The sequence below is a fragment of the Grampus griseus genome (genome assembly GCF_964374135.1).
Source record: "Grampus griseus genome assembly, chromosome: 14".
Taxonomy (NCBI): domain Eukaryota; kingdom Metazoa; phylum Chordata; class Mammalia; order Artiodactyla; family Delphinidae; genus Grampus; species Grampus griseus.
In genome coordinates this window covers 37,147,262-37,369,303 of record NC_139008.1, presented here as the reverse complement: position 1 = coordinate 37,369,303, position 222,042 = coordinate 37,147,262, and the positions used below count along the sequence as shown (strand labels likewise).

At 50.4% G+C, this 222,042-nt stretch overlaps 9 protein-coding genes across 14 annotated transcripts; 7 read left to right on the top strand and 2 right to left on the bottom strand.

Annotated features, from left to right (window-relative positions):
• Positions 1–7,406: 7,406 nt before the first annotated feature.
• LOC309832916 (phospholipid-transporting ATPase ABCA3) lies at positions 7,407–51,920 on the bottom strand. The gene is made up of 31 exons (XM_082670965.1): positions 51,813–51,920; positions 42,999–43,069; positions 42,581–42,845; positions 41,558–41,685; positions 40,695–40,860; positions 37,828–38,087; positions 35,774–35,890; positions 35,376–35,496; positions 31,103–31,276; positions 28,560–28,741; positions 26,693–26,833; positions 26,065–26,194; positions 25,410–25,564; positions 24,987–25,142; positions 24,690–24,900; positions 23,535–23,685; positions 21,184–21,282; positions 19,853–20,036; positions 18,777–19,080; positions 16,213–16,486; positions 14,319–14,523; positions 13,743–13,962; positions 13,313–13,471; positions 12,863–13,035; positions 12,128–12,256; positions 11,836–12,030; positions 9,903–10,090; positions 9,259–9,429; positions 8,819–9,009; positions 8,602–8,675; positions 7,407–8,227 (listed from the first exon to the last, which is right to left on the bottom strand). Exons 2-31 carry the CDS (start codon positions 43,050–43,052, stop codon positions 8,096–8,098), a joined length of 5,109 nt encoding a protein of 1,702 aa, XP_082527091.1. The 5' UTR covers positions 43,053–43,069; positions 51,813–51,920; the 3' UTR covers positions 7,407–8,095.
• Positions 44,017–135,526, top strand: LOC309832710 (ATP-binding cassette sub-family A member 17-like; the record flags this gene model as incomplete). Its single annotated transcript, XM_082670694.1, is given in 26 exon segments — positions 44,017–44,104; positions 78,460–78,633; positions 85,286–85,369; positions 85,372–85,418; positions 85,420–85,455; positions 86,418–86,561; positions 88,819–88,956; positions 93,336–93,506; positions 93,814–94,024; positions 96,257–96,407; positions 103,286–103,384; positions 110,326–110,488; positions 112,056–112,235; positions 112,237–112,360; positions 114,329–114,596; positions 114,764–114,968; positions 115,570–115,606; positions 115,609–115,785; positions 121,424–121,578; positions 129,262–129,449; positions 130,669–130,839; positions 131,091–131,285; positions 131,418–131,487; positions 131,953–132,290; positions 134,382–134,442; positions 135,128–135,526. Coding segments are annotated over 26 exon segments (4,074 nt in total).
• Positions 135,523–154,171, top strand: CCNF (cyclin F; the record flags this gene model as incomplete). The annotated part of the gene is made up of 17 exons (XM_082670693.1): positions 135,523–135,652; positions 136,758–136,912; positions 137,961–138,067; positions 139,010–139,077; positions 140,425–140,618; positions 141,044–141,097; positions 141,754–141,858; positions 142,153–142,230; positions 144,617–144,768; positions 146,732–146,896; positions 148,797–148,920; positions 149,202–149,382; positions 149,737–149,824; positions 151,932–152,037; positions 152,115–152,242; positions 152,871–153,040; positions 153,696–154,171. The coding sequence occupies 17 exons, from the start codon at positions 135,523–135,525 to the stop codon at positions 154,169–154,171; spliced, it is 2,481 nt and encodes an 826-aa protein (XP_082526819.1).
• A 2,751-nt stretch (positions 154,172–156,922) lies between these two features.
• On the bottom strand, positions 156,923–157,635 carry LOC309833190 (coatomer subunit zeta-1-like). Its single transcript, XM_082671373.1, has one exon. It carries the CDS (start codon positions 157,615–157,617, stop codon positions 157,084–157,086), a length of 534 nt encoding a protein of 177 aa, XP_082527499.1. The 5' UTR covers positions 157,618–157,635; the 3' UTR covers positions 156,923–157,083.
• A 1,633-nt stretch (positions 157,636–159,268) lies between these two features.
• Positions 159,269–163,488, top strand: TEDC2 (tubulin epsilon and delta complex 2). Its single transcript, XM_082669834.1, has 10 exons — positions 159,269–159,311; positions 159,397–159,495; positions 159,723–159,793; positions 159,891–160,299; positions 160,766–160,819; positions 161,459–161,552; positions 161,725–161,836; positions 161,928–162,029; positions 162,466–162,653; positions 162,960–163,488. The coding sequence occupies exons 1-10, from the start codon at positions 159,271–159,273 to the stop codon at positions 163,107–163,109; spliced, it is 1,320 nt and encodes a 439-aa protein (XP_082525960.1). The 5' UTR covers positions 159,269–159,270; the 3' UTR covers positions 163,110–163,488.
• Positions 163,489–168,846: 5,358 nt separating this feature from the next.
• NTN3 (netrin 3) lies at positions 168,847–171,342 on the top strand (the record flags this gene model as incomplete). 2 transcript variants are annotated; one of them, XM_082671542.1, is made up of 6 exons in its annotated part: positions 168,847–169,774; positions 169,846–170,034; positions 170,125–170,274; positions 170,443–170,493; positions 170,622–170,696; positions 170,993–171,342. In XM_082671542.1, the coding sequence occupies 6 exons, from the start codon at positions 168,847–168,849 to the stop codon at positions 171,340–171,342; spliced, it is 1,743 nt and encodes a 580-aa protein (XP_082527668.1). The 2 variants fall into 2 exon arrangements, with proteins under 2 accessions (XP_082527668.1, XP_082527667.1); XM_082671541.1 differs by having other exon boundaries at positions 169,846–170,274.
• A 1,270-nt stretch (positions 171,343–172,612) lies between these two features.
• On the top strand, positions 172,613–197,413 carry TBC1D24 (TBC1 domain family member 24; the record flags this gene model as incomplete). Of its 4 annotated transcripts, XM_082671200.1 has the most annotated exons (9): positions 172,613–172,668; positions 188,837–189,916; positions 190,503–190,520; positions 190,974–191,132; positions 192,315–192,378; positions 193,435–193,530; positions 193,827–194,049; positions 194,497–194,667; positions 195,381–197,413. In XM_082671200.1, the coding sequence occupies exons 2-8, from the start codon at positions 188,952–188,954 to the stop codon at positions 194,649–194,651; spliced, it is 1,680 nt and encodes a 559-aa protein (XP_082527326.1). In that variant the 5' UTR covers positions 172,613–172,668; positions 188,837–188,951. The 4 variants fall into 4 exon arrangements, with proteins under 4 accessions (XP_082527326.1, XP_082527328.1, XP_082527329.1 ...); XM_082671202.1 differs by lacking the exon at positions 190,503–190,520; XM_082671203.1 differs by lacking the exon at positions 194,497–194,667.
• An 8,293-nt stretch (positions 197,414–205,706) lies between these two features.
• ATP6V0C (ATPase H+ transporting V0 subunit c) lies at positions 205,707–211,394 on the top strand. Its single transcript, XM_082670626.1, has 3 exons — positions 205,707–205,937; positions 210,304–210,487; positions 210,637–211,394. Exons 1-3 carry the CDS (start codon positions 205,859–205,861, stop codon positions 210,839–210,841), a joined length of 468 nt encoding a protein of 155 aa, XP_082526752.1. The 5' UTR covers positions 205,707–205,858; the 3' UTR covers positions 210,842–211,394.
• A 176-nt stretch (positions 211,395–211,570) lies between these two features.
• AMDHD2 (amidohydrolase domain containing 2) lies at positions 211,571–218,690 on the top strand. Of its 2 annotated transcripts, XM_082670422.1 has the most exons (11): positions 211,571–211,717; positions 211,804–211,940; positions 212,021–212,160; positions 215,719–215,773; positions 215,949–216,161; positions 216,245–216,333; positions 216,413–216,557; positions 216,632–216,739; positions 216,905–216,973; positions 217,976–218,077; positions 218,464–218,690. In XM_082670422.1, the coding sequence occupies exons 1-11, from the start codon at positions 211,635–211,637 to the stop codon at positions 218,550–218,552; spliced, it is 1,230 nt and encodes a 409-aa protein (XP_082526548.1). In that variant the 5' UTR covers positions 211,571–211,634; the 3' UTR covers positions 218,553–218,690. The 2 variants fall into 2 exon arrangements, with proteins under 2 accessions (XP_082526548.1, XP_082526547.1); XM_082670421.1 differs by lacking the exons at positions 217,976–218,077; positions 218,464–218,690 and adding an exon at positions 217,160–217,958.
• Positions 218,691–222,042: the final 3,352 nt, after the last annotated feature.

The window sequence follows — 222,042 nt, the reverse complement described above, 5'->3', positions numbered from 1 at the left end:
CTCGCGGCGTGCCTCCCGGCTTGCCTAGGCGTTTGTCTCCAGACCCCGCAGCTTCGCGCTGGGAGAGGCCGGGCGGCGGGGTTAGGGGAGGGGTGTGCAGGTGCTGCGGCCTTTGGCGGCAGGCCGTGGGGACCCGCATGGCAGAGGCGGCTCAGCGGGCCGGGCCCATTGCGGGGATGGGTTCTTGCGATTACCACTAGTGGTGTGAGGGGTTACCGTGTAGACTCAGCTTCTGCGCCGGCGGAATTCGGCCTGGTGGGCTAGACGGGGTTGTGCAGCCAGAACGCACGGGCAGCAAACTGCAGGGTAGAAGATAATGTGCAGAAAGGGAGGCGCTTCCGAGGAGGTGTCACTGCAGCTGAGACCCGAGTGGAAGGGCGCGCCCGGCAGAGGGAACAGCTGGTGCGAATGCGCGGAGGCTCGCTGGAAGAAGCCGCGGCTAGGAAGGTGGAGTTTAGCGTTGGACAGAACGGGGAAGATGTGCAATATACGGCGCCATGGCGTCATCCCCTGGCCGGTGGACGGTGCAGGCGGGGAGGCACTGTCAGAGCCTTCTGGCGAAGGCAGGAGGGTGAGGGTTAGAGGCCCAGGACCAGTCAGGAGGCTGTCGGAGTAAAACCGGCGCTGAGTGCATCAGGGCTTGCAGGTTTGTTTACCGCTATGTCCCTCTTCCTCCCGCGCTGTGCCTGGTAAGCAGTCAAAACTGCGTGACTGTTAGTTGGGGGCAAGGAAGGTGCATCCCCGTCCCAGACGCCGTGTGAACAGGTGGGTGTCCCAAGGAAGAGAGGGGAACAGATCCAAGGTGCTGATTTGGGGGGGGGGAGGAACCAGTGACGCTTGGAGATGGATGAAATGTCAGGGGAAAGGACAGGAGAGTCCAGGATGAGCCTTAGTGGCCCCGATGGATGGGTATACCTATGTTTGTAGTCTGCAGGTCATTGCTTTCTGCTCCATGTGGTTTTCCCAGCCAGTGGATAGTGACTCCTTTCCTTCATCCAGTTCCTCTGGCCCTGTCCAGGGTGTCAAGTGTGCCCCTAACACCTCACCCTGGGCCGAGGAGTGTCTGAGAAGTTGGGGACAAAAGAGAGTCCTGGAGGAGCAGCCTGCCTTTTGAATCCTCTCTGCCTAGGCACCAACACACTCCTGGGGGTGGGGGTTGGCAGGCAGAGTCAGTGTGGGTCTGGTTCTCCCTTTGCATTTAGATTTGGGGAGGAGGGGGCCTTTATCTCTGCATCACTGTCACATCTGCCATGGCCACTAATGGAGGCATAAGTGGAACAGAAGGGTATCCCTGGCCGTGCATCGGTGAAGAGACCCAGAGGGTCGGTGTTGGGGATGGTGTGGCCTTGATGAGCCAGGCCTGCAGCACACAGAAGTCTGTGAGGAGGCCACGGCAGCACATTGGAGCCCCACATATTCAGGGCCACGTCAATGTGTGCCCGAAAGGCCCCAAATCCAGAGCCTTTGCCCAGGGACACAGTGACACCCTAGGTGGGGGTGGGGCAAGCCCATGATCCCCACTGTGGCAAAAGGAGGATGGGGACACAGCCAGCTGGGCGGATAGCCCCTTCTGGTTTTGGTTTTTTGGCTGCTGCCACACAGCATGCAGGATCCTTAGTTCCCTGACCAGGAATCGAACCCGTGCCCCCTGCAGTGGAAGCATGGAGTCTTAAACACTGGACCACCAGGGAAGTCCCCCCTTCAGTTTTTTTGTTGTTGTTAACGCTCTAAAGTAGTAGAATTTGGCACGCATATAAATTTTAACACATTTCGTATTAAATTTAAAAGCATGATTTATTCATTTATGAATTTAATCAAATTTGTTTCTAAATATTATTGATTTTATTATCGTGTGTTATCAGCTGTTGAGCTTTAATATTTGAGCATCTTGGCTTTTGCCATTTTGAGAATCAGCAGAATGTGTTTGGAAGGAACATGAGAAAATAAAACTCTGGAGGGCCCCCGACCCCAGCCTTCCAGGAGTCCTGGGTTTCTCCCCTCCCAACCCCCAGTGCTAACCTGCTGAGACCATGGGAATTGAGGGCCAGGGAGCTGTGGTCTTCGGGGACCTCAGGAGGTCTTTGGCCCAGGTTTGATGGAGGGGGTGGGGCAGGGCTCCTTGGGACAGGGCACTGGGCAAACAAGCCCCAGGCCTGGAGCTTTACACCACAAGCATCCTGTGGGCTCTGGACAGTGTCTTGAGCCCCCCTCCCTTTCCCCCAGGGCCGAGGGCCACCTGCTGACGATGTGGGGCTGCACTCAGTTTGAGAATATACCCACATCAAGGCAGAATATCCCCCTGCCTTTATTCTCTATGGGCCTGGAGGCCTCCGCAGTGCCTGCCCTTGGAGGCTAGTAACCTGGCACACTGAAAGGGCCAGGGATGGCCTGGGTTGTGTTGGAGGTCACAGTGGGCCACACAGGAGCTTTGAGCAGGCATTGCATCTACTTGCAAACCATGTCAAGGAAGCACTTCTACCCATTGCTGACAGGCTCTGTGCCAAGGGCAGGCATGGTCTGGCCAAGTGGAAGAAAGGGGTTTGGGTGGGGTCAAGGCAGTTGTGATGTCTAGGTGACCCTGGAGGAGGCATCAGAAGAGGGGTGGGTCAAGAGGCCTGGCTTCTGTCTGTGGGGGTGAATGCCTGCAGCCCCTGAAGGAGCCCAGAAGGAGGCACCCAGGAGGAGGCACTGGCCTGTCCTTCTGGGTGGTCAGGCTGGATATGAAAGGGCCAGCCAGCCAATGAGGGTCTGGAGTTGTGGTGAGGCCTCCCTGGCTCTGCGTCTCTAAGGTGTGGGGGCGTCAGATCCTGGGGCCCCATTGGCAGAACAGGCTGCCCGCTGGGGGGGCTACAGGGCCTAGGGCTGCTGAGCGGTGGGCTTGGGAGCTTGTGCTGGTTTTCATGCCCTAAACCCCATGTCCATTTCTGCCTTAAGGAGGTCAAGGATAGTGATATCTGAGCTGCCCACCTTGGGGCTGTCACAGGGGACACGGAGGGGCCCGGCCAGAGAAGGGGAGCAGGTGTGCTGGGTTCTGGGTGAGCTGCTCAGGCCTGCCCCATGCCTACTCTGGCCTCCGCAGCCAGTGGATTTGGGGCTTCTCCGACCTTGGAGGCATCTAATGCTGGCATCTTTGGGGTGTGGGCCGGGCCCCAGGAGTGGGGCCTGGGCGGCCCTGTGTGTTGAAGAAGGAAGGCAGGGCCCCCGCTCCCTGGGCCCGACCCCCAGCTTCAGCCCCTCTTCCAGCCTGCTTGAAGCCCAGGCCACGTGTGCCCATCATGTGTGCATGAGACTCCAGGGCCCAGTGCTGTGCTGCCTCCTGGCTGTCTCTCCTGGGGGGCCTGTGGGGACTTGGACTGCCGTCTTGGTGCCCTTTCTCAAGCAGTCTCCAGGCCCACCTTTACCCTGAAACCCCCTTAGGGTGCCCTGCCCTCCAGTGGGGATGGGAGAGGGGCTGCAGGAGCTTGCACATTCCAGGGTTTGGGGTCAGACCTGAGCTAAGGTTCAGGGAATGGGGCCTTGTGTCTGGAGGGGTGATGTTGCACACTCGGCCTGCTGGCCTCAGCTGTGGGCTTGGGTGAGCAGCCTAACCCTGACTTTGGTGTTGGAGGTACCTCATGGAACCCCTGTGGGTCTTTTCCTTGATGGAGTGGGTGTTTAGCCCCTCTGGACCCAGGTGGGCCCAGGCTGTCTACCCAGGAGTGTCCCTGTCTGCAGGTATGGCTCTGGCCCTTAGCACAGCCAGCAGGGTCTGGATGAGCATGGGTGGTGCTCACCTTCACACTGACAGATCTGTGTGGGAGTGAGGGTCCTACAGGGCCTTGCTAGCTTATGCCATGAGCATTGCACTGGTACCCGGAGGTGAGCTGAACAGCAGCTGGCGCAGGTGTCACTCAGATGGAGCAGCAGGAATCGGCTGCCCTGGCTGGCAGTCTAGCCCCAGGCTAGCCTTTTGGAAACCTTTCCCCCTCATTCCCAGGCTCTGGCCCCACAGGTGTCAATTTGACTCCCCTGGGGCATGGGCCGTCATCGCCTCTGTGTTCAAGGAATGGCCTGAGTTCAAGCCGGGCTGGGGGTGTGTGAGTCCAGGCCAGGCAGACAGGGCCAGCTCCTCCTCCACCTGGTGGGTGTGGTCATCCCCAGACGGTTTGTGGCCACCCCCGGACCTTCCTTCCAGCCTGCCCTCCAGGTGCTGGCCTTGGCTCACTCCTCCATTTTGCTGGGCTCTCTGCCTCACTCTTGCCTGCTGCTTTGTGAGACTGGGTCAGGGGTCCCAGGGACTTGGGTGACCTTGGCTTCCCCTCAAGTTCTAGGCTAAAGATCTGGGATTGGAATTTTCCCAGAAAGAAACTGTCCAGTTTGTTTTGCTTTTCTGAGCCCCTGCAGCCAAAGGGCTAGGGCACTCTGTTGGCAGGGTGGTGGATGGGGAAATGGACCCTGGGGTAGGGCCACAGAGCGGCCATACCCAGGTCTTCCTGGCTGAAGTGGGGTCTCACTAGCTAAGGTGGACAAGGAAGGCATGCATGGGGGGACCAATTTCTTGAGGAAGCCAGCCTGCCTTCTACAATCACGGTTGAGACTGCAGTTGTGTCCTGGTATTGGGGTTTTTCTTGCGGGGGGGGGGGGGTGCCCGGGTAAATATAAGACTGCATGTCCTAGCGCCCTCGTCTGGTGCAGCCATGTGTCTGCATTCTGGATGATGACAAAGACGCAAAACCACGTTGACGGCCAGCTGTGCCCTCCCGCTCCTCACCCTGTTTCCTGCTCACTCCATCTGGAAGTCTCGCTGGCACCTTGGCCCTGAAAGGTGACCTTGAGGAGGGAGGCCTGCACCTGGATGGAGCAGGCAGATGGAGTCTGGCTCTCTGAGACCTTGACCCTGGTAATGGAATGCCTAGATTGCCTTCTCTGGAATTCGTACTTGGCAGAGAAATAAACTCTTGTCTTTTGTAAACCACCGCGGTGTAGTTTTCTGATGTGTGCAGTAAGGCCACTGCAGAGTCTTTGTTCCACAGGAGCTGTTCCTGTAACCTGCTGCCTGGCAGCCCTTTCCCATGGTGAAGGCAGAGGAGGTGCTCCCCTCCTCCCCACAAGGCTGCCCTCCTCCTTCCTCAGGGCCCTCGGTTCTGGGTGCAGCTGTCAGGCTGTAGGACAGCCCATGTGTCCACTGACTGTCTCAGTTGAGCCACCGTGGGGCCCGGCAGGACTTTTCCACAGGCCTCGCTCTCAGCCCTGATGTGGTCTCTAGACCTCCGGAGCCCCGGACCAGACTGCGCAGGGCAGGGAAGGCAGGACCTTGGCCCTGGCAGATGTGGCAGCTGTTTGGGGCCAGCATCTCTAGGGACCATCTGGGCCTGGAGATCTGAGTAAAGTGGAATAGGCATGGAGCAGGAGGTGGCGGGGTGTGGGTAGGCCAACTCTCCTGTTAGGGAGCTGGTGGGTCCTGCCCTGCCCCTGGGCTTGGAGGTGCCACAGCTCAAACCAAACCACCAGGGCTGCGGGCATCTAAGGCCCCAATCCTGGCTCTTTGAGGACACTTGGGCCCAATGGTGGGTTTCCAGCAGACCTGCAGATGACCTGGGGGTGCTGCGTGGACCCTAACAGCGGCACCTGTCTGCTGCTCCTGGGGTCCTTCCTAACTGTCTCTCCTGCAACTGCCCAAGCTCCACGCGTGGATACAGTCATGGGCTCCTCTCCCCTGACTGCCGTATGCCTCTCATTTTGTCCCCACTGCTGCAGCCTTGGCTGTGACTCCATCATCCTCTCCACGGCTGCTGACTTGTCTTCCAAAAGGGGTTTCCGATCACGACAGCCCCTGCTTCCATCCTGCCAGTCTCTCCACCTCATCTCCCGTCAACAAACCCACCTCTCCCTGGACCCTTGCAATCTGATCTCATGCATGTGCCTCAGATATGCTGTTCCTTCAGTCCTGAGCACCTTTCCTCACACCCTGTTTTGTGACATTGAAGGGAAAAATGTCAAATTTCTAAATCTTTAACACATAGGCTGAAAAACAAGGCCGGGATGCCCTGCAGGAGGACACGTGGCCAGGCCATGCTGGCCTCTGCCCTCCTTCATTGACCAGCAAACCTACAGCTGCCACACACGTGCAGACAAGTCACAGCCCACCTCTCAGAAGATGCTTGCTGCTGGGCAACGATTAGGACCACAACCACCCCTAAGTTGTTGTTGTTGTTATTTTTTAATAATATGGAACTAAATGATGATGGTTGGAAGAATCTTAAAGGGAATAAAAGAGCTACAAGAAACTATTTGCAACGTTCATAAACTTTGAGAGAATGATAAAAATGCAAATTTGAAACTGTACCAAATTAACCAGAGTGATGAAAACAAGTCTTTTCTAAACCTATGAATTCTAAGGTAATGTAAAAGGCACAGAGATTCAAATCACGGAAATTTAGAAAGCCATAAGAGGACTTCCCTGGTGGCACAGTGGTTAAGAATCCTCCTGCCAATGCAGGGGGCATGGGTTCGATCCCTAGTCCAGGAAGATCCAACATGCCACAGAGCAACTAAGCCCCTGAGCCATAACTACTGAGCCTGCTCTCTAGAGCTCACAAACCACAACTACTGAAGCCCGTGCGCCTAGAGCCCGTGCTCCGCAACAAGAGAAGCCACCGCAATGAGCAGCTCGCGTACTGCAATGAAAAGTAGCTCGTGCTTGCCACAACTACAGAAAGCCTGTGCACAGCAATGAAGACCCAATACAGCTAAATAAATAAATAAATAAATAAACAAACAAATAAAAATTGCCGTCTCTCAAACCACTAAAAAAAAGGTTAAAAAGAAAGCCATTGGGCTTCCCTGGTGGTGCAGTGAGTCCGCCTGCCGATGCAGGGGACACGAGTTCGTGCCCCGGGCCGGGAAGATCCCACATGCCACGGAGCGGCTGGGCCCGTAAGCCATGGCCGCTGAGCCTGTGCGTCCGGAGCCTATGCTCCGCAACGGGAGAGGCCACAACAGTGAGGGACCTGTGTACCGCAAAAAAAAAAAAAAAAAAAAAAGCCATAAGAAATGAGTGCGTCTTATTAATAAAAGGGAGCTGATGCTGAAGAAAACTCTCCTGGAAAATGGTGTAAAGCCAAGTGGCCCTGGAGCCAAAGGCCTCCTGCCCACCCAGCTCCACACCCTCCTCTGCCAACCCTACATGCCTCTTTCCTCACCCTGGATGAAGGGTCTTCCAGGTGGCCATTTAGCTACCCTGATTGTGCACTTGCATTTTTGGCTTATTCCACAGCAGCAAGTTCTGTAAATTGACTACGTACTGGGAAAAACGAGCACTTGTTTTTGTCTGGAACTTGATACAGGAGGCTCGTGCTGGGACTGCGCTGGGTGACGGGGCCCGCAGGCCCACCTCGTGACTCACAGACCACGGTTATGTTCCCTCCCAGCCTTTATTTTGCGGACAGTCACCACGCACTAGGTGTGCCCTCCATGGGTGGCCGCTCAGCCCCATGGTGGTCCCCAACTGGCCTCCCGGCCCGTGGCTCACCCCTCCCCTCACTGGTCACTCTGGAAGATGCTGGTGGGATGACACCGGGCTCAAGGCCGGCTCTGTCTGGTGCAGTGTCCACCCTCTCAGGAGAGGGACTCCAGGACACCCAGCTGCACTGGAAACCAAGACCTCAGTGCCTAATTCAGCTGCATCTCCCCTGAGGACAGCGACAGGCATCTTTCTGTCCATCCTGGGCAGCCTGGTGAGCCCGATGCCCACTGTCCTGCAAGCCTCCCCTGGGAAGCTCCGTGCCAGGTGCAAATGCAGGGATATGGCTGGGTACTCTTGACCCCTGGGTCAGTGAGGCCCCTTCCGGGACAGCTCTCCGCCCAGACCCCGCAGCCTGCCCGCACAGACTGCCCAACACGCTCTTGGTGGGGATCTTGAGTTTTGGACAGCGGGCTTCAGAATGCCTGAGACGTGGACATTCCCATGCTGCTTCCCGGCATGAGGGCGCGACACACCCGGTCCATACTGTGCCTTGATTCTTGAATCCATTGTAGAAAACAGTGATCAGAAATAAAGGTGCAGGATGAGGTGAACTCGGAGCGAGAGAGGATGCCCATCTGTGAGCCCGGCTCCTCACGGCCCCTCGTCCTCAACAGGTGGCTGCAGGTGGGCGAAGCTTAGGAAGACCTGCTCCAGCGAGATCTGGCTCACAGAGTAGTCATCCATGCCATACTTCTCCTTGGCCTTCTCCAGAACACCAAACACCTTTGGAAGCAGAAAAGCCACTGTTAACAAGGCAGGGCCTGGCTCCTCAGCTGGTCTGGGACTCCTCTGGCCATAGGGGATGGTAAGGTCACCAGAGATCCTACCCCTGCACGGGGTGAGCAGGCCCCAGCACCAGGCTTCCTCCTGACTCTTCCCAGCTCAGAGTATGACCTTTGGGCAAGATGTGTTACCTCTCTGGGCCAGTCTCCTTTTTTGCACCATTTTTTTTCCAACTCAGATATCTGAGGTATAAACCCCCAAACCTAGCAAATACTAGGGTGAGTGTTAGAGGAGAAACTGGAAGTGATTCCTCCTTGGAAACAGCTGGCTGGAGAAGGAGCAACTGCTGGAGGTCCAGTGGGGCCCAAGCTCACCTTCGCCCAGCTGAGGTCATTGCCAGGCAGGTGGTAATGGACCATCCCTTGGTGCTCATCTTCCAGGACGCTGCCTGCACAAAGGAGAGACCGTGTCCCCCTGAGGGCTGGGCTGGATGGTCAGGGGAGGGCGGCCCAGGCCCTTGGAATTGTAGCCCTTGTCCCAGGGGTCAGGGATGGACAGACGCACAGATGACCTCTGCACAGCAGCACATACCTGGGAAGGTCAGGTCCACGAATGCCTTGAACTCTTCCAGGGCCTCCTGCTGCCTGTCACTCCGGATCTTGGCCCGTAGGGAGTAGCCACTGCCAAACTTGCTCTTGAGGTGCTGTGGGCTGCCCAGGCACTTGAACTGACCCTGCACCATGATGGCCAGCCGGGTGCACAAGGCCTCACACTCCTCCATGCTGGGGAGAGGGAGTGGAGGCCTGATATAGCACTGGGGAATGCTGATGCCCACCCTCCACATCAAAAGCTGTGCACATGGGAAAGTACTGATGCCCAGATCAGGCTGTTCCTGATTCCCATACTCAGGATGTGGCCCACATGGTAGAGCCTAGGGATTCTCCTCAGACTCTTCACCAGATGCTGACAGGTCTTCTGTCCACCCAGCCCCTCCCGGCCCACCCCTCCTACAGCCCCGGTCCTGGCTTTACCTGTGGGAGGTGATGACGATGGCCTTTCCAGACTCGCGGGCCCTTGCCACGGTGTCCCAGAGCAGGCGCCGGGCCACGGGGTCCATGCCAGTGGACGGCTCGTCCAGGAAGATGACTGCTGGCTCTCCAAGAAGGGCAATGCCGGTGCTGAGCTTCCGCTTGTTGCCGCCGCTAGGGCAGAGAGGGTGCAGAGGAAGGCAAGGCGGATGATTAGCGTGGGCTCCCCGGGTCCCAGCACAGGACTGGGCCCAGTGATGGCAGAGTGTCTCAGGTGAAGAAGAATGAGGTGAGCATGCCTGGAAAGCCCACTTCATAGAGTAGGAAGCCCTAGAGAGAGCTGTGCCCAGGGGGTCGGTCCACAGCCCCACACAGAGCAGTAACACCACCTGTCTGCATCTAAGGGGGCCTGACAGGGGGTCCTGGCTGTGCCTCCAGGTAGCAGGAACCTGAGGGGCAGCCCCTCTCATCTGGACCTGCCTGGGCCATGCTGCCAAATCCTCACTGATCCTGGAATGATGGGTGGGAGCTCCAGCCCCTGACCCGAGTGCCCCTGGCTCTATGGTAATGGAGAGCCTGACTCCACCCTGGGAAGGCCTGAGGTCACTGAGGCGGGGGGCAGGGCAGGGGCTGGGACGCAGGCGCACCTATACGTCCTGACCAGCTTGTTGGCATGCGGCTCCAGGAGCAAGCCCCGCAGCGTGTTCTCCACGCAGGCACCGATGTAGCACTCGGGGACACCCCGGAGCCGGGCGTACATGACCAGTGTCTCCCGGCCCGTCATGTGGTCCAGCAGGGCATCAAACTGGGGGCAGTAGCCAATCCGCTGCCGCATCTGGGGTTGGAGCACAGCCAGGAGACAGCAGGTCAGAGGGTTTCTCTCAGGCGATCTGTCTAGGGTGGTCCCTCAGTTGGTGCACAGGCCCTGGCGGCCTCCCACTGCCAAAGTTTGCCGAGCAGCACTTTGTTGGGGTTGCTGGAGGGGCTCGGCTGGCTCAGTGGCTGGGTAGGCACCGGGACCCAGACTGCCCCCCACCCAGGGGTCAGAGACAGGCCAGAGACCAGTCTACCCCGGGCAGCACAGGGGCAGACGGGTGCAAGAATGCATTGATTATACAAAGTGACCGTATCCATGCAATGCTTTACAGCTGACAGATACCCGTTCATTAGACGCTTGACAAACATCTAATGTGTGCTGGGACCTTTCTTTTTCCTCCTCTGTTAAGAGATGTTTGCTGGCAACACCTTTGGGGTGGGGTGTCACCTGGGCAGATGGCATGGTAGCTGGTCTTGGAGCAAGTGGCTACGTTCAGCACAGCCAGGATGCTGCGTGGCAGGCCTCCACCTCCAGCCACATTCGGCAGCTGGTGGGGACAGGCAAGCCTGGTTTCTGTGGATTCCAGAGATGTGGTTTCTTTTCTTTTAACCTCTTTGGGGTTCTTAGACTTCCGGAATCTGTTCTTAATTGGTCTGGGAAAGTTCTTGGCCATGACCATGGCAGTTACTACCTTTCCCCCCGTTCTCTCCTTTCTTGCGGGAACCAGATTAAACGTATTTCAGGCTTCTCACCTTGCCTCCATTTCCTAGATCACATTTACCGTTTCCTCTTCCTTGCATATAATTTCAATCTTGTCTATTTCTTTGAACATAGTAACACAGTTGTTTTATAATCTGGGTCTGGTAATGGCAAATCCAAAGTGGTGGGCTTGTTCTGCTGTGGAGCCCTTGTGTCTGTGGCTCCAGCCACAGCACCCTGTCTGCTTTGTTTGCTTTGCTTGTGCACTGCTCACAGGCCTTGAAGCACTATGTGAGGGGCTCTTGGAGGCCTAGGATGAAAGCCTTCCTGCAGAGAGGGTGTGAGCTGCAGTGTGGGGGCAGAGCCACCTGGAAGCCCCTGCTGCCAGTTCAGGAGATGCAGTCATTCCCAGGCACAGGCATCTTCTCTGTTCCTTCCCCTGCCCTGCTCAGCACACGGGAAACCGTCCATGCAATCCCCGGGGGGTAGGGAGAGCAGGAGGGTAGCCTGCTTCATCCTAACCTACAGGGGTGGCCCTTTGTTTCTGCCCCATACACTCGATAAGGTCCCTAAACCAAGTCACTGGGACCACAGCGCCCTCTGTGCAGGGGCGCTCCGGTGGAGCCTCTCGGGGCTTGCAGATTGCGGAGGTTTTCACCATGCCTCGGGCTCTTAGATGCTCTTAACCATGTGGTTTGTCATTAACATTTTATCCTGCTTTTGGTTCTCGGTGGAACGCCTAGTTTGAATAGCCCAGAACACCATTATTATAAATCTACGCGCACAGACTAGAGTTCTTTCCAGCGGGCAGAGTTCTGTGGGTGCCACTCTGTGCCCAGGTCCAGAGAAGCCGCTTCTCTGGGAGGGACCCGGTCTCGGCCCGCCTGCCAGGCCTGGTCCCTTCTGGCCGAGGGGGCTGTAATCTCCTCAGTCTTCTCCTCATCACTTGCTTACCTTTGGCCATGGTCACTGCCTTGTCCTGCTGTCCATGAACCATGAGCCAGAGACAAGCCCCATCCCTACCTCCCGGGTGCCCTTCCTCTTGCCTCCCTGGCTGTACCCACCTTCCCGATGTCAGAGCTAATGCTGTAGCCCCCAACAAAGGCGTCCCCAGAAGTAATGGTCTCCTCCCCGGTCAGCATTTTGAAAGTCGTGGTTTTGCCGGCTCCATTGAAACCCAGCAGGCCGAAGCACTCCCCTTTCTGGACTGCGAGGGAGACCTTGTCCACGGCGAGGAGGGGTGCTCGCTGCTCATACACCTGCACAGTGCCCGGGAGAAAACACAGCTGTGGGGAGGCCTGAGGACAGCCGGGAGCCGGCTGGGGGGTAGACCCGCGGAGGGAGGGCCTGCCTCACCTTGGAGAGCTCCTTGATAATCAGAGGCGTGTCCAGCAGGGAGTCCAGGCTGGGGGCCAGGATGCGGTTCCTCTCATCCACCACATCCTGGTCTTCAGGAAGCGCCGACGTCCGGGTGTACACTTCTGTCTGTTCCAGAGAAAGACCACCAGGGTGAGCTCCCACCAGAGCGGTCCTTCCCCATGGGAGGAAGGGCTAAACTACTCACCCCAGCTCAGCCCCACGTGTGCCGACTCAGACCTCCCACAAGGAGAGCTGGGCAGCTGTAAGGGCTAACATTTGCCTTGAGGAGACACAAACTACCTGAGGGACAAGGACGGTGCAGGACTCATGGAGAAAACCACGAAACCCCTTTTCTTAGAAAAGTCATAATACCTTAGCCCCAATTAGCCCTGTCCATCCAATGTTGTTTCAACAGGTTTTGTTTGTTTAGGGAGAGAATGTATGTGACAAACATGAGAGCGCCCCAGTCCACACGCCTCCACTGAGACCGTGGTCCCTGAGGCCCCAGGCTCCCTCGACTCCATGGCTTCAGGGTCTTGGGACAGAGAGCCCCTGGGGACGGTGAGGCCGCAGCCCCTCCCAGGCTGTGAGCGCTGCCGGTGGACGCGCAGCCAGGCTGTGGCCAGTGCTGAGGCCCTCCCTGTGTGGTGGCCTCAAGGAAGCCCAACCTCGGTTGGAGGGCGCCCAATGCAGAGCAGCCAGAGGCCAGACGGGGGCCCCAGAACCACTCACCAGCGCCCGCCTCCTCTGGAAGGCACACAGGCAGGCCTTCAGCCTCCACAGCAGATCGGTCTCAATGAGGAAGAGCAGGGTGAGGTAGGCAAACCCTGAGGTAGCCATGGAGGTCACGAACCTGCCAACCCCCGGAGTGCTCCATGCATAGAAGTTCTCCTGGTACTGGATGTCTATGCAAGCAAGGGACAGGGTGCTGTGCCCATGCCCTGAGCGCCCCTCCCCTCCGGGGTCCCAGCCCACGACCCTCTCTCTGGGACCGTGAGGTGCCTGCGCTCAGCCCCCAGGGTGGAGGATGCGCTGGCGCGGGGCCCACTGGGCTTCCGAGGGTGTGTCACTGCCACACGGGGGCCCCAAGCATCTCCTGCGTTTTGGTGGCTTCACCATGCGAGGTGGCCCTTGTGCCTGTGATGGGGGACAGGCTGTCCCAAGAGAGGCCTGGACACTCACTGTGTTTCCGGCAGTAGTGGACTGCCACTTCGGAGGAGGTGCAGTACCTCCTTGTCTCGTAGTTCTCGTAGAAGCTGCTGACCGCCATCCCCAAACAGTGGTTGGGCAGCACCAGGAACACGCGGTCCAGGGTTCTGGAAAGTTCTTCTAACTTGACCGCTGTGGGGAGGAGGCACAGACAAGTCAGCGCTGGAGGACACACCACACCTGCCTCCAAGAACAGAGCAATCGGGAAGGGCAGGTTTCCGGAGTTCCCTGCATAGCCAGCTGTGCCTCCCCCAGGGATCAGGCACCAGACCTCCGGGGCAGCACCTCTGGCAGGCGGCCCCACCAGCCTGCCCGGTGCCCCCATCTGGGCCTCCCCCATCGGGCTGAGCGGCTCTGTGGGTGCAGGGATGGGAGTGCAGGGAGGTGGTCTCCTGGCTCCCACCTGGGATGCGCATGATGGTGACCACGAGGAAAGTGGCGATGCCCGACAAGATGTTGAATATGGTCAGCCTCGTGTAGGCAGTGGCCGCCCCCGAGAAAAAGAAGCTCATCAGGTACATGAGGGGGATGATGGCCCAGCCATAGAGCATGAGCAGCAGCAGGGCGTCGGCCACGTGGCCGTCCTGCGTGAAGGCGTGCACGTCGAAGGCTTTGAACACCACCTGCAGCAGCACAGACAGGTGGCCGGCGTGCCCTCAGGGGGCGCATGAGCCCAGGCCCATCAGCCCCTCTGGCCTTGTCTGCCCCCCACCCACCTCCAAGGCTCTCCTGGCATCCTCCCTGAGGAAATAGGGAGCTGTCCACCAGGGCACCTGCTCCAGGGACCTACCTACCGAAGTGGGGCAGAGGCTGGGGGTGTGCAGACAGGCGAGGGGGGCTGCCAGGGCATTCCCAATCTCCTCCCACAACGGGGGCTGAGCTGCCAGCATGGACCCCAGGCTGGTTTCAGTCCACGCAGGGTCCCCAAGGCAAGCCCCCTGGACACGTGGGTGAAGGGCCCCAGCACCATGCAGCTCACCAGCAGCAGCAGACTGGGGACGAGGAAGGACATGAGGTCCCACAGCAGAGCCGAGAGCCAGAAAGTAGCCACGTGGACTCCGCTCACAAACTGCATGTGCTTGGCCTGGATGGCCCTCTCGCTGACCGCCAGGATGGAGAACGTGCTGGACAAGAACGCCATGGCGAAGAGCAAGTTGAGGGCGATGTCGAATCCCTTCCGGCCCCTGTGGGGGTGAGGAGGGGGCGCACCGACAGGTCAGGGACAGAGCACAGCATGTCCGGGAAGGTGGGGGTATCAAGTGCTGGGTCACTACTGTCCAAAGCAGGTGATGCAGTGGCCCAGCCACTAAAGGGTTTAAGGGAGAACATGAGAGCCTCAGGGTCTCTGCACCAGGAAAATTCCATCCCCCTGAGAACAGCTTCTCCTCTGGACATCCTATCCCCAATGATGGCAGTGCCACTCTCCCAGTTGCCTTCAATCTGTCCCCGTGCCACCCACTCCCACAGACCCTCAGGTATGGATCTGAGACCTCCACCTCGCTCTCTCTGGCTGCCCCAGTCAGACCCGCTGTCGGGCACAGCATCAGGGTGGTGGCCGTCTCCCCGCTCTTGAGTGGGCAGGACCCTCAGGTGCCAGCAACATGTTCCAGAAACCAGCGCTGACAGCATTATTCTTCTGTAGCTTAAAACATCCCACACCATGAAAGGTTCAACAAATGGTGCTGGGACAAATGGATGCTAGGTACTGAGTGAAGTGCTAACACAACGTGGATGAGGCTCGAGAGTGAAAGAAGCCAGTCATGAAAGGCCACACACGTGGTATCTGATTCCATCTACATGAAATGTCCAGGACAGGCAAATCCACGGAGACAGAAAGCAGACTCCTGGCTGCTTAGAGTTGGAGGAAAGAGGAATGGGGAGTGACTACCAGTGGTCCCGGGGTTTCTTTCAGGGATAATGAAAACGTTCAATAAAATTATATTGTGGTGATGTCTCCACGACTCTGAATACACTAGAAACTATTCAGTTGTACACCGTGAACAGGTGAATTGTATGGCAGGTGGATTATATCTCCTAGAGCTGTTACAACAAAACAAAAACTCCTGTTCCTTGTCCACTGTCACCCTACTAAGCCCAACTCAGCCTGATCCCCAGCATGGCGAGAACAGAGGACCGCCGCTGTGTCTCTGCTTCCGTGGTGGGGACGGGAGGGAGCAGAGGGGAAGGGAGACACTAGAGGGCCAGGGCACAGTCTAAAATGGGAAGTGGGGATGAAGCCGCCCCCCACTGATTAACTGCCCTGAGGTAGGATGATTGTTCTGAAATTCATTGATTTTTCCGGCTTCCTCTGGACAGTCCCCAGAGGTCTGGGGACTCTGCAACGAGGAAGAGGGAGAGTCCCACACACATGATGGTGTGACAGGCCTAAGGACAGAGATGCCCAATGGGCTCCCTGACTCGAGGCCACCGAGGGGCAGCAACACACACAACAGCTGCGTGCTGCAGCTTGGACAGGAGCAGACACTCGGATCCCCCAGGGGCAGTGGCCAGCAAGAGCTGGGTGCAGATTTGGGAAGAGGGCACGGCCCTCCAAATCCTCAGGAGTCTCCCGTGGGGCCTGGGTGTATGGGGGCTGTGGTCTCACCAGCTTATCTGCTGTCCAAGGGAAGGCTGAGTGTGGAAGGCCGAGAAGGATGTGGGGCAGGAGTCCCCAGCCAAGAACTGGGAGATTCCTGAGGGCAGAAACAATGTTGTTTTTACTGCCATGGCCCTTGGGGGTCCCTGGCAGTGCCCGAGGTGGTCAGGCCTGGTGCGGGGTCCCGACCTGATGGGAGCAGGGTCCTGACTGGGCTAGGCCAGGTCCTGACCATGCGGGGATGGGGTCCTGAGGGGCGGGGGGACAGTGCACATACTCGTTGAACTGATCCTTGGCGGCCTGCAGGGCACTCCGGGGCTGAGGGTAGTTGGAGACCATGATGGAGGCCTGAGGGCCGCACAGCAGCTTGAACAGAAGGTTGTCCACGATGGCCAGTGCGGTGGCCGGTGAGTGGTACGCCTGGTTGTTGAACAGGGCAGTGACCACCGTGCGCTCGCCCACGTCTCTGAAGGATGCCGCCACCAGGCACCGCTCGTTAAAGCCGCCCCCCTCCACCGAGGCCCTGAAAATCAGGAACTCCTCCAGGTCACCTGGGGGTGGGCAATGGCAGAGTCAGCAGCGTCCTGCGTCCCCCTCTGAGGCCCTGCTCTGTGGGGCTCTGAAGGGCCGGAGGAACAGCAGAAAGGATGCATCACCTTCCACCCGCACACTGTTCACGGACCATGGGGCCACGTGGTGGGAGCAGCAGGACCTAGGGCTGCAGGTCTCGGGGGGGACACCCCCATAGCCACAGGAGCTGAGTGGCAGGGCAGGCTCTTCCTTCTCCCCCACAAACCCCCTGTTCACACACATACACACACTAAAGGGCCTCTCAGAGATACAGGCCCGGACCTGGGCCAGGGTCAACGTGGCAGGAAGAGGCTGGATCAGGAGGAGGTGAGGATCCAGAAGTCAGAGCTGTGGAAACCTCTGAGCGGCCTGAAGGGCGAAGCTCCCAGTCAGGTGCAGGGAGGGGTGGCCCTAGGTGGGCTTGGACCAGCCCTCAGGACCACGGGGGTGGGTGAGGGGCTACCTCCAAGGGTGCAATTACACTGGACTGTCCCTCTATGTCTCTGTTTTTCCAGTTTTCATAGAAGGAATAAGTACCCTTTTTTTTTTTTTTTTTTTTTTCCTTTTTTTGCTGTACGCAGGCCTCTCACTGTCGTGGCCTCTCCAGTTGCGGAGCACAGGCTCCGGACGCGCAGGCTCAGCGGCCATGGCTCACGGGCCCAGCCACTCCACGGCATGTGGGATCTTCCCGGACCAGGGCACGAACCTGTGTCCCCTGCATCGGCAGGCGGACTCTCAACCACTGCGCCACCAGGGAAGCCCGTAAGTACCCTTTTATAATCATAAAAAAAAAAAAAAAAGAGTTTTTAAAAAGAGTGGCCTGAGGGAGAAGGCCCTGGGAGAAGGAGCTGTTCTCTTGGCACACGAATGAGCTCCAGCGAATCTCCACTTCACATCAGATTCTCTAGGCAGTTGGGTTCTGGGCAGCCCATATGCCTGGCATTCTCCTGCAACCCAAGGGCAGCAACAGAATCCTAATCATGCCAGGCCCGTCACTTTGCTCCTTAGCTGTGGCACAGAGCAAGTGGGGGTTCTGATGGGGGTGGGGTCAGCTGCCCGAGTGACCTTGGGGGCATTCAGTTCCACTAGCTCACGAGCACACACTGCCCAGCCCAGAGCTGGCCGCGCGGCTGCAGGGAACCAGCATCTCACACATACTCATTGCTCCCGCCTTGCCTCTCACTCAGCTGTCGCCTGGGGACAGCAATGACACCCACACTGTGGGACCCCAGTGTCAGCAAGGGGACAGGGACCCGTTGGTGAATCCTAATGGAGACAGTTATAGAGGCTCCTGGCAAGGTTTGCTGTGGCTCTTGGCACACAAGGAAAAGGGTCAGATGCGTTAGGTGCAGCGTAATTCACCCACAGTAAGGTGCTCAGGACTGAAAGTCCCCACGCTCCATGAGGGAGCAGGCAGTCTGGCCTTCCACACCCTCTCAGGCCCGGGCATCTACGGTACTGTTCTAAATCCCTGGAGCCACCACGCACCATGACAGCCCTGAGATCTTCACACCAGGCTGAGTGACAGCCAGAAAACAAGATGGGATGGAATGGGGGTGACAAACAAGGTGCCCACCACTGTCAGTAGGGCTACTCAGGGCCCTGATCGCTGGCAGGCCAAGCAGGGACTCCGGCTGCAACAGCTCCTTCTGGCAGCGGTGCCCCTGGCAGTGCCGGCCTGCTCTAGGCCGTTGATACGGTCGACATTTTCCTAAAGAGGAACCTGACTCCTGCCAAGATTTTGGAACCATCAGCGTGCTGAACCTCAAAGCTGCTGGCCAGGAAGTGGGAGGGGAGCAGAAAAACGTGAAAAACTTCAAGCATATTCCATTTAACTAGAGTGCGATGCCTGCTCTAAAGCCAGGGCAGTGTCCAACTGCCACCGCCAGGGACACGAGATAGTTTCAGTTTTAGGATGTGGTAAGAAAACACCATGTCACATAAGGCATATCGTGACCGTCCTCTCAAACAAAAAAAGGTAACGTAAACATTGCTGAGGTTTTACATTTCATTTGTAAATGGTCCTGAAGAATCTGACTTCTGTAAATGACTGCCTGGACATAGTTTAGCCCTAGAGACGTGGACTTTTGTCTTCCTTTGACTCAGGGCAAAGATTTTCTCCCCCAGGGGACACCTGGCAATGTCTGGAGTGGGGTGATGCCAGGAATGCTGCTAAGCAAAGAACCACCCCAAATGTCCACAATGCCTTGGTTGAGAGGCAGGCTCTGACAGCACAACTTGGGCCCCAAGCCGCCTGGGGACACCCCTTACCCAGCACCTCTCGAGGTTCCTGGTCCTCAGCCTGCAGCATGTCTTTCAAATGCTCTGACAGCTGCTGATCCAGCCGAGAGGTCCCGGGAACCGAGAAGGGCACGATGGTTCTGCCATACTCGGCCAAGGTCAGCTTCAGGAGGGGGTCATCGAAGATCTCGGAGGAGTAGTTGATGGCCAGGAGGGCCAGGGTGATGCATGTCAGAGGGACCAGGACCTGGGCCGTTACCATCTTCCACTCCCGCCAGCTGTATGCGGCCTTCTTCAGGAACATGGCCCAGAACTGCTGGCAGTGGAGGGCCAACTGCGACAGAGGGGATGAGGGTGATACAACCGCCACCACAGAGCCAGTGCCTGACCCCGCCCTCCAGCAGCAGGCACGGTCTGCACATGAGCCAGGGCTTCTCCTGGGGCCCAGTCGATGACATGGAAGACCCACAAGAACACATCCCCATAGGTCCCAAATGGGCCCTGGGGGTCTCACACCAGCTGTGGCGGCAGGGCAGGCACTATTCCACCATGGAAGAAGGTTAAGGGACCCTCTGCTATCCCAGAGGGGAGCTGAGGCCTCTGCTTTCCCCATGCTCCTGGTCAGAGGACTCTGGCCAACCTCACAGCAGAGGAAATGGACAAACCTGCCCCCACTGCCTATATTCCCCACGCTCAGCCCTTCACTGTCCTCTAAGTGCAGGTCAGGCCGGCAGGGACCAGAGCCCAGCTCCGCCATGTGCTGCCCATTCGACCTTGGCCCAGGCCTCAGCTTCCTGTCTGTAAAACGGGACCGGTGCTGCCCTCTGTCTCACTGGGTGCTGGGCACATAGCAAGCTCTAAGCTCTCGGTACACGGGGTACTGTTAGCCTTATAAGCAGTGTTCACCCTTATTTGTGAGTGGCCAGGTTAGAACAACGAGAAACGACAGGTACTCGACTAAAATGTTCCAGGTTTTCCTTCTGCCTGCCAGCCCATGGGAGCACGAGCTGTAATCTGCCCTCTTCCCAGAGTGCTGACCCTCCCTATGCTCACATCTGCCCCCGCGGCCTCTAACTCATGCAGTGCTCGAGGTCGCGCAGTCTCACCCCGGTGTTGAGCCTGACGGCAGTGTTCTCCTCAATCAGGGTGCCGACGCCGTCAGTCGGGTCCATCATCCCGCACAGGTGGCTGTCCACAGCCCAGTCACTCGCCCGCCTCTCGTGCTGGTACTGCAGGGCAGGGAGCTGGATGGCTTGGATGTCCATGCTGGTGTCCACCAGCTTACCGACCCTGGTCGAGACATGGAGGCCCAGTCACAACTCAGCTCCTCGGGGAGGGAGAGGGGCAGCAAAGGCGGGCGACTGTCAGGGGCACTAAAGCAGAGCGCCATCTGCTCCATCAGCTGGGACTTCATTTGTTCATTCACTCATTCATCGATAAGTATCTCCAGGACACCAGCTATGGCAGCCAAGCAAAGTCCAGGAGAGAGACAACTAGACAGGGCCCTGCCCATGAGGGCCTCCTGGTCTGCCAGGGAGACTGATCGAAGTCAGCATTTATAACCCGGGCTTTCCAGAGGGACAGGATGGGGCTTGAGGCACGATGGCAGCACCAGGAGGGCTTGTCACAATACAGGACACCGTGGCTCGGGGTGCTCACTGTCACTCTGAGACCAGGGAGCAGAAGAGTGTGTTCCAGAAGGGGCAACACTGGGACAGGTGCGACAGAGACGGGTGCATGGAGGGCGGGTGGGTGGTAAGGCTGCCAGGCCTTGTGGCGGAGCCTGGTGTTGGCGCCGCACCGAAGCCAGGGAGCCACCCGACTCAAACGGCACTGTACTTATAGTCACTTATCCTGTTGCCTCCTGTAGGGTATGCGATCCTAAAGGAAAAACATCTATCTCACAGTTTTTGTATTTCTTGTTCTTAGCACTATATCTGCTAAATAAAGCATTCAAGCAATGTTTGACCAATGTATTAACCGTCTGGAGCTCACCCCGTAGTTCTGAGGGGTGAAGGCTAAATTCCACATCTTCATCAAAGATGGAAACACACTCCGGGATCATTACCTAGACCTGAGAGGAGCTTGGCCAGCCTGATGCTGCTGAGGTGCTCCCGGGAGGGGCCCCAGGGAAGATGCCAACACACTCACAACGTGGGAGTGGAGTTTCCAGTGATCAGAGCTCGGCTGCTCTGCTGTCTGAGTCACTGCGCGTGTCAGGAACCTGGCTGAGTCTGTGCAAGTGTTAATATATAGGGCTGTGATGTGAACTCGGGTCCTGACAGCCGGCCCACTGCCCTGCTGCCCACCCCCCCAGGCTGTAGGTCCACCTCAGATGGGTGTTCCAGATGACTATCAAGGGGATTGCTTTATTATCACACTTCAGAAAAATCATCAAGGCTGAGCCCTAGACAGATGCAGACGCACGTTTACTTACCGCAGGAAGACTTCCTCCATGGTGGTGACAGAGGCCCCGAAGCTGGCGATGCCCAGCTCCTTCTGCTTCTTCTCCAGTTTAGCAAAAAGACTTTCAAACCTGAAGAAAAAGACCGAGTGATGAGTCACTTCTCAGTGACTTTCTAGATAATTTGTTTCTAAATAATCACCTCTGTGCTGTACGGGGGAGGAGCAAAGGAAGGTTAGCTCCTTGAGATGCCTTCTCAAAAAAAAAAAAAAAGTTAGGCTTTGTTCTTCCCCTGCACACCCTTTCTCCCCCCATGTAACATTTCTTTTTTAATAATCTTTTTTTTTTTTGGCCATGCCGCACAGCTAGCAGGATCTCAGTTCCCCGACCAGGGATTGAACCCAGGTCACAGCAGGGAAAGTGCTGAATCCTAACCACGAGACCACCAAGGAATTCCCACACATAACATTTTTTGAGTATGTTGGCCTATAAGGCACTCTTCGATACCTATACACCTACATGAAATCACAAAGCAAACCAAAAGAAATTGATGAATATTCTTTTACTTATTGGGTAGGGAAGTACTTTCTAAGAAGAAATAACAAAGGAAAAGATATAACCCATTAATCCCATCTGCAGGGGGAAAAAAATCCCACAAAATTAAAAGGCAGCAACAAATCAGAAAATGTTGCGACACAAATGGTTGATGTTAATACATAAGCCGTGAACATGCAACACGCAGAAGAAGCGACGCTTATAGCCCAATAAGCATGGGAAGCGGTCAACCTCCCGCCAGCAGGAATGGAAGAAATACAAAATGCCAATTACGTGTGTGTGTGCCACTTTCACCCATTAGATACACAAATATTAATAAGAAATTTTACTCAAAGTTGGCAACTGTGGAGTAAATGGACACTCCCCTATGCTGCTGCTGGGGAAGTCAAACACATCACCTTTCCAGAAGTGAATCTGGTAAAATTTACCCCACTATTGGGAATCTATTCTAAGGGGTCATTGGAGATGTTGACAAAGATTTTTCTAAAAGGATGTGCATTAGCACATTTGTGTGTGTGTGATAACAGAGTAGGTGTAAAACAAATTATACTATATCTAAGTCAGAGAGGACTCCCCTGGTGGAGCAGTGGTTAAGAATCCGTCTGCTGGGCTTCCCTGGTGGCTCAGTGGTTAAGAATCTGCCTGCCAATGCAGGAGACACAGGTTCGAGTCTTGGTCTGGGAAGATCCCACATGCCGCGGAGCAACTAAGCCCGTGCACCGTAACTACTGAGCCTGTGCTCTAGAGCCCGCAAGCTACAACTACTGAAGCCCATGCGCCTAGAGCCCATGCTCCACAAGAAGAGAAGTCACCGCAATGAGAAGCCCATGCACCGCAACGAAGAGTAGCCCCAGCTCACCGCAACTAGAGAAAGCCCGCACATAGGAACGAAGACCCAACGCAGCCAAAAAAAAAAAAAAAAAATCTGCCTGCCAATGCAGGGGACTGGGTTCGAGCCCTGGTCCAGGAGGATCCCACATGCCACAGAGCAACTAAGCTTGTGCACCACAACTACTGAGCCTGCTCTCTAGAGCCTGCGAACCACAACTACTGAGCCTGCGAGCCACAACTACTGAAGCCCGCATGCCTAGAGCCCATGCCCCGCAAGAAGAGAAGCCGCTGCAATGAGAAGCCCGTGCACCGCAACTAAGAATATCCCTTGCTAGCTGCAACTAGAGAAAGCCCGCGCACAACAAAGACCCAACACAGCCAAAAATAAATAAATTAATTAATTAAAAAAAAAATGAGTCAGAGAACACTGTCGTGATTAAAACAACATTTCTCAATCCAGATTGCAGCAAGATTAATGTACTTTTAAGTCTTCTATTCCGAAGTTTCTGAATGTGACTTAAAGAGTTTGTTTTTTACCTCCCCACACCAGGAGTCTGCTCTGTTTATGAGGCCTGTGTTCATGACTCAGATTCTGAGACCAAGTAGACACACGAGTTCACAGCTGCACACTAACCCTGAGTGGCTGCAGTGTGAGGAGTGAGCCTCGTGCCGAGTGTGGATGGCACCAGGGCACTGAGTACCCTGTGATGAGCCACTCTTCTCCCTCTCGGGTACAGCCCTGATGCACAGGGAGGCCTGGCACCCTGGGCCCAGCAAGCAGATTCACTGGATACCGACCATCACAGGCCCAGGAACTAAGAGGTGCCCCTGGCCAAGCCACACAGGTGCAGGGCGGGTGACTCTACACACGGAGTCCTTAAGGCCCCCTGAACCTCCTTCTCAGATCTGTACCTGTGAGTGCTCTGGGACACACACGTGCCTGTGCTTGGTCTCTCTAGGATGTGTACCTGTCCGTGCTCTCTGGGACATGTATGTACCTGTGTGTGCTCTCCTTGGGAAGAATGAACGACAGCTCTGCTCCGGCACTGCTCTCCAGGGTGGCGTTGGGGACATGGTGGTGGACCAGCCGGGAGATGCCCTCGGGGTTGCAGTGAGGCTCCTTCACCAGCGTCATGTGGTAGCCTGCGCCTGGTACACCCAGGAGCCCAGTGAGGCTGCATCCCACTCTCCTCCTGGCCCACCCAGGGCCCCGGGCTCCTGCAGGTCAGGCTCCTGGGAAAGGGGCTGCAGAGCTGGGGCAAGTGAACTGGAATTGATGCATCTCAGGGCACCTCAATACTGCCCTGAGGGTCTCACCACCCCACCTCCACCCGCTGGGGAGAGATGCTGGAGGACCTGGGTTGCTGAGCATGATAAGGAGGTGAAACCAGAGCTGGACTTCAGATGTCAAGTCTCAGATACTGGGGTACAAATTGTCCCCAAAACCCCTTCTCCCTGCTTTCTCAGTAGCAGAACCTAAGGGCAAAGGCCACTCTCTTACAGCCTCCCCCCAGCCTGATGGTGACCATACTAGGTCACCTTCTGCTTTCAGGGCTGTGTGCTGGTCAGAGGAAGCTGCAGATATGAGGGGTGCAAATCCTGGGGTGTCCTGGGGGTGGGGTGCTGGTCTTCTGTATTGGCTCCTTCTGCTGGCGGGACATGGATGTGACCTGGCATGCCAGGACCATGTTAGACCATGAGTTGTCCTCGAGATGGGAAGCCATGCTCATACAGCAAAGATGGGGCTGACTCCACGTGCTGCCCACCAGCCCTAGACAGTGCCGTGGGCCCCTCACTTGTTTGGGAGCTGCAAGGCTGGAGAGCGGGCTTGGTCTCTGCAACGGCACCCCTGCTCTTGGTGGCCCTGGCACTTGACTGCTAGTCCACTGCTCAAAGCTGAATGATGCTCCAAATCAAGACTACCTGCTTCATTCCTTCTTCATTCTCCCAGGCCCCTCTGCCTGGGGCCTCAGGTCTCTACCCACAGGTAGCAGAACAGGATGTCTAGAGAAGGCCTCTCTCTGCTTGATCTCAGGGGTCCTTCGGGAACGTTACCAGTGGATACTTTCTCCAGCACACTGGGCCAGCAACGCTGACCCCACACAGAATGGAGTTTCGGCTGCCTGCCCCGTTGCTTGCCTGTGGCCGCTCACCATATTTCTGCTTCAGGAACAGAGATGACCCGCAGCACTGCAGCTCCCCCTTGGCCATGATGGCGATGCGGTCCCCCAGCAGGTCGGCCTCATCCATGAAGTGGGTGGTCAGCAGGATGGTGTGGTCACTTTTGTGCTGCTGAAGAAGGTCCCAGATGGCCCTCCTGGAGATGGCGTCCATGCCTGAGGTGGGCTCGTCCAGCATCAGCACCTGGAGGGCAGAGGAAAGGGCTTGTGATGACGGCAGAGCCACGTCCTAGGCCCAGGCTGCTGTGCTGCAGGCCCCGCCGCCCCTACCTTGGAGCCTGCGATGAGGGCAATGCCGATGGAGAGCTTGCGCCTCATCCCCCCGCTCAGGAACCTGCTCCGGGAGTCCCCCTTGTCCTCCAGACTGAGGATGTGCAGCATGCGTTTGACTTCTTCAGGGCACTTCTGGCGTGACAAGCCTTTCAGCTGACACAGGAGGGGACAGAGATCTGGCAGCGGCTTCTGATGGGAGGCCAGCCCGTCCAGCTGGCACTGGAATGGTGCTGTCTCCGTCCCTCCCCAGGCTGGATCTCGTGTCCTGACACCCACCCACCCCACAATTCACGAACGCCTCCTCGGAGCAGGTTCAGTTTGCTGGGAGGCTAAGGGCTCACATGGCTGCCCTGGGGACCCGAGCATGTAGGTGATGGAATAACCACGACGACCCATGAATCCTGTCACCTGCCAGCTCACCTGAGCATAGAAATACAGGTGTTCTGCGACAGTCAGGTTGTCAAACAAGACGTCATGCTGCGGGCACAGGCCCAAGCTCTTCCGGATCTGAGCCATATCTTGGGAGATTTCATACCCACTGATATATGCCCGTCCACTGGTCGGGGGAAAGAGACCTAGGGCCGAGCAGAAGACCCCGGGGCTCAAGTTCAGCGCGAACATCCTCCAGTAGCACGAGGAGTGCTGAGCTTCCCTGGTTCACACGGTGTGCACCCTGCCGTGTGGGTCTCCGGAGACAGAGGAGGGTGGGGGATGTCCACTGCCAGGATGTGTGGCTTGTAAGGAATGAGAGAGGCGCATCCCCCACGCTCTCCGAGCCCAGGTCCTACTCGAGCCTGTTCTCAGGGAGGACAGGACGACCGTTAGGGCTGGGCTGGCTCATTCAGGACGACTTTCTAGGAGAGTGGGCTCGGGACTAAATCAGCGTGGGTGGGGCCGCGTCTGTGTGGCCTGAGAGGCTCCCACCCTGTTCCCAGAGCCCCTGGGGCTCCACTAGCTATCAGCACAGCAGGGGGAGGACAAGAGCCACCTGAGGGCACAAGGCCGGGGCAGCCTGAGGTGGCCTTGAAGGAAGGGCCTGGAGGTCAGGGTAGGGCATGAAGGCTGGGCCCCTCACCAGTGAGCATGGAGAGGGTGGTAGTCTTCCCCGCGCCGTTGTGGCCCAGCAGAACAGTGATCTGGCCTTCATACAGGTTCAGGTTCAGGTCTCTGACAGCTGCCTTGCCCTTGTTCCCCACTCTGAACACCTGCAGGAAAGGCAGAGGGTGGCCCCAGACTTCAGGAGCCCCTCACTGCAAAGGGCCCTTTCTACTCCCCTCTGGAATACCCATCCAAGCGTCTGGGGAGGAGACCACGCCCAGTACCACCAACCATCGCACAGAGAGGCAGGAAGAGGACTGAGAGGAGGCCCCGCTGCTTCCTGCTGCTCTCCGCCCCACCCCAGGTCCACAGCACCCAGGTGTTTTGGTGTCTCGGCAGGACTAGAAGGCCCATGACGCCCAGGCATCATATACGGCGAGCTCAGAGAGCATCCACTGCAAAGCTGGTCAGAGGTTAAGTGGGGCAGCACAGGTTGCTGACTTGACCCTGAGCCTCCACACTGGGCCCTGGGGACACAGCCTGAGGGATGGCTGGTGCCCAGGAGAGCCGGTCAGAGGGCAGCCACAGGAATCCAGGAGAAACAAGGCCCAGAGGATGGTCTCCGCCCCATGACCCTGCGGTCCCCATCCCCATAGGTATGGCACCTTGGACACGTGCTTGATCTTGATCCCGGCTACCAGGTCCTCTGGCTCAGCTTCAAAGTACTCGGTCCTAAGCACTTTCTCAGGATCGTCTTCCTCCTCTTTCCCTAGAACTGTCCTCGGGTGTCCGCACCAATATGAGGGCTAGGATGGAAATCAGAAGCTCTCAAACAGCCAATTCACGTCAGTTCATTTTGTTTGCGACAACCAACTGACAAGCTAGAGCAGACAGTAGCCGCCCTTAGACTCCCCTGCAGGGAAGACGCTGCTTAGAGTTCAGAGTTGGGGTGAGACCCAGCGCAGTTCTGCACCCAGCTGCCCTGGGAAGCTCTGAGACTGTTTCCTATTCCGCTGAAGGGGCTTACTATGCACGTCAACTCAGAGGTGATACAGGGAAAGTTAACAATGGAATTTAATACAAAAACAGGTCATTAAGTCCAGCCCAGAGCCATGTGGGGCGAGCCCCCAGCTGCATCCTCACTCAGCCACGCAGGCGCTCGTGAAATAAGCAGGAGAAGCCCAAGGGCCAGCCTCCCTCTGCTGGGAGGAGGCCTCCCCTTCTACAGTCTGGCCCCAGCAGTGCAGGTGTCACTTGAGGGTGGCACACTGATGGCACAGTGGCTGGGCAGGGTCACAAGAGCGGTGAGCACAGGGCCCTGGAAAAATGCCCACACCCCGGAGGGAAGCCCTGCGGGGGGAGAACATCTCACCCACAGCTCTAGCCCCCACGTACCCCACAGCCTGGGGTGGTTCCTCATATCACAGTCTGTTGGTTTTAGGGGACACATGTCTCAAGTTTTAAGTGACTGAAATCACAATGTGTCTTACAAATTACAGAAATGCCATAGTTTTAACTGTCAGTATCTTTCTTTCTTAGTGATGAAGTAACGGTGCCTCTAAGAATCAGGGTCATCTTAGATTTTTTTTAAATGTATTTATAGCTTTATTTTATTTTTATTTATTTGGCTGCACCACACGGCTTGTGGGATCTTAGTTACCTGATCAGGGATCTGAACCCTACCCTGGCAGTGAAAGCCCAAGTCCTAACATAACCACTGGACCGCCACAGAATTCCCCAAGGGCCATCTTAGATTTGATGAAATACAGTAAATGGATGCTTGATAAATATTTGTTGAATCAAAGAACGAACGATGAAGTGGCACCTGGCTAACCTAGCTCACCAACAGGGAATTAAGTTAACGATACAGTGGTACATCCATGGAATACTGTGTAGTCATTAAAAAGTGAAGTTGGTTGATAAAATCACATATGTTTAAATAGAAATATATTTATACATAAAATTTAAAAATTTATAAAAATATGTATATAAAAATCTAAAAACATATTTGTAAATAGACCACATGTATATGTACTTAAGATATCTAAGCTGTACTGTTACGTTAAAAAAAAAAAGCAAGTTTCAAGCATTTTTACAATATAATCCCCCCATCTAAAAACAAGCGTATATATGTTATAGCTGCACATGCATAGAAAATCATCTGAAGAGCTACACCTCAAAGTGTCAGCGATGTTCATCTCTGGGTGGTGGGAGTGTGCTGTGCACTCCAGCACGTGATCGTTCTTACACAAAGCTCTATTACTTTGTAGGCAGAAAACCCAACAAGATGTTTTTTGAGAAAGACGGCTGGGAGGGGGCTGTGTACTGGCCCTGTGGCAGGCCAGCCAGCGCCAGCTCCTCCTCTCAGACCTTGGAGCGCAAGGATAACCTCGGGCGTGGGGGTCTCGGGGTCCCTAGGACACATGGCTCATGACAGCGCACAGGGCATGCATTGCATGTCAGGGACTAGAGGTGCCTGGGGTGGGTGCTGGGCCCACCTCTACCCCCACAGAGGTGGCTGTCAGAACTTACCAGGATGAAGAAATACCAGGGCTGGGGCACACCGAACTGGCCTGGGAAGATGGCCTCCACATACCAGGTCACCAGGCTGTAGAGGACGGAGTCCAGCAATAGCATGCCAAGCACTTGCCCAAAGGAGAAGTCGTCGTCCACGTTGACAGGACTCAGGAGGTCTCGCCACTGGACACCTGTGCCTGGAAGACATGCCAGGAAACAGACCTGAAGCGGACCCGTGGTCACCAATGTACACATGTGCGCAGCAGTGCAAAGTCAGTGTGACGCTTCCCTGCCTACAGCAAACCTGACAACTTTCTTCAGGCCTCTAGACAAGAGCAAGTCACCAAATCGGTGTCATAGAACTAACAAAAGCTTGTGAACTGACGAGAGGGGCTCATGTTTGATTTATGACATATACACACATAAACACATATCCATCTACATAACATACTTGTACATATACACGGATGCACATACACGTGTACATACACATACACACGTACACATATGTGATCTGGGTAAGGCCAACACTGGAAGAGGCTGCATTTAATATAAGTCTTTTCAAAAAAAAGGAAACACTCCCGGCATAAATAAAGCTCTGTTTAGTGGTGCTCGTGGTGTTCTGTCCTCTCTCTGGTTTGCAACATCACAGTCCAAATGATGCTTGGGGATTCTGTGCGGCTGGACCACCTGGGTTGGCTCGAGAGCCCGTGATGGAAATGGCTGCTCTCCAGCCTTGGTCACTGTTCACTTTCAAACAACTAGAAGTTTGTCTATTTTAAGAAAATTCAGGGACTTCCCTGGTGGTGCAATGGTTAAGAATCTGCTTGCCAATGCAGGGGACACGGGTTTGATCCCTGGTCCGGGAAGATCTCACACACCGTGGAGCAACGAAGCCCATGTGCCACAACTACTAAGCCTGCACTCTAGAGCCTGCATGCCACTACTGAAGCCCACAGGCCTAGAGCCTGTGCTCCGCAACAAAGAGTAGGCCCTGCTCGCCACAACTAAAGAAAGCCCGCGTGCAGCAACAAAGACCCAACACAGCCAAAAAATAAAAAATAAAAAACAGGAGAAAATTTTTAAAAAAAAGAAGAAAATTCAGTATAGAATTTTGAAAACCAAGAGGTGCCATGTAGTTGACTCCTCTTTATAAATGGCTTTTTAAAAAGCATTTGAACCCTGGAAGGGACTATGCCTTTAAAAAATCTACATTTTATCACACACTACTGAACATGGAGAACCACGTATATTTAAAAGCACCAATGTCATAGGACTTTTGCCAACTGAAGAAAAAAATTCTAATTAAGGATAAAGCCACACTAAAGGTTCCCGTGGCCACCCACCTCCCTCCCTCCTTAGACCCACAACTAGGAAGCTACAACTAGGCATTGCATGACTGGAAGAAACCAGAGCATTCAGCCTGATAGAGAACATCTGGGTGGGGCGGGGTGAAACCATCTCAAAATGCACTCAGGTCAGTCACTCAGAAGCGAGGTTGTATTTCACCTCCTGCTAGCAGAGCCAGAGCAACACCAGGAGCTCCCGGGAGACGGACACCAACACAACACCAGCCACGCATAAACTCATCCTGTCCCTTCTGTCTCCGCTTGGAACCAAGGCAAGTGAGACAGAGGCAGGGCCAGGTCTGGGTCCACTTGCCTCTTCAAGGCCCTTCTGTGAGGTGGTCTGAGTGATCCAGAAATGAACGGGGCCTTCTCCTAAGAGGTGAGCACTCCATCTCTGGAGATTTCCCACTAGATGTGGGGTTAAGGGTTAAACTAGGCGTCCTCTCAACCCTTTAGAGGAGCAGCCTTGACTCTACCATGTGAAATCTGAGCATCTCCTGCAGGGTTTGCAAAATGGGAGCCCACAGGCCAACGTCAGCCCTAGAGGTGTTTATTTGACACCCATGACATTTTAAAAATCAGGAAATTTCACAAAACTCAAGAAAGCAATGTCCTGGTCTGTGACTTGTTCCTCTCTCAGGCCTTCCTGCCGTCATCACCAATTACTGCAGGAGGTATCAGGGAAACAGGAGGAGGGGAGATGCTAGTTCTACAAGTTCACCAAGAGCTGGGAACCCTTCGAACCCTGCAGACTGAGACCTCTGGCCTAGGAATCCTAAAGCCTCGAGAGGCAGGCAGAGACTCAGAGGCGACCAACTTGAATCCCACCATTGGCAGATGCAGACGCTCACGGCCAGCGTTTTCCTGAAGTAACGGCCAGTTCCAGGCAGGGCTTCGAGGGGTGCTCAGAGCCGGGACCGCAATGGCCAGGTGGTGGCCAACATTGCATTGGACACCTCAACTCTCTGTCCTGTGAACCACGTGTCTCTGACCTACCTCTCCTGTGGCTCTGGTCACTCCTCCCCGTCTGCCCTGGGCGTGAGCCTCCCCCTCGCCGAGGACCTGCCTTCCAAATGCACTGTTCGTTTAGCTGTGCTGATGTGTCTGATTATCGTTGGAGCGAGAGTCTTGAGTCTGGAGGCCCCTCTGCTTAGACCCTCTGGGGTAACTGAATCAGCAAGGACAGCCCGTGTAAAGGAAAATACTCACCTTTTGCTTCAAATTTTCCTATGAGCTGGGCTCCCATTGCCATGGCAACATTGGACAGGAGGCAGGAGAACAGCTTCTGGCTAAGCGTCATCCAGTTGTATCGAGGGGCAACGAAGAAGTAAGGGATGTACGTGAAGAAGTAGAGGAAGCCCCCGATGGCTGCTGCCACATTGGCTATGGGCGGAGAGAGGAAGACAAGTGTGCCAGAACCAGGCGAGGGCATCTGCACTGATGGGCTCCATCCATGGCACAAAGGACGCCTCTCTTGGGCGAGCTGCCCAACCCCAGCCTGGCAGGAGCCGGGGACACGGGGACACAAGCCTCAGTGCTGGGGGGGGCGCTCCATGCTCGGCTCTCAGCCTCTGCCCTTGTTGGCGTGCCTGTGCCCACCCCAGGAACCCCAAGGGGATTTCTCCACCCTCTCCTGCAGACCTACCTCCAGCTATCTGGGCATCGCACACCTGACACGACTAACACGGAGCATGTGATCCCCCGCCTGGTCCTGCCCCATCTTGTTCACTCGTGCATCCCACAGATACTCGCTGGGCACCTGCTCTGTGCCAGGCCCTGTTCCAGGCACCAGGAAACAGAACAGACAAAGCCCTCCACTCGGGGAGCTTAGGATCCAGTGTGGACACAGCCAGTAGACAAGAAGGTAAGTAAAGCAGATGGTGCTGGGTGGGTACAGCCCTGTGAAGAGCAACAAGCCACAGACCTGGGACAAGACACTCCCTAGGCTGAGGGTTGCAACTATAACCAGGCGGCCAAGGAAGGCTTTGATGAGGAGGTGAATGTGGAAAAGACCTGAAAGAGGTAAGGATGGGGTGGTGGAGGTGTGGGGAGACAGCATGGCTTCAGTCGACTCAGTGCCCTTACACCCTTTGGTCTTAAGACTCCTTTAGCTGTAAACAGTTGTTGAGGATGTCAAAGAAGTTTGTTCATGTGGGATACAAACATTATATATATGTCAACATTCCACTGTGTCAGAGATGAATACTAAGAAAATGTTAAGATATTTAAGAATAACAATAATAAACCCATTACAAGTTAACGTAAGTATTTTTATGAACAACACCTGTATTTCCCACAATTTAGTGGGAAGAGTAGCCTTGTGAAACATTCTTGCAAACCTCTGTAAAGATTTAACCAATTACAGCTGGATTCTCATATCTGCTTCTGCATTCACTCTGATGTATTGCCTTGTTTTAGGTGAAGTGAATGAAGAAAATGAGCTTCACAGAGATCAGCAGTTGGAAAAGGGACAGGAATTTTAATAGCCTTTTTAGGTATTTTGGATATTCTTTGCTACCACACCACCACTTAACAAGGGGTGGTTTCTTAAAGGTGAGGTGCCACGTGGAATCAACCTGAACAATGAACTTTTTATACTCTGTTATGTGAAAATCTATTGGTCCATCTTGTACCTGGAATGGGTTATTTACTATTCTTGCATGATTTTGTAACATGATGCATGGCCATTTGGAAAATATTGCTCGTTGGGCAAAGAACATCTTCCAAATGTTGACACATTTTATTACACCACATAAAAAAAATCACACTGGGTAATATTATCACTAATTTCATAAAAAAGTAAGTAAGTACTGGGAGGCTGTAAAGCTCATGGTGGTAGATTAAAGTTTGCAAAATTCTATTTTTGTTGCCTGAAAGCCTGAATTTTGTAATTGACATCAGATATTGTCAGTTGTTTTCCTCAAAAAGGCAGCTCACACTTGAGAAAATGCTTACCAAATACCAGCAAGTGAATGACAGTGTGATGGTCATTGCTTCAAGCAAAAATGGTGTTCCGTGAAAAAAGTGGCTAGTTCAGCTGACAACTCGAACACCTGCACACATGCTGTTCCTCAAGAGAATCATTATACTACAATACTCAGGAAGCACTTTCTGTGGACATCTCATTCAGTCATGCAGAATATTAGAAAAGTATACTTGAGAGTCAAAGGTTAACAAAATTAACCTTTTTTACTGTTCCGTCAAGGACATTTTTGAGTGAAACTGGCATTTTTGTTTGTTTGTTTACGAGAGTGTGTGGTGTGAAGAACACGCCACTGTCAAGTGCAGTTTGGAGCCTGTCTTGATCGTGCTCAGGGCTGGCAGTTTTACCACTTTTGCTTTTGCACCATCAGTGCACATGTCAACATGGTAGAAAAGGCAAATGACATTCTGATATTATCACAAAAAGTTCTGATTTTGTGAACCTCTAAAGGTCCCAGGAGCCCGTGGACCACACTGGAGAACCTCTGACCTGGGCAGAAACTGAAGAGGGGCAGGGGCAGAACCAGGAAGGCCAGTTATGGGGCTACCGCTGTCAACCAGGCTGGAGATGACAGTGGCTTGGGCCAGGGCAGGGCTGTGGGGGAGGTGGGAGATGGCTGGAGTTCAGGGGTACCTTGTGGTACAGTGGACAGGATTTGACTGGACTGGGGCAGGATGCTAGAGGAAGAGGAGTCGAGGGCATTCCCAGGTTTTTAGTGTGAGCACATGGTAGAGATGGGGAAATGGGGTTTTGAGGACACCATCAGTAGTTCAGGACACGTCTGACTGAGACACATGTTAAACATCTAATGGGAGTTGCTGGGCATGAGTCTGAATCTGGGAATTATCCCCATGTTTAAAGCTCTCCAAAGGAGTAAGTTTGAGTAGGAAAGAGATAGACTTCAAAACAAGAATATCAAGGACTTAAGGAGGAAATGAAGAAATGCTTCCATTGATAAAAGGAGGATTTTTCCCCACAAAAATGGATGAAGAAACAAGAATAAGTGGATATGTACAACAATCAACTGGATAGTTGGTAAAGGATAAATATAGTCATAGAAATAAAATCTCAAAGATGAGACACAGTCTAGAACATACACAGTCAAAGAGAGAATTAGGGAATTAGAAGACAACTCTAAGGAATTCATATAGAGCTCAGCACAAAGAGATTTTTTTAAGGTATGAAAAAGTAGTTAAGAGACATAAAGAACAGACTGAGAGATATACTTACACCCAAGAGGGGTCTACTATAAAAAAAAGCAAATATAACAAGTATTGGTGAGGATGTGGAGAGATTGAAACACTTTTGCACTGTTGGTGGGAATATAAAACGGTTCAGCTGCTGTAGAAACAGTATGGCAGTTCCTCAAAAAATTAAAAATAGAATTACTATACAATCCAGTGGTTCTGCCTCTGGGTATACACTCAAATGAACTGAAAGCAGGGTCTCAAAGAGATCTTTGTACACCCATGTGCATAGCACCATTATTCACAATAGCCACAAACGTGGAAGCAACCCACATATCCATTGATGAATGAATGGATATGCAAAATGTGGTCTATACATATGATGAAATATTACTCAGCCTTACAAAGGAAGGAAACTCTGACACAAGCTGCAACAGGGGTAAACCTTGAAGACATTATGCTAAATGAAGTAAGCCAGTCACAGAAAGACAAACGCTCCATGATTTCCACTTACGCGAGGTCCCGAGTAGTCAAATTCATAGAGACAGAAAGTGTAATGGTGGTTTCCAGGGTTGTGGGAACGGGGTAGGGAGTTAGTGTTTAATGGGGGCAGAGATTCAGTTTTGCAAGATGAAAAGATTTCTGGGGATGGATGTTGGTGACAGTTGCATGACAATGTGAATGTACTTAATGTCACTGAACTTTACACTTAAATGGTTAAGGTGGTAAATTTATGTCATATGTATTTTACCACATTAATAAAAAAAAAGTTACGAGACATGAAGGACAGACTGAGAGGCTTCAACTTAGGTCTAATAGAAGAGAAGGGGGATTAACAGGGAGCAAAGTCTGATTGATGACGAACGGAAATGCAGAACTGAAAAGACTTGAGTCCTCAGATCCAAACATCCATACAGAAAAATCAGACCTAGACTGTCAGCTGACTTCTTCCCAGCAATAATGGAAATCCGGTGGCAATAAGGTAATGTTATCAAAGCGCCAAGGAGAATTTTATACGCAGCTAAGACAGTATTCAGGAGTGAGGGCAAAACAGAGACATCTTCAGATACACAAAGTCAATGAGAATTAACCACTCGCTGAGCTTCACTGAAAGGACTGTTCAGGGATGTACTCTGACACCCAAAAAACTGAATCCAAAGGAAGGCACAGAGTAAAGAAAACCTCAGTCTCCGGGTTATTTCTGCTCAGATGCCCTTGGACCCCTTGACCTTACTCATCCCAAGAGAAACTGCCGGTCTTCTGAGGTGTGCATCACCCACAGACCTCCACTCTCAGAGGCAGGACAACTCACCTTTGCTGAAGAAAGTGCTGACCATGAAGCTGAAGGAGATGGAGGAGATAGCAAAGCAGGCCAGAAAGACTAGCACCAGCGAGGGGTCACTGTGCGCGAGCACTGCCACATTCTTCTTCACCTGTGCAGCCATCCCGTTGGCAGGTGGGGGCAGGTCGGGGCAGGGTAGGGGAGACAAAACCAGGAAGAGTCTCAAACTTTCCCAGCCCCAAATGGAGCTGGTAAGGGTGGGAGAAGGGCTACACCAGTCCTCTCTACCAAAAGGGCAGACTCCCCAACCAAAGCCGTAAATGCGGAGTCTTGGGGTCTCCCTGGTGGTGCCACAGCTGTCTCTGGCCCTCCCACCAACTCCAACGCCTTGCTTTTCATGTGAGACCCCCTTCTGAAGCCACACTCACCTTGATGCAGAAGAGCAGGGTCATGAAGGAGACGGTGATGAGGAGGAAGAGGAAGAACAGGAGGAACCATGCGGTCCAGTGCAGCCAGCTGCTGAGCCCCATCATGCGCATGTATTCCTGGGGGAGGGGCACATGTGCTGCTCCACACGCCCCACCGCCTGCCACCCCTGCCACACCAGACCCCAGGAGCCTCCCTCACGCTAAACCTGCACCATCCAATACAGCGGCCTGCGGCCACACGTAGCTATTTTGGCTGAAATTACTTAAGATTAAAAAGCCAGCTCCTCAGCCGCGCCAGGCACAAGTGCCCAGTGGGGCCGTAGAGGACAGCAGACCCAGGCCTGTCTGTTACCATGGACAACACTGGTCTGGGGGAGGGGACCAGGGCTGATTAAGTGTCTCTTGTGTACCAGGCACTAAGGTAGGCTGATTTTCCAACTTCTTCTCATGGACAATTTCAAACCACCAGAAAAATAGGAAGATTGGAACGGTGGCCACTCACATACCACTTGGGCTCAGTGATCATTCAACATCCCACCACACTGTTTTCATCTATGTACCTGGAGGCGCGTGCACGCACAAACATTTTTTCCTGAACCATTTCCTTGTCCGCTGCTAACCACCTCAGTGTCGCACCATTTTATTAAAGTTATTTAGGCACCGAAGTGGACAGGACCCACCTCATTAGTTCTCCCAGCCCCTCATTTACAACAATTTAAAAGCACCAACAGGGACTTCCCTGGTGGTCCAGTGGTTAAGACTTCGAGCTTCCAATGTAAGGGGCACGGGTTCAATCCCTCGTCGGGGAACTAGTAAGATGCCACATGCCACACGGTGTGGCAAAAAAAAAAAAAAAAAAAAGCTCCAATAATCACAGAGTTGGCACCACTGAGAATACTCTAAACGTCCTTCCACTGGCACTGCAGACATTGCCAAAGGAAGAACTTCACATAAATTCTGGGTAATTCTGGCAGCGTCAGAGGTGAGAGCTTACAGAGGACACTATTCATCCAGATGTACATGGTTATGTCAGTGAGATGCCTGTGGAGCACACCTCACACACTTCCACACACTTCTCCATCCCCCACGACACTGCCTGACAGCTGGGCACCACAGCTGTCCTTGATCACATGCAAAGTTCGCTTCCTGCTCTCCATGTATGTGAACATTTGTCTTGTGTTGACCTACTGTTTCAACAGAAACAGAATTCAACCCGCATACGTAATTCAGAATTTCAGTAGCCACATCAAAAAAATTTAAAGGGGGACTTCCCTGGCGGTCCAGTGGTTAGGATTCCGCGCTTTCACTGCCGAGGGCGCGAGTTCCATCCCTGGTCGGGGAGCTAAGATCCTGCAAGTCGTGTGGCGTGGCCAAAAAAAAAAAAGTTTAGGGACTACCCTGGTGGCACAGTGGTTAAGAATCCGCCTGCCAATGCAGGGGACACGGGTTCGAGCCCTGGTCTGGGAAGATCCCACATGCCGCGGAACAACTAAGCCTGTGCGCCACAGCTACTGAGCCTGTGCTCTACAGCCCGCGAGCCACAACTACTGAGCCTGCGAGCCACAACTACTGAAGCCCACATGCCTAGAGCCCATGCTCCGCAATAAGAGAAGCTACTGCAAAGAGAAGCCCACGCACCACAACGAAGAGTAGCCCCTGCTCACCACAACTAGAGAAAGCCCGCGCACAGCAACAAAGATCCACCCAATGCAGCCAAAAGAGTTTAAAGGAACAAATGAAATTAGTTTCAACAATGTATTTTACTTTACCTAATGTATCCAAAACACTGTCTTTTCAATGTTCAGTCCTTAACATACAGCACATGAACGACAGCGCTTTATCAGGGTTTTAAAAATCTGGACAGAACAGGCTTGATTTCAAAGAAGCCTGAGATGGGCTGAGCCATGTGGGCACTAGCCCCACGCCCAGCTGCCCTGGTGCCCCCAGTGCCCAGGAGCTGCCCCCACCTGATGACAGGACTCAGGACACGACAGCCCATGGCCACACTGTGCCCGGACTCAGGATCTCTCAAAGCCAAACGCAAACAGGGTTACCTTCAGTTTCCTCTCTTTCTCTTGCACGACAGCCCGGATGATGCTGAGTGAGGTGTAAGTGAAGCTCAGCATGAGCAGCAGGGGAAGCTGGTACTGGATGGCGACGAGGAAGGGGTCCGAGATAAAAGGCGGGTAAGGGAACCTCTTGGCGATCACGGTGAGCTTCTCAAACAGCTGGTGCGTGGAGGCGTTGGCGTGGTACTGCATGACAGCCCTGTCCACGGCATGCTGCACGGCCAGGAAGCCCTCACGGATATACCCTGAGTGCAGGAGCAGAGGACGTTCCGGCATGTGGGGTCGATACATGTGGGAGAAGCCAGGTCCTGGGTGCTGGTGCTCAGAGCGCTGAGGGCACTGAGCTGGTGAAGTGGCCTGGGGTTTCCTGCAGGCCTCCAGTTTGTAGGGGCCACCCTCGCTCTTTGGCTCGAGGCCCCTCCTTCCACCTTCCAAACCATCCAGGCAACATCTCTCTGACTGGCTTCCGTGTCATCACATCTTTCTCTGACTCTCTCTTCTGCCTCCCTTGCCCACTTTTAAGGACCTACTGGGATAATCGACAAGTCTTGTTCCCTTGAGACCAGCTGATCAGCAACTTTCATTCCATCCACCCTTGAGTTACCATCTCAAAGGGAGGCAGGAACCACAGACCAAAGGCCACCACTACACGACCTTTGTGTGCTTTGTGGTCCCTCCCTGCTGGCCCTTTCTGACTCCCCACATTTTTAAAGTGATAAGGGCCAGGGGGATACGATATTCCAGTCCACAGTGAGGCTTGTGAGAGGCTGAGCCTATGGAAGGAGTACGGCATAGCCTCAGGAGAGAGAAAGGCAGCCTGGATTCCTGATGTCCGAGCCCAGGGGACAGAGAGGGGACATGGGGTGCGGGTCTGGGTGGCGTGGGCACCCTCATTCCTAAAACAGTGACATTTAGAACACCTAACATCCTCCAACACAAAACTGTCAGCTGCCTGAGTTCAAGCTTCTAGAATAAAGAAAAGCAATTTTATGCCCACCCCACCCCCAGCACGAGGTCACCACATCTGTGCACTTCTACCACCTCCCTTGAGTAAGTAGTTTTATATGGCTGCAGAAATAGCAGGTGCTCAGTGAATCTTACCGCTCGTTGTGCTGGGTGGGGGTTTAGTTCTCATCTTCACTGTGACCCTGCAGAGTAGTGAACGACATCTTCATTGGACAAACGGGGCCACTGAGGCCCAGGGCGTTGAGCCACACAAAGGGGGAGGGGACAAAGCTGAGACGGGACCCTGGTCTCTTAGCTTCAAAGCCAGTGTCTTTCTCACGTCACAACGCCTCCCCCAGGAAACGTCCTGCCTGCCTCCTGCTCCCTAGTTGTTCTTCCATGAGGTTCTGCATGCTGCCATGGGGTCTTCACCACCACAACCTCTGCAGCTGCTCAGCACTGAGGCAAAGCCACCCTCTGTGATCAATCATGTCCCACTACTGAAGTTTTTATGATCATAAACAATGCTGTGGGGAACTTCTTTTGTGCCTCTGCATTTTCTCCTTCTTTCAGACTATTCCAGGGGCTCAATTTTTATCAGGGGTCTAAGGTATGGACATTCGGGGGTGGGCTTGGGGGGAACACTGGCCTAATTCTTGGAGGGCCTGCTGTGTGCCAGGTTCACATCCTTTCCACATCTCTTGGGGTCTTTGTGTTTTTTTTAAACTGATTTGGACTAAGGAATCATTTATAAAACAGAAGGTATTTACCCTTTGTCATCTGCTGGAATGTTTTCCCCAATCTCTTATTTGCTTTCAAAATTGGTGTTATGTCTTTTTCTCTTTTAGCAAATTTCAAGTTTGTACGTAGTGAAATCTGTCAGTCTTTTCCTTGGAGAACTTTTGCCTCTATCGCTTCCAAGCTTAGGAAATTGTCCCCACAAACAGGACGGACAGCCCCGCCCCAGGTCACACAGCCAGTGTCTCCTGCTGCTGGCCACAGGCAGTGGGCGTGGCAGCTGATGTGGCTTCTCCTCCTCTCCAGTTGGTGACCTGTCCAGGGCTTCATTCTGGGGCCTTGCACACCTCACCTTGCCTTGCTCGTCGTCTTAGCTCCTCTTTTGGATTTAAAATCTTTTCCTGGAACATTAGCCTGGTGATAGGGTCCTGGCACCAGAAATAAATCTAAATGCTGGCTGCCTCCTGCCTTCCTGGTGCTCTATTTAGGGCATTCCTGGGTCTTTTCATCAAAATCTCTAACAAGTTCTGCCTCTTGCAGACCTGGGAATTAATTCTGTGTTCTTTGCAACACCCAGGATGCCTCCTGGAGCCTGTAGCTGGGCCTCAGCTTGAGGGCATAGTCTAGTCCTGGGTCCCAGTTACTTGGTTCTAAGATGGAACCTTGGTCAGAGAAGACAAACAAGCCAACTACCTTCCAGAGTAACAGCGAACAGACCGACACACCCTCTGGCAATACAGTGAGCTGAGATCCGACTTCTGCAAACATTCCACTGACTCAATGAAACCACGGACAATTACACAAGGACAACAGAGCGTACAATGCCTATACAACTGTACAGAGAGAGGGGCAAGGAGAGAAGGGAAATGGAAAACCAAGCCCAAAAGACCCAATGCAAACTGAAGCTCCTTAAAAACTGAAATATAAATGTTTCATTCAACAGCACGTTTGCTGGGAAATAGGGAGACAGCCTTTGCTGTTTTCAAAGATTATTTTGCTTTTCAGAAGCCAGTTTTACTGGATGTTTTCTTCCTTCTCCTACAAAGAAGAAGGTCAAATAATCATAAAAAATCTTCCTCCAGAGAAATGCAAGATGGGTTTCCCCGACGTGATGATCATGAGCCAGCACCCCGGGGGAGGGAAGGAGACCCCCTAAAAGTGTTCCTCACCAGGTTCTCCGCCATCAGGGGATGTGGGTTCCCTTGGTCCTGGGCTGGGGAAGAGTGGAAAAAGGGAAGTGGTGTGCCAGCCTTCTGTCTCTCTCAGGAAAAAGGAGCCTGTCTGGGTCCACATGTAATTTCTTCGCGTGTAACTGAACCGTAAGTGATATTTCACCTACGGAAACAAAGAGAAAACCAAATGCTCTAAGGGATCCAGCCAGAGGAGCAAACGTCTGCATCCAGTGGGAGGGTTGGGGGACCCTCATTACCGTGACCTCACCACTGCCCCAGCCCCCGCCAGTGTCTGGATCTCAGGAGGTCAGAGTGAGCGGTCCTGCCAGGGCACAGAGAGCCCAGGGGCACCTCTGCAGTGCTCTTCACCACCCTCTTCTGCCATTACCAATGGGAATTCCATGCATGACTCGTCACTGCTAACCAGTGCAGGGCCACCAGCGTGATGCTGAGGGACCTGACGGTTTCCCAGTCTTATTGCCACTGGGGCAACCAAAAAACCTTTCTTTTTGTTTGTTTGTTTAAATATGTAACAGAAATTCTAATGCCATATGGTGCTAAGTCCCGAGTATCTGCTACTTTCCTACTTGTCCTATTTGACTCTGTCAAAGGAGACCTGTAACGCCTTTCACAAAACGAGAGGACAAAGAGGGGCCACAGCAATGGTCTACGGCCACTTTCTTCAGACACGCGAGGTTTCTAAACCGCTCTGGCCTGATGGGTCAAACTCCATCAGGGCCCCTCAGTGGGCTGAGAGGTGATTCTGGACCCAAGGGGAAAGTCGCATTTGCTCCCAGGCAGGCAGAGCGTCTCTGGCTCCTGGGGGAGGAAGCTTGGCTCCGTGGGGCTGGGGTCCTCACCGCCAGCGGCAGGGGATCCCTGCTGTGGTTGAAGGCATGCTCGAACACCACGGCGGCCAGCACGTTGGCAGAGCGGTTGTCGTACCTGACGTAGTCCTCAAAGTCCTTTTCGGAGGGGAAGCCGCGAGCTGTGGGGAGGAGGGGGGCCCAGAGTTGCCCAATCGTCCACTCTGCTTGAGAAAGCTGGACCTTCAGATAAAGGACTAAAGCTTACAAGTTTCTCTAGGGCTTTGTAAACCTTTCCTAAGACTCGAGGAGGCTTTTGTTTTTGGCAGAGACGGGCTGCGGTGAAGACTGGCAGAACCTCACCATTGAAGCCGGCCCTGGGCATCTAGAAGCTGAGAGCTGGAGCAGGGCCCCTCCATGTGGGCAGCTGCCCTGCCCTGAGCTCTGCAGCCAGCATCAGTTTCTCTCATAACCATAATGGTGGGCTTTAAAAATTCAAGTGGACACTAATGTATAGTCTGTTCGACGACCTCTCTCACCCAGACCCCATTTCACATAAAGGGTTTGACTATAATCACATAGTGAGGGACCAGGGATCTTCCCCTAAGTGTTTGCTACACTGAATTAAACAGGCCACAGTGCCAAAATCAAGAGGGAAAGGAAAAGGGATAATACTTTCTATTCTGAATGCAAAGACCTAGCGAGGGTGACTGGCACATTTCCTGGGAATGGCCCTCAGCAGGCTTCTTGATGACCTTTATCAGAGCTGTCCTCCCAAAACCATATCCCAGAAGAGATTCCTGGCACCGGGGCCTTGCCCTCATAATTAAACAGCTTTGTGGGGTATGTGGACGCCATCCCCACTCTGAATAGCCAGGGGCTGTAAACTGTCACACACACTGCTTCCCACAGCCGTCATAACCCTGGTCCCTGTTGCAATGAGACATGACACAGGGATTTGCGGGCCGTGCGGCCACTACAGGGCAGACTGCATTGCCTGCTGCCCGGCTCCCCGCCTGGCCAGTCCCTGCCCCAAAGCCCAAGTCCCGCAGCACTACTGAGTCCCCGACAACTCACCTCTCATGTTGATCACCAGCATCCTCCTCACTGTCTCCACAACGGTCCTCACGGCGTCACTCTGGGATGGGATGTAGGCGAGCTCCCAGGCGGCTCCCGGTGGCGGGAAGCTGAAGAACAGTGGCAGCTCTCGGATGGACTGGCCGGGGTAGAGGGTGGCATTGGGCACGTTCTCTGACTGGATCTTCAGGCGAAGCCAAATCAGGATCCCAGAAAACAGCAAGGGCAGGAAGAGCTCCAAGATGGTCACCAGGACCTTCCGCTTCTAAAGAGCAATGGAAACCGAGGGCTGAGGAGTGCGAGGTGGAGGCGAGGGGCTCCTGGAGCCCCTCTCACTGATGCCCCCTCTTGCTGACACCCCCTCTGCCAGGCCCCTCTCGCCCTTCCCCCTGCAGCATGCCCCCAGGGCCGGACCCACCTGCAAAGTGTAGTTCTTCCAGAGCAGGAGCGCCAGCTGCCTGAGCACCGCCATCCTTGCTAGAAGGGCCGCTAGTTGTGGACCAAAGACAAAAAGGGTGTTGGTTCAGGTTTGCGAATTGTGTTTGGGGAAGGCAGGGAGAGTGGGGGAGAGTCAGTCCTGAGACACAGACCCTCCACTTCTCCTCACCTTCTTTTGTCCCAGCCTAACTCAGAACAGCTCCCCAGAGGGAGAGGCCAGTTCTACTCTGTTCAAGGAACACACGCCCTTTTAGGAAGCTGACTTTGTTTCTTCTGGAAACAGGAGATGAACGGCAGGGCTGGTAGATGCAACGTGGCCAATGGAATGGCAATCATTCGATGAATGCTATTCAGATGTTCTCTGTGGTTCGTATGAATGTGCTATTTCTTAGCAAAAACTCAGGCTGATGGAATTCCCCTCCCTGACTGCTTTATTCTCCACCATCACAGAACAGTAAAAGGAAACTCAGCCCAGTATCCTGGCTGCGGGCTGATTTCTAAGACCTGGAGAGGGCTGTGGGGGAGCAGGGGAGGAGCCTGGGGTGAGGGCCCTCAGTGGCCTTAACCCAGGGGCAGACACAGCAGGCGAGGTGGACGCGTGGGCGGCAGGATGGCATGTACTCTCCCACCTTGAACCCTGAGAACCAGTTTTTCCTGCTTTAACTGTGAGCAGTGGTCTGTGAGCCTCCACACGACACTGGTCATTTTCCTCCAGAGAAAATCTACTCTATGTCAGGTATGAATGTTATATTTAAATCTGGCACGTATGGCTGGGAAAATCTGCTGAGACTAATTATCAAACACAGTGACAGCAGAAACAAGAACAGAGCTTTATAAAGGTCTTCCTCAATTTAGGGAAATCTATGTCATGAGACTGCAGTGTGAGAAGCAGAGACACGGAGCCACACTAACCTCTAGAGAAGGAGGGAGTTGGAGTTAGCTCAGGAAGACCCCAGGACGCTCATGACTAGAAGCACCTAGTTCTGTAAGCTGCGGGCATGAATGCCGAGGCTGGACCTGAGGTGGGCAGCGAGGGCGGCAGAGGAGGGGAGGCCCTGGAGAGCTCCTGGTCACCGTCTGCGCCAAGTATGCAGATGGAGCGGAGAGGGGCCCTCCACAGCTCACGGTCTTTCAGGTGGGGAGAAGCATCTGTGACTCACAGGAAAGAGTCCTGAGTACAGTGAGCCAGCTCCACACTCAGGTCGATACTAACCCAACACCATCCATTAGGCGCGTCAGGACGGCACGGACAAATGGCTGGTAAATCCTTCATTAGTTAACCTGCTCTAACACTATGGCCCAAAGAACCCATCTCGAGACCCAGTGCGCATGGAGCGAGAGCTTGTTTTTTTTTTTTGAAACAGCCAGTTTTGCTTTTGACTTCAGTTAGCTGAAAAATCATTTCCATTAAAGCTCATTTTTAAATTAAACTCTCGCTTTTAAAAAAAAGATGTAGCTGTCCATATCTGCCTAAAAATAGTTCCTCAAAATTTAAGCTTTAAAGGGCACTCAATAAATATTAGTAGAAAACACAACTGCAAGAAGTTATTTACAAATTAACTTAAAATATGGCTTTTATTTTATTTAACCATATGGTTAAAATATGGGGAGATTAAAGCTAAAATAGCAATGAAGGGCTATTAAGTGGCAACTTAATAAATTATCCAAATTCTTTTAAAATTAATAAGGTGGAAAAACCTGTCTTAAAATCAGTCGTAGACAGTTAATAAAAGAGCAGTAGTGTAATGTTACCCACGAAGGCCTACGGCCTATGAACAGTTTCAAGAAGTGGTTTAGGCTAAGAGGGGAAAGCAGTGCCTCCAACGGAGCTGATCATCCCCACAGCAGGCTGATGGGTGCCTGTCTTGGCAGAGATGAAGGTTCTTTCTCTACCAAGAGGGGAATGTGAAAAGGTCACAGTTCAAAGAAGTCTTCTGGTCAGAGAAGTCGATGACTTCCTTTTCCGGAAAAGTCTGGTCAAGAAAGGACAGGTCCCCACGCTTAATCCCACCTCTCTAGGCCCAGAGGGGTGGGCAGGGCAGGGAGACAGACCGTCCGCCTTCCCACTAGGACAACACCAGACAGCAACACCGGGGAACTGACCTGAGTCCTGACAGAGGCTCCTGGCTGAGGCTTTCCTCTGGGGCTATGGGAGGTCTGGCTGGGAGAAAGCGGCCCTGCACAGAGGGCTCTGGGGTGGGGCCGGTAGGCCTCTGGAGTACGGTGGGCTGACCTTGGAGCTCGGGAGCACTGACGCCTCACAGGATATCAGGAAGGGCCTGGGGCTCGTTGGCATGACGCTCCGGCCACCTTTGGGCAAATGGAGGGTGCCAGAGCATAATTTAAAAAATAATCATAAAACGCCTCTCACCGAGGTAGGAAATCGAAGTGCAAAATACACTGTAAGCATGTTACTTAAGCAAAGCCAAGTCCAATATCAAAGAAACATGGATTTCAGGAATCAGAGAACTCTGGGGTGGCTTTTGTTCTCTCCTGGTACAATAAACTGTAAGAAGCTTTTATTTTATATACTTTTATATTTATAGAGCCTCCTAATCCAGCCCTAACTTCTGGTACCATCACCCTTTCAAAACTAAGAAACTAGGAGGAAGTGCCTGACCCAGGATCACACAGGAAGCAAGGCACACACCCAGGATCTGAGCTTCCTAGTTTGTGTTTTTACCACTACACCCCTACAGTCTGTGTATCCTAAAAGCAGCAAACATCTTTATAAAGTCTTTATGTATTTCTCCCAGAACCTAACATTAGAAATCAAAAAGAAAAAATATCCCTTGAGCCCCACCGCCTTAACAGACATCATACGTGTTTCTGTCTCCCCAAGGCACCCAGCTCTTTGCTCTGTGCCTGCCATGCTCTATCTGAAGTCTCACTAAATGCCATACTCGTGTCTGTTCAGTTTGAGCAGAAAAGGAATTTAAAGGAGGAGATTCCCAGAATTACAAAATCTGGGAAGCTTTCTGGTTGCGACAGCAAATGTACACGAGGAAAGGAAGTTAAAGTTCCTCAAAACACTTAAGACCGCGGCACTCAGAGTCCCTCAGAAGTGGCGGGGGTTGCGATCCAGAACCAGCCCAGGCGGGTCCACTCCAAAGCAACCGCTCGCAAAGCCCCACAAGAACGTCTGAGGACTTCTCCCAAGGCTCACTTCACTCCTCCCAGGACAGAGCCGGGAAGGGAAGGGAAAGCTCTTTTTACCACGGAAAGGCGTGTTTGCTTACCGTTAAAATATTAAACATTACACAAATCATTGAGTATTTCAATGTTTGGTTTTCAGGTGAGCAGTGGAGCTGGTCCAGAGTGAGTGCCTATTGTGGGCTGCTAACTTCTGAGAACTCTTTTTTTTTTAAATATTTATTTTTTTGGCCACACCAGGTCTTAGTCGTGGCATGTGGGATCTAGCTCCCTGACCAGGGATCGAACCTGGGCCCCCTGCATTGGGAGCATGGAGTCTTAACCACTGGACTAGCAAGGAAGTCCCTAAGAACTCTCTTGATGTCACACGGGATTCCTCTGAAAATGGCTGTCCCGGTTTGGGAAATGGTTGTCCTAGTTTGGGAGCACTGTGCTGGGTGCTTGCCACTGCGTGTTGAGTCCCGACAGCTCTGCTTCCTGATTTGGGTATTTTTTTCATTATGGGCTTGAATATGTCCTCCAGTTTCTATGTGCCCAAGCAAAAGAAGCTTTTATTTCTGCATATACAGAACAGAATGGTGGTAACGCTTCTGGAAAGATCACTGCTGAGTGGGCCTCAAGGCCAGCAAGCAGAAGTGGACGGAGCCCCGAGGCCAGGCACATGCTGTTATGTCACGTGTCCTGTCGTATCCCGAGCTCGGTGCCTTTCCTACCACGGAAGCTGTCAGCACAGGCCTGGGGGAAGTCATGGCTGGGAGGGAGGGGGTCTCAGTAAGGTCAAGGCAGACATCTTGCTGTCACACAGACAGCAGACAACCAGGGCTCTGCCCTCTTGACCACACATGTGGAACAGAGAGATGCCCTTGTTGGTGGTGCTCGCTGGGACTTGGCACTTTTCCTGAAGACTGAGGTGGGTGAGGACCCATTTCAGCTAGGAAAGCATTTCCTTCTCACACGGGGAGCCCACAACAGTCAGCGGTGTTAAGTCTACGTGTGTACACGCTGCAGAAGGCATGATAGGTACTTCACGTTTGCTGGTAGAATCTGTGGTTTTTTAGGATACACAAAACAAAAAAGCATCTACTCATCCAACTAACATTTGCCAAGTACTTACTGTGTGATAGGCACTTATACCAGGCACTAAAGATCTGGAAATGAAAATCACAGTGTTCTTAATCCAAGGAGTTCACAGTCTGCACATGCTTGCATGTACTGTAATCACTATAACTGAAGCCAAATGAAGCATCATGAGATTCTGGAGATCAGGATTCTGTGTGTATGTGTAAGACAGGGTGAGCTCTGGGAAGGCTCCCAGAAACAGGTGACACAGGAGACCAGTCTCGGGTTTCTTGTTAGTTGAGGTAGGGAGGGCATTATAGGATCATGAAGAAATGAAAGAGTGTGTGGGGGGAACAGCAAGTAATTCTGAGTGGCTGGGGAGGAGCACCAGGGACGGAGCCAGAAGGGGAAGCCGACCAAGGCCTTGGATGCCGTGCCAAGAAGGGAGCAGGGGTAGGGGTGGGATGGGGGGTGGGGAGGGGATCCAAAAGTGCAGTAATTCTGCTCGAGGGTGTTCTGTTTTGCTTATAATCTTTTACCCAGTACATGATCTTTTAAATTGTGAAAATATCTAATTCAGTGGATTCTGCAGGTGAATGTCCAAATACCAATAAGCACTGTAAAAAATAGGCTGAAAATAGCAGGCACATTTATAGAGGGTGGTTCCCACCAGTGAACCCCACTATTGGTCTTCAAGTGGGATGAGCAAGACAATCTGCTAGAGTAAAGGAATGGCAAGAAATTCTACTTTAAAAATGAGGAAAAATTGGTTTTACTAATATTTAACACATGAATGCACCCTGGCACTCTTGCTGGCCTGTGTGTCAGCAGCCACAGCATCCTGACAGAGGAGGGGCTCTGTGACACGTGGGTGATGACTGGCCCTCGCCCGCTAGTTTACTTTAAGTCTCTCAGGTGTGTTGGAGTTTACATGCTTTGGGATATCATGGTTGTGGTCAATTAAAAAAAAAAAAAAGACTCAAATAGCTAAAGCTTTACAATACTTTGCAGTGATCTGGGGAGTTGTGAATACCTGGTTATCTTGTGACTTAGAACTTAAGGAGGAAATACATATTTTCTTTCATGAGAAGTGTCAAACCTGGAAACCTTTTTCTTTTTTTATTCAATGACAAATGAGCGCAGCAGCGTGTGAGCTAGCTTACTGGTTTTAAGCCAATGCACTCAAATCTGTCCCTTCCAGGAAAAGGTGACAATGCATGAGTTACAGCTTTTCAAAATAATCTGTGCCAAGAACAGAGCATTTATGAAAACAGACGTTTGGCGATGTTTCCACAGGTGTGTGACTGTATTGCCAAGGATGTGGCAAGTGCGCCATCCACATGAACACTGACACCTGCACAGCAAAAGCTTTGGGAACCAGGACTTTCACCTCCCCTGATAGCCCCTGAACACTTAGCAGCCCAGATTCATCAAGAGCCCTCAAATGACTGGCAGGTGGGATTGAAAAACAAGTACCAGACGCACAGCAAGTCTGCATGCCTCCCTGAGGTTCACTGTGCTTACCTGTGAACCCCTCAAGAACCAGGAACTGAAATAAACAGAACTCAGAACCACACCTTCAAATGCTGGACTCAGGTTTCACCGAGTTTATAAATAGGATGTAGACTTGATCACACGGCTTTCTTTTAAAAACAGCACACATTTGTATAATAGATTATGTACTATTGATACACTGAAAAATTTAATCGTGTTCACTTCGCCTCTCATCCACTTAATAGGTCTTTATTTGTATGTGTTTCTATGTCCATGATATTCAAGACAGTAGTATATGGCTTTCTTTTATAATAAATAAATAAAACGTATGGTGGTGCATGCTCAATTCTTTTACATATAGCAGTGAACAGGAAAAAAGCTTGTGGACAACTTATTTACAGAAATGACCCTTGTGTGGTTAAGGTGGGAACAAATGCCACAAGCCGCAGTCATTGTCCAAGAGCCCCATGAGGCCAGGTTCAAGGCCATGGTCATTTGCATTGGGAGGCCCAGATGGAGACCTAGTTTACAGGTCTCACACTCAATGCCACCACCTGTGCTGTCCTGGGTCAGGGCGGCGGGCTCCTCAGAATCATGTGGCTCTGAGTTTACACTGGAGCTCCTGGCAGGGAGTGGTGGGGTATATTTTTGAGCCAAAGGTGTGGCCCAGAGGAGGCTATCAGGAGAGAGTTCTACAAAATCTGTGCCACTGCCTGCTCTCCTAACCCCTGCTGCAGCCTCGGGCCCATTCCCCGTCCTGCTAGCCTTCTGCCTCTCTAGGTGTAGGAAACGAGGTAAGGAGGCAATTGAGAATCCCCAGAGAGAGGTAACCATGGATCTTCTTCAACAAGCAAGGCAGCAAGCTCATTACTCAGCTCCTGCAACCACACTTATCTGCCCGTTGACTCCAAATCTCTCCAAATGTGGCGAACGACTCAGCCAGTCGGAGCGACAGGCACTGTCCAAGTCTCCCAGGACAGGGACTGCCACACCTTACACTTTCCCGGGAGTGTGTGGGCCTTCTGTGGTTTTGTCGGCTTGGAGTATCACCCACCATTCCCATCTCTACTTTCTGAAATCCTTCCTATCATTTCCCAGTCCAGGTCTGGCTCCTCTGTGAAGCCGCCACCGACAACCCTGACTGGTTCAGGGGTTCTTTGTCTTGGCTTCACAATGGAATCTTCTGGGATAATTTAAGACAGAAACTGATGCTGGAGGCCCACCCCTGGAGATTCTGGGCTGTGGCCTGGGCATGGGACTCTTTCCCGGGTGATTCTAACATGGAGTCAGGGTTGAAACCTTCTGCTCTTGTCGAAAGCCATCCCTCCACCTTTGCATACTTGAGGCAGCTTTTCTGGATGTCTCATGTAGCACTTATCTCTTTCTGTCTTAGGTCAGTTACTTGTGAATAAATCATCTCTTTAGCTCCATCCTAAGGTCCCCGATCGTGCACAGAGCCTTGCCCATCATTCTCCCCAGAGTTCTAGAATGCTCCCCGCCCCGTAACAGACTCAATAGCAGAGGAGTCTACTGCTGTTTCAGGAAGCAGGGCTGGAAAAGAAACTGTCAACTAGGGAGTCTTACCTGGGCTTTCCCAGTTGAGACTAAGTTAAAACAGGTTCCCACGGACTGCCTGGCATATGCACTGTGGAAAGCTAGTAACTCAGAAAAAAAAAAAAAAAAAACCAACAGCTTTAGCTCCCTCTCTTGTTCCAAAAGGCTGTTTCAACAGAATGATGATAGATCACCTTAAAGAAGGAAAGATGTCATCCTGTTTGTCAAATATAGTAAGCAAGTGTTCAATTAAAAAAACCAAACAAACCTCTGAGAAGTTAAAAAGGTGTGGGGATTCCCATGGCATCCATTTTTACCTGTTTTCCCTTTCTTTTACTTTTCCAATGATGTTAACTTTCTAAAGGAAAACATCCTTAACCTTTTCACATTTACAAAAGGCAGCATCAAAATGTTCTGAATCAAATGATATAGCTGCTCAGGAGAAAAGAGCATAACTCTTCCACTTGCACCTTGCCTGGATTTCCACACTGCTACAGGGTGTCATCCACTTCTTCAGCAAGCGTTCCTTCAGCGCCTCTCATGTGCCAGGTGCTGGCTATGTGCTAGAAGTGCAAGCCCCACAAGAGACAATCTGTGCCTTCAGGGAGCTCACAGATCAGGAGGCAAAGGGGCAAACAGAAACAACCCTATCAGGTAACAGGCTTTAATTAGGCAACGTCCAAGGAAGTGAGGAGGGGCATTCATGCATGCGACAAATATGCACTAAGCATGTGTCCTAAGCACTCATTTAGGAGATAGTCCCTGCCCTCATGAAGCTTATAGTCTAGTTCAGGAAGGAGCCAACACCTATGTAAACACAAATTCATACCAAGTACAGACTGACCATGGGCACCGGGGCTGTTGCAGGCCCTTCTGCCTAGACCAGGAGGTCCCTTTCCTTCTGTCCCCCACACAACTCCCACCACTAACAGTGGACCACTGGACCCCCATTCTGAGGCTCATGAGAAGGCGGGTTTGGGAGCAGGGCGGACTCCGTTACGGGGATGCATTCCCACCCACACTGGGACTCTCTGCACCGAGAGATGAGCCAGCAGCATCCTTGGCGGGCCTGCCTCAGCTCCCCAGCCTGTGATGCCGCCTGGCTTTAGCAGGCAAGTGCTCAAACTGTCTGCCGGGTGAAGGCCAGCGGGTCTTAGCGTGGTAAATGTCTGTCCACCCTCCTCGCCTCGGCACAAAGGATTCCACAACGATTCTAGCTCCGGGAAGGTAACGTTTCCCCAAGGGGGGGCCGGCTTTGGGGAAATGCCTGAGGGGATGAGGACACGCCCAGAGGCTCGCGCCGAGGGGAAGCCTGAGTCAGGGCGGCCTTGCACTGCTGGGAGATGCACCTGCTGCGCCGCCGGAGGAGACCGCGGGCAGGGCGGGGGCCGGGCAGGGCCGCGGGAGGGGCCGGGTGCCCGGCCGGGGAGGGCGGCAGCCCGCGGTGGGGAGGGGGCCCCGGGCGGGGAAGCGGCCCCCGAATCTCGAGCCTTGGGAGCCAGCGCGCGCGAGCGGCGGGTTCTGGGACACTCACCGACCCTTAGCGCCCGGGCGGCAGCGGCCGGGGCGCTGCCCTCTCGCGGGGTCCCCTCCCTCGGCTCCCGGCTCTGCTCTGGCCTCGCGGCGGCGGCGACCGCTGCTGACAACTGCTAGGCCGCCACGGCGGGGAGGGGGCGCCTGAGACCCGCGAGTGACAGAGGACCGGGCCGCTCGGGGTCCTGAAGGAGGCGCCCCTCGGCCGGCCCGCGCATGCGCAGTGTGCCGCCCTGCGGGTGCCAGCCCCGCCCCGGGACGCCCCGCCCCTGATCGCGCGTGCATAGGGCTCAGCGCGCCCGCTACAAGGCCGGCAGGAGGGGCGACACGCGGGAGTCTGGGCGAGGGCTGGATCCGGTAGGAGAATCGCGTGGTCCGTAGGGACTTACAGGCGGCTGAAGTAGTCTTCGCCCGAACCTCTGCCTTCCCTGGCCATCCTCCATTTGCCCTCCAGCACTGTCTTTCTGTTGGGCGCCGTACACCTCACGGAGGGAGGGCGCTTTGCTGCCTCAGGCCTGGCACGAACGCTGCTGGGCGGAAGAGGCCCTGGGGGTGGACCTTCCTAGGAAATTTCTAGAAAACGACCCTGGGGTGGGCAGGACGGCCCAGCGTCCCTGAGTGTGGCCGCGGTCCCGGGGCGCAGTTCAGAGGGGCAGGGAGGCCTCGCGGTCACCTCAGGCAGGAGGGTCGAGAGTCAGGGTCAGGGTTACCTCAGGAGGGTCACGGGTCGGGTCGGGTCGGGGTCCCCTGAAGCAGGGAGAGTTGTGAGGCTGGGTTGGGGGTCACCTTGGACGGGAGGGTCCCGAGGCCCGACAGGGATCACCGGGGGCGGAGGGTCTCGAGGCGTGGGCGGCGCGTGGCTAACAGTCCACGCGGGCTGGCCCCTCGGCTCCCGACTGCCCAGGTCGTGAGCGCCGCCAGCGGCCCATCATTTCCGAGGATCCTCCCGCGGCCCGACGTGCACCTGCCGGCTGGCTGCCCAACTGCCCTGCTTCCCTCTGCCCAGCCTCTGGCGGCTCCTGGTTGAGGTGGCGGCTCCTGGTTGAGGTCGCCGTCCCAGGACGCCGCCTGCTGACCAGCCAGGCCCCGCCACCGCTCCAAGCGCGCCTCTGGAATGAGGACAAGACTGACTGAATCGTAAAGTAATGACCCAATTCGGGAGGCAGACCTCTGCCCCCCAAGACTGTTTATGGATTAGTGATAAGAGTGTCTCAGTGCCCCATTTGTTTACTTAACATCTTTTATTATCTGAAGTAGTGTTATTTACTTGTTTGTTTATTTTTTTCTGTCTCTCACCAGAAGATGGGCTCCATGAGTAAAGGGACTTTGTCTAGTTCATGGCTACATCCCAGGGTCCTAGCATGTCTGGCACAGAGGAGGCATTTGATAGATATTTGTTGAATGAAAGGGTCACAAAGACCTGGCTTCAAATCTTGACCCTATCCCCTAACTAGTGCAGGCATGGCATTTAAACTTCCTGAACCTCAATTTCCTATCCCTGAAATTAAAATAATACCAAACTCAAAGGTAATTAGTATTTCAAAGTGAAATGAGAAAAAAACATAAGTGCTTATCGCAATACCTGGCACATAAATGCCAAATAAATGGTAGTATAATGGAAATATAACTAGAGACTTATATAGTCTGGTCTCTGTAATGAGGATTCAGAAAAAAAAATTGAAGGCAATTACTGGATAGGTAGAAGAGTGGATTATTAGTATGTGACAAACATCTTAAAAACCGTCTCTCCCCATTATTCCTCACAGACTGCACCCCTTCCCTCCCAACAAAAGTGCTGGGAAAAACTCTGTGAACCTGGCTGACTCGTCCTTCTCTTCACCCTGCTTCTCTGAATCTTTTTTAATTTCAGGAACCCATCCTTTCCATTTCTAACTTACATTGGTTACACCTTGCAATTTTTTTTCAAACCCCTTCTAAACCTGATCCCAGTTTTGCATAACCAAATCCAGAAACAGAACTGGCTGACTCAGAATTTTCCTTATATGGAAAGTGAGGGTAGGGGCACAGGAAAAAGAATGACCATGCAGATCAAGACAGACATCTGGGGACTTCCCTCGTGGCACAATGGTTAAGAATCTGCCTGCCAATGAAGGGGACACGGGTTCGAGACCTGGTCCAGGAAGACCCCACATGCTGCGGAGCAACTAAGCCCGTGTGCCACAACTACTGAGCCTGTGCTCTAGAGCCTGGGAGGCACAACTACTGAGCCCACGTGCCACAACTGTTGAAGCTTGAGCGCCTAGAGCCCATGCTCTGCAACAAGAGAAGCCACCACAATGAGAAGCCTGCGCACTGTAACAGAGTGGGCCCCGCTCGCCGCAACTAGAGAAAGCCCGTGTGCAGCAACAAAGACCCAACACAGCCAAAAATAAATAAATAAATAAATTTATTAAGGAAAAAAAAAACAACTGCAAAGAATTCTATATCTTTGTTCTTAATCATGTTAGGGTGCCTGCTATTGTAATTATTATCAATTATCATAATCATGAACGGGAGGGTGTGAAGGTCACTGGCAAAGGCAGATGGTCACATGCAAAGATTCCAGGCTCTAGACTCCTGTTCAAAAACAACTGCCCACAGTGGGCTGGACTCTTCTGATGCTTTTCAACAATCACTGAAAAATCCACCAATGTTCTGCTCAAGGCCCACTACTGAAAAAACAGAACAAACCTAGATGCTCCATCTAGTCTTCTCCTTCCATCGGGAGGCCCACATAATGGTCATAATTTTGTTCAAAGTACACAGTAGAGATGAGACCGGAACCCAGGTGTTCAGGTTTGTGAGCTCTTTAATGTTCTCTGGTACGTGAATTACTCACATTTATATACCATGAATATATGCATAGAAATTACATGGTATACTTCTTGGGATTCACATGGCTCAGACATTTCTCAAAGATTGATGGCAAATGTTAAAGTCGATGGTGTCACTCATAAACAAATGTTATGGCTTTACAAAAGGCAGTAAACTTAGTCATTGTAATAGTTGGCTGACATACATAATAATATACCTATATATACTATATGCATTTTTAAAATGAAACCAATATTTTAGCACCTGTTTCTTTTGAGAGGCACAAATACTATCTAGCTATACCTACATATGCTTATATATGTATTTTTGTTGTATGGTAGTTACTGATATTCAATGCAGAATTAATTTAATTTAATTTAATTAATTTACTTGGTTGCTCTGGGTCTTAGTTGTGGCAGGCGGCCTCCTTAGTTGCAGCATGCAAACTCTGAGTTGTTTCATGCGTGTGGGATCTAGATCCCCTACCAGGGATCGAACCCGGGCCTCCTGCATTGGGAGCACAGAGTCTTACCCACTGCACCACCAGGGAAGTCCCCAATGCAGAATTTTAGAATGGGGCTTTTCCAGTTGCTTCCATAGGACTATGTTATAATTGGGGGATGCCTTCTAAACTAAGGGCTGTACACATACTCCTTCATTCAGTGATTAAGAGGCATTATATTGCAGTGGTTAAAACTGGTTATGGACTCTGGCCACACAGCCTCAAATTGAATCCCAGACCTTAATGTCTTAACTTTCTGTGCCTTGGTTTCCTTGTGAAAATGGGGATTGTATAGTACCCACTTCATAGGATTGTTGTGAGTATTCGATGTATCAAAACATATAAATCCATGGTATATTTCTCCATCTGTTTGTATCATCTTTAATTTATTTCATCAGTGTCTTATAGTTTTCTGCATACAGGTCTTTTGTCTCCTTGGGTAGGTTTATGCCTAGGTATTTTATTCTTTTTGTTGCAGTGGTAAATGGGAGTGTTTCCTTAATTTCTCTTTCAGATTTTTCATCATTAGTGTATAGGAATGCAAGAGATTTCTATGCATTAATTTTGTATCCTGCTACTCTACCAAATTCATTGATTAGCTCTAGTAGTTTTCTGGTAGCATCTTTAGGATTCTCTATGTATAATGTCATGTCATCTGCAAACAGTGACAGTTTTACTTCTTTCCTGATTTGGATTCCTTTTACTTCTTTTTCTTCTCTGATTTCTGTGGCTAAAACTTCCAAAACTATGTTGAATAAGAGTGGTGAGAGTGGGCAACCTTGTCTTGTTCCTGATCATCGTGGAAATTGTTTCAGTTTTTCACCATTAAGAACGATGTTGGCTGTGGGTTTGTCATATATGGCCTTTATTATGTTGAGGTAGGTTCCCTCTATGCCCACTTTCTGGAGAGTTTTTTATCATAAATGGGAGTTGAATTTTGTCAAAAGCTTTTTCTGCATCTATTGAGATGATCATATGGTTTTTATCCTTCAATTTGTTAATATGGTGTATCACATTGGTTAATTTGTGTATATTGAAGAATCCTTGCATTCCTGGGATAAACCCCACTTGATCATGGTGTATGATCCTTTTAATGTGCTGTTGGATTCTGTTTGCTAGTATTTTGTTGAGGATTTTTGCATCTATGTTTATCAGAGATATTGGGCTGTAGTTTTCTTTTTTTGTGACATCTTCATCTGGTTTTAGTATCAGGGTGATGGTGGCCTTTTAGAATGAGTTTGGGAGTGTTCCTCCCTCTGCTATATTTTGGAAGAGTTTGAGAAGGATAGGTGTTAGCTCTTCTCTAAATGTTTGATAGAATTCGCCTGTGAAGCCATCTGGTCCTGGGCTTTTGTTTGTTGGAAGATTTTTTTTTTTTTTTTTTTTTTTTTGGTGGTACGCGGGCCTCTCACTGTTGTGGCCTCTCCCGTTGCGGAGCACAGGCTCCGGATGCACAGGCCCAGTGGCCATGGCTCACAGGCCTAGTTGCTCCGCGGCATGTGGGATCTTCCCGGACCAGGGCACGAACCCGTGTCCCCTGCGTCAGCAGGGGGACTCAACCACTGCGCCACCAGGGAAGCCCTGTTGGAAGAGTTTTAATCACAGTTTCAGTGCTTGTGATTGGTCTGTTTATATTTTCTATTGCTTCCTGGTTCAGTCTCGGAAGGTTGTGCTTTTCTAAGAATTTGTCCATTTCTTCCAGATTGTCCGTTTTATTGGCATATAGTTGCTTGTAGTAATCTGTCATGATCCTTTGTATTTCTGCAGTGTCAGTTGTGACGTTTCCTTTTTCATTTCTAATTCTGTTGATTTGAGTCTTCTCCCTTTTTTTCTTGATGAGTCTGGCTAATGGTTTATCAATTTTGTTTATCTTCTCAAAGAACCAGCTTTTAGTTTTATTGATCTTTGCTATTGTTTCCTTCATTTCTTTTTCATTGATTTCTGATCTGATCTTTATGATTTCTTTCCTTCTGCTAACTTTGGGGATTTTTTTGTTCTTCTTTCTCTAATTGCTTTAGGTGTAAGGTTAGGTTGTTTATTTGAGATGTTTCTTGTTTCTTGAGGTAGGATTGTATTGCTATAAACTTCCCTCTTAGAACTGCTTTTGCTGCATCCCATAGGTTTTGGGTCATCGTGTTTTCATTGTGATTTGTTTCTAGGTTTTTTTTGATTTCCTCAGTGATCTCTTGGTTATCTACTAGTGTATTGTTTAGCCTCCATGTGTTTGTATTTTTTACAGTTTTTTTCCTGTAATTCATATCTAGTCTCATAGCATTGTGGTCAGAAAAGATACTTGATACGATTTCAATTTTCTTAAATTTACCAAGGCTTGATTTATGACCCAAGATACACTCTATCCTGGAGAATGTTCCATGAGTACTTGAGAAGAATGTGTATTCTGTTGTTTTTGGATGGAATGCCCTATAAATATCAATTAAGTCCATCTCGTTTAATGTGTCATTTAAAGGTTGTGTTTCCTTATTTATTTTCATTTTGGATGATCTGTCCATTGGTGAAAGTGGGATGTTAAAGTCCCCTACTATTATTGTGTTACTATCGATTTCCCCTTTTATGGCTGTTAGCATTTGCCTTATGTATTGAGATGCTCCTATGTTGGGCGCATAAATATTTACAATTGTTATATCTTCTTTGAATTGATCCCTTGATCATTATGTAGTGTCCTTCTTTGTCTCTTGTAATAGTCTTTATTTTAAAGTCCATTTTGTCTGGTATGAGAATTGCTACTCCAGCTTTCTTTTGATTTCCATTTGCATGGAATATCTTTTTCCACCCCCTCACTTTCCGTCTGTATGTGTCCCTAGGTCTGAAGTGGGTCTCTTGTAGACAGCATATGTATGGGTCTTGTTTTTGTATCCATTCAGCCAGTCTGTGTCTTTTGGTGGGAGCATTTAATCCATTTACATTTAAGGTAGTTATCGATATGTATGTTCCTATTACCATTTTCTTAATTGTTTTGGGCTTGTTATTGTAGGTCTTTTCCTTCTCTTGTGTTTCCTGCCTAGAGAAGTTCCTTTAGCATTTGTTGTAAAGCTGGTTTGGTGGTGCTGAATTCTCTTAACTTTTGCTTATCTGTAAAGGTTTTAATTTCTCCATTGAATCTGAATGAGATCCTTGCTCCGTAGAGTAATCTTGGTTGTAGGTTTTTCCCTTTCATCACTTTAAATATGTCCTGCCACTCCCTTCTGGCTTGCAGAGTTTCTGCTGAAGATCAGCTGTTAACCTTATGGAGATTCCCTTGTATGTTATTTGTTGCTTTTCCCTTGCTGCTTTTAATGTTTTTTCTTTGGATTTAATTTTTGATAGTTTGATTAATATGTGTCTCGGCGTGTTTCTCTTTGGGTTTATCCTGTATGGTACTCTCTGTGCTTCCTGGACTTGATTAACTATTTCCTTTCCCATGTTAGGGAAGTTTTCAACTATAATCTCTTCAAATATTTTCTCAGACCCTTTCTTTTTCCCTTCTTCTTCTGGGACTCCTATAATTCAAATGATGTTGGGCTTCCCTGGTGGCGCAGTGGTTGAGAGTCTGCCTGCCGATGCGGGGGGGGGACGTGGGTTTGTGCCTGGTCCGGGAGGATCCAACATGCTGTGGAGTGGCTGGGCCCGTGAGCCATGGCCACTGAGCTTGCACGTCTGGAGCCTGTGCTCCGCAATGGGAGAGGCCACAACGGTGAGAGGCCTGCATACCGCAAAAAAAAAAAAAAAAAAAGGTGTTGTGTTTAATGTTGTCCCAGAGGTCTCTGAGACTGTCCTCAATTCTTTTCATTCTTTTTTCTTTATTCTGCTCCCTGGCAGTTATTCCCACCGTTTTATCTTCCAGCTCACTTATCCGTTCTTCTGCCTCAGTTATTCTGCTATTGATTCCTTCTAGAGTATTTTTAATTTCAGTAATTGTGTTGTTCATCACTGTTTGTTTGCTCTTTAGTTCTTCTAGATCCTTGTTAAATGATTCTTGTATTTTCTCCATTCTGTTTCCGAGATTTTGGATCATCTTTACTATCATTACTCTGAAGTCTTTTTCAGGTAGTTTGCCTATTTCGTCTTCCTTTCCAATTTGGATTCCTTTCATTTCTTTTTCTTGTCTGATTGCTATGGCTAGGACTTTCAATACTACGTTGAATGAAAGTGGCAAGAGTGGACATCCTTGTCTTATTCCTGATCTTAGAGGAAATGCTTTCAGCTTTTCACTGTTGAGTATTATGTTAGCTGTGGGCTTATCATATATGGCCCTATTAGGTTGTGGAATGGTCCCTCTATACCCACTTTGTGGAGAGTTTTTATCATAAATTGATGTTAAATTTTGTTAAAAGCTTTTTTTTGCATCTATTGAGAAATCATATGGTTTTTATTCTTCAGTATGTTAATGTGGTATATCATATGGATTGATATGTGGATATTGAGCCACCTTTGCATCCTTGGGATATATCCCACCTGATCATGGTGTATGATCCTTTTAATGTGTTGTTGAATTTGGTTTGCTAATATTTTGTTGAGAATTTTTGCATCTATGTTCACCAGTGATATTGGCCTGTAATTTACTTTTTTTGTGTGATATTTTTGTCTGGTTTTGTTATCAGGGTGATGCTGGCCTCATAGAATGAGTTTGGAAGCATTCCTTCCTTTGCAACTTTTTGGAATAGTTTAGAAGGATAAATCTTAACTCCCTTTTTTATTCTTAATTAATATGTCAGTGTGTTGGCTCCCTTTTTGTGTTGACTTGGTGTGCTAGTGGATTATTTATTTTAGGGGTTTTATTTCCCAACTGTCAATCCTTCTTTTCTCTTTTTAAATTTAAACTCTCTGCTATGAAACAATATCTTGTGTTTCTAAGAAATTTAGAATTAAGAAAACACATTACATAAACAATTCTTTCAATTGGAAAGGGTTGTTATACACTAGAGATAGTCATACGTACTATAACAGTGATCCTCTTCTTGCCAGAATCTCAACTATCATATTTTAAAAATACCTTTCAAGTTATAACTACATAAATGGAACATTTGATTACATCTATATTTTGTTTAAGAAGGACTGCCTTTCTTTCCTCTCATCAACAACACTTTCATTAAGCTAAAGCATCATACACATCCTTAGTATCCCTAACAGTGGGTGATAAAGATGTTAATGACCTATAAGAAGCTCTTGCAGCTGTGTAACTGCACAGACCTAGTTCCTTGAATCAGTTTAAGGAACTGTATGGTCCGTGTAATAAAAAATTACACACATTCCCAATTAATTGATTTTTAATTTAATTTGTATGACTTTTAAAATTTTCTAATTTAATAGTGAAGGGGTTTAGGATTATGAATTTTCCTGTTGATACAATTTTGCATCGGTATAGTTTTTTAAATAGAGTTTATTTTTTAGAGCAGTTTTAGGTTCACAGCAAGATTTAGAGGAAGATACAGAGATTTTCCATATACTCCTTGTCCCCTTACAGACACAGCCTCTTCCATTATAAACATCATTTTTCCCCAAAGTCCATAGTTTACAGTAGGGTTCACTCTTGGTGTTGTACATTCTATGGGTCTTGACAAATGTATAATGACATGTATCCACCATTATAGTACCATACACAATAATTTCACTGCCCTAAAAATCCTCTGTGCGTCACCAATTCATCCCTCCCTCCCCAACAACCCCAGGCAACCACTGATCCTTTCACTGTCTCCATAGTTTTGCCTTTTCCAGAATGTCATATCATTGAAATCTTACAGTGTGTAGGCTTTTCAGATTGGCTTCTCTCACTTAGTAATATGCATTTAAGTTTTCTCCATGTCTTTCATGGTTGATAGTTCATTTCTTTTTAGCACTGAATAATATTTCATTGTCTATGTGTACCACAGGTTGTTTTCCATTCACCTACTGAAGAACATCTTGGTTGTTTCCAAGTTTGGGCAATTGTGAGTAAAATTGCTATAAACATCTGTGTGCCGATTTTTGTATGGACATAGTTTTTCATCTCATTTGGGTAAATGCCAAGGAGCACATTTGCTGAATTGTATGGTAAGAATATGTGGAAACTGCAAAACTGTCTTCCAAAGTGGCTGTTCCATCTTGTATTCCTACCATTAATGAATGAGACTTCCTGTTGTTCCATGTCCTAGCCAGCATTTGATATTGTCAGTATTTTGGATTTTGGCCCTTCTAATAGGTGTGTAGTGGTATCTCATTGTTGTTTTAATTTGCAATTCACTATGATGAATGATGTTGAGCCTCTTTTTATGTACTTATTTGTCATTTCCTTAGTTCAGGTCTTTTGCTCATTAAATTTTTTTTCATTTTTTAAATCTGATTGTTCATTTTCTTACTATTGAGTTATATGAGTTCTTTTTATATTTTGGATAACAATCCTTTATGACATATGTCTTCTGTAAATGTTTTCTGCCAGTCTATGGCCTATAGAGTCTCATTTTCCTGGTCTATGTAGTGTTTTGTGGTTTAGGAGAGAGTTTTTAATTTTCAAAGGTTTGCAGTGTTTTTTTTTGTTTTTTTGTTTGTTTTTCCTGTGCTTAGTACTTTTATTTTATTAATATTTACTTTCAGTGCATTTTGGTCTAGGAATATGGTCAGCATTATTCAACTTTTTAGAATCTGACATTTTCTTTATGGTTGACACAACTCTGTCTTCATGAATAGTCCATGGATGTGTATGAACTTTTCTGACCCACTTATATTGACCCCTTTTTCATATGGTGGACGTTTTGACCCCAAAGATGATTTGAATGCCCACTTTAAGTCAGAATTACACCAGCAATGATGAATTTTCATTTAGAAAGTATTTTCAACAAGAACTCCACTAAACTAATTTCAGTGAACCACATCAATATCTCAGTCCTTTTGGAGTCAGGGGTCAAGTCTTCTAGAAGTAGTAAACTGAGAACCTGAGAGACCTTATCTGTAGAAAGAGACAGAACTCCATGGCTGCCATCCAAACTCAAGTCCTGTGGTTGGACAGAGTATCTGGTTTTAGTTCCTAGCTTAAGGAGCCAACATAATGTAAATTGACTGGCAACTGACTGATATTTTACTGGAGTTTTATTTCTGGGGCATGGGGGGAATGTTTAATAAGCAAAATTCTGTGATTGTTCAACCCCTAAGTTAGTCTCTAGGTGTTTCTCAAAATCACACCAGTAAGAAGTGGGCTACTAAGGTTCTGCAGCTGCTCAGAAGGGAAATTGCCTCCTATTCCCTACTTACGAAAGGCCATGAAGTATGGCAAATACAACCAGTTTTCCCTCTTTCAGTGTATGTTGGATGACTTGGGTGGTCATATTCTCATCTTTTAGCCCAAACTACCATAGCCCAGGGAGTCACATGTAGACCAGGACCAGAGAAATGCACATTGCCCAGACAGCCTAGCCTTGATCTTGGATACAGAAACTGCACAAAACCTAGCAGATCTTTTGAAGAGGGAGCAAGTGTGTTTTATGTTGCACATAGTTGGTTTATTATATTAGGCTGAGAAGTTTGGAAATTTTGTATGTAGGAAGGATTTCTGTTTTGTGGAGAGCAAAGGAGGTATGCTTTGTGCACACACACCCCATTTCTGCTGGTAATAGAAACCTTCTTTGGTGTGTGTATGTGTGTGTGGGGTAACTATTCCATATAGTTCAGGAGGTGCTGACCTCTTCTCCCCCATTTTCCATACCCTCCTTCCACCTGCCACTCTGCTGGGACCCAAGCTAACCCAATAAGCGTCCTCCTAGGAACTACCAGGAAGGAGACACTCTTCTCTCTGGGATTTTGATATAAGCCTAGAGCTCCTGGGGGCCATCTCCGCCCCCCACCCCACCATGTATTTAGAGACTGCCTGACAAGAAGATACACAAAGAAAAGTAGAATGAAGAGAGAGAGAGAGACAAACTTTGATTACATTATTTGAATACTTGGATTCAGCTGTGTTCTGTAGTTTATTCCACTTTGGACTGGAAAGTAATGTGAGTAATGAATCCTTTTCAGGGGGAGGGCGGGTGCTTAAGCTAGGTTGAATTGGACTTCTGATACTTGTAACTGAAACAAGAAAAGAAGTGGATGACATTGAGATATCTTTCAGAGACAGAACCATCAGGACTTACTGATGGATTTGATATGAGAGGTGAGGGAAAGAGATTAAGGTTAAAACCTAAATTTTTGGCTTAAGCAGCTGGTATAGACTTACCATTTACTGAGGTGGACAGTAGAAAAGGCAGAGAGGATAAAATCAAGAGTACCTTTGTGGACACTTCAAGTTTGAGATGCGCATTAAATTCAGTGCCCACTACAAGTACTTTCTTGTGAAAGCTGCCCCATTTCTGAGTTATTTGGAATCATTTGAGCACTGATTGCATTTCATCCTCAATTTTTTTCAAGGGTGTTTATGGGTCCATCGATGTTTGCGAGCTTGAAAATGTCTGCCTGTTAACTTAGTTGATTATAACATCTTAGAATTGTACTCTTTTAATTTTTATTTATTTATATTTTTTGCGGTACGCGGGCCTCTCACTGCTGTGTCCTTTCCCATTGCGGAGCACAGGCTCCGGACGCACAGGCGCAGCGGCCATGGCTCACGGGCCCAGCCGCTCCGCGGCATGTGGGATCCTCCTGGACCGGGGCACGAACCCGCGTCCCCTGCATCGGCAGGCGGACTCTCAACCACTGCGCCACCAGGGAAGCCCCAGAATTGTACTCTTTTGCCTCCATCCTCTGAGGATATTCCTGTACTGTCTGCTGACAGTCTCTGGGGAGAGGACTGAGAGAGGGTGGACTGATTTTCTCCCTTCTGGTCAGTGATTTGAGTTGGTATTTTGGGGGTTTTTTTTTGCCTGGATGCTTGTAGGAGTCTTTCTTTATCCTTGAAGTTCAGTGATTCACCAGGATGGTCTCTATTTTTACAGTTCTATTTAGGTTTTTATTGGAACATGAGGATCTTTAAAACACTTTTTTTTTCTGATTTAGCTATTCCTTCATTTGACACATTTTCTCCTAATACACACGTATTTAAATATATATATATATTTCTGTTCTAATTATGCCATTTGCTATGGATTGAATTGTATTCCCCTAAAATTCATATGTTGAAGCCCGAACTCCCAATGGGACTCATCTGGAGATAGAGTTTTTAGGTAATTGAGGTTAAATGAGGCCATAAGAGTAGGGCCCTAATCTGATAGGACTGGTCCTATAAGAAGAGGAAAAGAGAGGGAAGTCTTTCTCCATCATGGGTGGACACGGTGAGAAGGTGGCCATCTGTAAGCCAAGAAGTAAGCTCTCACTGGGACCTGACTATGCTGGCACCCTGATCTCAGTCTTCTAGCCCCCAGAACTGTAAGAAAATAAATTTCTGTTGTTTAAGCCATCGAGTCTATGGTATTTGTTATGGCAGCCCAAGAAGACCAACACAGCATTCTCTATTTCAGGAATATTAATTATCTGCATCTTGCATATCTTTTAATCTTTTCTATCTATAATCTTATTTCTATTTTTTTGTCTCTATTCTTTTTCTCATATATTTTCTCACATTTATTATAAATAAGAAAATATATTTTCTCACATATATCTTGCAGATCCCAGATTTCTGCTAGTACATAGAGCTCTTCCTTTTTTTTCAAGATTGCACATTACTTCATTGTTAGATAAATAATAGTTTTTATAACTAATCCCCTATTGATGAATACTGGGCTGTTTACAATTCTTTGCTGTTATGAACACTGCTGCAATGAATAACCTTGTACATATGTCATTTCATACTTGTGCAAGTATGTCTGTAGAGTAGATTCCTAGAAGTGGGATTGGTGGGTCAAAGGGTAGTAATATGTTCTTGTAGAAATTCTGAATAGTTGCTGTATTGCTTATTTTAAGCCCATTTTTTCTTTTTCTATCTCAGTCATCTGTTTTCCCAAATATAGCATAAATGGACTTTCCTTAATCCCCTTCCTACTTATCTGGGGCCTGTTTGAATCCTGTCCTCATAATTGAGCTTGAGGCTGATAATTCATCATAGTTTGTGTTTGGTTGTGATGTTGTGATCCTGCAGAAATGACTGAGGCCTTTATTCTGACTGCATTGCAGCCTGGCTTCTCTCTGCCCAGGCCTGCTTCCTTTACTCTCCAAAGCACTGATTTTGAGAGTGCTCTCCAGTAAACTTCCTGTGCAGAAATCTCCATCTCAGTGTCAGCTCTTGGTTTTAAAATGCATTTCCCTGATGACCAGATAGGTTGAACACTTTTTCATGTTTATTAGCCATTTGGTATTCTATTTTGGAAGTCATCTGTTCAAATCTCTTGCCTATTTTTCTACTGGGATGTCTGTCTTTTTCTTAGTGACTTATAGGAGCTCTTTAAATATTCTGTATACCAGTTGTTTGTCAGATGTGTGTTGTAGATGTCTTTCATGGAACAAAGATACTTAATTTTGATATAATTCCATTTAGCGTTTTTTCTTTATATTTAGTGGTTTGCAGCTAACCCAATGAAGTAGGTTTACCTACTTCAAGGTCATGAATATGTTCTATTTTTTTTTCCTTAAAAACGTCATTGTTTTACCTTTCACATTGCGATCTCTATTTCCCCTGAAGTGCTGTTCTGTGTGCAGTGGAGGCAGGAGTCAATATACATTGTTTTCCATGTGGACAGCCAATTGACTCTGAGCCATTTGTTGAAGACTGTTTCCCTGTGTTCTGCAGTGTCAGCTTTGTTATAAATCAAGTGACCTTATACCTGTGAGGTCTTGCTAGACTTTTATTCTGTTTCATTTGTCCTTAAGTTTGCTTATCCTTAAGTGCATCTCTTTTGATTCTCACTTTACTTGTGCTATAATGTTTTCCTTTGTATATATTATTTTCCTTTACTAGGCTTATTTTCCACTGCTGGGTTCCATGAAAATGAGCTCCATTACTGGTCTTTTTATGATATCATTTTGCTCAGACACAGTGCCTTCAAAACATAATTGCTTTAATGCATAATTGCCAGTTATTGTACATTACAAGCATCTAAATAAACTTTAAAAAAAAATTATTTATGGCTGTGTTGGGTCTTCGTTGCTGCGTGCAGGCTTTCTCTAGTTGCATCTAGTTGCAGCGAGCGAGGGCTACTCTTCGTGGCAGTGTGCGGGCTTCTCATTGCGGTGACTTCTGTTTGTTGCGGAGCATGGGCTCTAGGTGTGCGGGCTTCAGTAGTTGTGGCACATGGGCTCTAGAGCACAGGCTCAGTAGTTGTGGCGCACAGGCTTAGTTGCTCCGTGGCATGTGGGATCTTCCTGGACCAGGGCTCGAACCTGTGTCCCCTGAATTGACAGGTGGATTCTTAACCACTGCGCCACCAGGGAAGCCCAATAAACGTTCTTTTAAAAGAAACAGTCTACCTGTATTATCACAAACTTTAAAAAGATATGAAAACCTCTACCTGCTCTTATTTTTTTCCTGTCCATTGAACTGTAAATGTGGTTGGAGAAAACCGTGTATTCTCATTGTCCCTGGCTGTTACTTTTTATTTGTGTTGCACCAGTAATGAGCCAAAATACTTCCTCATCTACATGGTGAGGGTTAGGGTTGTCAAATTCTAACGCCAACTTTTAAAGAATTAAATGCTGAATGTTTTGGGATTCTTTTTTTTTTTGCGGTACGCGGGCCTCTCACTGTTGTGGCCTCTCCCATTGCGGAGCACAGGCTCCAAACGCACAGGCTCAGCAGCCATGGCTCACGGGCCTAGCCTCTCCGCGGCATGTGGGATCTTCCCGGACCGGGGCACGAACCTGTGTCCCCTGCATCGGCAGGCAGACTCTCAACCACTGCGCCACCAGGGAAGCCCTGAATGTTTTGGTAGGTGGATATTGTTCCTGGTTCTTCACTCTTTCCTTGTATGAAATTTTACATCTGTGCCCTTTACCATGTGATGCTGCAGTGCCCCCCACTAGAGGAGTCAGAGTTTCTTTCGCTGTTGTGCTAATACCGGGCTTGGCTGTGGGGTTTGCTCTGGCCAGTGGAATGCTTAGCAAGTGTTGTATGAGCAGAAGCTTTCAGCATATCTGTGTGGTTTGGCTTGGCCTCTTGCTATTAGAACAACATGCTCCAGCTGGAAGCTGGTCTGAGGAGACACATAGAGCAAATCTGTATTAGTTTGCTAGGGCTGCTATAACACAATACCACAGATAAGGTGACTTAAAGAACAGAAATTTATTTTCTCACAGTTTTGGAGCCTAGAAGTCCAAGATCTAGGTGTCAGCAGGTTTGCGCTCTTCTGAGACTTTTCTCTTCGACTTGCAGGTGGCTGTCTTCTTGCTGTGTCCTCACATGGTCTTTCCTCTGTGCCCATGCATCCCTGGCTCCTCTTTGTGCATCCAGATTTCCTCCTCTTCTAAGAACACCAGTCAGATTGGATTAGGGCCCACCCTAACAACCTCATTTAAACTGAATCACCTCTTTAAAGGCCCTAACTCCAAATGCAGTCACATTCTGAGGTACTGAGGGTTAGGACTTCAACATGTGAATTTGGTGGGGGAGAAACAATTGAGCCCATGACAGGCCTGAAGATAAGTCCAGGCAATCCCAGGAGGCCAGTACAGCCACAACTTTCCAGCAGACCCATAAGCAGGAAATAAATGCCTGTTGTTGTAGGCCACTGAGTTCTGGTGTGGTGTTTGCCATATACGTTTATGGCAGCAGTAGCTGACTAAATAAGTGTATCACTACATTCACTACTTTTGTTCATCGAGGGGAAATTCACATAACACATAATTAGCCATTTTAAATTGTACAATTCAGTGATATTTCATGTACTATTCATAATGCTGTTTCTTTAATTTCTTTCTTTTTTTTTTTTTGGCCGCGTGGTGCGGCATGCGAGATCTTAGTTCCACAACCAGAGATCGAACCTGTGCCCCCTGCATTGGGAGCATGGATTCATAACCACTGGACTTCCAGGGAAGTGCCAGTTTCTTTAATTTCTAATGCACAATGTCAGAGATACTTTAACTGGAGGAAAAGTATGCATATTTCCTCAATGGAAAAATGTTTTTCTGAAAAAGAAAAGCTCATTGTGGTAGTATCTAAAAATTAAAGCATATGTTATACTTGGGAAACAAAGACTGAAAAGGGAAGTAACTTGGTGCTATCCAAAGTGTTTTTCTTTCCTCACAATCACGTCTGTTCCAACCACATGCCTACAAAAATTGCCTACCCTTTAATTAATTAATTCATTCATTCAGTATTGCTGAATGACTACCACATACTGGCCCTACTCTTGTGTCTGTGGATTCAATGGTGAAGAAAAAAAAAAAGACAAAAAAATTCCCTGCCTTCATGGAGCACGTGAATTCTAGTAGGGAAATCATATTAAATCGATAAATATGTTAAATAAATACCACGTTAAATAGTTTAAAAGTGCTAAGAAGCAAAAATAACAGGGAAGATTGATACAAAATGTTTAGTGGTTTTGAAATTTTATATAGGATGATCAGGAAAGGCCTCATTGAGAAAGTGACTTTTAAATAAAGATCTGAAAGAAGTAGGAGAGCTAGCTATGTCAACACATGAGGGAAGTGTGTGCTGGGCAGAGGAAATAGCAAATGCAAAGGTTTGAGGCAGAACTGTGGTTTCTCTGTTCTAGGTCTGTGATACAGGAGCGGGAGAAGGAGGGAAAGTAGACCAGGAAATGAAGTGAGAAGAGATGAGCGAGGTAACGGGGTGTATCCCCTAGAACTTTGTAGCTCATCATAAAGGCTAGGCTCTTTCTTGGAGCGAAATGCAAGCCATTAGAGAGTTTTGAGCAAAGGAGTGGGTGTGACCCGACTTGAACAGGATCACTCTTGCTACTGAAGGGAGAATGGATCACAGGGTGGCAGGAGCAGACACATTGATACCACTGAGGAGGCTCTTGCAGAAATCCAGGCAAGAGATGAGGTGGTGTTGGACCAGGGTGATAAGAGAAGGGGTGGTGAAAAGAGATTGAATTCTGGGTATATTTTTTAAGTACAGTCAGTAACCCTGTGTAACTCAAAGAGTGGAACTGACATTCATTGAGATGAGGAAGACTGTAGGATGATCTGTTTTAGAAGAAATATGAGTAGCCCCGTTTTGACGGGTTAAGTGGAGATGGCAAGCAGGCAATTGGGCATTTGGGTCTAGAGTTAGAGGCAAGGTCAAGGCTGGAAATATAAATTTAAAAGTCATCATGTAGGGCTTCCCTGGTGGTGCAGTGGTTGAGAGTTCGCCTGCCGATGCAGGGGACACGGGTTCGTGCCCCGGTCCGGGAAGATCCCACATGCCGCGGAGCGGCTGGGCCCGTGAGCCATGGCCGCTGAGCCTGTGCGTCCAGAGCCTGTGCTCCGCAACGGGAGAGGCCACAACAGTGAGAGGCCCACGTACCACAAAAAAAAAAAGTATAAAAGTCATCATGTAGATGGATTTAAACCCAAAATAGTGAGTGAGAGCACCTTCAGAGTGAGTGCCGCTGGAAAAGAGATGAGTCCACAGATGGAGCCCTGGAGCACATTAATATTTAGAGGGTGGGGAAGGGAGGAGGAGTCACCAAAAAAGAGAAGGAACTGCTAGAAAGGAAGGAGGAAAAGTAGTCCAGAACGATGTTCTGAAAGCCTAAGAGAAGAAAGCTTTTCAAGGATGAAAGAGTAATTCAACATTTTTATGTTACGCATAATATTTGCCCCATTTGTTTCCCAACTAGTGATGATCCCTCCTCTTCAGCTAGAAAAATGACGATGTTCAGGAACTTAAAACTTCTTCTCTGGAAGAATTTCATTTTAAAGGTAGGTATGGTTATCTGTAGGGAAAATGTGAGTGTCCTTGGGAGGAACTGAAAGATTTAGTTAAATTCGTTTCTAATAATGGAGTAAAGAAAAAATTAAGAACTTTACTTGTAAAGGGGCCCTTTTCTGCAAATGAGCCATGTTTTCACAGTAGTTCTGTTAGCCCTAATTATTGAAGGTAGCATCATTGTTACTGATTTCTAGCCATTGTTATAGAAAAAATAAAAGGAGATGTTTCTAGCTAATTCTCATTGTTTTTTTCTTTGTCATGTGTTGTACAGGGAGGCTGGAAGAAATGAACACATTCTTTTATTTATATATATAATATATATTTTAGTGAAGTAAAGTTGATTGAAAACATTCTTAATGGAAGAACATTTGCCACGTAGCCATTTAATGCTTGTGTTCTATTTTGGATTAACATACGGCTTTTGTTTTTATTTTAGAAACCAAAGACTCTGGTAACAGTCCTTGAAATCTTGATGCCATTACTATTTTCTGCAATTGTAATGTGTCTTCATTTTGGTAGTTTGCCAGGAAATAGACCTCCTGTCAACTACTGTGCAATTGATATCACTTCACTGCCAGAATTCTTCATTCAATATCCTCTGAAAAATAGATTTCAACTAGTTTATATCCCTTCCAAAAGTGAAACTTTGAAGAGTATCACTGAAAGTGTGGAAAAAACCTTTGGTGTTGAGTTTGAAGGTTAGACATAAAGATGCGGGAAGGATAGAGAGGACATTTTTATAAAGTATAGTTTGAAGTTTTTTCCTGTGAGTTCTTACAATACTGATTCCAAATCTGGGGTCTCCGAATTCTGAACAGTCTGCAAAGGTGGTAGTTGGGGGAAACCAGTTCACAAGGTATAGTTACTATTTCACACAATGCACAAGAGACTTGTATATTTATGTCACAAGGCTTCAAGGCTAGTTAAAATGTTAAGTATTTGTTTTTAATTTACTGTAGCGACACTGGTTATCTCATATTAATCCTGGTTTGCAGTCATAATATGTCTCTGACTAATAAAAGACAGGAAACATTCAGAGTTTCTGAATTAGCCTTTTAACTGGTCTCTTTCCTCGTCTTCTTGTCCCATTCTCATCCAGTCTCTACGTGGAGCCAAAAAGATCTTTAAAAGATCTGTGGGATCTGGCCAGTCTCCCGATTCAGCCCCTTCAGTGACTTCCGTTGCACTGGCAGTCAACCAGACCCTTCCCCAGTCTTGCTGGCTTCCTCTCTTCCTTGGGCTCCCATACTGGTGGTGTTGCCACCTTTCAATTCCCGGAATCTGTGAGTCTTTCCTCCCTTCTGACAAAATGTTTTGCTCTTCCTGTGGGTTGCTCCTTTTTATCATTAAGGTTTCAGCTAAAATGGCACTTAGGAATGTAGGTTTTAGGTTTCCCATCTCTGCCTTTTTCTCTCTCACAGAATCCCATTGGATATGTTCATAGCATTTTGATAAATGTTTAATTACATTGCCACTCACTGCTTCCTGTGCACTGTCTGCCTTTCCCTGCTAGGTTCCACCTCCGTGAAGGCAGAAGACTATGTGTGTTTTGTTCATACACTGTGCCTGGCACACAGTAGGTACTCACTACATATTTATTGAATGAATGCAGTTAGGTAGATAAAATTTTTCAAAATATGGAGTAACTTTTCAAAGTTCCTATAATTGTAATATATGTTTTTATAAGGTATTCTAATAATATATAAGGTAGAACATGGAAAGAAAGAGCTCTCCTCTCTCAGCATTGAGTGCCACTCAATGAAGACAATTCTTTTAAAGGACCTCAGTGGTATAATGTGTGGGAACTACTGTTTTGAAAGTTGTGCTTTATGTTTGCCTAGTATTCTAAAATATTATTCTAATTCAGTTACCTTTCATAAGTATGAGATTACGAAATTAAAAGAAAAAAAAAACAGAATTCCTCCGTGGTGAGGTGATAAGTTAGATAAAACATGATGATAAAGAACAAGCCATAGGAAATAGGAGGGTGGTGTGTTTCAGGAGTCAGGGCCTATCCAGGCAGGGGCACAGCGAGTAGCCAGGCCCTGAGGTGTTTGAGGATCTGAAAGTCATCAAGGGAAGCTGAAGTAAGTTGAGAGAGTTAGATGAGGTTTGAAATGTCTGTAGGAGCCACATAATGCAGAGCTTTGCAGGCCTTGTTAGAGTGTTAGGGTTTTCTTCTACATGCAGAAGGAGCCATTGAAGGGGTTTTAAGAAGACAGGTTATGCTGCAATGTAATTTGTTTTAAAAAGGTTTATCTGGTTATTCTCTGGAAGAGTGATTGGAAGGGACTAGATTTGCAGACATCAGGAAGGGAAAGATGCCTTGCTAATTGCCAAATCCAGTGCTTTCTTTCCCATCTTCTTTTCTTTGTCCTCATTGTGACAGGGATGCTTTCATCCATCTCTTTGGAATTCTCTACTGCTTTGAATGCTGTGATACTGTAATCTTCATCTATTTTTACCTCCCTGCCATTTCCATTGGAGTCTTCCTTGCTCACTTTTTGTCCTCAAACAGTTTAATGCCTTCTTTTCCTCCCTCTCTCCTTATTACAGAATGATACATGACACAATGCAGTGTTTAATGTAAAAAGTTAAAGTTCCCATCCCTAATCCCACTTCCCAGAATTCTTTGTTAACTGTTAGGGATGTATTTTTCTGGAATTAAAAAATTTTTTTAAAGCATCTTAAAATTTACAATAAATACAAGAACTCCTTGCACTGAAAATTTCAAACAGTATAAAAAGATAATAAAAGTTAAACTCCCCTCTTCATGCCATTCCCCTAAGCAAATCCTCCACCCTAGAAGTAAGGACAAACAATAGTTTGACGATCCCTTCCAAACTGTGGTAGACTTCTGGGTTTTTTTCTTCACAGCATCTATCGACCCTTTTGATATATGCACAGCCTATTTCTCCCTGGAGGCCTGATCCCTCTCCCACTCTGAGCCCATGATGACTCCACCCTGGGCTCAGGATGAGTCATGTAACCTCTGTCTACACCAGTCTGCACTTGGCAGTCCCCTTGCTATAGGGATTCGTCCAGGGAAGACACATAACTCAGTAAGACTCAAGGAAACACTTAGATTTTTTCCTGGGAATTTCTGGGAAAAAGATTATTGCTGTTCTGCTTCTGGTAACACGGCAGGCTAGGTTATTTGGACCAACCCTCTTTCTGAAAAACAGATGCTGGATAAATATTTAAATATGTTCTTAAAAGTATTAAAGAACTAAATAGACAGTAAGGAACCATCAAGACAAACAGCATTGGGTAAAAATATTTTATTTCTTGATCCAAGGGGTAATTACTTAGATTTTAATTTTATAATTGTTCATTAAACTGAACATTTGTGTTTCATATGCCTTCCTGTATGTATGCTATTTTGTGCAATTTAACCAAATATGTGTGTATGTATATGTGTGTGTTTAAAAAGAAACCTAAATAAGGCTAAGGAAACAAAAGAACAACAACAACAAAAAAAACCATATATAGGATAAAAGGAAAATTTACTCATAATTCTATCACCCAGATACAAGTGCTGTTTAAAACCTCACATACACCCTTCCTGCCCTTTTTCTAACAAAAATAGGATCATTTTGTATGAACTCTTTGTAACCTACTTTTTATTTACTGTATTGTTAAAATATTTCCATATTCTTAGATATTTTTCTTAAGAAGGAAAGAACCCAGAGAGGTCAGTGGAGTCCTCAAACTGCTTCTTATGAAAACTGCATCATATGAGGGGGAACTGAGATGTAGTTTCAAGCCTTGTAAGGCACAGAGGGAAAGAAGAAAAAGTCAAGCCTCATTCAGGAGGGACGTCTCACAGGAGACCATCTCCCCATAGAGCTGGGATCCCAAATGCCTGTACTCTTAGTGTAAGGTTGAGCCAGAAGAAAACACACCTCATTCCCACTCCACTTAAAATAGCATCCAAAATAAAATACCTAGGAATACATCTGACCACTAAGATGAAATACTTGTACACTGAAAACTACAAAGCATTGCTAAAATAAATCAAAGAGGTCTTAAATCGATGAAAAGACATCCTATGTTCATCGATTGGAAGACAATATTAAGATAGCAATACTCCCCAAATTGATCTACAGATTCAATTCAATCTCTATTAAAATCCCAACTGCCTTTTTCTCAGAAATAGACAAATTTCATATGAAATTGCAAGGGGCCTCAAAATGCCAAAACAATTTTGGAAAGAGTTGGAGGACTCACACTTCATGATTTCAAACTTACTACCAAGCTATAGAGATCAAAACAGTGTGGTACCTGCATAAAGATAGACATACAGACCAATGGAATAGAATTGAGAGTCTAGAAACCCATACATCTCATTACCAAATGATTTTTGACAAGGATGCCAAGACCATTCTATGAAGAAAGAATAGTCTCTTCAACAAATGGCACCAGGACAATGGGATAGCCACTTGGACTTCTTCCTCACTTCATTCTTTATGATGGCTGAGTAATACTCCCCACATTTTGTTTATCTATTCATCTGTTGATGAACATTGGGTTGTTTCTACCTTTTGACTGTTGTGAATAATTCTGTTATGAACATTCATGTACAAGTATCTGTTTGAGTCCCTGTTTTCAGTTCCTTTGGGTATACACCAAGGAGTGTAATTGCTGAGTCATATGGTCATTCTGTTTAACTTTTTGAGGCATCATCCAACTGTTGTTTTCCACAGAAGCTGCACCATTTTACATTCCTGTCAGCAATACACAAGGGTTCCAATTTCTTTGTAGAAATATCTATTCAAGTCCTTTGCTCATGTTTTACTTGCATTGTTTGTTTTTTTGACATTGAGTTGTAGGAATTCTTTATGTATTTTGGATATCAATTCCTTAATAGGTATATGGCTTGCAAATATTTTGTTCCATTCTGTGAGTAGTCTTTTTACTCTCTTGATAGTATCTTTTTTTTTTTTTTTTTTTTTTGCGGTACGCGGACCTCTCACTGTTGTGGCCTCTCCCGTTGCGGAGCACAGGCTCCGGATGCGCAGGCTCAGTGGCCATGGCTCACAGGCCTAGCCGCTCTGCGGCATGTGGGATCTTCCCAGACTGGGGCACGAACCCGTGTCCCCTGCATCAGCAGGCGGACTCTCAACCACTGTGCCACCAGGGAAGCCCTGATAGTGTCTTTTGATGCATAAAACCTTTTAAATTGTTGAAGTTCAATTTATCTATTTTTTTCTTTTGTTGTCTGTGTTTTTGGTGTCATACGTAAGAAACTATTGCCAAATCCAAGGTTATGAAGATTTTCCACTAAGTTTTCTTCTAAGAATTTTATGGTTTTTAGCTTTATGTTTAGATCTTTGATCCATTTTGAATTAATTTTTGCATATGGTATAAGGTAAGGGTTCCACTTCATTCTTCTGAATGGCGATATCCAGTTTTCCCAGCACCATTTGTTGAAAGACTGTCCATTGAATAGTCTTGGCACCCAAGTTAATTATATTTGTGAGGGTTTATTTCTGGGCTCTCCAATGTATTCCATTGGTCTTTATATCTAGAGTTTGAGAAAGATTGGTGTTAACTCATCTTTAAATGTTTGATAGAATTCACCAGAGAAGGCATCTAGTCCTGGGCTTTTCTTTGTTAGAACAGAACCTGAGAGACCTGTGGGACACCATCAAACACCAGCATACACATCATAGGAGTCCCAGAATGACAAGAGAGAGAGAAAAGAAGCAGAAAAAATATTTGAAGAAATAATGGCTGAAAACTCCTCCTAATTTGATGAAATACATGAATCTACAAACCCAAGAAGCTCAATTAACTCCAAGCAAGATAAACTCAAAGAGATCCCCAGTAAAAGTCTAAAATTCCAATTGTCAAAACTCAAAGACAAAGAGAGCATTTTGAAAGCAGCAAGAGAGAAGAGACTCCCTACATACTCAATAAGATTAACAGCTGATTTCTCTAGAGAAACCATGGAGTCTAGAAGGTAGTGAGATGACATTCTAAATCTTGAAAGGAAAAAAAACTTTTAACCAAGAATTTTCTATCTGGCAAAACTATCCCTCAAGAATGATGGAGAAATTAAGACATTTTTGGATAAACAAAAGCTGAGAGAGTTTATTACCAATAGTCCTTCCTTTCCCTGCTAAAGGGAGTTCTTCAGGCTGAAATGAAAAGTCACTAGACAATAACTCAAAGCCATAAGAAGAAATAAAGACCCCTGGTAAAGGTAACTAAAGCCAATGGCTAATGGGCATATGAAAAGATGCTCAACATTGCTAATTATTAGAGAAATGCAAATCAAAACTGCAATGAGGTATCACCTCACATTGGTCAGAATGGCCATTATCAAAAAGTCTAGAAATAATAAATGCTAGAGAGGGTATGGGGAAAAGGGAACCCCTGTTGGTGGGAATGTAAATTAGTGCAACCACCTTGGAAAACAGTCTGGAGGCTCCTTAAAAAACTAAAAATAGAATTACCATATGATCCAGCAATCCCACTCCTGGGCATATATCTGGAAAAGGCAAAAACTATAATTCGAAAAGATACATGCACCCCCAATGTCCATAGCAGCATTATTTGCAATGGCCAAGACATGGAAGCAACATGTGTCCATCAACAGATGAATGGATAAAGACGATGCAGTGTATATATAATGGAATATCACTCAGACATAAAAAAGAATGAAATAATGCCATTTGCAGCAACATGGATAGACCTAGAGATAATCATACAAAGCGAAGTAAGTCAGACAGAGAAAGACAAATATCATATAGTATCACTTACATGTGGAATCTAAAAAAAAATGATACAAATGAACTTATTTACAAAATGGAAACAGACTCACAGACATAGAAAACAAATTTATGGTTACCAAAGGGAAAGGGGAGAGAATAAATTTGGACTATGGAATTGAGAGATACACACTACTGTATATCAAGTAGATAAACAAGAAGGATTTACTTGTTACAACAAGGTCAGAAGCTCTTGCTCCAGCCTCAGAGTGCTGTATTTATATCTCGGTGTGGATCCTGACCTTGAGCAGGTCAATAGATTCTGTATCCATTTCCCCTTATGTGAAACTGGAAAATGATAGCACTTATCTCATAACTTAGTTATGAGGATTAAATGGGATGTAAAATGCTGAGAATAATACTTGGTATATAGTAAGAACTTAGTACATGTTAGCAATTATTATCACGTTTTACAAAAGAAGAAGCAAAGTCAGAGAAGTTATAGAAGACCCAGGGTCAGCCATAGTTCATGTAGTCAGGGTCAGTGAAGGGCTGCCCGATGCCTTAACTGTGGCTCTTTCTGTTACATATGCAATCCTTACATTTTCGATCTGTATTCTCTTAACTTCCTGGAAGGCAAATGTTTGCATTTATTTTGCGTTTTTCTCCCAGACTTCAGTTTGATTGGTTTATCTCCAAATCTGGAGCCACTATACTTAGAGCCTGGGAAACCTTGAATCCTTGACCCATCATTTACTAGTTCCATGACATTGAGCAAATTTATTTAATGTGGCTAAGCCTCAGTTTCTTCATCTGAAAAACAGAGAGGTTATGAAGATTAAATAAGATACTGTATATAAAGTGCTTACCCAGTGCCAGGCAATGCTCCATAGATGCTATATAATCTACCGCTTATCTTTGAAGAAGATGGTTTTTATTGTAGGAGATGTTATTAATGCAGTATTAGGGGAAGTTTTAGGCAATTAAATGTTTGTGCTTTTTTGTAAGGATTGATTAATTTCTTAAGTGCAACAAATCCTCTTAGTCTTTTGATGGTGAAAGTGCAAGTATAAAAGGTTTCTATCAAAATTTCTTAAAAGACTGCTTCCCTTCTGAAATGCTGAGACAAATGCAAAGATGCTTTCCTTACCATGGCAGGGAAAAGAGACTTGCATTATACTTCTTTGTGCATTATTTTTTTTTTTAATTATTTTATTGAAATATAGTTGATTTACAATGTTGTATTAATTTATGCTGTACAGCAAAGTGATTCAGTTATACGTATATATACATTCATTTTTTAATATTTTCATTTTATTGGAGTATAGTTGATTTACAATGTTGTGTTAGTTTCAGGTGTACAGCAAAGTGATGCAGTTATACATATACATATATTCATTCTCTCTTAGATTGTTTTCTCATATAGGTTCTTTGTGCATTTTAAAAAATTTATTTATTTATTTATTTATTTTTGGCTGTGTTGAGTCTTTGTTGCTGCATGCAGGCTTTCTCTAGTTGCGGCGAGCGGGGGCTACTCTTCGTTGTGGTGTGCGGGCTTCTCATTGTTGTGGCTTCTCTTGTTGCAGAGCACGGGCTCTAGGCACGTGGGCTTCAGTAGTTGTGGCACGTGGGCTCAGTAGTTGTGGCTCACGGGCTGTAGAGCACAGGCTCAGTAGTTGTGGTGCATAGTCTTAGTTGCTCTGCGGCATGTGGGATCCTCCCAAACCAGGGCCTGAACCCGTGTCCCCTGCATTGGCAGGTGGACTCTTAACCACTGCGCCACCAGGGAAGTCCCTCTTGGTGCATTATTGATGAAACTCTTCATTTTTCCCCTCTGAATTTGCAGCTCATGTTGCAACTGCCTCCAGAGGCATCATCTTCTTCTTTACCTACCTCCCATACCTGTACCTCGCTTTCAGCTACAACCAAAGGAGTCACTTCCAAAAGATTGCCTTTTGTCTCCTCTCCAGTGTTGCCATGGCACTGGGAGTCCGATTAATCTCCACATATAAGACAAAAGGTGAACCTTACCTTTCTCAAGGTAAACTGCCTTGATGTTTTGCCATTTGCTGACAGGCAGAGTTGACCTTCATTGCCAAATAAACATAACTGGCTCATTTTATTCAGTGTTCTGAGCATTTACAGTATACTTACATCTATGGTAGGTACTGTAAGAAACACTTAAGAAATGTAGAATGACGTTTACACCATGCAGCTTACAATGTAGTTTGGGAGAAAAACTAAAGCATGTAAATGATTATACACCTATATAGTTGTATAGATCTAAAATGTATAGATTTATGATTAGAAGTTCAAATAACACTTTAGAACTTTACAGATAATGTAGTGCTATTAACAGATACCATATTTTATTCTCATAGGCTTCAGAGTTAGTCTTCTTTCACAAGTTGGTCTAGGGGGCCTTCCATCAGAGATGTTACAACTTCCACACTTTGGAGTTGAAAGTACAATGTGAAGTTTTCATTTGTCTCATGTTTCTGGAGTTTGAAGAATTCCCCACAACATCTACAGTCATTGCAGAAGATTGCAGCCAACATGTCAATCAACATGTAGGATGCTGGGACTTCCCTGGTGGCACAGTGGTTAAGAATCCACCACCAAGGCAGGGGACACAGGATCAAGCCCTGGTCTGGGAAGATCCCACATGCCACGGAGCAACTAAGCCCCTGCACCACAACTACTGAGCCCGTGAGCCACAACTACTGAGCCCACATGCCACAACTACTGAAGCCCACATGCCTAGAGCCCGTGCTCTGCCAGAAGAGAAGTCACTGAATGAGAAGCCCGCACACTGCAATGAAGAGTAGCCCCTGCTCGCCGCAACTAGAGAAAGCCCATGCGCAGCAACGAAGACCCAACACAGCCATAAACAAACAAACAAGTAAATAAATAAAATGTAGGACCCTGAGGTCTGTGGGGTTACAGTACTTCTGAATGGAACAGTTTCCCATTTCGGTGGTACTAAGATAATCTGCTCTGAACACTCTAACAAGTGCCTTCATTGCTCAATGTTAGCTTTTATCACCAGAGTCCAGGTCCCAAATGATAAAGCTTGGTTTAGCAGCAGATAACAGGGATAGGAGTTATAAGTTGGGTCGAGTTTGTGGGTCCCCTTACTGCAATTGGGATAATCTCCAATGTCCTGGTTAGAGGCATCACCTACCAATGAATTTCTTTATTAAGTTTGGATGGTCTAAATGGGTTAAGGGTGCTTAAAATTTAATAAAGGATGTTAAGTTGACCAGAATTTATTGAAAGTGAGTGGTTTTCTTTAACAAAGCAATGTTGAGACCATGATTTACAAATACTTATGGAGGAAAAGTATATTTGAAATGGTATATCTGATTCCTTACATGTTAGTGAATGAATGTAGATGCTTTATGGAGCCTATCTGTTGAAATTGAGGGAATTTAGGTAGGTGGTTGGACTGGATGAACGGTGTGTTATGTTCAGTGTTCATTCCTGAAAGACACAGGATAGCCCATAAATGGTGTCTAGTGTTACAGCTGAAGGAAATACAAATGCATATGATCATAAGCAGGTAGGAATCTCTAAGAATATAATTGATGAAATGTTAGAAATCCGAGGATAATATTTCTTATTTAGAATCCTCATACTTTCACTGGATTAGGCTTTCCTATTCATTTGACCTATCTGCTCAAATCAGATAGCATGCCTTCTAGTGAGTGAATAAATAAAATTATTATGGGGCTTCCCTGGTGGCACAGTGGTTGAGAGTCTGACTGCCGATGCAGGGGACGCCGGTTCGTGCCCCAGTCTGGGAAGATCCCACATGCCGCAGAACGGCTAGGCCCGTGAGCCATGGCCGCTGAGCCTGCGCGTCTGGAGCCTGTACTCCGCGATGGGAGAGGCCACAACAGTGAGAGGCCTGCGTACCGCAGGAAAAAAAAAAAAAAATTACTCTGTACATTTTCTCAGTAAGTCTAGTGCAGTGCTTTCGGTTTTAATCTTGAGCAGGAATCACTATATACAACATGAATCAGGCCTCTGGTTGTATGGCAGAAACATTTTGCCCTCTTAGAATCAGAACCTGCATGCTTGTGGAGCAACTGGGTTTGTCACTTGAAATTTCCATTTATTGATTTGTTAATTTATTATTTACTAGATTGATTTTAGTTTTTAAGAGGCCCAGTAAATAGCACCCTTCTCCCCTCCTTAGTTTCTGAACCAGTTGAGAAACAATACAGAGATGTCATCTTATTAATACCCAAATATCTTTTTATAACTAATAAAAAACTTAGTGGATGGGTTATTATAGATGCTCAGATGGGCCTTTTTATCTCAGCTCCTCAAGCTTGTCAGTGCTGTCTTGTAGCCCTGACTAATCTTGTTTCAATCTCTTCCCTTCCACAGGTATTGATCTCAAGGGTATTCCTTAATAAACATCTTGCATACTAAACTCCATTTCAGGGTCTGTGTCACAAGGAACCCAACCTGTGACTATTGAATTTATCTCTGGGACCCCTATTAATGTGAGAGAGGTCTCCTATTTTGCTCTCCACCTGGGTGGGACGCTGGGCCTTGTCGTTTAGCTCCCTTGCCTTGAAAGGCCATCCAAATGGAAGCCCAAAGTTTTCTTGTTAGTAAATGACCTCTGAGCAAAAGAGTTCCAGTAGGAAAAGAGAGAATAGGGCAGAGAAATACATTTGAAAAGATGGTGGCCAAACCTGTTCCAAAACTGGATTTCAGGAAGACCAGCAAATCCCAAACAAGATTACAATAAGAAATCTACATTAGACATACCAACATAAAATTGAGCACACCAGAGGTCAAGAGAAAAATCTTAAAAGTAGCTGGAGGGGAAAAAAAAAGACATTGCTTTTCAAAGGAGCCAAGAGTGGGAGCCTGAAGATAGTGGCTTTATACGTTGTATACAATAATAATGATGATGATAATGATGATGTCTTTAGGATTTTTTTAAAAAGATAGAATTAAAATACATAAAAGGGTTTTTGAGGAGATAAAGTCAGAAATTAGTGGGGGTAAATACTTTTTGGAAGGGGAGTAAAGATATTGATTAACTTTAGACTTTGCAGCAATGTACCAGGTAATTCACTACTGAGCCAACCAGGAAAAGGCTAGGAACAATGTATAACTTTCAAACTTAATAGAGAGAAAATGGAATAATCAAAAGATTGGTTGAGTCAAAAAGAAGTGGTGTGGGAGAGGAATTATGTCACATGACCTCTTCTACTGCAAAGGGGGATGAGAAGTCAGGGAAGAACAATCATGATCAAAGAGATGTGAGGGCAGGTGAACTTTGCCAGATTCCTTTCAGCAGCAACCTGCTCTCAAACACAAATAAATAAATTGTGGAAAGAAGTAACAGCTAACTCCTACCCAATCCAAACTCCAGCAGTACTTTTGTTTTGTTTTGTTTTTTAAATAGAACTCGATGAGCTGATTCTCAAATGTACATGGGAGTATAAAGGACCAAGAATAGCCAAGAACTCTTGTGGAAGAACAAAACAGCAAAACTTGTTTTACCGGATTTCATGATTTATCATAAAGCAATGGTAATTAAGATTATGGTTGACAAATAGACTAATAGAACAGAAAAGAAGGGAGAGATAAATGCATTGTTAAATATCAGAGATGATACTTCAGAGCAGTGGGATTTAATAAATGGTGCTGGAGCAACTAAAGAACCTTATGGAAAAAATTGAAATTGGACTTTGAATTCACACCATATGCAGATATCAATTCCAATGTAAAAAAACTATAAAGTGGGGCTTCCCTGGTGGCGCAGTGGTTGAGAATCTGCCTGCTAATGCAGGGGACACGGGTTCGAGCCCTGGAAGGTCCCACATGCCACGGAGCAACTAGGCCCGTGAGCCACAACTACTGAGCCTGCGCGTCTGGAGCCTGTGCTCCGCAACAAGAGAGGCCGCGATAATGAGAGGCCCTCGCACCGCGATGAAGAGTGGCCCCCGCTTGCCACAACTAGAGAAAGCCCTTGCACAGAAACGAAGACCCAACACAGCCAAAAATAAATAAATTTTTTAAAAAAGTAACAAATATTAAGTACAATTGGTGTCTTTAAAAAAAAAAACTATAAACTTTTTTGGAGATGATATAGGAGAGTACATTCATGTACTTGAAGTAGGAAAGATTTCTTAAACAAGACACAAAAATAACTAACCATCAGGAAAAGACTGATAAATAATGACATTAAAATTAAGACACCATGAAGAGAATGAAAGGAGAAGCTACAGAGTGGGAGAGGATGCTCGATACATTTAACCTGCAAAAGGCTTGTATCCAGAATATTTAAAGAATTCATAAAATCAATTATATATCATACTTTATAGTAAAGAAAAAAACAGGCAAAAATAGGTACTTCATGAAAAGACATTTCCAAATAGCCAATAAACATATGCAAGCTAGAAGAAAATGAAGTGACATATTTAAAGAAAGTACTGAAAGAAAAACCTTGTCAACTCAGTGTTCTATATCCAGGGGAAAATTAGGGAGAAATGAAGACTCTCTCAAACCAAAGGGACAGAATCAATTGCTGGGAGACATGACGAGAAATGTTGAGTTCTTCAAGCAAAAACAATATCATATCAGACAGAAGCTTGGATCTGCACAAAGAAATTAAGAGCACTGAAAATGGAAGATACAATTTATTTTGTCTTTTGTGGAGGTTTCTGGCTCTAAAAGAGAACTGACTGTCTAAAGCAAAAGTGGTAACAATGTATTGTGTTTATAGCTTATGTGAAAATGAAATGTATGACAACAGTAGCAAAGGGTGGGAGGGAAGAACTGGAAACTGGAAATTGTTGTAAGATCCTTATGCTACACATGAAGTAGTATAATATTATTTGAAGATAGACTAAAGATGATTTTAAACCCTAGAACAACACTAAAAAAATTTTTAGAGGTATAAGTAATAAATCGATAGTAGAAATAAAATGGAATGATTAAAAAAAAGTCCCCATTAATGCAACAAAAAGAGGAAAAAAGAAACAAAGAAAAGTTTGGACCAAATAGAAAAGAGCTGGCAAAGTGGTAGATTTTAATCCAACCAATAATCACATTAAATGTGAATAATCTAAACATACCAATTAAAAAGAGTCAGTTTAGATAAAAAGGCAAAACCCAACTAGATGCTGCCTACAGACAAAGATGATGGTGAAGTTGTAAAGGGGGTGTGCACATTTGGGGTTTTGGGGGTTATTGATTTGGGTGGTAGTTGTACAAAGTACTTCCTGTGTAATTGCTTGTTAAACTCCATTTTATGTACTTGATATGTATATTCCCAATAAATAAATAAAGTTAACTGGCAATCAAATGTCTGCTGAGGTAGGGAAGGAGCCTTGTCTCTTTCTTCTTTTCGGACACTGCAGACTTACACTGAACAAGGATGCACCTGGCTTTCACAAACTAAGTGTGCTGACTGTTTATGGCAGCTGAGGTTTGCGAGACCTGTCTGTAAGCCATGGTGAAAGGCAAGGCTCTCGATTGGCACAAAGACAGACACAAGTCATAGAATCTCATCTCAGGAAGGGCATCAGAGGTTTCCTGGCCCCTCACCCCTCACAGCGTGGCCTGTGCACCAGCAGCATCAGAACCCTCAGAGAGCTTGTTAGGAATGCAGGCTCCCAGGCCCATCCAGACGCACTTAATCAGAACAAAATCCCCAGGTGATTAGTAAGCACGGGAAAGTTTGAGGAGCACCGTTCTAGCCCATCTGTCTGCTCATCAGTATTTGAATGTCTCCTCTGGTGTTGCTAGTTACCACCTCCTCAATCCTGCCGTGTGGCAACAGATGCAGGGTATCTTGGATGCTTTACATGAGAAGCTTAGTCAGCTTGCATTCAGATTAGACACTTGGCATCACAAAGGATACTTATCTTTATACTCACCCAGGAATTGGTCCCAAGCCCATCCTCAGCACTCCTTTCTTCATGGCATATGTATGTATTGAGCAGCTGCTGCATATGAGGTCCTGGGTCAGATGTTGGAGATACTGAGATAAGCTGACAGTCCCTGGCCCCAAGCTGGGGTTGGCAATAAGTGAGCAGTTTCACAGTGCGGAGTGAGACCTTCAATCCTCACAATTAGCGCAGGGTGCCCCAGATGCACGTGGGTTAGACATATAACCCAAGAGAGTGAGTATACATGCTTGCTGGGGAAGGAGATACCTGTGCTGACCTACCAAGTAAGAATTAACCAAGCAAAGAAGGTGGGGAGGAGTAGGAAGGGCTTACCTGACAGCATGTGCAAGAGTGTGAAGATGTGTCTCAGATGACCAAATTTCCACTTCTTGGTGCCAAAGAATCATTTTGGCAATAATAAGAATGTTTTATTGGGAATTCCCTGTCAGCCCAGTGGTTAGGACTCAGTGCTTTCACGGCTGGGCCCAAGTTCAGTCCCTGGTTGGGGAACTAATATCCCACAAGCTGTGTGGCATGGTCAAAAAAACCAAAAAACAAAAAAAAGTTTTACCTTCTTTGAGAAACCAACAGCTAGCTTTTCTTTTCCTGTGCCTAACTTTTGTCCCTTAATACCCCAGACATGAATACTCCAGTCTTCTCATTGGCTTGTTCTCCAACTGTTTGATTGGAAAGTTCTGGTAACTTTTCTCTGTCTTCGATGTGGTGACTGTTTTCCTTCCTTTGGAATAGGCACAGGCATCCAATGGAGGAACATGGGCAGTATAGGAGGAGAGTTTAACTTCACTCAGGTGCTGCTGATGCTACTGCTGGACTCTTAAATGGCTTGGTGGCCTGGTATGTGGAGTCTGTCTTCCCAGGGGCTGTATGGTACACCCAAACCTTGGTACTTCTTTCTCATGGTGAGTACCGATGCTGCTGTTTTATAGATTGACATTAGAATTTTTATAGCTCGTCATCAATATTCCTATCCCTCTTTGTGGTGTTGGTTACAACCTCAAACTCCTGGAAATCTAAGTGCAGTTCTCTAACCTGGACTCACCCCAAACCTATCAACTTGTGGTTGCCAAGGGAGCATAATTAATGAGTCTGACTCTTGCCCCACTGCTGATACCCTGTGCAGAGTCCCCTTAAGAGTGCCTGTGGCTGTCTCACATGTGCCCACTTGAGTGGCAGGCCCTGCATTCTCTCACAGAATGCCACCCCAACAAGCTAGAGCCCTCAGGACTCCTTGGCCTCTTTCCTCTTTGGGCTGGTGGCAAGGCCCTGAAGATCTTTGAGACCTCTGTGACCTGGGGGCACGGGCATGGGGCACAGCTTTCGTTGACAACCCCATGAAGCTCTCCAAATCTTTTCTGTCCTATGGTGAGTAAATTTTCCTACAAAGTTGAACCCATCATGCCTGATTCAGTCCTCTTGCAGATTCAGTCTGATCTCATCTGAATTGCACAGGTACTCACTTCAGGCCTCGGCAAAGGCTGCCATGTTTGCCCTTCTTGGTCTGTGGGAAGTGGGTAGATTGTTAACGCCAGTATTTCTCCAGGCCTCAGCCCACAGGGGTGCTGATTGCCAACACAACAGCTTCCCCAGTACACCAGGAGTGTGGATATGAGGCATCATTTTTAGCTCCATCCTCCAGACGGTTGTAGGTTGAAATGCAGTTTATTAGTAGTAAGTCTGTGAGCAAATTCTTGACTTCTTCAGGCACCATTAAGTGTTCGATACCAGGAAGCTCCGGTGGGTGAGGCTGGGGTGGGGGTTGGGGGAGGGAAGTGTGAGAATTTAATTTACCAAAATATTTATCTTCCAGAAGAAGAGAGCCAATTCACCTACATGTATTAATGTAAGTTGACTTCCTCTCTAGCCCTCCTACTGGTGTGGAGAACCTATATCCTTTACGAATTCAGTGCTGGAGTTGGGGGATCCTCAGAAAGCTCTGAAAAGCAAGTTCATTCAGGAAGAGCCTACTGATTTGATAAAAGGAATTGAAATCCAACATCTATACAAGGTATCAGCTCACAAATCTTCTTCCAAGGACTTGAGAAATAGTGCATAGAGGCTTCTGTTTTATTCTGCCAGTGGTTACAAGGTACATTTTGTGATAGATTTTTAATTCCCTTCTGTAATGTTATCCTCAAAATTAGGAGTATAATGTAAAATATCCTGTTTTCTGTCATAAAGTTAAGTGACTGGATGGAGGATCTAGATGATCTTTCTTGAAACAGTCTTGCAAAAGCCAAACACCTCTTGTTGGGGACACCCTGGAACTCAGTCATTTGATGGCTGACTTTGATCCACCAGTGTTTTTACATAACCAAATCAAATAGTAAACCAGATTTCACTGCTGGCTTCCAGATGCAGAAGTGTTTGTTCTTTCACCAGTGTCTGCTGAGTCCTGCATTGACTAAGGACTCCCCTGACAGGATGACTGGATATAAGCTCTGTACCCTGGTGTGTCCTCCAGAGCATTATTTTTTTGTTTGGAATCTTCCATTCTTCAAATATGATGAGCTTAAGGAGAGGCAGTGTCCTCTGTATGACTGATACAAGATCACAGTCAAGGTGCTAGCTCAATACTTTGTGTTGCCTTCCTTGGCCTATGGGATCAAGTGCATCACATGCTGGCCCAGGGGCTCCACAGCATGGGGGATCATCCCAGCTCCTTTACATACTGTGGTAGCAGCTTGGAATGCTCCAGTCTTCACCCAATTTATTGTAGCTTCAATAAGCAGGGATTTCGTTTCCTCTTTTCACATAACAAGCAGTCTGCAGGCACATGGTTCTGGCATGATTTCAGCTGCTCAGCAAAGCTGTCCCAGACCCCTGCTCTTTCTGCTCACTTGCTTTCATTTATTTTCCCTGGGCCAGTGGAAGCATATAGCTCTCATCTGCGTGCTTGTCATTTCCCGGTTGCAAGATGGCTGCTGTAGCTCATCTATAGGGAAAGATAAGAGCGAGGGGCTTTCTTTTGGGAGGACTTCTTCCTTCCTTCCTTCTTTCCTTCCTTCCTCCCTCCCTCCCTTCCTTCCTTCCTTCTTTTCTGCCCTTCAGTAGATCACCCCTTATTCTTATTGCCCAGAATTCTGCCACATGTCCACCTCAACTGCAAAAGGGAGACTGAGAAGTTAGGGAGGAGGACCATCACACTTGATTCAAATTAATCATACCAGATGGATGTGGGGGCAGGAGAAGTGTGCCAAATTCCTTTCCGCAGCACCCTGCTTCCAAACACAGTTAGATAAATGGTGGGAAGAAGTGACGTCTAAGTCTCACCCAACTATAATGTCTGCACTCCAAACCCCAAGTCCAGCCCAGATGCAATTAGACAGGACAGAAATCAGGCACAGTTTCAGGCACTAGGAATTCAGCATGAACAAGACAGACCAAGTCTAAGACTGGGAAAACAGTAAAGATAGAAGCCTCTCAAAAGGAGTGCGCCTGGTATGTGTGAGGAATGGCACAGAGCTGAAATGTGATGAAGTGTGATGTATCTCTGCAAGTGGCATTGTGGGTGATTTTATTTTCTTCCTTATACTCATATGTGAATTACTTGTATAATAAGAAAAAAAAAATGGTATTTAAAATACTGGAGGGCTTCCCTGGTGGCGCAGTGGTTGAGAGTCCACCTGCTAATGCAGGGGACACGGGTTCGTGCCCCGGTCCGGGAAGATCCCACATGCCCCGGAGCGGCTGGGCCCGTGAGCCATGGCCGCTGAGCCTGCGCGTCCGGAGCCTGCGCTCCGCAACGGGAGAGGCCACAACAGTGAGAGGCCCGCGTACCGCAAAAAAAAATAAAAAAATAAATAAAATAAAATAAAATACTGGAGACATTTGATTTAGAAAACAGGACAGACTGTCTGGTGTTCTCTCCCTAGATCAACACCGCCCACAAAAGAGGCAGGGTGCCCTTTCTCAGGGGATTAGCCAGGCAGTGCAGAGCAAGGTGTGGCTCGAGAAGCAGAGACAAGTTCTCGTTCAAGCTCAGAGCCCTTCGTCCTTGAGCTCTGGCCTCTGTGGTTCAGCTGCTCTACCACCAGGCTCCAGAGGCCAGGGAAACCCCCCTGGTGTTGCTCCCCATCATGGTCCTCAGTAGCTCCAGGCAGCTAAACTCTGAAAGAAGGAGCTCCCTTATGGATTTCCACTTGGAGTCCCACTGATGAACTTTCGGAGGAAGTTGGTGTGGGTGCTCGGCCTGTCACAGGTTCTTCAGAAATGCCACATGCGTGTGCATATTACACTGTCAGTCAGAGTTGGCTTTTCAACAGGTGTTCTACAAGGGAAAGGATGAACACATGGCAGTCAAAGATCTGACCATAAACTTGTACCGAGGGCAGATCACTGTTCTCCTGGGGCACAATGGAGCAGGCAAAACCACCACCTGCGGCATGCTCACAGATATGTGTGTGGGGTCAGCCCTCCTGAGGAAGTGCTGAAGAAATTGTTGATCCAGATCTAGATGTTTTGGCTCCATCTCCCCTCATCAGGTTTCACTGGCATCTTTGTTGTTTGTTTTTTTACTATCTACGTAGTAGTGCCTGGTTGTTCACATTACTCTGTAGCAGGAAAAGGGAATCTTTGACTCTTTTGGTCAATCTGAGGAACTTAGTTTCAAACACTACCAGGAAGTTGTGAACACTGCTTAGCATGTTTCCTTCCAGGTAGAACTTTCCGGTACAGTGAGGCACCACTAATCTCTCAACCAAACATTTCATCCACTTACTTTTGATTGCCAGGGGCACTTTTAGAATGATACCTGGTGAATTATTCTAAAATTATCTGTTTCAGAATAGTTTTTATGCCTAAATAATTCTTTCATATTCCATTAACTAAAATAATATCTGTGATATTTGAAAACTCATTCATTCAAGAAACATATATTTATTGAAGGCTTAACCTATGTAAAGCTCTGTATAAAACCAGTGAGATGCATTTCTAAATTTTGAGGCACTCTGAAAGCCCACCAGTTCTTCTGTGTTACATACAGAACACCAAACGGCTGGGAAGCTATGAGCACTTCAAAGTCAAGCTGCCACAATTCTCCTCACAGGTTGCTGATGCACCTTCCACTGAAGGCATTTGAAGAGCAGCAATATCGTGAAGTTTGGTCTGAGGTGCCTTTGGTACTGGGACTTTAAAAACCAAGTTTCAGCCCAGCAGATACATGCTGGATGGGCTCTGGATGCATCAGGATGGGGGTGCAGTAATGTCTCCAGACAGGTGGTCCTCTCTCAGATACAGGCATTGCTACTTCTGGCAGCATGATCATTTAGGGAAGGCCTCCCCTTCTATGTAGGCTTGTGAGGTCCTCAGTACTTGAAGGGTGATCCAGCTAGACAACAGGCTAAGTGATCAAGGAGGCAAGTCAGGTACAAACATTGTTTAAGAAGGCCGACTGATAGAAACACTCCATAGACACTCCCCTATTGCATTCCCTTATATTCTGTTCCTAGTATTCATCACAGTCTGTGCTCATCTGGTTTGTGTATACATATATATGTGTGTGTGTGTGTGTGTGTGTGTTATTTCTCTGTCTCCCCCATCCCTCTCCCTAGAAAGCTTGTTCTGTTCACTTCTGGATCCACAGTGCCTGGAACCGCGCTTGGCAAAGGATAGGCACTCAACAAATATCATTGAATGAATGACTGAATTAATTAATTAATGTAATTGCAAATTCTGCCAAAATGCAGACCATGAATGATAAATAAATAATCATAAATAAATAAATAATACATACATCTGTCCACTCTAGAGCCATAAATAAATAAATAAATAAATAAAATTTAAAAATAAAAAGCATTGCATAGGATTCCCACCTATGTTTCGTTCTAAGAGTTTCAAACATTAGTTCTTTTTAAAATAAATTTATTTATTTATTTATTTATTTTATTTTATTATTTATTTTTGGCTGCGTTGGGTCTTCGTTGCTGCGTGCGGGCTTTCTCTAGTTGTGGCGAGCGGGGGCTACTCTTCGTTGTGGTGCGCGGGCTTCTCATTGCAGTGGCTTCTCTTGTTGGGGAGCACGGGCTCTAGGCTCGCAGGCTTCAGTAGTTGCGGCACATGGGCCCAGTAGTTGTGGCTCTCGGGCTCTAGAGCATAGGCTTAGTAGTTCTGCCACATGGGCTCAGTTGCTCTGCAGCGTGTGGGATCTTCCCGGACCAGGGCTCAAACCCGTGCCCCCTGCATTGGCAGGCGGATTCTTAACCACTGCACCACCAGGGAAGTCCCATACATTAGTTCTTACATTTAGGTCTTTGATTCATTTTGAGCTAATTTTTATATGGTATGAGGTAGGTGTCAAATTCATTCTTTTGCATGTGGATATCCAGTTGTCCAGCACCATTTGTTGAAAAGACTGTTTTTTTCCCCATTGAATGGTCTTTGCACCTTTGTCAAAAATCAATTGACCAGGGGACTTCCCTGGTGGCAGAGTGGTTCAGAATCCACCTGCCAATGCAGGGGACATGGGTTCGATCCCTGGTCAGGGAATTAGATCCTGCATGCCACAACTAAGAGCTTACATGCCACAACTAAATAAAAAGATCCCGCATGCTGCAATGAAGATCCCTCGTGCCACAACTAAGACCTGGCGCAGCCAAATAAATAAATAAATATTTAAAAAAAGAATCAGGACCAGCCAAAAGAAGAGACATATAGGGTGATGTCTGGGAGGGTCCCAAATGAAAAGCTTCCATGTCTTCAGAATGTGTCACCCTCCTGGCACATTGCTATATAGAGGGTAGCTCACCTAAGCTTCAAGTGTCTAGTTTTTACTGGGGTTTCATTACATGGGCGTGAATGATTGAATCATGGACCTCATGACTGAGCTCAGTCTGCAGTCTTTCCCTCCCAGCAGATTGGGAGGTCAGATTGATATCATGGCTCAAAGCCCCAACCATCAAATCACATGGTTTGTCTTTTTGGTATGACCAGCCCAGATCTTGACCACCTCATTAGCATAAACTCAGGTGTGGCCTGAGGGTACTACCAGGAATAGCAAAGACACCCCTATACTCCAAGGATTTAGAGGCCCCTCCCAGTAACTGGGGACAGAGGCCATCCAGATTCTTTATTATACAACACTTACATTGATTTTTAATATGCTGAACCTTCCTTGCATTCCTGGGATAAATCCCACTTGGTCATGGTGTATAATCCTTTTAATATGCTGCGGTACTTAGTATTAATAAGTCATATATTTAAATGGTTCAAGATGCAAAAGCCGGGAATTCCCTGGCAGTCCAGTGGTTAAGGCTCCACATTTTCACTGCCAAGGGCCTGGGTTCAATCCCTGGTCAGGGAACTAAGATCCCACAAGCCTCATGGTGTGGGCAAAAAAAAAAAAAAAAAGATACAAAAGTCTTTTGTTTATCCCTTTCCCTGAAGGTAGTAAGTTTATTGTGTGTCTTTCTTATGTACAGTTTATGTATATACAATAGTCCTGGCTTATTTGCAGGGGATTTGTTCCAAGACCACCAGTGGATGCCTGAAACCTCAGATAGTACCGAAGTCTATATATACTATGTTTTTTCCTATACATACATACCTATGACAAAGTTTAATTTGTAAATTAGGCACAGTAAGACATTAAACCAATAGCTAGTGGGAAGCAGCCGCATAGCACAGGGAGATCAACTCAGTGCTTTGTGACCACCTAGAGGGGTGGGATAGGGAGGGTGGGAGGGAGGGAGACGCAAGAGGGAAGAGAGATGGGGATATATGTATATGTATAACGGATTCACTTTGTCATAAAGCAGAAACTAAAACACCATTGTAAAGCCATTATATTCCAATAAAGATGTTAAAAAATAAAAAAAATTTTAAAAACCAAAACAATAACTAATAATAAAATAGAACAATTATAGCAATATACTGTAATTAAAGTTATGTGAATGTGGTCTCGCTTTCTCTCTCTCTAAGAATATCTTATTGTACTGTACTTACCTTTCTTGTGATTTGAGATGATACAATGCCCATGTGATGAGATGAAGTCAGGTGAATGATATAAGCATTGTGACACAGCATTAGGCTATTGACCTAGTGACAATACATCAGAGGAGAATCATCTGCTCCAGGTGATCCTGGATCATCAAGTCATGACAACGTCGACGGTTGGATGTCAAGGGCAGACGATGTCGATGGTTGGGGATCCCGAGCAGGACAGAGCCGGATGGCACAGGATTTCAGAGTTCAGGATACTCAGAACGGTGCACAATTTAAAACTATGAGTTGTTTATTTCTATAATTTTTAAATACTTATTTATTTATTTATGTATTTTTTGGCTTCTTCATTGGGTCTTCATTGCTGTGCACGGGCTTTCTCTAGTTGCGGTGAGCGGGGACTACTCTTCGTTGCGGTGCACGGGCTTCTCACTGCGGTGGCTTCTCTTGTAGAGCACTGACTCTACATGCACGGGCTTCAGTAATTGTGGCATGCAGGCTCAGTAGTTGTGGCTCGAGGGCTCTAGAGCACAGGCTCAGTTGTTGTGGCGCACGGGCTCAGTTGCTCCGTGGCATGTGGGATCTTCCTGGACCAGGGCTCAAACCCGTGTCCCCTGCATTGGCAGGCGGAGTCTTAACCACTGCGCCACCAGGAAAGTCCCCTATTTCTGTAATTTTTCATTTAATATTTTCAAACCATAGTTGACTGTGGGTAGTGGGTAACTAAAACTGTGGAAACCGAAACCTCAGATAAGGGAGGACTGCTGTTCAAGCAAAATGCTTGTTGGACGAGCCAGCCTCCCGTCAGAAGCTGCTGCCAGATCTCTGTCCTCTGCTATTTCAGCTGAAAGACTTGTTGCGCCAGAAGTGCCCTGAAGAAATCAATTGTGTGCTGCACATCCTCAGTCTGGAGGACAAACGGGACTCCCGGAGCAGGTTCCTGAGTGGGGGAATGAGGCACAAGCTCTCCATTGGCATCGCCCTCATCGGCATCACCCTCATCGCAGGCTCCAAGGTAGGGGGCGGCAGGGCCTGGCTTCCTTAAAGACACAGGTCAGGGCCCCCACATGCAGTAGACAAACACGTTGGGTCAGCAGGGCCCAGAAGTATCACTTTATAGTTCCCACTTGGCCTGGGCTGGCTGCAGGCCCTTCAGCCATGGCCCAGGCACCTCAGCTCTGGACACCCTGGATGGGCAGTCTCGTGTGGGTGGTACTGCTGAATCTTCATTGACCTCCAGTCACATAGGGCCTGCAGTGCAGCCAGCCGGGGCCTGGGACGTGACTCTGCCGTCATCACAAGGTCATTCCTCTGCCCTTCAGGTGCTGATGCTGGATGAGCCAACCTCAGGCGTTGACGCCATCTCCAGGAGGGCCATCTGGGACCTTCCTCAGCAGCACAAAAGTGACCGCACCATCCTGCTGACCACCCACTTCATGGATGAGGCCAACCTGCTGGGGGACCGCATCGCCATCATGGCCAAGGGGGAGCTGCAGTGCTGCGGGTCATCTCTGTTCCTGAAGCAGAAATATGGTGAGCGGCCCCGGGCAGGCAGCCGAAACTCCATTCTGTGTGGGGTCAGCGTTGCTGGCCCAGTGTGCTGGAGAAAGTATCCATTGGTAACGTTCCTGAAGGGCCCCTGAGATCAGGCAGGGAGAGGTCTTCTCTAGACATCCTGTTCTGCTACCTGTGGGTAGAGACCCGAGGCCCCAGGCAGAGGGGCTTGTGAGAACGAAGAAGGAATGAAGCAGAAAAAATCTCTGAGACTTGGAGTTAGAAGGCCTGTGTTTGAGTTCCACTCTGGTAGTTTACTCCCTCTTCATCCTTTCTACCAAGTTAGTTCATCCTTTTTTGGCCTTAGTTTTCTGATCTATAAAACGGAGATTAAGATACCATGTTCCTCAAAGTGGGAGCTAGTGCATGCAAAAGTGCGAGTTGTTATTTCCACAACTGGGTGTGCTCCTCATCAGCATCCCACCACAAACATCCTCCCCTTGTTTTCCTGGACCCCCAGACCTCTGTGTTTCCCTCTTATGTCTCTGAATGCTCCTTTGCATCACTTCTACTTCTAAACATGGAAATGCCTTGGTTGCTTTACTTTTCTTCCTCTGCCCACTGACTTAGTGATCTCATCCAGTGTCCTGACTTTAAATACTTACCTGGCTGAAAAACGTATGTATCTCTGGCTGGACCTCTCAACTGAACTCCAGATTTGTGTATTTAACTGCCTACTCCACACATCCACATAGACGGTGAACAGACCTGAAAGACTTGTCCAAAACCTGTGCAGAGCTGAGCTCCAGCTCTTTACTGCCAAACCATCTCCCCCACAGTAAAGGCAGCTCCATTCTTTTTTTTCTGTTTTTTTTTTTTTGCTATATGTGGGCCTCTCACTGTTGTGGCCTCTCCCATTGCGGAGCACAGGCTCTGGACACACAGGTTCAGCGGCCATGGCTCACGGGCATAGCTGCCCCGCGGCATGTGGGATCTTCCTGGACCGGGGCACGAACCCGTGTCCCCTGCATCGGCAAGAGGACTCTCAACCACTGCGCCACCAGGGAAGCCCGGCAGCTCCATTCTTCTAGGTGCTTGGCCAGAACCTTGGGGGCTCCCTGATCCTCTGTCTCTCATAGCCCATAACTGATCCACCTGCAAACGCTAGTGAACTTGCTTTCCTCCCACCTCTACCACTTGTTAGCGTCCTGGTCCAGGCTGCCGTCCCTCTACCTGCATTATTGCAGTTGCTTCTAACCCACCCCTGGCCTCTGCCCATTTGTCAGAATGAGTGTGTCACTCTTCTGCTCAGTCCACCAATGACTTCCTGTCCCACTGAAAGGAAAAGGCAGAGTCTTGGGAGTGGCCCAAAGGCCTTGCTTTGCCTGGTCCTATTACCCTGACCACATTTCCTAAAGTTCTTCAGCTGCTTTGGTCTGCTCCTGCCTCATGGCCCCCTTTCTTATCCAGCATACTGGGCCTGCTTCTTCCTCCGGGCCACATATTGTCATGGCTTCTCCTCTTCCTTAGGTCTTCAGTCCTTTTACAGATGTCACATTTTCAGTAAGGCCTTCCTTGTGACCCTGTTTAAAGTCACAATCCCCAATACTCTGTATCCCCTCCCCTGTTCATCTTTCGCCTTAGCACTTGTCACTAATATACTCTAAATTTTACTTATTTATCTTATTATCTGTCTCACATCCCTTTAATGAAAGCCCCTTGAGAGTAGGGATCTTTGACTATTTGGTCCACTGCTATGTGCTCAGTACCTAGAAGAGTGCTTGTCACATCATAAGAGCTCAGTGAATGTTTGTTGAATGAGTGCATTGCAAGCAGTGTAGTAACAAGTGTTACTAGTAATTTCTGAAAGAATGTTTAGAATACCATAAGGTATGTATCCTCAAAAACATAATTTAATTATGATAGAGGTATACTTGTTCTTAACCTTAATGTCCAAGGCCCCTACCTACTAAGTTTTCACTTCCCCACATTAGTTATCACTTAAAGAGAGTGTTGCCCTTAATACAACCCTCCTTTATTTTGCCTAGCATTGCTAAATGTGCTATTATCACCTCCCAACTATGGAGTAGAAGGTAAGACTCAAGAGTAGCATTATAGACCTTCAAAGGCAAGTTCACTGTGGTTTAAATTCAAGTCTGCAGGGCTCACCAGCTTCCCTGTCCTGTGGAGCTATCCTGTTCTAGGATATAGAATGCTAAATGTGACTGAAAAGGGTAAAACTGTTTCATGATCTTTTAAATGTTGTTTCAGGTGCAGGATATTATATGACTTTAGTGAAAAAACCTCACTGTAACATGGAGAAGATTTCTCATCTGATTTATCAACACACACCAAATGCAATTTTCCAGTCTAGCACTGGAGAAGAAATAACATTTATACTTCCTAAAGAGAGCGTGCACAAGTATGCCATACCTGAGACGTCTGGAGTAATTGTTTGCATGTACTGAGTGTACAGTTGTCTCTCCTATCCCTGTCCTCGCCAAGGGCACTGGAAGCTGTAATGGTCTGGATCCCTAGGCCTTTGGTATTTCCTAGAAAGACACCACACCCCAGCCAGAGTGCACTTGAAAATACAGGACTCTGATCATGTTTCCTTCTCCTTAAAAACCCTTGATGGTTCCCAGTAGCCTTCAGGTTAAAATCAAATTCTTTGAGATGGCTTTAGAGGGGCCCTTGATTGTGTGAACTCTAATTACATGCACCCAAGTAACTGAGCTCAGATGAAGATTTTACTTGATTTTCCTTTAAATTACAGTTGACCCTTGAACCACACAGGTTTGAACTGTGTGGGTCCACTTATACACAGATTTTTTTCAATAAATAGGTTACTATGGTACTACACTATCCCCATTTGGTTAAATCTGTGGATGTGGAACATTTGGATATGGAAGGCTGACTATAAAGTTATAAGTGGATTTCTGATGTGGGGTGGGAGCAGAAGTCAGCCCTGTAATTATCTTAGACCTCAAATTGGTTCCCAACACTTCCCTCTCTCCCTCTCCTCAGTCCTCATGTTGCTTTCAGAGAGGAATCTTACCTTATACTTCATTGAGAAAATAAACACCATCCAACAAGAACTCTATTTTATCCCTGTCACAAACCTACAAACTTGCTTGCTTCAACACCAGCTCAAGTACCCACCCACCTCACCTTCTCAAGAGTTCACTTGTTTGATAATTTCCTCTCTCATCTACATCACCAACTTCTCTCTCTTTGGGTCATTTCCATGAACATATTAGTGTGATCTGGAAAAACACTCTCTTGAGCCTACCTGTCTTTCCAGCCACCACTCCATGCCCTGCAACCCTGCACAATCAAAACTCTCTTAAAATGGGCTAAGCATGTTGCCTGCTTTATCTCATCACCCATGCATTACTTAGTCTACTTCACAGTGGCTTTCACACCCTTCCATCCAAACTGGAAAAATGCCTATTCAGATCTTCTGCCCATTTTAAAATCAGGTTGTTTTTTCTTTGATATTGAGTTGAATGAGCTGTTTATATATTTTGGATATTAACCCCTTATCAGTCATATACTATTTGCAAATATTTTTTCCCATTCAGTAGTTTATCTTTTTGTTTGTCAATAGTTTCCTTTGCTGTGCAAAAGCTTTTAAGTTTAATTAGGTCCCATTTGTTTATTTTTGCTTTTGTTTCCTTTGCCTTAGGAGACAGATCCAAAAATATATTGTTACGATTTATGTCAAAAAGTGTCCTGCCTATGTTTTCTTCTAGGAGTTTTATGACTTCTGGTCTTACATTTAGATCATTAATCTATTTTGAGTTTACTTTTGTATATGATGTGAGAAAATGTTCTAATTTCACTCTTTTACATGTAGTTGTCCAGTTTTCCCAGCACAACTTAATTAAGAGACTGTGTTTTCCCCATTGCCTATTCTTGCCTCCTTTGTTGTAAATTAATTGACCATAGGTGCATAGGTTTATTTCTGGGTTCTGTATTCTGTTTCATTGGTTTATTTGTCTGTTTTTGTGCCAGTACCATATTGTTTTGATTACTGTAGCTTTGCATGATACCTCCAGCTCTAGACTTCTTTCTAAAGATTGCTTTGGCTATTTGGGGCCTTTTGTGTTTCCATACAAATTTTAGACTTATTTGTTCTAGTTCTGTCAAAAATGTCATTGGTATTTTGATAGAGATTGCATTGAATCTGTAGATTGCCTTGGGTAGTATGGTCATTTTAATAATAATAATTCTTCCAATCCATGAACACAGTATATCCACCACTTTGTGTTGTCTTGAATTCCTTTCATCAGTGTCTCATAGTTTTCCAAGTACAGGTCTTTTATCTCCCTAGGTAGGTTTATTCTTAGGTATTGTGTTCTTTTTTATGTGACAGTAAACGGGATTGTTTCCTTCATTTCTCTTTCTGATAATTTGTTGTAAGTGTATAGAAACACAGTAGATTTCTGTCTATTAATTTTGTATCCTGCAACTTTTACCAAATTCATTGATGAGTAGTTTTTTTTGTGGCATCTTGAGGATTTTCTATGTATAGTCATTTTCACAGTATTGATTCTGCCTATCCAAGAACATGGTATATTTTTCCATCTGTTTGTGTCACCTTCGAATTCTTTCATCAGCATCTTATAGTTTTCTTAGTACAGGTCTTTTGACTCCTTAGGTAGGTTTATCCCCAAGTATTTTATTCTTTTGATGTGATGGTAAATGGGATTGTTTCTTTAATTTCTCTTTCAGATCTTTCGTTGTTAGTGTATAGAAATGCAACAGATTTCTGTGTATTAATTTTGTATCCTGCAACTTTACCAAATTCATTGATGAACTCTAGTAGTTTTCTGGTAGCATCTTTCGAATTTTTATGTACAGTATCATGTCATCTGCAAACAGTGACAGTTTTACTTCTTCCTTTCCAGTTTGGATTCCTTTTATTTCTTTTTCTTGTCTGATTGCTGTGGCCAGCACTTCTAATATTATGTTGAATGAAAGTGGTGAGAGTGGGCATCCTTGTCTTACTCCTGATCTGAGAGGAAGTGCTTTCAGCTTTTCACTGTCAAGTATGATGTCAGCTGTGGGCTTATCATATATGGCCCTATTATGTTGATGAATGGTCCCTCTATATCCACGCTGTGGAGAGTTTTTATCATAAATGGATGTTGAATTTTGTCCAAAAGCTTTTTCTGCATCTATTGAGATGATCATATGGTTTTATTCTCTAGTTTGTTAATGTGGTGCATCACATTGATTGATTTGCCGATATTGAACCAACCTTGCATCCCTGGGATAAATCCCACTTGATCATGGTGTATGAACCTTTTAATGTGTTGTTGAATTCAGTTTGCTAATATTTTGTTGAGGATTTTTGCATCTATGTTCATTAGTGATATTGGCCTATAATTTTCTTTTTTTGTGCTGTATCTTTGTCTGGTTTTGGTATCAGGGCCTTGTAGATAGAGTTTGGAAGCATTACTTCCTCTGCAATTTTTTGGAATAGTTTGAGAAGGATTTTTCTTCTCTAAATGTTTGGTAGAATTCACCTGTGAAGACATCTGGTCCTGGACTTTTGTTTGTTGGGAGGTTTGTTTTGTTTTGTTTTGTTTTTTATTGATTCAATTTCATTACTGGTAATTGGTCTGTTCATATTTTCTATTTCTTCCTGTTTCAGTCTTGGGAGATTGTACATTTCTGTGAATTTGTCCATTTCTTCTAGGTTGTCCATGTTATTGGTGTATAACTGTTCATAGTAATGTCTTATATTCCTTTGTGTTTCTGTGGTGTCCATTGTAACTTCTCCTTTTTCATTTCTGATTTTATTGATTTGGGCCCTCTCTCTTATTTTCTTGATGAGTCTGGCTAAAGGCTTATCAATTTTTTTATCTTTTCAAAGAAACTGTTCTTAGTTTTATTGATTATTTTCTATTTTTTGTCTTTATTTCATTTATTTCTGCTCTAATATTTATGATTTATTTTCTTCTACTAACTTTGGGTTTGTTTATTTTTCTTCTTCTGGTTCCTTTAGGTGTAAGTTTAGATTGTTTATTTGAGATTTTTCTTGTTTCCTGAGGTAGGCTTGTATCACTATAAACTTCCCTCTAGAACTGCCTTTGCTGTATCATGTACATTTTGGATTATTGTGTTTTCATTTTCATTTGTCTCCAGGTATTTTTTAATTTCTTCTTTGATTTCTTCAGTGACTCATTCGTTGTTTAGTAGCATATTGTTTAGCCTCCAGGTGTTTGTGGTTTTTGCAGTTTTTTTCGTGTAGTTGATTTCTAGTCTCATAGTGTTTTGGTCAGAAAAGATGCTTGATATGATTTCAGTTTTCTTAAACTTACCGAGACTTGTTTTTTGGCCTGGCATTTGATCTATCCTGGAGAATATTCCATGTGAACTTGAAAAGAATGTGTACTCTGCTTCTTTTGGATGGAATGTTCCATATATATATATATATATATATATATATATATATATATATATATATATATGTATGTATATATATATATACACACACAGAGAAAGAGAGTCCATCTGGTGTAATGTGTCATTTAAGCCCAGAGTTTCCTTATTGATTTTCTGTCTGGATGGTCTGTTCATTGATGTAAGTGGGGAGTTAAAGTCCCCTAGTATTATTGTGTTACTATCAATGTCTCCCTTTATGTCTGTCAATATTTGCTTTATGTATTTAGGTGATCCTATATTGGGTGCATATATATTTACAATTGTTATATCTTCTTCTTGGATTGATCCCTTCATCATTATATAATGTACTTCTTTGTCTCTTGTTACTGTCTTCATTTTAAAGTCTATTTTGTCTGATATAAGTATTGCTACCCTGGCTTTCTTTTTATTTCCATTAGCATGGAATACCTTTTTCCATCCCCTCATTTTTAGTCTGTGTGTGTATTTAGATCTGAAGTCTCTAGTAGGCAATGTATAAATGGGTCTTGTTTTTGTATCCATTCAGCCACTCTGTCTTTTGATGGGAGTATTTAGACCATTTACATTGAAAGTAATTATTGATAGCTTTGTACTTATTGCCATTTGTTAATTGTTTGGGGGTTGTTTTGTAGTTCTTTTTTGTTTCTTTCTTCTTCTTTTGCTCTCTTTCCTTGTGATTTGATGACTATCTTTATTGTTCTATTTGGATTCCTTTCCCTTTTTTGTGAGTATATCTATTACAGATTTTAGGTTTGTGGTTACCATGAGGTTAATATATAGCAAACTATATCTATATATCTATATCTATAATTTCAAGTTGCTGATCTCTTAAGTTGGAACATATTTTAACAACCCTGCATTTTTACTTCCCCCCACCAATGTTTACTGTTTTTGACATCATATTTTACATCTTTTTGTTTTGTATATCCCTTAACTACTTATTGTGGATATAGATGATTATACTACTTTTGTCTTTTAACCTTCCTAATAGCATTATAAGTGGTTGACTTAGTACCTTTACTGTATATTTGCCTTTACTAATGAGATTTTTCCTTTCATAATTTTCACATTTCTACTTGTGACCTTTTCTTTTTGCTTAGAGAAGTCCCTTTAACATTTCTTGTAAAGCTAGTTTTGTGGTGCTGAACTCTTTTAGCTTTTATTGTCTGTAACACTTTTGATCTCCCCGTTAAATCTGAATGACAGCCTTTCTGGGTAGAGTATTATTGGTTGTAGGTTTTTCCCTTTCATCATTTTAAAAATATTGTGCCACTCCCTTCTAGCCTGCAAAGGTTCTGCTGAAAGTCACCTGATAGCCTTATGGGAGTCCCCTTTTACATAACTTGTTGCTTTTCCCTTGCTGCTTTTAATATTTTCTCGTTGTCTTTAATTTTTGCCATATTAACTACAATGTGTTTTGGTGTGGTCTTCTTTGGGTTGGTCCTGTTTGGGACTCTCTTACTTCCTGAACCTGAATATCTGTTTCCCTTCCCAGGTTAGGGAAGTTTTCAGCTATTATGTCTTCAAATATGTCCTCAGTCCCTTTATCTCTCTCTCTTTTCCTTCTGGGACCCCTGTAATGTGAATGTTAGTACACTTGATATTGTCTAAGAAGTCTCTTAAACTGTCCTCATTTTAAAAAATTCTTATTTCTATTTCAGCTTGAGTGATTTCCATTACTCTGTCTTCCAGTTAGCTGATCCATTTTTCTGTATTGTTTAATCTACTGTTGATTCCTTCTAGTGTATTTTTTACTTCAATTATTGTATTCTTCAGCTCTGTTTGGTTCTTCTTCATATTTTCTAACCCCTTGTTAAACTTTTCACTGTGTTCACCCATATTTCTCCTGAATTCTTTGAGCATCTTTAGGATAATTACCTTGAACTCTTTATCAGTTAAGCGACTTCACTTAGTTCTGTTTCTGGGGTTTTATCTTGTTCCTTCATTTGAAAAATATTCTTCTGTCACCTCATTTTGCCTAATTCCAGCTGTTTTTATTTTTACGTTTTTGATAGATTGGTTACATTTCCTGATCTTGGAGAAGTGGCCTTAGGTAGGGGACATCACATCCTATGCATCCCAGCGGTGCATTCCTGTCTGGTCACCAGTGCTCTATGCTCTGCAGGTGTTTCCTATGTGAGCTATGTGTGCTCTTCTGTTGTGGCAGGCTGACTACTATGGGCAATCTAGTAGGTGTGGCTGACTTCCAGTCCAGTTGTTGCCAGGCTCCCACGGAAGTTATTTACCTTCTCAGCACTGTCCTCAGCGAGCTGTTGAGAGGATTCACAGAGTTAATAAATGGAAAAGGGCTTAGAATGGCCCCTGGCATTTAGTAAGCACTCCAAAAATAGTACTGTTATTTCTTCTTGCTCAAAATAAAAGAGATTAATTAATATTTACTTTGTATCTGCAATGTGCTAGATGTATGTTTGATTTATCCTTACAGAAAGTTTTTTTTTCTTTTTTTTTTTGCTGTATGCAGGCCTCTCACTGTTGCGGCCTCTCCCATTGTGGAGTACAGGCTCCGCACGCGCAGGCTCAATGGCCATGGCTCACGGGCCCAGCCGCTCTGCGGCATGTGGAATCCTCCCAGACCGGGGCACGAACCCGTGTCCCCTGCATCGGCAGGCGGACTCTCAACCACTGTGCCACCAGGGAAGCCCCTTACAGAAAGTTTTTGAAGTAAATGCTATTATGTTCATTGTTCAAGTTCAGAGGCATGAAGCAAGAGAGGGACCGAGTTGAGATTTGAACAAAAATATTCTAGACTCCATAGCCCATGCTTTTTCCTCTGTAGAAAGCCAATGGTGATAATGAGGGATTCACCTTCCACCTTTGAGGAATAAAACTGTTTTTCCATCCCAGGTTTGAATCTCTATTTACTGACTTGGAACTGAGGCAGGAAGAGCTGGGCATTGCCGGCTTTGGGGCCTCCGTCACCACTATGGAAGAAGTCGTCATTCGGTAAGCAAGTACAAAACTATAGACTCCAGGAATCTTAGGGTTGGAAGGGATCTTAAACATTGCCCTGTGCTTGAATCCTTTCTATAACATCCTCACTGAATGGTCTTCCAGCCTCTGACTAGTACTTCCAGTAATAGGGATATTGGTTAATGCAGAAAATATTGAATGTAATATCACCCAACAAACAAAATTTTAACATAAATTTCTAGGAATGAAAATAAAAAAAAATATTATACCAGTTGGGATACTTTTGATTGTAAGTAACAGATAACCCACACTCAGCTGGTTTATTAGGAAGGTTTATTATTTCATTTAAAAAGATTTCCCAAGTTAGGGCAGCTCTGAGATTGGCTGATTCATCCACCAAGCTATTTGAACGTAATGAAGCAGGGATGCTGGCTCAGTGCTAGGAAGGCTTTGAGGGGGCATTCCAGGTAAACTACCCAAGAGGCCACACTAGGCCATAAAGTGGCAAGAAGAACAGGTGAGTATTTTACCCAGTCTGGTAATATTTGTCTTCTAAATGGAATATGTAGGCTATTTACGAGTATTACTTATGATATATTAAAATTTATATCTATCATTTTATATTTTATACTAGTCCCGCTTAGTCTATATGGCTTATTCTCTCCCTTTTCTGGATTATTTTTTCTCACTCTATATTTTCCTCCCTACCCCACACTAACTGGAAACTATATATTCTTATTTTAGTGGTAAGCCTAGATATTGAGATACACATATGTAATTTATCAAAGTCTCAGGTGAATTAGTATCTTTCCTCTGCTTCTGGAAAATACTAAGACCTTGGAACACTTGAATTTTATTCATACACATTCCACCATCACCAACTTATATACTATTATTATATATTTTAATTCTCTTTTTTAACTCCACAAAACATTATTGTTGTTTGGGGAAGACAATGGTCATTTAAATTCATGTACATAGTTAGCTCTTTCTGTTTTCTCCTCGTGCTTCTCCAGTAACTTTCCTTCTGCCTGCAGTACATTCTGTACCACGTCCTTTACTGTTTTTATGCTGGTGCCAAACACTGTCAGTTATTTTGGTCTGGAAATGATTTTATTTCTCCCTGATTTTTGAAGGATATTTTCCTTGTCCATCCTTTTGCATTTATTCTAACTGTAGCCATATATTTTAGGTGTATTTCTTATAAACAGAATATAGCTGAAGTTTAAAAAAACATTAATTTGTCTATCTTTACTTTTTAAATAGAAGCTTTGGTCCTTTACAACTAAGAAAAATTCTAGTTCATTTGGTTTTGAATCTACCATGTTATTCAGTGTTTTCTATTTATCCCACCAATTCCATATTCTCTTATTTCCTTTCTGGTCTTTTGGATTGATTTAGTGGGGTTTTTTTTTTTTTTTTACTTTATATTTTCTCCTCTGTTAGTTTAGAATTTGTAAGTTATTTTTCTGTTCTCTTGGTGGTTATCCTAAGATTACAATGTGCATTTTTAACTTATTAAAGTTTACAATAAACTAGTACATTTATCACATTCCAGACAATGCAAGGTACATAGCACACTTAAATTCCATTTATTCTACTTACAGAGATATGTGCTATTTCGTTCAACTATTGCAATTCTGTGTATTTTTAAAAACCCATAATACATTATTGTTTTTTGTGCAATCGGTATTCATTTAAATTTAGCACATATTTATAATCTCGCTTATATGTGGAATCTAGAAAAATGATACAGATGAACTTATTTGCAAAGTAGAAATAGAGACACAGAAATAGAGAACAAACCTATGGATACCGGTGGAGGAGGGGGGGTGGGATGAATTGGGAGATTGGGACATATATATATACATATATACACTATTGATACTATGTATAAAATAGATAACTAATGAGAACCTACTGTATAGCACAGGGAACTCTACTCAATGCTCTGTGGTGACCTAAATGGGAAGGAAATCCAAAAAAGAAGGGATATATGTATATGTGTAGCTGATTCACTTTGCTGTACAGCAGAAACTAACACAGCATTGTAAAGCAGCTATACTCCAATAAAAATTAATTTAAAATAAATTTAGCACATATTTACCCTTTGCATTTTTCTTTAAACCTTCATTCACCCTTAAGCTTCCACCTAGAACTGTTTTCTTCCTGCCTAAACAATATCTATTTCCTTTAGCGCAGATTTTCTGGTGATAAAGTCTCAGAGTTTTTGTTTGCCTGAAAATATATTTTTGGCCTTCGTTTTTGAAGGAATTTTTCCTTGATATAGAATTTTACTTTAGCAGGGTTTTTTAAACACTTCTACAATGTAATTCTATTGTCTTCTTTTTAAAACAGATTTACTGAGGTATAATTTACATACTGTAACATTAATCATTAATTCATACCATGAAGTTTGATGGCTTTTAGTAAATTTACAGAGTTGTGTGACCGTAACCAAAATCCAATATTAGAACATTTTCATCACTCTGAAAAGATTTTTCATGTTCATTAGCAAACGTTCCTTGTTCCCAACTCTAGCCCAAGGCAACCACTAGTTTACTTTCTGTTTTTATATATTTACCTATTCTGGGCATTTCATAAGAATGGAATCATTTGGATTCATATGTAGAAAATCATATAATATGTATTTTATGTCTGGCTTCTTTCACTTAGAAGAATTTTTGGAGGTTCATTCATGTTGTGGTGTTTATAATAAATACTTGTTCTTTTTTATTTCTGAATAGTACTCTATCATATGGATAGATCACTTTTGCTTATCCATTCCATTCTATTGTCTTCTGGCTTCCATTATGTCCACTGATATGTCAGCTGCCAGTATTATTATTATACTTTTAATGCAATCTGTCCTTTACCTCTGGCTGCTTTTTTTTTTTTTTTTTTTTGGCGGTACACGGGCCTCTCACTGCTGCGGCCTCTCCCACTGTGGAGCACAGTCTCCGGACGTGCAGGCCCAGCAGCCATGGCCCACGGGCCCAGCCGCTCCGCGGCACGTGGGATCCTCCTGGACCGGGGCACAAACCCGCGTCCCCTGCATCGGCAGGCGGACTCTCGACCACTGCACCACCAGGGAAGCCCTCTGGCTGCTTTTAATATTGTTTTTTCTTTGTTTTAGGTTTTCAACATTTTTACAGTGATGTGCCTTTGTGTGGTTTTCTTTGTGTTCCTCTGCTTAGGATTTTTACCACTTTTCACAATGTGTTTCCTGATATTGGTCAGTTTTGGAAAATTCTCAACCAATCTCTCTTCTGATCTTTCCTATCTTTCCACTCCTCCTGGGACTACTACTTATGCATGATTTTTCCCTTTCAGGTGCTCATGTCTGTTATACTCTCTTTTTGGCTTGTATTCATTATCTATTGCTGCATAACAAATTACCCTAAAACTTAGCGGCCTTGAAACAACAAACATTTATTACCTCACAGTTTCTGTGGGTCAGGAGTCCAGGAGCTGGTAGATAGGTGGTTCTGGCTGAGGGTCTCCTGGGAGGTGGTTGTAGTCAAGCTGTTAGCCAGCGCTGCAGTCTCCACTTCCAAGTTCACTCCTGTTGTTGCTGGCTGACCTCAGTTCCTTGGTATCTATTGGCCTCAGTTCTTCACCATGTGGGCCTCTTCCCAGGTTGCTGGAGTGACCTTGTGATATGGCAACTGGCTTCCCCCACAGTGAGTGATCAGAGAAAGAGAGAAAACGTGACCAAGATGGAAGCTACATTCATTTTGTAACCTAATCTTGGAAGTGACATTTTTATCACTTTCGCTATATTCTGTTCATTAGAAGTTAGTCACTAGGTCCAGCTCACAATCAGAGGGAGGACATTAGCACAAGCAACAGAAGGAAAATAAACAGGTAGAACTACATCAAAATAAAAAAGCTCTGCACAGCAAACAAAATGATCAACAAAATTAAAAGACAACCTACTGAATGGGAGAAAGTATTCGCAGACACTTATATGATAAGGGGTTTGTATCCAAAATATATAAAGAATTCATACAACTCAATAGCAAAAAAGAAAAAACAATCCAATTTTTAAATGGGCAAAGGGCCTGGATAGACTTTTTTTCCAAAGAATATATTCAGATGGCCAACAGATACATGAAAAGGTGTTAGACATCACTAATCATTAGGGAAATGCAAATCAAAACCACTATGAGATAACACCTCACACCTGTTAGAATGGCAGAGCGACTGGAGATAACAAGCTTTGGCCAGGATGTGGAGAAAAGGGAACCCTTGTGTTCTGTTGGTCGGAATGTAAAATGGTGCAGCCACTATAAACACTGATATTGAAGGTTCCTCAAAAAATTAAAAATAGAGGGACTTTCCTGGTGGCGCAGTGGTTAAGAATCCACCTGCCAATGCAGGGGACACAGGGTTGAGCCCTGGTCCAGGAAGATCCCACATGCCACGGAGCAACTAAGCCTGCACGCCACAACTACTGAGCCTGTGCTCTAGAGCCGATGAGCCACAACTACTGAGCCCACATGCCACAACTACTGAAGCCCATGTGCCTAGAGCCCGTGCTCCACAACAAGAGAAGCCACCGCAATAAGAAGCCCATACGCTGCAATGAAGAGTAGTCCCTGCTCGCCACAACTAGAGAAAGCCTGAGCGCAGCAACGAAGACCCAATGCAGCCAAAAATAAATAAATTAATTTAAAAAAATAGAACTACCATATGATCCAACAATTCCACTTATGGGTATATATCTGAAGGAAATATACTCACTACCTCAAAGAGATATCTGCACCCCCATGTTCATTGCAGCATTATTTATAATGGCCAAGTTGTAGAAACAACCTAAGTGTCCATCAGCAGGGGAATGGATAAAGAAAATGTGATTGATAAACACACACACACACACACACACACACACACACACACACACACTATTTGGCCATAAAAAAAAAAAAAAAGGAATCCTGACACTTGCAACAACATGGATAGGCCTTGAGGGCATTATGCTCAGTGAAATAAGTCAGACACAGAAAGACAAACACTGTATGATCTTACTTATATGTGGAATCTTAAAAAAAAAAACACCTCATAGAAACACAGAACAGATTTGTGGTTGCCAGAGGTTGGAGGTAGGGGTGGGGGAATTGGGTGAAGGTGGTCAAAAGTTCTAACCCTCTAATCACTTGTTTTTTTTTCCCATGGCAACCAACCCCCATCCTTTGGTGCTTTCCAAAAGTCACCCATTAAGATAACAAAAGACACTTTTATGGCTCTCATCACTTAGAAATTTATAAGGATTTTAGGCGCTCTATTCCAGAACCAGGACAAAGATCAAATACATATTTCTTATTATCAATCACAATAATCACAAAAGGTAATAATAAAAGGTAATAATAAAAACTTCATTTCCTCATGATTTGGCTACATTTTACTATTATCAGTGCTCTTGAGGTTATTTTTACATCTACTTACATCTGTATGATGGAAATGTTATGTTGATAATTTGAAATCAATCATGGTGAGAGTATTTACAACATGGAAATTGATAAACACTATAAATTGGGGTTTAATTTATTGCTTTGATTGTCTAGATTAAAAAAGTAACGACTGAGAAAATGTTAATAGTGTGAATTAAGCTTAAAAGTATGTCATATCTGAAGCAATTTCATTAAGAATAGAATTTGAGGAAATACTCTTCCAGTATTAAAAAAATGTTACTCAATCGAACAAAAATGTTGCTCACCTCATGGATGAATGAGTGAAGTTCTGACATACATCTTTGTTGTTTCACTTTTATCTTAATCATTAATGTTACTTAAACCATCAACCAATGTTCTTGTCAGAACTACAGAGAACCACACACTACTGCCTCCCGCCCACAGCCACATAAGGGCACCACCCTGAGAGCTTACCCTCCTGCCCCAGTCCAGCCTTCAGACAACTGCAGCCTGACCAATAGCTTGACTACAGCCTCAGGAGAGACCTTGAGACAGAACCACCCAGCTGAGCCACTCCTAAATTCCTGACCCACAGGAACTGCGTGAGATCATAAACGCTTACTGTTGTTTTAAGATGCTAGGACCTCCCTGGTGGTCCAGTGGTTAAGACTCCATGCCCCCAGTGCAAGGGGAGTGGGTTCAATCTCTGGTCAGGGAACTAAGATTGCACAAGCTGTGTGGCAAGGCCAAAAGATTTTAAAATAAATAAATAAATAAATATGCTAAATTTTGGGATAATCTGTGTCACAGCAATAAATAACAATTAATTCACTGTCTTTTGCAGAACTGTACTAGAGGGAAAATGAGTCACCGGTTTACTGGATTATTTTGTTGTGACAAATTCCCAGCAGTAGAATAACTGGCCCAAAGACTATGAATAAAAATATGTTTCTTGACCTAACAGTTTGCTGCCAACAATGAATACATCTTTTTGCCTTGTTGTGTGTGTGTGGTGGGGGGGGTGGGGGGCAAACTTTTTCTTAAAGGGCCAGATAGTAAGTACTTCAGGCTATGTAGGTTTAGTGGCATAATCAAGGGTATTACGTAAGTCACTTAGATAACCATCTAAACATGTAACCATTTAAAAATGTAAAATCCTTTCTGAGCTGGATTTGGCCTACTGGCCATAGTTTACAAACCCCTGTCCTAGAGCGTCAGCAATGCTGCATTTTATAATTTATAGTTTTGCTCATAAAATAGATATTAGTGATATTTTTGTTTTAGTTTGTATGTGGTATCTTTTAAGGAAAATAATGAAATCTATTTATGCTAGTGTTGCCTCAGTTAATTCAGTTCCTATTTAGTGCCTATTTAAGAATTTTCTAGCCAGTATATACTTGCTAGCAGTATGGAATCTTGGTGCAGCTCTTTTTTCTCTCATTATTGTCCTAACTTATTTTTTTTATATCTTACACAACTTTCATTCTTTAAATCCAAACAAAATGAAATGTGTTGTGATTTTGAGAATTTTTATTTCTTTTTGTTTCTGGTTTGGTTTAGGGTTAGTAAGTTGGTAGATTCCAGTATAGATATACAAATCATCAAGCTTCCCTCCTTCCATTCTCACCCTCTGGTTAGCAGAGTTCCTGTTAATAGAATTAAATGTCTTCATTCAAGGATTTTCTCAATACAGTCCAGCCTACCAATCCAACCAAACACTGGGGTGAGCAAATATTTCAAATGTATGCAAGAAAGCAGATTTTTATTTCAGTCTTGGAATCATGATATTATTCTGTCAAGAAGTATATATCAACCTTTAATAGGGGCTTAAGAAAAAATGTGCAGATTTTAGGCCTAAAAGATTGGCTCTGCTGGGTTTCAGCAGTACCATGCTCTTTGCTCCACTTCAAAGTCAGAATGCTGGTGTTTTCTGACTAGGATCAACACAATGGAAGGGAGTATCAGAAAAGATCTAGAAAAAGTCGTGGCCATTCCTTTCACCAGGAAGAAGAAAGAATAAAAGCATTAAATCTACTGGCCAAAACCCATACTTAATCTTTCTTTTTAATTTTTCACTGTGAAACAGATCATGTATTGTACCACCTGGAATTTAAATTTTTAAAAATATATTCTTATGAAGTACATGGACATTCTTTTAATGCTTAAAAAAAGAATATTGATATGCATTTTATATAGTGGTCTTGATTTAGCTATCTATAAGGTATGTTGCAAAATAATGAGACTGGTTTTCGTGGGTTAGTGAAGAGATTAATCTCACTGTTTCATAGTCTTAAATCACCTATTCAAGGGGAAGCTACCATTCATGGAGCCTCCAAGTTGGAAAGGGTCTTGGGGGTCATCTAGGCCAGTGCCTGTCTTATACAAGAGGCTCTTCTCCAACCCCCAGGAAGGATCTATCCGGCCTCTACTTGGCCAGGCTTTGCTTTAGCAAACAGTTCTGGAACCTTCCCAGGAAGTATTTCTCAGAGCACCACCTCTGATGAGTTATTAGCAGTGCCTTTTAATGAATGTTTGAGGGGAAAGGAGCTTCCATCATGTCAAATGTGGGAAACTTGGGGGGTGCTTGGTAGAGACTTTCAGGGATTTTTTGGTATTTTGAGAACAAGGAACACTGGCACCTGAGGCTTGAAGGCCCCGCTGCCTGCCCCAGCTAGTGCAGCACTACAGACAAGTTGGGTGGGAGCATATGCAGTGCCCACCTCCACAGTCTGCTGCCTCTGGGCCCAGCACTGGATCTTGGGATCTCAGTGCACACGACTACACACTTTGACATTTACTGTCAACGCCACAGGGACATCTCTGTGCGTGTCCTGCATACTTACACAAGTATACCTGTAGGATACATTACTAGAAGTAAAATTTCTAGATTAAAGACTGTGTGAATATCAAATTAATTTTATTCATTCAGCTAATTTGTTTTCTAAAAAGAGTTATACCAAATTAAAATGCCAGCAATGGAATTTTCCTCATATCCTCATCAACTTAAAATTTTTGCCAATCTGGCAGGTAAAAAACAATTGTATCATGTTTATATTTGCTATCCGTTTAGGCTACTCTTCCAGACTCTTTCCAATCTGTGCCTTCTTTTTCTGCCATTAAATGTTAATCAAATAATTAAGTCAAAGAATTTTAATCTGAAGCAATTTTTAACATCATCAAAATGTTAGACACAATATGAGAGAATACAATTGGGCGTGAGCCACGTAACTGCCTGCCAGCTTCTACCTGTGACTATGTTAATGTTGTTTCCCCCTTTTTTTAAATTGTAGTTCAGCCTTCTCTGCCAACAGTTCTATGCCATGTTCTTGAAAAGGGCTACATATTCTTGGTGCAACTCGATGATGATGCTGTCAATACAGATCCTGGTACCTCTGGTGATCCTTATGGTCAGCCTCTCATTCCTCAACTTCAGTACAAGCATGGAAAATGTCCCATTGGAGTTGACCCTAAAAAACATATGGTCAAACTATTGTTCCATTCTTTATTTCTCTGAAATCCAGGCTGGGTCCTCAGCTTTCAGAACATTTTACAGATATACTCATGGCTGAAGAACAGATTCCTCTGCAGCTGCTAAGTAAGTACCAGGCCCAGGAAAACAGGGCAGGAAACAGGCCCATTGCTCCTTGTAGTGAAGCCATGTGCTTCCAGGCCACGTGATGCTCCCTGAAGTCAGAGTGAATAGCTAGAAGTCTCAGAAAAACATCTTTCAAAAATCAAACGACAGGAAAGGGAGAGTTCCTAGAAATGAGACCAAGTTGTGTCTTTCTAGGGACTAAAGCATGTCCAAAAATGAAACTGATAAATTTTCTGTTACATTTGAATGTATTAAGAAGAGATTTACACTCCCTCCCACAAAGGGAATTTGTGGATGACTTAGTGATAGATGTAGAGAAAACTAAGCAAATGAGAAAAGGAGAACGTTATTAACTTCAGAGGGGGAAAGTTGTACAAAAAAAGAAACATGTCATAATATACTGCTTGGTTCAGCTGTGAATAATTTTTACTTTGTCATAGTAACATCAAAACTGACTATTGATTGAACCGAATTTATGATACAACTCTAGGGGGAGGAGAGGGGAGGGGAAGGCCATAGGGGGCAGGGATAGTCATAAAAGAACAAAGTCCTTGCATCCAAGATAGGATGTCAATAGAGAGATGGACTATTTAGCAATCCAGAGAAACATGAACTAAAAGATTTCAAAGTGGTTGCCTCTGGTGAGCAGGTACCAGGGATGGTGATGGGTAGGCCATGGCACTGCCATTTCTCATTATAAGTTTTATATAATTATTTGATTTTAAAAATTATATTCATGTGATATTTTAATTTAAAATAAAAATTTTAAGCATTTTTTTTACTAAAGTAAAGAGACCAAATGCAGAAGATGATGTAGCAAAGTGGTTGGGATTACAGTGACCTACCTCTCCAAACCTTGGTTTCCTCTCCTGCAAAATGGAAAGAATAATAAACTTTGCCTCACATTGTCATCGGAGGATTCCATGAGAGAGTGCCTATCGTGAGCTTTGCACACTGTTAACACTGGCACTCAGTAACCTTCAGCCACTGGTACAATTATCATTACTGTGGGTATTTTGGGGTTTTTTTTCAATTATCATTATTGTTGTTGCTGTGATTGAAGGTCCCTTCCAGCACTAAAAATTCCAGAATTCTAAGTGGGTCATATATTTCGCCTGGCACTGTGTGCTGGAAGTCCAGTGATGAACAGTATTATTACCAGCCCTTGATGAGCTTCTAGCCCAGAGATCATATGGATAAGTGACAGTAGTTACAATACAAAGGAACCGTAAGTGATGATCTCAGAGACATGTCTCAGCCTTGGAGGGCCAGAGGATGCTCCAGAGTTAGGAGCCTAAGGTGTGAATAGGTACTGATCCACAGCAGGGGAATGTAACCCAAAGAACATTCCAAACCATGAGAAGAGCATTTGTAAGCATGGGGAACGGTGAGTCCTTAGGCATGGCTAGAACTTCAAGACAGGAAGCGGAGTCTGGATAACAGTTGGGCACTGTAGGTCGTGTGCAGGAGGTTAGCTTTATCCCGAGAGCAGGGGGGAGTCACTTGAAATTGTTGGGTAGGGTGTGTGTGATCAGACATGTCCTTTCACATGAGACTGGAGGGACTGGATAGGAGGCAAGGAGCTCTGTTAGAGCCACACAGTCCAGGCAAAGGTGGTGGGGCCTGGGCTGCGTCAAGGCCGTGGGGAGGAGGGGAGTAGACAGAGCTGAGATTTAAAAGATGACTAGACAAGACTTTTTTATACTGCTCCAGTCAATGAAAGGAAAACTTTCTTGATGCCCTGGGGTCATGGGGCTTGGACAGGAGGCAGCCCTGTGGGCAAAGGGGATCCCTGGAATTCAGAGCACGGCCATGTCAGGAGGAGCCCACTTTCGGATGTGGGCGGGGGTTAGTGATGAGATGGATACCCAGGAGGAGCAGCGCTTGGGGGAGGCCAAAGGCGAATCCTCTCTGCCTCACTGGACCTGGTGGGATGCTCTCGGATGGTCTGCTCTCTTCTACGTTCAGTAGAGCCATTCCTCCTGAAAAAGTTAGAGGAGGAGCCCGAGGTCTTTGATCAGAACTACCTAGTGGCAGCTTCCTTTGAAGACATGGGGAACCACACCATAGTGACAGCGCTGTTCAACAACCAGGCATACCATTCCACTGCCCTGGCACTGGCACTGGTGGACAATGTCCCCTTCAAGTTGCTTTCTGGTGCCAGGGCTTCAATAACGGTATTCAACCACCCTCAACCTCAGTCAAACAAGGAGACCTCGGAGAATATCTTGTACGAGTATGTACGACTTTCCTTCCCTCCTCAGTGCTTCTCCCTTTACCACCTACTTCTTCCTTTTTTTAATTTTGTTTTGTTTTAATCACAAATTGTTATTTTGGAGTATGGTTGCTGTGAGCAGTTCTACTTAAATGGCTACCTTTCTCCTTACATCCTGTCTTTTACAGGGGTCCTAAAGGACATTATCTTGTTATCAACTTACTTTTTGGAATGGCTTTCCTGTCTAGCTCTTTCTCCATCTTGACAGTCAAAGAGAGATGCATCAAGACCAAGCAGGTCCAGTTCATCAGTGGCGTTTATGTGACTACTTTCTGGCTCTCCGCTCTGCTGTGGGACCTCATCTCCTTCCTCATCCCCACTCTGCTGCTGCTGGTGAGCTGCATGGTGCTGAGGCCTTTCCCCTGCACATCACAGGGGGCTTGCCTTGGGGACCCTGTGAAGAACCAGAACCCTACCTGAAGTCCAGGCTGGCAGCTAAGCCCCTGATTGGCCACACAAGGTGTGAAAGCACCTTCATTGCTGACCCTCAGTAAAACATGATTTCAGTCCCAGTATCATAAGGAGCAGAGGGGCCAGCTCTAGGGTCTCTAATTTGTGGCTTCCCCACAACTGCTGCCTCAAGCTAGTAAATGACAGTGCCTTGGGGACAGTGCCCAGAAATAGCTCACCAGGGCACTGAGGGTTGCAAGTCTTTGGTGGTGACTGAGTTGTGCAGCTTGAGGTTCCCTGGTCATTTGTGCAGAATGGATCACGTCCTCCTTTGTTCTGCCTCTGAGCCCCTGATCTCACTGCACTGATTTCCAGGGGCAGAGCCAGCTGTCTCTGCACTGCCGGATGAGTAAGGGGAGTTGCCGATGTAGTACTGCTAACACCCTATTTACTTTATTTTTAAAATTAAGATTATCATATCCTTTCTCTAATGCTTAGGACTGACTCTTAGTGACTTTTCCAAATTCTACCCCGCTTTCCAAAGGTGGTGTTTTTGTACTATGATGAAGAAGCTTTTACACACCAGAAAACATCCCTGCTGTTGTCTTGATGCTAACGCTCTATGCCTCTATCATCCCCTTCATCTACCTGACCAGCTTCTGCTTTGACAATGCGGGTAGCGCCTGTGTTAAGCTCATCATCACGCTCACCTTTTTGAGCATCGACCCCCTTGTTCTCGTCTCAGTCACAAGTGAAAAAGGTGAGGACCGTTACGGCTACACATCACACATCTTTAACTTTCCCTCCAGCAGCCACAGAAGTTGTACCCATGAAAACGTGTGTCTGCCAGGGGCCTGTGTGAGGCTCTTCTCAGCAGCTGTCAATGGAAGAGCCCCAAACTGTCAACGTCCCAAACATGCATCTCCAGGAGGACAGTGACACACAGTGGTTATATTCATCAGCAGAGTATGCTCAGCAGCAAAGAGGGAATAGATGCTCACCACGTGCAGCAGTGCAAACAAACATCAAAACAGGGTGCTACGTGGAAGAGGCACACTCTGAGCCAGAAAAGCGTTTGGCTCAGAGCTGGGGGGAGGGGGTCCACCACATGGAGACCTTAGGGAACTTTCTGGAGTGTTGGAAACACTCTGTATCTTGATCCAGGTGTTGGTTACATGGACATAAATATTTGTCAAAATTCATCAAACTGTCCACTTATGATCATGCATTTCACTGAAATAAATTATTCCTCAGTTTAAAAGAAAGTAATAGGGCTTCCCTGGTGGTGCAGTGGTTGAGAGTCCACCTGCCGATGCAGGGGACACGGGCTCGTGCCCCGGTCCGGGAAGATCCCACATGCCGCGGAGCCGCTGGGCCCGTGAGCCATGGCCGCTGTGCCTGTGCGTCCAGAGCCTGTGCTCCGCAACTGGAGAGGCCACAACAGTGAGAGGCCCGCGTACCACACACACACACACAAAAAAGGTAATAATAAGCCAGGGTTGGATGAAGGCTGCTTGGTGACGTGCAATTAGAGTCAAAGAAACTGAGGGGTGAGCCATCTTCACACCACATCCTTTAAAACCGACGTCTTCATGTCTGTGCTGCCGTCTCTCTCTGGGTCAGATATCCATGATCATATTTTACCTCTGTAAGGCTTTTTTTCATTTGTTTTTATGCTGACCACCTCCTTCAAATTGACTTTGGGGTTTTGTTCATTTCTTTCTTTTAATTTAAAAATATGTTAACAGCTTCTTCTGCTTTCATCTTGGGAGTCATTCTGTCTCTTAAAGGACGTGTGTGTATTCTCTATTTTGAATTTATTTTACTAGTTTAACTCTCAGAGTTTGTGGTGCCTTTTCCAGTTCTCATACATACCACCTGTGGAATTTCAGAGATGGAATTATTTTCATCTGAGAGGATCATAAAAGTGACAGTGTTTTGACTTTATGATTGAAATAGAACAAAAAGCACACTGCAGGCAGAAGAAAGGGGATACACAAAGGCCTGTCCTGAGGGAAGCCAAATCCAGCAGTTCTCAGCTGTAAACTCCATCTGAGATTCACTGATCAGCACTTAAAGACATCCTGCATGATTCCGACACAGGTGGTACAGGGAATCACTCTGAGAAATGTTTGCCCTAATCTCCAGGGAGAATCTAAGGATTCCTCCCTTTCTCCTCTTCTCTGTCGCTCAACTCACCCGAGAGGGACAGGCACCTGAAAGTCCAAGGACACTGAGGGCCCTGATGGGAGCAGAGCTTTTAGAGAAGATGACCAAGCTAGCACCTGACTCTCTGGACATTCTCTCTGGATCCTTTGGCCTTGCTGGGATCTGTTTCTTCTTAGATTCCTTCATACTATTTCTTCTCTTCCCTCCAATGCAGCAATACAGGGACCAAGGCACTTCTTCTGCTTAGCAGGAGGCAACTGCTAAAACTAACTGGAAATCGGGTGAGTCAAAGAGGAGGGAGGGGGCTTCCCTGGTGGCGCAGTGGTTGAGAGTCCGCCTGCCGATGCAGGGGACACTGGTTCGTGCCCTGGTCCGAGAGGATCCCACATGCCGCAGAGCGGCTCGGCCCACGAGCCGTGGCCGCTGAGCCTGTGTGTCCAGAGCCTGTTGCTCCGCAACGGGAGAGGCCACAACAGTGAGAGGCCCGCGTACCGCAAAAAATAATAATAATAAAATAAAAAAATAAAAAGAGGGAGGCTGGGACAAGGCAAGAAGCTTCACCTCTGGTCTGGGGAAAAGGATGCCAGTGCCTTCACAGGCTCCATCCCTACTCCCTGAGAAAGAAAACTATACATTAGAGGCTGGCCCTTGGCCCTTGTACACATGCCCTAGAGGCCTCATTAAGATGCTGTCACCATGGCAGTAGACAGAGAGTTATGAAAGCTAAATCTGAGCTCTTTTTCCTGAGACTCTACTAAAACGATAGCAAAGGAAATAAAAATGTATGAATTCACAATGAAGAAACATCTAAAGTGCATTCAGAGGGGAAAATGGCTGAGCAAGTATCTAATTTAGCAACACAGAATCCTCGAGAGGCTTGGGACCACAGAGAAAGGGAGTGAAACAGTCTGTTCCATCTCCACTGGCCCTACTACCACTCCCCACCCGGAAGCAGTCAGAGATCCCTCCTCTTGATGAATTGAAACTGCTTCCAAAAGAGACCTAAACATTATGGACTGGTCCCCTGCCTAATTGCCTTAAAATGTAGCCTGCCCCCTACCTCCATAAACAAAGCTAGCAAATCACCTCCTGGTGCCTCATTTGTCTCTCTGAATAGACAGACCAATCAAGGATCACTGATCACTTGAGGATGGCAGCCAAGAAAAGACTAAAACAAACCAACAAAAAGAGACACAGGGGTAGGGCCATGCAGGAAACAAAACCAAACAAAACAAAGATTTTGGAAAAGATTGCATCTATTAAACAACAGAATTCCATGAAGAAGAAAAACTTTGAGGACAAGAAAGAGCTGATTGCCAAAATAAAAATTTAGCAGAAGTGTTGGAAGATAAAGTCAATTAACCTGCCAAAGTAGAGCAAAAAGATAAGAGAAATAGGAGAAGTTGAGAAAAAAGGCAGGTAACGTGAGAGTAAGTCCAGGAGATGCTATTATATTCAATTGATAAGCATTCCAGAAAGAGAAAACAGAGGAAATGAAGTTGAGGAAACTACCAAAGAAATAAAGCAAAAATATTTCCCAGAGTTGAAAAAACAAACTTCAAGATTGAAGGGATCCATCAAATATCCAACACTGAATGAAAAAAGACCCAGATGCTTCCTAGATGACAACGAGTTCTATACTGAATTCACTTGTCAGTCAGGTGTATGGACAGAACAAAGACAATTTCAAATGGGCAAACAGAAATTGAAGTCACCACGTCACTTTCTTGGAAAGTTAAGGATATAGGCCAGCAAAGTGAAGGAGTAAAGTAAAGGAGAAAGAAGACACAAGATCCAGAAAAGGATGAATCCCACCCAGGAATGTGGCAGAGAAAAGTCCTTCAGTTGGAGGGCTAGATATGGATGGTTTGTGACCTCTCCTCAGTCTTCAACAAGCTTTGGAGTAGGATCCGCAGAGAAGGAAGGAAGGAAGGAAAACAAGCAGAAGTTGTAAATATCTGTTCCTTTGATTACATGTATTGTTGGTGAACTGATTCTGGTTAGGGTGAGCTTGGGGCATGGGGTTGTCCCCTCTCAGATTTCAACAACTCGTCTCTTAGGGGCCCGAAGATTTTCGCTGAACAGGGGAAGGTCTGGGAGGAGACCGTGGCTGACTGTTCATTCCCAGTCTGGGCTCATGAGCCTTGCTTAGTGGTTAAGTCTTTCTCTCTACCCCACACAGGAGCTGCACTGCTGATGTTCTGGTAGTTTTCCCATCTCCCCTCTACCTCAGTCTCCAGGTTAGATTTCCAAATTTAGAATTCTAAAGAGAAAAAATGAGGAGGACGTGACCCACTGTGTCTCCTTCCCAGAGCCATGTCTGCCACCTTTGCAGCTGTACTGCTGAGGCATGGTCTCCTTGGATGCAGCTGTCTGGTCACCAGAGCCATGACTCTGGGGCCTCAGCGACAGTGTGGAGCCACGACTTCTGAGTTGTGCCCCAAACTGCACCTCCAGCCGCATGGGTGGACCCTGGCTCTGATGCTCAGTTTCTGAGTCCTGGCCCAGGAAATGTTGGTCTGGAGACGTCATATCCAAGTTCACCTCACCATACATCACAGTAGCCTCCACTGACAGGAATTTCACAGATTGACACCCAAAAGCTGTACTACTCTCTAAATCCAAGCCCTGAGAGTAGAGTTCATTTTTTTATATGAAGAGTTTATTCAGCCTCTCTTCAGGGAATCTGTAAGTCACACGTCCACAGGCTCTCTCCCTTGGACTACCCACTGGTTTAGAGCTGGTGGTGTGACTAGTCATGAAGTCTGAAATTAGAGCTCTAATCCCACCCAGTTATTTTCCCTTTTTGTTCGTGAGGATACTTTGTGGTTTGTGAAGGGTGGCGGCTAGTAGCACGTGTAGTTATCAGGGATAAGCACGAAGTGGCCTGTTGGGTGGGTGAGGGCTTGATTACATTTGTGGACTGTAAACATGGCCCCACTGCTGGCTCATGACCCAAGCAGCACATTATGAGTTAATCCTCTTACAAATTAATTAGCTTATGAGTAGCATATTTATTTTGCAGAGCAGTTGTGTTTATTTGTTGTAAATAAACATTTAAAATATTTTAAATATAACACAGTTTATTTATAACCCCGTTTGGCATTTCTTCACTTTTCAATATAACACGAACCTAAAAACTTGGCTTCTCAAACCTCTAAGAGACCCCAGTTTCTGTATATTTATTTTATAACCAGCTAGTTTACTGACCTCTCTTTTATTTCTTTTTTTTAAATGAAGTATAGTTGATTTACAATATTGTGTTAATTTCTGCTGTACAGCAATGTGATTCAGTTATACACATATATACATTCTTTTCCATTATGCTTTATCATAGGATATTGAATAGAGTTCCCTGTGCTATACAGTAGGACCTTGTTGTTTATCTATCCTATGCGTAATAGCTTACATCTGCTAATCCCAGCCTCCCACTCCACTCCGTCCCTCCCCCAACCCCCTCCCCCTTGGCAACCACATGTCTGTTCTCTCTGTCTGCGAGTCTATTCTGTTCTCTCTTTTTTTTTTTGGCTGCAAGGCTTTTGGGATCTTAGTTCCCCGACCAGGGATCAAACCTGTGTCCCCTGCATTGGAAGTGTGGAGTCCTAACCACTGGACCACCAGGAAGTTCCCTCTCTTTTATTTCTAATAGCTCTTTGATTGATTCTTGTGGCTTTTCTAGGTACATGATAATGTACAGCATTTGCAAATAATGATGGTTTTGGCTTTACAAACTGTACAGGCAGGAACTGTGTTCTTACCTACCTGTAAGATGACACTCAAATAACTCCAAAGCTGGCCCACCAGACCCTCCTGTCTGGCCCTAACTCATTTGTAAACCTCCAGCCTTCAAATCCACTGCTTCCACAGGTGCATCCCATTCTGCAGCCACGTTCTTGCTGGTTTTCTCAAACACACCAAGCTCTTTCTGATTTGTCTGCATAAACAATAGGAATAGAAGTAAAATGACAGGTTCAGGAAGCACTGCAAAAGAAAAATACTTATGGCTTGGAGGTTGAATGACTACAGGGGAAGAGGGAACACTGGGAGTCAGGGAGAACCTGATTCCGGTCTTGGGCCTGGCAGTGTGACGTGCAGAGACAGATATAGCAACAGATAGAGATAACAGATCCTTTATACAGGATAAAAGGCACAGTGGGTTCAGAGAGTTGCTAGGGGATGTTCCCTTTTCTTCCTGAAAGAAGAGTTAATATTTTCTATTCCCCTCACAGATCTAGGCTACACAAAAGTCTCAGAGTCTTTGGATCACACATTTCTACCGCTTCCAGGCCACTGCCTGGGGATGGCTTTCTCCAACTTATATTACAACTTTGAACTACAGAAGTTTTGCAATGCCAAGAGCCTGAACCAGACTGAGTGCAATCAAGTTTGTGAGTATTGCAAACAGAATTTGTTAATTACATTTTTTTATTGAGATATAATTCATAGAAAATTCACCCTTTTAAAGTATACAATTCATTGGCTTTTGGTATATTCACAAGGTTGTACAACCATCATCACCATCTAATTCTAGAACATTTTCGTCACCTGAAAAAAAGAAATACCCCATCCATTAACAGTCACTTCCCATTCCCTTTTCCCCCAAGCATCTGACAACCAATAATCTACTTTCTGTCTCTATGGATTTGCCTGTTCTGGACATTTCATGTAAATGGAATCATATACTATGTGACCTTCTGTATCAGGCTTCTTTCACTTACAACAATGTTTTTGAGGTTCATCCAGGTTTTGGTGTGCGTCGCTACTTTGTTCCTTCTTATGGCTGAATGATATTCCATTGCATAGATAGACTACAATTTGTTTATCCATTCATCAGTTGATGGACATTTGGGTTGTCTCTACATTTTGGCTATTATGAATAATGCTGCTGTGAACATTCACGTACAAGTTTCTGTTTGAACATGTTTTCAGTTATCTTGAGTATATACCTAGGAGTGGGTTTGCTGGGTCTTATGGTGACTCTATTTAGCTTTTTCAGGAACCACCAAACTATTTTCACAGTGGCTGCACCATTTTACATTTCACTAGCAATGTATGAGGGTTCCAATTTATCCACATCCTTTCAACACCTTTTAAAATTAATTATTTTCTTAAATTGTGGAAAAATATATACGAAGTTTACCATTTTAACCATTTTTACATGTACAGTTCGGTGGCATTAAGTACATTCACATTGTTGTGCAACCATCATAAACATTATCTCCAGAACTTTTTTCAACTTGCAAAACTGAAACTCTGAATCCATGAAACACTAACTCCCCATCTCCCTCCCCCCAGCCCCTGGCAGCTATCATTCCACTTTCCATCTCTATGAGTTTGACTACTCTAGGTACCTCATATGAAACATTTTAATTCCTTTCTCATTTCCTTTTGGGTATATTCTATAGCTATTTTCTTTGTGGTTACCATGGGAATTACATTTAACATCCTAAAGTTATAACATTCTAATTTGAATTTATATCAGTTTAACTTCAAAAACATATAAAAACTGCTCCTATACAGCCCCTAAAAACCCCCTCCTGATATTTACACCCTTGAGTAGTCCCCTCCCAGATTGTACCAGGGTTGGTCTGTGTGACTGACAGAATACTGTAGAAGAGATGGCATGTCACTTCTGAGATTGGGTTATGAAAGACACTGCAGCTTATGTTTTGAGTACACTCTCCCCTTCACATCACTCACTCTGGGGGAAGCTAGTGGCCATGTCATGAAGACAGGGGACTTCCCTGGTGGTCCAGTGGTTAAGAATCTGCCTTGTGCCACAACTACTGAGCCCATGCCACAACTATGGAGAGAAGCCTGCACACCGCAAGGAAAGATCCCATGTGCTGCAACTAAGACCTGACACAGCCAAAAAAGAAAATAAATAAATATTTAAAGAAAAAAGAAGACACTCAGGCAGCCCTGTGGATTATAAAAAATAGTCAATAGAAGACAATAAGTGCGAGAGAAAAAGAAACAAAGAACACATGGGACAAGTAGGTAGCCCTAATAAGATGGTAGATTTAAATTCAAATATATTAATAATTGCATTATATATAAATGGACTAAAGACTCCAATTAAAAGATTAAGATTGTTAGAGAAGATAGGTTAAACACAGAGTTACCATATGACCCAGCAATTTCACTCCTAGGTATATATCCAAGAGAACTGAAAAGTTACATTCACACAAAAATTTGTACATGAATGTTTATAGCAGCATTTTTCACAGTAGCCAAAAGGTGGAATCAGCCCAAATGTCCACCAACAAACAGATGAATGGATAAAAAAAATGTGATCTATCCCTGCAATAGGATATTATTCAACCATAAAAAAGGGACTTCCCTGGTGGTGCAGTGGTTAAGAATCTGCCTGCCAATGCAGGGGACACGGGTTCGAGCCCTGGTCCAGGAAGATCCCACATGCCGTGGAGCAACTAAGCCCCTGTGCCACAACTACTGAGCCTGCACTCTAGAGCCCACGAGCCACAACTACTGAGCCTGTGTGCCACAACTACTGAAGCCCGCATGCCTAGAGCCCGTGCTCCACAACAAGAGAAGCCACCACAATGAGAAGCCTGCACACCATAACAAAGAGTAGCCCCCACTTGCCACAGCTAGAGAAAGCTTGTGCGCAGCAATGAAGACTCAACACAGCCAAAAATAAATTAATTAATTTAAAAAAACATAAAAAGGAAAGCACTGACACACACTACAATATGGATGGACCTTAAATACATGATGCTAAGTGAAAGAAGCAAGTCACGAAAGGCCACAGATTGTGTGATTCTGTTTGTATGGAATATCCAGAACAGGAAATCTGTGGAGACAGTAAGTAGACTAGTGGGGAAAGTGGGCAGTAACTGTTCATGAATTTGAAGTTGCTCTGCGGAGGAGTGATGAAATGCTGTAAAGTTGATTGTGATCATGGACCACCACTGTGACTACATTAAAAACCATTGAACTGAACACATCTGATGGGTGATTGTGGTAAATGGATGAATTGTATGGTATGCTAATTATATCTCAATAAGCTGTTGTAAAAAAGAAAGAAGGAATGAACAAATGAACAAACAAAGGAATAAAAGACAAAACAAGACAGGTCAAGGGCAGATGGTCGTGGAGAGACCCTCCCACTGGCATAATTGTCATCAATCATCCATCCAACAGACATTTACTGAAGCTCACAGACAAGAAAGTATGAACCTACTCCATAAACTCAAATGATAAGAAGTGCTACATTTCTTTGTATTATTTAAAATCAAGTGGCATCTGCCTATAAGACTTTCATCCTGCCTGGCTGGCAAGAAATTGGATTTCAGTCTCCCTGGAACCCATCTGCACATCACCTCCTGGCAATTTGTGAAAATTCATAGTTGGAAATATAGAATTTAAATACAGTTAAACCTGCTCCTCCACTTCTCCATTTTCTCCTAGAAATCTCACATGGATTAATCTCATCAGCAAACTCTAACAGAGCTATATCCTTGCTCTCTTCCTTTGTGAGCCTTCTGCTTACCACCCTTTATCTGTACAAATATTTTTAAATTTTATTTATTTATTTTTTTTGCGGTACATGGGCCTCTCACTGTTGTGGCCTCTCCCGTTGCAGAGCACAGGCTCCGGACGCGCAGGCTCAGCGGCCATGGCTCACGGGCCCAGCCGCTCCGCGGCATGTGGGATCTTCCTGGACCGGGGCACGAACCCGCGTCCCCTGCATCAGCAGGCGGACTCTCAACCGCTGCGCCACCAGGGAAGCCCCTGTACAAATATTTTTAAGCATTCTTTCACATTTCCTAAAATACATTCTTACCAGAATCTGCTAGTATTCTAAAAATCAGCAGTGACTTCTGAGAGTCCACATGCGTTTCTGTCAGAGTTACTCACTCAGAATCATTCGGCTCCACTGTGGGACTGTCATTGGTCCATGGTGCCACCATGCTCTGAGCAGGGCTCCTTGGCCATCCCAGATGAGCCACCATGGCATCAGGCTTACTGCAAACTCAGGTGTGTAAGAAACATCACATTTCTTCATTTTCTTTGCATCAAATGATAACATTTTCAAGCCTTCTATCCCAAAATTTGTTCATGAAATAGAAAGCCTATATAGACCAAAACTGGAGGTAAAATTGAAATAATGATTAAAGATCTACCCCTTCTTAAAAGAGTCTAGGCTAAAAGGGATTGATGGGCAAGTATACCAACCACCACCAAACAGTTATTTCCTTCTTGTATAACCGCTTCAGAAGCATAGGCGAGAAGACAGAGCGCTACCCAATCTTAAGCGAAAAACCAAAGACAGTATCCAACATGAGCCATAGGCCAATTTCATACAGGAACATAAATACCCTAAATAAGATATTAACAATACAAATTCAGCAGTATATTGAAAGAATAAAAATTACAATCATCAGGTTTATTCCAGAAATGTAAGTAAGGTTTAACAGTAGGAAATCCACCAATGTAAAGCACTACCTTCACAGATGAAAGGAGAAAAATATTTATCAATAGAAGCTGAAAAAGCATTTAATAAAAACTCAGTATCCACTCATGATTTTTTTTTTTTTTTTTTTGTGGTACGCGGGCCTCTCAGTTGTGGCCTCTCCCGTTGCAGAGCACAGGCTCCGGACATGCAGGCTCAGCGGCCATGGCTCACGGGCTTAGTTGCTCCACGGCATGTGGGATCTTCCCGGACCAGGGCACGAACCCGTTTCCCCTGCATCGGCAGGCAGACTCTCAACCACTGGGCCACCAGGGAAGCCCTGATTTTTTTTTAACTTTTAGCAAACTGTCTTGAGAAAAAAGAACAGAGCTGGAGATATCATGTTCCCTGTCTTCAGACTATACTACAAAGCTCCAATAATCAAAACTGTATGGTACTGGCATAAAAACAGACACATAGATCAATGGAACAGAGTAGAGAGCCCAGAAATAAACCCATGCGCTTATGGTCAACTAATCTACAACAAAGGAGGCAAGAATACATAACAGAGAAAAAACAGTCTCTTCAATAAGGTGCTGGAAAAACTGTAAAAGAATGTGTAAACGAGTGAAATTAGAACATTTTCAGATACAAACTACTATATATAAAATAGATAAATAACAATGTCCTACTGTATAGCATAGGAAACTATATTCAACATCTTATAATAAACCACAATGGAAAAGAAGATGAAAAAGAATATATATGTATAACTGAATCACTTTGCTGTATACCAGAAACTAACACAAGATTGTAAATCAACTATACTTCAGTAAAAAACTAAAAAAGAAATTAGAACACCATGGTTTTCTCACACCATTTACAAAAATAAACTCAAAATGGATTAAAGATAAAATGTAAGAGCAGAAACCATAAAACTCCTAGAAGAGAACATAGAACACTCTTTGACATAAATCATAGCAGTATCTTTTTTGAATCTGTCTCCTACGGCAAGGGAAACAAAAGGAAAAATAAACAAATGGGACCTGATTAAACTCAAAAACTTTTGCTCAGCAGAGGAAGCCATCAACAAAATGAAAAGGCAACCTACTGAATGGGAGAAAATATTTGCAAGTGTTATGACTGATAAGGAGTTAATATCCAAAATATATAAAGAGCTCATACAACTCAATATCAAAAAAAGAAACAACCTGATTAAAAAATGGGCAGAAGGGAATTCCCTGGATGTCGAGTGGTTAGGACTCCGCGTTTTCACTGCCAAGGACGCAGGTTCAATCCCTGGTTGGGGAAGTAAGATACCACAAGCCATGCAGTACAGCCAAAAAAAAAAAAAAAAAGATAGTGGGCAGAAGACCTGAATAAGCATTTTTCCAAAGAAGACACGCAGATGGCCAACAGGCACATGAGAAGATACTCAACATCACTAGGCATCAGAGATATGCATATCAAAACCACAATGAGCTATCTCCTCACACCTGTCAGAATGGCTATCATCAAAAAGTCTACAAATAACAGATGATAGTGAGGATGTGGAGAAAAGGAAACCGTCACCTACTGTTGGTGGGAATGTAAATTGGTGCAGCCACTGTGGAAAACGGTAAGGAGGTTCCTCAAAAAACTAAAAACAGAACTACCATATGATCCAGCAATTCCACGTCTGGGTATATATCCAAAGAAAACTAAAACACTAATTCTAAAAGATACATGCTCCCCAATGTTCATAGTAGCATTGTTTACAATAGCCAAGGTATGGAGGCAACCTAAGTGTCCATCAACAGATGAATGGATAAGGAAGATGTGGTATGTATGTGTGTGTGTGTATATATATATAAACAAAGCAATATTACTCAGCCATAAAAAAGAATGAAATTCTGCCATTTGCAACAACATGGATGGACCTAGAAAGTATTATGCTTAGTGAAATAAGTCAGACACAGAAAGACAAACACTGTATGTTATCACTTATATGTGGAATCTAAAAAATAAAACGAATGTATATAACAAAACAGAAACAGACTCACAGACGTAGAGAACAAATTAGTGGTTACCAGTGGGGAGGGGCAAGATGGGGGGGGATTAAGAGATACAAACGACCATGTATAAAATAAATAAGCAACAAGCATATATTGTACAGCACAGGGAAATACAGCCTTTTTTTGTAATAAATGGAGGAAAATCTATAAAACTATTGAATCACTATGTTGTATACCTGAAACTAATATTATAAATCAACTATACTTCAATAAAAAAAATTTTTTAGCAAAGTAGAAATAGAAGAAACATTAGGTTAAAATCAGTTGATAAAGGCAATCAGAAATCTTTATATTTAATACTGAAATATTTGAAGCATCTTCATTCAAGTCATCTGCGTTTTTCTTCTCAGCAGTTCCCTCCAGACTAGTGACATCTGTCTTCAGGGGAAGCCCCAGTCTGGGAATCCAAAGCCCTGTCTTGGGCTTCCCTGGTGGCGCAGTGGTTGAGAGTCCGCCTGCCAATGCAGGGGACATGGGTTCGTGCCCCGGTCCGGGAAGATCCCACATGCCGCGGAGCACCTGGGCCCATGAGCCGTGGCCGTTGAGCCTGCGCGTCCGGAGCCTGTGCTCTGCAACGGGAGAGGCCACAACAGTGAGAGGCCCGCGTACCGCAAAAAAAAAAAAAAAAAAAAAGCCCTGTCTTTAGTTGGGTGATGCAAATGTTCTTCCCTAAGCAGACATTCCAGGTGATTTTCTGGTTTGCACCCCGTCATGGTCTCCCCACACGCCACCCCCAGATGGCAGAGCCCAGAGCTGTCCAGCTGCTTTAAAGGGAGGAGGAAAGGAGAAGGAAGAACACTGATTATCTTTCAAAAATGGTATCATACTATTGTCATCTTCTATTCCAGGGGAGCTCTTGAACATGGGCACAAATCAGGGTGGTTTGCTGCAAGTTCATAACGGCAAAAACTTGGAAATATCACATATGTGCCTGAATCTTTTATAAACAGCCAACTCAAATCTAGAAATGTTTCCTGGATGACTAAGTAGCAGTTAAACTGAGCTGGAGTAGGTTTGTATTTACTGACCAAGGAAGATCTTTAAGACGTAATGGCGAGTTAAAAAAGCAAGTTGCAGAATGGTAGATAAAGGATGATACTGTTTGCAACACAGTTGGTCCCCTATGGGGAGCACCCAGCCGTGCAAAAGTTTGGAAGTGCACCCCCATGTGACTGCACTGCCCGGGGCGTGCCCTGCCAAGAGAATCCAGCAGCCTTACAAAGAAAATCTATTTGTGGGTTACATGTCTAATAGAAAATGTGTTTAAAGGGGAAATAATAAAGCGTCTTCTGCTGGCCATATACTTGGAAGGTGACAAGAGGTAGGGAGCACTGGGCACTGAGGTTTCCTGCCAGGCAGGCAGGAAATAAGCACTCCAGCCCCACATGCACCCTCCAGAATTGGGGTTCACGCCACCAGCAAGTGCTGCATCCAGACTCCTGAACGTCACTGTTGGACCTTGGCACCCCATGGCACATATCTGTTCATGTGGCACACATGGGGGTGCACAGGACAGAGGCAGGGTCCAGGCCCCTGCCCAATTGGCAGCTTTCCTTCTGACACGCCTACCCCTTGGGCTGTGTTCCAACCCCAGGTGAGGCAGTGGATCGGCTACTCTCCCCAGTTTGATGTCCTGCTGGACCACATGACGGACAAGGAGACACTGGTCATGTACGCCCAGCTCCGGGGCATCCCCAAGCTCCACATCAGTGCCTGTGTGGACCAAATTCTTGATGATTTACTCATGTACATGTACGCCGACAACCTGGTGAAGACCTACAGGTGAGACTTGGGGCTCCCTCGGCCCTTCCCCCTCCGGTAATAAGATGTGTTGTGGTTCTTCTCAGTGCTGAGGGGTAGGGCAAGGCGTGTCAGCTCCATGCTTGGGGTAGTTTTGTGGTCCATGCCACTGCGTGGATTTTTGGGAAGATGAACTCCCTCCCCTGTAAGAATGGGTCAATGGCCTGGGCTGCCCCAAGGCACAGCTTCCTCTTGGCCCCAGGCAGTTATGTGGCTGAGGACGGGCTGATGCACCATTGGTATTATTCTTCCTGTCGCTTCACAAAGGGCTTCTGATTTCTGGTAGACTTGCATTTCAAGCACACACTACCTTATCCCGCTCTGTATGAGGCATCTGAGCTGTTGTTCTGCTGAGAAGCCTGGGGGATTCCTCAGTCTTATGTTGCCAATGATCCTAACCCAACTCCAGTTAGCTTAAACAAAGCAAGGCCACACATGTCCGGAATCCCAGGCCACCCCTCGAGTTGTGCACAGCGCCCCTGCAGGCTGGCAGCAGTACCCCACTCCCGGGACGGGGAAGTCAGAGGCGGTTAGATGATGTTGCTCTGTCTCTTTCTTCTGTTGACTTCGGTTTCAAGCATGTTTTTGTGTTTCCTTGCATCTTCTGATGATTAAATGAGTTAACACCTGGGATGTTTAGAACAGTGCCTTGTACATTGTAAATGCTATGTGTTCATTAAATAAAGTTAGCTAAAACGGCCGTATGGGGCTTCCCTGGTGGCGCAGTGGTTGAGAGTCCGCCTGCTGATGCAGGGGACATGGGTTCGTGCCCCGGTCCGGGAAGATCCCACATGCCGCGGAGCGGCTCGGCCCGTGAGCCATGGCCGCTGAGCCTGCGCGTCCGGAGCCTGTGCTCCGCAATGGGAGAGGCCACAACAGTGAGAGGCCCACATACCGCAAAAAAAAAAAAAAAAAAAAAGGCCCTATGCTGTTATCCCCCTAACATCCATAGAGACCCTCAAATGAGATTCATGGACCATGTGCTCACCCTGGACCTATCCCTGTGTCCAGGGAAATGGTTTAGATGCTGAGTGGACAGCCAAGTCACAGTGCACCCCTGAGGGAGGGTGGTGGGCCATATTACTGAATGCCCCACCGTGGGGCGTGAGCACTTTCTTAATAGAGAAGAAAAAAGGGGGGAGGATTGTACTACTGGAAATTTAAGATTGCCAATCACCCAACTTCTCCCCCTCTGCCCCAGCGGTGGCAACAAGCGGAAGCTGAGCACCGGCACTGCCTTGCTTGGAGAGCCCACAGTCATCTTCCTGGACGAGCCGTCCACTGGCATGGACCCCGTGGCCCGGAGCTTGCTCTGGGGCACCGTTGCGAGGGCCTGCAAGTCTGGCAAGGCCATTGTCATCACCTCCCACAGGTAAAGCCAGGACCGGGGCTGAGGGAGGGGTGGGCCGGGAGGGGCTGGGTGGAGAGAAGACCTGTCAGCATCTGGTAAGAGTCTGTGAGGAGAGTCCCCAGGCTCTACCATGTGGGCCACACCCTGAGCATGGAAATCAGGAACAGCCTGATCTGGGCATCAACACCTTCCTATCTGCACAAGCCTTTGACGTGGAGGGTGGGCATCAGCATCTCCCAGCCGTTTGTCAGGCCTCCACTCCCTCTCCCCAGCATGGAGGACTGTGAGGCCTTGTGCACCTGGCTGGCCATCATGGTGCAGGGTCAGTTCAAGTGCCTGGGCAGCCCACAGCACCTCAAGAGCAAGTTTGGCAGTGGCTACTCCCTACGGGCCAAGATCTGGAGCGACAGGCAGCAGGAGGCCCTGGAAGAGTTCAAGGCATTCGTGGACCTGACCTTCCCAGGTATGTGCTGCTGTGCAGAGGTCATCTGTGCATCTGTCCATCCCTGACCCCTGGGACGAGGGCCACGATTCCAGGGGCCTGGGCCGCCCTCCCCTGGCCATCCAGCCCAGCCCTCAGGGGGACACTGTGCAGGCAGTGTCCTGGAAGATGAGCACCAAGGGATGGTCCATTACTACCTGCCTGGCAATGACCTCAGCTGGGTGAAGGTGAGCACATACCTGGGCATCAGAGGGAGCACACCTCTGATGTCACCCACTTTCTGGTGTTCTCTCTTTCGGGTGGAAGTCTTATTCAGTGCTGCTGCAACATTCACATGGATTTCATAGAAAATAAGAATGTTTGAGTTGGAAGGGACCTCGGATGTCAGCTCCCCCCACCCCCTCATTTCACAGAGAGGTGAGCGGACCCAGAGAGGGGACACCATACGCCCAGGGTCACACAGCAATCCAGGGACCCAGCTGGGGCCTCTGCCTTCTGGCACCACTCACAGCCAGGGTCCCTTTCCCTAAAATCACAGAGAGCTCAATTCTGTAGGACTGACTTCTTGAGAGGTGGTCTGGGAGCAGCTGAGAGAGGGATGGGCCTTTGGGGGGCTTTGTAACAACCCCAAAGACCCTTCCTCTCCCCTTCCCTGTGCCCATCATCTATAGCGGCTTCCTCGTTTCCCACAGGTGTTTGGCATTTTGGAGCAAGCCAAGAAAAAGTACATGTTGGAAGACTACTCAGTCAACCAGATCTCTCTGGAGGACATCTTCCTGAGCTTCACCTGCCCTGTGCCCCCCAACCAAGGGGAAAACAAACAAGCGAAGGCAGAACCTGCAGGCCCCTTGTTACCCTTTCCACCTCTCTCTCCACCTTCTTCCCAGCCTCCCTCCCTGCCTCCCTCCCAACCTCCCTCCCAGCCTCCCTCTCCACCTCTCACTCCACCTCCCACTCCATCTTCCTCCCAGCCTTTCTCCCAGCTTTCCTCCCAGCCTCCCTCCTGGCCTCCCACTCCACCTCCCTTCAGGTCTTCCTCCTGGTCTTCCTCCTGGCCTCCCTCCCAGCCTCCCTCACCACTTCCCTCAAAGGCTGTCTTGCTGTAATAAAGAGTTCCCAGTGCCAGGTTAGCCCAGGTGCACACAGCCTGCCATGGGCTGCAAGGGTTACAGAGGCAGCTTGAGGACCCAGTGAGCTCAGCTTGAGGGTGGAGGGGTGGGGGCAGCTCTCTACCAGATTTAGGCCACTCACCTTAGAGGCCTGATGGAGGACCCAGGTGCATTTCTGTGGAAAAGGATCCCCTCAAGTCCCACCTGGGTGGCTTTCAGCCTCACTGAGACCTGGCCATAGAAGCAGCCTCAGAGGAACAACACCTGCCATGTCCTGTCAGGAGTATGGAGGCCTGGGGGTGACCATGGTTGTAATGATGCCGTACTTCTGAAGGTAGGAGGAGAGAAGAGATTGACAAGTTTGCAAACTTAAAGCACCATTTTTCAATATTTGGATTTGTGGGGCTCCATTTGTTCTCTGCCCTGGCCCACGCGAATGTTAGGGGTGAGCCTGTATATGGCCCTCCATCAACCCATGACGTGGACATGATTATTATCCCATTGCCCAGAAGAGTAAGCTGAGACTTAAGAGATATCCGGCAACTTTCCATGGTCAACAGATGGTAGAGCCAGGATTCAACTCAGGCAGAAGTTCTCAAAGTGGAGTCTGACCAGAAGCATCCACATCATCCAGAAACTTGTTAGAAATGCAGATTCTTAGGCCCCACCCCAAACCCATTGAATCAGAAGTCTGGGGGGTGAGGACCAGCAATCTGTGTTAACAGGTGCTTCTGATGCAGCTCAGGCATGAGAAGAACTAAGCTAAGCCTGTGAGCTCAGACCATCCGGCCTGAGTGCAGATGGGTGTGGCCGTGTACCTTTGTCATGAGGGCTCTCCTCCGAGAAGTGCCCTGCCCAATAGCCTTTCTCCCTGCAGCATGGTCACACCCGCCCCTCTACAAAGCCCCATTCGGCTTCTCCTTTGCAGGTAGTTCTCTCCCTCCCTTCTCAGCTCAGCTCTGGGAAAGTGGTGTCTACCATCCCTGCCCACACTCCCTACCTCCCCTCACCACTCACCAAAAGTACAGCGTTGTCACATGCCTGGCTGCCACACCCACTCCATCCATTTTTCCTGTGACTTCTCTGAGGCATCTCAGTGTCCCCTGCCCCCTTCTCCCCACTGCACCAGGCCCCCCATGGCCCCTCATCTGCCTCCTCTGTAGGCTCCTCTTCCTTTCTCTCCGAGTGGGGGATGCCTCAGGCTCCCAGCCTGCTTCACTTTTCCTTACTCTCCCCTCTGCACCCTGCTACCCTTGAGTTTCTTTCTCTTTCACCCCAGGCCTTCAACTGCCATCTTATTCCAGTCAGGAACTTGCCTGAGCTCCCAAAAATCTACTCTTCCAGTGAGTTCTCTCACCTTCCTGAAGCCCAATGGGAAATGGGCTCTTCTCACACCTTCTGGGAGTGGCTCATCACCCCTCTGAGCCCAGGGGCTCTTACTGCCAGGGCAGTGGGTGGGGGTGACGGATGGCATGGCTGCAGTAGAGCCAAGAGAAGAACGCCTATTTCCTGATAAACAAGAAAACTTTACCTCTGAATAAATAAAAAGAGTGGTAAGGACATAGGAGCAAGATAGAGGACAACTGAGAGACTGGTCAGGGTGCCACTTGGACTCCACAGACACGCAGCGTCACAGGGGAGCGAGAGCGTGACTTACTCACTCACTGGTGAAGCCAATGCCACCAAAATCTAACACAGAGAGTGTACCTCTGCCCTGGGGAGACCAGCAACAAAGAAAGTAACAGTGCAGGGGGAGGACAACAAAGTACCAAATTGGGAAACAGTAACCAATGGAAACAAAGGTGAGGTGAAGAAGACTGAAAACCCTTAGGGGTCCTGTGGATTCTCCTGTCCTCTGGTGTGGGAACGTGGGGCATCTGGGGAGCAAGTTCTAAGCTTGCTCTGCTCTACCCACTCCTCTTCCCATGAACATCACCCCTGCCCCTCCTCCACCCCCAGCTTCCAAGGCCTCATATCCCATGCTGTGGTCATCCGTTCGTCTCCTGCTCCAGACTGGCATGGAGCCTTGGCACCATGGCTCCTCTGTGTGTTCGGCTGCTGAGCACAGACCAAGTACCCTGAAGGGGTTCAGCGAGTATAAGTGGTAGCGGGACAGAGTGCTGTCTGAGGCTGTGGGGAAATGGGGGAGGAGAGTCTTGACCCAGATTCCCCGGCTTCTCCAGGAAAAGCCACTCTGTCCTCTTCCATCAAACACTTCTCCCAGGAGACTGCATTTCTTTCCTTGTCCAAAGGTCTCATGAAAGAGGTGGGATGTGAGCTGGTTGCAGAAAGACAGACTGGGTGGGCACTGCCTAATACCTGAGTAAACAGAACGCTCAGCTGTGGCTGAAAGCAGCCAGTAAAGCAAGCAGGTGTGCACTTCTATTTTAGTTGGGCTCCCAGGTGACCACGAGGAGACATTGGGGACTGACAGGGGACGATATCTAGTCCAAGTGAGAAGGTGAGGGCTTGCCCTGGGCAGGGATGGAGGAGGGGTCCAGGGTGAGCCACGTTTCAAGGGAGGAAGGAGTCAAACGTGCTGGATGAGTCAATGAAGATTTCGAGCACCAGGTCTCTGGACTCCACTTTCTGCATTACGATCTATGCCAACAGCGACTCGGCCACCGAACCAGGGGTCTCCTCGCCTGAAGCAAGGGCTGGAAGAAGGGCGTGCGGCCTCGGGGTGCGGGTCGGAAAGGTCAGGGCCAGCCTCGGTGAGGCGCAGCCCGCGGGTGCCGGCTAGCCTGCGTCCCCGCAGGTAGAAGACCACGTCGGGGTCCCCGCTCCGAGACCCCGGGCTCGGAGGCGCGGCCGGTCCGCTCAGACCTTCACTGACAAACCATTGCACGCCGTGGCCTCCGGTCGCCAGGACCTCTTGCCGCCGAGTCAACCACAAGGCCTAAGCCCAGAACAGGCCAGGTCCACGCGGGCCGGAGCGGATTCAGAGACACTGCTGCAGCCAGGCCCGGAGCCACGCTCCTTAGGGACACCCGCCAGGGCCGGGGAGGCGGGGCGGCCGCGCAAGCTCTACCAATCAACAGCCGGCGTTCGAATTCGCATCCTGGCGCGGCCAATCGCGAGCGTCCGAGCCCGAGTGGGGGGGAGGGGGCGGGGCCCGACCGAACAGTGGCGCGCGCCCCCCCGGGCGGGCCAATGAGAGCGCCTGGTGCATTTGAAAACTCCGGCGGGCGGCGGGCGGGTCTGCGCCTGCGTGGGGAGTCGCGCTCTGGGCCGGCAGGCGGCACTGGCAGAGATACCGGCGACGGCAGCGACGGCAGCCACGGTTATGGGGAGCGGAGGCGGTGAGCGCTGGGCGCGGGGCGCGGCGGGGCGGCCTCGAGACTGAGCAGGGCTGGCTCGAGCCCTTCGGCCCGGGGTGCGTGTCTTCCCGGCGGCGCCCGCTCGGCGCGTGGTTTAAATGCCCGGGAGCGCCCTGCTCCGCGTGAAAGCGGTGAAAGCGGCGCGCGGGGTCTGTCACCTGTCGAGGGCCGTGAGCGCAGCTCAGGTTTCCGTGGTTATTATCGTGGCTGTCCTAGAGCAAGAGGATGAGGAAAATGCGGTAAAACGCAGGGATCGGTCGCCCTGCGTGTACGCTTGGCTTTCGCAGCATGTTAATTGATGATGGGAAGACCCAGGTGAAGAGCGAGGGGAGGGGGGCAGGAAGAAGCCCTGAGGAGGGAGTCGTGCGGGTGGGAGAGCAGCCACCTCCTGTCGGGACTGGAGGAAGGAACGGGTGGGAAACCAGGTGAATTGTAGGTGATGGGCTCCTCCTGCCTCAAGCTTCTCTGTCGTCTGCTTAGACTCAGCAAAGACTTGCTGAAGTTGAAGTTAGAAGGACCTCCTGTGGGGAGAGAGGACACTGAGACTGGCTGGGCAGCTCTGACATCCGCAGAGCTGGGACAGGCCTGGCCTCCAAGTCCACCTTTGGCTTCTCTGCAGGGTGGACCCTCCTAGTTTGGACTTGAAAACCAGACTGTTCAAGTCCATAGATCCTTATTAACAGTATGCATTTTAGTCCTGTGTGCAGATAGAAGCAAAGAGATCAGTAAGGGTCAAGGCGCCTCCCTGAGAGTGAAATGCAAGGCTAACCATCATCAGCGTTGGCTGCTTTTTCCCCCTTCCTGGTTGTCATCTGTGCTCTGGATCAGAAGGTTTCCCAATAGCCAGGTTACATGATTACTACTCACCATCAATGTTTATTGAATATTTGAATGAATGATGATGTCTTCTGTACCACTACTGCTCCTTTATTTAATATTTGTTTAAGACTGTAAATATGGCTGGGGCAGAGGACAGTAACTGTTAAATCATGTTCAGATGTAACTTTTCATATCAGCACAACTCGTTTCCAACACATCACTTAGACCATTCTGATTTTTTTTCTTAAGTGATCCACTGTAGGTGTGCCAAGTGTTTCTGTTATCCTACAAAGCGGAGAATAAGAAGGAGACCCCGAAACCTAACGATCTTGAGTCTCCCTGAAGATGTGCTCTTTCATATCCTGAAATGGCTTTCTGTTGGAGACATCCTCGCTGTCCGAGCTGTAAGTTGTCAGATGAAAATAGTGTCAGGCTTGGCATCATTGGTTATATTGTACCATGAAGCCTTCGTGTGTTAAATGTCAGAGCAAAAACTTTGGCTACAAATGAAGGTAGAGGAAACAATGGTGATATTGGTAATAGATGCCTAAGGTTGTTCTGATTGCAGGAAAGCTAAAACATAGGACAGCAAGGTTTGAGTCTGCTCATTGTAATGTTTATTTTGACAGAGAAAATACCCTTTTATGGCAGTGAAATTTGCCTCCCTCAAGAAATAAGATAGCATTAAGAAGAAAAATAGTATGTTCTTGAGGACAAAGCCCATGTAATATTCAGCACTGAAAGAGACTCTGTGAGTTATTTTGCAGATTTCGGAACTGAAGCCTCACTTTGAGGGATTTAACCAAGGGCATACAGCAAATTAGTGGGGGAACACCAGTAAGAACCCACTTCTCTGACTCCCAAACCTGCCTCCATTGCGTTCATAATATCCATGGGTGCTGAATTTCCAATGGCAGTGGAAGCTTTAGCACTTAAAATGCTCACCTGTGCTCAGGGCCCCCTGCCTGGGTACTTCCTGCTATCACCCAGGACAGAAGTCCTACCTGAGGCTGCTGTCATGTGTTTCAGTCTCTTCTGAGAGCCCCTATTGACCTGCAGGCCCCAGCTTTGCTCCCACTAGCAAGACCCTAAGTAAAGGAGCTCAAAACAGATTTCTGACCTACCTGTTCCCATTAGAGTTGATTTCCCTGATCCTTGCAGGTATTATAGCATTATATCCCCTTTCTTAGCCTAGGTGCTTATTCCCCCTTCCAGGACCACTGTCCCCATCTTTAGAGCCACAGAGAAAGTTGTTTCTGGGCTCTTTTCTCTATTCAAAGCAATTGTTAGTTACTTTGATACACAGAGGCTGGGCCTTTACTGCTAGGGTGGGGAGGGAAACAGGAGACCCTACATCTGTCTACACCCTGTCTTCAAGAGCTCCAGAAGCAGGGCTTCTGGGAGGTCCCTTGATTGGAGTCCCACCACTCCCCCTCTTCCATTGTTCTTCAGGTGCACTCCCACCTGAAGTACCTGGTGGATAACCATGCCAGCGTGTGGGCATGTGCCAGCTTCCAGGAGCTGTGGCCTTCTCCAAAGAACCTGAAGCTCTTTGAAAGGTATCTCTGCACCCTGAGAAGAGCGTGGCTTTCTCCTACCTTTGGGCCTCCCTGCTATGCCAGTCTGTGTCTCAAGGCCTGACCTGGGAATGATTTTCCTCTTGCTTGTTGCTCCCGCCAACACCTTATCCCCCAGGGAGTGACTGAGGGCTGTCGACCTCACCCATCGAGTCACACAACTTCCAGCACAGTCATGGGTCATCCACACCACCAGCACGGGCCTGACTCTCATTAGTCACAGCAGTGCTTCTGAAGGGTCCACTTGAGCTGTGACCCATTGTGTGTGACTCAGATGCAGGTCACCTGCATGTGGAAACTTTCCTCAGCCCTCTTCTTTTGGTCAGAACAATGCGATTTGAATCCTATTACATTATACTCATTGGCTGATCCCACCTCCCCGGCCGGGGTTGGGACCTAGAGGAAGGGCCGGAGGGGCTGCAAGCTGCAGTATGCCAGTGGTCACAGGCAGGCTGCCTGAGACATAGTCCACCAACCACACAATTTACCCTTTTAAAGTGTACAACTCAATGGTTTTTAGTATGCTCACAGAGTTGTGCAATCATCAACACTATCTAACTTTAGGACATTCTCATGACCCCCAAATGAAGCCCCATAACCATTAGCAGTCACTCCCTATTTTCCCTATAGTAACACAGACCCTATGCAGCCACTAACCTGCTTTCTGTCTCTATGGATTTGCCTTTTCTGGACATTTCATATGAGTGGAATCATACAACATGTGGCCTTTTGTGTCTGTCTTCTTTCACAAGTGTGTTTTCCAGGCTCATCCATGTTGTAGCATGTCGTGGATAATTGATATTTAGCTGCATTGCCAAAAATATTTTCTGTTCAGAAAATAAGTACTGTAGTTTTAAGTGCTGTGGTGGAACATAACCTTTATGGAATAAAATCATGTGATATTTCATGTTCTTAATGTTCTAGGGCTGCCGAAAAAGGGAATTTTGAAGCTGCTGTGAAGCTGGGCATAGCCTACCTCTACAATGAAGGCCGTAAGTCCTCGAGGGGCTGGTGCTGGGGCTGGCCTCACCCCACTTGGTACTGACATTTTAGAACAAGCACGAGGGACTTCCCTGGTGGTCCAGTGGTTAAGACTCTGTGCTTCCACTGTAGGGGGCGCAGGTTAGATCCCTGGTTGGAGAACTAAGATCCCGCATGCTGTGTGGTGTAGCCAAAAACAAAAAACCTAATAGAACAAGCATGAGCTCTTGCCCGTGTCAGCAGTTTAGTCGCTGTTCTTGCTGTGTCTGGCTGTGTACCGTCCCCACTGGGGAGCTTGTGCCAGAGGTGTCCTGTTCAGGGACCCATGGATGAAGTTTGATTTTGTAGTTTGGGGGAGTTGCCTCTTTGTTTAATGAACCATTAATTTCGGTTGACAACGAGTGACTCTGAGCAGAGACTCAGAATGGGGACTACTCAGGCAAGCCAGCCCTCCCTGGCTGCCTAGTTAACACCACAGCCCATGCGTAGACCCCAGCTTCTCTCCTTGGCCACAGCTCATCTGAGGAACCTGGGGCAGTGGTCAAAGCATGCCTGATGCCAAGTGTCAGTAACACAGGGAGCCAAGGCTCCAAGTGGGAGGCAAGTACAAACAGGTCAAAGCCAGCCTGGTACCTAGATTCCTTCACCCCTAAGGGGCAGGTGCTCCTCGAAAGAACCTGGTGCGGCCCTCTCTCCCAATTCCTGCCTGTCTGCTGAGCACACTAAGGAGCGAGCCTGCAGTTCATCCTGTCCCACCTCCCGAGATGCATAAAGACTTGGGTATAGTCGCCATTTTTCTGCTTCTAAAAGACCTGGCGTCTTACTGAGAGGTCACCCTGGTCACAGCTGGTTGACAGGACTGTTGGACCTGCAGACGATGAGCAATCCTGCGCCCACCCTCCTGTCAGATGGCTTTGCCCAGACAAGATTCACACACCACTCAGCTCACCTGTCTAATGTATACAGTCCAGTGGTTTGGGTATCTTCACAGAGTCGTGCAGCCATCACCACTCAATTTGGAGCCATCATCTCATTACCCCACAAAGAAAACCCCTACCCGTTAACAGGGGTCTGAGCAGCAGTTCCCCACAGGAGGGAGGGTGGGCATCTGATGCCTCCACGTGGGGGGGACCTTCCCAGATCTTCGGAATCCAGGCCGCTGGGAGGGGCCGCAGGGCACTTGGTTCATAAAACATGGGAAGAAAAGGGAGGAGCCCCCATCCCAGCTCTTCTGTCCTAAGACACCAGCAACTTCACGTTGTAGCGGCTTAAGGCTTTAAACTTTCCAAAAAGACTGGGGAACTTCCTACACCCCTCCTCCAGAGACATCCCGGGCTGTGTTCTGTCCGTCTCTTCAGTGTCTGTGTCTGATGAGGCCCGGGCGGAAGTGAACGGGCTGAAGGCCTCTCGCTTCTTCAGTCTCACGGAGCGCCTGAATGTGGGCGCCGCGCCCTTCATCTGGCTCTTCATCCGCCCACCTTGGTCGGTGTCCGGAAGCTGCTGCAAGGCCGTGGTTCACGAGAGCCTCAGGATGGAGTGCCAGCTGCAGAAAGTGAGTCCTGGCAAGGGGTGCAAGTAGGGCAGGCCGTGCTGGGCGGGCTGAGCCCCGTAGGGTCCCGGGAGGTGAGAAAACTTTGAGGGGAGATGCTGTGGACCATGTAAAGTCAGGGACCCGAGAGCAGTGGAGGCATAGAAAACAGTGTGGATGTGGGAGCATCTGCTAATGACTAGCAGGAGAGGAGGCCTCGGAGCCAGGGTCAGGGGAATCAGGTGAGGGGCTGGGCTGCAGACGGGTCAACTGCTGGAAAGGCAGGACTGAGACTCTGTGAAACAGTTGGCGGAGGCCTGGAATCAGGGAGCGGTCCTCTGCACAGAGGGGCTGGGCAGGGAGCAAGGAGGACCCGCACACGGAGGGACAGTCCCCGGGAAGTTCTGTCCGCTGACAGTCACCCCTCCTCCTCCACCTCCTTTCTCTAGACTCACAGAGCGTCCATACTGCACTGCTTGGGGAGAGTGCTGAGTCTTTTTGAGGTGAGTCCCCTCCACCATCCCACGGGGCCCTGCGTTGTTTGGTGTCCTGGCCCGGGTGAGCACACAGGGCACAGCGGGTCTGCATTTTTGTGCTGCTCGCCTTTCTGGCAGCTTCAAGCACCAAGAATCAGGAACTGCGTGAAAGGCAGCAGAAGGGGGCTTCCGGGGTTCAAAGCCAAGATGAGCCCTGTCTGTGAGGCTGTGTGGAGCCAGGAAGAGTGTCTGAGCGGGACAGGACCCCGGGTCTATTTGTCTCACGGCTCTGCTACTGGCGGCTCCCTGCCACTACTCACGCAGACTTCTCTACTTAGTGAGCCTTGTGATTCGGGAACCCCGTCTGCAGCAGTCTTGGGGGAGGTGGTGGCTCCTGGTGCTAGGTGCTCTGACAGCAGCAGGGAGGGACACTTAGTATGAGCGAGGAGCTGGAAGACCTTGGGAAACCCTCCCCCATCACCGTCCGGGCAGTGCCGGGAGCCGAGTCCAGCACAAACCTCGTGCAGGAGGAAGCAGGGCCTGAGGGCAGAACTCATGGGCTTGCCTTCACGAGTTGGTTGTCAAATCATGTATCTTCAGAGTTGTTTTTACTCTAATGTAGTTAACTCATTTTATTAAAGATGAGAACAGTATATGTGGTTACTTAGAGGTACTTATTCTAGGATGAAGAGAAACAGAAGCAGGCCCGGGACCTGTTTGAAGAGTCTGCTAATCAGGGGTGTTTGACCAGCTCGTACCTCCTCTGGGAAAGTGACAGAAAGATGGATGTGAGTGGGCCTAGGTCTGGGGAAAGAATGGATTATGTTGGCCAAAGGCACAATCTCCAGAGTAGCCCGTGGACAAGGTTCTGCCACCGCAGCCGGGGTCGCTGCTGGTCATGGGGCTGCTTTCAGCACTGCCCCTGAAACGACCACCACCATTTGGGGGATAAAGGGCTGGGAAGAAAGCACAGCTGGGGACCCTCTGGAGGTGTCAGGGGGAACATTTAAGAAGACTGTGGGTTGGTTGAGTTTCTCCAGAGATATGACCATGTAAGGGCATGGTGACTCTCCCATTGACAGATGTCAGATCCCGGACGATGCCTCCACAGCTTCCGGAAACTCAGGGACTTTGCTGCCAAAGGCTGCTGGGAAGCACAGGTGAGCTGGGAGCTGGCCTTTGTCCTGACGCCTCCTCTCGTGGGGACCGTGGGGGCAACACTGCCAGGTTCCCACCCAGGACGAAGTAAGAGTGGCCCAGGGTTTGGAACTGAATCTAAGGGAGTTCAGCTCTAGGGTGTGCGGGGAGGAGAGCCCAGAAGCGCTTTCCTCACCTCTGCCAGTTCCATCTAAGACAGCCAGCCACTTAATTTCTAAGTGCTGTGGACTACATCTGCATCAAAATTTATACAGCTCCCTAAAAAAAGGGAGGAAAAAAGTTGGCCTGTAGGGAAAGCATCTTGGCTACAGAACTTAGAGCTCCTTAGAGCAGATGGGTGTGTGGAATGCTGTCCTCTTCTCATTATCTGACCTGCTCACCAGGTTGTCCGGTGTTGGAACCAGGACATCAGGGGTCTGTAGTTGGCGTTCTCCAGACACTCTCCCTGTGCAGCTGTAAAGAAGTCATTATTTTAAGATAAATCAAAGAAAGTCCCCCTTTGCCAAGCTGGTAGACACTTGCTCTTGTCACCCCACCAAGTTGGGGGTTGAGAGTCATCTGCCCTTAAAAGCTAGGGAAGAAATCACAGAGGGATGGCCCGCCTGACACATCACAGGACGTTGTAATGTTTATGTCCAAAAAGGCACTTAACAAGTTTACAAGAAATACAACAATGAACAATGTGGTTCTAGTTCAAGCTCAGGCTAATCAATAAGAATAGTAAGGCCCTGCAGAAGTTCACAGAGCCTCAGGGTACTCAAAAAAGAGGAAATAAATACAAGCAGTCAAAATACGGAGCAGGTTTGACCTCTCTGCTAGTCAAAAAGGCACACGTTTAAAGAGATCGTGCCTGATCACACTAGCAAATCATATACACGTAGTCTTTGTGTTTTTGAGTGGATAGCTAGGAACTTCTGAAAATACAGTTCGGCTTTTTTTTATTGTTTTTTTTTTTTGGCTGTGTTGGGTCTTTGTTGCTGGGCACAGGCTTTCTCTAGTTGAGGCAAGCGGGGGCTACTCTGTTGCGGTGCGCGGGCTTCTCAGTGTCATGGCTTCTCTTGTTGCAGAACACACGCTCTAGAGTGCAGGCTCAGTAGTTGTGGCACACAGGCTTAGTTGCTCCACGGCATGTGGGATCTTCCCAGGCCAGGGATCGAACCCGTTTCCCCTGCATTGGCAGGCGGATTCTTAACCACTGCACCACCAGGGAAGCCCTGAAAATATACATTTTTAATGATAGCAGTTTTTGCCGGCAAACGTGATAAAATAGTGTTCCTAAAAAAAAAAAAAGTACAGGAAAGGGCTTCCCTTGTGGCGCAGTGGTTGAGAGTTCGCCTGCCGATGCAGGGGACGCGGGGTCGTGTCCTGGTCCGGGAAGATCCCACATGCTGCGGAGCAGCTGGGCCCGTGAGCCATGGCCGCTGAGCCTGCGCGTCCGGAGCCTGTGCTCCACAACGGGAGAGGCCACAACAGTGAGAGGCCCGCGTACCGCAAAAAAAAAAAAAATAGTGTTCCTATTAGTGTGTGTGAAAATGCGCGCAGGAATTTCAGAAAGCCCCTGGGCACAGGTAGCGCCTGTGGGTCGACTGAGTGAGCAGAAGGTGCACAAGACTGCACAAAGGTGACCCTCAATGTGACAAAACCAACAGAAACCCCCTCAAAGGAAGAACAAGGAAAACACGCTTACAGAAGTCTCCTATCGCAAAGAACCACGTTAATCGTTAGGCAGGCAAAGAAAAGGTAACATGTGTGTTCCGTGATCACAAATGCACATGCACACTGCTACAAGTGCATAGAAAACTCTGGAAGGAAATACGTAGAGATGGTCAACAGTAACCACTGAGGGCTTGGAGGGCCCCGGCGGGTCCTGAGCAAGGTGCTCGTGCATCTCATTCAATCCTCACGGCATCTGCCGAAGCAGCTGCTGTTGTGCCATTTGGTGAAAAGGGAAACTGAGGTGCAGTGAAGCCTCCAGTTCGCCTGTGGTCACACATAGACCCAGGTCTTAAAGCCGGGTCATTCGAGCCCCCAGCCAGCTCTCAGCCACTGTGCTACGTGGCCTCCCCCAGAGCATCAGCTTTCACTAGGGAGTGGTGAGCAGAAACAAACTTAATTTAAAAGAAAATGCTGGCAGAAGACTGGAATTGGCCGTGGAGCTGTGCCGGGCAGGAAGTCAACTGATATCCCATTATGCACCTTTTGTACCTTTTAAAATGTTCTATCGTGATATATTATTTATTTCCAAAAGATTAAAATCTTGGCCCTCCTGGTTTCAGAAGGCTTAGAAGGTTTAAGTGGGCCAGTGTATGTACAGGCAGAATCCTCCTCGCGTTCAGAAGCAGGAACCTCAAAACCCCTTGCTCATCCCTCGAGTCTTTTCGTCCTCAGCTGTCTCTAGCCAAAGCCTGTGCACACGGAAACCAGCTCGGACTGGAAGCGAAAACCTCCAACGAGATAGTCTGCCAGCTGTTCCAGGCCTCCCACGCTGTCAGTAAGCAGAGGGTCTTCTCTGTGCAGAAGGGACTCAATGACACAATGAGGTGAGGGGTCCGAGGCAGAGCGACAGCCGTCTCCGCGTGACAGGGTCTGTCTGTTGTTTCAGCTGAGCCTCCTGTCACAGGGCCCCTGCGTCATCAACCCCACTGGGATCCGTGTGTGTGTGTGTGTGTGTGTGTGTGTGTGTGTGTGTGTGTGTGTGTGTGTTTTCTAAAACCAGTTATGCCTAAGTTATCCAGGGCTTTGAAAAGAAAAATTTCCCACATAAATGTCTGCTCTCTCCAGTTTTCCTTTTTAAGTCTCAGACTATATTAAACCGTACTAAACATCTTTCAAAAATGATGCCAGAAAACACCTTTTCTTTCCAACCCATCATCACGCGCATCAGCGTGCGGGAGTGTGGGAGGCAGCTGCCATGTGCCTGTAGCCTCAGAAACCCCACAAACTGCCTCTTCCTGCAGGTCCATTTTCCCTCGAGGTTTGGAGATAACACACTTTTACACTCAATCACAGAACTTGTTTAGAGAGTAAAATGGAAAATGTGAATAATTTTTTAAGCTTACACCAGAGATTTCAAATACATTTTAGATTTATAATGGGCAGGCTCTGGCTGTACTGCGGCAGACAAAGCCCAGCACCTGGTAAGCTCTCTTCCCTGGAGAGGCTCCGTCTTTACTCATAGCAGGGGGTGCAGTGTCCTTGGCTCCCACATTAAATGTCACCAAGCTGCTGTGATTTTGAGTCCTGTGCCTGTGCTGGGGGTGGTGCCCCCTGCCCCACGCCGTGCCCTCCCAGTCTGCCTTTCTTTTGGCGGCGGGAGCCAGGGACTGTTGCTATTCCTTTTGTGTGCTGGGGGTGGGGGTTAACATAAACTTAACCTTTCTTTTCTTTTCAAGAGCTAAAGTAGTTTTATTGCAATAATATCATTTCAATCCCCAAGTTGAGCATCTTTACATTTTCCTCTATGTAAAGCAACAGCTGACTTTTTCTTCCTTTTTTCTATTGAGTTATAATTGACATGTAACATTAGTTTCAGGTTTAACCATTTTAAAGTGTACAGTTCCGTTGGTCTGTTTTTATAAGTCAGATCATTGAGCTTGTCAAAGGTGTCTGCGTAGGAAGCTTCCTCTTCTGCCCCTAACCCTCAAACACCTGGCCTTGCGTGTCTTCCTCCCCAGCCTGTTCCCCTTCATCCCTCCTCCTTCCTCCCCTCCCCAACTCGGCCCCAGCACTCCCTCCTTTCCTCTGCCTATGAAAGATGCTCCTGTCCAGGCTGACACCTGGAGCAGTCCCTCCTGTCTGCCTAGAATCACTCACCACCACGTTTCTTTTCTCTCTTGCTTCTCTTCTCCCCATCTCTTCTCCCTTGTGCAAAAAGGCTTTCACCATGCTTGGGCATCCTTGATGTTGCATGCAGTATCCCCTTGTGACATCTGTGTCCCTGGCCCGGCTTTTAGCCCCGTCGAGGAGGGATCCTATGTCTGTTGGCTCTGCCGGCCCAAGTTCTCCATCATGGTTGCTGGGTGACTGAGAACTCCAGCACACAGGCTCAGGGAATCCTGCTTTAGATGCATTCCTGGCTCTTTGCTCCACTGCGGAGGGTTGTGATAAATGACCCCATGGGTGAGAGTTCCTCAGAGAGAAGACAGGTTTGCAGAACGATAAACTTTGACTTTTCTCCTGTCCTGTGACCTGTCCCAGGTCCACAGAGCAGACCTGCTTTGCTCCCTTACAAGTAACGGTCCAGGCTTATCCAGTGCCTGGGGGTCCCGGGGTGGGGGAGGCAGAGTACACAAATGTGCAGCCCACCTGCCTCCCAGGAACAAAGTTGGGAGTCATGGGGCCTCCCCCTTGGACAGGGTGTCTCAGCCTTGGACAGGTGCCTGGATAAGCCAGTGATGCCTAAAGTGATCGCTCACCCCTCGGGACAGATGGCCGGGCAGGAATGGGAGACGGGACACTCATGAAGGCTTGGCCTGGTTTTCAGGGATGGTGCTCTTCCCACAGGTACATTCTCATCGATTGGCTGGTAGAGGTTGCAACCATGAAGGACTTCTCGAGCCTGTGCCTTCACCTGACCGTGGAGTGCGTGGACCGGTACCTGCGGAGGCGGTTGGTGCCCCGGTACAGGCTCCAGCTGCTGGGCATCGCCTGCATGGTCATGTGCACCCGGTAAGAAACCCCCCAGGCTGGGTCCGCAGACGGAACACAGCATGCTGGCGCTGCCCAGTTCACAGGCTGGCTTTTCAGTGGAACAAGCCTTCAGCACCCCACCTCCTTATGACAGGGATTTTCATTTTAGGGGGTGCCCACGCCAAGTGGTCCTACCCACACGGGGGTGGCAAGGCTGACCCTTGGTGTGTGGGCAGCCGCTCATCCCAACACGCGGCCTCAGGACCCAGAACGTGGCCTCTGTTGGGCAGGCTCAGGCTGGAACCCTCTTCCCCTGGCCCCTGGGGGCAACACAGCGATGAGGGAGGGTCACAGGCGGCTGCCCTTGCCAGTCCGGTTCTCAACTCTGCGTCCAGAGACCTGCGTTTCATCAGTGTCATGTGCCCCCCATCCCCAACTCCCCACAGACCCCCTCCAACCACATGGGCAGGATGCGTCCTCAGAGAGGCAGCCTACCCCTGCAGCAGCTCTGACTTTTCAAATCAGACCATTTTAAGTTTTACCTAAATCCACCTTTCCACCCAGTTTTGCCTTTGGACACAATGTGGATGGCAGTTCCCAGCATACATTTTGCATTTTCTTGTTTTCCTAAAGCAGACTTCTCCTACGTGGTCTGCTATCTCCCCTGGGTGGTGCTTTCCAGACCAACATCATTATCTGTAAGGCTTTCGAGGGAGGAGCAGGCTCATTGCACACAGTGGTGTCAACTATGGAGAGACTGATTTGTCTTCTGCACAGTAACCCAGAGGCTTGTGTCACTGGGATGGTTTATCTGTTTCATGACGTCATGAAGGAGGCCCAGGTCCTGACTTGCTCTCTGCTACCTGCCATGACCCCTGAGGCCACCAGGTCCACCTTTGCAGTGAGCGCAGTCATGTGGCCACGACGGGAACTGGGAAGTGGGGTCTCTAGGTGGCTGTGGAAGCAGGGTCCGTGGGCTCAGAGTCGGTGAGCAAATGCCACACGCTGTCCAGCACCTCTCGTGTGCTCTCGGAACCCGGCGTTCCAGGTCTTGTCACCAGAGAGGGCTGAACAGACGGGTCCCCAGCCTCCCTGGATCCAAATGGCGTAGTTATGTCCTTGCAATGAGAGACTGAGGTACTACCAGACCACAGGCTGCTGGCAATGAGATGATAATTGCTTTAAAAGATTTTTAGAAGCCGAGATGCCCCTACATCCACTCTCAAAGCAGCACCTGCCGCTGCTCTGAGCACAGGGCTTTCGCCCGCCCCACTCACATAACATCCCCCAGCACCTGCGGTGCCTACAACTCCTGTCCTCTCTCTTGGCCCAGGCAACAGCAAACACGGGAGCTGCAGAGTCCCCATGACAGAGCAGCCAAGGGCCCGGTCCCAGTCCACCCTTGTGTGGGGAGGTGTCCTCGGCAGGCCGCTGGACTAGCGTGTTCCCTGATAGTTGGAACTGGTGGAGAGTAGAGAACAGCGTGACCACCTGCCTAAGGACAGTCCAGTTCCCATGGCCAGACCCCATGCTGGGTCCAGACCTTCAAACAACCTCTGTCTCTGGTTCTGCTGGCTCATCTGCCTTCTGGGTTAAAGCTGTTTATACTCGCTCCATAGAAGCTGACACAAGGCAGGGTGAACCCTTATCCCTCAGGTCGTTAAGAGGATTGACCGATCATGTCATTCGTGGGTGCGTTTTGCAGAAACACCTGCATGCCTAGCAGGCCAGCAGCTCTCACTGCCACTGATCTGTGACACTAATCCCCCTTCCCTTCCAGCCCCCATGATAGGCTTATCTGACCTTTTCAGTTCCCCTCAGTGGCTAGGGGCAGCAGGGTCCACTCTTTGGACCCCCCCAACCCCATCACTGAAGCCTAAAGTGATCACCCCACTAAGGGGAGTGGGCTCAGTGCTCAGACCCCTTCTTAACACTCCAGGTTCATCAGCAAAGAGATCCTGACGATCCGGGAGGCTGTGTGGCTCACAGACAACACGTACAAATACGAGGACCTGGTGAGGATGATGGGAGAGATCATCTCTGCCTTGGAAGGGAAGATTCGAGTAAGTGACCACTTGCTTTTTCCTTTTGAATCAAAGTTGAGGTCACGTGAGGGCATGGAGGGGCAGAGGGTATCTGCATGGCTTTGAGCTTCCCTGCTCTGGGAAGCCCTCCTGGACCCAGAGGGCGCGAGGCCACAGCTGTTTGGCGTGCACAGCAGTCGGGCCAGATGCTGGGCTGACCACGCCGAGGGTGGTGTTTCTAAGGTCCAGCCTCCCCACCGAGTGGGTGGAGGGGCCCTCTGTGTGCTGAGACCCCACGTCTGCCTCCCCTTTCCCTCTAGGTCCCCACTGTGGTCGATTACAAGGACGTCCTGCTGACGCTGGTCCCCATGGCGCCAAGAACCCAGCACCTGTGCAGCTTCCTCTGTGAGCTCTCCCTGCTGCACACCAGCCTGGCCGCCTATGCCCCGGCCCACCTGGCTGCAGCCGCCCTGCTCCTGGCGAGGCTGACACATGGGCAGAGTAAGGAGCTGGTCCTCCCCACCAGCCACTCAGAACATGGGCTGAGCCAGTGGTCCGGGGGATTCCTGGAGTCAGGAGCCAGTGCTCAAATTCAGGGGGGTTGGAGGGAGAAAAAGAAGTGTGTTCATCTTCTGGAGAAGGAAACACCAGAATGGACTAAAAGCCATTGTCTGGGGGTGAGGTTAGAGACAGTTCTAGCTTAATATTTCCCACATTGTCGACAATGAGCACGCATGCTCTGTACCTGGGGCCTTTTCAACCCTGAGCCCTAGGAAACTCCATCCCAGAACCATCAGGGCTGTGGGGCATGAGTGGGCATCAGAACGGCCCCACTATTCCTGCTTTCCTCCCCAGCACAGCCCTGGACCACTCGGTTATGGGACCTCACTGGGTTCTCCTGTGAAGACCTCATCCCCTGTGTCTTAAGCCTTCATCAAAAGTGGTAAGCGTGGGCTTCCCTGGTGGCACAGTGGTTGAAAGTCCGCCTGCCGATGCAGGGGACACGGGTTCGTGCCCTGGTCCGGGAAGATCCCACATGCCGCGGAGCGGCTGTGCCCGTGAGCCATGGCCGCTGAGCCTGCGTGTCCAGAGCCGCAATGGGAGAGGCCACAACAGTGAGAGGCCCGTGTACCGAAAAAAAAAAAAAAGTGGTAAGCGTGTAAGGAAGCAATTCCCCCCACAACCCCCCAACTGTCCCCCCACACAGAGGATGTGTCCTTAATACCACAAGTCCAGGGGGAATTTGCTCTCACGTGAGGGCTGTCAAGACACTCAGACCTTACCCGCGTGAGCCGCGTATCTCAGGACTGACGTTTAGAAATTCCAGGGCCATGTTGCTTATTTCATACGTTTTTAACATTTGATGTGTGGGCAGCAGCTCCCCCCAACCCAAACCTAATTCCATGGGCAGTGGAACGTAAGAAAAAATGAGACTGTCTCCCTGACCAGTGGTAATTTCAGTCTAGGACAGGTTGGCCTCCAGCTCTGGAGTTGGCAGACCGCAGCCCCGGGCACACACCTTGGCCCTTTCCCTCGCCTCCTGTCTCAGCTTGGCTGGCAGACTCGCTCCTCCCACTCCTCAGTCTCACGTTCACTCCCCACCGCATGCATATCTGCTAAAGCCCCCAGGGACCTCCTCCTTTCTCCGCCAGGCCACACTGCCTCAGAGTCCCCTTCCCCGACACGAGGGTCCGGATAATTCTGCCTTTCTGCCTGTACCCAGATGCTCCCTGGGAGACTTAACCACTTCCAGGATTCAGAACACATCTAAAAGCCAACCTCTGACCCGAGCCACAGACCCCCCTGCCAGCTTGTCCACGCCAGGCCATTCTTCCTCATAGATTTCATTTGGTGCTTGGTGGACAAGGCCCCGGTCATCCTATCAGAGCCCTCAGGCCAGCCCATTTCTGCTTCTCTGTCCCTGCATCCCAGCGGCTCTCGGGGCCAATGCACTTTCTTCACCTGCCCATGGTCATTGCCCCAGCCGCCTCCTGGATTTCCACAGGGCAGCCTCTGAACACGACACTTCTGCTTACACCTTGGGGATGAGATCAGAACTTGGGCACGAGTCTAGAGATTCCTCTGACCAGCCCCTCTGGCCCATCTGCCACTTCTCCCCCTCCCCGCTAACACGGGGAGCCTGTCAGCACTTCCTGGGTTAGTGTGTGCAGCCCGTTTCTCCTGCAGGGCCCAGACCTCGTCGCTGGTGGACGGCAGCATGGGTGACGGTGGCAGGTCAACACGTGTCTGCCCCCGAGGCTGCTCAGACCAGTGCAGGGTCGGTGCCTGACCAGGCTGCCAAAAGCTGCTACTTGGCTGCCTTCCTACACCCATCCCCCGCCCCCCACCGAGTTGTTTTGTTTTTTTTTTCACAATCCAGATAAACTGGAAACATATTTATTTACCAACGAAACTTTTTGTTAAAGTGTACAATTCAACAGGCTCTTGGTATATTCAGAATTGTGCAGCCATCACCACAAACCACAATCTATTCGAGAACATCTTCCCCGCCCTCAAAAGAAACCCCGTCCTTGCTACCTATTACCTTCACGTTTCCCCTCCCCACCAGCCCCCAGCAAACACTCATCTATTTCCTGGCTCTTTCTGTTCTGGATGTTTCACCAACATGGAATCGTACAACTTGGGGCCTTTTATGACCAGCCTCTCACCTACATAATGTTTCCACTGTACAAATAGCCCACTGGATGGAGGGACCACATCTTGTTTATTCAGTCGTGCACTGATGGACATTTGGGGTTTTTCTACCTTCCAGCTGTTGCGAATAGTGCCGCTGTGAACATATGTGTCCAGGTTTCTGTGTGGATCTCTGTTCCCCTTTCTCCTGGGGATGCACCTGGGGGTCATAGGTGACTCGAGGAACCGCCAGACTGCACAGCAGCGCTGGGCTTCACTCCCATTGCTGGGCTGGTTTTGAAAATGTCTTGTCCTCTCTCACTTCAGTGAGTGGAGGCTAAAGATGGGAGCTTTTGGGGTGGAGGTGCCAGCACCGTCTGCCCCCCACTACCCCTCACGTGTCCTTCTGTCGGCAGCTTCCATGACGATGCCCCCAAGGACTACAGGCAGGTCTCTCTCACTGCCGTGAAGCAGCGATTCGAGGACAAGCGATACGAAGAGATCAGCCAGGAAGAGGTGCTGGTGGGTGCTAGGGAGCGGGGGGTCCCCGTGGGCCCCTTGGGGCTTCGGCCCTCCCTCTGACCCCGGCTTCCCCTCAGGTGCTGAGCTACGGCCAGTTGTGTGCAACTCTAGGGGTGAAACAAGAGAGCCCAGAACCCGCGTCTTTCCTCAGCACAGGGGACATTCACACCTTCCTCAGCTCTCCCTCTGGAAGGAGAACCAAGCGGTGAGTGAACCCTGCGGGCCAGGCCTGGGTTCCCTCGTGACCTGTGCAGCCATCGGGGCTCCTGAGGAGCAGCAGGGAGAGAGCAGATCCTCAGAAAACTGAAGCTGCGGTTGGTAGTCTCCACTGCCTACAGTACCGTCTCCTTTCCCCAGTGTGGCTCTCTGGCTCCAGCCTGGCTCCCTGTGAGGGATGGTGGTCTTGAGCACAGGTTGAGCCCGCTCAGGCTCTGGCCCTGCCCCACGCCCAGTGTGAGCCATACGGGACTGCTCTGCTCCACCACATTGTGGCACTCCCTGCACTCCAGCTGTGCCCTCATTGTGTGCATCCCTTTTATCCCTGTCTCTTCCATCTCAGTGTCCCAGCTGTACTGCCTGGAATAACCTCCCCCTCCACCTCACCCACCTAAAGAACTCCTATCCATCCTACAAAGTCCAGATGAGCAGGAACCTCGCCATGGTGCTGGCCCTGTCTCTGCAAATCTGCCCTGAGCTTCTGAGGGCAGCTCCTGGGTGGCTGTGTTGTCCCTGCTCACAGCACGTGGGGGCAGGGTCAGGCAGGTGCCAAGAACCAGACTGGGCCTCCCAACACTGCTGCCTATGACCCGGCTCCCGGCTCTCCCACCGCACAGGAAACGGGAGAACAGCCTCCAGGAGGACAGGGGCAGCTTCGTCACCACGCCGACCGCAGAGCTGTCCAGCCAGGAGGAGACACTGCTGGGCAGCTTCCTGGACTGGAGCCTGGACTACTGCTCCGGCTACGAGGGCGACCAAGAGAGCGAGGGCGAGAAGGAGGGCGATGGTGAGTGCCAGGGCTGGAGACCACCCGGTGCTGCCCCAGAGGGGACAGCGGGCAGGAGGGCCCCCAGCCTGAGCTGCAGGAGAGTGTGTCCGGACACAGGTAGACATGAGAGAGCAGAGCCCCTGGAATACCAGCCCACAGGGAGGATAGGATGTGGGCCCAACCTGCGCCCAGCTCCAGCTGGACCTGTGCTGGTGGAAGGACCTCACCAGGTCAGGGACAGAGAAATAGACCTTTCTAGAAGGTTGTGTGAGATGTGCCCCCTGCTGGGCTCTGTCCCTCAGGCACCCATCTAGGGCAGGCTGCAGGAGGCTCTGTCCCCATGTCTCATCAGCCATCTGCACAGGAAGCCCAGTTCGACAGCTTCTGTTGATTTTCCAACTGCTATTTTTGTGTCCACTCAGGGGATTAACTAAATTATTAGATGGCCAGTTTGTTGTCACTTCCTACTGTCCCCTAAGTCACATTGGGTATTACCCCAAGTTTGAAAGGAGACACTTCACCCCCAATTTCTTACGTAAAGGAAAGGGGACTGTCCAGCGAGGTTCAGGATGTGCGGCCGAGAGCTGGACCCTGGGCTCCCCTGGGTCCTGACCGAGCACGGAGTCACCCTGATGCTCAGGCTATGGCCTGACCTCTCCCCCATCTCCCATAGTGACAGCTCCCAGCGGTGTCCTCGATGTCACTGTGGTCTACCTGAACCCGGAACAGCACTGCTGCCAGGAATCAAGCGATGAGGAGGCCTGCCCGGAGGAGGAGGGGCGTCAGGACACACAGGCATCAGCACCAGGCAGCCAGACACCTTGGACCCCAGGGCTCGAGCGCTCTATGTGCAGCAGGAGGGGGGCAGGCAAGGACATAACGACCTCAGGGTACTCCTCTGTCAGCAGCACAAGTCCCACAAACTCCGCAGATGGCTTGGGGGGCCTTGCCCGATCTACCTCAGTACTGTCCCCGGGCAGCGACTTGAACACACAGCCTTGCCACCATCACGCGAGGAAGTCGTGTGTACAGTGTCGTCCCCCAAGCCCCCCGGAGAGCTGTGCTCCCCAGCAACAGGTGAAGAGGAAAAACCTGTCCGCCCACAATGAGGAGGAGGAGGACATGAACTTGGGCTTTCTGAAGCTGTGAGTGTGTCAGTGCGTTTGCTGCAGTGAATGTTGGCTGAAGTGAATGTTTGCTGAGGCAGGGCTGCTGTTGCACTAGCAAGGGGGAGGGGGGCGCTGGAGATGGATCCCTGTAGACCCCTGGTGGCAGTCACACGGAATAGAAAGGAGAACTTGGGGCAGTAAGTTTCTTTCTCTAGGGGAGCCCACTGTGAGCCATCAGAATGTCTAAATCACAACAAAAACTCAGTTCCTTCTCTCTGGAAAGTTTAGCCTCAAAGCAATCATGCCATACTGTGTGAAGCCTATTTCTCTGTCCCCTCCCATGTTTGTCCTGCTTTCTCTGGGAAACTTAAGCCCACGTCCTGAACTTCCCAGCCCCACGGAGCCCCAGGCACCGCGGGAGCTGAGAGCTTTCACAGCTGAGAACATGTGTGACCCAGGTATCCTGGCACAGCTCACCCCCTCCCACATTTATCTGGTTCGGGGTTCCACAGGGAGCCAATAGCTCTGAGCACACCATCCCTGCGCCCACATTGGCCTGGCCTGCCCTGCCCCAGGCAGCCGTTCCTTTCCTCACTGGGTGGTGGGTCCTATCGTGAGGGAACTCTGCCCTGCGGATCGTTTCGGACTGCGTGTGAATACCGGGTGAGTGGGCCCTGACATTTTTGCAGGCCAGGGCCTTGATGTCTTGGTCACAGGCTCTCTTCCTCCCATATTCTCAGCTCATTTTAGAAATCTGCCCCTTCTCCTGTGATGGTTTGTCTGTGTCCCCAACAGATGATGTCCGTATGAACATCGGAATGTCTGGGCCATTTCTTTCCCTGTCTTTATTTCCATCCTCCATCCCTCTAAGATAAAAAACAAAAGAAAAATTAAAAATAGAAGATATGAGGGCTTCCCTGGTGGCGCAGTGGCTAAGAATCCACCTGCCAATGCAGGGGACACGGGTTCGAGCCCTGGTCCGGGAAGATCTCACGTGCCTCAGAGCAACTAAGCCCGTGCGCCGTAACTACTAAGCCTGCGCTCTAGAGCCCGCGAGTCACAACTACTGAAGCCTGCGCGCCTAGAGCCTGTGCTCCACAGCAAGAGAAGCCACCACATCAAGAAGCCCGCGCACCTCAAGGAAGGGTAGCCCCCGCTCGCCGCAACTAGAGAAAAGCCCGCGCACAGCAACAAAGACCCAGCACAGCCAAAAATAAATAATAAATAAAATAAATTTTTAAAAAAACATTAAATATATAAGGTATTAATTTTTTTTAATTCTCAACATTATTTAGGCTCAACTAAAAAAAAGAAAATTCGATTCAAACCCCTCAGTGCTATTCTGACACTGTATGCAAAACCAATTTTCCCAGAGAGGTTAGCCAGAAAAAAAATTAAATGTCATTTGTAACATCTGAGGTGACCAAGATACAGAAGAGCAAGATTCAGAGGACCTGTTTGTTGGGTGAGGGTAGATCTGCTGTGAGTTCCTGAGAATAATGACCACAGGGACTTGGGATCTGACGAAGACTGACCCTGACCTCTCTCCCCTGCTGACACACTCACCCTGCTGATAGCTTTTTTTTTTTTTTGGAAAAAAATGTTTTATTCCTCTTTGCGCAGAACAGTATATGAAGGTGGCTATCATGCTGACTCTGCACACCTCTTACACAAAAATGCTCCCTCCAGGATGCCCAGTTACCCGCCCCACTTAGAGAACTGGCAGTTAGTGGGTGGGGACAGGATGCTAAGTCTCAGGAAGGTTTCTTGTGACATTTTTGTGGGAAGTTTTGGGTCAAGGGGAGAGATGACCCAACAGTGGGTGTCCCATCCTCCGTCTTCCTGGGGAAAGCCAAATCCCAAAGGTCTTCTGAAGAAAGGCACCTCTCTCAGCGACCTAGGGAAGGGAGGCGCCCAGACCTACTGCCCGGATGTAAGGCTGAGGCAGAGGGAGGACAGGGTTAAGCAGCAGAGATCGCAGACCCAAGGCAGAGGAGTGAGGTGCATGTGGGAGAGAGAAGGGGACTGAGAGAGCCCAGAGGCCCAAGTCATAAATTCCACCCTATCCCCAGTTCTGAGCAGAAACTCTTCTTCCCAAGACTGGAATGGCATTTTAGATCAGGGACTGGCTTTGCTCCAGGGCACAGACAGGGCAAGCCAGGCAGAGCTCGCAGGGGTAGTGAAGGTGGAAAGTTAAGGTATCAGACGGAGAGACAGACACTCCCACACCGAACACTCACAGACCACAGCAGTTTTGAAGGTATAAGCCAGGATGAGGGTAAAAAATGCAGCTGTGTCTGAAATACAGAATTTGATAAGCTCTGTCCAATAATATTTAAATCACTGCTCCTTCCACTCTGTCCCCTGACTATGAGCTGTTCCCAATCTTTTTTCCAAGGCTGGAGGCCTGGGCAGTAAAAAGGAATGGGAGAAAATACCAAGTCCAGCAAGCGGGGCTGTGGCTGAGACTTCATATGCCTCTCCCCACCCGCACTCCTTCTATAGAAAAGAATTCTCTCTCTCTCCCCTTGCTGGACATATGGACTGTTGGGATGAAGGCCGGGTAAAGGCAAAGGGAGGAAAACACTCAGCACATTCTTTCTCCTGCTTTGATCTGAAGTGTAGCTGCAGCAAAGGGCACAGAAGTGGAGGAGAAAATATGGGGGATAGGAGAGCATGGGAGTATAATCCAGTCGAGCAAGGAAGAGGGTGCTTCCCCTGCCCTGTGTCCAAATCTGCTAAGAGCTTTACTCCCAGGACTGCAAAAAAGAGTGAGAAGGAACGGGAAGCGTATACGGGTTTGCGAGGGGGCAACCACAGAAAGGATGGAGATTTAAGGATCCCTGTTATCCCCGAGATGACCCTGAGAGCATCATTTGTGGGGCTGGATGAGAAGTTACAGCAGACATGTGGATTTTTTGAGGGAGTGAGGAGCCAGGAACAGTGGGGTCTTCACCAAAGGAGTGACCACTTGATCTGTTCTTTGGCTGACTGCAGCACCTGAGACACGGTCTGCTCTGTAAGGGGTACATCTTCTCCCCTTAATGCCACCCAGTGTATCACTTGCTGGGGATCGCTCTCCAGGATCACCCCTCCGTCTACGATTTCATCCATAGCCAAGAAGAGCCCCTCCATGTTCTCCAGCAGAGCTCGCTTTTCTACATTTTTTCTCAGCGTCTGGCTCAAGGAGTCAAAGAGGCAATTCAGAACAGCCATGAGCATCAGCTCATTTTCACAAGAGCTGCAGATCACATAGAAATAGAGATCGATGCTGCTTTTGTATACCACTGTCAGGCCTTCCAAGAGAGCAATTTCACTGTCAGTCCGGTAGGTCTTGTTGAAAATGTTCTTCTCAAAGGCCTTTTGCTCCTTGATACTGGGGTAGGTGTCGTAATAGTACTTGGCAAAAAGTCGATCTCCATCATTGTCCAGAATCAGGATGGCTTTGACAGTATACAGGGAGGGTTCCAAAATCAGCGCCTCCATTTTGCCCCGCAGCTGGTGCCGACGTGGAGCCCTGCTGATAGCTTTTGCTTCCTCTCGAAAATGTCAGAAAGAACCACTTAGCCAGGAGTGTCCCCCAAATGCTCTTGAACCAAAACGACAGGGACAGGGAGATGCTGACTCCGTGAGGCTTTTCTGGGTGTTGATTTCCCTGTAGGAGCTCTTTTTGCTACTGTAGTAGAATTCTGACCATCCTGGGTCAGGCATGGTTGAGTAAGGGAATCCCAGCATAGGGATTGCAGACCTCCCTGTTGACTGTGTGCCCCTAGGCATGTGTGAGCCTCAGTTTCCTCATCTGTAAGATGGGGCAATAATACCTACCTCACAGGGGTGTTGTGAGGACTAAATGTGATGAGGGTAGTAGCAGCCACGTGATGTGCATGACTGAACTGCCTTCTCCCACTCCAGTGGGGACCTAGTACCACCTGACCGTGGGGTGGGGTGGGGTCTCCCTGCATCTTCTAAGCACTGACTGAAGCCCTCTTCCCTCCCCTCCTACCTCACAGAGAATCTCATTTTAGTCAGAATGCTGTCAGCCTCCCCGCACTAGGCAAGAAAACAGGCCACTACCGATGGAGGGGCCCACCCTAAGGGCAGTCCCAGGGCTGCCTAGGTCCTCACCCCCTTCTCCTTCTCTGCCTGGCACCCTCAACTCCCCTCCTTTGTGTCTCTGTCCTCTGCTGCAGCACCTTCCTATCAGCACTGTGAAACGGACACCTCGCCAACTTGAAACAACCCCTCCCAGGTTTGTCACCTGTCCTGCTCTCCCCTGAGATTTCTTGGCCCCTGAGGGGTTGGCATTCATCTGTTTTTCCTGTTATCTCCAATTACAGTGGACCCTGCTGCCCGAACCACTCCTCCCAGCCAGCATCTGTCCCTACAATCCCTCCTCACCAGGTGTCTCCTGATTCTCTGAAGGCCCCGTTCCCCCAACCCGCAGACATTCCCTCCTGGGATAGCCTCCTGTGGTTTCTGTGACACCAGGCTCTGCTGTCCCTCCACCTCTCTGGGCTCCAGCTCCCCCTCACCTGTCCCCATCCATGCACACCTTGGACCAGCTCGCCCAGGCCCATTGCTCCATGTGCCACATCCTTGGCTCCTGGGCTTCATTCGCCTCTGCCCAGGTGCCCACTGATGCCTCCCCTGGATGTCATCACCTCACCAACATATCCAAAAGTGAACACTCCCTCCTCCCTTGTCCCTGCTCCCAACACACATGTAATCCTCACTTCTATCGACTGCAGTAAATACCTACTGGGCCACTCCATGTGCCTTGCCCTGTGCTAGGTGGCCCGGGGTCAGCAAGGCAGCAGGGCCCTGCTTTAGAGCGCCTTCACTACAAAGACGAAGCCAACCGTTAAGCGATCACAGGTGCCACCATCTACCCGGTTATCCAACCCAGAAGCCTGCGCGTCACCCGAGGTCCTCACCCGTGTTCCCTCCGCTGCCCCCGGCCCGAGCTCAGAACCGGAGTCATGGCTTGGACCCCGGGGGAAATGGGGGGCCTTGAGGCGGGATCATCATCGGGTAGGGCGGGCCCTGAACTCTGGGCTCGGAATTGGGCAGTCCGGCCGGAAGGGGCGGTCTTCTAGGCCGGAAGGGGCGGGATTTGACGGCGGCGGCAGATCGCGAAGAATGGATACCGCCTTCACGTTGCTTGCCGGCAGCTCGCGCCGGTGGGTCCTGCGCCGCTGGAGGGGGCGGGAGGCTGCGCGGCCCGAGGCTGGCCAGGGTGCTGAGCCTCTGGTGCGTCCTTTCCAGGCTAGTGGCCGAGCTGCGTGACGCCCTGGACTCCTGCGCCGAGCGACAGCGGCAGCTGGAGCGGAGCCTGCGAGTCTCCCGGCGGCTGCTGCGTGCCTGGTACGCGGACCCCGGGACCACCTGGCTAGGCCTCCCTCGGGCCGTCAGAACCCCGCTTAGCGACCCCGGGCCGGGAGGCCCGGCCCAGCTCTCACTTCGGAGTTGTGGGTTGTCAGTGCTCCCCGCTTTTTCTGCAGGCTCTGAGACTGCGGGTCTGCCCCTAGGCCAGGCGGCCTTGGGGGCCTGTTGGGCCCTGGCCGTGCCACGGCTGCCTTGTGTCTTCACAGGGAACCAGCCGAGACCCTGGCTCCGGAGCCAACCCCAGGGCCAGAAACTAATGAAGAGGCCCCATCTGCAGGTAAACCTCAGCCATCTACCTTCTCCAGGTGCCACCTCTGGCCTGTCTTCAGACATGAAGTGGTGAGGGACCTCTACATGACTTTTGGTTTTTGCAGCATGCATACCCAGCCCGCAAGACCTCAAGGAGCTGGAGCTTCTGACCCAGGCACTGGAGAAGGCTGTACGGGTGCGAAAAGGCATATCAAAGGCTGGAGAAGGAAACAAGGCCCCCAGCCTGAAGTCTGGATCCATTGCCACTTCCCCTGCCACCAGAGCCTCTTACCCACCCAGCACCTCACACAGGGCTGGCAGCCGTGCATCAGAGACAGAACCTCCCAGGGGCATCCTCCAAACCAGGGTGCCTACCAAGGACCTCCCTGAGCGCAGGCTTCTGTCAGTGGGGGATCAGGCCTGTATGGGGCAAGGGGCTGGAGCCACCAAGCCTAAATCAGGCCTCAGGAACGAACAAATAGTCCTGTCGGCTGCTTCTCAGGCCCCAGAAGCTTTTACACTCAAGGATAAGGGGTAGGTTTCCCAGACCCTCACTAGAGGAACTACTGTCTCTACCTGATCAGATCCTGGGCAGCAGCAGGAGTCTGGGTTTGGGGTGACAGGGAGGGCAGGGCATTGAGCTGGATGTGGGCCAGGGGAACCCCAGGATGCCACCCCATGAGGGGTGGCAAGCCCAGAAGCTGGCAGAGTGGAACAGCTGGCTGTGAAGGTGCCATGTTTGATGCACTGGGGCGTGACCTGTGCCCTATCCACTTATCCACCCAGCCCCAGGGCTCCACATGAGCTCTCGAAGGCCTGGGCTCTGCTTTCTCTTCTCTCTGCCAGGTGGTACCTGGACTGGGCTGGCTCCTGTGGTCACCCTGGAAGCCCTGTCTGAGGGGTGGGTGAGCTTCATCTCTCACTGGGCTCTGAGTAGGGAGTGGGGCCTGCAGCCCCCAGAGTGAGACAGAGCTGCTCTGAGCACCGGCTTCCCTGACAGGATCCTGCTGCAGCTGCCTGAGGCCTTCAGGAAAGCGGCTTCCCGGAATTCCCGGTGAGGCTGAGTCTTGTGGCTGGGTGAAGGGGGAGGGGAGACCAGGGGAGTGTGGAGAGCAGGGAGGCTGAGGCTTCCCACTGGTAAGACTTCCCACGGGTCCCTTGGCTTTCTTTGCTGGGTGGTGACACTCCACATTAGGAGAGTCAGCCTCCCTAGGACGGCTGTAGTCACCTTAGACTCAGCCAGCAGCTTCTGAGGCCCCAAGGCACTTAGTGTCTCCAAGTCCCCATTTGTCTTCCTTGTGAAGATGACAATAATAGTACCAGCTTCTAGAGGTGTTGTAGGGGTTAAACAAGGTGGTGGCTTTTCGGGTGCTTGTGCTGTGCCTGGCACAGAGCCAGCATCCAAAGCTCTTACCAGACATTTTGGTCACCAGTCACTGCTGGCTCCTCTCCCCTTTTCCTTGAATTCTCTCCTAGCATTTCCCAGAGTGGGTCAGCTCTGTCCCCTTTTCATGGACAGTGTCCCCCTCGGTTCCCCAGGACACCCAAAGGCCCCTCCTGACATTCAGAAGAGCCAGACACCCCAGGCTGAGGCTGCTACCCTGGCCCTTGCCTACTTCTCGTGGCCCAGCCCAGCTGGCTGTAGTAACCACGTTGCTTTCTGGTTTGTGGGCTGTGCATGTGTGTATCCCAGCCTGTGGGCCCAGCTCAGCTCTACACAGACCAGTGATTCTGTGGATGCTGCTACCACCGCCAAAACGCAGTTCCTCCAGAAAATGCAGACAACTGTATCCTTGCGGGGCTTGGGGGAGTGAGGGGTGGGGGGCAGAGGTTCTGGCTCTAAACCTGGCGAGTCTGAGGAGGAACAACTCCAGGAAGGGCCAGAGCTACTCCAGGACCCAGCCCTTGGGGAAAGCGGAGGGGCCTGACCACAGGGGACTTTCCATGACCCGCATGCAGTCAGGCTGGCCTGGCCCCAGGCTCAGTGCCACCGAGGTGGAGGCAGAGGTGCGGCACCTGCAGAAGGCCTGCTTGCTGCTAAGACTTCGAATGGGGGAAGAGCTCACGGCAGGTTAGTGGGCCCTCAGTTGCGTCTCTGGTCAGGGTGGGGAAGGCTTCAGGACCGGCGTGGACCTGGCCTGCTCCCCCTGGCTCTCGTGTAGACCCCAAGGACTGGATGCAGGAGTACCGCTGCCTGCTCACCTTGGAGGAGCTGCAGGCCATCGTGGGGCAGTGTCTCCACAGGCTGCGGGAGCTATGCACAGGTGAGGCCTGCCCCGCCCGTGCTGAAGTCTGGGGTCAAAATCCTCTAGCCACGGGGTGGTGTTGGGACTTTAGCAGCAGCTTGGGAACGGAGGCAGGCGGGCAGGACGGCCCTTCCCTGTGTCACCCCACTGCATTCTGAGTTCTCTGCAGTTGTGCTGGGGAGCTGGCCAGCACAGCACCCCTGCTCCAATTTCTCTCCCGACACACAGACCCCACCACTCCGAGTAGCTTACTTATTTATCCAGTTATTGAAAAAGTGCCTTGTGACAATCAGAGAGGTACTGGCAGATGCCTGGTATTGCAAGAGTTAGTTGTTTATGGACAATAGGGCTTCATACAGGAGGCAAGGGGAGACTTTGCACCCTCTTAAAGGGACCTGGGGAGGAGGTGCCTGGCTTGTGCCCTGTGAGGCCATATCCCCTGTCCTCGCAACAGTGGTGGAACAGCAGCTGGGGCCGTGGCCTGAGGGGAGGTTCCCCAGGGCCTCCTTGCCCTGTGGAGGAGGAGCAGACCCTATCTGGAGCCCCCAGTTGCTTCTCTACTCTAGTACCCAGGAGCTGCAGACCCTGGCGGCCCTCAGGCTGCGGGTGGCCATGCTGCACCAGCAGATCCACCTGGAAAAGGTACTTCTAGAGTAGGGAGTGGGTGACTGAGTGTCGGGGAGCCGTGGGCCCTGGGGAGGACTCTAGGTCTGGAGCCTCATGAGGGCTTGGCCTCAAGAGCCTATCTGTGCTCCTCCCACCAAGACCCACCAGGGAAGGGTGGGAGCTGCTGGGCCTGCGCCCCTGTGAGGGTGCTGGAGCTTCTGGAGGAGGGATGGGCTGGGGCATGGTGCCTCAAAGCCGGCCCTGGTTTGAGCCCTCCTCTGGGGGCCCTGGGCCAGCTGGGACAGGGCCCCCTTGAGACCTTGGTCCTGCACCACCCACCAGGTCCTGATGGCCGAACTCCTCCCCCTGGTGAGCAAGCAGGAGCCGCTGGGGCCACCCTGGCTAGCGCTGTGCCGGGCTGTCCACAGCCTGCTCTGTGAGGGAGGCCAGCGCTTCCTCACCATCCTACGAGAAGATAAGCCTGCTGACTGAGCCCTTCCCATGGCCAGGCCCACCCCCAGTCCCCCAGAACCCTGCAGCAAAGGCAGGCTGGCTCTGCCTCTAGCCTGACTGTCGGTGAGAGCCCCCCTTCCCTAGGAGGAATCAAATGAATGGGCATTGAGGGGACTTTCACTGGTACAGTGAGCCAGGGGCCCAGAGATGCCTGTACCCCCTTAGGAAACCAGGTTTCCAAGGGGCGGGGACTGCCCCCTGGCTCTTCCTGAGGAACTTAGGGCCTTTCTAATGGCTGCTAAAGCTGCTGGTCAGGGCTCAGCTTGGCTTGGCTTTCCACAGGCTCAGGAGACCTGAGACTGGTGGGGGCTTTTCTTAGCTACTTCTGTTTTCTCTTGCTGTACACTTAAAAGCTACTTGTGTGACATTAAAACTACTTTAGAAAGTTTATATATTTAAATCATACCAAGGTGCGACTTGGTGCATGTTTGTTTTCTTCTTTGTGTTTATTATATACCAAGAATATATCAAGTATATTTACCAAGAATAGGCATATCCCTTGTGTACTGAAGGGAGGGGGCAAAGCCACTCAAGGTGGGCTGCCCTGGGGACTTGCCTCATGCACTGGCCCTAGCATACCTGAAACCTCTCCCCACAAGTGCCTACATTTGTACCGGGCTTATCAAAAGACAAAAAAGCCACAAGCCAGTATTGCAGTGGACGTCCACTGTCTGCCCACAGCCATCTTTCCTGGCACCCATGCCCACCACCTGCTCCTGTGCCATTGCTGTGGCTTATGTGGGCCCCCCAGACTGAGTCCACCCCTCCCCTGCTCCACTGTCACTTCCAAGGCTCCTACCTCCCCTGTTGAAGGAGGCACTGTTTCTTGGAAGGCAAGAAAGTGTAGAGGTCAAGGTCACAGCCTCTGGGTTTACAGGTCACACATCTTGGGTTTACATCATGACTTGTTTGCTGCTCTGGGACTTCCAGCAAGATTCTTGAAGACTCTGAGCCTCAGTTCCCAGTGTTGTCCCCACTGTCATACTGGGGTAGTGGTTATTACCACTGGGCTGAAGATGAATAAGGTGGTGTTAGATGCTTCACAGCTCTGCACCCTGGTGAGGGCTTTGAGGCAGCAGTGTCCCTTTCATGAGCCTTTAGTGAGTACCTGTGTGGACCAGGCACAACCCTCAGAGCTAGGGCAGTAGCCCTTTGTGTGGACAGTGATGTGAGACCAAATAACACCTGCTTCTGCCCTGAGAAGCCCAGGCCCAGGAGGCAGATGACTCCTGGAGAAGGCCAGGTTTTCTGCAAGCCTGATGAAGTGCTGCAGGTATGGGGGATGAACTGGGTGAAGTTGAAGCCGCCTCAGGGTAGCCCCACCCTGCAGGAGGCCCTACTTGTAAAGGGCCCCACAGTCCAACAGGCCAGAAACCTTGGACATGGAGTCCCAGGTCCTTGGAGCTGCTGGGGACCAGATGACAGACCAAAGTAGAAAATGAAAAATCAGGGCCCTCACTGCACTAAGGGGGCCTCCAGGGAGTGGAACTCCAGAGCAGGAAACCAGGGAAGGGGGAGAAAGAGAGGGAGGGAGCCTGGGGTACAACCACCTCCTTCTGGCCACTCCACTGCTGCCTCCAGAGCTTATGTCCAGGTGCTGGGATCTGGAGGAACCCTTAATCTCCAGGGCAAATCCCACCACCCCCCTGTTACTGGCCACCCCAGAATCCGTAGCAGGTGGTCTTCACTGCAATTATTTCACCCACTGGTTGTCTTAGTTTATTGTGCACTTTATTGTCAGGGATGCTGTCCACCTGCATCTCTAGCTAAGCGCAGATGGGCACCCAGAGGTTGTTGACTCAATGACCCACCTGGCCAGTCCTGGGCACTGGTGGTGTCCTGCGGACCTCTGTGGGCACCTGGGCCTTCATGGGCAGGGAGGTGCCAGCAGATAACATGAGGGGAGAGATCTGGGTAGGTCCCAACACAAGGCACCCAAAGCAGAAAAGGGAGACCCCCTGCGAGTTAGCGCCCGCCCACCTCGATTCCACACCACGCCAGGAGGCTGCAGCGAAGAACTGTCCCCGTGGCGTCACAGCATCGCCGGCCAATCTGCTCCGACGTGGCGGGCAAGCGGGGTTGCAGGGGGCGCCCACACCCACCCGGAGCGCAGACCCCGCTTCGGTAGCATGAGCGCGGCCGAGCGCTCGCCACCTGCGCCTGCCGAGGCCCCTGAGCCCCCCGGGGCCCTACGCTCGCTGCTCTTGGCCACCGGCGTCGCGGGGGGCTCTTGGCCGCGCTGCGTCCTGCCGTTCGGCGCCGTGGTTCTGCTTGCAGGCGCCGCTGCCACGGCCATCACCTTCTCGCTGCGCGGACCCCGCCTGGACCTGGCCCAGGGCTCGGCGCGGGCCTCGGGCTACTGGCCGCCGCCTTCCTGTGCTGGCGCGCGTGGCGGCGGCGGCGGCAGAAGGCCGGGCGCGGGGGGCGGCGGGAGCCGGGGACGCCCTGAACCCACGCGCCAAGCCCTCTCCCCTGCGAGGTCACGGCGAGCCGGCGCCTCCTCCCTCCGGATCTCGCCTGGGCCCGGCTGGCGCAGTGCCAAGCGCGTGTGGCGGAAGCCTCCTCCCCAGACGCCGTCCCCAAACTGTTCTGAACCCTCAGGATGCCCAAGCTTTGGGCACTTCGAGCCATCTCCCTCCCCTCCCCCGACTCAGCTCTCCCGCTCTCGCACCCGCCTCCGCCCATGTTGCTTTTGAGCGTTTCGCTTGGCGCGCAGAGCCGTCCTGGCTGAGCGCGGGGCTGGCGGCAGTCTGCATGGCACGGGGGGCCTGCAGGGTATGCAGGGTCCTGGGCGGCGGCGGGCCGGGGACTTGACGTGGCTACCCTTCTCGGGGCGAAGCACAGTGGTCTGTGTCCTCCTCCCCTAGCTGTCCAAACCCCACTGGTTTGGAAGCCCCTCGAGGCAAAATAGGCGCTCAGTAAATGTTTGTGCTATATATGAACAAGTGGTGGCTTGCAAAAGTCTGGTGGGGACAGTAAGTCCTGGGCTAAGCCGGGAGTATTTTATCAGTTGGCCTTTTAAGAGAAAGACCCCAGCCCCCTGAGACATATCAGGACCCCCCTCGGTCCCTTTTCCCCCAGAGAGGTTCCTGGAGCCCCAGAGCTAGCAGCTGTCACTCTGAGTGGGGGCAGGGGAGGGGAGGCCTGCAGCAGCCTGAGGAGTTGCAGGTGGGGAACTAGAGGCTGAGCCTCTTCTAAGGTGCCAGGAAGGGGCAGGGCCAGCAGAGAGATGTGAGGTCTGAGAGGCCCTAGTCAAGGACTGGGGACAGATGGCTGAGTCCCAAGGAGCACTGAGCCTGGGTGGGGGGCTGTGAGGAAGGCCCTCCCTAACTCCCATCATACCATCTGCCAGGGCTGCCCCCGGGGCCAGAATAGAAAGCACACCTAGGGCCACTCCAGAAAAGAGCCTGGGCTGCCTGCAGCCACCTCCCTGGGGAGCTAGTGGGGCAACGACGCTCTGGGCCAGGTACCTGCCTGCTGACCCCGATGAACACTCTGCAGGATGAGCCCTGGGGACCTTCACCCACACCAGAGGCCACCAGATGTTCTGCACACCCTACCCCCAACTCACGAGGAGGCTGTGCTGCACACAAAGTCTGCAAGGCTCGGGAGGGGGAGCTGCTCCCTGCTTTCCTCCTTCCCAGCAGGAGTCCTGAAGTCCAGACAGCCAAGGTTTCCCTGGAGTCTTGTCTCAGGCCCTGGGGAACCACTGGCTTGGGCCTGGGCATTTCTCCCCACTGTGGCCACCTCCTTGCTTCTAACAGTCCGAGAAGGATCTATCGCACCTCCCTCTCTCCCACCAGAGCTCCCCCCATCCCAAGCATGCTTGAGGCTGATGATCAGAAGAACCTTGAAGAGAATGGTTGGGAAGGTGCTCTTTCTGAACTTGACCCATCCCAGAGCAGAACGGTGTTCCCCGCCAGCTACCTCATTCGTGCATGGCTGTTTGTTATAAGGGACACATTCTCTTTATTGGGAAGTTGAGGGACAGGCCCCAGTGGCACCTGCTTTGTGGGGTGAGGGGCACCCTCAGCCTTCCTGTTGCTGCCAGAGAAGAAGAGAGAGGCCAGCAGCCCCTCTGGCCCTCCTGGCTTAGTCTTTCCAAAGTCTCCTATTATCCCTTCAGTCCCTTCACCCCTCACCCCTGCATTTGTGCTGGTTAGGCCTGGTGAAGGGCCTGACCAGAGAGTGTCAGTCACTCCAGGTAGCCCATCAATCACCCTGTCTTCCTGCTGCTCCTTCTCCAAGGTCAAGCCCTCGTGTGTCCTCTTCTCCTTCAGTGTCCCCTGGGAGGCTTCTATGTCCTCCTGCTCCTCCTCTCCTAAATAGCACAAGGATTCTGCTTCTCTCCATCCTCTTCTTATCTGTCCTTGCAGTGTCTCTGGCCCAACCGAAGGTGGCAGCCCCGCCTACACAGACACACCCATGTGGTGTCCTCCACTGACAGCTGGGCTTGGCCTGGGGTCAGCCTCCCATCTAGAACTTCAGGCCTCAGAGCTGCTCCCAGGTGGGATATATTCCCATGTTCCCTGCCCCCTTTGCATGGGGCTGACCCTTCCTGGGATGCTTTGCCTCCTCCATCAAGGAGAGACTCCAGTCTGTTGAGCTCCCTGGCTACATCCAATACCTATGTGGCTCATGAAATCCCAACAGCTTGGCAAAGTTGAATAATAGGCATCTGGCTGATGAGGAAACTGAAGCTTGGGCAGGTTGAGGAACTGAAACCACACAACTAGAAACTGAAGCAGCTTGGATTCAAAATCAGACCTGGCCCCAATCCTGGGTTCTTTTTACTACAGCAGACTGCTGCCCTGGGGACACCCCACAACCACCAGCCCAGCTTGGCTCCCTCTGTGCTGAGTGTGCCCTGTAGGGACCAATGGGAGCATGAGGGTCCCACCTTCAGATCCAGGGCCCAGCCTGCCTGATGGGCCTGAGGGAGGAGGCAGCCAGACCCCCACCCGGCACGTGGCACAACCCCAGGAGCAGTCAAAGCCTGGAGGCAGGCCGGGGGCCGGCTGGGTGGTCCCCCACGGGCTGCGTGGCTGAACCACCCCCTCCAGAGCCCTCCCGCCAGCACATTCCTGGCTCCCCGGCCCCTCCCCCGGCTCCAGGGCCTCCCAGCCCCCTCCCCCGCTGGCCCAGCCAGTGTCTGAATCTGCTTCTGATTCCGGCTCTGCCGACGAGGCCCCCTCCCCGGCCCCCTCCCCTCCCCTCCCTCCCTCCCTCCTTCCCGGCCCGAGCAGCCCCGCCCCCGGCTGCGCCCAGGCTTGCGCCTGCTGCGCCCCCCACCCTCTACTGGCACAGCTTGCCCGCCCTCGCTGCAGCCGGGAGGAGGCGGTGGCCGGGGCGCCCCAGGCCCCGCCCGCCCTCGGCCAGTCCCGGGAGGCCGGGAGACCTGCTCGACCCGGCCCTCGGTGGGTGAGTGCGAGCGGCGGGCGGCGGGTGGGGCCTCTGCGGGCGGAGGCGCCGAGAGCGGGGGCGACGCCTGTCAACGCTCCAGGCCTAGCGGGAGGACGCGCCGACATCCCCGCTGCTCCGCTCGGCCCGGGGCGTAACGGCGGCTGCGCCCACCTCTGGGCCCTGACTGGAGCGGCCCGGGGCTCTGGTTGCTTGGCACCGCGGGCCAGCGGGCAGAGCCTCGGATCGGGCTCTCTCTCCCGAGGGCAGCGGCGTGGGCCCCCGGCCGGCTGGCTGACCCACGGCGGCTCCGGCCATGCCCGGCTGGCCCTGGGGGCTGCTGCTGGCCGCGGGCACAATCTCGGCCGCGCTGAGCCCGGGGCCGCCGGGGCCCGCCGACCCCTGCCATGACGAGGGGGGCGCGCCCCGCGGTTGCGTGCCCGGCCTGGTGAACGCGGCCTTGGGCCGCGAGGTGCTGGCGTCCAGCACGTGCGGGCGGCCGGCCACGCGGGCCTGCGACGCTTCGGACCCGCGGCGGGCACACCCTGCCAGCCTCCTGACCTCCGCAGGGGGCACCACAAGCCCGGTGTGCTGGCGTTCGGACTCGCTGACGCAGGTGCCCCTCAACGTGACCCTCACAGTGCCCCTCGGCAAGGCTTTTGAGCTGGTGTTCGTGAGCCTGCGCTTCTGCTCTGCACCCCCCACTTCGGTGGCCCTGCTCAAGTCGCAGGACCATGGCCGAAGCTGGACCCCACTGGGCTTCTTCTCCTCGCGCTGTGGCCTGGACTATGGCCGCGTGCCTGCCCCTGCAGATGGCCCAGTTGGCCTGGGGCCCGAAGCCCTGTGCTTCCCTGAGCCCCAGGCCCAGCCTGATGGGGGTGGCCTTCTGGCCTTCAGCGTGCAGGACGGCAGCCCGCCAGGCCTGGATCTGGACAGCAGCCCGGTGCTCCAAGACTGGGTGACCGCCACAGACATTCAAGTAGTGCTCACAAGGCCTACCATGCTGGGGGACACGAGGGACGCCACGGCCATGGTCCCTTACTCTTACTCAGCCACTGAGCTCCAGGTGGGCGGGCGCTGCAAGTGCAATGGGCATGCCTCCAGGTGCCTGCTGGACACCCAGGGCCATTTGATCTGCGACTGCCGGCATGGCACCGAGGGCCCCGACTGCGGCCGCTGCAAGCCCTTCTACTGCGACAGGCCATGGCAGCGGGCCACAGCCCGGGAAGCCCACGCCTGCCTTGGTGAGGCCTTGGAGGGTGGCCTGGGGATCTGAGACCAGGCCAGCCTGTCCCTGACTCATCCCTCCCTGCAGCTTGCTCCTGCAATGGCCATGCCCGCCGCTGCCGCTTCAACATGGAGCTGTACCGACTATCTGGCCGCCGCAGTGGAGGTGTCTGCCTCAACTGCCGGCATAATACTGCCGGCCGGCACTGCCACTACTGCCAGGAGGGCTTCTATCGAGACCCAGGCCGTGCCCTGAGTGACCGCCGCGCTTGTAGGGGTGAGCCTGCTGCCAGCTACCTGCACACCCTCACCTTCTGGTTTCCCACATCCCTAGATGGGCTTCTGACCATCCCACTTCTATCCTCAGCCTGTGACTGTCACCCTGTTGGTGCTGCTGGCAAAACCTGCAACCAGACCACAGGCCAGTGTCCCTGCAAGGATGGCGTCACTGGCCTCACCTGCAACCGCTGTGCCCCTGGCTTCCAGCAGAGCCGCTCTCCAGTGGCACCCTGCGTTAGTGAGTGATGCTGCCCTGCTTAGACCACCTCAGCCAAGGTCAACCCAGCTCCCTGCTGCTGCCTACCTGGGCCCCGCAGATCCCCCTGCCCCCCTCAACTGTCCCCTGAGCCCTGCAGATTCCCTTGGCTCCCTTCAAAGGAAGGCCTTTATCTCATCCTCTCCACAGAGACCCCTGTCCCTGGACCCACTGAGGAGAGCAGCCCTGTGGAGCCCCAGGGTGAGTGGAGGTTCCAGAGGGGGCATGTCCTTGGCTGGAGGGGGCTATGGATTTCAGGAGGGGAGGAGGAGAGGGTGGGAGAAGGAGGTGCAGATCGGTGCCAACCTCCTCCTGCGCCCTCCTCCCAGACTGCAACTTGCACTGCAAACCTGCCCGTGGCAGCTACCGCATCAGCTTGAAGAAGTTCTGCAGGAAGGACTACGGTAGGCCACCCTCAGGCCTCCTGCCCCCGTCCTCCTCACCTTGCCCTACTTTCTCTCCGTATACACTGACCCTCGCTGGACCCCAAGGCCATCCCCTGGCCCTCAGGTCCTACGCTGTCGCCGGCCCCGCCCTGTCAGCCCCCGTGGCCTCTTCGTGCTCCCGCTGCGGCGTGTCCTCTTTGTGTTCCTCCTCCACCCCGCCTCCCACCCCCGCGGGCGCCGTGTCCTCCTCTGCGCGGCCCGCCCCCTCCGGGCCCCGCCCCGCCTGACCCCGCCCCCTCTCGCCTCCCCCGCAGCGGTGCAGGTGGCGGTGCGCGCGCGCGGCGAGGCGCGCGGCTCCTGGACGCGCTTCCCGGTGGTAGTGCTTGCCGTGTTCCGGAGCAGCGAGGAGCGCGCGCGGCGCGGGAGCAGCGCGCTGTGGGTGCCTGCGCGGGACGCCGCCTGCGGCTGCCCGCGCCTACTACCGGACCGCCGCTACCTGCTGCTGGGGGGCGGACCGGGGGCCGCGGCCGGGGGTCCCGAGGGCCGGGGGCCCGGGCTCAGCGCCGCCCGCGGGAGCCTCGTGTTGCCTTGGCGGGATGCGTGGACGAGGCGCCTTCGGAGGCTGCAGAGGCGCGAGCGGCGGGGGCGCTGCGGGGCGGCCTGAGCCCGCGGGCCGGGCGGGGGCCGGGCGGGGACCGGGCGGGGCGCTTCTCACACATCAAGGCACACGTTCATCCAGTGCATCCGCCTCACGAGAAGTCTTTGCTCGCGTCGCGCGCGTCGCCATCTGGGCCCCCTGCCCCGACACTGCCCTGCGCCTCCTTCGGTGCCTCGAGCTCCTGCCCAGGAGGGGTGTGACGGACGCAGGGACACCCCCGCCCCAACAGAGGGATGTGATGGCCCCAGAGAGCTGCTTTGAGGCCCCCTGGAGCACCTGTCATCCAAAGGACCCCTTGGCCCCCCCACCCTCAAGCTATCTGCCTTCTCAAAGGGACACCACGATACCCCCAGAGGGCTGTGAACCCCCTGTGGGGCCGAATACTTAGAGGCTCTGCGAACACCTTAAGGGCCTCTGTGACACAGCCCCCCGTGATGTCGTGGTCCCTCAGCGTTCCCACCTTCCTGAAAGGCACTGACACCCCCCTCAAATAGTTATGAACACCCTTCTGATGCCAGGACGCATAGAGATCTGCGAATACCCCAAGGGCCGCTGAGACTCCACCCGCCCCCGGACTCTGTGATCCGCCAGAGAGCGCCCTGACTCCCCAAGAGGCACTGTGGCTACCACAGACGCCTGTGGACCCCCATGGAGCTCGGTGACACTGGCTCCCCCGCCCCCTGTCAGGACACGCAGAGGGCGCTATGACTCCTCCCCCAACGAGGACGGAGGCCTCTGGTTCCCGTCTGTCCCGTAGGTCACCTCTGCCTGTCCTGTCTCTGCCGGCTGGGCGTCCGTGTCCTTGCCCCCCGCTGTGTTCAGCCTCTTTTTTGCCCCCTTGTGTCCCTGTCTCTTGTCTCCGTCTGGCTGTCTATCTCGGCCTCGGCCTCAGGACTCCTCCACCCAGGTCCCACCCGGAGGTCCCCCCATGCACTCCTCCGCCCGCTCGGGACCGGACGTCGTGCCCACGCGGGCGCGCGTTCCCAGGTCTACGCGTAACCCGGCAGCGACTCCGGCGGGCACCCCTGCCGACCCCCGATACCCCAGCCTTGCCCACAGCTGGGCCTGACAGCCACCCGCCCACTCGCGCGCGCCCCTCGCCTCTCATCGGGACCCGTGCTGAGCCGGCGCATGCTCCTGCCGCCTCGCCTCGGGGCGTCAGCGCGCATGCCCGGAGCCCGCTGCCCCAGAGACCCGCGGGCGCCGCGGGTGGGCAGCCGGCGGCCCGTCTCGGCGGGGGCGGGGCCGCGTGCGCGCGTGCGCAGAAAGGCCGACGCTCGGGAGCTCAGCTAGCTGAGGAGAAAGCGGCGCGGTGCGGCGCGGCGCCGGGAGGTGGGTTCTCGGCCAGCGCGGCGGGCGGTGGTAGGTGCGCAACGGGGTGGGCGGGGGCGTGACGGCCCGGCGCGGGGGCCGCGGGGTCGGGTGGCCGACTGTCACCGCGTCCCGGGCGTGCTGACGGAGGGGGCGTGCTGACGGAGGGGGCGTGGGGGCCTGGCTGCCGGGCCTCCGTCCGAGCGGGGCGCGGGGACCGGCCGCGGTGCGGGTGGCGGTTTCGCAGCCCGCGCGCCCTGGGCCCGCGACCGCCCGCCGGGCACTGCCCGCCGCCGCCGGCTCTGCCCCGCGGCCCGAGCGCCGGGCAGGGCGCGACGTGGGTCCGGAGCCGACCTCGGACCCGCGGGACACCGACCCCGGGGGTCGCGCCGGCGCCCCTCACCAGGCGCTGTCGGCTCTCCGGCCGGCTCCGGGCGAGGCGGCGGTGGGAAGAGCTGGCTCTGTGTCACTCCTTCCTCGGGCGCTTTCGGTCTCTGCGGGGTAGGAAATCCTCTTCTAGACTCGAAATTGCAACAGATTCTCTGATAACGTTCTGTCTTCGAAGACCTGCAGCTGCTCCCGTCCTGGTCCTACGCTTGCCCCAGGATTACACGCTGCCCACCTGCCGCCTAGGTATCTACCCAGCCTCTGAGTCCTGTCCGGCGGGTGCCTCCTGGGGTGGCCGCTGTGCCAGGCGGCAGCTGTCCGCCAGGCTGTGCTGGGGACGAAAGCGTTTCCACAGGGCCCCTGGGCGCTGTGCTCTCTGAGCCTTGAGTAAGCACAGCTGGAGGTCGGGGGCCCCTGGGCGCTGTGCTCTCTGAGCCTTGAGTAAGCACAGCTGGAGGTCGGGGATGGGCTGCACTCGGTCAAGGTCCTCTTCTGGCAAGGGCGCTGGTGGCCTGGTGGCCTTACTCTGTAGGGAACAGACGAGCGGTGGGCTTCCTGGATTACCACTTGCTGGGCTGACACTTAAGGCCAGAGGCTGAAGACCACCTGGGCAGTGCGGAGGCGCGGGTCAGCTGTTAAGATAGCGATGTGCCTGGGAGGCACAGACCTGGTGGCCGATGTGGCTGTGGTTGTGATGCTTGTGTTGAGGTCTTTACCTAGCTGCTTATTCCTGGTGAGGAGTTTGCCTGCCTTTCCAGGGCCAGTAGAAGGACTTGAAGGTGGTTTTCCTTAGTTCTGTGTGTGTTTTCTCCCAGGTCTGCAGGAACATCTAGGCAATTACAGGGGGAAAAAAATCCCATTATTCATCAGATACAGCGGTTTATTCCACTTGAGGCAAGGGCTCCGCTCCATCTTCACTTTCTAGCCCCAGTACACAGTAGCTACCTGTAAACATTTACTTAATTGCCTTGAAGACAGATGTGCTGGTTTTTTCTTTTTAAGGGATACAGGGTTGGAGAAACAAACCCAGGTAAGAAAAGATCAAGAAAACTCGCAGAGGTTTTACAGTTTCCATTTCTAGCCAGTGGTACAACCCCCACATATGCATCCTTTTATCCTGAAGGTTGGTCCTCGTTTAGCCTTCTCAGGTAAAGCCTGTATGAGAAGTACTTATCCAGTAGCGAGTGCTCTGTTTAGAAGCTCATCTCTCCCTATGAACAGGGCTGGAGCCACGTCGCATTCATCTTTGCTCCCCCATTGCCTCATATGGAATGGGCCAGGGGTTCTCCCTGAATGGTTGTTGAAATGAACCAAGGTGCTAAAACTAATGCAGTGGTTTTCATCTGGATGAAGGGTGACCTTCAGAGGATGTAGAAGTAATCTAGTAATCTAGGCAGGTTTTTCATAATAACAAAATTCACACCCTGAATTTGCAAGTTCACCTGCTGGTGAGCCATGCTAGCTGTCGCTGACCACACCTGCCAGGACTGTCAGCAGGCCAAGTGACCTTGGGCATGCAGTGTTGCGCCTAATTCTCATTACAGTCTCAGCCAATCTCAGAAGACATATTTAAGTGTTTGCTTTTAGATTGTTTCTGGTTTGAAGTACATAAGGACAATGAAGCAGGTTATAAAAAAGCACTTAATATTTACCCTGTTCAATGTTTTACCTGTTTGAGCATAGCTTCTCTGTTATGACAACTCTCTGCAGGGAAGAAAAAAAGCCTTTTCAACTTGAAGCAGCAGTTTCAGTGGCTGTTTCAAGTGTCACTTTCCAAATGGAGATAATATCAGAGAAACAACACCTTGGGCTTTTCACTAAGGACCAACCTAAATTCATTATTTGATGATTTTTGTTGTTCTTTCAGTGCAGGTTTATCCAAATCATAATTCACATGATGAGGACTTGTGCCCGGTATTCTGTGGCTACAAAGTTGAGTGAGCCTGTGCCCTTGAAGAGCTTAGGGTACAGTGAGGAGACGGGCCAGTGAACTGTGGCACTGCAGTCGGCGCTCTCACAGAGGCAGACGGAGCTTGCTATGGGCACAGAGGGGTAGAGTCCAGCTGGCCTTTAGTGGGGGCTCCTGAGAAGGGCTCGAATTAAATTTTGAAGAACGGGGAGTTCCCTGGCGGTCCAGTGGTTAAGGCTCCACGCTCTCATTGCCGAGGGCATGGGTTCAATCCCTAGTCAGGGAACTAAGATCCCACAAGCCTCGCGGTGTGGTAAAAAAAAAAAAAAAAAAAAATTTTTTTTTTTTTTTTTAAACGAATGGGAGTGGCAGGGCCACATGAGGGAATGAGACTTCTAGGCCAAGGCACAGTGTGTGAAGTACAGGAATACAGCTCCCACCCACTGGCTGTTGGGAGAAGGGCAGTGGGTAGCTCCGGTGGTTGGGGTGAGGAGAGGGAGATTAAGTTAAGGAGCTAGGCTGGTGGCAGTCAGGAGAGGCCTTGAGTACCAGTCCCGAGTTTGCATTTTACCCTGAGAGTGGTGGGGAGCCGCTAAGGGATCTCGGGTTTGTGAGTGACTGGTCAGATTGTGCCCTCATGGGTGACCAGGCAGTGGTGGCCAGGGTGGGTTGGTGAAGTCCTGCACTGAGGGCGGTTAACAGAACACGGGGATATACCTGGCGGGACAAAAGGCCCAGCACCAAGGAAGGGCAGTGGGGACAGAAAAGAGAGCAAGACCTTGAGACAAGTGGCTGCAGGGATGAGAAGGACCAGGGATAAAGGAGGACTTAGGGAACATTCCAAGGTTAGGTGACTGGCAGCTGGTAAGGCTGTGCCACACAGAGTGTGCTGGAAGGGACAGGCCTGGGAGTGGGTGATGACTTGCGGTGTGGAGATGTTGAGCTGAGGGTCGGTAAGAATTCCTGGATAGAGATTGGTCTGGAGCCAAGGAGAGCAAACACAAAAGTGTCCTGGGTACTACTTCCTGTGTGGCACTGAAGCCAGGGAGTGGGGTGGTGTGGAGTGAGAAAAAGAAGACTGAACCTTGGAGATGCCTGATGTTTCATGTCTGTAGAGCAGAGTAGATAAGGTAACAAAAATCTGATTAATGATCTCTTGCCTTTTGGGGAGATGGGGGCAGGATAGTGGGCTTTTTATTTCTGTCGTAGAGCCCCTGTTTGTTGGTTAAACAGCAAAATGTAAGATACTAAAGGTGCAAAATCACATGATTGATTCCCGGGGCTTCCTGTCACATGTGTGTTTATTTGCCTTTTGGGAAACTTCCAGATTGTCACTCATCTCAAAGGACCTCATTCCCCTCCAGCCCGACAGTTGGTCCTCTCAGGGCGTTCTCACAATTAGATCTCTGAAAACAGGCCTTCTCAGACACAGAGATAGATCCAAGGTCGCAGAATTCTCTGGGTCCTGTCGCTCTTCTTCCAGGACCCCAGTTTCTGTGTAGTGCATCAGCATTAGCAGCAGGTGGGACTTTGGAAAGACTCTTGAAGATACAGAGGCCAAGTGTATAGTGCCCCCTCCGTAATCTTTCCCCCATGCTGAGGGGCCACACGGGAGAGGGTGAGGAAAGGCAAAAGGAGTTCCTCTTTACCCAAAGGAGGCGCATGGCCCCCAGGGCTGTCCCGGCCTCTGGATAAGTGCTGTTAGCAGTTATCTTCGTCTCTTAGGGAACCTGCTCAGTTAGGGGTATGTGCAACAAGCTCTCCTTCTATCTTGTGCAGTTATGGTCCCCTGCCTGGCTGTGGGACCTTATCCATCTCCCCTGGGTATTGCCCAAGGAGCTGCTGGCAGAGGTCACGTGTGCGCGGTCATGGTTTCTCCCTCCATCCTGCCCAGCCTGCACTCTCCTCTTACAGGCCATTGAGAAGCCGCTACACATGGCTTGGCCTGTTTCGCATAACCTGAAACTGTGTGTCCGCCTAATTGTTACACAATTTTAATTGGGTACCAATTGATTACCGATGGGTGATTCTGTTACCAATAAAAGCCCTTCCACTGTGTAGCATTCTAAATGTAGCTCATTACCTGTGTCCCACCAAAAGCTTCCCTGGCTTCTGTCCCTTCAACCTTTCCTTGAGTCAGTTTGTCCTCATTCCCTAATTATCATCTGTAATTCATTTTTCAGCAAGGGTCATTCCCGCCTTCCTATCTTCCTAAACCTGTGCGCCTTCAAAGGATCCAGGGGTATACGTTAACTCCACTTGCCTCTGGTTTCTTTCCCTGCCTTCCTGGGCCATCCCATCCCCACCTCCCAGCGCACAGAAGCACTGTCCTTCCTCGGCAGCCTGGTGAACCCCAGGCCTCTGTCTTGGGCCCTTTGGCTTCTTAGAGCCCATGAAGCTGGGCTGTAGAACTGTCTTTGAATCTGAGCCATGAATGACACTCACTGGCCCTAAACAGCTATGCTCTCCAAGGCCCTGTCCTGTTCGCATGCTGTTTCTGCTGCTTCCTGGCCGAAGGCCTCCTCAGCCTTCAGGTTCTAGGCCAGGCAGGTGCTGGCTAGGGAATCCTTCCAGACCCCTCTTTTCTTGTAGGCTGGGGGCCCAGACACCCTGTGCTTTTCTCTCATAGCATCTGCTCCTGAGTTGGCATGGTCAATACACCATGTCCTCACATCCAGAAGCTCATTGAGAGCTAGGACTGGGCCTTGCATCTTCATATTCCAGCACTTGATACACTGGTGTTCAGGAAGTGTCTTGAATGCCTACTAAAATGATTAAACCTGCAAGATTCCCTCCCAGCCCAGCTCTGTTGTCAGGCCTAAAGATACTTGCTGAGAGCCTGCCATGTGCCCAGCCTTCCGAGGCACACCTATCACAGGCACCTTGCTTAGAATTCAGACCAGTCAAAATTCTAGCTTCTGACAGCTGGGTTTTCTCTCTCTGCTTCTCATTCTGTGTAGCTAGTTGGTTTCTCCTGTGCCCTTGGGGGCTGTTGTTGGGAGGACCTTTTGAACTCAGAAGGTAAAGACCTTGAATTAGCAGAGCCCCCTTGCAACCCCAGTCCCTGCTTGTGGGTGGACCAAACCAGCAGTGAGCGGGGGTTGCTCCTTATTGTGGTGCGCAGGCTTCTCATTGCAGTGGTTTCTCTTTGTTGCAGAGCACAGGCTCTAGGCACGGGCTTCAGTATTTGCAGCGCTCGGGCCCTAGAGCGCACAGGCTTCAGTAGTTGCAGTGCATGGGCTCAGTAGTTGTGGCGCACAGGCTTAGCTGCTCTGTGGCATGTGGGACCTTCCCGGACCAAGGATCGAACCCGTGTCCCCAGTCCGCGTTGGCAGGCAGATTCTTACCCACTGCGCCACCAGGGAAGTCCCAGCGCCAAGTCTTAACCACTAGACGGCCAGGGAAGTCCCCGAGTCCCTGCAGGAAACCTTTCGAGTGGCTAATACGGTTAGGACTCTGCCCTGCTCGGGTCCCATCCATAGGCTCAGTTGCCACTGGTAAGACCTGCATTTGAACTTCTGACCAGCGGCAGCAGATGGGCCAGCCAACTGGCCTACGGTGCTGTGACTAATGCCTCCTTAATGGTTACGCCCCTTTATACCTGGCACGTGCCCTCCATTATGTGCCATCAGCAAAGGGCCCACTATCAGGTTCCGGGTAACTGGCAGCCTGGCAGTCACTGTGGAATGCCAGTTTCCATTAGCATTTGAAAAATCCCAGTGCTGCTTCAGGGCTGAGGCGGAGCCCAGTCTGCCTTCTCATCATGTCAAGATGTCTGCTGGGAAGGACACACGCCTAGAACAAACAAGTTGGCAAATGGCCCCTGTTATTTAGAGTTAAATTTCCCTCTTGGGCCCAAGTGGTTTGGGATTTTCCCGAGTCTCCATCTGTTTCCTTCTCTTGCTTCCTCCTTCCTGGGTACACTGAGTATATGGTGTGAGACACCTGGGCTCAAAGTCACAGTAGAATAGAAGAGCTTGATTCATAAGCAGCTCATCACAGAGGCCTGCCAAGTTCAAACAGACTTGGACAAGGAGGGGTGGAGTGTGGGGAGGTTGCCCTCAGTCCTGCCTGTGAGGTCAGGAGTCTAGAAAGGCTGGTGAAGGAGGGGGCATTGGGCCGAGGCTTGAAGCAGACTGGCCCGAGAGGAGGAAGAAGAACAGGTGTGTCCTGCCTTTCCCCCTTCCCACTGTCAAGACTCCTGAAGCTGCCCTACGTGGAGGGCAGGTAGGGCCAAATCCTGAAAGGAGGGGGGGTGGGGCGGTGGGCGGGAAAGGGTTTCAGGTGGAGAGCTGGGGCAGAGCGGGTTGGGAGTCAGAGCTGAGCTACGTTGGAGTCACATGAAGTGTGTGAAGGTGGGGAGACTTCAGGAAAGCAGTTGGAGGTATGGGACCTGAGAATTCTTGGCTGAAAAGAAGATGGATTTCTGCAAAAGGGACATTTGAGGGACAGGGACAGGAGCAGCAGCAGCCAGAGAGGCAAGGAGACAGACAGAAGGGGTTTCTGGAGGCCTGGGGAGAGGAGAGCTGAGAGCAGTTGGGTCAGCTCTGTGTGATTCAGGGAGATAAGGGCTCAAAGGTGTCTGTTAGGTCTGGCAGCCAGGCGTGAAGGGCGAGGGGGGAGACATACAGCCTGCTCTCCCCGGGAGCTTGACTGGGAAGGAAAGAAAGAGGAAAGGCTTAGCTCAAGGGGAGTGTTGGGTGCTGGGGTTGGGGGCCTATCTAACAGATCCAGGACCAAGGGTGGGGGTGCATATCAAGGGCCAAGGTCAGACAGGAGAGGATGCTTCTTGCGTGACACTGGGTTCTCAAGGAGAGTGGTAGATGTGAAGCTGTTGGCTAGTGTGGGGACCAGGGGCGGGTGCCACGAGGCATGCTGAGGGCTGCCAGGTGGCTCCAAGGGCCACGAGCAGGGCAGTGTGATTTTCTCTCTATAGTTGGTCAGGCTGGCCTCTCGTGGGGCTTCTGGGTAGCTGAGACAGGAGCATGGAAGTGGTGGAGCTGAGGCTTGGAGGGTCAGGTCTAGGCTGAGCAGACAAGGAAGTAAAGTCACAAAGGATTGGCGGTGCGGGGAGATAGAGTTACGGCGAGTGGGAGGAGGGCAGTGAAGAGCTTCAGGACAGTTACAAGAGAGTGGGGTGTTTGTGATATGCGCTCACTGAGTGGAGGAGTTTCTGGGGCTGACCTGGGTGTAGATGAAGCATCAGAGATGTAAAGGTTTCTAAAGTTGGGGAGCTTTGGGCTTCCCTGGTGGCGCAGTGGTTGAGAGTCCGCCTGCCGATGCAGGGGACACAGGTTCGTGCCCCGGTCCAGGAAGATCCCACATGCCGCAGAGCAGCTGGGCCCGTGAGCCATGGCCACTGAGCCTGCGCGTCCGGAGTCTGTGCTCCACAACGGGAGAGGCCACAGCAGTGAGAGGCCTGCGTACCGCAAAAAAAAAAAAAAAAAAAAAAAAACCCAAAAAGTTGGGGAGCTTTGAACCAGGTCTGCCTGCTTGACCCTCGAATGCCCTGCAATGAGGGCAGCTGAGAGGAGGAGGCCAAGAACTGGAATGAAGTGTGTGGCACGTCCTGGGGAGACCCTGGAGAGAAGGGGCAGGGTCCCAGGGAGAGCCCCCTGCTTTCTGGCCTGGAGGAAGGGTGCATTAGGGGAGAGGATGAGGAGGTGGGGGATTGTTTGCTACAAGCCAAGTTCCAGAGCAAGAAGAGATTTGGGAGTTGGGAGTGAGGTCAGTAAAAAGCAAGGCAGCGAAGGAAGCGAATGTGGGGGATCGGTGACCGTAGTCACCCCAATCAATGACACTGTCACCACCAGTCATCCGCAGAATTGGGAATCATCCTATTGCTGAGGCCTTGGGCAGGGAGATGAGTATCCTCGACCTAGGACTCCAGACAGAGTCTTGAAGCTGTGTCTCCGAGGCCTCCAGCAGATCCTTGGGAGTGGGGTTGGGCATTTCCCTGGCCTCTCCCTATAGATGGACGGGAGCACTGGGCCTCTCCTAAGGAAGTCAGACTTGGACTTGAGAGGAAGGTCCCAGCCTGAGGAGAGGGTGGAATGCATCCTACTCCAGGCCCCACCCACCCTGCCCCTTCTGGGTGTGCTAGGTGGATGGCCTCAGGAATAACTCCCACCCCCCACCTCCATCCACCTTCTCTGCCTCAGAGCTCCACCTGCCATACCCTACTCACCAGCCCAGATTCCCTTCCAGGCTGTCCCACCTGCCCTGCTCCTCTACCCAAATACCCTACAAGCAGAGCCACAGGCAGGAGGTCATCTGCTCTTCCCTGTCCTGCTGCCACATTCTGTGCCTGGCACCCTGAGATCTTATCAGACAGTGACCATGTCCTGTAATTGCTGTGTCTTTCTCATCCCCAGACCTCACATACCCTGAGGGCTAGAGTGGGGCCACTAGTTGTTTGAAGGATTCGTCATTCTGCTGCGTCCTGGCTGGGGACCAATGGTCTCTGAGGGTGAGGGGCTCCCTAGAGAGCGCGTGCTCTGAATTCCACCCTGGGGAAACTGCCTGAGAGGAGCATACGTTTCTTGGTCACGTGGAACTCCTCAGGCCCAGGACCTAGCGCCTCTCACTGCCCCTCCTTCCCATCTGTCGCCCCGTTCTTGGCCGGTCGGCAGGGCTGGAACCAGCCTCCTTCCTCTTCTTTCTTTGTTTCCTGATCTCACTCTCAGGAAACAGATGTGGGATTGCTCAGAGTGAAGGGGAAGAACTGAGACACAACTGTGCAGCACCCTGTCCTGTGGTGCAGTGACTAAGGCCCGGCCAGGCTGAGCCCCGGTTGCTTGGGCTATGAGCTATTCCTGCAGCCAAGGGGGAGGGTGGGGAGTGGTCAGGCTGGGCTGGGCAGAGGTCAGTAGGAGTGGGTAGGCTTCCTGGGGAGCACCAGGCTCCCTCTGCACAGGGCTGACTTTTTCCACCTGGGCCACAGTTGGCTCTTTGGTGGCCTCTGGGTATGTGGAGGGGCCATCTGTGAAGCCCACTGGGTGATAGAGGAGTCCAGGAGCCAGTGTAGGTGTCAGGGCTGAGGGGTGGGTGTCTGGGCAGGATCTCAGCACAGCAGCCCAGGGTTCTGCCTCACCTAACCTGCTCTGGCATTTGCCTGAGAGGCATCTGTGTCATAACAGGCACTTTAAAATGGAGCACTTCCTCTGCCCCACCAAAACCCCACCCCTGGGCCAGAATTCTCGGTTCTTTGCTTGGGTCTTTGCCCCCCACCCCGAACAGGTCACCTCATCTGGTGGAATCCACCCCATCTTCTGCATCCTCCCTGGCCAGCTCAGCCCAACCCTCCTCCTGCCTCCGCTTCTGGACTCTGCCCTCCTTCCTCCTTGGCCACCAGGGGTTTTTTCTAAAATGCAGATATGATATGTCACCTTCTGCTTCGGCTCTTCTCCTCCTGCTCCCTCTTGTGTGGGGGTGATGTCTGGTCTTCTAGTGCAGCTGGCACAGAAGGCCATCAGCCCCTCCTGTCCCACCTCCGGTCACTCCCTGCCATCTCTCTGAGGCTCCCCAGTTTGCCGTGCTCTCCCTCATGCATTTGTCCCCACTCCCGTCTTTGTACACTCAGGTACTATTGTCCCCTCTGTGGCACTCACACCGAGTCAACGCCTGCCTTGGTGGTCTGCCAGTGCCCCCCCTGGGCTCTCGTAGTCTCACTGTGGATGCCGTGACCACTGGTCTCGAGAGCTGTCTTTTACCCTCGTATCCCCGGTGCCCTGCCCAGAAAAGGAACTTCGTAGAAGTTTGTCAAATGAATAAAAGTTTGAGTCAAGGGGAGGCATGATGGGGTGCTGGGCCCTCTGGGAGAGGCAGCCTGTAAGGAAGGCATAGTGCCGAGTGTTGTCGGGTGGTTAAGATGGAATCACCCAGGCTTAAGGGGGGTGGGGGCGGTCTGTCACATGCAAGTGAGTTTTTTTTCAAATCCAGTTGTTTGGGAAAATCATGTTCCCCACTAAAAAGGTGAGAAAGGCAGAGGTCTTGTGACTATCAGACCATGGGTAGTGCTTTGGGATAGCAGTGTGGCATTAAGAAGCCAGCCCTCAACTGGCTGAGGAGGGAGTGCAGTGGGGCTGGCCCTCCTGGGTGACCTGCGCTCCTGAGATGGGAGAGGGGTCGAAGACACTTGTGGGGTCACTCTGGAGGCAGAAGTGGCGGATATGGGGTGGGAGGGCTTCTCCCACCCCACTGGCCGCCTTCCTCTTCCTGTGGGCACACTTTGGGGGTTCACCAAGGAGAGCAGAGTTCGAGTTTATTTGACCTCCCATGGGGTGTTCCCAGCCAAAGCGTCATGTCACAGGAACTCCCCTCCTCAGAAAAGCTTCCTGGCCCAGGGTCCATGGGACTGCAGTCCTAGAGCTGCTGAAGGGGCCCCCTAACACCCCTAAATAGAGGTCACTTAGTTCCACTTAACGTTTTTATTTTTTCTTTTTAAGGAATACTTGCTTTCCATTAGGTAGCTTGAACTCTCAAAACAGGTATAGTATTTGTGAGTAAAGGGACATGACGGTGACTGGAAGGGGCTTCCGGGTGGGGAAGCAGTAGCACAGGCAGGGAAGGGGAAGAAGGGCCCTCGAAGAGGCCATTCGAAGGGACCATCCCAAAGAGAGCAGGGGCCTTCTCGGCCCGTGGGAGAACCTTGGCAGCAGCCTCCTGTGGCTGCACTGCCCCCTTAAGGAGGGGCACGGTTCAGCTTCACCACAGGACTGATCGGGCATTAGCATTGACCTGCCTGACCCCATCACTCCCCAGACGTCCCTGAGCCAGTGCCAGACCAGCAGAGCCCAAGGAGCAGTAACGACGAGAGGCCCTCGGGACTTCTGAGCTGCCCTGGTGAGCCAGGCCGGGCTGAGTGCCTTCTATAAACAGGCTCAGTTAATCCTCACAGCAGTCAGCTTTTAAACCCGTCTGTTGGATCACATACCTTCCCTGCTTCCCACTGCACTTAAAGTCCAGGCTCCTCCCCGTGCACGATCCAACCCATGGATGTCTCCGCTCTTCTTTCTCACTGTGCCCTGGCTGTACTGGATGCTTTTCCCTTTCTGGAGCAGGCCTCTTCCTGCCTCGGGGCCTTTGCACGCGGTCTTCTCGTGGTCCAGAGTGACCTCTCCTCAGCTCTTCTGGCAGCTTCCCTCTCATCACTTCAGCTCGGCAGGGAAGCGGTCCTCCTGACAACCCTAGCTGAAGTAGCCACCACCCTCCAGACACACGGCGTGGTGTCCCAACTATCTGAAATGGTCACTGTGTGCAGTTCTTGTGAGTCTAACAGGATGCTGAGCAGAATTTTTCCTGTTTTCCCAGAATTGCAGGTTAGGCCCAAAGCTAAGGACAGAAAACACAAAGTTCTTTCCTACATTCTAAATTGAGGGAGCTGTGGGCAGCTGGGGCCAGCCTCCTCCCACAGGGCTGATGGAGAGGTGCCACCCCAGAGCCAGCCCTGCCCCCACCCTCTTCTTCTGCAGTGAACTTGAGACTGGGGGGGGGGCGGTGCTTAAGGTGAGTGCAGTGTTTGAGATTAGAATTCACTCCCTCCCTCCCCTTCCTGAGGCTGAGGGAAAGTGGTTTCCTAGTGCACCTGCCGCCAGGGCCCCGCTGGCAGAGAAGAGTGGCTGTTTGCCCTGGGCTGCCACAGGGCAAGGGGGAGTGGAAGAGAGTGGGATGTGCCTGTGTGTGGGGTGTCACCCACACCCCAGCCAGTGAGCCCAGAGTAAGAGCTTAACCCACAGGTGCTGTGTGGGGATTAATGTCTGTCCAGTGGCTTATATTCATTGGCTCCATTTTAGAGACGGGCACCAGCTGTTTGGGGAGGAGGCATGGCTTATCTGAGGTTCAGCCCAACAAGCGGCAGAACTGGACTCTGAGCCCGGCCTGTCTGACTTTAAACTGGCTCGCTTCCCGAGTAAACTGCTTCCCTTCTCTACCACTGGCTGCCAGGCATGGACCAGGGAGCACAGCCTCCTTCCTGGGCCTGGCGCCTCAGTCAGGAGCTGGGGGACTGTGGGGAGCCGGTGAGGCCTTGTTTCTGAGTGGGAGCTGGAGGTGTGGACAGTGTTGCAGGATGGCTGCAAGCTGCAGGTGGGACAGCTCGGGGAGGGTGTACCTTCACCTCCACACGGTGAGTGAGGGTCCAGCCCAGCGACTTTGTGTTTTTGATCCGTTTCCCATCTCCTGACTTCCCCTTCCCAATAGCCAGCTTAAACTATCTAACTGGGTTGTGGATGCGTGTGCACGTAAATGAAAGAAAAAGGTTTTGAAGGACATGCACTTAGATGTGAACAGTGGTTACCTTAGGTAGAAGAGGGAGTAGGATTGAGGGGGTAACTTAAACAGGACTTTACATTTTTACTGTATAATTTTGTATTACTGGATGTTTTCATGATTATGTGTTTATGTAAAAAACAAACCAAACAAAAACCTGCCCTGAGATCTGGCTTTATAGATGCCTAAGGAGGTCATCATAAGCCTTGTTTGCCCTGCTCCACAAACACCATGCTGTCTTTTCAGGTGGGAGGAGGCCTGCAGGGATCCAGGACCTCCTTCAGGGTCTTCTGCACCTGTCTTTGCCTCGGAGTCCCCAGGCTGCAACAACTTGCTACAACAAATAAAACAGTGGGGGACTTCCCTGGCGGTCCAGTGGTTAGGACTCTGTGCTTCCACTGCAGGGGGCGTGGGTTTGATCCCTGATCAGGGAACTAAGATCCCACGTGCCCTGCGGCACAGCCACAAAAGAACAAACAAAAAGTGGGTCTTGGGCTTCCCTGGTGGCGCAGTGGTTGAGAGTCTGCCTGCCGATGCAGGGGACGCGGGTTCGTGCCCCGGTCCGGGAAGATCCCACATGCCCCAGAGCAGCTGGGCCCGTGAGCCATGGCCGCTGAACCTGCGCGTCTGGAATCTGTGCTCCACAACGGGAGAGGCCACAACAGTGAGAGGCCCGCGTACCGCAAAAAAAAAAAAAAAAGTGGGTCTGCTTCTCCCTGAAGGTCCTTTCTGAAGGAATTTGCAAGGTGCAATAACCGTTTTTGGAGTTTCCAGTTTCATGTTCAACCTGAATCTGAGGCCACTTGAGCAAGATTTGGCACTGTCCTGCCTAGCTCTTATCCTGTTTATAAACACTTTTTTTTTTTTTTTTTTTTTTTTGCGGTACGCAGGCCTCTCACTGCTGCGGCCTCTTCCATTGCGGAGCACAGGCTCTGGACGCGCAGGCTCAGCGGCCATGGCTCACGGGCCCAGCCACTCCGCGGCATGTGGGATCTTCCCAGACCGGGGCACGAACCCCTGTCCCCTGCATCGGCAGGCGGACTCTCAACCACTGCGCCACCAGGGAAGCCCATATTCTGTTTATAAACATGTTTATTGCCCTGACAAGGAGTGGATTCTATTCGAGAAAAGAGGATAGGCCTGGGGTCCCTCCAGAGGCTAGTGGGCTCAGAGCCTAGAACGAAAGATGTAAACTGTACAGATAATTCACAACCTGGGGAAATGGGAGAGCCCTAACTGCCATCCCTCCCAGGATAGAGCAAACAGACCAACTGCCATTTGGGATTCTTTTCTGGGGAAGAAGTTTCCAGCACTGGCAGCGCCTGGTCCTGCTGTGGGTAAGGTTTTTCCAGTGGGATGTGTTAAATAGATGTTGTCACAAAACCTTATTTCTGTGGGAAAGTCCCTATAAAAACAGTATCAATGGATATATATCCAGGGACTTGAACAGATACTTGTACCGCTGTGTTCACAGCAGAATTATTCACAACAGCCAAAAGGTAGAAACAACCCAAATGTCCATCGACAGATGAATAGATAAACAAAATGTGTTCTGTCCATACAATGGAACATTAGCCATAAAGAGGAATGAAATTCTGATGTTGCAGGGAGCAAGGATGAATACGTGGAGCACAGGATTTTTAGGGCAGTGAAAATACATTTTATGATACTATAATAAGGGTACATGTCATTTTATATTTGTCCAAACTCATGTACAACACCAAGAATGAATCCTCATTGATCTATAGATTTGGGTGATGTGTCAGTTTAAGCTCATCAGTTGTAACAAATGTACCATCTAGTGGGGAAGGTTGATAACCGGAGGCTGTGCATGCGTGGGGGCAGAGGGTATGTGGGAAATCTCTGTACCATCCTCTCTAGCTGTGAACCTAAAACTGCTCTAAATAATAGTCTTAAATTCAAAAAATATATTCTCATACATGCTATAAACATAGATGAACCTTGAGGACATAATCAGTGAAATAAGCCAGACACGAAAGGGCAAATATTGTATGATTCCACTAATATGAGGTCCCTAGAGTGGTCAAATTCATAGGAAGTAGAATGGTGGATAACAGGCTGGGGGCCAGGGAATGAGGAGCTCGTGTTTAAAGGATGCAGAGTTTCTATTTGGGAAGATGAAAAAGTTCCAGAGATGGATGGTGGTGATGGTTGCACAGCATTGTGAATGTACTTAATGCGACTGAACTGTATACTTATAAATGGTTAAAATGGTAAATTTTGTTAGGTATATTTTAACACAATAAAAAAACCCACCGTATCAAGGTGATTTCTCAAGACATCTTCTTGAATATAACAGGTTTTACATTACAATTCTTTCCACTCAATATTTTTAAAATGTTACTTTTAATATTTTCAGATAAATGTTCTTGATGCAAGCAGAACCAGAATGATCTGGTCATTTACCAAAACTCACTGAAGCAAACCCTTGTGATAACTCTGGACAGTGTACCATCCCAGGTGGAAAGGTTAGTCAGAGGTGCATGGGCAGACTATTGTACTTTAGTGTTGAGGACAGTAGCCTTTGGCAAAACAAATGTCAGATTGCGGTGTTCTGAACGGTAGACTTCTGTCTTGCTGTCCACATGCAGCCAGAGACTCTCAAATAGCACATTTTATCCTTTTTTATTTTTTAAATGTCTGCACGAATCTCAATAGTTGCCCAAATCCCCCAATACTTCTGGTTCATTTGGTTCCAGAAATGTCTAATTTTGAAGCTGTGACACCTTCCATTTATTTCTCAGCCCTCATGTCTACTCCCCACCACTGAGTCTTCTCGGAATACCTGCCCGAAACTTAGCTGTTATTTTTAGAGAATTAAGAGCTGGCCTCCAGATTGCAAGCCAGGGGTCTTGGGGCAGAAACGCAGCATCTGTTGACTTCATGGAGTCTTCTTGACTAGCTGCTCCTTTTACAAGGCCTGCAGGGTGAAGCGTGGGGGCCCGGTGGGCCACCCACCCCTGAGCAGAGAGTTGTTTACAGTAGAGTCAGCCTCTCGAAGCCCTTTCTCATGACCCAGAATCTATGTGACCTCTTCCAGTATCTTCATAAGCCCCAAGGAAAGAAGTTATGCTCCAGAGTTCGTAGTGAATTCTCAGAGTATCCACTTATCTTAAATGGAAGCCCTACTGATACTTTATAGAAAGACTAAAACAGGACTTCCCTGGTGGTGCAGTGGTTAAGAATCCGCCTGTCAATGCAGGGTACATGGGTTCGAGCCCTCTTCCGGGAAGATCCCACATGCCGCGGAGCAACTAAGCCCGTGCACCACACTACTGAGCCTGCACTCTAGAGCCCGCGAGCCACAGCTACTGAGCCCACATGCCACAACTACTGAAGCCCGCGTGCCTAGAGCCCGTGCTTCACAACAAGAGAAGCCACCACAATGAGAAGCCCCCGCACCGCAACGAAGAGTAGCCCGTTTGCCGCAACTAGACAAAGCCCGCGCGCAGCAACAAAGACCCAAAACAGCCAAAAATAAAAATTCATTAATTTTAAAATAAAGTATACAATTCAATTAAAAAAAAGACTAAAACAAAAACATGTGTTTTTTTAATGTAAACCTTTATACACGTATACTAAGCATGGTTTTTAATCCTGTAGGATATGGGATGGCAAACAGGTTAGCAGAGAAGCCTCGGACAGAGCGCTGGTGGATTTAGCTGCTCTTCGCCCCCTCCTGGCAGCCCTGGGCCTCCTCCTGGGCACGCCCTGCGCTATGGACTCCCCGGGCTACAACTGCTTTGTGGACAGGGATAAGATGGATGCCACCATCCAGGACCTGGGGCCCAAGGAGCTGAGCTGCACCGAGCTGCAGGAGCTGAAGCAGCTGGCGCGCCAGGGCTACTGGGCCCGCAGCTACACCCTGCGGGGAAAGGTGTACCAGCGCCTGATCCGGGATATCCCCTGCCGCACGGTCACACCAGACGCCAGCGTGTACAGTGACATCGTCGGCAAGATCGTGGGCAAGCACAGCAGTGGAAGCCTGCCCTTGCCCGAGTTTGTGGACAACACGCAGGTGCCCAGCTACTGCCTGAACACACGGGGCGAGGGCGCCGTGCGTAAGATCCTGCTGTGCATCGCCAACCAGTTCCCTGATGTCTCCTTCTGCCCCGCGCTGCCTGCGGTCGTGGCCCTGCTGCTCCACTACAGCATCGACGAGGCCGAGTGCTTCGAGAAGGCCTGCCGCATCCTGGCCTGCAACGACCCCAGCAAGAAGCTAATCGACCAGAGCTTCCTGGCCTTCGAGTCTTCCTGCATGACGTTCGGGGACCTGGTGAACAAGTACTGCCAGGCAGCCCACAAGCTGATGGTGGCCATTTCAGAGGACGTCCTGCAGGTCTATGCGGACTGGCAGCGGTGGCTGTTTGGGGAGCTGCCCCTCAACTACTTTGCTCGCGTCTTTGACGTCTTCCTGGTGGAAGGTTACAAGGTGCTGTACCGCGTGGCGCTGGCAATCCTCAAATTCTTCCACAAGGTGAGAGCTGGGCAGCCGCTGGAGTCAGACAACGTGAAGCAGGATATCCGCACCTTTGTCAAGGACATCGCCAAGACTGTGTCTCCCGAGAAGCTGCTGGAGAAAGCGTTTGCCATCCGCCTCTTTTCTCGGAAGGAGATTCAGCTCCTACAGATGGCCAATGAGAAAGCTCTGAAGCAGAAGGGCATCACTGTCAAGCAGAAGAGGTAGGCAGGGGCTACCATCAGGGCCCAAGTGGGGTGGGGCTTTGGGGGAATGCATTCTGGGTGCTTGGGGCCTGAGCCTGTCCAGCCAGCCATCCGTGTGTGGATAGAAAGCCACGGGAAAGGAGAAAGGGCCTTCCTGGCTACAGCCACAGGCTGCTGAGGCAACTGTGGGTGCAGAAGGCATAGGGTCCTGTTCCCGGGTACAGGGGCCATGGCTGAGATGGAAGCTGGATGCTGACCATGGCCCCAGCAGGTCCAGCAGTGAGCCAGGCTGTCCTCCTTGGGTCATTTTAGAGCAGCTTCTGCTCCACCACTCTAGCTCTGGGCTCCCTTGCCGGCCATTCTCGTGGCTGCTGAGCGTGGCCCCCTGCCCTGAGCACAGACCCCTGGGGAACAGGCGTGGCAAGGGCCCATGGTGTCCTGAGACCTCGGCGGCAGACGCTGTGAGTGTACTCTAGGTGTGGAGGCCTTTCTTGCAGGCCAAAGGTAGGCGTATCCTCGGCATCAGTACTTGCAACTAACCTCTCCTTGTCTGTTTTATTTTTCTTCCTCTTCTCCACGTCTGTTGCTTCCTCCTGTTTTTCAGTGTTTCACTTTCTAAAAGGTAGGTCTGGAAACCATGTCTCCACGCCTGGCTTCCCTCTGTCTTCCAGCCTGGCTGCTTGCTCTGGCTCTCGGCGCTGGCTTCAGCAGTGCTGCCTCAGAGCCTGGCCGAAGTTCAGGCCCTGTCTGTCTGCCTGTCGGTGCTTGGCTGGCCAGGAAGCATTGTCTTTCAGAGCTGACTCACTCTCTATCCCCATTAGAGAAAAGGTGCTTTTGTCCCCACCCAGGCTGGGCGCTCTCCCCTCTGTGTAGCGGGGTGGGAGCAGGACTCCAGGGGGACAGCTCCACCCCGTTTCTTCCTGAGGGCCCCTAGAACCAGGCTCTGACCTGGCTGAACAGGTGAGACGTTTCCTCCAGGCTGAGCTCACACAAGAGGCTCTGCACACCTCCAGGGTGGGGGGCGTGGCCAGGGCTGGGGTCGCAGCTGTGCTCTGACCTCTTCCCACTCCCCCAGGCAGTTTGTGCACCTGGCTGTTCATGCAGAGAACTTCCACTCAGAGATCGTCGGCGTGAAGGAGATGAGAGACATCTGGTCATGGGTCCCTGAGCGGTTCGCCCTCTGCCAGCCCCTCCTGCTCTTCTCTTCGCTGCAGCACGGGTACAGCCTGACCAGGTAATGCCCAGGAGGCTGGGGAATGCTGGGCCTACCCTCCCAAGGCCCCAAGGTATGGACTTCAAGGGCCAGACAGTGCAGAAGGGGTGGAGTGAGCTGTGGAGTTGCCCAGCTTCTTTGTCCTGTCCCCACTTCCGGGAGGTCATGGTGGGCCTGGAAATGAGCCTTCAAACATGAGCACCTGGGCAAGGCCCTGTCTCTTCCAGGGGGGCCCTAGAATTGGGAGCCCCTTTTCTGGGCATCTCTCTCTCACTCCAAGGCCACCCAAACATCAGATGTCATTACAGTACACGCCGTAGCTCCAGGCCCCCACGTAGGCGTTGTGATGACACGGGAGGCAGAGTTTCCCTCCTGGGAGCTTACAGAACTGTCAGGACAACTTGAGGCGGCCGGCCTTGGTTCACTACTCCTCCACCCCACTTCATCAATCCACACACCAGGTCCATGTTGGCCCTGTGGGCTGTGCCGGGCCCTGTACAGGCTTCCCCCAGGGCACACTGTCTCCCAGGGTCACTCTGCCAGGCGTGGCCACCCCCCTAGAGCCTCAGATGGCAGGTAGCTTCTGACCCAAGGTCTGGCTTGGGTCATAGGTGATGCAGTCGGGGCTGGCCCAGCCACACAGCAGGCACCAGAGCTGCGCTGACCTGGCCCCCACCTCTGTGCAGTGTGGGAGGCCTGCTGAGGGACAGCTAAGCAGGGCCACCAGGGATGCCAGCCAACCCCTGGGCACCTGGTGCTGGCACAGCGGCAGCCTCAGTCCTCCTCACATGCTTCTCAGTGCTGCCTAGCTTCCGAGGACGTTCCGAGCTTTCCCAGAGCAGGGACCTGTTCCTCTGGTTCTTGCTTCCCTGAAGCATCTGGCACGTGGCTCTGTCTGCTGGGGGCCCTCTGCCATGCAGCTTCTCCTCTGTGTCACACCAGGGCAGAGAGTCCTGGGACCTTTGACCGCTTGGCCTGCGGACCTCCTGGCCAGGGCTCCATCTTGTCTGAGAAAAGTGCCTGGGCCAAGGTGTTACCATCCAAGCCACTGTGCCTGGTCCCTGGGAGAGGAGGACAAGCAGTTTCCAGGTCCATCCACCCCCAGACAGCCTGGGGCAACAGAGGCTGGCTGAAGTGGCACAGGGAAGGGGTGCAGGTGTGATTGTTACTGTCAGGACTGGCATGTGTGGTCTCTGCCCCCAGGTTCTATTTCCAGTGTGAAGGACACGAGCCCACCCTCCTGCTCATCAAGACCACGCAAAAGGAGGTGAGGAGGGACCAGAGGGAGCTTGGGGTCCTGGCCTCTGATGAGCTCTGGGGGAGTCTGTGCCCCAGAGAGGATGGGTGTTCCCTGATAGCCCCTACCCAGGCTCCCTGGGCTTAGGGGTGCAGAGCAGGGCCAGCCCTCTACAGAGAGGTGAATCTAGCCTCCCCTAGGACCCCCTAAGTACCCAGAGCCTCCCTGTTTCCCCTTGGGGTCCAGGCCCCAAGCCTGACACAGCCCGGCAGTTTAGAGGAGCTTTGCAGGAATGCCTAGTGAGTGAGGCCTCACCTCCTCCTGTAGTAGTTGGCCAGCACCAGGTGAGTTGTCTGCCTTCACCTGCCTCCAGCCCCTGACAGGTAGTTCTCAGGGCCTTGTTCTCTGCAGTGCTGTCATCTGGAAAGTATCTAAGATGTCTAGAATAAAGTCAGAGCTCACGCGCCCCAGTCCTGGGGGTGTCTGCATGAGATAGAGGCTCCTCGTTCAGTGGCTCCCAAACCTGCACCTGTGGGAGTTTCAGTTTCTTCACCCTGTTGCAGAGTCTGCGTCTGGCTCTCCAGGAGAAGCCCAGGCATCTATGTTATAGCAGATGGCTCTGATTGTCAGATACTTTGGGCAAATCCTGTAGCGACTCAAAGGAGTGACTCTTTAATGGTGAAATCAACCACTTTGCTGGCTGATGGGAGGGTTGGAAAACGTTTCTTGAGCAGGGGTGCTTCCTGGAAGCTTCCATCTGAGGGGCCTCCCTGGCACTGATGCCCACAATCAGAGTGTGGATATGGAGCTTATTCCCATGCTTTAGGGCCCAAGAGGGAAATGAAAATATCCCAACTAAGCTGATGGCAGCCGAGGCAGTCCCCGCGCATGGTCACTGCCAGCCCCATGCCCTCCAAACTCTGACTTTCCCATACTACTCTCCAGCCCTGGCCCTCAAGTGTGAGGGGGGCTGTGACCACAACACCCCCAGCTGTGACTGTACTGTGGCTTCTCAGCAGGTCCTGAGTGAGGGGACACTCCTGCAGGCAAGCAGGGCACAGCCTCACCCTGGGCCTTTCTCCCCAGGTGTGTGGAGCTTACCTGTCAACAGACTGGAGTGAGAGAAACAAGTTTGGAGGCAAGCTGGGCTTCTTTGGGACCGGAGAATGCTTTGTGTTTAGGGTGAGTGGGCCTCCCTGTGGGAGATCACCCCCACTCACGTGACCCTGTTTACTTCTATCAGAGCTGTTACCCTACAGGCTAACCTCGCCGTCTCTCTCTGGTTTGTGATCATTAGACCGTGAGCTCCGTGAGAGCGGGCAGGCCCTCATCTGCGCTGTGTGGCGCCACCTCCCAGCCCCCACTCAGGGCCTCACTCAAGGCACTGATGATGAATTGGGTGGGGTGGCGGGCGGGAAGCTGGCAGGGGCCCTGTGGGCGCCATGTGCCAACTCCTCATGCTGCCCTTTTGCCCTCAGCTGCAGCCCGAGGTCCAGCGCTACGAGTGGGTGGTCATCAAACACCCGGAGCTGACCAAGCCTGTGTCCTTGGAGTCTACCACCATTCTGTCCTCGCCCTGCCACTCTGTGTCCTCAGACCCTGCTGACCGCCTCTCGCCGTTCCTGGCTGCTCGACACTTCAACCTGCCCTCCAAGACGGAGTCCTTGTTCATGGCCGGGGGCAACGACTGCCTCATCATAGGTGGGCGCCTCCCTGCACCTCAGGCTGGGCTCCTGTCTGCCCTTGGTCACTTAGCCTGGGAGGAGGGTACGGGGTCGTGGGTGGCTGAAGCCCCAGGCCAGCTCTTGCTGAGCCAGGTGATAGGTACCTCACCTGAGGGACAGGCAGAGCCCCTGTGATGACGGAGGAAGGCAGTGGGATTGTTGGGGGTGGAGCATGCATGCGGGGCAGGCGTGGGGACCTGAGGCTGTGTGTGGGGAATTGAGCTCACTAGCAGGGTCTCACCAGGAGCCGGGGGACTTTACAGAGTGGAAAGCCAGCCCCGTGGTTTTAGAGAGGCCTCTGGCAGGGCTGCACAGGGACGGCTCCAAGACTTGCTCTGTACAAGTGGAGTTGCTCAGGAGCAGAAGGAGAGCCCCTTGGGGGCAGCGCTGGACAGCGGGCAGCCACTGACCAAGCATCCCACAGGTGGAGGGGGCGGCCAGGCACTCTACATCGACGGGGACCTGAACCGGGGCCGCACAGGCCACTGCGACACTTTCAACAACCAGCCCCTCTGCTCTGAGAACTTCCTCATCGCTGCTGTGGAGGCCTGGGGCTTCCAAGACCCTGACACCCAGTGACAGGCGTGATCTAACGGTGACCGAGCTGCTGCTGTAGGGTGGGGTGGTGGCTGGGCCCCTTCTTCAGGGAGGAGGCAGTGAATGAAGACCGCCCCCCCCCCACGTGCGTGGGCACCATCAGGGTGCAGCTGGGCTCTGGTGCTGGGCTGGGGAGTGGTGCCAGCACCTCAGCTGGCCAGGCCTGTCCCTCCTGGCCCTTCTCAGACCTGCCCATACTTGCTACTGTCTCCACCTCGGACTCAGGCCCTGGCTGTTCTCTGTGCAGGCATCCTGTGCCCAAGACCGGAAGGGTTAAGTCTTGCAGCCCCTGAGCCTTGGTTCTGTGGGGTGAGAGGGGTGGGGGAGATGAGACTGGAAAGGCAGAGGGAGCCTGCCCCTCGAGTGTGGGTCCATGGCACCCCCTGCTGGTGCCTCTGAGCATGGCTCCCAAGCAGGCCCTGCGGCCTCCTGCCGGGCCTGCTGCTGGTGGTTCCCTAGGGGTGTGTTGGTCTTGGGAAGACAACAGGCATCCTGCGGACTATTCCTTAGCAGGAGCATCTGCCTGAAACTTCTGACTCAGTTCCCTCCTCCCCATACTGGCCTTCTGGGGGTGCCTCTCAGACAGGAACAGCAGGGTGAAGGCAGGGAGGGTAGGCTGTATGCAGGGCTCTGGGCCCCTCCCGAGGGAGGGCCGAGGGCCAGTAGGATGAAGGGCTGCAGGGGACAGTACGTGTCCTTGTGTTTCCACAGAGCCTGATGCTTCTGCTGGGCCTCAGTGTGTAGCCACGCCTAAAGAGGCTGACCAGGGAGGGGCCCTCCGTGACTGACCCCAAACCAACCAACATTTCCAGGGGCCTGCCTGGAGAAGCCTGGACCCCTGGAACCTTTTTCAGCCCTCCTCCTCTCCAGCTCGGGCCCTCCTTAGCTCCACTGCAGTCCTTGCGGCGGCCCCATTTCACTGCAGTGACGTGGCCCAGGATCCTGTCCAGACCCCTCAGCACGGAGTGCTGGCCTCGTCCAGGCCTACCCACCTCACCTTCGTTGTGCTCCACACACCCTCCCCAGCTCCCTGCCCCCGAGCACCTTCCTGACGCATCCCTCTGCATGGCACGAGTTCTCCTTCTGCGTCTCTCAGGGCTGTGTGAGCCCTGCAGGGAGTGGCCCTCCCACCCCATGACCTCCCTCAGCTGGTCCTGAGGGCCTGGGCACACCCCTGAGGAAAGAGGACAAGCGGACATCCAAGGGGCTGTGCCGAGGCCATGGCAGCCTGCGCCACAGATGCCAGGGGGTCCTGCCTCTCCATGTCCCCACATGCCACGCCTCTGTCCTCCACATCTTGCTTGCTCTTCCTGTGGGGTGCTCATCCTCCCCTGCCCACCTACTCAGATCCCCCCCGAGCCAGGCCAAAGTGATACAGAAGGAAGGACCGGGAACCCTGTGTGGCTTTGGGCAAGCTGATGAACCTGTCTGGAACTCAGTTTCCCCAACTGTAAAATGGGGCCAGTCATCCTGCTGTGCTGTACCCACAGGACTGCTGAGAGGCTCTGAGGGGCCAGTGTGAATCCCTGTAGAAGGGAGAGGTGTTGGGAGGTGGTGTCACAGCTTACCCCCCCCCACCAGACCCTGCAGCCCTCGCTGCCCCCTGTCCTCGAGCCCCCACAGCCCTCACCTGTACTTTGGTGTTCATTAAACACAGTCTCGTTACATGAACTCCAGGGATCCCGAGTCTGGTTTCTTCAATTAGGGGGACCTCCCGGGGCTACCCGCCCCTGGGCATGCCACCGAACAGGGTGCAGCCTCCTGCTTGTCAGTGTTCTATCACGGGAACGTCGAAGGCCTTTTAAAAGCACAGCCTTTCAGAAGCAGCTGAAGGCATACCTGAGCGCTATTTGCATGGCCTCCTCTGTAAACTTCCTGAACTGGGGTGTTCTTTTTCTGGAGAGTAAGTCCAGAGGATTCTCTGTGGCTGCCCCAAGGGCCCCCAGAGGTCTGCCAGGGAGGGTGACTGCTGATTAGTCACGATTTCTGTATCATGAGATCTTCATGTGTGCATGTAAAATATTCAGTTTCTTTGAATTTCACATCTTCTCCCTAACTTTTCTGCTAAACTAAAAGGTATGTGGTTATTATCTCTATTTTTTATTCTTATTATTGTCCTTGTTATCTGATATTAGGTGTTAATACTCTATTATTTCTTCCTGATTATTACTAGCATTTTATGTTAAAAATTAGCCAAAGTTTTATGGATTTGCATAATGAGTTATTTGTTTTTCTAGAAACATTTGAAAATTTATTTCAAAAACAAAAAATTAGGGACTTCCCTGGTGGCACAGTCGTTCAGAATCCACCTGCCAATGCAGGGGGCATGGGTTCGATCCCTGGCCCGGGAAGATCCCACATGCCGTGGAGCAACTAAGCCCGTGCGCCACAACTACTGAGCCTGCACTATAGAGCTGCAAGCCACAACTACTGAGCCCGCAAGCCACAACTACTGAAGCCTGCGCACCTAGAGCCCGTGCTCCGCAACAAGAGAAGCCACCACAATGAGAAGCCCATGCACTGCAACGAAGAGTAGCCCCTGCTCACCGCAACTGCAGAAAGCCCACGCGCAGCAACGAAGACCCAACGCAGCCAAAAATTAATTAATTTTTTAAATTTTTAAAAATAAGGAAAGCAAAAAATTGAACATAGATTAAACCAATTCATTATCAAAGTGGACTGTATGCATTTAAGGCTTTAGAAAATCAGTTTTTAAAAAATAATTTGTAATACAAGAGTAAGTCATTTGTATTTTATGAGTTTTTCAGTTTTAATTATTGAATTAAAATAAGTATTTCAATTTTTCCTATTTTTATAAGTTCCATGCCTATTATTTTTTTCAGGTTTTCAGGGCAACTTGTTTTAGAAAATTCTGAAGATTTCACAAGGGCTTCAAATTTCTTTTATCTATTTCCTGAAGCCACAGAGCCTTTATAATAGTCTCCTTACATATTTTATGTTTAGTAGATTCAGTTTTTGTCACTTTATTTTGAAATAATTTTAGATTTACAGAAGAGTTTCACGGATGGTATAGAGCTCCCACGACCCCTCCCTACCCTCCCCCAGTGTTAATAGTGCATGTTTATCAAACCTAAGAAATGACCATTAGTATGATGCTGGAAACTTAAACTACAGTCTGTATTCAGATTCCCTCAGTTTTTCTATAGTCGTTTTTGTTCCAGGAATAGATTTAATTTTTATAACTGTTTACTTCCTCATATTTTAGTTAAATCCTGAATGTCATTAAGTTCACATGACTAACACTGGTCAAAAAAAAATTGCCATAATTAGGCCGTACAGTGACTGTGTCAAATATGTATTCCTGTATCTCAACGGTCCTCCCCCAACTGTCGTGTTTACACAGAGAGGTCGCCAAATGAGGCAGGAGTGCCAGGCACACCTCGCAGGTGCTTCACCCTACGATGTCAAGTTAGAAAGAAAAGTGTTTGCATGTTTAAAAATAACCTGTCGTAAAAAAAAAAAGAATTTATGATCTTCGTTATATACATGTCAGACTGTGCTTGAAGTTAGGTGCAGTGTCATGTGACTCATGTCTGGAGCTGAAATGCCTCCCATGCGTGCAGACCCACTCATTTCACCCGACCGCGTGGAATTTATCAACACCGCACTTGGCGACCAAGGAAGCAAAGTTAGTGGGCACACTGTCACACAGACACTGACCCATGATGTGACATGGGACACACCAACTAACAAAAGCTTCCGCCTTAGACCGCTAAAGCCCAGGTGTGGCTGCTCAGTTAGGTTCCCCATTAGATGCGCCCCTGGTTGCAGGGAGCCTGCAGGTCTGATCTTGTCCAGTGATATGGTCGATAACGTGGTGAAGCTAGCTCAACCCAAGCTATCCCAGCCCCTGTTTTTATTTTCACACAAAGATACAGGAGCAAGCCCCTGTTCTATTTCACCCTGAAGTGCGTTGACTGGCAAAGGACACGTTTTGTCAAAAGTTTACAAGCTAAAGATCGAAGAGGAGAGCTGTGTGAATAATTTTACCTTCTTGTTCTTGTCTAGGATGGTTATTGGCTGAAAAATGGATTACTGGACTGACACTTTAGAGCATTTAAATGAATGTAAAAAAAATATTTTGAGGACCTTGTGGAAATACGTGTAGTGAGTGAATGTGTAACTTTGAAGCAAAATCTAACTTTGGAAAAATAAGTGATTTAGTGATATGTTTGGTCAGTGTTAATTTTGAGTCCTAAATAAAATGAATGAGAACATATGGATCAACATCACTGTGAAGTATTTGATTTGAAAATGTTTCAGTGGGATGGGAATTTCTGAAGGAACCACTGGACATGAATTTGAGGGACTGCATTAGCTGAGCCTGATCAACGGGGAGGAGTTTCTTCATTCCAGAGATAGATCCTCTGCTGCCTCTGGTGCCAAACAAGTCTTCCCCTGATGGATTTTGTCTACTGTTCTTCACAGCGCCCGGCGTGTGGACGTGCTCCGTAAACGTGAGGAATGGCCATCAGGAAATGTCGCCCAAACTTCTCTGTCCAGAATTGCAAGGATCCCTGTCTGTGTAAAACTCAGTGTCAAAAAGTCATGCTCATTCAAAATAAGCTTATTCTATCTGGAAGTTTATGGAAGTCACTATGAATGTCTTTTCTAATCCCTTGCATTTTAGTTGGGTGTACGTATACAACAAACACGTAAGACCTATTTTCTCTGCCACCTGCACACACCTGTCCTTCAGTTCCTCCCAGGGCTGGCGGATTGCCAGCGGCCCTCCCATCCTGCCGGCAGCCTTGGCGGCTCTGTCGCGCTCTTGCCTTCTGTTCCTCTTCCAGTGGCGGCTGGACACTCACTCCTGCTGCTCCCCCTTCCTTTGCCGTTGCCTTCCAAGACCTGCGTGTTCCCATCATCCCTTTCCTGCTGCCACCTTCTGATGGCTTGGCCCAGGTCCCAGAAATCCTGGGCTGGTAGGGGAAGAGAGGCTTGGCCCCAGTGCTGCCAGCTCTCTGACACCAGCTGTTTCAGTTCCTCTTCTGAACGAAGAGACTGGGCCTCTGGACCATTTCCCATCCATCAGTGGGCTGCGTGCCCCTGCCCCAGTACCCCTCCCCTGTTGGCCTGTGAGAGCAGGAGCCCCCTGTGGTGCTGCCCATGCTGGTGTCCATCAGACAGTTCTGGATGGGGATGGCTGTGCACCTGTCTCACGTGTCAGTGTGTGTTCCTGGGGCCTGCGGTTGGGGATGCCCCAACATTCCCTGCAGTCCCTTCTTACTGTAAGTGGGCTTAGGCCCATCTTATGGTTGACATTAAGACACTGTGACCCTGGGACTTCCCTAGTGGCGCAGTGGTTAAGAACCTACCTGCCAGTGCAGGGGACATGGGTTCGAGCCCTGGTCCAGGAAGATCCCACATGCCACAGAATAACTAAGCCCGTGAGCCACAACTACTGAGCCTGCACTCTAGAGCCCACGAGCCACAACTACTGAAGCCCACGCGCCTAGAGACCGTGCTCCGCAGCGAGAGAAGCCACCGCAATGAAGAGTAGCCCCCGCTCTCCGCAACTACAGAAAGCCTGCGCACAGTAACGAAGACCCAACACAGCGCCACCCCCCCAAAAAAAAGGACACTGTGACCCGGGCCAGAGTTGGGCAAGATGCGTTCCCTGGGTGGGGGGATGGAGAAGGCCCCCATAGGGGAGGTAGGGATGCAGGCCTATATCCTCCAACATTTTGGAGGCCTGCCTCCCTCAGGCTGGGCCAGCTGTGGTGGCCACGGTGTCTGCCCAGAGCTCCACCAGCCTGGGCTACCTCTCTCCTCCCAGCACCACCTCACGTGGGCCCCTTTTTGGGCCTGGTCCAGGGTAATCGTATCTCAGCTTGTGTTCCCATCTGTAGCCAGCCATGGAAATGCTTTGTTTTATTGTCCTTTTAAACATTCAAATGGTTAAATTCAAAGTGAGCAATGCAGTGGCCCTTAGTGCCATCACAGTGCTGTGCAACCACCACTGCTATCTAGTTCCATGACATTTTTATCACTCCATAAGGAAACTCATTTAAGCACTTGCTCTGCATTTCTCCCTGTCTCTTGTTTTTTTTAAAGGTAAAATATGCACCTCGTAGAAAATCAGTACAGTACGGGAATATCCACAGGGGGAGGTCTCCCTCCCAGTCTGGTCTCGGGGACCCACCGCTGTCAGCAGGGTCTGTGCACTTCAGGTAACCCACCTGTGCACTCTCCCCACCCTGCTGCCTGTCACTTAACTGCATCTCAGGGGTCATCCACCTGCTTCCATCTCATCAACAGCTGCCCAACTTTCTGTGGTGTGGATGGTCTGTAATTTAAGCACAAACAGGATCCTGTCTCTCCCCTGCTCAAACCCTCTTTATCTTTTGGGACTTCCCTGGTTGTCCAGCAGTTAAGACTCCATGCTCCCAATGTAGGGGTCCCGGGTTCGATCCCTGGTCAGGGAACTAGATCCCACATGCCACAAATAAAAGATTCCACATGCGGCAAAGAAGATCCCACATGCTGCAACTAAGACCTGGAGCAGCCAAAAAAATAAAAAATATATATTTTAAAACCCTCTTCATCTTTAAAAAATATATATTTATTTATTTAGTCTGTGCTAGGTCTTAGCTGCAGCACATGGGCTCTTTAGTTTTAGTTGCGGCATACAGAATTCCCTGACCAGGTATTGAACCTGGGCCCCCTGCATTGGGAGCGTGGTCTCAGCCACTGGAACACCAGGAAAGTCCCTCTCTTCATCTTTTAAGCCCTCATTTAGAGATCACCCGCTGGGGGCCATCTGAGCTTTCCAGGCTTCTCCCTCCTTTGTAGCTGATTTGGCACTGGGATGTCATTGTCCTTGAGTCCAGCCCTCCCAGGTAGGGTAGGAGCTGTCTTCCTCAATCTTGTATCCTCAGAGCCTAGCTCAGTGCCCGCACACGGTAGATGCTCAATTAAGTGCCAGACGAGTGGCTTAGAGTTGAAGGCTGACTGTTGGAGTGGAGGGAGATCATACTGGCCTTCAGGGTGCTGAGCCCAGACCAGGGCCGATGGTGCCCACCAGGGCTGAGGATTCATCCAGCGCACTTTCTGAGAGCTTGCTCCCTGTGCCTGGCCCTGGTTTACTGTAAACCCATAGGATTCCCCCTTCCTTCCTCTGACTGGCCCAGGGAGAGTCACACACTGCCCCCTGGCTGTCGGGGCCAGCCCCTGGGCTTCCTGCCTGCTGCCAGTCTGGTTCTCAAAGAGTTTTAAGAATCAGTCAGGCTGGGAATTTCCTGACAGTCCAGTGGTAAAGCCTATGCGCTTCCACCGCAGGGGGCCTGGGTTTAATCCTTGGTCAGGGAACTAAGATCCCGCAAGCAGCTCTGCTTGGCCAAAAAAAAAGAGAGAGAGAATCAGTCAGGCCCTTTCTCATCAGCCCTCAGAGTTGGGGTCAGTGGGAAGTGGGGGGCTGCTCCATCTCTGGGATCACCCCAGTCCTCCACCTCTTGCCTCTCTCAGGGCCTGACATCCAGCTGGAGCCACTCAGGAAAACACAGTCTCCCCTGCAGGACTGGCTGCCCCGGCTGTGCCCCTGTCCTGCTTGTACATAGACATCTTTTATTTAAAAAAAAAAACACCTTGTATCTTTTTGTAAGCTCCAATTATTTTAATTATACCAAAAAGTCATCTTTATGCATCCCGCCCCTTCCCCCTCTGGTATCGCAACTATATTTTTTGTTCCATCTCCTCCCAGCCTTGCCTGGGCCACACTTAGCTCTTATCTATCAAGTCAAGAGAGCCTGGTGCCCTCTCTGAGCATCACACCCTATGGGATGTCTTCATGGCTACTCGGAAGAATGGGACTGTCCGCTGGGAGAAGACGCTCTGCTTGGACACCTTGTCTGCAGTTTCCTGATATTCTTGATAAGACTGCCATGTCAGGCTGCAGGACTCTCTCTTCTTTGAAATGGCTTCCTCAGGATTCTAATTCTAATCATTTGAGGCCCTTTGTCACTTTATTCGTGGTCTCCATCTCCCCAGCCATCTCCTCCTTCCCTGAGGTCTCTGCAAAGTGCCATTGGATTTCTCTTTCCCACCATCTTTCAGTCCAGACAATGGGCCTGTTCATCCCCGTTAGAACCCTCGGGGAAGTTGGGACCTCACCCCGCATCTCTCTATACCTCTCCCTATTGGGGTCTCTGGCTTGAGTTTCCCAAAGCCCCTCCTTCTTTATTCCTGGAAATTCCCACCTGCACAGTGACAGGCCAGGGGCTTTTGACACTGTGATTTCACTCCAGGGGCTGCACAACTGTGAGGGAGAAGGCAGAGGTGTGTGTCCCTGGCCATTCGTTTACACATCCCCTGGCCCACCCCATCCCCGGGCCCTGCCTGATGCTGGGAGGCCAAGGGGAAGGTGACCTGGGTCTCTCCTGTCCCTGTCACTGGTCACCAGACACTCCCTGAGCTCCTATGCAGGAAGCAGGAGGTGTAGTAAGCCGCACAGGCTAGGCTCAGCCTGTGGAGTTTGAGTTTCAATTCCACTACTCGCTAGCCGGCTAACCCTGGGCAAGGTACTAAACCTTCCTAGGCCTGTTTCATCCACAAAATGAGGGTAATGGTTATATCTTCCTCAAAGGATCATTATGAGGATTAGATAATGCCCCCAAATGCTTAGAGGGACATTGAAGGATTCCGGGACCAGAGTAACTGGTCAGATGTACCAGTTAGGAAGCTCCCATGGTGACAGGGTGAGGAAGACTGGACAGGCAGACCAGGTTGGAGGCTGTGAGAAGACCCAGGCCAGAAGTAAAGGCCTGCCTCAGGGGCAGCAGCAGCAGTGAGGCAGGGGCAGAGCTGAGAGCTGGGAAGCCACAGAATCTCGGGGCCTGGTGAGTAATGAAGAGGGAGCTGTGACTCGAAGGCTGCTGGTGTGGCAGTGGCTGATGGCTGTGCCTCTTGCCGGAAATGGAAACAACCAAGTGGAAGCTGGTGGTGATACGCTGGGAGGTGAGTTCAGTTTGAGACATGCTGGTTTGAGGTGTCAGCACAGCCCCACTGGAGACCCGCTGTGACTTCTCACACCAGAACTTCGGCAGAAAACTAGAGGACGGTGAGCAAAGCCGACCTGCCCTCTGAGCCTGAGGGGGGAACTGTATCCCTGACCTCCCAGTCTCAGGACTTCAGCTGTGCTGGGGTTTGTGCGCTTTGCCACCACTGTGCTTTTGGCTGTGCAGCTTCCCGAGGGGGGCTGTCCTGTATCTCCTTTCCTTAGTCTGAATTCTGCCCCTGCATGCAGCCTCCCTGCCCCCCAGCCAGTGACAGCTCCCTGGTCTGGGCTCCCCGGGCCCTGGACCCTGAGTGCCTGTAATTATGGGGACTGGGCCTGGGGCAGACACTTGGGCATTCACTTGCTCGGACAGCTTCAGGTCTGGAAAGGTGCAGGTGATCACCCAGGGTAGGGCAGGGCAGGGAGAGCCCTGGGAACACCCGGGACCTGCAGTGAAGCTGAGGCTTCAGGGCTTGGGTCCGTCCTTGCTCCTCCTTGTGACTCCAGGAAGGAATGAGGGCATCAGGGCAGATGGTGGTGAACTGGAGAGAGTGGGGTGTGGGGAAGTGGGCAGCAGGCCGCGGCAGCAGAGAGGCCCATTCAGAGAGCCTGACGAATGTTCCTCAGCTTAGAGAAATGGCGGTCACCAGCAACCTTGGCAAGGACAAGGAGCTGGGGAGGAGGTGGAGATGCTGAGTGAAGATTCCTCTTTCCAGAAGTTGGTCAGGTGGCAGAGGGTGGTGGGGAGGGCTCTAGCAGAATGGTGGCCTCCTCTCTTTTGAAACACGACAGACATGGCACTTTGAGGGCTGCAAGTTCAGAGGGGGGCAAACTCAGCCTCACTGAGAAGACGCTGTGAGGGAGGTTCCTGTCATGGAAGGTGGGTTTGAGAGTCCAGTGGGAGGGCCAGGCCAGGGGAGGTGACCCCACCACCCACATGGAGAAGGCTGATGACAGCTACCGCTCAGGCTGTTCAGGGAGAGTGCTTTAATGCTGGGACTAGGGCTTGGGGCTCAAGGGAGACCCAGGACCAGATGGCAGCCACCCAGGGCTCCTGAAATGCATGGGACAAAAAGGCAAAGGGAACCAGAGCTGGTGGGCAGAGATAAGGCAGCCAGTTGGGATGCCAGGATGGTCACATGGAATCATCAGGGTGGGGCCAGTCCCAGGCCAGGCTGCCTGCTGGGCTGAGAGGGAACCACTTACTGCTGCTCCAGAAATACGGGCAGCCCTGCATTTGCAGGGTTTGTGTGGGAACAGGGAGAACAGGAACACCAGAAGATGTAGAAATCCGGGGAAGCCTTCACAGGTTGCAACACTGACAGGTCTTCAGACCAGTCATGCTTACATTTTGAGGGGCAGAGACAACCCCTCCAACTGTAGTCTGGGTCCCTGATGCAAAGGAGGGAACAGATACGGGGGAGGGGGCTCCTCTTCCTCGGAAGCCAGGAGAGAAATCACCAATTGCTGGGTTGGGGCCCGGTGGGTCTGGAAGAGTCTGGGGACGGTTTTGGCGGGGTGGGGGTGGGGGGCAACGGGAGACACAGGATTTCGGCTCCGCCTGCTTGGACTCTCAGATCACCCCAGGAAGTATGAGGACGTTCGGGGTAGACGGTAGTCCTGGGTCCCTGCGGTCTGGGCCGTGAGAACTCCTCGGCCAGCCTGCACACTGAGAACGCAAACAGAAACGACGCTCGGAAGCGAACACCGAAGAGTGCCGCGCAGCCGCAGAGGAGGTGGGACACCTCGAGCCCCGCCCCATATGCTAATATGGCGCGCCACCGCCCCGCCCCGGCCCGGGGACCGGACGGGCCCAACGCCGCGGGGTTCGAGAGGCCGGCGGCGCCCGACAGCGCACCTGAGGAGGCCGAGGTGGGGCGGGGCGCAGGGGTCCAGGCCGGCAAGGCGACAACACAGTGCGTGGGCAGTCAGCGGGCCGCTAGGAGGCGTCCCGGGGCCATGACGCCCCCTACCGGCGCTAAGTGGTATGGCCCGTAGGGGCGGGGCCCGGGTCATGTGACGCGGCCACGGCCGCCATTTTGTTCTGCGGTGCTGGTATTTAGAGCGCAGCGGCTGACGGCCGGGATCGCTTTCCCAGCCGCCTGATTGCTCGCTTCGTACAGCTCGGTGCTCGCAGCGCCCGGCCCGACCTCGCCCCCGCCTCACCGCAGACATGTCCGAGGCCAAGAGCGGCCCCGAGTACGCTTCCTTTTTCGCGGTCATGGGCGCCTCGGCCGCCATGGTCTTCAGCGGTGAGCGCCGTGGCAGGAGGGACCCGGGAGGCGGGGGGCGCGCGGGGCTCGTGCCTGCTGCTCTCCGGGGTTCGGCGTGTGACGTCACTCTGACGTAATTTCGAGCTGTTGGGGGTCCCGGGTCTCACGTGACTGCAGGCCTGGGCCGGGGCCCTGAGGGCTGCAGGGGGCCGTCGGGTGTCTGGAGGGCAGGGCATGCGGGCTAGGTCCTGGTGTGGGTCCCAGGGTCTCCCGGGGGTCCCCGGCTGGCCCGCGGCCAGCCGGTCGTGTCGGTGCGGGGGTGGGGCGGCGGCGCCGCTGCCATCTTAGCCCCTGGAGAGGCGGGAGCGAGGCTGGGGTGGGGGCTCGCGGTCCTGCGTCTGCTCCGCACCCGCCCCCCCATCCTGCGGGCAGGTGTGACATCACACCTCGGAAAGATCCCCCGACACAGGGCCGACCCTGTCCGTGGGCGGCGGAGGTGGGGAATCCGGCCCTGGTGCTCCCCGCCGTGGTCCACAGCCCTCGCCCTTGTGGCGGCCTGGCCCGTCGGCGGGGGTCAGGTGGGTCTGCACCTAGGCAGGTGCTTCCGGTTAGGACTTGTCGGTGTTTCCCAATACCCCTGTAGGCGGTGTGGGTTGGTTAGAAAAACTGGGTTGAGAGGTTGGTCTTGAGAGCCGGCAGGGACCCAGAGGTGGGAGTGGAGTTGGGGGGTGGGGGTGGGTCAGACAGGCCGAGGGTGCAGTATGGATGTCTGGGAGACAGGCCACCCTCAGCACTGCGTTTGCAGACGCTTGTCGGGGTGAGCGAGGTAGCATGAAGCCTCAGTGTTGAGGGGATTGGTTTTTTTTCCATAGAAGGAAGTCTTCAGTTCAGGCCTGAATGAATGAATGACCTTTCTCCCTTTCCCTGAGGCCTGGAATTGGGAGGGGCTTCCCTAGGAATGGAGAAGGGGCCTTGCAAGGTTTTTGATGGCACCTTGGTTTTGAAGTTGGGTCTTATCAGTCCTGGGATGTAAAATTCAATGAAAATGGGCCCTTCTGGGAGAATAGCACTTGGGCCCGGCCAGGAATGTGGGACCCAGGGAGGTGAGTCCTGACCCAGCTGCAGCCCTTGTGGACTGGTCTGGCCTGGTCTGGTCTAGGCCTTCTGAGGTAGGTCTGGTTTTGGGCTTTGATGACTCGCCCTGCCCCACCCTGTGTGGTGGACTGGAGAGGCTCCCTATGCAGGTATGTGGAGGGATTGAACTCTAAACACTCTCTGCTGACTATAAACACTAGTGGGGTGGGGGCTTGGGGCCTCCCTCTGCCCAGGCGGGCCTGCCTGCTGGTCACAAGCTGCTGAGTGGGCCCTGCCCTTCCCGTCATGTGCGAGTAAGGGATCATTTGTGGTGGGAGAAGTGGCCTGTACTTCCCCTTTTGTCCTAGGCGATGCCTACTATTTCCACATCTTCCAGAGCTGCCTGCTCTCCCGTGCCTCCCAGCAGGCTGCTGTACCCTCTTTTCCCTCACCGTTTTCTGCTCTTTGCCTCCGGAATGCCTCCAGGGCCAGTGCCTGGCCACTTGTGGGTTGTTGATTGTCTGTCATTGACCATTCAGTAATTCTCCATTGAGCTCCTACTATGTGCCAGGCACTGGGGGACATCGGTGAACAAAACAAGAACCCTGCTCATGTGGAACTTGAAATCTGGCAGAGTTTACACCCGAACCCTTTTTCCATATCCAGCTCCTGGCCTCCTTCTGGTCACCAGGTGCCTCTCTTCCTGTCCTTCTAGAACTTACTTGGTACTTTTGAATAGAGCCTGACCAGCAGGTCTTTGGAAGTTACTGAGACAGGGTATCACTGGTCCAGAGGTATTTTGCTTGCCCCAGGCTCCTGGGAATTGGGGCCACCCGTTCTGGTTGGCTCGTATGCAGCTTCACTCCTGCTCCCCTCCCTACATGGGGCTTACTGTGGCCCTACAGTAGCTAGCTTCTTACTTGGTCAGTTGGGTCAGACTCTGACTTAATTTCTTTCTCTAGAACCTTTCTCCAGGGCCTGTCTTCGTCTACTTCCTTGTGCCTTCCTGAACAGTTCTCAGGCCTCAGGTGCTGCTGCTAGGGTGAGTGCAAGCTCTGTCCGCGGCTCCTGGCCCAGATTGCCACTGGCCTGCCTAGCACTTGGCTGACTGGGCTTCTTACGACTGAATGAGGTCCACTCCCTCTCCCAATCCCCATCACCCATTCCAGCTTCCCTTTTTTTCTTAACTTACGACCCAAGTCTTGTATATTTTTTCTTCATCATGTCTTCCATGGAGCCATCAGTTGCTCCTTTTCCATATCTTCTGTGACTTCCTCCCTACCAGTGAGCCACTGGTGTTTGGCGCTATGTTCACGGAACTGTGTCCTGATTCCTCTTTCTGTTCCCTGCTCCATCTGGAGCACCTTCAGGCTTGGACTCTGGAGCTGGCATCCAGGGTCTTCCCAGCCCAGCAGCCTGGGTCAGGCTGCTTTTCCCTCTTGATGGTCATCCTTGTTTCTTCCCTTTGTTCCTCTTGTGGCTTCCCCACCCCCAGGGGAAGCACAGCCACATGATCTCCATGCTGCACTCTACAGAGAAGGGCCCAGCTCACTTGCCAACTCTCACCCGCTCCAGCCTTGCAGCAGGGCCCACTGCCTGGGGCGCTGGCTTCCCTGTAATGGGGTCTCACCCAGTGCCACCTATCAGTCTGTGTCCTCGTCCTTGAGTAATGAGCCCTGGCGCTGGCCTGGTGTGGTGCTGGGCCCGTAGTAGGAGGCTGAAAAATGCACGGTTGCTCCAGGAGCAGCTTGGTGAAGATTGGCACCTGAAGGCTGGATGTCGGGGGTGTGGAGGGGAAGCAGTGAAGGTCCTGCTGCCCCCACCACTGCCTCCCTCCCTCTGCTCCCTATCTGGTATCTCTGCTCTGTGTGGTCTGGAATCTTCTTCCTCTTGCCTCGCCTTTCTGTGACTACCTACTCACTATCAGCCCTCCACTCAGTTGTCACCTCCCTTGTGAAACCTTTCCCCAGACCTCCCCACTCTTCCTGGAACATGTTACCATGCTTGGAGGGGCTGCGTCTATCTCTTCACCAGGCTCAGAGCCCTGGGAAGGCAGAGCCCCTCTGACCTCATCCCTGCTCTGCAGTGAGCACAGATTAGTCATCTTTTGACAGCCCAAACAGGTGAGTCAAAGATGCACAGGAATGTCTGGGATTGTCCTGGCCCCTTCCACCTCTAACCCATGTCAGCATCTGCTCAAGCCTCACATTGGGAGCCTCGAGGGTGGCGACTGGAGTCAGAACAGCTGCCTGGGGCCCTGTGGTTGTCTGTTGTACTTGCAAACGTTTTTCCTAGGCTTGGAAGACAGGCCAGGAGAAGGGGGGCTTTCAGGAAGGCAGCCCACCCTGGGAAGAGGGAGGAGAGATAGTGGCAGGGGAGACAGGAGTCCTGCAGTGCCTAGAGCCTCCCCCCCACCCCAGTTACCAGAGGCCTCAACACAAGCTAGGCTTCTCACAGGTCTGCAGGGGCCTTGGGGTTGGCCTGGGTGATGGCTTCACAGCCCACTGTCTTTCCTGTACCCTGTCCTCTCTTTGACTTGCCCTTTCTCTGGTTGTTCAGAGAGGATTCTCCCTGAACTCAAGGGTCCTGGCCTGCTCTGTGGCTGAGGGTGCCGAGAGCTGCCTTTTCTGACAGAGCATTCAGCCTGTTGACAGACACACTAGCCCTTGCTGCAGCGTGTCCCTGGGCTGGGAGTTGTGGGAAGTGTGGTGGGCAGGGTGGGGAGTGGGCGAACTTCTGGCCTGAGAGGACAAGAATTGCCAGGCCAGCTTCCCCTGACCCTGCACTGCAGTGGCTCTTCCAGCGTGTTGTCTCTGCACTTAGTCCCAGGGCTTGTGGGCTGACCCAGGCTCAACATCTGGGCTGTTGACATAGCTCGTGCTTTTCCAGGCCTTTCCTGACGTGGGAAAGTGCCTGGTGGGACAAAAGGTGCCCAGAATCTGCAAGGCTTCTGTGCCCAGCTGCCTGTTTCCCCACGTGACAGGGCAGCCTGTCACAGCTCCCCCTTTTAGGTCTGAGGCTCCATGGAAGCATGGGATCTATGTAGCAGGCATGGGGAGTGCTGTTGAGCCTGGGTTGGGATTTCACAGGAAAGCAGGAGCCCATATGGGCCAGACAGCCATGAGGGTATCTGGTGGAGGAACCCATACCGTGGGTTCCTTGAGTGCCCAGCTATGGCTGTTCCTCTGAAAGCCACCTGCTCCTGGCTGAGTGCCACTTTCATCTTGCCCCTTGCGGGTGATAACTTGCGTTGGCCTTCAAGTATGCCAAAAGCTGCCCCCAGGGTTCTGGCCACAGGTGCTCTGGGCTCACCTCATCTTCTCCCCCTCAGCCCTGGGTGCTGCCTATGGCACAGCCAAGAGTGGCACCGGCATCGCAGCCATGTCTGTCATGCGGCCGGAGCTGATCATGAAGTCCATCATCCCGGTGGTCATGGCCGGTATCATCGCAATCTATGGCCTGGTGGTGGCAGTCCTCATTGCCAACTCCCTGAATGATGGCATCAGTCTCTACAGGTGAGGCCTGGGTTGCTCTCCCTACACCCTGCCTGGGGTAAAGCCACTGTGCGGAGCCAGGAGGGGTCTTGGGTGGATGGCTGGTGACCCATGCCTAATGCCTTCCCTGGCTGTTGGCTAACATCCATCCTGTGTACTCTCTTCCCCAGGAGTTTCCTTCAACTGGGCGCTGGCCTGAGCGTGGGCCTGAGTGGGCTGGCAGCTGGCTTTGCCATCGGCATCGTGGGGGACGCTGGCGTGCGGGGCACTGCCCAGCAGCCCCGGCTATTCGTGGGCATGATCCTGATCCTCATCTTCGCCGAGGTGCTCGGCCTCTACGGTCTCATCGTCGCCCTCATCCTCTCCACAAAGTAGCCCCTCCGGGCCCACCAGCCACAGAACATGATGTAAAGACCACCCCCTCCTCATTCCAGAACGAACAGCCTGACACACACGCACGGGGCAGCTGCCTGCCAGTAGTTGGTCTTGTAAATGCGCAGTGTCCTAGTGCCCATTGTCTGTTGCCCCCAGCCTTGCCCCTGCCCGCCCCGTGCCGTGGACATCTGGGCCCACCACTCCCGGTCCAGGCCCCTGACCAGTGAGGATGCAGGCCTCTGGCCGCCCCCCACCCATCTGCCCTAGAGTGCTCTGTGTATAAGGATGAATTAGAGTTGTCATTTTCTCTTCACTGGATGTTTATTTATAAAGATTTGACCTGTTCATACGTCTATGGAGCAGCCCTCTGTCTCCCAACTCTATAGTAATCTTAGGTAGACTGTTGCGTTGTGCGGTTACCGGTTACCGTTTGCCCTGAGACGCGTTGGATGGAACCACCTCCTGCAGCCCTGGCTGCCAGGGCCGTGGCGCAGTGTGTTGGGCCCACTGGGCCCTGGCGCCGAACCGTGTCCAATAAAGTTCTCGGATGTGACTGGATGCCTGGGTGTGGGTCGCTTGTTGGGTCCCGGGGCTCGCGGGTGGCAGGGCCGGGAGGGAGGGGCCGAGGGCCGGGCCACCCGGGAAGACGTCACCGCGTCATTGTGTACTGCGCTGGTCACGTGGGTGCCCGAATCACGTGGGCACGCCTCAGCTGAGGGTCACGTGCGCCCGGCCAAGCTCTAGGCCGGAACTCGGCGCGGAATCCGGCGCCTGCCGCTTGGTTGGGCTCAGGATGCGCGGCGGGCAGGGCGCGGCGCGGGCCCCGGTGATCCAGTTCACCAACTGTCGCATCCTGCGGGGCCGGGCGCTGCTCAGGTGGGCGCGGGCCGGGGCCGGGGCCGGGGCTGCCCTGGTGGGCTCCGGGGCCGGTGATGCGAACCTCCGCCCCGCTCTGTGCGCAGGGAGGATCTGTGGGTGCGCGGGGGCCGCATTCTGGACCCGGAGAAGCTGTTCTTTGAGGAGCGGCGCTTGGCTGACGAGCAGAGGGACTGCGGGGGCTGCATCCTAGCGCCCGGCTTCATCGACGTGCAGATCAACGGTGTGGTCCGGAGCCCGCGGGGCGGGGACCCAGAAGAGGAGCTCTGAGCACCGTGTGATCCCCTCTTGTCTGTACCGCAGGTGGGTTTGGCGTTGACTTCTCTCAGGCCACAGAGGACGTGGGTTCGGGAGTCGCCCTGGTGGCCCGGAGGATCCTGCCGCACGGAGTCACCTCCTTCTGTCCCACGTTGGTCACCTCGCCACCGGAGGTTTATTGCAAGGTGAGGTCAGGCTCCCGGCCTCCAGTGAAGGAGGCCCCAGGAACACCCAGCCTCTTAATTTTCAAATCTGATCTCTTTCCCTCACGAACACCCCTTGGCCCTTGAGTCTGGCCTCACCTGCGGCCTCCCTCCACCTGGGCTTGGGGGTCCCCTCCCCTGGGCTTTCTCATCCAGGTGTTCCTCCGCCTGGTGTGCCACTGCAGGTCTGACTGTCCCCATGGGCTTCCGCATTCGCTGCCTCAGCCACCTGCCATACGCCCTCCCCACCCTGCAGTCTGGCCGCCTCCAGGCACCTCCTTGACTATGGCTGCTGGGGACTCTGTGATTGCCACATCCTTAGTTGATCATGCCCCACCACCGATCTGTGGTATGCGGTGCCAGTGGACAGCTCTCCAGGAAGAAGCTCCATCGCCTGCCCCAGGCTTCCTCTGCTGGTCCCGCATGCACCACCACACTTCTTTCTCATCTGCAAGTCTTGGGATTCAGTTGTCCACAGTCCATTTTTCTTTTAAGTTTTACTTTGTACGCAGGTTCTCCGGTTTTGCTCTTTGCCACGTTGTTATTCGATCTTGTTTTCTCTGTTTGTATATTGTTCTGTTTCTCTGAATTTCTGAATTGTAGCTGGCACACAACATACGTGTTTGCTCCTTAGTATTTACCCTTTTCTTAAAAGCATGGGTATTCCTTTATTCGAGTACCATGGACTCCTTGAGTTTTGGGAATTAACACGGTTTCCTTTTAGTCTACCTTTTATGTTCTAGTTTTGTAGTTTTTCTCCAGACCAGGATCCATCCCAGGATCCTGGATTGTGTTGCCTGCTGTGGGGTCCCCTCCTGGGTGTGTGCACGCAGACTCAGAGCCTGGAGCTGGGGGAGGTTGGCTGTGGACCCGGGTTCGGTCCTGGCCCCCTGACTTCGTGTATCGTCTCGGAGACTCGGGACAATGTTATTTGTTTCTGAACCTCAGTTTTTTCAAGCCTTAAGTAAGAATAATAACGGAATGCATCTCTTAGGATTGGGCGCTCAGCACTATGCTTGGTTCATAGTATGCCCTTGGTAAATGTCAGCTATGGACATCTTTCCGGAAATTTCCCCGAGTCTCCCATGACAGAGTCAGGTGTCAAAAACCAATCTCATTTTCCTGCTGCAAACTGGCCCCTAGTTCTGTGTTTTCTCTTTCAGTCATCAGGCTGTAATTTCCCTGCCCAGGATCCAGGAACATGCCTACCCTCTTGCCCCCCCTTCTTTCTCCTCCCCTCTCCTGGTCCCCAACAGTGAGGCTTAGTGACTCCTAACCCAGTCTCCCAACTGCTCTCCCAGCCCTGGGTCCTGCCAGAGTGGCGTTTCCTAGGTGTCAGGCTCCGCACAACACTCATGTTTCCCCCAACCTCCTGCAGGGTTGACCAACCCTCCTGAGCATTCCTTCCCCACCTGCATTTCAGCCATTCGAGGCAGCTCCCTCTTCTGCCCCCAGGCTCTCCGCGTGGAAGGCCTCTGCCTCTCTCTCTCCGTCCTGTGTAGCTCCTCTGCTGCGCGCTGCCCATGCCGTGCTGTCACCCGCTGCCCTTGATTTCAAGCAGCACCTTCGAGCATCATGATATGAACTGTGGGGCTTCTTCCATAGGGGAAGGAGTTTTGGGCCAGTAGGGCTTCTGTCTTACGTTTTCTTCCTGTCACCCTTCATAAATGCTTACAGGATGAAAGCCTTGGGAGGCATAGAGTAAACTGATTTATGGTGGAAATCGTGGAGGGCTTTGAATATGAAAACTTTGATACCAGTATCACGTTAGAAACCAGAGAACTGTTCACTTGGATGTCCCCACACACGCCCCTCCCTTCGTTCTGCCCCATCTCCCTCCAGGGACGTTTCACAGTGGGCGGAAACAGATTGCTACTTTGTCAGAAGTTCTTCAGGTCCACTGAGACCACCTGCTCTTTTTCTGGGGTCTCCTCCTCCAGTCTTGCCCTTTCCTACCCTTCCAGGAGGAGGGTCTGAGCGCGTTGTTCTCTGCTTCAGGTCCATTGTCTGCTGAGTCAACATCAGGCACCTCCTCAGGGTGGCAGCCAGGCCCTTTCCTCAGGCCCCAAACGCCCTCTACACTTTCACCTTTTCCACTGCTTTCCTGCCTTGAACGTGCCTCATTCCGTTCATCTCCAGACTGTTCTGTCTACTCAGTGCTTTCTAGCATTCCCTTTTAAAACTCTGTTCTAGAAAAACGCAGCCATTATTTCTTTTTTTAATTTTAATTTTTTTTTTTTTTTTGGCTGTGTTGCGTCTTCGTTTCTGTGCGAGGGCTTCCTCTAGTTGTGGCAAGCGGGGGCCACTCTTCATCGCGGTGCGCGGGCCTCTCACTGTCGTGGCCTCTCGTTGTGGAGCACAGGCTCTGGACGCGCAGGGTCAGTAGTTGTGGCTCACGGGCCCAGTTGCTCCGCAGCATGTGGGATCTTCCCAGACCAGGGCTCGAACCCATGTCCCCTGCATTAGCAGGCAGATTCTCAACCACTGCGCCACCAGGGAAGCCCTAATTTTAATTTTTTAACCCTTTAGTGAACTTACGTGTATCACACGGCTTGTTAGGAAAAACAGCAGCCCTTTGTTCCCACCAGTTCCCACCTAGAGGTAATCACTTTCAACTCAGCTGACCCTTGGAATTTGCCCCCGTATCTCTAGAAAATGTGCTAGTACTCCTGCTCAACTTTTTGGTTTAGGGCAGCGTAAGTGTTGCTTTCCACCAGGAAAGATAAGAGTTAGCTTTCTGTTAGCCCTTTCAGGCCCATCTCCTGCCCTCCAGCCCCCCAATCTCCCCAGAGAGTGACACAAGTGACTTTGCCCCTGGTGTCCAGATCCGGGCACAGTGTGGCTGCGCCATCGGTGCCTGAGCTCTCTGGCCACCAAGCCCTGCTTCTGCCTCTTGCTCTGCCTGGACTGCGTGCCCTCCTCCTGCGCCAGCCCTGCTTCCTGGGCCTGCAGCTCAGCGAGGCCAGGCTGGTCATCCTGTCTAGGTCCAGACCCTTTGGTGCGCAGCCAGCTGCGTCCTAGCTTCTGTCTGATGGGGCCCTTGAGGGCCTTTGTGCCATGTGCCTGCCCCCTGCTTGGGAGCTGTCTCCCCGCCTCTAGGTCCTCTCAGGTAGGGCAGGTTTGCATCCCTGGGCACCTGTCATTTCTTTCTTTTTTTTTTTTTTTTTTTGCGGTACGCGGGCCTCTCACTTTTGCGGCCTCTCCAGTTACTGAGCACAGGCTCCAGACGCGCAGGCTCAGCGGCCATGGCTCAGGGGCCCAGCCGCTCGGCAGCATGTGGGATCTTCCCGGACCGGGACACGAACCCGTGTTCCCTGCATCGGCAGGCGGACTCTCAACCACTGCGCCACCAGGGAAGCCCACCTGTCATTTCTTGATGTGCTGTGCTTTCCCGTGGTTGGGGCCTTCGACCATCTTCTAACACCTGAGGGAAGGCCAGCAGGGGCTGGGCTCTGAACTCTGACCTCTGACCTTGACTGGGCTGTGACCTCTGGGTGCTGGGCCGTGGGGGGCAGGGCTTTAACAGCTGGTTCCCCCCAGGTCCTTCCTCAGATCCCCGTGAAGAGTGGTGGTCCCCATGGGGCAGGGGTCCTCGGTGAGTGGCTGACCCCTCTCCCCACCCCTACCCTGGGAGGCTCCTTGGGGACCTGTTGGCAGCCCCTTGCCTTCCAGATGCCCAACTGGGGAGGGAGGGCGGGCAGGCAAGAGGGGCCAGGGTGGGGGCTGCAGGGCAGGGGGCCTGCTGGAATCATCCCCTCCCCTCCCCCCAGGGGTGCACCTGGAGGGCCCATTCATCAGCCACGAGAAGCGGGGTGCACACCCCGAGGCCCACCTGCGTTCCTTTGAGGCCAACGCTTTCCAAGACTTGCTGGCCACCTATGGGGGCCTGGACAACGTCCGCATCGTGACACTGGCCCCCGAGTTGGGCCGCAGCCACGAGGTGATCCGGGCATTGACGGCCCTTGGCATCTGTGTGTCCCTAGGTAAGGGGGTGTGTCATCACCTTGGGGGCCAGCCCATCCGGGGTCCTGGGCTGGGTGCCGAGTCTGAGTCTGGGTCGCCGCAGGGCACTCAGTAGCTGACCTGGGCACTGCGGAGGAAGCCGTGCAGAGCGGGGCCACCTTCATCACCCACCTCTTCAACGCCATGCTGCCTGTGAGTGCCACCCCAGCTCCTGGCGGGAGGGTGCAGGGGTCCTGCTGTTGCTCAGCGCCCCCCGCCTGCCCCTGCCCAGTTCCACCACCGTGACCCAGGCATCGTGGGGCTCCTGACCAGTGATCGGCTGCCCCTGGGCCGCCACATCTTCTACGGGATGATTGCTGACGGCATACACACCAACCCTGCCGCCCTGCGCATCGCCCACCGGGCCCACCCCGAGGGTGAGCGGCCATACAGGGTGGGAGCCAGTAGGAAGACCAGGCTGGGCAGCTCCTGAGGCCCCTTCCCCTTGCAGGGCTGGTGCTGGTCACTGATGCTGTCCCTGCCCTGGGCTTGGGCAATGGCCGTCACACGCTGGGGCAGCAGGAGGTGGAGGTGGATGGCCTGACAGCCTATGTGGCAGGTGAGTGACCCCTGTCCCGAAGACTGCCGGAGTGAGGATAGCCTCTCAGCCCCTCTGGTGGGATATAAGAACCTGGGTGTCCCCTGCCGACCCATTGGGCCCTCGGGTGGCCCAGTGTGCCTGGTGCCCTTGGCCTCCCCAGAACCTGCCCTTTCTGCTCTCAAGGCACCAACACACTGAGTGGCAGCATAGCCCCAATGGATACCTGCGTCCGGCATTTCCTGCAGGCCACAGGTTAGTGAGGCTGGGGTGCGTGTGCCGCGTGTGTGTGTGCGTGTGTGTGTGTGAGTGTGTGTGCTGGGGCAGAGGCTACATCTGGGAGTAGCTGGAGGGAAGAGTGGGGACCACCAGGGCCTGTCTGTGTCTGGTGGGGTCCCCAGGGGATGGGCACTAGGAATGTGGCCAAGGTCCCGCCTGCAGGAGCTCATGGCAGAGGGAGAGGGCTGCGAGCAAGCGGATGGCTGGAACCCACAGTGACAGGCACTGAAGCCACGGCACCCGAGGGCAGGGCCTTGGCCTGGGGCCTGTGGAACTGCAGGATTGGCAGGTGCAGAGCTGTGGAGGGCAGTGGGGTGGGGGCAGCACTCCAGGCTCCAGGGTTGGGCTGCTCGGGGGCCTCTCAATGGGGTTGGCATGTTTTTGGGGAGGTGAGGAGGGTGTGTCTGGCAGAGGCTGTGGTGGGCCAGGCCCTATGGGGCTCTTGGCAGTGCCTTGGGGCTGGGATGTCATGCAGGGGGCCGGGGGTGGGGGGCACCGAGGTCCAAGGTGCTGTTTGGAGCCGCAAGGAGACGAATTGGGAGGCACAGACAGCTGTTGGCCTGGCTTGGGGGGTGAAGCAGGGGATGGAGAGAATTGGGGTACCCAGCAGTATCCTCAGGTTGGGGGGAGGGGAGGGCCTCATCACCCTGCTGCGGAGTCTTGGGGTGTGACCTTAGGATTTGGAGCTCTGGGGCTGGGGGGGGAACCCTGCTGGGTACCCTCTTCCTGCCACTCACCCATCCCAGCCCTGCAGGGACCTCACTGACAAAATGCTCTAGACCCAAATGTCTGCAGGCCCCTCCCCTTGGCTTCCAAGGAAAGCACCCCTCCAGAAAGGAGGACCCCAGGCATCATGAGGCCACCCAGGACTCGGTGCTCTGCCGCTGCACCCCCACCCCCGGCCCTGCCTGCCCTGAAGTCAAATGGCAGAGCCAGCCAGAGGTTGGGGGTAGTCACCCATTTGTGCTCCCTGAGCAGGCTGCAGCGTGGAGTCTGCCCTGGAGGCTGCGTCCCTGCACCCTGCACAGCTGCTGGGCCTGGAGAAGCACAAGGGGACCCTGGACTTTGGGGCCGATGCAGGTCAGCGCCCAATGAGGGGCGGCCTGGGAGTTCCTGGGAGGCCTGGGACAGAGCCAGGGAGGCAGGTGGGCAGGAGGTGGGCTCTTCCCCTCCCCACCTAGGTGGCTAGGTGGCTTTGCCTGGCCAGTGGCCTCGGTCCGGCCCCCCTTTCCCATCCGGTAGGCTAGGCCTTCTGGCATCTGAGATGGGCCAGGCAAGGGTCTGCGGGAACATTGTTGGCTGTTCTCTGCTGCCCGGAGTCTTGTTTCTGGGGCCTCAGTCTGTGATGGGCTGGGATGTCCTGCACAAGTCGTGTGCCGGGCCTTGGTTTCCTGCACCCGGGCCTTGGGGTGGGGACGGTGGCAGCCCTGCCCCTGCCTGCTTCTCACCACCCACCTCTGACCCAGACTTTGTGGTGCTCGATGACTCTCTCCACGTCCGGGCCACCTACATCTCGGGCGAGCTGGTGTGGCAGGCGGAAGAAGCCAGGCAGTGACTGAGGACCGCCGCTGGAGGGGATGCCCAACCCCAGCTGGACACTGTCGGCTGGGCCATCGAGGAACTGGTCTCCAGAGAGTGGTGGGGGCCTCGGCCCGGAGGCGGCTGGCTTGGATAAACATGTGCCCCGTCGGGACTCGCCTGGTCTCTGAGTTTTTTGCTTCAAAGTGGGGCTTTTGCTGTTTCTGTCCTCACCTTGGTGGCTGTTGGTGGTGGTGGTTGGGGCTGGTGTTTGTGGCTCAGGGTTGGGAGTGGCCGGATTCCAGCTTCACCCTGCCTGTGGGGTTTATGGGGCTCAGTGGGGGCAGCAGGTCCCCTCTCTGTTAGACAGATGTGTCTGAGGCCTGCAGACCCACAGGCAGATGAGCTAGCTGAAAATGAACAGAGGGCAGGAGGGGGAAGCCATGGACTACAGGCTGGAAATCCGGCAGGAAGGGGCTTGGGGAGTGATTGTTCAGCTTCAGCAGTTTGCCTGTGGGGCTGAGCTAAAGGGTAGGTGCACCTTGGAATGTTTAACAGGAAAGAATGGATCAATGGTCATGGAGACAAGTTAGGGAACAGGCTGGATGGAGCCGAAGACAGGAGGGGCCTCGGGTGGGCACTGCAAAGGGTTTGGGAGGCTGGTGTGTGCGGGTGTCCTGTGGGTAGTTCTCTGTACCCCTGAGTTGGGTGGGCCAAGTGGAGGCCCAAGGCCACAGCGCTGGACCTGGACACGGCACCGGGCACTCCTCTCCAACCTTCAAGAGGAATCTGCACTGGCCTTGGGGCCCCTGGGCTGACCCCAGTCAACTTGCCCAACCAGAGTTTCTACTGCCTTGAGCCCTCAGGATAATTGAGGCTCCATTTCTTTTGGCTTCTTTTCTGAACAGCTCTACTTCCTGACCCAGCTCCTGAGTGGGTAAAATGATCCGCTTGTGCCCTGGTGTTTACACAGCTGTGGGTGACCCTGCCTGGTGCTGGTAGGCAGCTTGGGGGTCCTCGGTGTGTATCCTGCACCCTGCCACTGTGTTTGTCCATTAGTGTCATCCTGCAGCCTCCGGTGTCCTCAGCCTTGGCAACAGTCCCCCCACATTGGGAGCACAGGCTCTTGGGCTCCCTGGGTAGGACAGCTTTTTTTTTTTAATCTCTGCATTTTAATTAATTTTACTTATTTTATTTTTGGCTGCACTGGGTCTTTGTTGCTGCATGCAGGCTTTTCTCTAGTTGCGGCAAGTGGGGGTTACTCTTCTTTGTGGTGCGTGGGCTTCTCACTGCGGTGGCTTCTGTTGTGGAGCATGGGCTCTAGGCACACAGGCTCAGTAGTTGTGGCTCTCAGGGTCTAGAGTGCAGGCTCAGTAGTTGTGGCGCACGGGCTTAGTTGCTCCACAGCATGTGGGATCTTCCTGGACTAGGGCTCGAACCCGTGTCCCCTGCATTGGCAGGCAGATTCTTAACCACTGCGCCACCAGGGAAGCCCAGTAGGACAGCTTTGAGGCAAGGCGGGTGGGCTGTAGGGGGCCTTGCTGGCTCTGAGGACAGCCACGACACAGGCGTTGGTGAGCCCCAGGTCTGGGGTTGTTGTCTTGACTTCCGCCCATTTGGGTCCTGGGGTAGGCACCCCTCTCCCCCTTTCACACAGGAGCAGCCCTTGGTGCAGGAGGTCATGGGGCACCATTGTACGTGGCCGGGCCACTGCCCCTCCTGCCTCTGCCTCAGAGCCACTAAAGGAAGTGTCTCCAGGCCCAAGGTGACAAAAACGGTTGCAGGTCCCAGCTGTGTTTGATGGTGAATAGGCTGGGAAGAACAACCATGTGATGCAGGCCTGAGGGATGGCCTGGGGTGGGGGCCACCTGCAGGAGCCCAATAGGGAGGAGCTTTTACAGTACCCACCAGTGCCAGGCCTCCTAGTGCTCTAGCATGTACTAGTACTCCTTCCTTCTGTCCACATTCCAAAGGGGTTCCTGTTTGTCATCCTTATTTCTCAGCTGGGGAAACGGGGGCACCAAGTCCCAGAGCTGGTGAGCACTGGGGTGGGGACGTGGCCTGGCCTGCCCAGCTGCCGGGCCTCTGTTAACCCTGCTACCATGCTGCCTCTCTGGGTGGAGAATCACAGAGGGGCTAGTTGAGATGGTGGTCAGCAAGAGTGACACCAGGGAGAGTGGGAGTGAATGCTGGGCTGGAAGCGAAGGGAACTGCCCCACAAAGGCCCAGTGCACAGGCTTAGTGTGTTGATGGAACACAGATGGATGCTAGGGCTGGAGGAGGAGGTGACCTGGGGGCTTTAGTGGAACCACAGCGTGGGGAGCTGGGCCTTGCAGTTGGCCTGGGAGTTTGGATTTTATTTGGGGTGTGGGGGCAGCCACTGGAGTGAGTTTGTTTTGTCAAATATATGTAACATTCACCATTTTAACCATTTTTAAGTGCAAAGATCAGTGGCATTAAGTATATTCACATCCCCATTATCATCTCCAGATCTCCCCAAAGGGGAACTGCACCAAGGACACTCCCACTCCCACCCCACCTCCCCCAGCTCTGCACCCACCTCGCTCGCTTTGGTTTTGAGTTTTGAGTCTGCTGGGTTTTATTTTTTTATTTTTTTATTTTTTTGCAGTACACGGGTCTCTCACTGTTGTGGCCTCTCCCGTTGCGGAGGACAGGCTCCAGACGCGCAGGCCCAGCGACCATGGCTCACGGGCCCAGCCGCTCCATGGCATGTGGGATCTTCCCGGACCGGGGCACGAACCCATGTCCATCAGCAGGCGGACTCTCAACCACTGCGCCACCAGGGAAGCCCGACGCTGCTGGGCTTTAAACACAAGGATGCCCTGGCATTTTAAGTGCTCCTTCTGGTTGCTGGGGGTGTGGGGGTAACAAGGAGACCCTGAGGGACTGGCTGTCGGGTGGCAGTGGGGCCAGAGACAAAGTATGGGGACAGGCTTGCTCTGGTGTGGGTGTGGACTGGGGGGGCGGGGGAGGTGACACCAGGTGTGTGCCTGAGTCACTGGTGGGTGCGGGCGACTTTCACTATTTGGAGAAGCTGGAGTGGGATCCGGGGAGGTGACCTGGGGGCTCCCAGCTTCTCTTTCGTGGCTTGTTTGGGTGTGGGTGGGAGGACTCAAGGGCCCAGCGTTGGTAAGAGAGGCTCTGCAGGGAGGTGCTCAGCCCACGCAGCCGCCGCGTCGCGACTCCCCTGGGTGGGGGCGGGGGACACCTGGCTGCCGAGCCTGGGTGCTGCGAGGCTTCCACTGGACGCTTCTGGACTGTGCCGAGCGCCTGCGGTTCGAGTTGGAGTCTCATCGCTGAGGGGTCCGTCCCGAAGCCTCGGGCTTGTCATCGGGATGACGGGCCTCCTAGGCCCCGAGCTCACCAGGCACCGTGGTGGGCCATTAATGCGCTCGGGGTCGCACGCGGATTCGTGCAGGGGTTCCGGGTGGTCCCGGCCGGAGAAGTCCGTTTGGGGGTTGGGGACCGACTTACGGGCCACGCCGAACCGGGCTGTGCCTGAGGGG

Excerpts from the sequence above, each read along its gene's own strand:
- LOC309832916 (XM_082670965.1), bottom strand. The coding sequence starts at position 43,052 with ATGGCGGTGCTCAGGCAGCTGGCGCTCCTGCTCTGGAAGAACTACACT. Across the intron at positions 40,861-41,557 it reads GGGATCCCCTGCCGCTGGCG|GTGAAATATCACTTACGGTT; the intron begins GTGAGGACCCCA and ends TTGTTTCCGTAG. Across the intron at positions 13,036-13,312 it reads CCACTACTGCCGGAAACACA|ACATCCAGTACCAGGAGAAC; the intron begins GTGAGTGTCCAG and ends TTGCTTGCATAG.
- LOC309833190 (XM_082671373.1), bottom strand. The coding sequence starts at position 157,617 with ATGGAGGCGCTGATTTTGGAACCCTCCCTGTATACTGTCAAAGCCATC.
- TEDC2 (XM_082669834.1), top strand. The coding sequence starts at position 159,271 with ATGGATACCGCCTTCACGTTGCTTGCCGGCAGCTCGCGCCG. Across the intron at positions 160,820-161,458 it reads GCGGCTTCCCGGAATTCCCG|CCTGTGGGCCCAGCTCAGCT; the intron begins GTGAGGCTGAGT and ends TGTGTATCCCAG. Across the intron at positions 162,654-162,959 it reads AGCAGATCCACCTGGAAAAG|GTCCTGATGGCCGAACTCCT; the intron begins GTACTTCTAGAG and ends ACCACCCACCAG.
- ATP6V0C (XM_082670626.1), top strand. The coding sequence starts at position 205,859 with ATGTCCGAGGCCAAGAGCGGCCCCGAGTACGCTTCCTTTTTCGCGGTC. Across the intron at positions 205,938-210,303 it reads GGCCGCCATGGTCTTCAGCG|CCCTGGGTGCTGCCTATGGC; the intron begins GTGAGCGCCGTG and ends TCTCCCCCTCAG. Across the intron at positions 210,488-210,636 it reads GATGGCATCAGTCTCTACAG|GAGTTTCCTTCAACTGGGCG; the intron begins GTGAGGCCTGGG and ends TCTCTTCCCCAG.
- AMDHD2 (XM_082670421.1), top strand. The coding sequence starts at position 211,635 with ATGCGCGGCGGGCAGGGCGCGGCGCGGGCCCCGGTGATCCAGTTCACC. Across the intron at positions 211,718-211,803 it reads CGGGGCCGGGCGCTGCTCAG|GGAGGATCTGTGGGTGCGCG; the intron begins GTGGGCGCGGGC and ends CTCTGTGCGCAG. Across the intron at positions 216,558-216,631 it reads CCACCGGGCCCACCCCGAGG|GGCTGGTGCTGGTCACTGAT; the intron begins GTGAGCGGCCAT and ends TTCCCCTTGCAG.